The 261,327-nt window shown below is 40.6% G+C and overlaps 1 protein-coding gene across 1 annotated transcript; it reads left to right on the forward strand.

Moving 5' to 3' along the window:
• The first annotated feature begins 57,362 nt into the window (after positions 1-57,362).
• Positions 57,363-222,177, forward strand: KCNJ6 (potassium inwardly rectifying channel subfamily J member 6). Its single transcript, XM_067289773.1, has 4 exons — positions 57,363-57,433; positions 104,689-104,735; positions 180,338-181,258; positions 221,471-222,177. Exons 2-4 carry the CDS (start codon positions 104,711-104,713, stop codon positions 221,794-221,796), a joined length of 1,272 nt encoding a protein of 423 aa, XP_067145874.1. The 5' UTR covers positions 57,363-57,433; positions 104,689-104,710; the 3' UTR covers positions 221,797-222,177.
• The last annotated feature ends 39,150 nt before the right edge of the window (positions 222,178-261,327 follow it).

Genomic DNA, 261,327 nt, shown 5'->3' on the forward strand with positions numbered 1-261,327 from the left:
TGCAGCCTTTTTTGACTCCCCAAGCAGAACCCAGTAAATGATTTTGGAGGCTGCGCCCTGCTCTCTCCCAGCTGAAAGGCAAGGGCAGGGGGTCTCTCCTGCGGTGAGCTGCAGTAAGGTCCCAGCCCACTGGCAGCACTGTCTCTTCCCCATTCTCCACTGATGTCACTCCTCAGTTTTCAACTTGCTGGTGTACATAAATCCCTGTTATACAAAAAAGATATTTCATCCTTCAGTCTCCCTCTTCATGACCAAATCACAGAAGGAACCCAGAGGAGGGAAAGGCAGGTTGCTTCTTTGCTCTTCCAGACTGATGCAAAACCAAACTTACTGGGGGTGTTACCATACTTAAATAATGTTTTTGAAACACTTTTAAAGGCTATGCTGGAAAGTATAGATGCAATTTGTTTACATTCTCAGATAATGTCTTCTCCTGAAGGCTTTTTAAGCTTGGATGCTGCACGTGCCATTCAGTGTCACCGTTCCCACAGGAGTGCTTATTCCTTCTGCAGACCCCTCCAGCCAGTGGGATCCCAAACATGAGATTCACACATGGAGCCACATGCCTCGGGTTTTCAGTCATGCAACAGGAGAGAGTTACATGAGCAAACAGTTACATGACCAAGGAAGGGTGCAGGGTTTGGGGGCTGGAGGAGAGTGCAGGGATCTGTGAAGCACAGCACCACAGCTCTTCCTGCCTTTACGCATCAGGTGCAATTGCGGAACAGAGCGCAGAGCTGTCAGTCATGGATGGAAGCCCTGAGCACAGGAAAGGCATCAGCAGCGCTAACGTGTGAGACGTGACATGACAGCAGGCGAGTGTGAGGAGACAGTTGCTAAAGGATCTTGCACTCACTGCAGGAGACTTAACAGGCCAGGTTGCAATCTGCAGCTTACAGAGGAAAAGCAGAAGGTACAACAAATCTGTCTGGGAGCCCTGGTGCCATAGGGAGATATGGATCAGACAAGCAGGGCCACAGAAAGGTCTAATTCCTTAAATCTCAACAGACTGAGACTCTACAATTTTTATCATGTCAACAGCACAGAAAAGGAGTGGGGAGAGAGCCACCCCCAGCTGTCTGCACCATACAATTTCCACCACCAAACACTGAACACAGATGTTGGCAAGTACAGAAGACTACTGCCACAACGAATGGCAGTAATTGCTGCTCAGCCACTGTGCACTACAGTTTCTGCACAGCTATATTTTTGGCTGGTTCTTAAGTAGGTAAAGAAAAGTTCTGCTTTCCTCTATTTTATAGAGACCTGCAAAGAGATTATAAACTGATTCCAAAAACAGCTCTAGGTCTCCATCCATTCGATGTGTCTCCCAAGAGCTTCTCACACATCTGCACACTTTCCAGTAGCTTCTAATCATTGCTAAATATCCCTTAGGTATTTAAGAGGCCCCCCTTGAATGTTCAGCAGGAGATTATGTTATGACACGGATACATGTCCCTTGGTTTTGTCTTCCTATTGGACATAATCAGTGTGAAAAAGTATTGGATTATGCATATAACTTCTGTTTACATATAGCAATGCTGCCTCTGCTCTGGAATCACCGTATTGTTTCCAAACAGCTAATTATAGGTATTTCTACAGATGCTGCCTGTTATTTTTGTGTGTAACATGGGAGAACCCTCACAAGGTTCACTAAGGAACTGTATATATCTGTAGGTAGATGTTTAGCTGCAAGGGCAGTTTAATGAAGCTGTTCCCAAGCCTGACGGAAAAATTCCAGAAACACCTTAACTTTAGAGGAAGGCATCTCTGAATTACACATTTATGGAAAGGTCAGTCGTCTTGCTGCAGAGATATTGAAGTGCAATTACATCTAAAATGTGGAATAATTATTTTTCTACAAATGCCCATCACCATGTACCTGGGGGCTAGCAAGGCCAATTAAAATAAGATTAAGCTCTACTGGCTAAAGTCATCACTCACTGTTAAGTGACTGTAGTAGGTAGAACATTTTTTAGCATACTAAGAATTCATAAAGCTCTAGTGTATCCTACAGCTGACAGAAAAAGTAAGTTATGGAAAAAGACAACAAATGCTGATAAGTGAGCATGTAGTTTCCTTAGATTATATTCCTTTACACTTGAGAGGAGATTTTTTTATTACAAAACTATGAAGTAGCAGGAATCAGTAAGAATCTAGAAACTGTTTAGAGACTCATTTGCTTTCAGCTGAGCACCAGAAAGGAAAAATCATTTTGGCTTGGAGGTGAAGAGAAAACTTGAGGATAAAAAGAAAACTGGAAAACAGAAAAACACCATGTCACTGAAGACAAAAGTTTTGTTTGTGGCATCTCGTTTATCTTGATAACTCAATAAAAGAATATAGCGGATATTTATTTCCAGATTTAATTCATACATGTTTTTTGATAGGGATGTGCTCTCTGGACTTTTTCATAAGCTACTGGAGATAAGCATCCTTCAAACAGACCCTCCAGCACTTTCACAAGCCAGCCTTCCATCCATAATTAACAGTGTTTTCTTCTTCCCAGCATTTTGAGCTATCTTCTACATGTATTTCAATAATACCATTTATTAGCTTCTTTATTATGTCTAATATGGCAGACAGTCTGTCATATACACAGCTTAAAATGCAATAATCGGGAAAAGAAAGTCACTAGATTTATCTAGCAATAACTCTGCAGTTACAGCCTGATCTGAGTGTACATTATTCCATCATACAACCCAAAACAACAAGATTGGCAAGGAGAAACATGAAAGCTTCTGAAATATTTCCAGAAACAACTTAACAGATATGATAATGCAGTACATTAATTAGTGTTTAAAGCTTGCCAAAGACTTAGATGAGTTACAACTGGTCAGGTTGCCAATTAAAGGTAACACAGGTACAGGAATTACACACCTGAATGCTATTTTTTCCCTGGTGGAACAGAAGTGAAGAAAAGGGGAGATGACTCATTTAAGATGATCTGTGCAATTAGGAACAAACTAGGTTTCATAAGAGTGGACTCACAGAGCCAGCATTTCTCACATAACAATTTGGAGCTTAGGGTGAATTACACTTTCTAAATTGTTCCATGGGCAGCAGAACTAATCAAACTGATTTCCTAGAGATTTGTGCGCTTCTTCTCCTGCTCTTTTCCATACCCACTCCCTAATTCTAGTACTCCCTGACTCTTGTTTGCCAACTCTCTAATGCAGGGCCACAAGAACAAGTGTGGAGAGTACAAATACAGGCCACAGTACAAGATGCAGCCAGTTAGTTACAAATGTTCTGCCTATCACAAACATCTGTTAGCAGCTAATTGACTAACAGTGCAGAAATGATTAGTTCTGCCACACTGAGATAACAATTTGGGTCTCTCTTGCACACAAAAAATAATTTTCACTAAATTTATGAAATCTTAATTATCTTAAAGACTTGCAGTTTTTCATGTGTGGTTTAATTTGCCCAGCAGATTTAAAAGATACTAGAGAGAGGGACTGATAGAGACATGGATCGTACCAGACTCATTTATTTTGGAAACCAGGTTAAGAATAATAGATGTATCCTTTTTTTTGATGGAATATATCACTGGGACTCTGATATCTGATTAATATGTATGACTGAAGTTCAGGGGAAGTTTGGTAAAAGTGACTGGCAGGTCAGCAGGTGCTCCATTCAGCTGGCTATGTACTGACACCCAAATTTAGGTATGATCTACTATTGAATTCATATTGGCTGCTGAATTTTTTCTGCGTACCCATTTGTTGCACAAAGGACATAGAGACAGGTTTATATTGCCAAAACCTTAATAGTGGAGCCCATAGCTGATGGCATACATCAACTTCAAAAGTTAATAACTTTAAAGTTACCTTCATAATTTCAAAGTTGCCTTAGGGGATGAATGATCAGGGAGAGACAAAAAAGGGAAAAGGAAAACTCCTGCCAGTGTCCAGCCAGGAAGAGAAGTAATGGGCTCCTCAGACAAGCATCCTCCCCTGGGATGTTCTCTCCAGCACAGCCGGTGGTAGGGATGAAAATGATGATGATGACTTTTGCCACACATTTTCCCCCATACAATTTATTTTTTCATCAGGACCTACTCGAGCTCACTATTGGTTGCTCCCATTTACAATACTTAGCACTGACTGGAGAAGGCTTAGTAGGGTGCAAATGTTGCACAGTGATTGGTTGTTTTTGCACATGCATATTATCGGATAACACTTATCCAATATTTACTATTCACTACTCAGTTATGCACTGAATTTTCTCAAATATAAACTAAAAAACACAAGACAAGGTGTAGGAAAGGGGGAAGAAAAAGGAGTTAATTTCACACTGCTGGCAATTGCTTCCCACAAGGGCCCACCATAACAGTAGTGCAGTAGCTTGCAAGGGCATTGAATCTCACATCATGAGGACAACAGCATGAGACCCACAAGGGAATGGTTACTGCCATCAAGGCTTTGGAAGAAACTGCCCCAGAAGCTTAGGTGGTAGGCTACAAAGTCATGAGTGGAAGGCAGGATACAGGACTGCAAATGAGAGATCTTTAGCATTATACACATTAAGGCACCTAAGGCACTGTGCAACACATTGAGCTGTTAACATTCAACTTACCATTTGTGGAGTTTACTGGGAGCACTTCTGAGTACGAAAGTCAGTAAACAAAACCAAAATCTATTATTGCCTCCCATGGAATCGTCCACTTCCCAGCGGTATAAATCAGTGTCAAGAAATAGATATGCAGTGCATCCACAGCTATAAGGGCTTAAAAGCACTGAACTTTCTCCTTCCTTGAGATTTCAAGGCCTCAAACTTATCAATTCAAGCATCTCAGAGAGTGAGTCTCCTGATAGCACTATAGCTCTGGCAAGCTTTACACAATGCCCCTGCAGGCTCATTCCCCCTCCCTGCCCCTTCCTTCTTAGCTGCATCCTGTGCTGTGGTTGTAGCTATAGGGCAGTATCTAATTCAGCATCTGATTATCGGGTGGCAACAAAGCCCTTCATCCATGAGCCATGAGGAAACATACAGTGTAACTCACAAGGTGCGGACTTAAGAAAATAATTTTCTGCCTTTTCTCACAAGTGAACCATCCCACCACCTCACTGGCCGTGAAAGTGAACATGAGATGTGGAGTGGTGAAGGCACTGCCTGACTGGCGATGTAAGAGCATGTAATGCCAGCCACGTATATGACAAACACATGACAAATGAGTGACTGATGTCAATGGTCTGCATGTCTCACCTCCCTTCTCAGATGCACAGGACTGGGTGGGTTTAAGCCTGACACGCACTGTGGCAAACTCATTAAAATGCATGTAATGTGAAACCAAGTCCCCAGCTCATTTACCACAGATGGAATTATTCTATTTTAGAGCAGCTAAGGACCTGGACACACTGCAAAATGAATGAGAGCAGATTACTTTAGGTTGTCAGTCAAACTGGCTTCTCAGCTCAGTTCGGTCCCCTGAAAGAGTATGTGCTGTACAGTCCTGGCTACATGCGAGCAGATAGTCCTCTCATATGTACCTAACCTTAATCTACGTGGGGCACATGATTTCCATGGCTAGAACATGCCCCCAGAGCCACTGCAGCTGCAGCATCAATAGTGGCAGGGCAGGACACAGCCACAGTCTCTACCCTGACTAGAAAAAACAGGTGGGCCCAGTGAAGCTATACTACTGATGCCTCTCCCTATTAAATTCACCTGCATATATGTCCCAATTAGACTAGTACTTTCCTCTGCCTGGTCAACAGGGCACCTGCAATATTTCACTTTTGACAAGGAAGATATCTGGAAATATTAACAGCTTTGGACTGTAACTTTCTAATGAGAAAAGATCTTTATGCTGGATAAGGGGGATGGTTTAGAAGGAGAGGAATATGGAACTCCTAAAGAATGGGCTAATTTGTGAGAAAGATAAACAAGAAGGTGGAAACACCAGAAAGCTTAAGTAATTTGACAACAAGAAAATGTTAGTAGGAGTGCATTTTGTATATTTGAAACAAAAGGGATAACAGACAAATTCTGGGTACCTTTCCCACCTTTATGTCCCCATTATCCACAATTTCCACTATGCACAACACCTCTGGCAGTTGCCACATGCTTCCTCTCTGTGCCACCTGGATCTACTAGCAGTGCAGTTCCCTGATCTCTTGCCCTCTCTGCGCCCCTGTATGTTGGGAACGTGATCTGCAACCCACAGATCACCTGTGCCCAGTACAGTGGCCGTGAAGCAGAACAAGAGCTAGAGCACTGCAGGGTGCCCTGACAGCATCTCCTGCTCCAGGCACCCTTGCCAGAAGACATCCTCTTGCTGCAGCCTGGTGCAGTCATTCCTCACCCCCAGAGTGGTCCCTGCAAGCAAGCATACGCCCATGGTCTGGTCCCACACTGCCCTCCCAACTGGGGGTCTGGCTGAAGTTCCTTCAGATCATTTTCTCAGGATGCCTTTTCTTATTCAAACAAAAACCTATGAAGGAAGGCAAAGCAAAGTAATTCCCATGGCCCACAAACCCTAAAATCCTCCAAAGCCCTCCACTTACGCCCAGAAAGTGATCTAATTTTCAGTTCTCTTTCAAGTCAGGTGATGGGCAGGCTCTTACTTCTTTAAGGGCTCTCTCAGTCTCTCACACCTCGGCTTCTCAGACCTGATTTTGACAATCTTTCACATAGCAAAGCAGGCTTTAAATGCTACCAAATCAGAGCAAGAGCAGTTCATCCCCATTTTACATAGATATGTGTGACCACTGAAATGGCAGTGAAGAAGCAGGCTGACCATGTTCTCTCAATGAGATTTTGAACACAGCTATGGTTGATGCAGACACTTTATATAGAAATGAACTGGCCAGCCACAAATTACCAGATGCTTGTGTGAACCTGAATGTTGAAATTCTCCATTTGGCAAGCCCTGGTATCACAGCAAATCTAACTCTGCCACAGTATTTAGTAGAAAAAATGGTTAAAGACTGCAGAGGATACCAGCTGTGTCCATGTTGCAGACAGTACTGTTGCAAAGAGGCACCAAAGCTACTTTTATCACACTGAGCTGCCCCTACAGCAGCTGAGCTCAGCACAGACCAGATCAGCCTGTTTCTCCTTCTCCAGATTTATATCTCTATATTACTCTCTGGTACCATCTCCTGAATGTGTCAACATAATGCAAAAGGGGCAAAAACAATTTTTTTTCCCCTTCAAACATCCCCACAAATCTCCCTGACACGCCTGCCCTCCATTTAAAAGCTTCCTACAGCTGCATCTTGATGCTGAGTTTGGTTCACTGTGTGGTGCACCCCACACACCCTGGCACTGTCCACAGAGGTGACTGACAGGAGCACACCAGAGCTTCCCCCCTGCTCTGTGCCCAGGTTGGAAACAGACGCTGACCCCCAACACCCTTACTATGCATAGTCAGAGTGCGTCTAAGTTTTGCCTGCTCTTGTACCTGCTCTAAAATTCATTTTCTTCCCCCAGTCCAGCGAGCCAAAGCACTGCCTCAGGCCTTACCCAAACCATGCCACTCACAACATGCTGCCTAAAGTCCTCCCATCAGTACAGTTGCATTTACACCGCTTCCCGCTCCTTTCCTCCCCACTGTACCAATTCCAGCCGCTGTGACATCTCCCTTAACATCTCTGGAAGCACTCCAGGGAAATAAATGCGTACAGTTTTGACAGCAATACCTCTGAGGTCTTCACATTGCCTTCGCTCCATGGCATGACAGGCGATTTGTCACTCTCTAACTCACTCAGACAGAAACTGAGGTAATAAGATAATATTATCCTCCATACTCACTTGTGCTATCTGCTATTGTTGCTTGGAGTGAACTCTGCAGCCTGGGTGAGAGTGCTGTTGCTCCACAGCAGACTGCAGCTTGTAAACTCTTTTATTAGCGCATTCTGCAGCTGCCTGCCAAGTTACAGGGATAATCAGCAGTTCATCACTTGCAGCAGTCCACTATATCTATATTCCATCTAACAGCTTCCCATTCTGCTCTGTTTTATTAGTCCCTAAGACTGCATCAAGAATTTGCCTTGGATCCCTTCCCAAAGATGAATGCTGGCTGCCAAGAGGATCTCCTCACATATGGGCCTCCAGTCCCCTCACACTCACACAGGCATGTTCCCACATGTCCGATGAATCAAAAAGCCTTGAAAAGAGTGGGCAGATTCTGCTGAGGTTACTGTACTAGGCTGCACTTGTTGAAGTTAGAATTACAGATTTATTTTAAAAGCACCTACAGTTGAATTTAAATTTGATTTCCTCTGGCAGCAAAGTCATGGGCCTATTTTTTTCCTCTCAGAACTGTAGGTTTCTTAGCCTTAATACTTAGCAAATACTAAGAGAGAGTGGTTGCCAGGTAAATCGCATCCTCGCTCATGCTCCAGTTCTCCCTCCACATCACATTCCCGTAGTCCTCAGGCACCCAGGACAGGAGCAGGTAGAGTTCTTCAGCAGTCAAAAACTGTCGCTGGCAAAAACAACTTGTCGAAGAGGACAGCACAATGCAAAGAAAGGATGAGGGCAGCTCAAGCTTTGTGATGTCCACAGCATTTATGTCCTTCTATTTGTGAGGCTGTTAGGCTGGCTCTAATCCCCAAGAAGGTTGTGCTTCGTAATACAGGATGGATTTTAATAGCACAGTTTGCTAATTTCCCTTTTTGCTTGTGTACTAAACCAGCTCTCTACCAAGCCTCTGTTACACTTAATTTCTATTATAGCTTTTATTGTACAAGGAGATTTTGGGATGATATTTTCACTGTCTAAGTCTAGGAATAACATTTAATTATTCTGCAATTACTCAAAGACACACATACACAAAGCTCATAAGTAATTCCATTTACTCTGGATGATCAAAAACTCTGTATTGGGCAACTGAAAAGCTAAATAGATTTAGTGATTTCTGAGGGACTTTTTAGTACAAAGTACTTTCTAATGAAATCTGTCATATTCAAGCTTGGGACCAGCAGGAAGTGTTTTCTCTGTACCACAAGAATTTTTGAGATTTTAAAAATTCTGTCTGTCAAGACACAATGCAAAAATATTTAAAAAATAAAAAAAAAGAGAAAAAGTCAGCTTAAGTCACACTGCCTGGTTTTTAAGTGATTGTTTTCGTTTTACTGAGCCTTATTTTCTCTTCTCTGACTCAGTGCTTAAAACAACTTTTGCAAAAAAAATGAGAATAGTCACTTTGATCCCAAAAATAAAGTTTACTGGATCAGAAAAGTCAAATGGGATGTTGAAAACTTTTTGAAAAAGCTTTTTCCAGAAAATTTCCAGCCAGGATACTCATTACTATCATACCTACTTTCAAACAGGGTTGATGGGTTTGGGGGAAAAAAAAAACAAAAACAAAAAAGGAAACATGGAGCTCTGCCTAGGGTTGGATGAAGAGCGAGTCAAGAGCTCATGGATAAGGATTAAAGGGCAGGCTAGCATGGGTGACACTGTTGTGGGTGTTTACTACAGGCCACCTGATCAGGAAGAGGAAGTCGATGAGGCCTTCTACAGACAGCTGGAAGTAGCCTCATGATCCCAGGCCCTGGTTCTCATGGGGGACTTCAACCACCCCGATATCTGCTGGAAAGACAACACAGCTAGGCACAAACAGTCCTGGAGGTTCCTGCAGAGCATTGGTGACAACTTCCTGACACAGGTGGTGGAGGAGCCAACAAGGAGAGGTGTGCTGCTGGACCTCGTACTAACAAACAAAGAAGGACTGGTGGAAGATGTGAAGGTCGGGGGCAGCCTTGGCTGCAGTGACCATGAGATGGTGGAGTTTGGGATCCTGCGAGGAGGCAGCAGGGCACTAAGCAGGATCGCAACCCTGGACCTCAGGAGAGCAAACTTTGGCCTCTTCAGGGACATACTTGGAGGAATCCCATGGGTTAGGGCCCTAGAGGGAAGGGGCGTTCAAGAGAGCTGGTTAATATTCAAACATCGCTTCCTCCAGGCTCAAGAGCGGTGCATCCCTATGAGTAGGAAGTCAAGCAAAGGAGGTAGGAGACCTGCGTGGATGAGCAAGGAGCTCCTGGCAAAACTCAACCAGAAGAAGGAAGTCTACAGAAAGTGGAAAGGGGGACAGGCCACTTGGGAGGAATATGGGAACGTTGTCAGAGTATGCAGGGATGTGACGAGGAAGGCTAAGGCCCGTTTGGAATTAAATCTGGCAAGAAATGTCAGGGACAACAAGAAGGGCTTCTTCAAATACATCAGTAGCAAGAGGAAGACTAGGGAAAATGTGGGCCCTTTGCTGAATGGGGTGGGTGCCCTGGTGACGAAGGATGCAGAGAAGGCAGAGTTACTGAATGCTGCCTTTGCTTCAGTCTTTACTGCTCAGGCCAGCCCTCAGGAACCCCAGACCCTGGAGGCAAGAGAGAAAGTCTGGAGAAAGGAAGACTCCCTTGGTGGAGGAGGAGTGGGTTAGAGATCATTTAAGCAAACTTGACACCCACAAATCCACGGGCCCCGATGGGATGCACCCACGAGTGCTGAGGGAGCTGGCGGATGTCATTGCTAAGCCACTCTCCATCATCTTTGAAAGGTCATGGAGAACAGGAGAGGTGCCTGAGGACTGGAAGAAAGCCAGTGTCACCCCAGTCTTCAAAAAGGGCAAGAAGGAGGACCCAGGGAACTACAGGCCAGTCAGCCTCACCTGCATCCCTGGAAAGGTGGTGGAGCAGCTCATCCTGGAGGCCATCTCCAAGCATGTGGAGGACAAGAGAGTGATCAGGAGTAGTCAGCATGGCTTCACCAAGGGGAAATCATGCCTAACCAATCTGATAGCCTTCTCTGATGGAATGACTGGCTGGGTAGATGAGGGGAGAGCAGTGGACGTTGTCTACCTTGACTTCAGCAAGGCTTTCCACACTGTCTCCCATAACATCCTCACAGACAAGCTCAGGAAGTGTGGGCTAGATGAGGGGACAGTGAGGTGGACTGAGAACTGGCTGAATGGCAGAGCTCAGAGAGTTGTGATCAGTGGTGCAGAGTCTAGTTGGAGGCCTGTAGCTAGCGGTGTCCCCCAGGGGTCAGTACTGGGTCCAGTCTTGTTCAACTTCTTCATCAATGACCTGGATGAAGGGACAGAGTGCACCCTCAGCAAGTTTGCCGACGATACAAAACTGGGAGGAGTGGCGGATACCCCAGAGGGCTGTGCTGCCATTCAGAGAGACCTGGACAGGCTGGAGAGGTGGGCGGAGAGGAACCTCATGAAGTTCAACAAAGGCAAGTGCAGGGTCCTGCACCTAGGGAGGAATAACCCCCGGCACCAGTACAGGTTGGGGGTTGACCTGCTGGAAAGCACCTCTGCCGAGAAGGACCTGGGAGTGCTGGTGGACACCAAGTTAAGCATGAGGCAGCAATGTGCCCTTGTGGCCAAGAAGGCCAATGGTATCCTGGGGTGCATCAGGAAGAGTGTTGCCAGCAGGTCGAGGGAGGTGATCCTCCCCCTCTACTCAGCCCTGGTGAGGCCACATCTGGAGTACTGCGTCCAGTTCTGGGCTCCCCAGTACAAGAGAGACATGAAACTATTGGAGAGAGTCCAGTGTAGGGCTACAAAGATGATTAGGGGACTGGAGCATCTCTCATATGAGGAAAGGCTGAGAGAGCTGGGCCTGTTTAGCCTGGAGAAAAGAAGACTGAGAGGCAATCTTATCAATGCATACAAATATCTTAAGGGAGGGTGTCAAGAGGATGGAGCCAGACTCTTCTCATTGGTGCCCAGTGACAGGACTCAAGGCAACGGGCACAAACTGAAACACACACAATTCCATCTGAACATGAGGAAAAACTTCTTCACTGTGAGGGTGACAGAGCACTGGAACAGGTTGCCCAGAGAGGTTGTGGAGTCTCCTTCTCTGGAGATATTCAAAACACGCCTGGACGCGATCCTGTACAACGTGCTCTAGGTGATCTTGTTTGAGCAGGGGGGTTGGACTTAGATGATCTCCAGAGGTCCCTTCCAACCTCAACCATTCTGTGATTATGTGATTCTGTGATTCTGTGAAACAAGAGTTATTCAAGTAATTGCTGACAAGCTCTATTCAAGATGTCCAAAGCACAAGATCCGATTCCATTCTGCATCAAATTACATCAATATTTTGCAGCCAAATCTGTCTATTTCTGCAGTGTGTTAGGAAGACCATCATTTCATCAGAGGTCAGTACATTTTTCTCAGTGGTCTTTATACTAGAATAGGAATAATCTGTCCCCCAGATCCAAGCTAAAGCTAACAAAAGAAAACATATCAGACGGTCTGTTTAATTTGAGGAAATGCACTTTGTTGCTCATACCTGATCCATCTGAAATTCAAACTGCCAAGTTAGTGCACTGTCCAGTATAAAGAACTTGAATGGCTATTTTGGGCTGAGACAGTCAAAATATAAGGCAATACCAAATGTGCATTGCCTCATTACAGAGAATACAATTTTAATAAAATGCATCTAGTGTCACAGCATACTGTCAAATCCCAAGCTGAATATTTGGAAATACCTGTCTAATGATCAAACACAGAAATGAATTCACAAGCCCTATGCCTAGCATCGCAGCAAAAAAATACCACCTAGTGTGGACAGCTCACAAAAATATTTCCTTGGCCCCTGTGCAACAGGTAGTAAAAGCTGCAAAAACCTTCCTTCCTCCATTCATTCCTACAATGTGAAATGACAACAGCAGTTTTTTTGCAGCCATGCACAAGGCAGGTTTAAAAAACAAAGTCTGTATGTTTCCCATGGGAAAGAATATACAATTTCCAGTTAGACTGCATTCTTACAGGCCAGAAGACTCCAGGGGGGACACAAGCACAAGGTCAGAAAAACAAATTCAAGTAAAATGCAAAGTGTGAAAAAGAAACAGGAGGCAGTTAGAGGAAAAGCCTGTGTAACAGGGAATGTAGTTTTAAAAACAAGCTGGGCTTTCAGCTTGATGGCTCTGTGGCAGAGTGCTGGCTGCTTGCTTTCTCTCCTTCCCTGAAACAGGCTGAAGCTGGTGATGGAGGAATTCTGAACCCCAGTAGTTGACAATTAGCCCCAAATCTTTGCCATATGAGGTAAAAGAAACAGATCATTAAACATTTATTCAAAGTTGCCATCAATATACAAGAAAGGATTTTTGTGTCTGGAATCCTTGCAGGGGTACAACCCCAAACCAGAGATGGGGAGGGGGCAGGGTGTAACAAAAATCCTATGGCTGTGGCTGTGGCACCTCTTATGAGAACATACATGACACTGTGTCAATGAGAAGAGGGGATATAGTTAAAGACATTTAGGCATCTTCCAATAAATCAGTACCCAGATAAGATATACCTACTGGTGGATCCCACGCCTGTGGCATGGCAAAATGTCATTATGCTCATTGTCTTGAATGGATGCAATTTTGATAGGGTCTTAGAAATATTCTGTGTGCAAAGTCAAAACAAAAAAGAGAGAGAGACTGTGATGAGAAAAAAGGTTTTGCAAACAACACTAGTTTGTTAGCATGGTTTCCGAGGAAAACAAGGTCTATGCAATTATGTGGTCTGTCTGCTAGTCTCCTCCTTCTCTCCAATCACTTTCAAACCCTTCATATGAGATTATCTTCATTTTGTAGCATCAGGCAGCCAAACAGTGCATCTATGCTGGTAGGACAATCATCATATCCTTATCTGAAGGAAGAGGAATTTAGGGACATCTTTAACATGTATCTTTGGGAAAGTGGGCTTCATCAGGCCTGCCTCTCCCACAGCAACTAGCTCTTTGCAGCCTGAGGAAGAGGAGAGCTAGCAAGACATGCCAGCATTGTCTCCCGTTTCCAGTGGTCTGATGGAAACAGCTGAAGTTTCACCCCTATTAGCCCTGGGCAGCTATCTGTAACACACTGACTTCTGCTCTGTAGCTAGTTATCAGCTTTATTCACCTGGGGATACCACCATGGTAAAATAACTTAGTTCCCTGGTTCACTTCCCAGTCCTGTTCCCCCAGTCATCTGCATTTGTTCCCTTCCAGGTTCTCCATTGCAGTGAATGAAACAGTTCCTTGCAAGACAAAACGTGGATGTGCCTGTGGGACAGTTTGCTTCAGGGACCACCCCCTGTGGGATAGTTAGACTTGGCTCCATCACTTTGATGCAGTACTCTAGCAGTACCTTGCAGATTTGCTGCCATCAAAGCTCTGAACACTTTCAAGCCAGGTGTGTAGAGAGCTTGCCAGCTCTCGACCCCTCTCTACCTACACACGACTCTTTCAGCATGTTGCCAGCATATAATCACCATAGTATCCAGTGAGAATATTGTTCTGGAAGGCTAGAGCAAAACTCTTGACATTATTTCTGGCACTTTGAGCTGAAAAGTCACAAGAAATTTAACATGCGCTTTTTAGATGCTCTGTATGTGGCCTAGAGGCAACCCAGACCCCAGGCTACACAGTGCCCACATGGCCAATCCACTCCCAAAAGGACAGAAGCTACTCTGCAGCATTTGGCCTGCAGGTCAGGGATTGCTCCCTGGAGCAATGTAGGCAGAGCCTATTTCAGGAACCGGGAACTAAATGAACAGACCTGAGACCTGTGTTTACAGTACAAGTAGAACTATGTCAAAGAATGTGATATAGTCTGATAACAATCATAAGCTGCAAATGATAATAATGTCTATAAGAGAAAAAAAGGTGAGCGGGAAGTCATTTTCAGGTGCTCTGAAGTGACTGAATGGCTACTGTAGACTTCATTGTATGTATTTTGTGATTAGGGTTTAGCCTCAAGTTTTGCCATCCTAATACTGTTCACAGACTAAATTCACAACAGAATAAAACATATCAATCTGCTTTTGCAAGAAAAGATGATCTGTGCAAAAACTGAATGAGACCCTCAACTCACAAAGCCCCAAAACGTACTATTATACGGTACATTGCCAGTAATAAGCTCAGTGGCCACTGAAACAGAGTAACTGGTGGACTCTTTTCTCAATGAAACTAGTTATTATTTGCCCTTTGCATCCCCATATTAATTTCCTCAAAGAAGTTTTCAGCAGTGATGTCCTTAGAGCAGGTGTGAGCTGAAGGTTTTGCTTCCAGGAGCCTGTGTCAAAGCAGCGGGGGAGGTAGTGGAAATCAATCTATCTACCCAAGACAGGGTACAAACTTGCAGCTCCCCAAGGATGATTTTTTCCTGCCAGCTCTCAATCTGTGCTAGTTTTTTTAAGTGTGATACAAAAAATACTGCAAATATGTAGTATCTGCTGACATGATGGTAAGACCAAGCAGGAGACCTGCTGGAATTTACAAATTGTGTGTGACAAGTGAACACAGCACCATGTTTCATGGAAACAGCAAATTGGACATTTGCCTGATTCAGCAAAGAAGCTGTCTTTATAATTTATGTTTCACCTAAATTGTACCTGCCCCCTAGTTTTATTTCCAGCAAGATGACTTTTGATAGACTATTTTTCCCACTCTCTCCAAACTTCATTCCCTTGAAATCATTTTTTAAATTAGAATTTTTATTTATCAGTTGTCAAGCATAAAAAATAATTTGATTCAACATGAAATCTAGTTGTGGTACAGAACAAGGCTGAAGGACCGAATCTATAGTGAAAGCTGAACAGCTAGTCTTCAGTTTCATAAAAAAAAATATGAAACTTTCCAGTCTACTGAATGTAAAGCTGACATTTGGGCAATGAAAGACACAGGCAAGGTGTCATTTTGCAAAGAAAAAATGGCCACAGAAAGAAAGAATCAGGAGTCCAGATTTTAATAAAATGTTGCTTGTGAAAGTCAAATCCACAGAAAATGAATCCAAGCCCAAGATGTTTTCCATCTGGGGATCCTGGAGGGAAAGAATGGATGGGGGGCAGGGGTGAATGATTTTAACAGACTTTCAGCTATTGGCCAGACTCTCTTTATATAGCTGGCCTCTGCCTCCATGGTTCTCCAAGACTGGGGCCAAATGCAATTGTATGCAGTCACCAGATGCATTGCTCCAGAGATATCAATTCAGCTTAAATGTCTGGTAAAATTTTGTGGCTGCTCTTCATTGCTGGAATGTTTGCAAAGCTGGTTTGGAGGACTGATAGACAGATATCGTATTTGCTCCCAGATTAATCTGGCTCTTTCGCTCAGCAACACAAACACGCATTGTTTACAATGCACAGACACATCTGAAACGGTGCAGAGGCCTTATGCCTTCTTGCTGAATAAAACTGCTTCAGAGGAAGAGGCAGTGAAACATTATACCTTGATCTTGTGTAAGACCTCTTTACCTGATGGAAAGAGAGCAGCTGCACCAAGAGTTGTTTGGGAGCAGAACAGAACCAGCTATATGATTTCACTTCATTGTGTTTAAAGAGTCATTGTCATAAAAATCTGAGTGCATCCTTCTGATTCTTCACTGTATTCCCTGCCATACAATACCTGGCAACAAGGACAGGCGATACAGTTGGGACTGATTAGAAGTGGTTGAAAGGTTTCCTATTTGTTCCTAGAAAATTGTTGTGGATTAGACCAGCAAATGAAAAAAGAAAACAAAACCCCACCCTAATAAAGCATTTAGGAAAGCACTGAAATGACTGCATTTGGTAGAAAGAGGGGCTTTATTTAAATGAAAATGAAAATGAAAAGTCTTAATGGTTAGAGTAATCTTGTTAAAAACGTATTTTGGACTTCATGAAACCGCAAGTGAGGAAAAATGAAAGCAAGCATTTTTACTGCAGTAAGGCAAAAGAATTTATAAAGAGCTGACAGATTCAACAGTATTGTATAGTGCAATTGCTGGAATTCACTAAGTCCTAAGGAGATATTACATAAATAGGAAAAAACACTGAAAACATAAGAAGAAATTGTTGTAAAACTGGATGGTGAATAAGGCTATTAGTCTATGTCTACATGAATCACAGCATAAAAAAATGCATCTGTGACAGGTGAAGCTAAACTAGGAGACTGCTTGGTACAAATTACAAGCCCAGAAGAATTAAGAGTAACATGGGTCAGATTTTTTAACCAACTAAATGGAGTGTGCAACAGCATGTAAAATCCATTCAACCTGAGCTTGATCTAAACCCAACTTTGGTCACTAGAAAGACGGCAGTGGACTTTGCAGCAGGGCCGAGGGTACCGGCATAGTAAATTGAGAAATAAACTGAGACAGTATTTGAGATATATGTTGCATAAAAGCAATAATGACTGATGCTGTCTCTGTACAGCACAGTCTGGACTACATTTTTGGAAGCACGAATGTCTAGGGCAAAGAGAGATTGCTTATTCAGGCATACCACATTCCTAGCAGACCTGCCAGCAGTGATCAGTGGGAACCCAGGGAGCAGAACAAATGACATCACTGTGAAAGCAAAGTATTCAGCAATGACATCACCACCTGCTGGGTCTGGATGAATTTTATTGTTATGCATAAAAAAGAAATGTTTATTTTAAGTGAAAACTGATGACAGAGTTGCCTTTTCTGTGACACTGAAGACCTTCAATAGAAGAAGGTTTACAAAAGTTGCCTGTGTAGACAAGGTGTTAGAAGCTTTGGAAGACATGAATTCCGGGGAAAATAATGCACTTTGAGAGCTATTGATGTAACGTAAGGAAAAGACAAGTGATTGTAGCAGCAATGGTATTAATTCTAGCTTTGAACTGCATTCACTTTTCAGATCATTTGCTAACACTGTAACTCAGAACTCCCCTCTTAAAAATACAGAGGATTGTTGTACTTATTACTGTCAATTTCCATTTTTCTCTTTTAAGTGGGGAACCTGGCTGAGTTATGGTGGAATTGAGGTTTAAAAAAAAACCAACAAAACATGGTGAGTAATATTCACCAGACTTCATTGGAAACAAACATCACAGGACTTTAACTAATGAAAATGGTTATGCTACAACAAAAGAGAAGCCAACTATCCAGTATGCTTGTGCAAAAGTTTACTCTGTGGTGACTGACCCTTCCAGTTTGGCAGAAGAGGCTGAAGCTAGGCTGTACATACCTCTAGGCATTGTACTGAGCTCTGCACAGACAGATCCTGTTCTGTCATCACAGGAGGAGAACCAAAAGACCCAAAGAATCATTTTCAAAGCAAGCCATCCTCCTGTCTTTGTAAGTGCTAGAATAGCCAGTATGCACTGAGAGGACTTCTATCAGAAACACCCTTCATCAAGACGAGATGAATACCCGCACATGAACCAATACTGTGCCAAAAACTTCTTTGCATAAAGGACAAATCACAGGCTAATGTGAGTTCTGTATCAGGTAATAGATTTGTGCAGAAACCTACAGACTGTGCACAGCTCCATGGATGGCTGCCAGTACCATTTGTGTCATAAGCTCACCAGTTCTTTTGCAAAGATCACACAGTGCCAGGAACTTCAACCTAATGCATGAGAAGAGCACAAATATAAGGCTCATAAATACATTCTTTTGCCAGAGGCTTTTCCTAGCTAGTTGAAGGTAAAGTTCCAAGATTTGTCCAAATGTAAAGCAATTTGTTCATGGCCACACTTCAGGAACTGAACTGCACGGTACCATTCAGAAACATGCTTGCCAGGCTCTCACTGTATCAGCTAGTTTTACAAAACATCATTTCCCTTTTCTACAGTTCACAGAAACAGCTGGTGACAAATATTGAAAATAAGTTTGGCCAACATTCATTCATTTTGTTAAAATGATAGCACAGCCTTTTATGTGACTTTAATAGAAAAATCCTAAAGCAACAGCAAGTTTCATAGAACATTAATTCTTCTGGGGTATGAAATAACTCTGGCTTTGTTGCATAAAGCTTAAATTGCTAGCATGGGAAAAACTTCATCAGTATTAGGCTAAATGAGAGAGCTGATGCTTTCCTAATGCCTCTCACATTTTCCAAGTTTGTTTCCTGTCAGCCTTCCAAGTTTACATATCTACTATCTAATGATTATTTTTGTCATTTTCTGGTAGAACTCTTCGTTCCAGGTATTTATGCCTATTTCTCAATAGCTTTCTTTTCTCTGCTTTTACCCCCACGCTCAAAGCATGACATCAGTTTCACTCTTTCACATGGTCTATTCAGCCACTAAATTAGTTGTTGTAGCTAACATTCTGCTACCTGTAGTCCACAATAAGGATTTCTTAGGAACATGAACAGTGAAAAAGTAACAAATTCACATAAAAGCCGGGGTGGGGGGGGAATTACTGAGAATTATTGAGGTTACAGAATTAATCTCTGCATGATGATAAGTACCTGGTCATGCACTTTCTTCTTCCTCATGGGAACCCCAACTCATTTCATGCACAAAATGGATGGTAATTACCCAACGTATTGTTCTACAAATTCTTTTTATTGACACAATTCAGTCTGTAGCCCAGCCCTTATTTGCAGCCCACCTTGCAAAATCAGCACTGAAGACTTTATTGTTACCTTTCTTATTTACAGAGCTTATGACATTTGTATGAAAGCCTCTCTCCAGCATGAAAAAAACAGTCTTCAGAGATCTCCAGTGAGATACAGTGGGTATTACTCTTCTTGCTTTGCATCTGGGCAGCTGGAACACATCATCTTCTGGAGGAGCCTATCCCTCTCCACTGACTAGACCAGGAGCCTACATGACAAGTATGACTTTTAAAGGCTTAAAATTAGATTAGATTTATTGATTTGACCAGCATCATTGCAATAATTCTATGATACAGGTAGAAATAAAGAGGAACACTCTTGGGCAGCACACAACTCTTTACTAATGAAACAAACCTCTCTTTGAACTGTCTCCATCCGCATTCAACACGCAGCTCCCAGCTTCTGCAACAAGTGAGATAGATAGGGGTCTTACAGACAAAAGTCTTATTTGCACTTCTCAACACACCAGCATCAATGATCAGGATCACTGATGAAGCAGGAGCTGCTTCTCCTGCTGTCTCTGCTCATAGCATTCGCTGTCAAATAACCTTCAGAACTCTAAAATAAGTCAAATGTGTATTACGGTGTGAAATTTCAAGTCCTAGCAAGCTGCAACACCAGTAGTACCTCAGAATGTCAGTCTCCAAGAGCGCCTTACAGATCTGCCAAGGTATTTCCTTTCATCACAGTCCCCAGTAAAAGATTTAAGCCACCTGCTTTAAATCTACTTACTTAACTTTGTAGTTTGGAGAAATGTGACACTTAGTCACTGTTGTAAATTCAGTTCAAATACTTGCTGAGATGGTCCTAGAACAACTGCATGTGGAGGATTAATGGTAGCATTGCCACTAGTAATGGCTGAATTGAGGCATGTGGGCTGCCTATACCCCACAAAACAAAGGTATAGGGGCAGAGCAGGGGGAAAGAGGGAGAAGAAGAAAACATGGCATCCTAGATCACATGTATGACAGCTGTCTCTAAGACAAGGATGACAGATTTCTACCTTTATGTCTATCTCTACAACAAATGATAAGGTTATGCCTTTTTATCACAGGGTGGCAGCGCTTTGCAAGAGGGCAGATTCTTTCAAATCCTGTGGCTGCATTTGCACTATTTGGTTGATCGACAAGTCTGGCATTTGCATTTGTGGAGAGAAAATTCATTATAATGACTTACTTGCTAATGCTCAGGTAGAGCTTTGCAAATGCTGTCTTCAGTAAGAAATAACATTTGACATTTTAGGGATATTAGCTAATGCCTATTGGCTGAAATTCACTATTGCACAACTATCAGTAAAAAGCCTATGTACCTCTTACAGCATGTAAGCCTGGAGGGTGATTGGTGAACAGACCTTGTATTGTCACTTTACACAAAAACAACCATCATCCTATAGGTATTAGTTGATGTGCCTTGCACATTCAAAGCAGATGCTAACAGAACTCTCTTTTTCTAACAGTCTTCTTTGTATTTCAGTGAAAGAACACGAATATTATATCCCTATAGCCCAAAACACTAATGACCTAGCAGCAGCAATACTCCTCATAATAATTTAATACTCCTCTCATTGCTATCATAACCTGGATTTTAAATGAGGACCATAGTCAGGTGATGCAGTCCTTTGGGAGTACTCCTTTCAGGCAAAAATGAGTCATTTTTTCTCTGTCACCACTCTGATAGCTGGCACTTTCTGGAGCAGGCCCACTGCAATGGATTGGAAAACACAGAAAGCTTCACATGTGAATGGAAGTGCTTGCCTAATTATAAGTGGTGGAAAGGCTGTATTTGTTTTGTCCATTTCAGAATCACAACAGTCATATGGGGCATGATAGTATAATTGTGTTTACAGAGCAGGAAAAGCTTCAGCAACAAAGGAAGCAAAATATAACAACTCAGGTTGCAGCTGAGGTCTCATTCAATAACCCACTGAAAAGAACATCAGAAAAACAATGACTTGATTTCAAAGGGATATGGCCAGACAAAGGTCCAATGCACAACAAGTGAACAAAGAGCCTAAGTTGAATGGAAAATCTGACAAGTTTATATCAAGCCTTGCTGATCCACCTGTTGTTTCTTTTGTAATTAGATGCCTGCACATTGGACAGCTGACTGATCACAAATACTTACAGGATTTGCATGAAATCAGCATCCATTTTGTCTATCATAAAATCATAATAAACATAAAATATATCACATTACAAGCCTGTGATACCTATCTATTCTCAGAATATAGATATCGCAATCCCTGGCCCAGCATCTCTGCCTTTTGGAGTAGATGCCTCATTTTCACCCTGGATTCTACTACAAACTGTAGCCCATTAAACTCGTAGCAAGCAAACTGAAAGTGCATGTATGTGAATAGCTGTTCTCCCTCTTCAATCTTTATGTAATTCAGCAATTATACTGTGACCATCAGAGAACTGCAGTACATGCTTATCTTTAAGCGCACGAGGAATCATACTCATGTCAATGCATTACTCGCACGTCCTACTTTCCCAATGTTTATATTGCATTGGCCAGAAGGAGTGGCTTTAAGCTGGGGATGGAAAGAGAGAGAGAGAGAGAGAGAAAAGCCTGACGTTTTCCCCACAATCCCACATCCACCCAGGACACAAGGAACTTAAATGCCTCTTAAGTCCTGTGAGGAAAACACAAAATCTATCTGCCTGATGTGTTGGACTAGGGTTATACACTGAGTACTGCAGCAGGGCACCTTTACTGTTGACAAGCTGCATTTATAGAACAGGAGCTTGCCTTTGAAAATTGTAAGAATACACTGTATATCCAAAGTACTTCTTGTACCTGAAGGGGAGACAGTAAGGTTTTACATGCAACTTCCAGGACTGTCTTTGAGGTAATCATCTACATGTTTAAGCAGGCTGAATGTGAATTCATTCTTTGCCTACATTTGAATTCATGTGTATTTACTTACCATTGATTGCTTATAGAATGGGACAAAACCCCAAGGAAATATGTAAATCCCAGTTAACTTGAAGCAAAAGAAATGTGGCAGGTACAGGCTAGCTGTACACACATGTGGAAAGGTGTAGTGCAATAGACACCGAGGTGCATGTCCCTGGTCTGAACTCAGCTATGGCACATAGTTGCCTTGCAGTGTTGTGCCAGTCCCTTCATCCCTCACTTTTCCCATCTGTAAAACAGGGATAAGCCAAGGCCAAAGTCAACTGAAACAGAAAAAGGGATCCTAGTTACACAGTCCAAGAAGAAAGCGAAGCTGCTCATGAAAATCTTAAAGAGGAGGGAAAACTTTTCTTGCTTTTTGCACTCTCTTCATTTCTGAGGATTATTACGTGTTTACTCACGGTACATAGGTTCTGTGAGGGTTAGCTAGCTAATGTTTGTACAGTATTTGTTCATGGAGAACACCATGTAAAGTATTATCATTATATGGAAAAGCAAGTGGGATAAACCAAAATATTCAAGACTGAATGTGACTCATATGCCTATAATGATAGCTCTGCAGATTCTGCTATTTTCAAATACAAGCATCAGATATCAGATCAAGATTAATAATTGTAGCCCTGTTCTGAAGAAGACAGAAAGGCAAAGTGACTCGTGTGTACACATAAAAAGGAATCAAGAGTCAGCACTGTCACAGATATCCCCAAAATAATCCAAAATCATTAAATTTTGCAGTCACTTTCTACCAAGAATAAACAATTCGTAGAGTTAAAAGAAATGTTACGTAAACAAACAAACGTTGAGATTTTTTTTCAGATATAATGATAGGTTGTTCACAAACACATCATTCAGACTTTGCTAGAGGCTACTGGCTGAGAATACAAAATATGTTGCTTATTTACAGAAAGAGACATTTTTAGCTTGAATTTTAAATCCATTCAAGTCAATGACAGCTGCCAATTCTAGAAACAGTCCAGTCAGACTTACCAAAGAGACAAATATTGGCCTGCCTGGGATATCATGTAACAATCAAGAGCTCAAATACACAAATATTACCAGGGTGTAACAATTTATTGTGCATCTGCTGATCTGTAGCTCTCCATGAACATGTACTTGCAGAAAAGGTAGAGTAATTGGAGTTAACTCAAACACCTTTTATTGAAGAAGTTCAGCTTACCTAAATTACTTTCTGTATTCCAGGAAAAATATAATGCACTCATGAATGGCTTACAACATGTTTACAACAACAAAAGAAAAAGGACCTATGCGGAAAACCTGCGAAAACCTGTCATCTACTGTCCCCACATTTACTGCATTCTACTAGGAAGTAAAAACATTGAAAATAAGATATAAATTTCAGTATTTTGATCACTGCCACTATCTAATCCTGCTTAGTGATAGATGGGGAACTCCAGGAAATTTTTCCAGAGTGGAGAAATTTGAGTGACCTGTTATATTTCTTTTCAACAATGCCAGTATATAATTTATGAGTCAATCTAAAACCTCCAGAATCTATCCACTATCTTAAAAAATATACCACAAGGAATCTTGTTATTGCAGCTATTTAGTTTGTCATCCATGTCCTCAGGTTTACTACGAGCACTTCAGATGCCACGACCAGTTGGCAAGACAGCATATATTTAAACTTGCTTTTTGTATGGTATCCTCAATGGGTGAGATTCATCTCATATACTTTAGGCATCTCTTTAGTGTCAGGCAATTGTCTGGGCTCCATTGTCAGGCAAAATAGTGAGACAAAAATTCCCCAAATGTAATTCACCTTTCCTCAATGATGATAGAGGGGACCAGGAAACCAGCATAGACAATATATACATGAACAGGTGAGACAGCTGACAGTACTGAAATTTCCTGACCAAAATTATTAGAATAGTTCTCCATGCACAGAAGTATGAGTTAATACATTAAGAGTACCATTGTTTTAACCAAACAGGTTAGTCTCTCATAAAGGGACACCCATCCAAACAAAAATCCTGAGGAGAAAACACATATTCAGTGGAGATGCTGACGGTTCTCCCATTAGCCAAGAAATCCAGTATAGCATATTTCAGAAACGTGTAGAGGAACTGACCCTACATTATGTTACAAGGCAGCAATACATAGTACTTTTGAGGGTCTGTTGTGCTGGCAGTGACCATTTCCTAACATACAAATTACTGTGCAGGATTGTGGGAAGGAAGAGTGAGCCTATGTGTATATGCATGCATGTGTCTCTTACAAATGCGTCTGCCCTGTCCCAATCACCCTGTCCTCATTTTAGCTGCTCTGAGAACACCAGAACAGTTTTTTTTCTTTTGTGAAATGGGGGTAAGAGGGAAGTAGATTAGCCTCTTTCCAGTCATCACACAAACACAGATGAGAGAGGCCATTTTTTTCAACCCCTAAAATGCCTCTAGAAAAGAATACTTTCAAAGTGTAGTTCTGCAGCATTTGTGTGTGCATGCCTGATATTGTGTTCTGAAAAATGCAATGGAGTGAATGAAGACCAATCTGTTTGCTGTTGGGCAACATATCAATTGGTTGGACATCTCAGTGCTGAGCTAAGCCCCCAGATTAGGCTTTAGCCTGCATTTCATAAAAGTATAAAGGGACTAATTTTGAATGTACGTTATCTTGATAAGTCCTCATTCTCCTTCTAACCAGTCACATTGTTAGAGTGGCACTTAAAAGAAACTGGAGCTAGCAATCTAACAATAGCAAAATCCATATAGGTCATTGAATCACCAACTTTGAGTCATCAACAGTATAGTGCACATTATCTAAAGATAACGTTCGGTAAATGATTTTATTTTGACAGGGAGACATATGCTTCATTGTTGATTCATGAAGGGGTGTTTTAATTGTGAGATGTTAGTCTAGTGTTTGTACATTGCCTTCTTCCAGCTCAGGCTCTGTTGAACGAGCTAAACAATGTAAATGGGTTCCCAGTGATCAGCTCTCAGCCCATGGGCTAAGCCCAGGCTGGTTATTTGTGAAGGAAAACCTGTCCCTGTCATCTAATCCTGTCCACAGACACCGGTCTCTTACTTTTCCTATTTACACCTAAAGTATGGGAAGAGCAACTGCTAAACTTAGTCTGAATGACAAGTTTGGACAGACCCTAAACAAAGCAAACCACAGTTTTCAAACTAAGCTTTCTGATGGGGCTGGGTGAAAAAACAATATAAAAACTCACTACCTCATACTCTGGCTGTTCTAACCATAAATTGGATTTTAAATTAAAATGTTAAAGGCTATAGGTCTGGAGGCACAGATGACAATTAAGTGACCAAATCCCACAGAAAATGGGCAGGAGTTGGGTGCTTCATTCCCCCTCTGCGATGTTAAACATCTCCCACTAAGCCTTTCTATTAAGCATCCAGCAAGATCTCTTGCTCTCTGAACTTTGCTCTCCTAAGTCTCCTCCTACAAAATTAGTTGAAAACTTTGCCTCAAATGTTGGAGATTTTTCTCCGTTTCTTCTTGGAAGTGGTGGAAAGGAAAAATCCACAAGAGCTCAGTAGGCAGCTGGTGATTATTGGCTTGAGACAAGATTTTTGGAGAGGAAACACACCATCTGGACAGAGGTCAGCCCTGCTATCTTAGGGTCAGTTACTGCCTGACTGGCTCACAGCCTCCACATTGGTTGACTCCCAACCTCTTCATTTTCTCATGCATGAGCCATGCTGGGAGCTCCCTGTGAGTAGGACTTACCATCACCCTCCCTTGACTGGTGCTGAGTGCCCAAGCTGCCTTCAAAGGCAAGTGGCATTACAAACACCTCACATTTTACAGACTGAGCACCATAAGTGACAGAAAAGTTACTTTAATCTGTAGCCAATCATGCCTTTTTTGCAATTTTTGTTAGCTCACCTGGTTAGACTCATGCCCTGGAGCACATTTGAAAGAAGACTCCTTATCTTCCTACATGTAGAATATTGATCAGACTCTCACTAATACTGCAGTGAGACATTTTAACTACACTTCAGTTGCCCAGGAGCAGAAAAGTTTCTTCTGCTCTGCTTTACAGGTGCACTGCATTTGTTCCAGATGCACTTTTTACCCCTTGAAAAATCACTCTTTTCCTCAATAAATCAGTTCAGTTCTGACCTGCTATTCATGGGGCAGGAGAGGTGGCCACCTTGATTTAATTTCCTCTCAGAAGTGGAGCATATTTTGATTAAGAGAGCCACAAGGAGACATTCTCCATAGGGACCCACTACTTGAAATTTAATTTCCTTCTTAATTGGCTGTATGTTGTTGTTGGAATCAGCAGACAGAAAGCCTGACCAAGTGATGAAAAGACCTGCCTGAAGGTGCTGTGGCTGCAGTTTTCATTTGAAAATTCATGCTAAAGTTTTGTGGGGTTTATGACAAAGAGATCAGAATTTATTAGATAATTTTTAAATAAAATGCATGAAGCCAGTATTGAGATGCACAAGAACAGCTACCTGCGCAGAGTAAATTGTACAGCACCATAGGAATAGGAAAATTCCAGATCTGGGAATTTAACATTATTGGCTAACTGCTGCTAAGTAAAAATTTGGAGCCACAGTTCACACTAATTGTAATTAATCAGTGAGGCATTTTGCCTGTTCAGCGTGCAATGAATAAAGAGAAACCTCCTTCCTTTTGGTCTTACTGGCAGCAAGTGAGGGTCTCACTGCATTTACCTTCTCTCTCTTCCTCTACGCTTCCTGGGTGTTCAGCAGGGAGGAAGGGAGGCAGCCCTATCCCCACCCAGATAATTTTGTCCTCAGAGTACCGTGAAATTTCTTCACAGCAAGAAAGACTCCTTTCTCTGCACCACTGGAGGGGACCAGATTATTTGCTGTAGTCCTAACAGCCCTCCTTCTGCTGTGAAACTTTGTGAAGTTATGCTTGACTAAGATACAGTGGGAGTTTTTGGTGTAAGCTTGAATGAACTAGGAGCAACTATATAGCACTGGCTATTTTATACATACATATGTACACAGGATTATTCATAATAAAGATGATTATTTAAAATTTGAGAGCATTTTACTTTACAGCATAATACCATAAATGCCATATGCCAAATACCATAAAGTGTATATGATATGTAGGTTTTAGAAGTAGCTGGCACAATTAGTGGGATGGGGGGTTATTCTTTCAAGCCTTGGCCAAATAAAGCACATAAGACATGCAAAATTTTGAATTCACTGAGACTACTGTTATGCTTCAGGGTAAGCACTAATTTCAGTGCTGTGTTGGACTAGAGTCATAATGCATATTGTCAAATTCCATTAGTCCCAATGGATGGCCTGAAGCAAACACAGAAAATACCTCTCAGTAAGTTAACAGGAAGTTTGATATCTGTGTTATAATAAAGACTTCTCGAGTTTGCCCAAATTTACAATGGTATTGACAAAGCACGCAGAAAAAAACCACAAACTCTAAAATACGCAAACTACAAAAGGCAATATATGAAGTAATGAATACAGATCTTAGCTGTTTAAACTAGATACCAAAGGCAACCTTGCTTCCACAAACCTGACAAGTGAATGGTTAGAGACAGGGGCTTATGCTGACATCCATTTTTTTGACACCTGAGAAGACTGGTTAATTGGAAGAGAGAAAAGATAATGCAGACCTTTACCAACTCCCCCATTTTGATAGCTGGATTGTAGAAGCAGAAATTCATTATTTTCTCCCTATTTCCTTTTTTCTAGCAGTGAAATTAAATGTAAAGGCATCTCTTGGACAGATTTTCCCTTAAGGTTCATAAAATAGAAAAAAAAATACTCAGGACAGATGCTAAAGTACATTCACAACATTTATGTTTATCCTTGTTCCTAGTGATGCACATAGAGGCACATATCAGATAATTGACTGTAGAATATTGTCTTTCATATTGCGAGCAAGTGCAGTAAACAGATATAATATGTGCAGCAGAATCTCACTAATTCACACTAACGGCTGGCAGATGAATTGTGAATTACCATAGATTGCAAATTAATGAATAATCAAACACACACAAGCAATAAGCAAGCATAATGCTTCACATAATATTCTTCATTCATTAGCACTGATAGCCATCCTTTAGTTCTTTTATTTATGTTAATAATTCAGAGGATTGCTCTGGTAAATGAAGCATAGTAAATTTTGTACCAAATCCCACAGTCCAAATAATGAGACCTCACTATGAGGCTCACTACAACATCTCACCCTTTTATCTTTTACCAAGACATAACAGAGGCTGCCAGATTCTTGCTGAGCATAATAAAATGTACAGATAATAAGGCAGTGTTCCACTTGTATTAAAAAAAGAAAAAAGTCCCTTTTTTTTTTTTCCTATCTGAGTTAGATGAAAACCAATCGTTCCAAATTCTCTTCTGAACAGGGCTGTTCTCTCAAACATGAATAGGTGAGCCAAACTTGTAAACCTACTAGGAATGCAGCCCTTAAAATTTATAAAAAAAACAAATCCCATCCCAAAAAGGTCAAGTGCACACATATTTGCAGCAGCATACTTTGGAAATATGCTGTGCTACTGGCATTTTTAAGAGTCCAAGATGTTTTTTTAATAACACACTGAAAAATCATTTGGTTTCTCTCTGAGGTTTTCACATTTGTCCCACTGCATACAAACTAGAGGTCCTATTACATTCTTAAGTATTCGTTTTCTAATTGTTCCACCTGTCATCTCATAAATTGCATGCTCTGCCTCTTGCTAGTGAGACCTCCTTTTCAGCATTATTAAAAACACTCAAGATTTAAACTGGATCTTTGGAAGATCTAGGTCTGCGTTCACATTCATAAAATATGGCTTCCACCTTTGATCACAAAGAAGATTAAAGAAAATTTAAAAAAGGGTGGTCTAGGCTTTGCAGTCTCATAGTTAAGGCAAACACCAGCTGCATCTCAGCACTTTCCATAGTCACCAAGCGTTATAAATGCCTATGTGCAGACATTCACATACTTATTTTGAAGACAGTGCAAAATAAAAGGAAAATACTTTTATGAGTCTAAATGCTTACCTTGATAAGCAAATATTATATTAAAAGAGTTTTGCTAAGTATATGTTCTTTTCTATAGCACTAGGGTTTCACTCAGCTTGATTAGGTTATTTAACCTGCACTCCTTTTTATCACTATATTATTCCTTCTACTTAATTGCTAAAAGAGGATATAATAAGTATATACTAAGTGCCATGTTTTAACGGTTGTGGGGCTTGGGGTTTTGATTTGGGGGGGGGAAGCTTTTTTTGCTGCCCCCCCTCCTTTTTTTTTTTTTTTTTTTGCTTTTTATGGGCTTTTAGAACACCTAAGGCGCTTTTTTCATTCGGAGCCTGTCTTACAGTTTGTTGAGCTACAGAGAGCGCCATAGTGCATCCTAAATTCCAGCGTTAAAACTGAAACCGGGTGAGAAGCAACTAGCCTGGATCAAAAGCCCACTGTTTACAGAGACTGTTTTCTGTCAAGTGATTTCCTTTCAGCCTGTGTCCTTGTATATCCCATCTCCCAGTATTTTATAGAAGGATGGGGCATTCAGAGCACATTCCCTCTCCTGTTGTGCCTTCTCAGCTGTTCTACCAGCACCTTGATGCTTACAGCCACTGTGTTGGCAGAGGAATCAGCACATGGGTGTGATGTAAATAAGGATTATGTAGAAAGGGGAGGCCAAAACGCGCCTCATCTGTTATCTGCATCATTTCTTTCCTCAGCAGCCAAAAAAAGCTGCGTAACGCATCCTGCGTGTCCAATTTCCAGTCATACTGGATCAAGAGACCCAACAACTATAGCATAATACCTAGACCTGCAACAAACACTATGGGCCCATAGATTGTGGTGGTCAAACCAAGAAGTGGAAGAGCTTATTTACTGACAGCACATTTTGAAGGAAGTCTCTTGTCTTTGCCAGTCTTTCCTTTTCAGCAGAAGGTCCCATACAATAACAGTTCAAGTTTTAAAATTGTTTCTCCAGATCATCGGATATTCCTGTCTTTTAGGAAAAAAGTAGTCCTGCCTCTACTTTAAAACTATTCTTTGAATTAGCTATCAACAGTTTTGAGGCGAATAAATTTGTTATTCTCAGCAAATGTTTAACATATATTTCTGTTTACCAGTATAATTAACTTAATCCCCTTCACCCATGTTCTCCTCATCTCTGCCTTGCGTTAGCTTAAAGACATTACAAATTGCTGTGAGAGTACTTCTGCCTGAGAGAATACCAAAAAATTCTCAAGAACGACCCCTGTGTCTGAGACTACTAATTTAATGTCTTCGCTAAAGCAGGAAAAATGACAAATAACAATTATCACTATACGTGAAATACTTACAGCATGCGGTGAACAGTGTTGGTGGGATTTAAAAAGAAATAGGTATGCCTATGGCATCATTCACCTCACAGAATCACCGAATCACTGAGGTTGGAAGGGACCTCTGGAGATCATCTAGTCCAACCCCCCTGCTCAAGCAGGGTCACCTAGAGCATATTGCACAGGATTGCATCCATGTGGCTTTTGAATATCTCCAGAGAAGGAGACTCCACAACCTCTCTGGGCAACCTGTTCCAGTGCTCTGTCAACCTCACAGTGAAAAAGTATTTCCTCATGTTCAGATGGAAGTGTCTGTGTTTCAGTTTGTGCCCGTTGCCTTGAGTCCTGTCACTGGGCACCACTGAAAAGAGTCTGGCTCCATCCTCTTGACACCCTCCCTTAAGATACTTGTACACGTTGATAAGATCTCCTCTCAGCCTTCTCTTCTCCAAGCTAAACAGGCCCAGCTCTCTCAGCCTTTCCTCATAAGAGAGATGCTCCAGTCTCCTAATCATCTTTGTAGCCCTTCGCTGGACTTGCTCCAGTAGTGCCACATCCCTCTTGTACTGGGGAGCCCAGAACTGGACGCAGTACTCCAGATGTGGCCTCACCAGGGCTGAGGGGGAGGATCACCTCCCTCGACCTGCTGGCAACACTCTTCCTGATGCACCCCAGGATACCATTGGCCTTCTTGGCCACAAGGGCACATTGCTGCCTCATGCTTAACTTGGTGTCCACCAGCACTCCCAGGTCCTTCTCGGCAGAGGTGCTTTCCAGCAGGTCAACCCCCAACCTGTACTGGTGCCGGGGGTTATTCCTCCCTAGGTGCAGGACCCTGCACTTGCCTTTGTTGAACTTCATGAGGTTCCTCTCCGCCCACCTCTCCAGCCTGTCCAGGTCTCTCTGAATGGCAGCACAGCCCTCTGGGGTATCCACCACTCCTCCCAGTTTTGTAGCGTCAGCAATCTTGCTGAGGGTGCACTCTGTCCCTTCATCCAGGTCATTGATGAAGAAGTTGAACAAGACTGGACCCAGTACTGACCCCTGGGGGACACTGCTAGCTACAGGCCTCCAACTAGACTCTGCACCACTGATCACAACCCTCTGAGCTCTGCCATTCAGCCAGTTCTCAGTCCACCTCACTGTCCCCTCATCTAGCCCACACTTCCTGAGCTTGTCTATGAGGATGTTATGGGAGACAGTGTGGAAAGCCTTGCTGAAGTCTAGGTAGACAACATCCACTGCTCTCCCCTCATCTACCCAGCCAGTCATTCCATCAGAGAAGGCTATCAGATTGGTTAGGCATGATTTCCCCTTGGTGAAGCCATGCTGACTACTCCTGATCACTCTCTTGTCCTCCACATGCTTGGAGATGGCCTCCAGGATGAGCTGCTCCATTACCTTTCCAGGGATGCAGGTGAGGCTGACTGGCCTGTAGTTCCCTGGGTCCTCCTTCTTGCCCTTTTTGAAGACTGGGGTGACATTGGCTTTCTTCCAGTCCTCAGGCACCTCTCCTGTCCTCCATGACCTTTCAAAGATGATGGAGAGTGGCTTAGCAATGACATCCGCCAGCTCCCTCAGCACTCGTGGGTGCATCCCATCGGGGCCCGTGGATTTGTGGGTGTCAGGTTTGCTTAAATGATCTCTAACCCACTCCTCCTCCACCAAGGGAAAGCCTTCCTTTCTCCAGACTTTCTCTCTTGCCTCCAGGGTCTGGGGTTCCTGAGGGCTGGCCTGAGCAGTAAAGACTGAAGCAAAGGCGGCATTCAGTAACTCTGCCTTCTCTGCATCCTTCGTCACCAGGGCACCCACCCCATTCAGCAATGGGCCCACATTTTCCCTAGTCTTCCTCTTGCTACTGACGTATTTGAAGAAGCCCTTCTTGTTGTCCCTGACATTTCTTGCCAGATTTAATTCCAAACGGGCCTTAGCCTTCCTCGTCACATCCCTGCATACTCTGACAACGTTCCCATATTCCTCCCAAGTGGCCTGTCCCCCTTTCCACTTTCTGTAGACTTCCTTCTTCTGGTTGAGTTTTGCCAGGAGCTCCTTGCTCATCCATGCAGGTCTCCTACCTCCTTTGCTTGACTTCCTACTCATAGGGATGCACCGCTCTTGAGCCTGGAGGAGGTGATGTTTGAATATTAACCAGCTCTCTTGAACGCCCCTTCCCTCTAGGGCCCTAACCCATGGGATTCCTCCAAGTATGTCCCTGAAGAGGCCAAAGTTTGCTCTCCTGAGGTCCAGGGTTGCGATCCTGCTTAGTGCCCTGCTGCCTCCTCGCAGGATCCCAAACTCCACCATCTCATGGTCACTGCAGCCAAGGCTGCCCCCGACCTTCACATCTTCCACCAGTCCTTCTTTGTTTGTTAGTACGAGGTCCAGCAGCACACCTCTCCTTGTTGGCTCCTCCACCACCTGTGTCAGGAAGTTGTCACCAATGCTCTGCAGGAACCTCCAGGACTGTTTGTGCCTAGCTGTGTTGTCTTTCCAGCAGATATCGGGGTGGTTGAAGTCCCCCATGAGAACCAGGGCCTGGGATCATGAGGCTACTTCCAGCTGTCTGTAGAAGGCCTTATCGACTTCCTCTTCCTGATCAGGTGGCCTGTAGTAAACACCCACAACAGTGTCACCCATGCTAGCCTCATCCAAAGGTACACAACTCAAATAGGTTAAAAAGAGCAGAACCTTCCATGGAAATATGCAGCTGTTGTCACTGACAAAAGAAAGTCCTGGGTGAGTCGTACAGCTGCTGATGTCTATATTGGGCTTGTCTAAATTTAGGTAAGGTAAATCCCACTCTAAGGGCTTACATGACTTTTATCTAAAATAATTGCATGAAATATTTAAGGAGAAATTACAAAACCAAGGAAACAACTGTCATTTAGAGCTCTAAGGGCCACATTTCTTTGGAAAAGTTCCAGGGATCATTTATATTATGATGATCTAAACCATGCTGTAAAATTGCAGCTCCTCTGACCCTTACCTGCTGCTCAGGGACTGCATGTTTCCTGTTCCCACACGCTCTCCTTTCCAGGCCTCCTGAGAGCCTCTCGGACATCTCTCTGCAACAACATTTGTTTCCATGACTGAGCTCCCTGACCTCTTTCTCTCCTGGCAATGTGCTCCCTCTCTTTTCCACCCCTCAGTTTCTCCACTATGCTGCTTCTTAACAAATTTTCTGTCCCCTATCAGCTTGGGCTTGTCTGCCTCCTCTTTCTCTCATATTTCCATAATCACTTAGGGCTACATGTTATGAAAAAGCCTTCGAGTCCTGTGGAGTTTTCTGGATTTCAAACTTCTCTGACTCTATACTGTGCCTCTGAGTGATTAAAACACAAGTGAACTATTGTGCCTGGTTAGCTGGTTTCTGCTCCTTCCCTCCCTTAGAGTTCACTTTGTGCAATTGTTGTCTAAACATAACATGACTGCAAATTTATAAAACACCGGTACCGAGCTACAGACTTAAGAAAGCTGAGGCACAAAATAGAAGGAAAAAAAAAAACCCACACACCTGGCACACAACATTTTTGTCCAGTTGGTCACAGTTTGAACAGACAGGATACCCTATTAAAATAAAAGCGTCTGTTTTTTCCCCCACTCTTTCTCATGCTGTAGGTCATACTGCAGTTATTTTTAACAGCTCCTCCTAGCAAACCCCCAAATATATCTTTCAAAATCTCTTGGTTGTTCCATAAACAACAATGCACATGGGTTTGAATATGAAATGGGCCCTAAAACTGATGTTATGATGATTTATTTTTCTTACCTTTGCCCTTGGTACCTGTGGGTTCTAAACATTTAAATACAAAGCTGATGAAATCCTTAGTTGGAGGCAAACAAGATCTTTTCTTGTCAGCTCTGCTGTAAATATTAGGTTTTTGCTGATGCTAAATAGCCTAAACCCTGAGTCAATTATCAAAACTTCACAGCTCATAAGGGATCAGGCTGTGCTTAATATCTGAACATTCACATCTGAATCAGCTTACAGCTCACATTAAGTAAATACATTCTTAGCTTTGCCCATCAAACTCTGTTAAGAGGCATGGAAGTATTGAAAAGATGAAACCCATGCAGGAACTTTAGCTTTGTCAATCACCTGGCATATTTACTGTTGCCAGGTAAAGCAATTTTCTGAAAGACTGAGTGAAAAGACACCTCTCAAAAATTCAAGGCAAAATGCATGCATGAAAATGCAAAGGGACAGGATGAGTCAGGGTACCAGTGTGAAAAATCTTTTGCAGCTGTGCCAGCAATGTATAACATTGTTCCCTGATCAAAAGAGATTTTAAGTTACTGCTGGTTTTTGCACAATGCTATAAAGTAATTTGGCAGTTTTGGTCCAGCTGTCACAGAAAAAGCCTCTACATCACCTAGATCAACAACCAAATTTACTGTCAATTAGCAAAGGGGAAAAAGTTTGAAACTAAGGTCGTGAATGACTTACCCCTGCAGACACAAGTGGTCCTTCCAAGTGAAAACTGGTGGGGAAGCATGGCAAGGCTGGATTGTTGCTCTCAATGCTTTATGTGCCCTGAAGACAACAAAAATAAATAATTTTTTAAAAAAGGATCTAGGACTTACGTATCCAAATGGGTTCACAACAATGACATTCCCAGCTGAAGATGAGAAACAGATAAACGTTTCCATTTCAAACTTTCATTCACACGTTCTTATCAAGCTTGAGGAAAAATACCAAGAAAAAAGAAAATCCTTGTCCGTCTGTAGTCCAAAAAAAAGCATTCTATCATGCATCGTTCATTAGATTTAGTGGTAAGAAGTTTAAAAAAGATATATTGTCTTCAATTATTCTGCAGGCAATATGGACACACAGAAATCCTGCACCCACACAACTCATTTGCAAGGCCAGCAATATTTATGATTATAAAACCTTAGCAGAATTTAAACAAACATACATTTCTCCGGTTGAAACTTCACATATATTTTTATTTTCTGATAATTTAACCTCAACAGTAAAAAAACAGATTCAGTGAGTCAAGTTTCAGCTGTTGAAAATGAAGTCAGTGGACATAAAGCAATTTAAATGACCTAAGCATGTGGCACAGATCGGTAATCTCTTCAAATCAAGAGCCACTTCATACTTGTGAGAAATAGTCAGGTAAATTCTACCCAAATGAGACATTTGTTTTTTGAAAGCTCAAATTTTTTATTTTTTATTTTTTTAAACTAAAGAGAGCAGTAACCTTTCCAGGCCAAGAAATTTATAGCATTAAGTTAAAGTACTTTTTCTTTTGCCACCTTAGTACCTTTTGTGTATCAGTTAAAGCAAGCAAAAACTACCACTGTATGAAGAGACCCTGCCTAGGCTTTCACCATTTCTAGAGAAGAGAAAAGATAGGTCACAGATCCAAAGACTTTCTTTACTGGTAGAAGCATTCTGTTTTTATTTCTAAGAAAGCTCTCTGTAATTTCCACAGTCCCTGTCATATGAAACAAATCACCACACTTTCTTGTTTTTCCAGCCACCTCCAATGACATATTGATATTTTCTTAAACAAGGCAGTTATAACTCTGTGGATATACTCAGATCCAACAGTCCCCTGCTCACTGTCTTTACATCCTCCAAGAGAACCGCAGAGGCATAGTACTTGCAGATTTTAACACTCAAGTAACAAAATCAACAACCACTTCTTCCAATCTAGAATCCACAGTGGAATTGTCACTCACATGACTTCAAAGGTCATGTACCCCACTTCAGTGTATGCATTGGATCTGAAGGAGGAGAGATACCCAGAGAAGCAAAGATGACCTGCTGTTAAGTATCCCACGCAGCCAGTTCCAGATAAACAGCTTCAGAAAGGTGCCTGGCAATTGCAGACAACCATCATTTTGTTAAACACTTATGCCAGTCAACATCTGTCTATTCAGTCTAAATGCACTTTGCACACAAAAACAGAGAAAACAAGTCACCTCTCACCAATTTGCAAAATGTTACTAAAAATCAGGACAGATAAACAGCCTAGCATGCAGACTTGGAGAGCTCAGCAGACCCAAAGCACGCACCTGCTGTTTCCCCTTCTCCTCACCTCTCCACACATTCCCTTTACACTCAGGTATCTGGAACCTTAATTTGATGCAAATAATTAATTAATTAATTAACCACCAGAAAATCCTATCCTGATATGTTGTCCCACTCTTGATCTTTTAATTAAGTCTAATGTTTTTGCTTTCAGTAGCTGACAGGAGCAAGGAAAGCAAACCAGATTCTTTGACAGAATCTTCCTCACAAGCCTCATACATGCTAAGCATAAACTGGTGTGCACTATTCCAATCTCCTTTAGCGAGGAAATCTGTTCCCTTGCTAATGAGAAGACTGAAACGGATGTTAATGCTTACACCATGACTTCCTCTACTAAATATTTAGAGCTGTATTATTTATCACTGCATAAAATCCCTGCATGGTGATGGCCTAATTCATAAAAATGATCTTTTCTTTACTTCATATTAGCTTAATAAAATATGTACTTATACATTAAGGATATTTCTCACATATAACAGAAATATAATTTGCATTACAGGTTTGAATAACTATGGAAAGTTTTTTCTCTAGTGTTGGCAGAGGAATCAGCACATGGGTGTGATGTGAATAAGGATTATGTACCATATTTCTCTAGTGGTAAGCTTATACAAACATACTTTTCCATTTGTGGGAAAAATGAGAAAACCCATCAGTATGTTGGATGGTTTGCATAATGACGCTGCTGAAGATGCTACTGAGAAGTAATCATTGTGCTTTGATAGACTTGGAGCCAGTATTTGCTGATGATAAATACATGACACACATGACAAAAAATTCACATATATGGTTATTAAGAATAATAGCACAGCTGCATATGAGAACTGTGTTTCAGAACAGAATATAGAAAAAAACAGAAATGAGAATTAAGTACATAGCTGTTCACAACTCTTCAGTATTCTTCTGTCCAAAATTCCATCTAGTTAAAGCCTTAAAAATACAGGTTTCCAGATTCCAGTCTGATACATCACAAGATTATTTTTATAATAACAAAGAAAAATCTCACAAGGGATGTTTTAAAATTTAAAGACCAAGATAACAAGTATACCCATATATTGTTTACATAAATTGTTTGATTACTGAGGGATATAAAGTAGAATACAATGCTGCAAATAACAGCAACCATCTTTATCATAAGAAACTGCGAGCATGTAGCCTGAGACATTTTGGTCAGTACCTACAAATAACACCTTTCCAATTATGAACTTTGAACTTAGTCACTTTTGTATCAAATAATGCATTGTATGTTTTGCACAGTGTCACATGTCAGGGATCATATTCAGTAGCTATATCATTAAAATAAATGGATTAAAACAAATCAAAACAAAAAACAAAAACGTAGGATGTGGGATGGAAGGAGGAAGGAGAAAAGGAAGTTAATTTTCAGGAACAATGCTCAAAAGACTCCCTGTTTTGGTCACTTTTCTATGGTTTCAATGAAGAAAAAATTACATTTCTACAAATGCATATACTGTAAAATCTGCAGAAGTATTTTTATAGGCGTACTAAAAAAATTATTAGTTTACATTCTACTCTCTACTAAGTATTTTAGTAATGCAATCTAATGAATAACAGAAACGGCTGTGTTTTCACACCATAATTGCATTACAAGTAATTCACCCCTGTTGTCTCCTTACCAGATGGTATACTGGTAGAATTTAGTAGATGTATAAATGATGGATTTGAACTGAAATAAAATCAGCCTTTGCTTGTGAAATGCATTTTACATTCCATTACTGATTTCAGGACAAAATTCTGAAATGTAAAAGCTGGAAAACCAGCAGAGGGAAATAACAAAGGAGTGTTATAAAGCCAAACAAATGAATCATTGCAATTCATGCTCAACATAGACGATAACTTTTTCTGCATGCTCAGCTGTCATTGATGTAGCAAGAGTGGGAGAAATAAAATTACTGTTTATGAAATTTGTAGAGGACATGAGTGGTAAATAATATTGAGGACCGACCAGTCACACAAAGCAACCTGGATTGCTTGTTAAGTTGAGCCTGTTCAAATATTGTACAGTTTAAAACTGGAAAAAGCAAAGTTATAGGAGCAAAACTTGTAAGACCTCTAAAACAGATGCTGGTGTCCTGACTACCAGAGGTTCTGGAAAGGTCTCAGAGTCAAAGGAGTCACACAACGCAACAACTCCCACATCAGTGCTGTGAAAAAAATGCATTAACATGATGTTTGGGTTTCCATAGGGGGAAGTAGCAAGAAGATGATTTTACAATGGCATGGGTAAGAGCAATATGGGTTTGTAAGGACCAGCTTTACTGTCCACATTTCAGAAAGAATAAATGAAAAATTGGAGAGAGCTACAGGAAAAATAAACATACCCAATGGCTGAAGACGACACTGGAAAGTATGAGAGACAAGTGTTTGACCATAAAGGCAGCTATTGAGAAGACAGCAAGAAGACCCAATTACTGTTTCTAAATACTTTCAAGGTGAGAAAATAAAAGATAATAATAATTTCAGTCTAGTGAATAATAATTTCAGTTTAGATAGAAACGAGTCTTATGAATGACAGATAAATAAATTCATACCAGCTATAAGACACAATATTTTTTTTTAACAAAAGTGCGATTAATCATGTGTGAAAAATACCATGAAGTCTCCTATTCACAAGTAGATGCTTCTTTGGAATATATGCTTTAACCAAAGGTTTTGAAATTTTGGTTTCACAATGCTGTGGTAGAAAGGCTGTAATATTAGATTTTTGGCTGGTCTTTCTAAACCTTAAAATCTCAGCAAGGTATTCATGAACTGAAGGTATCTGACATGGTCACCATATTGAGACAGAAGTCAAGGCAGTGATGCTACTTTTTAGCTATATGAAAAATGCCAACTTCTACCCTACTGTAACAGCACAGATAATAAAGTTCTGGGTTTCTCCTGTTCTATTTTCTGATCTTTAAGATCCATTTTTCAGTGAAAAAAAATAGATTAGGGACAATACCTGTGGCTCTTTCTCCCTTAGTTACTATTCATACAAGCACCTCCAGTGAGATCAGTTTAATCTTAACTGCCAGTGGTATTTACCACTGAAGCTGGGCTTTTCATGGGAATGAGGATTTTCAGTGGGACACAGACCCCTATTTCCCTTAACACCTTAAGTGCCACAAAGGACTGGAGGATAGGCTGTTAATCCTGGAAAAGTGACAGCCATAAAAAAAAAATGTTGATTCATCTCACCAATAAATCTATAAAACCTCCATTAGGCTGTTATCCCTAGGAACAACACTGTGTGGGTTGTGCATGTGCAAATGAGTGCAAAATTGCAGCTGGTATTTCTAATTCTGTCCAACCCAAGAGATATATGATCTCAGAAGTATCTGGGATAATTACACAAACTAAAATCAAACCCAAATACTGAATTCCCTAGTGAAAAAGTCTTTAATACATATCATATATAACTATTAAACCATTTACTTTCCATCTGTGTACTCTAATTTTTCTTGTCAAATACTCTAATTATGAACAATGCTCATATCCAAACATGTGTTTACACCTCTTTCCATCTACCACCCTAAACCAAACCTGCTGATAGTGTACACAAACTTGTCACTGCACCATCCTGTCCAGAGGGATCACATAATACCCCAGCTTGCAACTACGACAACCACTAAAACAGAAAAAAATTATGCTGTGCTACAAAAAACATTTTCAAAAACTAGTTTGTATGAGAAAAGTGCATACTGCACAAGAAATTGCTTTTTTGAATAAGTACTCTTTCTTTCACTATAGTTTGCTACCATCTGAGGAAAAAAATTATGTTTCTCACATATCACAGTTCAATACTGACCACATTCAGGTAGCACGCATCAGTTACAGGTCCAAATCCAGACTAGAGCTAGCCTTGTTACAGCAAGGATAATTCACAAGAATTTTGACAACAGTGCAAGTAAGAAAACCTCTTCTCTAATATAACAACCCGTATTGCAGCATTTCATCTTTCCACAATGCAGAATGCACAGGCTTTTCAGCACAAGAGGGACTTAGAGACTTCTATAAAGCTTTATCCACACGATAGGAGGAATTTAAGGCTGGGGGAATGGAAAGGGAAGGCTAAAACATAGTAGCATTGTGTAACAATATAAATGCTAGAGCTCTGTTTATATTAAATGCAACCCCGCAAGCAATGAGAGCGTGATTGACTCATGAGTAGCTCTCATGTTATATGCAAAAAGTAATTAACATAAAAAGCAGGCTGTACGTGAATTCTTCCACAATTCAAGTTGTTAAAATATCAAGCTCATTACTGAGTAGAATTAATTTGGTTCATTTTGTTTACAATCAGCATTCAGGTTACTTTGCTTAAAAGTATTTTTTCAAAATATTTTTTAAAATCATATATCAAACAGCCTGTTCTTGAAAGTTATTTCAATTAGTATGGGCACAGACACTGCAAATGCCTTCAAAATACTCATTGCAGCTGTAATATCCGGGATACACGCATACTCTACAAATATTACTGCATATTATACATGTGTATTTACATATATGCAAGAGTATATACATAGGTTTAGGAAAATAAATGCATCTTTTTGTCTGGTTTTCTCCAAGTCATATCTGGAAGACGTACAATCACAAGGAATGAACTAAAGTCCAATCTCCAAGTGACTCACTCCAGCTGCTGCTTAATTAGTATTAGCCGTAGTCAGGGCACAGTTCTAGCCCGAGATGTGCGTGTGGAGCTCCTTCTAAAATCATTAGGATTCACTAAGCATAGGTGACTGGCCCTAGGACTTTATTTGTAACTAAACCTGAGAACTGAAATTATTCCATGGGATAGATTGCTCACATTTTTCTCTCCATGTGTGTTCCAACAGGCAGGGAGAAGCCTCTTGTTTAGCACCTCTAAATAAAGAGGCTGAATAAGTGGCAGTTTATTTATGAAATATTGTATCATTTGGTATAACTGCAGCTGGCACAAAAATCCCTTAAACATATGTGATTGTTTGCAAACGTGTCCAGTGAAGGTGAAAACAGTAATATGGTTTTCCATTAACCTTTTGCACCTGAAAATGTCAATTGCAAATCAGGAAGTTTTACAAGTTATATTTTTTCCAAATGCTCTGCTTAAAATATGCAAAGATAATATGCATTATATTATAAGCATACACACAAGCAGTTTTCATCATATTGCCTGTTTTGTAAGCAGTTGTTCATACAACTGCTTGAGAGGCATTTTCATAAAGCAGCAGAGCTCCATCTCTGGGGTTACTTAAAAGTAGCTTCAGGGCCAAGCTGAAAGACAAATTTGTTAACCGGAAATTTACCATTTGCCCTCAAAAAGGTACTCAGGGACAAATTTCATGAAAGCCAGTTAGGAAGCCCGAGAGGCAGACTTCACGTCTGCCCAGCGCTTCACAGGGCGCCCAAACGTACTCTTGCCAGCAGAGCAGATAGCTGGGTTAAGCATAGTGCAGTGGAGGTTATCTGCCATACATCCCATCTGCTCTCCAGCCCTGTCGCATACGTACCCGACACTGAGCAAATAAGGAGGTTGGTGGCCTCCCTACATGACTCCCCGAACCACCTGCCGGCGCAGCAGATGGGATTTGTCGACAGCTTGTATCTACGCAGATTACCTGACCGACAGAGCGAGGTCTGAGGGGTTCGTCAGGCGCCTGAGCACGCAGCCGCGCTCCTGCCTGCAGCGCTGTGCACAGAGCCCCTTTTCTGTGACTGAACAATGCCTTTACGACAGATACGATTTTCCCACGGTCACGCATCAAATGAGTGACAGAGCTGGAAGCAAAACCCACAAGTCCCAGACCTAAGTATCCTAACTTATAACTACAAGAGCCCAAAAGCCGCAAAGAGACAATGAGGATGCCTCTGCCAGCCTTCAGGGAAAGAGCCTTGCTGACAAGGAGCGGCATTTCACTGTTCGGCATAAGGAAGAGCTTGATTTCCAAATGAACAGGCACTCTGAGAAATGACTGCTTAAGACTCCCCCAACATTTGTGCGTCTTCTGCGTCCGCGTTCCCAGCAGTTCAGCGTGTCATTGGAGCGCTGCTGGTTTTAATGACCGGTTGCCCCAAAAGGTGTAACTGGGAGGGAAGGGGGGGCTGGCCCCACTGAGCAATCGCCTGCCGTTCACTCCCAGGGTGGCGCGTAGTCACAAGCACAGAAGTTGCACGAGTTCAGCCTGTCTTCCTCCCTTCACGTTACAAGTCGGCACTTCATTTTTTACATTATTCAGAAACCTTAACTCTCAGCAGTAGGCCTGAAAAAGGAAAACAGTTGGGATTTCACAATACCAAAGCCAAAATCCATGGATGAAACAAAATGGCTTCCCCAGAAATAAAAACGTTGCCACAAACTAGAGCAGTAGTAAATCAGCTGGGAGAACTTAAACCTGGTAACAAACCCACAGAGTATCATAGAGAATTTAAGATCTAATTACTTACACAAACAGGAGATATGAGTTTTATATAAATGTGTACATCAGGATGCAAGTGCACGCTGTGGTTATAATTTTATGCATATTTACAACATTTAATAAATCATGTTACTTACCTTATGTGCATAAACTATATTATGCTATAGCAGTAGGGTACATTGTCATCGCATCTCTGTGCTAAGAAGCCCCTCTCCTCTTTTATTTGCTATGAATAAAAACATAAATTTCTGATAAACTTCTGAACTCATTTTACTGCAGAATGGATCAAAGCTGTTAGGTTTGAGGGAAAAAAGTTCCTGGACAGTCAAGATCCAGTGGCCTGAGAAGCTTCCCCCATCCACAAGCAAGAGAGCATTTAAAAAATAACAATGTAATAAGTAAATCTTCCAAAAAACAGATAAGAAATGAACAAAATCATAAATTCTTACCTTTAACTCAACCTGACCCCAATGAAGAAGCAGCTTTCTTTTCAAAGAAAGTTAAATGTAGCCAACCAGCAAAATGAATCAATATGAATATCAATCATAAAAGAGAAGACCAAGCAGCGTGGAGGGGGAAATTCTGACAAATCAGGAAAAAAGAGACAGGGAAAATTGAGAACTGAAAAGTCCTGCAGATCTCCCCAGGCAGGTCAGATGGTATCTTGTAACAGGTGACACAGTTTTGTATTTAAGATAATTAGGAAAGTTAAGATGATCAGTCCCTTTTCCTACTGAGTGCAAACAGATTTTTTCTTGTGTGATACAAATGATACAAGAGCGTTTCATGCAATTGTATCCAAACATTCTCCAATTAGTATCAGCCATTAACCTTCAGTCAGTGAACTGATGAGGTCAGGACTGGGGATTTATAACCCAGACAATTTATACCTATCTCCCTGCAGAGTCAATACCATGTAAGCATCTCTATCAGAAGTGTTTGCCACACAAGCACAAAACCTTTTAAAAAGTCACTAGGCCCAAAAATCCATGCACACTGTACAACTGGCCTGTTCACAGACCAAAGTAGTTTTCCTAGACAGCTCAAGATAAGCTAAGACCAGCTGAGAATGTTTCAGTCAATACTGGTTTTCAGCAGAAAATTTTGGTTTTCGCTAAACAGAATTTCATCAAAATTATCCACTGCAAACAGAAAATAATCTGTTTCTGTCAAAAGTGACTACCACAGAAGTTTTTTTTTTCCAATAAATGAAAGCAATTTGAAAATTATTCATGGTTCTACTCATTCGGATACTCTTATACCCCTATTCTGGACTATGAGCTGGGCCATGGAAATCTCCCAAGCTGTGCCACAGACCAAGTTGCCTAGAATGTAGTACAAGGGCTCAATAAAAGATTATGCACAGAATGGCGACACGAGACACCCAAACTGCAACATCTACTATGTACAAATGTGTCTTTGTTTTCAGCCAAAGTTTTTAGACAGAACAAATATCAGCTCCTTGAAAAATCTTATGCATGAGTAAAGCAACATGGGTAAAGATGCAAAACATGCTGTTTAGGCAGAAAAGTGCACAATTCCCTCTCAAAAACACCAGTCATCTCAGAGGACCTTATCCAAACTTACTAAGTCAATGAGACTCTTTCTATTAGCACCAACTGGCTTTCTATCTGATCCCACACAGCAAGCTGGAAATTTTATTAATTTGAAAAAATAGTGTAGATCACAAGAGCATTTCTAGTAAAAAGATCTTCATACTGTCATATTACAGAAGTTGTTTTTCAGCTATTCAACCAGAAATCCTGGCAGTTTAGCCCAGGTCACTGGTATTTCACTTCATACTAAAATTTTTAAACATTTTGATGCATGGGGGCAGCATGGAAGCCGCCCAGGTGGTAATTCCTTCTTTGCTTAACAATGAATTACTTGCATTTTAGTGGTTGAGCTGCACTAAATGGAATGTAATTTAGACCCTGGAAGAATCCATTAAATTACTGACAACTTAAACTGCAGAGTGCTAAAGAAGCCTTCAGAAAGCCTCCAGCCACTGACCACTGTTTGGCAGGGCTACCAAGGGACTGAAAACATACAGCTATTGCTTTTTTATAAAACAGTCTTACAGACTTCATACAGAAGGGTAAGAATGCAGGGAAGTAGAATAAAGCCAGGAAGACACACAGATTAACAGTAAAGAGAGAACAGCCAACAGAAGCAGGTGCAGGAGTGGAGTTAGGGTGGAAAAACAGTAAGAAGAAGATACCAAAAAAACCCATCAGCCACCGGCTACTCTGGCAGTCTCTGGACGCCACCTGAGGAGACCTGCCAAGATTTATGCACGAGTGCATGCCCAGGAAATAGGCCCACAGGCACCCAGAGCAAAGTCCTTTCAGTTATGCTTCTTCCACCTGGACTAAAGTCAGAAGTACCAGAAATAGCCTGATGAAGCTGCATACAATGGGAGCAACCCCGCACAGGCAGAAGCACTGAACACAGCCTCCACATGGTTTCCCAAATGTAATTAGCCACTGCACTGAAGAACAAGAAGATATTGCCACATCTAAGTACACTGCAGTCATTGGCTTCTCTCCTGAGCCAACCAGCAAGGTTGCCAGTGATTGCCAAGCATAGCAATGGTATCATTACGTAAACACCTGTCCACAGGACCACAACTATCCAACTAATTTACACAGGCCGCCAAACAACAGATGGTAACAACTTTTGATCACTACCAACACAGGCTGGATTTGAACCACTGATTTAGAAGTAAAAATATTTCCAGCTCATTTCTTATTCCCTTAAGCTATTTTTTCTCCTGCTAACAACATCATATATTATGCATTACCTTACATTTAGTCTTGGGGAAGGACTTAATTAAAAAAAAACACAAACTTCTCCTTGCTGTGTACAAAACAGAACTAGTAAACTTAGGTGCTTACTGTTTACATTTTACAGTAAGAGGGCAATTTCACACTGCCTACTACTGATGTTGCAATATTTCCATACCCACATTTTTTCTTTTTTGTTTTAACTCAATTCATGCTGGAATTAAAACGAGAAGGCTCATCAAAAATATCATGTCAACTCCATTATGAGTAGCTTGGGTCAGTCCTCTGCCTGCATTTTTCTTTTGTTTTATCATCAGTCCATCTGCAGAACCAGGTCAGCTCCATGGCTGGCCCACGTAAAACAGCACGATTTCTTCTCTCACCCGTTCTCTGCAGTCCATCAGCCAAGCTGTGACCATGCTTTTGCCCTGGGACTACTTGCTCCACATACGGTTGTAGGTCTGGCCCTACTAGCCCAATCATTTTCATCAGAATTGTTCAAGATATAGGATTTCTTTGTACACAAAATCATCCAGCCTGCACTTGTCTAGACATCTTTTGCCATACCCAGAATGTCAATGAATCAAAGGCAAGGCAGAAAGCTAAAAGTTAAAAGCATCCAAGCGGATTGCTGAAAGCATACGTCGTACAGCAGGCATGCTGCAGCAACGTGTGGGTGGCCGGCTGCTTGTCTGGCTGCCTGCCTGCCTCCCTTCACACGCAGGCTGTACACCTCCAGGATTCAGCCATACAATAATCAGCTTGAATGGCACAGACTGCACACACTTCAGGAGACAGGCGCAGACCTCTTGGGTTTGGAGAGCTTTTGGATCAGTGGTTATTTAGGCTTCTATTTATGAGCTTGTTGTGTAATAAAAAGTTCTGTGGGAAAGAGAGTAGCTTTTCCATAGCTCAGACATTATTACTTTGACAGAAATTAAATTATAAGCCCTTATCGCCACTTAGGAATGAAAAGTGCTGGAGGCTATATTCCTCCTGGGAAATCTTAACCCCATGGAAATTAAGGGCCAAATTACTATTGACTTTAATAAAGCCAGGATCTCGCTCTATACATTTCTCTGTGTGTGTGTGTGTGTGTGTGTGTGTGTGTGTTTTGCATTTTCATAGACAATCAGGATTACCTAGCAGTTGACATGTGGAGACTGCAGGAAAGACTGCCCACAGTATCATCAAAGCCCTATGGAAATATTCCTAAGATTCTTGCTTCCTTTGAAACTATCTGTCCAGGCCAAATCAGCATCTCCTCAAACCAGTTTGTGCTTTGGTTTAGATATAACTTTTTTGTAAAATAGCACATTTGGGTGATTACATGCTTTTTTTTGTTGTTTTCTATGATTAATATCCAGTTGGGAAAGTGAAAGTTGGAGTGCATTATTCTGAGGTTTATTAAATCACATTAGTTACTGAGCTTTAAGTGGCCTTCTCAGTAGGAAATAAATCTCACAGTACTGGCTAGTAAGATTACACTGCAAATACAATACAAAAGCAAGTATATATATTATTTTTATGACTTTTTTGTTTTGTATCTTTAATTTCTGACTGTCCTAGAGGCAACATTTAAGGGATTCTTTGTTGTTGTTTTCAAGCAAAAAATACTCTAAGAATGTAAATTTTGTGATGTAATTATTCCTAGCTCAGCCATTTTCTTATTCTGACAACTCCATGGAACTAGACCATGAATTTTATGAAATTCAGCTGTCTAGGTTCTTTGCCTATGCACTTTCTGGCAAAGGCAGATGCTCCAGTAATGCTAATGACTACAGATCCTTTGGCATACATGGAAATATAGCAAGTAACTCCACTGGAATTATGCTCCAGGTAACCAAAATACTGTTTTTCTTGACATCTGCTAAGTTTCACATTAAGTTGTATCTCAGTGCAAAGCATTTAAAGAGAACAGACAACTCTTTTCCAATATAGGCTTTGAATTTAAACTTTTGTATTTCTCATTTTCATTTATGTTTGAATAAATAGAATGTTGTGTTAGGACTGATATCCCCTCTAATAAGGTTTTTTTGCCTTTTCTGCTTTCCCTCAAGATTTCTCCTAGCTGAGTGCCATGTATTGACTTTTCTCAGTTTTTCTCATGCAACCATATTTCTGCTCTTACAGAACTCCCTAGTGATCTCCTTCCCACTGGATGGAAATGGGGCCCTTTTTCCTAAGTTTGCCCCCTGAGCACTTCTGCTTCAAAAAGCGATGTCACTCAGTCACCTTTCAGTCTCCATAGTTCAGTGTATCCTGGAAAAGGATTCATTTCAGCTAATTCTAACTGTTCCAGTTAGAAACGCAATCTCCACTAGGTGTATATGTCCCCTACAGAGTGAACAGAGAGGGAAGAATCAGCAGGAGACAGTTCATGTCATCATTAGAGCGACAGGATTCTGAACTGGGCAGATTGTTGAGGTTGATGTGCCTATATTTTTTCTTCATGGTGAGTTCTGCAAAAAGGCTGAGAGGTAACTGAACTGAAATAGGATGATGAACGTTTAAACAGAGAACACCGTAAGTGACAAGGGAAGACAGAACAGAAATTAAAAGGATTTAGTTGCCACTCTCCTCCTCTGCTCTTGGCCTTGCTTCCTCAGCCAACGCAAAGACCCACGGTGCAAGGGCAGATGCTGCCTGGTTCTGCTGCTCCTGAGTAGCTCTTGCTGTTGTCTCTGAGGCCCAGCTGCATGCTTGCTTCCTGCTCCTCCCAGCAGGTTCTCAAGCTCTCTTTCAGCGGCAAGCCCTGAGCACCACGATGGGAATTTCTCCCTGCCTCTTCTGCCTCCTGCGCTTGGGGGCCTCTGACATCTGCTTCCCTGGGAAGGCTCTGCAGCTCCCCTAGAGAAGAAGCAACCTTCCCTCCTTTCAAAGGGCTCTCCCTTGCCCACTCTCCTTAGGGGAACACCACACAGCAGTGAGCAAATAAATAAAGCCCATGCATTTAACATCACACCAGGAAATGTCTAAGACATGAAAAACAGAACACCTCTCTTTCTCCACTGACTGCAGAGTGAGTCTACTTCATGGTGCATCTAAATTTTAGACAAACCTTAGTCCCAATGGCCAAAGATACCAGTGCAAAGCAAGCACATAAAATAACCCACTCATAAAGACCACAAGAGGGTAACAGCTTTAGAAGTGTTTTACCTCTATTTTTCATAGATACAAATGTTGGTGCAATGCCAAGAGCATGGGGAAGAACAAAGTTTCTGGTTTGAATGAGAGTTTAGAGCATCAAATATTTTGCAATGTCTGGGCCTAAGTCATTTAAAACTACTTGAAAGCACTGGTGATTTGGGAACACCTTTAATTTATCAATATTATAGCTGCCTTATTTTCATTGACCATGAAAACAAGTGCAATAGAAACACTGGGTAGGCAACAGAAATACTAGGTAGTTGTACTCTGTCCTCAGTTTATAACAAGACCTGCCACTATGTGTTTTTTTGAAGTCTTTGATCCTCTAGGTCTCACTCTCGGATACTAGAAGTCCAGTAAGCAGAGATCTAGCACCTTTGCACCTACCCAGTCCTGTGCTATCACAGAGGTTTTAAAGGCCCTTGTACAACATAGACACTGTTTTGTGGTTTTGGCAGGTTTTGATAGTCATAGCACTGAACTTGATGACCTTCAACACTATTATAAATCTTGGCTAGAAAACACGTCAAGCCTGTTCCTACATGCCCTCCTATCCCAGACCATGAAGGGATATGCAGAAGAGCGATGGTCCTTGTGGGGCAGATTTAAGACAAACTCCTCAGAAGGTGTGTCAGGCAAGGACTCCCAGGAGTGCAGTCAATGCTTTCAATACCAATTCACACCATATGAAAGAGCTGAAAGGGGCAAAGATCTCAAAGTCTGGCCTGTGCTATGAGTAACTCTAGTTCAAATGTAATTTTTCAGCAGCATATGGTTGAGACCAGTCTTTTTAGTTGGGTTTTGGAAGAGGCCATCACCTAGCTGCCCATTTCTGTTTTAATGTGTTGACCCACACACTGTGAACTGCCTCATGAAACCAAGTAGCAGTAGTACTATATGTTTTCCCATTACATTTAATTTCTTGTGAGGCAATAGAGAAGAGAAACACCACCACCGCAACTGCTATCCCTCTGATCTCTCACACTTGGACAAAAAAAAAATCTCAGAGGTTAATCCAATTCCTTTCTGTGCAAAGTTTATTTCACCTAGTTCAGAATTTACAAGTGGGAAAAATCAAAACGTAGTTATAACTGTAGGAAGAATGGTATCAACTTGTAATTAAAGTGTCAGGGTTTAAAATTGCTAGCACTGAGCTATGCAGCAATGCTTTATGACTGACATGAAACAACAAGTTCCTTTTACTTCAGCACAATCTGCCCACTTTTTTATATCAAACAGAAAGTCATTCACATTTGTGTTCATGTTTTAAAGAGGCCATATAATTTAATTAGAACTCCTTTTAGAACCATGATGGCTTTGAGCAGATTTCTTAACCCAGACATAGTACTTCTGTTGAGTTCACCAGACTCTGTGCATATACTTACATATTGAGACTCTTCAAAGCTGTATGTGCACCTTTTACTGCAGTTTTTAGTCTCTTTAAGGATTGTCTGAAAACAATGGGTGAACAGAATCTGACTTTCTTCAAAACCCCTTAATAAAATTGTATATGTTACTCCTATGTCAGGGCATGTATTTGTGATTGAAATGATCAGTCTGTAGTAGCTTAACTCATTACCATGTTCTACCTTGAAAGTGGGGCAGGAACCAAAAACCTTAGGGTAGCTGCTTCTTGCATGTCTAAATCCAAAGAAATGTGAAATTCTTTCTTTTTTCTTCTTTTTTTTTCTTTTTTTTAAACTCAAATGTCAGTAAGATTCATAATGATTTCTGGGATCTTTCTTCCAAATAGGCACTAGTTTATTTAGTTTGCTTCTTATCCACAGATTACCTTTTATTGATACAGATTCATTATGACTGTAAACTCAGTGTAAGCTTACCTGTATTCTTCAGAGGGGATACCCAGGATGCCACAGATGACACCACTCTGGCCAAAAGGGAATATACTTGTTAGTGAGTGCCTCAGACCCCTTTAACAATATAAGAACATATCAAATCTATCCTCTTAGGACAAGGGGCTCCAGGCTTACCATGCTGAGTCAGTCTGAAATGCACTGTGTTTCAAAACATCATTATTTTGTAGCAGCATAAGGCTTTTAAACTAGTTATTATACACTTTGGAGCCTTACCAAAGATATCAGCCCCCGACAAAATTGTAACAAATAGTGGTAAGGAAAAAAGTAGCTACTTCAAAGCCTAATTAAGTATTTTGATTAGTTCATACTTGCTGCATTTTGGCTGCTGTTTATAATTAATTTTATTATCTGATGTTTCTCAGTGGTGGTTTTCCAACTACTTCTTTGTTTACTTAATTGGGCAGTTTATAATAATCACTTCAGAAAAATGAATTTTACTCTCTGCTTTTACAACTGATCACATTCACTAAGCCTTTTTGCCCTTTCAGTTTCAATACCCTTCATAATGCCAAGAAGGATTAACCCCAAACAACAAATTAGCTTTCCAGTTGCAGGGTTCTACGCATCATTTCTTACCTGTAATCAACACAGAACTCCCTTTGCCATCAGCCACCTGTTCCTGCGATGTTCAACCCATTCCCCTTTAACACCAGTTCTCTGTGAGTTCTTGCATCTGTGAAGAGGTCCCCACTGCAGGAGTGTCCTATGGACATGATCATTCAGCCCCCTGTGAGATGACTACAAAATCAGAGCCAGTGCCACAAAATCATACCAATTTTTCAGCAGAAAGGAGCCACCAGCATTTTAAATACCTTCTTTTAGACTTTGACTTTTTTTTTTTTTTTATCTTTTCACTTTTGAAGTCAGATATCTCCTTTTTCCCATTTGGGTGAGAAGGCAGTAATTTAGTAAGAAGAGAAGGGGGGAGCATACTCAAAAGTATTTTATACTGCAAAATAGGAAAATAGCAGTGAAATGTGTTGATGATACAAATCAAGGCAGTATTGTCTGTAAAACAGGAAGACTGGGAATATAGCACTGACTTGCCTGACCTTGAAAACTAGAGTAATAGATACGGGATGAGATTTAATAGTACCAAGTGCAAAGTCCTGCATTAAACAAAAATTTCTGCTCTCAGATAGGAACATGATTGGAATAACAAAGAAAGAGAAGGATTTGGCTGTACTCTCCTCAGTCACAGGATAACTGAGCCATGAGTATGATATATCCATAAAGAGGTAAATGTGATCCTACATCACATTAGCTAGGATATTTCCTGTAGAGAGAGAGAAATATTGATTCTGTTGTACATGACACTGATGAGCTCTTTTCAGTAATACTGGCACAAATCTGGTTTTCCCTGTTCAAGTAAGATGAATTCAAACTGAAATTGTACAAAGAAGGACCAGCAGGCTAATCAGGGGAACAGAGAGCTCATGCTACAAGGAAAAATTTGCAAGAATTTGACTAGTTTAGCCTAGGAAAATAAAGACTAAGAGGGGATTAAGTTATTCCCTATAAATATACTGGATCGGAAGGAGGGAAGGGAGAGTGAGAGGTAAACATGATTTTAAGTTAGCGGACAACTTGGTACCTGAACAAAGAGATTTCAACCAGACTTACAAAATGTTAAAGTTCAATTTAAAAGAGGATTTCTAACCTTCGGAGAAATGAGTTATGCTCTAAGAGTTGTAGCAGGAATAAAAAAACAGAATGGTTTTACAGTAAACCTTGATCATTGGAAGAAAGGGACTACACGGCACAGTGTGGGACAGGATCCAGTGACCCTACAGGTTGTTTCTAGACCTATAATCCTAAACCAGAACTGCATAGCAAACCTGAGAAATTTTTATGAGCCAAACATCAGGAAATGGGAAGCTGGAGTAGAAATGGGAGGCAGAGGAAACAGAGAGGAAAGACTGGATGCAGTAACAGAGAAGCAGTGCTCTGTATTATATATAAGGAAGAGCACAGCTCCATCATTTACCCTGATCTCCAAAATGACATTTTACTAGTTGAAAATTAAAAATCATAATTGATTAAGATATCCCAGCCAAACAGAAGAAAGCTGAAGGAAGTCACTTGTGATTTAAAAAGAGCTGAAATAATTACACATAAAAGGAATAGAAGGGGATTAAAATAAAACCAGACTTCACTAATTAATTTGGGATGTGGAAAAAAATTTTCCTTTTCATATGATTAGTACGTGTACTGGAATTTACAAAGACATAATGAAAAAAATCAGGAAGATATCTGCTGTCCAAGCATGAAGTTACACGTTGGGGACAACAGTTTGCACATTAGATGGGAAACTGTGAAAAACATCCTGAGATTTTACTTCTGCATGCACCAAAATTCCAATCTTCAATTTGCATCTCTGCTATGGTTGCAAAACAGTTTTACATAAGCAGTTTTTATAATGCTTCATGAAGATCGATAGTTTTAGGGTTGTTTTGTTTTGTTTTGTTTTGCTCCTCTGTTACAGAAGTACTTGATCGCAGGAAAGTTGCTTTGTCGTGTCAGGTACTATCAAAAAAACCCCCAGCAAAGATAGATTTTACCCTGAAGAACAAACAAAATGAATAAAGAGCAAAGGGGAGAAGGTTATTACAAACCTCTCCATGATAAATCTTGGCAACTGTGAGACAAAACTCTATATTTATAGCCGTTCCCTATCTTGACATCCAGAAACAGGAAGAATAACAAGTGAAATAGGAGCTTTTGCACAGTAAAGCAATCTTAAATATCAGGCAGGTTTTCAAAACGGCTGTGCTAGGTTTACCAGATTGCATTATGGAAATGTTAGACACCAAAAAATCATGCATTGATGTGTAAATAAGGGAAAATGGGGGTGGTAGGCTGGGAAAGAGAATTCCCTTTGGTATTCTTCCTGCCAGAAAACAAAATCAGACAGCTTCCACCCACTAGTCTCTCCTTATCTCCCCTTCAGTTTCCAGTGGCTTGCTCTGCAAAATTTCCCCAACTCTGACAAGCCATATAACCTACTGAGAATTTAAAATTGCTGTTAGATTAACAGGTTTGGCTTGATATCAGTATTACCAGGTTGTGTGAACCAGAAGTGTTTTAACTGATCTTTAAGCAGACCTTTTTTACCACCATTTTTTTTACTGTCATGCTAAAAAGCTCTCAGTGTTGCCATACGTCTGGAGCAACGTCAGGATGTACACTTTCTGGGCCATTGAGATAAAGCGTAATAAAGAAAGCAGGAGCAAAACAAGCTTTAGGCAAGAAGACTTCCCCAAAGCTGTCAGGAGACAATTTGTTCCCTTTATATGCCAGACGTACTGCAGGGCTGATCTTTGAGTGCTTTTGGTTTGCAATGGGGTCTAAGTGCCACAGGTCAGGATCACAGCCATGAGACTGTGAAAGTGTACATCTTAGACATAAAAACAGGTGTTTTCTGGTGTGTTCAGGAGTCATTTTGATATCTACAGATAAGTGCCATAATTTTGAGAACACAGGACAAAATTTGTCATATAGGTAAATAGTAACCCTTTAATGAGACAGAGTAAGAAACACTAACTTTTTAAAATAGTTAAAACTCAGAGTTTACATCTGAAACACTATATTGTGGGCAAAATTCTTCTGCCCACACATCTTGATGTCATCAGCTCACCCCTTTCAGAGGAAAGGAGGGACAAATACCAAGAAAAGTAGACTTTTCAGAACTTGAAGGGAAGAACTAATTCTGGCTCAATTTCAGCAGACTTTAAATTTATAATGCTTTTTGTTGTGCATGGGATTGCACTTGCAGAAATCTTCCACACAGCTCACAAACTCTTACACATAGTATTGGCATAGGTGATTCAGCACATTGGAAACTAGAATGTAGGTAGAAAGTTGATGGCATTGCACACACTTATGCGTGTAAGCTACGTGATGATGAGATGTAGCTGTTGTCATGAGTTTGCAGAATCAGGTCATGGGAATAACACATGCATTCACATTCTGTACCAGGAGCTGTAGCTTCACTGTATCTTCACAAGTATCTCCAGTTGGCAAGCACACATCAAAAGCAGCTCTTAGAGAGGTGCTGGCAAGTGGTTTCTCCATGTGTAAAATTATGCTGGCAAAATGAAAACTGGAGGGGGATGATCGCATGTCAGCTTCTAGAATAGGCAGTCAGTCTCCATATAATCTCTCCACAACCTTTCCACAATCCCTGTACTTAGTAGTATAATTAATTTCCCTCCACTCCCTATAATTAATGGCAGGAGAGGGACAGAAAAGCCTCCCAAGGGTAATTCACAACCAAAGCTTATTTTAGGTGCTCTGAGTAGCTCTCTTAGGGCAGCTGTCTCCCCAGTGGTCTAAGGAAAGCAGACTCCTAATCAAAGACTCTGAGGTTAAGCATCTAAAGTAGGACGTATGTATCCCTTCCACCTCTTATCCTCCTCAACCCGTGTCCCTACTTTTCCTACTGTTTAAAAAATGTACTCTGAGTTCCAAAACCAATTCCAAAAACCTGAAGCTGACATAAACTTCAGCTCCTGTCAAAAGCTGTTGCCTCCAGCAAAGCACAAGTCTGGTGAAGTCAAGTTGATTCTGGGACTCTCGCTCCAAAGGGGAGGGGAGTCTTTGAGTCAAAGCCCATTAACTGAAAGCACCCTGAACAAGCAATACGAATTTAGAGACTGCCAGCTTAACTGCTGCAGTGGCCTTCAACTGAAATACAAATGGAAAGGAAATCTCAGCAATGGACTAGTCAGGCATTTGCTTGGGACCTTAAGAGCACAGCAGGCCTCTTTACTGTGTGTGCTAGAATAAGTGTGAATAGGCTCCAGGAGGTTCTGCAGTGAGATTCATGGAGCTGGCTTAGAGAAAATTGCAACAGAAACAAATAGATTGAAGGAGGACAGCAGGCTAAGTACAAAATAATTATTTGCGCACCTGCTCAAGAGCCATTTTAGTCTGTGTGCCCCAAGAGAAAAAGTGCTATTTGGAAAGCACAAGGGTTTTTTCAATTTAATGATTGTATTATGGTTCCCAGCTCAATGCAACTGTCCATATGCTGCTCCTCTTGAAATATTTAACAATTAATAGAGATAAAAGAGCTTATCACACATCACATTGTGTCAGGATCGTGAAGTCAGGAAGAATAAGCTTATACGTATTCCTGCTCCATAGACATCCTTTTTCCATTTTGAATATACCCACTCTTTCCTACTGTGTTGGCAAATGAAAGCATGAAAAATGGGTAGCAGGTAGAGGAGGCTCTAGAAAATCAAGTTCAGCTTGAAGGACAGCTACTGTTCCAGTAGATATGCTTCTAGAAAAATAGAAGTGACTTAAAAATAGTAGTTTGCAAGCAGAAATGAAGGGAATAGTCCTGCAAACCTACAAGGAAGATGAGGTCTTATATTGCTCTTTTCGGTGAGGTTTCCTTTTATGGAAAAAGCTTAAGAAACTAGAACACAGCCATTTTTTAGACTACTATGATATAATACATGCCTAACAAAAACGCATGGACTCAGAAAAGATTAGACCAAAAAAAAAAAAAAAGAAAAAAAGATTCCAAGTACATTAGGAAATGTAGGAAGGTCTGAAGAGGAAGGGTGAGGTTAGAAAGGAAATGCAAATAAGGAGTTTTAACAAGCTAGAGTGGTGCTGTTTCAAAATACTACTTTTGTCTCAGGAGGAGAAAAAGACAAGATGCTCCACGGTCACAGAGCACAGATGAGCTCTGGAGCTGATGGCTGGGTTTGCAGTTAATCACAGAGAAGAAAAAAAAGAGAGAGAGAGAGAGAGAGAGAGAGAGACTGATATGATTTGTGGAAATGCAGGTTGTTATTATTTCTAATAACAACCTGAAGAGCCACAGCCCCGTTCTTCTAGCTGCTGAATAGACTCATTAGTTTGGAGTATGGATAATTCAATACAATATAGTCAAGATGGATAAAAGAGTAAGGTGGAATGGGCTGGAAGGGATGCATCCTATAAGTAAAGTGATCAGGATGCTGCCTGGCAAATATTTCCGTGGTTCTACCTTTTTTTTGCCAATTTTTTCTAAGAAAAGGTGGCTCAGGTAAAGTGTCTGTTAGACGTGTGCAGCTGCCTCCTGCTCCGCCAGCTCCCCCCCTGCCCCAGGGACATTGAACCCGTCGGCCCATTTCAGCCAAACCTGCGGGCTGGCTGAAACGCCGTCGAAGACGCTGAAATCCCGCAGATGGGATCGAGGAGGAGGACGGGTGACCCGAAGGAGGCAGCGGTCGCCCCCGCGGAAGGAGCGCGCCGCCCCGCGCCGCCCGCAGGTGGCGCTGCCGCCGCTGCTGCCGCCGCCGCGCTGCCCCGCCGCCGCCCCCGGTCCCGCCCGCGGCTCCCTGCGCGGGGCCGCGCCTCCCCCGCCCGCTGCGCGGCGCGGCGCGGCGTGGCGCTGCGCGGCGCGGCGCTTCACTTCCACACACGCCCCTCGCCCCGCCGCCGCGCGCGGGGCTGACGGAGACCCGCGTCCCGCACCTGGCGGGTGTCTGTGCACCGGGCGCAGCGCGGCGCGGGAGGTGGGCGAGCGGCGGGGGAATGGGGGCTGCCGGCAGCAGCCGCGGGGCCGTGTGACACCGCGCGGCGCGCACACACGCACCACACACGGAGCCCGTCCCCAGCCGGCGGCCGGGCAGCGCAGCCCCGCTCCAGCCCGCGAGGGAGCCGAGATGGAGTGAGCGCAGCGTGCCGCCGCCAGGTAAGGCGATGCGGGAGTTGTCCGAAGGGGAAAGGAGGTGCCGGCTGCGGGGGGCGGCTCTGTGCCACCGCGTTTTCCCCCTTCTCCCGTCAGTGCCCTTCCCCAAGCCCCCCCCCCACGGCAACGGCGGTGCCGACGGGCACGGCGTGCCGCCGCTAGTTATGTAAGAGGAAGGCAAGCAGTGCCGACTGCCCGTCGCTGCCGCGCTGGGAACCAGCGGGGAGGCGGCGGCGAGGGGCGCCGCGCCCGCCGCGGGCCGCCCCGCCCGGTGCCGCGCCGCGGGAGCCCCTTCCCGCGGGGGCCAGGCGAGGACCCGGCCGGCCGGGCGCGGAGGGACGTCCCGTCCCGTCCCGTCCCGTCCCGCCGCCCCCTCCGCGTCGGCCGAGGCCGGGGATAAGTTCAAGGGAGAGAGGAGCGGGGCGGGAGCGCGGAGAAGGGGCTTTTTTGGCGCCCCCCGCCTCACTGCTCCCGCGGGAGGGCGGCAGGGGGCGGCCGCGCTGAGGGGAGCCCGGGCCAGGCTGGGGGGAGCTGAGGCCGCGCTGAGGGGAGCCCGGGCCAGGCTGAGGGGAGCCCGAGTGGCGCGGGGCTGAGGGGGCGGCGCGGCCCCGGCTCCCGCCGGGCGGGAAGGGCGGGCCGGGCCCCAGAGGGGCGGCGGGGGTCGGGCCAGGGATGCCCGTCTGCTCCCGATCCGAGGGAGAGCGAGCTCGGTATCACCATGGCGACCCGGGGGAGGAAAGAACTAAATAAATAAATGGATAAGAGTAACTTCCCTCCCTCCCCTTCCATCCCCCCCAGCCACCCACCGCTGCCCCAACCGCTCGCGGCCTCCGGTGGGGGCGCGCCGCGCTGCTGGCGCCGTTGGCGCGGGCTCGGCCGCTCCCCCATTTCGCGGCGGGCACTGGCCCCGCCGCCGCCGCCGTTCAGGACCGCGAACAGCAGCGGGAGCGGCGGGGCCGGGCAGCGGGGGCGGCCGGGGGCCGCCAGGTGCCGCCCGCCGTTGCCGCCGGGCCGCACACGGCCGCGCCGCCGCGCTGTGGCCGCGCCGCCCCCCGCGCCTTCGTGCGGGGCCGCGAGGGGAGACGCGAGCAAATAAGCGCGCTTTAAACGCGCTTGCTCGAGGGTCCTTTCATGGTCCGCGTACACAAGGCCGGGGTGGGGGGGGAGTTTTCAGCTTGGTAATTCACCAAAAGCCAGGAGAAATTTATTACGCTGATGAGTTGTAAATTATCGGCTCAATTTTGCTATACATACCTCGTACGCATAGCTGAATGTACAATGATAGCTTAGGACTAAGAAAAAGTATTCTAGAAAAGCAAACAGTAAAATGAATAATGTTCACTAGGGAAGATAGAGATGGATTAGTCACTTTTGTGCTGTTCACTGTGTCAGGATGTTCTTTTTTCGTTAAGCAAACAAGACTCATTTAATCTTGCCTTGGTCCTGGTAGGCAGTAAACTATAGATCCATGTAGAATTATGGGGTTTGAGTCCAAATCCCCAGACTCCTGAGGTTTTGCTTTAACTCTAATCAAGCTGTTAATTCATACCAGGTACTGGGATCCTAATTGTCCGTTTTAAATGAGTCCTAGCCTTGCAGGCAACCACGTAGGTGAGCCCGATTCACGCATGAGAGTTAGTGGGACTCTGTACTTATGCAGGGACCACAAGCAAAATTACCTCTAAAAATCACAACTTTACTTCAAGTTTTCTTTTGTTTTTGTTTTTAACTGTAGATCCCCATTTTGCCCAAACTACACTTCTCAGTGAGTCAGGTGAACTAATGAGTTAAGCCTTTAAGGAAATGGGACGTGAATTTCTTAATGATGGGACTCACATTTGCAGACCTATCTCATAAGGAGTATGGAAATAAAGGACTGAACTAAAATTATGGGCTTGGGCAGTCACTACTTTCCCGTGAGAAAATGGGGAGAAGTACTTAAATACAACTATTCAGGGCAAAGTTATCGGATCTTTTCTAATACTTGAAGCTATTGATTTTGTTATGTAAGGCAATATTCCTGCAGTGTCAGAAATTTTTATCAGGTAACTACAAAATGATTTTACCTTATAAGCCCCATAAGGAAAAATTTAACTGAAGGAACATCAACAGAAAATTCCACAACCTTAATCAGTTTAGTAAATGACAGAATTCTTTGTAGAATTCCTGCCAGTGCTTTTCAACCAAATTCAATATAAACATCCCAAGATACATAATTTCACTGCAGAAAATACTTACTTGTTTTTCATAAGCATCTATTTGTAGACTTGTTTTATATTCATTTTATTGAAACACGGTATTTTTGGAAGGAAGATAAGTTCTCTCTTTCAAACTGTGCAAGAGAAAGGAATTTCATTAACATTTTCATAAAATATCCATCACAAGGGGCTTGTTTGAATATTTCATAGATGTAAGCTCTGTGTTGTTCTTCCTTTCACCCAAAAAATTAAGGAACTCTGGACACTGTTGGTGAAAGGTTCCTGGATTTGTCCTGATATTTTCCACATACATAAATATATTTTTATTCAGAAATGTGTTTATATGCTTCTATAAAAGTAGTAAAAGAATTAGTATTAACATTCTCCCAAATAACTTAAACTATATCTTAAGTAATAGCAGTTTAAACCTTGTAGAGAACACATTTATTTTATGATTTCTTTTATTTTCATTCTTATTAAAAGCTTGGGAGGTCTGTTCAGTGTTTTCATCCACTGCTTGCTGCAGAATGTTGGTTTTTACTTGGAAAAATTAAACACCAACAATTTTAAGAGAGAGAGATGATTTAGGTTAGTGTATTTACTACATTATTTGGGTGTAGGATTTTTAGTAGTAGAGGCAGATTGATACTAGAAAACTATTCCTAATATATTAAACATCAATATTTAAATATTGATTATGCAGAAAGAGACCAATGTTTCTTAAACAATGAATGCTAAATTTACTGGCCAGTAAAGCCAAAGAATGATATTAAAACTCTTTCCATCTAGATATTGATTTCGTGGAAGATTGCTTTTTTTCAAAACTGTGCATCAGACACCTTAGTAGAATGCTACTGATAATGGAAATACTATTATATTATATGAGTGTCATGAACAGCTGGAATAAAAGACTAGAACAATAGGAGGTTACTAACTCAACTTGTTTATACACCATCACAATTTTTAGTTATGTGCAAGTATGCTGAATATCATGGAAGCTTAAAGCCTTCTGATGGAGCCTCATGCTAGGATTGTGAAGTGCATGTCCAAAGGATATCCCACCAGGCCACCCTTGCTCAGCATACTGCAGGTAGTGAACAACAGCAGTCCTGTCCATGTAAGGGCTGGAGAAGAAAACTTCTGCGGTAAAAAAACACGTGCAGTAGGTGAGAGACTTAGAGGGGTGAGATAGTAAGTGATTATAAAAATTCTATACATTACTGTGGCGGCTGCAAAGGCACTGTGCAGCTGATATGAATCATGTCTGCCCATAAGGAGGCTCAGAGCACCATCCTCATTTAATTCATCATCCATAATCTGTCTGTTAGGATATTGTACGGGGACAAGAAAAGTTCCCAACTAAGGAAACACATCTTCTTTGTATTCTAAAGATCACAATAAAATGGATTTTTGCCAGCTGGCAACATGCACTCCGTTCATGAACTTTTATGTATGGCCAGCAGAACATCCTACCCTCAGATACAGAACCAAGAAAGTGAATTTCAAAAGTCTGAAATGATATGCAATTTCTGCCAGCACACTTTTTTTTTTCCCCTCCTCTCTCAGTAAGCTGGTGCAGTGCGACATAGGCATTGAATCCTTCACATAGCTCCGGTCCTACAATCAGTTCATGTAAATGGACCCTTAGAGCTCCACAATGCCCAAAACAATCAGTGGAGATCTGCATGGCCGCAAGGACTGTACACAGTCCCAGCTGCAGATGTCCTAATCCATGCCAGAAGTTGCAGAAGAACTTCTAACAGAAGCTTGCTCTGGAGTATTAGTCAATAGAGTTTTGAATTGAAAAACAGCTGGAAGGTGAAACCCCATTGCTTTTCTGGTTCTATTTTCCAGTTATAACTTCAGTTCAGCGGTCAGTGGTATCTTGATATTAGGTACGATATGATAATTCCTGATATCAGCATCTGCAAGATTCATACTATTACTGTAGCTCTAACTGACAGATCAGAAATGTTCTCAGAAGATGCATCGCTTTATTATAATAGTATATGTCACCTCAGTATTAGGAAATGAAGGGCTGATTCTATCAGGCTTGCCTGTATCTCAAAATGAATGCAAGTATATGACATGAACTGTATATTTGCAATATATGCCATTTTTCAGTTTGAACATTATTTACTTCTAAGATTTACTTTCCTGTCTTTGGTAGGAAAATAGTCTGGTATATCCAAGGGCATAACTAGCTTTATAGTCAGAAAACTCTAATATTTTCATGCATAGTTTACAATTCACAGGATTAAATTACAATTCCATGGAGATTTAATTTTTTAAAGCCCTCACATTAATAGCATATTATGTGTTAGTGCAGACAGTGAAGGCTCATTCAAATTTTTAAGCCAGCGAGCCTGCTATTAATCCTTACTGCTGGTGACTTACCCTTTCTGTCATGGACATAGCGAGGGGCTCATGTTGAGCAAGTTGAGCTTCAGACTTTGACATATATGTGGACCTCTGAGCCTTCAGAAAAGCCTCCCAGCCAGAAAAAGTATCAGACTCATGGCAACACTGAGACTTCAGGTAGCTATCACAAATGTTTTATTGCAGTCTTGGCCATTTGGACTAGAATCAGTTGCACTTAGTCCTGGTGTGCCTCATGGCTAAAGACAGCAGGTGGGAACCATATCAGTGGGGAGAGGAGCTTTAGCATAAGCTGGGATATGCACCTGCATCCCATCATAGGCCTGCAGACACACCTGGGCTAACCATGGCTTTGATTTCTCTTTATAGCCTTCAAGCTAACTGTGCTGGGTCTTTAAGTTCAGCTGTGCGTTTAGAAAGAAAAGTCTCAGGTTTGATTGCTGCTGATCCAGTCACAACATTTCTTAGGCAAACAAATACTAAGGATCATAGGTAATATGGCTGTTCTCTATTATTCTGTACTCATTTAATCTACATAGACTATTCGAGGCTGACCTGAAGAAGCCACCAGTGCTCAGGATGTGTTGGGACTCACCGGAGCAGAACACTGGGGCTTGTTTTCTGATGAAAGCCAAGTGCTGGCATTTGTGCTGAATTTTCAAAAAAGTTCTGTAATCTCTCTCTTGGACAAGAAAACAATAATGTGCAGATTGAAAGAGTGAAATAGAAGGCTGAAAGAAAGAACAAGATGACGAGAGAGAGCGCACGAGAGCATAGTTAATTCAGTGCTCTAATCAACTGTGTTCTGCAGTGCTTTATCATAAGGATCCCTGCATAAGGCTCACCAGCTCAGAGCACTTTGCAGCATTGCAGGAAATCCTCTGCTTTTTGTTTCTCATTTTAAAAAAATCTCATTGTGTCTTGTCAATACAGTCAACTTTGTCAGTGAAAGCAAAGGATAAATTATCATATAATTTAGTATTTTTCATAATCAAGAGCAGGGGTTCATTAGAATAATGAGCAATTGCCACCTTACTCCTCAAAGTATTAATTTGAAGAATGAGAAAATAATGACATTTCCTACCTTCCTGCTTTTTCTCCCCCCTCTCCTGTTGACACACACAGTCTGCAGTTTCTATCAGCTTGTCAGATCAATTTCCCATTATTGAAAAGATGCATTTATGCTAAATGGTTGTAATTAAGAAACAACTTTTCCCAGCTCAATAATTGTCTGGGCAGGAAGAGATAATTCCCCATTCATATCCATGGGGTCAGATTTTTGCACAAAAGCCCCAACAGGCAATGCCTAGTTTAGAAATAAAGCCTCCTTGGACTCTCTATAGAGTCAGTGAAAAGAGCTGGGCACCTTGGAAGAGAAACTTTAGGCCACTGGAGATATCAATAGGCGTCTGGAGATGTCATGTCACATTTTGATGCCTGAAGTTTCACAGGATAGGCCTAAAATAATTAAATCAATGTGGCAATCTGCTGTTGCAGAAAGTGTGAGAAATGAATCCCTGTTTTCAGAGCTCCGGGACAGAATCTTACCTACTAAAATTCTCCATTTGCGTCGCTCTACCTCACTGTCTTTCTGACTGGCTTATAAAAATATCAAAATTAGGCAGAAGTCAGGCTTTTTTTCTTTCTCCCATTGTTTCTGACACTCTCCAGCTGCAGCATTAAGTAGCTCAGAACCTCCTGATCTCAGAGATGATCTTGGACTATCAGAGCTGAAACCAAGAGCAGGATCAGAGGTAACATAGTTAGGCAAGGATGGAAGGAAACCTTTTTTGATCATGAAAAACAGTGACAGTTTAAAAATATCAAGAATGCCATCAATTGCAATGGGCTCTGAATCAGGGCGTCTGTGTCAATGTGGAGAGGAAGAGATGCTGAGCTGGAAGGGAAGGAGGACACTGTGACAGCTCTAGTGGAAACAATACAGATATGGTGCTATATTCTCCTTAGTGTGCTGCTTGCTTTCTCTGGTACAAATACAGGAAAGCATTTCAGTATGTGCTTCAGTCCTATTAGATGGGAGATAAATAAAATGCCTCATTTAATTTTTTACTGAATGGGAATGAGGGATTATCAAATCTTCACCCAGCATCAGATTTACAGGGGAGAAGGAGAAAGGAGGCTACTGGATTGCAGCCCATTAGCCCTGCCCAACGTGGTGTGCACATCAAAATGCTGCTCATAAAATGCAGTGTCTCTTCAGTTATCTTGGACTTCTTGGCTATTGTCAATTGCTTTGCTGTAAGTGGATCAGAGGTCTTTCAGCATTAAAAACAAAGTAATGTTAATCTCCTTTCCAGAAATAGTACCATAGCTACCATTAAACTCATAAAGACAAACAAGCAAACAAAAGATTCTGCTTCTTAAGAAAGTATTCCAACAATATCTGCAATGCTCTAGTGAGGGTGATTGTAAGTATATGTAAGATATATACAGTGGTAGCTATTGGTAAGTGTTGACTTTGCACTTGTGAGTGCTATGCAGTACATGAGATCACAGCTCATACAACTGTTTTCTAGATATTCATTACCATGTCTTTTTTTTCTCAGCAACTGGATTTACACTTTTAAGAGATGACCATGAACTTCTACAGCATCCCAGTGCCAAATTCTGGATCAGACTGAGCTCTCCATCACTAGTCAGAGACTGCAAAGCTACATAAGAATTTAAGATGGGCAAAATCAGGGAGAGATGGGAAGGAGAAAGGTTCGAGAGAGACAAAAAAAGGGGTGGGGGTGAGGGGGGCAACTCTAGAAGTAGACCTGGATTGTAAACACCCACATATTCAGAATAATCCGTTCCACAGTTCTGGGTTGGCTTACTGAAAAGAGGGCTATTTGCAACATCTGGATGTTGCTGATCTTTATTTTCCTCCTCTCTACCTTTGTAATTATCAAATGTATGGTTTTAATTTGAATACATCTTTTATCAGATCACAGGATTCAGAAGTGCATTTCACTGAAAGCTATCATGTAGTTAATATACTACCTTAACATTATCAAGCATATGCCTTCTGGAAATATCAAAAATAAGTAGAAAGCTATTCTGAACTGCTATCCAGAGAAGAAATAGTACCCACTGTGTATAAGCTGCAAACATCTATTATTGTCACACTGCATTCCAGCAGTGTGTGCTGCAGGAAAAAACTTTGTTCATTCATAAAATAAGAGGTAACAATAGCAGATACGAAGCAAATATATCTCTATACAGAATTTAAACTGAAATACAGTATAAAGTCAAAGATTAAAATAATTTAAGGAAGAAAGAAATGGGTAAAAGTTCTGGCTTGGGCACTTGCAAGAGACGGCACTCATGGTTTGTTTGTTGTTTTGTTTTCAATTACAGCTGCATTCAGAAACCAGACTGGTGAGTTTGGGGAATCACATACAACTCGCATTTTAGAAGAGCATTAAGCTGCTAGTTGGTGGGAGAATCGGGTAGGACCTTAGAGATGCTGAAGAGAAAAGATGTGTGATATGATCAGGAGGGGAAAAAATAATAATAATAATAACAAAAAAATGCAGGAAGACTTACTGAAAATGTATAGAAATAGCAAATCCTGCTAAGCTGTTACAGAAATAGAATCACAGCAAATATGTGATCTTGTATATGCATTTGAGTCAAAAAACATTAAACTCTTTCCATTAACTTCAATGGGTTTCTTATCAGAATTAAATGTAAATTTATTTTAAATAGGCTAATATATAGGAGAGAGAGGTCTGACATAAGGCTTCCTTCCTACAGCTCAGGATGGCTTCATTACTTACAACTCAGCAGAAGTCTTTGTACACCCCAGCCTCAACTTTGTTCCTGTTTGTGCTATATAACTCTAAATGTACAGCCAGTAGAGAGAGGGAAAATGATTAACTAACACATTCTAGAAACATCTACAAATATTTCAAGTTACTTTTCTTTTATGATGATTTTAAGATGGAGTTTCTTGTATTTTGCCACAGTGCAAGCACAGAGTACTCCTGTGGGAGAGAAGAATTTTTCAGCTCCTTGGAAGTACAATAAACATAGCACGTTGTCAACCCAGTGCATTACCCCAAACATTTACCAGAAGTTAGATCCTGAGTATTTTTGCTTGACCTGTACCAAAGATCAGTCTGTTATAGGTCCAAAGCATGGATTTGGAAATAAATATGGAAAGATTTTTTGAAGAAGATTAGTTTAAAATGAATGGCTGACTGCAAGTTAATAAGGGGCATAGAACGTTAGTTGACAGTGGTAAGTGAGCACAGGTGAAACAGTCAAATCAGAGGCATAAAAAATGTCATCTGTTGTATTTCCCCACACCAGCCCATAAAATACCATAATTCTTTTTAAATGTTCAGATCAAAATCAGTTGCTACTTTCCCTTAATTACATTTTTCCATAATCAAATGCTGCCAGGTCAGACTCATATCAATTTATGGCAGTAAGTCTTATCGTTCCTTCATTTTAAGAACAAAGCAAAAATAGTTTAGATCAGATATTTACACAAACCACTATGAAGAAGGAGAACCTGGGTTGGGGAAGGGGGGGGAACTATATTCTCCCTGAAACAGATTTCATGGCTCCTAGTCATGCTGGACTAGATCCTGTACAAAAAAGACCTTTCCAGCATTAAGCAAACATTAGATCAGGTCTAATGAAAAACTCCTTTCTTGAACAGTAGGCCTGTTCAAATCCCAAGTGAAGTTGTAGCTATCAAGTGTGTAGGCAGTGCTACCCATAGGGTTCATGACCAAGACAAGCTAAAGAGCTGGACTGTGCAATTGGGAAAGCTGAGAGCAAACACTGGCAAATGAACTGACAAACAATCTCCATTTTGTTCTTGAAAGCAAGGCCTCATGCACCCTCCTTATGAGCAGAAGAGGAACAAAGATCAGGCTTCACTTTTTGCAAGTTATACACAGGAAGGAGTTTCTACACCAGTAAGACTTCTGGCTTCAGGCTAGCTTTTCATGTCAGTGAAATCTAAAGTTGGGTGAGGCTGGACCCTAAGCATATATTCCACAGTTCAGCATAGTCACAGTCTAAGGACTGAATTTTGTGGGTTGGCCTCTTAATCAGTTGAGTTTCATTGGTAAAGATGTGCCATCAGCAAAAAAGACAAAGCTAAAACCCAAACCCCGCTTTCCAGTTATAACTATAATCATCAAAGCCATACTCAATAACCTAGAATTAGCACTTCTACTTAATCCTACACAACGACGTGGGAGGCAAATAGGAGGAGAACAGTGTAGTTCAGATGCAGCTAGATAAACATGTATTAGCGATTAGTACAGAGGTCAAAATTAGAACTATTAAAAGTAAAAGTTAAAAGAAAATTTTAAAAAGCTTCCCCCCTGCCAAAGAAAAATGCTTATACAAGTAACTGGAAAATAAAATGCTTCGCCTTTGCATTGTCTGTGAGTATTTCCTCTGTGCCAACAGTCAAGGACCTAACCTTTTATCCCACAAACTTTCAGGATTATGATCCACATGAACACACTGTTATTCAGCATATATATAGTTATTACTGTGGCTTAATTAAGTTCCCTAACCCTTACTCTGGACCTCTAATGCACTCAGAATAAAAACTAGCATTACTAAATATAAGAATTATAAATTCATTTCACAGAATCACAGAAAAAATAGATTATAAGGAACCTCTGGAAGTCTCTAGTCCAGCCTCACCAGTGCCAAGCAGAAGGGAATAATTACTTTCCTCAGCCTGCTGGCTATGTTATTAACTAATGCATCCCAGCATACAGTCAGCCTTCATTGCTGTAAGGGTGCACAGCTGACTCATGTACGACTTGCTGTCTGCAGGACCCACAGGTCCTTTCCTGCAGGGTTGCTACCTAGCCAGTTGATCCCTGGCCTGTATTGCTGTACAGCTTGTTCTGTCCCAGACACAGGACCTTGTGTTCATCTTTGCTGAACTTCATGGGGTTCCTGATAACCCATTCCTCTGGCCTGTCACCATCCCTCTGAGTGACAGATCTTCCTCCCCATGCATCAACCACTACCTCTAGTTTGGCGTCATTCATGGACTGACCAAGACATGTTCAGTCCCATCATCCCAGTCACTGGTGAAGACATTTCAGAGTATTGGCCCTAACTAGTGTCAACCCCTGAGGAACACCATCAACTGTTAAGACATCAAACCATTGATCTCTTGAGCCAAAAGGTCCAGCTAATTTTCCACCCACCTTCCAGTTTACCCATCCAGTCCATTTCTCCTCTCTGGCTAGCAGAATGCTATGGGATACTGTGTTGAAAGTCTCACTAAACTTGAGGTAAACTATACTGACTACTCTCCCCTCATCCACCCACCTAGTCATTTTGTCATAGAAGGCTGTCAGATTGGTCAAGCATGATTTGCCAAGAGATAAATCTAAGTCAGCTGTTCATGATCATGTTCTTGTCCTTCATGAGTCTGGAAATAGCTTCTTTGAGGATTTCTTCCATAATTTTCCCAAGAACTGAGAAAAGGCTAATCAGCCTGTAGTTCCCTAAATCCTCCTTCTTGTCTTCTTAAAAGGCAGGCATAACATTTGCCTGTTTACAGTCATTAGGGACCTTTTGATGCATTCTAATTTTTCATATGCTCATGTTCATCATTCTCAGTTTTAAATTTCAGAATTCCTTCCACTTTGAGTGTCCTTGTTTCTTGCTGCTAACTTGGCTGCTTGTCACTGTATTTTCTGTGCTTCTCACATGATTTTCTGTAGGAATAGTCTATCATGAGATGATCACGTGGCAATTTTTTTCAAAATTGTGTCATATTTCTAGAAGGTTTATATTTCATTTGTAAAGCTATTTTCCACAGAAAGTTGGTGCACAAAGTTCCAGCCCAAAATTGGATTTGAGATTTTCCTCTTTGTGAAGTTTTACATTCCTCCCTTCCCCAAATTCTTCGTCTATATTCTTTCTGTGTGTATGTGTACTAGAATAGGAAGCTATTTCATTTGGAAAAACTTTTAAATAACTTCTTACAGCCAAACAAAGGTAAATGTTAAAAATGTTTGATTATCCACTTGGCAAATGTTTATTCTGTGAGTAGCTCTGCACTATGGAATTCCAAAGGGCTATCTGGAAATATACAGTTATACATGAGAGTATTGTAGAATCTGAGTTCTGGTTTGGTTACTTCCGAGTCCTTAAGGTGAGCTGTTTTTTTTTTCCTGATATTTTCAATTGTGTAATTTTGATACTTGTAATACATACAAAGTAGTTGCTGCTTCTGAAGTGAACAGGAGTTTTCCTACTTATTTCAGTGGGAATAAATTCAGGCCCGTAATTAAATTTTGTCACTTGCATCAGTCTCCATGGAAGAACCTTAGCATAGTGATATTTTCCTCATAGACTTATCCTTCTGGGACAATAATTGAAAATGTGAATTAACTGCATTAACTGTCACATAATCAGCCTTTTTTTCTAGGGTACTCAAATTTCTGATTGACTTACACTGCTAAAATAGTGACTTGAATAAAACTATTACCATTTACATCCACTAATAAGAGCACAGCAAGAGCATTACCAGGGATTCTGAAACAAATATACCCCTCTTCTGCTTTGCTTTTGATCAAACTGTTTTCTCCAGCTTCTTTCTCAGCTCCATTATACAGGAGTCTCTAGTCTATACCCTAGGCCACCAGAGCTGTTTTAAGTACTGAAATAAACTAAATACTCATGATTTACTCCCCCTCAACTTGCTGATGTCCTCACCCTCCCCTTCTTTTTCCCTTGCTCCTTCTCCTGCTCCTTATTTCTGTAGCAAAAAGCATTTTTTCTTCATTCAGTTTGTCAAGGCTGCTGAACAAAGCCCTTTATCCGTACTGGGCTTCTGAAAACATGCCATGGTTACCCTCTACCCTTGGAGGGACTTCCCACATTCCTCTGGAAAGTGTTTATCTCTTTCCCTCCATGTATATTAATGTGAAAGCTCAGTCACGTAAGGGTACATTAAAAAGTGGACAAATTCTCCTGTTGTGAGGAGTAGGCAAATGGAGATGGTTTTCATTTCCCCACTGGAATGACATATTTTTTGTCTCCAAGAGCATCCTGGGGTGCAGTGCTAAGAATTGCTAAGAAACACTTCAGAGCACTAACTGCATGCCGAGAGCACACTCCATTTTCTAAACAAAAAGCAATTATAGCCCTGATTAACCTGTAACCCTCCTACAGGCAATGGGACAGGATCAAAGAACATAGTCCTCTTACTAAAAAACGCAAAGCAGAGTTTCAGCTTAGAAAACAAAGCAGCAGTGTCAGGAGAATGACTGTGAGAGCAATGTTATAGGGTTCTGGTTATTTTCTCTGAGAGTCAGCCAGGACTCTGAGTCTTCAGATGGCACATGTTCAGTTTAAAGTCAAATAATACTTTCTCCTAATTACTATCACTGTGAACTTTTAAGTAGGATCTCAAAGTGAAGCTTTTCTGCCTCCAGCAATTCCCACTGAAAGAAGAACATTTTGAACTTAGCAAAGCACTGCCGTAGATGCAGCATGCAGCAGCTTACAGCTCTACAGTATTGGCAGTGCAGTAAAAGGAAGATATGATGAAAAGAGATACAGGGCCAAAATGAGTCCTGATTTGCATGCTATGCAATCTCACCGAAGTTGAATGGATCATATACCAGAGGACAGATGGGTTCTGATGCCTGCCGAGTAGAGCAATCCCATTGCAGGTAGCAATTGTTTCCCTACAGAGTTAGTTTCTCAGCATAGGTTGGGCACAGTTATGGGCAGCTGACCCACAGATGAAATAGAGTGTTTTCCCAGGCTCTGTGTGGTTCTGTGCTGACACAGACCATATAGCTGCTCTGAACTGTACTGGTTGGCTGTAGCCCCTGGAGAATAGTGCCATGAATGGAGAATACCAGATTCCAGAAACTTCCAACATGGTCCCTGCATGCTACTGATGATCATACAGGTATGCCTTCTTGGGGATTCCTGCATGGCACAGGAATGCTAAAGTGTGAACTATTTGCACCAAACCAGGGCCACAGGAACTCAGTACTAAGTACACAATTGTGTGCGCTTTGTATTAGAGCACTGAATTAAATCAATGGGTTACAGCAGTTTATTACATACACAGAGAGATGCACATTTTGCCCAGTACAATTATCCTCTAATCCAAATAATCCCTCTAAAGAACTTTGTTCTCTTAACTGTCACAAGCTCAAGTTGTTCACCTTTTTAATGAAATTCAGTGCTCTGTTCCACTGTCACTTTCCTCATCAAGTAATCCTTGTCTTTCCATGCTGCTGCAGTATTATATAACCAGCAATGTGCAAGAGCTGGATGCAAACCCAGTTTAAAAGCCAAGCTCAACTTGTCATTTTCGCATAGCGGACACAGCACAGCTACATTCACTTATCTATTTGGAGAAAGGTACAAATTCTCAGTTGACTCGTTCCCATTATAAGTAACAGTATTCAAATGCCCTGAGCCTGATTCTCCCTGGCCTTGAACTTAGGAGAGTCACATATACCTGTGAAAATCAGGGTAGGAACATTTGGTATCTACTTTGCAAGAGTGTGAATAGTGTGCAGCAACACTAGCTTAGGTCTCCAAAATAGCGTATCGGCACTAGCATGAGGTAGTACCTGAACAAGTCAGTCCTCTCTTTCGGTAGGACCAATTCAGCAAGATGCAGCACCATACTGAACATCTGAATCTGATTTGCACATACAGAGCATGATGCACTGGGAGAGGTGGCATGGAGTGGAGAGAGAATGATGCTTTCAACAGCAGAGTGCAAGGGGACACTTTACCTTTGTAAACTTGATAACATTTCCATGAAGGAACTTTGGTCTTTCCTTCAGCAAGGGTGTGAATTTCTTGCAATGTGCCCAAACAGTGATTAAAGAAAAAATAAAGGTCAAATATCATGAGTAGCAATATTGATTATTTATTAAAATCCCTCTTGCCATCTTTCAAGATATAAGTAAGGCCAGCAGCTCAGATCTGGGCATATGAAGCATGTCACAGAATGCAGTGCAGAGATTCAGCTGTGGCTGAGGTAATTTCAGATCCAAAAGTTCAGTACGGTGCTGCTCCCTGGAGAATTAGTCCTGTTGAGGGGCAGGACTTCTTCAGACACAGGCACATCCTCATGCTAACACTGCTATATGACTTTTAGGACCTAAGTTAGCATTTCTGTACAGTAAAACATCCTACCATTAATTCACAACAGGATTTATTGCCTCCCTTACAACAAAGGAGCTAGGCCAGTGGGTAAATAAGCCATCTGCCCTGCAGCTTTCAAAAGCTATTAAACACAAATTTCAGGAGGGAGTTTGAAATGTAAGGTGTTAACAAGGGTCACAATGTACAAAAAAAGAATGATAAATACAGCCAGCTCCACAAGAAGCATCTTGACTCTCAGATATTTATCAACCTGCATCACTAAGGACAATGACTGATGGGCAATGCTTCATCCCAAGTCTTGGTCTAGATTCACAGGGGCTGTGAACTATTTCCCTTTCAGTGAAGGTCAAGAGGGAAAAGATATTCAGCACTGGATGTACCACCTAACAAAATTTCGTAAGACTCATGTAGGAAAGCTGCAGGATTGGGCCATCAGCAGAACTAATGATCATAAAGATTTCAGCTCAGGAAATCTCCAAAGACAAAGACACTAGATGCTTGTATAGGTACTGCAACAGTACCAGTAACAGAAGAGGAGGAGGTCACTTCACAGAGAAAAAGTTGGCTACATCCATCCTTGGAGACACAGTTTTCAACTCATGAGTAATCATCTACTGAGATCAAGATAGAAAGAATTTATTCCAAACAGCAGAGGAGAAGGAGTCCTACACAACAAGGTGTTGGTAATTTTTGACCCTGTCCTCATGAATTACCAAAGGACTCCTAAAAATTCCAGGGGATGTGTTACCAAGCAGCCTGAGTCTGAACTGGGTAACTGAAAAGTTACTCAGATATTTGTGCCACTACCCACACTTCTCCTTCCTCTAGGCACTAGTGATACAACCTTGAATGAACACATCAAAAGTAATTAAGAAGCTCAGGGAGCTGAAGCAAGGGAGTCTGGGAAAGATGAAAAACATGAACATCACAAACATGATCTTGGTCAGTTCTTCTAGTGAATGCTCAAGGCTCAAGAAGGGATAAGAACAACCATGGTTCAGGCACAGCCACACAGATGATATAACCAGGATGGAGTTTGGCTTCTTTGACCACAGAATGGTGTTCCATGAGCTCATGGAAGAGGAGAGAAGAGGAAGGCTGTCTTCTGGAAGAAAAAAAAAAAGAGAGAGAAAAAAGAAGAGTATCTTTGCTTATAAGATTGCTACTGGAGAAAGGCTTTAACTGCCTTTGAAGGCAAAGATAAAAAAACCTCACAGGTATATATAAACACCCATGACTTTGACAAGCACCTAAAATCAAAGGTGTGAAGAGGATTATTCATGAAAAGGTCATAAAAGGGATGAGGTGAATGAGAGAGCCAGTCCATTGAACAAGTTAGATTATTTCCCTTTTGTTCCCTGTTTTTCTTGCATTGGTACAGACATCTTACTAGACGATCAAGATAATGAGTTATCTGGCATAGCAAAGGCTTGAAGAGCTGGCTGACACAATAGGTTCATTCAGGGTCTATCCAGCCATGCTCTGTATAGGGAGAGACTTGAAAAACAATGTTCACATAGTAATAAAGACGAAAGGAGCCAGGTGCTTTTACCGTGGGGATTTACAATAGGTCACCAAACTAGAATGATCAGTGGATTAATCCTTTTGTGAGCAATCGGAAGAATTACCCAGATTACAGGAACTGGTCATAGTTAGGAATTTCTGTAGAAACCTACAAAAGCTAAGGAAAGGTGTCCTGCAGAGAAAGGGCATACGTGCATGCACACACACACACACACACACACACACTCTAAATATAGTAAGTGCAGTAAGAAATCAGCTGAGCTAACTCATGAATTTCACATTGACTTCATAAGAAGGAAGGATACACAAAGTGCAAACTATATCATAGCACTGAAGATAATTACTTTACTTTTACTTTTTTTTACTGAAGAAAATAGGGACTAACTCTGGAAGCCAAAAGACAAGATGAGGTGCAACTAGCCAGAGGCACTGATGATAAGAAGATATTAATCTATAAGTAGACTTGTAAAAAGGGAAGAGCTGGGAGAGTCTTGGCCCGCTTCTCAACAGAGAGAAAAACTACTGATAGATGGTGCCGAACAGGGTAAAGAGCAACCTAAATATTTTTTGCATCAATTTTCACTGGAAAGGCCTATGGTGAGCAAGGAACTGGCACTGTTAAAACCAAGAACAAAAAAGGATCTTAGCCTGGGAAAGTACAGGCTAGAGTATACCTAAAGCTGGAAGTTTTCAATTCAATTAGGCCTGAAGAATACATTTAAAGGACTGGCTGAGACAACATCAGAGCCATTTAAGAACTCCTGGAAAACAAGGGAAATTCTAGCAGATCAGAAAAGAGCAAGTGTGGTGCCCATCTTTAAGAAGAAGGATGTTGGGCAGGAGAAGAAGAGAAACTGCGGAATTATGGGCTGTTCATCTTAACTTAAGTCCTTGAAAAAATAAAAACTGCTTTAAGCATCAGAAAATATAAGAAGGTAAGAGCTGCCAAAATGGATTTGCAACAAGCCAATCTAATTTCATTCCACGGTATATCTAAATGAGCTAGGGAAGAAGCTGAAGAGGTCATGTATCCTGACTTTATTAAGAATATCTGACACAATATTCTAATAAGGAAGCAGTAAAACTTAGTCTAGAAGAAATTACCTAGTCACAGTTACAAAACTAGTCATAAAAGTGTACCAGAGAAGAATTATCAGTGTTTCACTGCCAGTATGGGAGGATGTATCAAGTTGAGTTTGAAGAGCATCCAGTTCTGTCTGGTGTTTCACTGGTGCCCTGAATGATGGAATAAACTGCTTATAAAATTTGAAAGCATGTTGGATGATAGGACTAGCATTCAGAATGATCTTGACAGACTGAAGAAAAGGTCTGAAAGACTAGCTTCCAGTTCCCTTTCCAGCAACAAGCACATGGTATTCCACTAAGACAAGAATAATTAGCTACACAAAATGAAAGACTGGAAGCAACTGGAGAACAATATGCCTTTCCCAAACATACTAGGTCTTGCAAATTCCATCCTGAAACATCTTATTCTTTCCTACACTATAGAGAGAGGCACAAGAGTTAAGCTGTGCATCCCACTCCTGACAGCAAGCACCTAAGAGTTAGGTTTGATTATGTCTGATGGCTTTTTAATGTTCATTCTTATGCTGGTCTATCACAGAATCTCTACTTTAAAGAGCTTGAAAGTTGTTTTACATTGTTTTTAGCTGAATGCTTCTTCAAGGTGTTCACTTTAGAAATGCAGGACAGCTGTTTAATCAAGTTGCCTGCAAATTACAGCAGACTAGTTGTGACTGCCAGAAGCATCCTGCCCTGTGAGCGGATATTGGGAAAGGATTAAGCATGCTTGGCTGCATCACTGAGACATTTGCAGAAGGAGGAGGAGGAAGAGGAGGAGGAGAGAGCAGGGCTTTAGCAAGAAAGTCTCCAGAACACATACTGAGTCACCCTGGACTCGGGACCCCAGGAACAACTATGCCTGAGGAAGGACCCTAATACCAGTCCTAAATGTCATTGCCTTGAAGGCCGTACAACATGGGGGCTGCATAGGAGAACAGGTTGGGAAAAGCATCAGCTCACAAATGAATATTCTGTTAAAGAGGATACTAAAAAGTCTATGTCCTTTTCAGTCATGCATATTGAAGCAACTGATTGTTCCCTCCTCATTTTTGGGTGGCAATCACAAAAAACAGATGTTACACTATGTTAATTTTTGTCACTGGCATCAAGCCCCTTGGCAAGATTAAAGCAACTCTGTTGGCATCTTTGGAACAGTTGGGCAGCAGAGCTGCTTCCTTTATTTACACAATACCATTCTGAATAACCTTTGAGCCTAAGATTTTTTTCCTTTGTAATCCATGTTTTGGCAGTCTTTCCCTCCACTCCCCTCTTTCAAATATGGTATTCCCCAATCCCTACAGAGTCTAACATGTATCTCCATCACACAGTAAGCTTTGATGATAAATAAATGTAAAATCCATGACATCTCTGACACCCATTTAAGTCCTACTGCAGAAGGAAGAGCATTTTCAGGGTTATTTTTGCAGTTTGCTTTCTTAATGTCTTTTTGAAACCAAGCGTTGGGGATAAAGCAGGACAAATAGATTTCAGCACTGTGTCATACATTCCACCTGGATGTCTAACATAAATACATAGTTTTACATAAAAAAATTGAATACTTCTGATGTTAGATATGTGATTCAAAAGAAAAGTGTCAGTCATTGACAAAAAATTATTTGAAGAAGGAGTACTATTAATTCTGGCACTGATGTCTGGAATAAAAAAATGGTATTTTAAAGATTGCAGTTCTTTTGCTGAGAGTTATATGTGATATCTTCTCAAAAAAAAAATCATTCAAGTGTATCATTCAAGTGTATGACATGAGGAATTCATCACTGATACGATATAAAGAGGTAGAAATACTGTATGCTGGGTTAGATATCAGAAATAAGTTATCTTCTGGTTTAGTTAATTGTCATTTGGAAAGGAAAAATAAGAAGTCCAAAAGTAAATGATCTGCAGATTACCACTTCTACAATCCTAAACTCTAAGTTGTAAGATAACACAATAAAATACTAGACAGTGCTATGTAATGTAAATCCTATGGGTGGATGTTCCAGCAGTAAAATGGGAGATAAACTTAGTAAGCAGAAAAGAGAATCATGATTCAAGGGGGAAAGGAAAAAGCTAAATGGAACAGTGTTCTGACAATCTTTCAGCAATTTTAATAGTTTTATCATAATGTTTGTAGAAAGAAAGACCATGTTTGTTCAAATGTTACATCTTAAAAGGGGTATCGTATGAAGTTGAGGAATAAATTGATACCTTTCAACTAATGGCCCTGGCTCCTCATGTAGCCAGGCCTGTAGACATTTTATTTTCCCCCATCAAATATAAAGCAGAGTGAAACAAAAAGTCAAAAAGAACCTGAAATAAAGTTAATTTCCAACTACATGGATGTAATGGTGTTAGATTGCTGGAAGCAGTAGGATACCTGTACCATATTAAAAGTGATTTTACAGGACTCGGAACCTAAACTTCTCCCCACCCCTTAATGCCTATAGCATACGTAGAGTTGCTTTGACAGGACCCAACAGAAAGGCTTTACTAATGCTAAAAATCTCATAAAGATAATGAGGGGAGCATAGATTTACACATACCTAAGTAAGCCACTGTAATAGTAAACCTGGCGTGCCTGGGACTGTTCTCTGACGCTGAGGCACTAGCACAGAGCTCCCTCAGTCTCCAAAAGTCGCAGCTACGTGTCAATTGCCCATTGCAAATGGGCTCTGGCTCATGCCAACTCCCAAGCTGTATTTAAGAGTGAGAGTGTGCTAGCTGATCTGGGCCAAAACTATGCCCATGGACACGCTAACAATTCAAGATTACAGACAAGTGGGCTCCAGTGCCCACAACATTTCTGTGCTTGCTTTAACTTACTCATATAGACAGAGCGTTGCAGTACAGAGGAGGTCTAAGCAGCATATTGATTTGTGTTATGCCAGCTATTCCTCTCAGACTCTGGAAAAAGAGAATGTAACTGCTCTGGGCTACTAATTCATCAAGAACAATGATCATACATGTAATACAATGATCAATAATCATCATCATTTAAAGTATACCTTAATAACAACCAGCCATTTAGCTAATGCTAGCTGTCTAAAAACGAGGCATTTAGTCTAAGCTAGACTGCTCCCTCTGCAGTCAGTAAAGAGGAAATTTCCTATCTCAAGTCCTGATTTCAGTGGGAAAAACTGAGTTCTGGAAGTGCCCGTTTGTTTCCTGCTTGTCTGTGTCTTCATTGACTACAGAATGAGCAAAATGACATTAACATTTAGAAGGGAAAAAGTAGGTGAGATGAATTCCACAATTGCCATCTAAGGTTTCTTTAGCTTCTGCAGATTTGGCAGATATATTACTTGTGGGGAAAGAGGCTACACGGCAAATTCCATTGGAGGTTTAATTTGGTGCATTCTGTTGAAATGAAAGAGACATTACTAAAGGGATGTAGCAAGTTGGTGCTAGAGTTCAGGAGATCCTGACTTTTAACCTCTGTTCAATACTCTGGATCTTGCCAGCAAAGACTACCTTCTACATTTGGCAGGAATAGATATTTTAAAGGGAGAATGGTGTGGTAGAACAGCTGTTAAAAAAAGTTTTTGACAATACATTCATTGTAGTCTCATGAATCGTGTGGAATATCTCCTTATACTACTCCTAAGGTTTTCAGGCAGTATTGTGCTTTATGGAAAGAATTTGAAGTCAAATGGTCCTGATATGAGCATATGCCGTAACTAACTCTCTTTCAGATTTCACTAGACACGTACGGAATGAAGGATAACTGCCAAACATAGATACCAAAGCTGAATATTCTTTTCTTAAATCTGGAAAAATTATACTGGCTTTATCATATATCGGTATAAGCAGTTTATGTCTCTTTGGGAATCACAAACAAAATTCTGCAGGATATATTTTTAGATTACTGCATGATTTCACGTGATTTGAATCTAAATTTAATCCAAAATTAAAATGAGTAACTACATTATTTCAAAACCCCCAGAAGCTGGAGACCATTCCAATAGATAATTCAATACCAAATTGAGTAACTTGACATTCGATGGGTAAAAATGTAAAAATATATCTTAGCTTAACAAAAGAGGTGATTAACTAGTTGAAAAAACAACAGTGTGTGTCATCCAGGGACACAGAAGGGACCGCTATCTAATGAAGAGAAAGCTGTCATTGTATTAAGTGTTTCTATAGTTATTCATTTTAGAACTCTCTCATTAAAATCAGGTGACTCAAAGGCAACTTAAATAATTCATTTAGATCCCCTCTCCCCTCTGGGTTGAATGTAGATCTGGAGAAAGATGCTTAGCCAGTGGCACTGAGGACTGAAGTCCCTAGAACATCCAGTGGCAAAAGCCCTACACGTCCATGAAGCTCCCCAGCCACACCACAAGCATTAATAGCAGCCAGCACTTTATTTCCTAATCCAGTAAGCCCTTAATTAAAATTCTATTTTGTTAGGTAAAGTTTCTAAAAAAAGGAAACACATGACTCCCAAATACATTTTTTTTCAATGATTTTTAAAAGTAAGAGTCGCTATTAGTTCATTTGCTCTTACTCCTCTAAGAAGCAGGCCGTTCCACATAACCCTAGCCTAGTAACTTGTCTTTGGCAAAAGCATATTTTTTGAGGATGTGTCCAGGTCTTGTCATAAAGACTCAAGAAGTGGTGAATCCACTTCATGCCTGATAGCTAGACTGACAGGCTATTACAGAAAATTACTAAACATTTGTGCCTCTCTTTTTGTTCAAATTTGTCTGGCTTTAACCTCCCTCCGTTGTTTCTCACTGTGCCTTCCTCCTCTGCATCAGAGATATTTGCGGTGCTAACTGAACTGTGATTAATTACAGAACTGGAATTAGATTGTCAAATAATTCCATATAGACAATGCATGGCAGAGACTTCCAGGTATAAACCAAAGACTTAAAGGAAAAGTGTGTCATCATTTCCTCCAACTCATCTGATCTATTAGTCCATAGCCAGGCATGTGCCCTTTGTAACAATCTTCCTTTTCCTCCAGTGCTTCATAGCTAGTCATATTAGCCTTCAAGTAGGCTGCACTGAAGCTTTTCTAAGCCACAATGCATTCAGTTATTAGTAAGTATAGAGAAATGCCAGCCCATAATAAGCCAAAATGAAATATTTAAATATCCACTATTTTTGTCACCTCTGAAAATGTTGAAAACTTCACAATTCCATTATATATTCAGTTCCATGCCTCTGCCTCAACATTGCAAATCTATAAGCAACTGTTATTAACTGTTTTTCTATATTAAAGGTACATAGTCAGAAGTCTGTGGAGGACTTTGTTTGACTGTAAATAGCAAATTTTTCTCACCAATTTTCAGTGTGAATCACTCATATGCTTCACTGTTTTTGTCGGCACAAAACCCTTGCAAGCACACTGGATGTACTATACTCGAGTAAAATGTACGGTATGCATCAGAAATGTATGTTGTTTTAGTAATCAATAAGGAAAGGAGAAAGGAGTCTCTGAAAATCACTGGTAGGAAATAATAAGGAAAATAAGTAAAATTGGAATACAAATTAAACAATGGATGCATAGATCGACAGTATGTGTGTGCATGTCCACATGCTTGTGTACATGAGCACCCACAGAGCTAGGTCTGTGCATGCATGGACTAGTGTGTCAAAGAGAAGGCTAATTCAATAGCTTGACTGTAACTGAATTTTCAACAGTCACCTTTCTTGTGACAGTCGATTGATAGATAGGTGTATGACCTGCCTATCTGAAGAGGCAATAGCACAGCACAGTATAGAGCTATGTAGAGATGCTCAAGCAAGTTCTGAATAAAGTGCTTCAGATACTGGTAGCAGAACAGTTCATTCACATAGCATTCTTCAAAAGGGAATTTGCCCAGGTGTGTCAGGTCATGACACTATACCATACGGTTCTAACATGCATGCTTCATAAACACGAATTAACCCATCACCAGTAGGAACCTAGAAGACAGGGCAATAATGTGAGATGTGGAGCTAAACCAGAGAAAAGATAAAAGCAAAACAAAGATTCCCTCAAAGTTTCACAGCATTCCTCCAGTACAACAGATAGCAAGATTCAGATTTTCAGCACTCTGATTCATTTCTTACTCCTCAGAGCAATAATGGTGAATTTGAGAGAAGGGGAAAGAATGCTGCAACCATGTTGTCCCAAACAGACTGTCCTTCCACCTCCTAAATTAGAAAGCAAGCAGTGCATTTCTGATGCACAAATATTGCAAAATTTTTGAATGATCAGAAATGTAATCAGGTTAAAGCAAATTTAATAAGTCCAGTTGATGACCAAGGTTTTTTTCTGTTTTTAAAAAAGGCAGAATGTTTTGTTCTTGAAGAATGCTGCACCCTTTTTGAGCATTATTATTATTATTGCCATAGAATGCAATGGTTAAAAAACTGCATTATAATGGAAATGTAGAAGATGCCAAGCTCCAAAGTGTGTTTCCAATTAGGATTCTTCATTTTCTGCTCAGATGTTGGAATATGAACTGATTAGCTCTGCCAATTATCAAAGCTCAGCTTTTGTGACTTTTTATCTTATTCAATAACTAGAGTCTGACATGTATATTTGGAGACAAGAACCATGTCTGTCAAATGAGAGGGCGGATGTGCTGAAGTCCATTGCTGACGTGAAAAATTTAGTGCAGGTTGGGAAAATGCTTCCAGCCTGTTTTCTGGTCTTGAGTCTTCCATCCCTGCTCATACATTGAAATGAGAAGCAATTAGAACAGCTCAAACTGCAACTTACTGCCTAACACTCAAGTAGATGTCTGTTTTTCAGGTACAATGATTTCACACAATAGAATTTACGATAGCAGAATTACCTGCATATTGCTAAAGCTTAACACAATGGGAAGAGCTTCTTCTTTCCATCTAGTGTCCCTCAGTGGTGTTATCAAATTAGGAGAAGCAAAAAAGTCCTACCTTTAAGAAGTAGTATCTACTGTTAGCTAGAAGAGAACAATGTATTATTTGTGGAAAGCAAACAATATGGAATCAGAGTGAAAGCAACTAATGTGAAGGTGGTAGATGGAGTGCCAAGTTAAACTTGAGCTTTGAAAATGCACCATATATCATAAGGTCGATATGTTCACCCATAAAAAGTGTTTAGTAAGTCTTATTAAATAAATTGTATACATTTATCAGAAAATAGCTTTTTGTATAAGTTTTACTTTAGGTTTTAATTTTGTGTGGTGGTCACTTATATGCAGACAGTGCCATAAAAATTCTTTTTAAAGCAGTTCTAGATACTACAAAGAAATCAGCCACTCTTGTCCTCATCTCACCTGAAGACATACACATACATATTATGCAGTATCTCATTTTGCACCAGCAACATGAAAGAACAGCGAGGGAGATGAGGAAAATAGGAGCAAGTCCTCCAACTGATAAAGGGAATGTTAAGGCTTTAGAACAGAGTTGCATACACTAAGACTTAACCTGGAGGTGGGTGTTAACATAACTTTTGAAAAAGTGACAGAAGAGATGCAGTGCCCACAAATGGTGGACCAGATGGATTTCTTTCTGCTTTAACAGGTTGTCCCTCAAATACCACAATGCATATGGATTTGGTATGTGAAGTGTGTTTTCTTCTCTGTGACATATATTCCTAGTCAATGCACCCAGACCTTTCTGTATTGATAATGCCATAGATTGGGAGTTTTTCAGGTATTGAGCTGGCAGGTTTACACTTTAATGACAAAGGTATTTGCAATCTCTAGGGGGTTTTTCCGCATGTTTATCCCAGACAGACTGTAATACACTCCCTCATATTAAACCATACCGTTACTGTGAATGTGACCTTGTCAAGCAGAACTAATGAGTATGTGCTTTGCTCTTGTGGAGAATATTTACTAGATCCCATTGAAAGGAAGGAGGACTTGTCTAACTTCTTGCCAACTGTGAAGAAGTAAAACTTCTAGATTCAGCCCCTTGTCTAGATTCCCTTTCCAGCCAACTGATGATTCCCCATACCATCTTCAGGAGGGGGCAAAACAATGCTTTTCCTTCTCCATTGCCCACAGTGGCAGACTGGATGACCCGCAGAAGTAGATGCTTAACTTTTGGGTGGCTGAAGTTGGGTGAGGTGAATACCACCACCCTCAGAGCTTTCACACAGTGCATTAGTGCAGGATAGCAAGCATGCTATTAAACACTCACTCTGGCATGCCACACAGTAGACTCCCTGTAGAGACCTGTCTAGTCTAGGCAACCATAATATGACTCTCTGGGAGTCCAACAAATCACAACAAAATGCCCATCAGTATGAATAAGATATTATGATGTGTATATCTGGAATTACTAATGTTTATTTGGGTCAGTGCAGTTTAGGATGTCTTCACTTCTGCCTCTCCAAACCTTTTTCAAAAAGTTTCATACTCCTGGGAGAACTTTGCACAGTTGTTCAGGATTGCAAGGATGCAGATCATACCCTGCTAGATCTTACTAGCCTGAGTCAGTCTGCAAACTCCCCCAGACTTGCACTGGGAATTATAGGCTTGCAAGTATCAGTGTAACTTTTCAAAGTGGGATAACAGAAGCTATGTCACTCAGATGCTTTTGTATATTAAGTTGCATTTTAAGTCTAGATCCTGAAGTCTCTCTGGTTACCTGTTCCTTCCAGTAAAGTCACTGTAACTGAATGTAGAAAAGCTTAAGGAGCAGGTAACTACTGTGCTTACTGTGGGAGGAAATTTGAACCAACTAAAGAAAAACAAAAGATTTCTGTGTAACCATGAAGAGAAAAAACAAAGCCCTCTTCACTGTACCTTAGGGAGGTTTGTCATATCGTGTTTCAGTAACAGGAGTGTTCTCAAGAAAAAAAAAGACAGGAATGAACAAGGTTCTGCCTTCAAACTCCTGCTGAGCAATGATGGAAGTATAACTAATTAAGAGCCTGATCAAGGGCTCATTGAAGCCAAGTGAAAGCCTCCCACTGATTTCAATGGGCCGTGGATCAGCTCTAAGAGCCTAGAGTGTAAATATGACTGCATTAAAAACACAATGAGCCAATGACTGCTTTCAGTCAGTTCTAGCTACGTTATTCCATTCCCCACACAGCTGGTGTAAAGCTTTTCAGGAGCACAGCAGAATCAAATGTTACTCCTCCAAAGCGGAGGGCTCAAGACAAGCTAATCCCCATCTGAGAAGGGTAAAGGGCAAAGCTGGGATAGACAGGCCTTGGGGAAGGCCATGATGAGCCAAGTTTGCTGCTGCTCCTGCTACTGTGTGGGTGAAAGAAGAAATGACTACCTCTTCAAGAGTTTGTCCCCGTTTCCTCACACATCCCCTTCTCAACTCAGCAACAGCCAGCCTGAAATTCCAGAGCTCTGGCTAGACAAAGTAAGCTGCAAGATCATAGAGACTGATGGTCCCCTTAATCTGTTGTCTACTTTGCCTGTCCCCAAAGCCACTATTGCTCTCACGAATGATAGGGATCTTATTGTCACGCTAATCAGTAGCCTGCCCTTGTTGATTTGTAAGAACTGAAAGCTAGTGACTCTGTAAGGGAATAGCACTGACTTTATAGTTTCTTTGAACTGTTTATATAGAATGGAAAAAATCTGTAATTGCATTATGTATTAGACCTCAAATTCTGCAAATGTTTCCTTTTTATTCTTTGGCCATTTATAGTATAACAGCTTAGGTCTCAGTGAGCAGATTCTCCCCAGTTTCCCAGTGCGGGATGACCTACAACACAGTCTTCATGTTCCTGTTCCTGACTTCACTCTCTACAGGTTGTGGCACAGGGACTATAAAAGTTGACTCATCAATACCATAGGGAAAGAAACCCTAGTTAGTCTATTTGAGGTCCAAACGGGAGCTTGGAGAACCATACCTTTGATTTCCAGTTCTCTGTGGTGTGTTACTCCTCTCTTTTATGTCTTGCTGAAATTGTAATGTTGAACTGTCAGGGGACCTTCTTGAATACATAGCTTCAGAGCAGCCATACCTTTTTCCCTACCTCAAAACATTAATAAATAAAAGCCTACCCATGCAACATCTGTTTACTCCCTTACATTCTGAGTCAGTGGAACAGACATACAGAAGAAACATAATGTAATGTTAACACCCGGAGGAAAATGGAGAAAGAAAAAAAAATCACTCATCTAGAGACCAACAGTACAGAATACAATTCATTCTGGGCTTAATTCTGCAACCAGCAAGAAAACTGCCACCAGAGAAACTATCCAGGCTGAAAATGTGTCTTTTTTCCATTACTGTAGTAATTCTAAGCCATAAAATGCATGTTCTTATCTCACAAAAAAAAGGGGGGGGGGAATTAGTAGGCAGAGACCAAGAACTTGTCAAAATAATTAGTTAGTTTAAATTCATGGACTCTGATAACTTTTAATAACCTCTTCAGCCTACTAAGAGAAAAAAAGTTAAATCAGTAGACTTTGGTGCAATGACAAATATTTTAAACATCTGAAATGCTGGTACACTACACGCCAGACAAGTCAGATGTAATCCTCCATTCTCTAGTTCTAATCAGAATAAAAGCATATCCTCAGTTCCATCCAGAAAACAAAAACACAGGCAAATACACAAGAGGTCTCATGATGCAACCTGGGAAAACAAAAACAAAACAAAACAAAAACACAAAAAGCCCCACCTTCCCAATGACTAATAGAAAAGGAAAAAAACAGAATCAGGAGTCAGTCTTTATCTCTTTTTTAATTCTTTAATTTACCAATTGATTAATGAATGGTGTGGCTGAACCTAAAACCTGCCTTATGCACATGCAGTATGTACAGGAAATTAAACTGATCCTGACAGGAAAATAAATATGAACAATAGCTGATCTCTTCATTATAGGGTGGGTTGTAGGTAGAACAAATGACTTGATTTCATATTGTCATTGATTTTCCGGGTGTCTTCTTTGGGTAAACTCACAGCATTTGTTTGAGTTCATTCAGATTATTTCTTCAGGTACTATTTAATATAGACTTTCTTTTTAATCAGTGTTTTGTTGATCACTAATCTTGATTATAAATCCATTTTCTTTATAGAAACTTACCTTGCTGCCACCAACTGAAATCCAGCACTGTCTAGTAATAAATGAGATGATCGTTCCATTGTTCGGTAGGAAGCAGCGATGCAGTGTGGATCTTGATATTACTAAGGAGGTGTTCATATCACAAGTATATATACCTATCGCATATAATATACTTATCTATATATATTTATATACACACACATACATCTTTCATTGCAAGGAAGCAGGTGACGAGAGTCCTTGTATTAGATCTGTGCTTCAGATAGTGGTTTTTGGTACCACAAGCAAACCCCTGCTCTTCATTTAGGTAGATCCATTGAAGCTCAATATGGTCAATGCAAACCTCTCTCCCAAGCTTAGCTCCCCGCAGGAAAATAAAAAGAGAACCATAACAACAAAAGAAAGCAGAAGAAAAGAGATGCTAGCAAGAAAAGAAGCAGACAGCTGGGTATATATATATATATTTTTTTTTTTTTTTAAGTGTTGGTATCACCGAAATAAATAAATCAATTTTTCCACATTCATATGAAAACTCCTCCCTTTGAAAAACACCAGCACTTTTCAAAACATTTTTATAAAGCACCAAGAGTTCTTAAAATCAGATTTATTTACAAAAGGAGTCTCTGACCCCAAATCAAAGATAGGAAAACTGCTAAAAGGTTCTTTTTCAGATTCCCTTCAGATGCTATTGCAAACTGTTTGTTTAAAACAAAATCAAAGAAATAAATTTCTCTGGATAAGTTCCAGAAGCACTATGCTTCTGACTGCATCCAAAAAGATAAAGAAAAGTAACATCTTTCAAAACACTGCTTTCTCATGTTCTGATTAGAAAACTGATGGAACTTTTGGGTGTGAAAGAAATGTCTCAGTCCAAATATGTTTAGACTGGTTCATAAATGAGCAAAGGTTTGGAAATAGGAAGGTCCTTATTTTATCGAAATCAAATAATTTGTCCATAATCCAAATCAGTCCATTTATTTTTAGACATAATTGAACATCTTAAGGCACTCAAGGAAAAGCTGTATAGATTGGTTTGTATTCTAGTCAGTTCAGATATTTGGACCAGAGCCTAAACAGATTACTTCTGGGCAGAAATAAAATGGATATTTTAAAGGTCCATTTTGCTTCTGAAATCTTTGCTTAGAAGGAAATACTGCTGACATTCACTACTATTAAATTTTAATTTGTCCAACTTGAAAAAATCAATGTTTTAGCCTAATGATTTTTCACCAGCCAAGAAAAATAGAGAACATTCTGTTGGGCAGGTGATAACGAATGATCAGCTCAGGAATTCAGGATATAGTTTTGCTAATACACACCAAAGCGTAATAGCAAACAACATTTGTTGAGACTGTATCATCATTTTATTGGTTATTTTTACACTGCAGATTCTTACCAGCACAGCACTTGTTAGAGATGTGACCATTAGTTGACATAGCTGCCCTGACAGAGTATCCTAGGATTGATGCATCCACTCTAGCAAAAATGCAGTTCTATAATATCATACCTCATTTCACTTGGGATACACAAAGCTGTCACAGAGATAACTAACTACAACACCAGAAACATTCTTCTTGCAAAATACAGAAAAGTATTCCCATAGCAGTAAAGAGATCCTCATGTAAGTATCAACATTAGAATAAATTACATAACCAACACATACAGTCGAAAGATATCCCAAAAACTTCTCAAAATATATTACGAAACCATTTTTCAACATTGCAAGTACATCCTTGGTGTTAGATGCAGCACAGATTACAGCTACCCTTTTGATGAATTAGTACTGCAGTACTAACAAGAGTAGCAAAGCAATCCTTCCATGTAACTAATACATTCCAATTTGCTCAAAGGGGTAATGCAACTATGTGATTCTACTTCGACAGAGCAGCATATCCCATAGGTGCTAAATGCACAGAGATTGGCAAGAGTAATTTAACTTATGTATCTGTACTGTTCTGTAGGAAAAAAAAAGAAGGCCGTGTTTTTAAGGTATTTAGGTGTCAAAACAGAGAGATGTCTCCCACAAAGTACTTTCAGAACTGGCTGGGCATCTAACTGCCATTAATTTCTTAGTGTGACCACCTGCCTAGATGCTTTTGAAATTTCCATCAATCTCCATACGTATTTTGGATCACTCAACGTCTTTTATAATTTGACACATCATTTCTGCAGATTGGCAGTGTGTGAAAGAACAGTGAAAAGAGAAAGCAAATAGAAGGTAGAAAGTTTTATGGTCACTGTATTTTGCCCTTTCTGATCAGTGCAGCAGGCTAAACCAAAGTCATACTTTTGTGAGCAGCCCAGAAGGATTTAAATAAGGTACAAGAACTGGCAGACAGAGGAATGAATTCCCTGCAGAGAACTCAGCAGTTCAGTGTGGGATACCTCTAAAAGGACAAAAGATTGGGTATCTTCATGGGTTACAGTTGATTTGACAAGAGTGATAAATAGCAGTAAAGGCCAAGAAGTCTCCCCTGTCTCATCTATCCCCTTCAATTCCATTCCTGATAGATTGTACATATATTAACAGCTCTCTGTGCTTTTCAAGGGTATGTATTTCTGGCAAGGATGTATACTTTTCTGACAAGGTTTACAGAACATTTTGTTCAGCACCATGTATGCACATGCTGCTGGATCCATATTTCGATTATATATTCAAACATTATACATAAGACTGCCATCACACAATCTGTCTTGAGCTGTCCCAATAAGCAGAACAAGGTCCAAAGTGTGATTTAGAAGACAATTCAGACCTTTCTAATTTTTATTCAGAATCAGCTGGCCTGGTCTTTCTGTACTGATAAGCCCATTGTGGGAAAAAGAAGGTAAGTGTCTGTTCTCCACCTCTCCTTATCCATTCTTCCATCCATCTGTACTTGTTCTTAGTAACTTCATAGAAGCTTCTCGTTCCCAGCACACGTATTCATAATGGCAGTACTCTAGCAAGAAAAGGCCTCATGCCTTTCTCCATTATGCCACTGCAAAGCAATTTCAGTGGCATTTAACCATCTGCTTAAACAGGGATGCAATTGCTTTCCTGACTACAGGTGTTTTCCAGTACTGGTACTTTAACCCCTGATGAAGGCTGGCAAGTAGACAAGTAGACTTTGTCAAGAATTGTAGACTGTTAATAACTTTCAGCTTAGCCAAAAATATCACTGTACTAAGTGTACATTGTACAGTTAGGAGTAGATCAGCTCAGGAAGCATTGAGAAAAGGTACTTTTACTTCCTATTGCAAAAGGGAGAAAAGCAGCGTTAAAAGTTTCATATATGAAGGGATGAATTAATGCATATTTTACATAAAACTAGTACTCTCTTTCTACTATTGAATGACTTTACCTGGATATGGATAAAATGAAAATCAGACACAGTTTTTCATGGATGATGTATCCATGAATATCCAAGAGAGATCCATTTTTAGAAAAGCGTAACAGTCCACTGTAATCAGGAGAGTTACACAGCAAGTTATTCTCCAAACCTTATCACATCCAGAGTAAGGAGAACATAACTTTTTACTCTTCTCAGAATACAGTGCAGACAGATGAGAATGAGAAAATGAGAAATACAAAGAGCTGCACAGCAATAGAAAGTTGTGCTAGCAAGGGCAAATATACAAGAAAGAAGTAAGAGAAGTAGTTACCCAATTAATTTTTTTATCCCATACCTAGAAACTCATCACTTAGCCAAATTCAAAGACACCTATTACTCTAGAGTTGAAATTGTGCCTCTGGGGCTAAAAATATTGCTTGTGACAGCTTACTAAGGCTTTCAGGGAAGCTACATAAATTTGATGGTTCACTGAAATGTCACTGCAAATAGATCTGAGCCCTTGATGGTGCATATTCTGCACCATCTGTGGGTAATTCTTTGAGCAGTAGAAGGCACAAAGCCATATTTCCTATGCAATTCCTATGTGAATTTTCCACAGTCTAGCAGTAAGTTCAGTCCAAGCAATGGCTCAGGGAAGACCATAATTTGGTCTTTGTCTCCTGCTCAGCAGCCAATTTTCGAAGAATTTCCAATATCTTAATGTGATTGAGACCTCTAACTCCTCTAACAAATGTCATCAAAACTCATCTCAAAACTGTTGAAATGTTACCAAAAGAGGAAAAAAAGATAGACCCTGGAGTCACAGCAGCCTTGTTTCAGTAGGAAATCAGAGTAAGAAAGAACAATAGCCCTGGGGCGATTTATAAATATATTATATGGCTGAATTGAAAAAAAACCACAAATGCTGGCATAGGAAAAGGCATTAGCATCTTTATCTCCAAACACAAGAAATGAGGCATCTTTTTCAGTTCCATCAAATACCAATCTTTACTCTAACACCTCCATTAAAGCACAAAGAAGTCACCAGTTTAAATTCTCCTTGAGTACTGCCAGAAAAGACCAGCGATTCATCATCGAACTGCCATTGTTTTGGCTGGGAGGGGAAGAAAGAAAAAAAAATGACTTGGACCCATATAGCCATATAATCGATTTGAACCTGAATATTATCTCATTTCCAGAGTGGTTTTATTTGGCTCTCCTCCCTATTTAGGTGTTTTCTTACTCTTGTCAAACAAGTAGAAGTATTTTGGACCTTGAAGGTCTGAATCTAAACTCCAAAAGCTCAATTCTCTCACCTTTTCCTCAAACATCCTACACTACTGCGTCAAACACAGGGTCCAATTCCCCGAACTAGCTCCAAGGCAGCTGGTACCTCTCATACAGCACATCTTGAAAATACACGTTCAAGCCCTGAAGACATTACAGCCACGTTGGCACAACACTGTCTAAGCTAATAAATGAGCTCCACGAGGAGACCCTGCCATGCTGACCAGCTCTCCTACTTCCAGTCTCCAAAGTGGGGCTGTGCTCTGCTGCACAACCGCCTCCTCAACTAACCAGACCTTCACATTCCCCCCCAACCCTAAGCAAGCCTCTCTGTGTAATTCACATAGATTTCACATGCCTTTCTGGGCCCTTGGGCTCTCTCAGACATTTCTACCCCTTTCCCCCTATCTGATGCCACCCGCACTCACACTCATTTATCTCCTTTGTCCCCACTCATGCAGCCTGAGACGGTTCTGCTACAGCATGTGATTTCAACAGGACTAGCTACAGAAGGCCAAATTCTGAAGTTTCTTCCCATAGAAAGCTGCCCTGTTAACCTCTTGAGGAGTAACATACCACTCAGTGTGGCTATGGTTGGTAAAATGGGCCCCAAAGAAGGACTTCAAGGTGGGTCCCAGGTGGTTAAAATCACTGGCAAAAAGAATGAAAAGAATAGCGGGTGAAAAAGCTGTATCAAATCAAATGCATTCTGTAGGTCAGAAGCCTTCAAATTCAGAGAACACCAAGAAAATCAGGTTTAAATCAAGGTGCATTTCAACAAAATATACAGACAAAACATGCATAGTAGCATATCTGGTTATGCATCTACCAAGGAACAGGCCCTGTGTTTGTGAGGAGAAAACAGGTGTAGATGGTTCATGGTTCTTTTCGATTTATCTAGTCTGGCTTAAATTACTATCATGACTTTTGCTGACAGAGACATTGCATATACCTTCTGGAATAAATTATGTATTGTACTGCGCTAGACAGAATGGAGAAAGGATTTAAAATAATAAAATTGTGCTGAAGAACACACCCGAGGGTCATACAGCAGTAAGACAGCTTTTATTCACTAAAGAATTGTAGTGGGGTTCTTTTTTTCAAATAAGGAAATATAGTAAAGTGCCTGTGTTAAATATTCTGCACATTTTATGGAAGTAGAGCCGTGATGTGATAAATCCATTAGTTCATGACTGCTGTTAATTAGGTATTTGGGTATGCCAAAAGTAATTTTCAGGACCAATTTAATAATATTGTAAAAATTCCTTTCTCCTTGAATCTAAAATCCACCTAAAATCACAAAATAAGTGATTTTGGAAGTCATTTGACCTTGGGATAAGGTCAAGTAAAGCCCATAAATGAAACAACAAAAACAAGAGGAACCCCCTCCTAAGCAGAAAATTAAAAATAGTCCAAAAGCTCTCTAGGTCTCATGCCTGTCTGGTAACATGAGAAAGACTTCTCCTTTGGAGACTTGAGTAACAGAAAGCAAGAGAAAATTAACATCTGACATACTTCTGTATATACAAAGAATTGGTAGCACCTAATGGGCAGGTGTCCACATTAGAAGAAACATTAATTAGTACCCCTGTTGGCAGTCCCAGCAGAGAAAAACATGACTAAATGAGCAGGGAAATTGTAGTGTCTTCTGTGATGATTATTACATGTACCCACATTTATTGTAATTTGGGGATGTGATTTTCCATTTGGATCTGAATCACTGAAAGGATCTAGTTGTTGTGTCAACATACAGGGATAATGACTATTAAGGCACTCAGGGCCTAATTTCCAGAGGTTTTCATCACCCACACCTTCAACGGGAACAGAAAACTTTTGGTAGCTCAGAAAACTGCGACAATCATCATTTCAGTGTAAAAATTGCCAAGTGAGAATTATGGAAGAGCCACATAATAGCAGTGATTATGGACACAGTGAAATACCAGCAAACTTTTGAGAACAAATTTTATAAAAATGAGGAAGACAGAATTGTGAGAGGGAAAATGTTTTGTTTTCCTTCATTTTACATGAAGAAAAACAGTAATAAATGTTGGTCCTGGGAATTACATACAACTGCAACTTCCCTCAGTGGCACAAAAGCAGGTTGATATAGTATATTAAAAATGAATTAAAGAGTTTCTAGCAAACTTGAAGGGAAATTGTATTTTTCACCAGAATAGATTGTAAGCAAGTAATGAATGATAATGAAAAGGTTGGTGTAATTTAAATAGATCCTCAGAAGTATTTGATGAAGCCTTTCACATGAGGCTAACTAATCTTGCACTGAAGACACTACAAGGACAAAGAATGTTATATTGAATTGGGACAAAACAAAAAGTAGAAATAAATTGGGGGGTATGCCCCATTTGTTCAGGGCGTATTTATTCAAATATACTCATTTTGGCCAGGAGAGGGAAGGCTCCAGGTCCCACAGTTACCAATGTGCTTGCTACACATTCTTCTTATTTAGAAAAGGAATGAACAATGAGGAGGTAGACCATGTGATGGCAATAAATATTGCCTTCAGTCAAAACTTGAAGGAATCTAAGGATATTCAAAGCACCTAGCAAAGCCATGTGAGGAGGTACGATGACAGCAAATGAAGTTACCTATGGCATGCCTAAGGCTATAACCCTGGAATGCCTTTCTGGGCTCCGGTGTACTGTGAACCAATCTGCAAAAAAGACCAACAGCTGCACTCTGGGAAGCTCTGTGCCATTCTGGTGACATCTCATAAACTCAACTTATTTGACCAGTCATAGAAACAATTAACCCTGTCTCAGAAAGCCTAAACAAGTCATTTTTTCCTCATATAACCATTTTGAGTGCTCACTTTAAATTTTCCAATTATTATTACAATCACTACTGTAAACATCATGTTCTTTTAAAATGCTTGCTATGAAACCCTTTGTGGCCATGATTCATACCAGCTTGCCTTGAATTAGTAATTATAAAGCAATCAATTTATTAAAATGAAAATCATTCCAATCTCAAGAGATGCATTAGCAGGGTTGATTTCAGAGGGTGAGCAGAAAAATGAAGATATCTAATTACTACTGTACACTCAAAGAAATAAAAGAAAATTTGATTTCAGCCAGTAGAGTGCAAACTGATGCAGTCATTTTAATTTTGGGCTTTTAAAGTACATTAAGAAGTCATAGCCTTGAGCGCTGACCCTGCACTGGGAAGCCTCTGTCTAGACAGAGCTGACCTGGAATCCGACTGCATTCAGCAGATCTTCATGAAGACATATAGCAGGCCTGCCCACACTGAATTTCACAGTCAGGCCATATGGGCCTATGTTGGATAGCATTTTCCAGGCTTTTACAGCTGAAACTGCTCTTGAAAGAGACCAAAAAAAAGAAGATGAAAAATAGTCCCTGAAGTCACACATCAAGGGTTTGCAAGGCAGAACCAGCTGTTCATTGTATAGCTAGGAAAGCCTGGGACTGGTGGGTTCTGCCTTCCCCAGAGTTACTATTGCAGAAGGAAAGACTAAAAGTAGGGATTTTTTAATTGTTTTTTTTTAATTGTTTTTTATTTTTTAAATCAAGGAAAGAGAAAACACCTAAATCTTTTTCCCCTCTTTCAGTGAGTAAAGATTAATTTAGCCCTCCATTACTTAGAGTTGTCCAAAGTGTTAAACATTTAAATATTATATAGCAAACATAAAAAAACACAAAAAACTCAAAGCATTTTTTATACATCTTACCTATTTAGCACACTACTAAACTGCTTGTGTTCATAGGACAGTACAAAAACTGTCATTTCTTTATCCTCTTATTAGCTATGTTTACATGTAAATGAATGAATGTTGGGCATAATATAGAATTTTGTGGGGGGGGGAAGACATCATTAGAATAGGAAGTAAGGACATCTTTGAAAATAAATGTCTTTAAAATTAGAGAAAAAAATCAATACTTTTTCTCACTCCAGTTATTCTTGATTAATATTTCAAAGACCAACTCTAAAAAAAATATTTGGAAGTGTCAGTAATAAAGAACTTCCTGATAATTTGTAAAGGAAGAGACTGATAGATTAAAACAAATTAACTGTAACGTTTTGTCTCAGAAAGGTAACACTGTTAACTGTAAATACATAAAGGATAAGACCAAGAGAACCAAAAGTGGGAATAACATAACCAGACAACTCATGAAACAACCTTAGAGACTTCTGCACCATCCAGTGCAGCATGGTGGAGCTATATCCAACTTAGCAGCAATTGTTCTGCCTCCAGGAAGGGAGACACCACAGTCGCGTCGGGGCATCACAGTGCCAAGCTCAGGAGCTTCCCACGGCCTTATGGTGACGTCCTGTCCCAGCCCGATCCCTCCACAAAGCACACGACTGTATGAGCTGAAGTCTGTGGTAGCCAGGGGGCGTCTGTGCTGTGGAGACCTGTCCTAAGCTAATAAGCTCCAGAGTTAGTTTTCTGCCGTGCTGTTACTTACACCTAATGCATGGAAGGCACCTCAGATAAGAGAGAAGAAAAGTTAAAATAATCAAAAAAAGGTAGAGGAAAAGAGACCCTTATTATATAGAGCTCCTCCAAACATTAAATGAGGGAAGGGTGTGCAATACAGGAGATCAGAGGGCTCAGGAAAGAGCAATAATGTGTAGGAAGGTTATGGACAGCCTTCCTAGAGACATCAAGGTACAGCAGAGGAGCCTAGAAGACATATCTGCAAGTGATAGGGTCATTACAGTTTGATATCTTTGTAATGGAATAAAATGCTTTATCCCATCCCTATTAGAGCACATTTTTTCCCTTTATGAGCTGATAGCTATTAATATTTTATTACCATTAACACTTAATTAGATTAAAAGCAACAGAAATGGCTAGCTTTAATAGCTGACCTTTCATCACTAGCACCATATATGTTATTTCAGGGGAGGCTAAACTTGGAGGACTAAAGCTAGTAAATTTGGAAGCCTTCCTATTATATAGCACTGTATATAAAGTACTCTGTATATAAAGTATAATCAGGTGTACTGTTTAAAGAATACTCAGATTTGCTGTGTCTGACTTGCAGATCTTTTGTCTGATTCATATAGAGTTTGTTTGGATATTACAGTTAAAATATATTTAAACCCTCAAGGCACAACACAGGGGACACTTACATGGCACAATGCAAAACACATCTAGTTAAAGAGCTAACTTGAGTACTACAGTGCAGTTATATTGGTGCAAGGCTCTTGCAAACTAATTTACTTGCTGACAGAGACTGCTCTTTCAGAGGCTGCTTGGGGAGCCTTAGGCAGCATTGCGCTATGCCAAGCAGGCATTCCCTTACAGAAAACAGCCTTTTGTCTTAGTCTGAAACAATAAATGCAAACGCTACCTCTAGCTTCAGCTGACAGTAAACATGAGTCTCTCTGAACAACCAGAACTCTTAGCTTGGTCTGATATAATGGCAAAAGTAATATTATGATTATTTTCACCCTGTTTTGCATTTTTATTAGTGAACATTTTACATGTTATTTATGATCACGTGATATATCATACACATTATTAAAATAGAAATATCACCACAGTGTTTAAAGACCTGCCAGAAATGGGGCAATGTTATGCTTGAGCCCGTGCAGTTCAAGTAGTAGACAGTCCCTGCTACAAAGATATACAGTCTATTTAGGTAAGGCATATAGTATGTGTGGGCTTGAGGGGTAGCGAGGAGGGAGGGGGATGCGGACAGCACAAGAGCAGCAGAGAACGTGCGAGTTTCACAGCTGTTCCTTGGAGAGTGTGGGAGAGCGCAAAGAGAGGGAGAAAGAGGGTTAGTGATAAAGGAACAACTTAAATGGAGAGAAAAGGAAAGGGAGAGGGCATTTTAGGAAAGGCACTGGGCTGGATAAGACAAGCAAGAAGACAGACAAGAAGCACATAGGGGTGAGGAGAACAGGAGGTGAAGGGTAGGAGCAAAACAGCACAGCAGAAAGGCAGTCAGTCCTACAGCGATTTCAGAGTGAGGGGACTCATAACCACTATCTTTAGCCATCTGACAGGTATTTAGTCTGATATAGGCACATAGGCTGCATTTGTAATGAGTTGAGCCTTTCCAGTATCAAATCTTCTACCTGAGACACTCTTATTAGGATAGCTTGTCTTTGGAGGTACCCATTTCCCTCTGTTGTTGCTACAAGTCTAAATAACTTGCCTAGACTGCATACCAAAATTTTTAGAGAGGTAAGCTTAACTGAAGTGAACCCCAAGCCATATGTCTGAAGGTTCCCCTTTCGACCGTTTCTGCTGCAGCTCCTATTATAATCCACATCAACTCTGAAAAGCTGGTAGGTTGAAGGTCAGGGTGGTGACTTCATGCATTTGGGGAGAGTTTCACCTTAAAGGGGGAAGGTCACCAGTGACAAAGTAATCATACAGAAAGTGCTACACTAATTTTCTGATTTTTCTGTGTGGAACATGCCAGCTTGAACAAAGTCCCAGTTCTCAAACTCGGAAAGACTGATTTAGATCAGCATTTCTCCGTTTTAATGCTGGTGCAGTTCCACTAAGATCTGTGGAAAGCACAGCAAACCAGCCTAAATATCAGCATAAGCAAGCAAAAGTTCAATTTTCTGTCAGGGAGTAGTAAATGATACAGACCGGAAGGTATTTTCATTGTTAGCATTTTCGCATCATTTGACATGTTACCTTATTCATTTTCCATGCATCCGCTTTTGAAGATTTTGTTGTTGTTGTTTTAATCTAACAAAAAAGGCTGCTAAAATTGGAAACTGCAAAAGATATTTTGGTATTATTCAGTCTGAAGCCAAATCTGACACTGAAGACAGTTCTTGTTTAAGAAGTTTCATTGAATGAGCATGACCATAGGACAAAACAAAGAAAAAGTCAGTCCCCCAGTTGCATGTTCATCATTTAAGACTCATAAGGTACCTGAAGAAATAGGTTTCATTTTGAAATGTTTGATCTGTTTATTCAGCTATGAGTTATTTTTATAATGCATCAAGGCAAGTAATAAATAAAGCATACTTTATTAGATCATTATTCTCTTAAATAGTTTAAATAATGGTTTCTAGATTAGTTCAGGCATGCTTCTTGTAATTTTTCATGTGAAGTTCTCATTCTATGAATATTCTCTAAGTATTTCTTACTAAAATCTGGAATTTAATGTCATGACAATGCAATCAAACAGTTGGGATTTTCTTGGGGATAGCAGGGAGGCAATGATTTCATGGAAGAAAAATTGTGCACTATCAAGAGCTGAAAAACTTGGATAAGCATTTTTAAACCCATTTTACTAGAGTGCATCTCCTCTTTTATGCTTCTACCAACTTTTTAAAGAAATTAACATACATTTCTTTTATATGTAGAATATATTCAGGGACTATGCCCTAAAAAGGAAAATAGTTTAAGAGTTTGATCCAAGAGTCTTCGAGCTGCTAAGACTATTTCCACTGACTATACAGCTTCTCACTACACATTGATAGCATACAGCCCCCCTACCTGCAGCCAGGAGATTTAGTTGAAGAAACATACATAAGATTATCCAGTCCGTCCTAGATGATTGTTTGCTGATACATAATTTATACTGCTGTGTCCAATGTAGTTTTAAAAGCCCTAAGTAAAAAGCTTTGCAAACTTTTATCATCGCTACATCATTTTGTTGCCAGCATTTTCTTCCTGATTTTCAGCTTAGAATTACTCTTAGTTTCACTATGCAGGCTAGTAGTGTTATGGATAAGCCTTGAATACTCCATTGCAACTACCATCATCAGTAACTTTTTACAGCACTCAAAGCCTAGTTTTTCTAAAGCAAACTGTGCATATACATCTTTGATTGTCAACATACAAAAATGGAAGCACTCCTAGTTTTTAGCCAGCTCATCTCATTGTCCAATAACAGATGTATTTTTACTGAGATCTGAGAGAATCAAGTCTTCAGGTATTCTGTAGGACGTTTGTAATGGCAGGTAAAAGTTAAATGAATATACTTCATCCTCTTGAGCAAAGAACTAAGAAAATAAGTATATATTTAATCATGTGACAATACCACCACATTGCTTAAACCTTGCCTTTGATCTTTTTTCTTACCCAAAATATTTCTTTATTAAGCTATCATTGGGTAATGTTCCCTTTATTTTCTTAATGGCCATTTCATAGTACTACTTAAATGGCTCTTCTACGGTTGACAGGAGAAGCAGCAAGTAGGTAATCTCAGAAATGTAAAACAAATGTTCATGAAGCAATCTGCATTTTCTGGCACTGTTACCACAATAAGTTAAGTATGTTTTGAAGTCATCAGTTCTGAAATTTGCTGCCAAAAGTAGTTTGTTTGTTTTTTTTAATATTTTTAGATTCATGTTCTCTGTGATCAATTTTTTATTAATTTAAAAATATGAGAAGTTCTTTAGGTTATTTAAGAAAAAGTGAAAACCTATGACTTTCTACAGCTTAGATCTTATTTAAGATGTCAAAAACAAAGTCTCCGTCTTCTTTTTTGTTCCATAAATATGAATACCCTCTCTTGTGCACACAAACACACCTTAGATTGTTTTATCTCTTTACCTTGTTCAGAAAGATTTTTATGTTCCAGTAGATGCAGGTACACTAAGAAATATTCTCACATACTAAACTGCAGTCAACATCCTTTACTTATGTTGCTCTTGTTCCTAGAAAGATTTCCTACCCTCAGAACAAGAGCACACCATCCTCACTGTTTAATATGTGAATGGTTGTACCTTGTAGTTAGAAAATGACAATATTTTTGCAGTGGATTTAATACAAGACTCTGAGCTTTATACCTTGAGCCCAAAGAGAGTTGACAAGCTTGTCTAGAATGGCTGCTTCACTTTCTGTCTAGAAAGAACAGAGATTTTTCCCATGCATATTTTACATGCTAAGTATGAATAATGAATAAGTTGTCTAAAAAACTATGAGAAATGTAAAAAATAGATTCTAGAATTCAGAAAAATAAGTTCAGTTCCTCCTGCTGTTCATGCAAGTTTCCTCCATGTAAGGCTTCTTAGAGCAGTGTTGCTGAGAGCTTCATGATATCTAAACACATTAACAAGCCATACTCACCCCTACTGCTTGGTAACTCTAGTGAATCTAATGAAGGTACACCCTCAGTGAATGCTGCTCACTTCATCTGTTCAAATACTACATGTTAAGTTCATTCTAACTGATGCAAATTGAAATCACTTCTTGTGCCAAGCACAGGATATTCCTTGAAAATACAGTCTTAGCTATTCAAATGCTGGGATCACTGCAAGGAAGTATGGATTACTTGCTAGTACTCTCACCTTTAAAGCTGAGGTCAATTTGCTTCAGATCCTGCTGTGCTGGGTCCTGTGCAAGTTACAGTCCCTACCCCAAGAGTTAATTCCTGAGGACAATATGAAACATGCAGATGGGACCAGCCATCTTACTTGGGATCAGCAAGGACGAACAACAAACAAAATATCCACTTAAAAAAAAAAAAAAAACTTCAGGCCAGGGCAGCATGAAAAGGAACTCCTATAAATCTAGGCAGGGGTAAATCTCTTTATATACATCTTGGATTTTAGTGGCAGTAAAATAGTGCAGTAACCCAGGGCATCTCATTGTTAGATGCTATAAAGATATGAAACTATATTTTTTTTTTCCTTTTTTGATATGTGGCAGATAGAAGTCAAAGTTCCTATGGCATTTTTCAAAAAGAGCTCCTACGTCTTCTAGCAATCCCTCTCCACCTAAAACAGGCTATGCTTTCAAGAGCTCAGTGTAGACTACTGCTAAAAAGAATAACACATGATGAGTGCTGCATTTGCCTACACGCCATTGCCTAACAACCAGTATCTAATTCATTACTGTAAAGCATTTTAGGATGTCGCAAGTATGAAAGACTCTATAAAATGAGATTCTGTTATTCTCATTTAACAGTTTCAAACATAACGCCATTTCCATGTAGTTTGAAAAGTAATTTAACATATCCCAAGATAGATTACTCTAAGCTAAAATTTCAGAAGAAGTTCCTCTTAGCTTCTTGCTCACTGAATTTGCATTTAGTGATTGAAGAGCTATTGCCTTAAAGGATATATCAATGAAATTACTAGGGATTTGCCACTGAATTACTTTTGAAAGAAACAGAGCTGCACAAAAAGCATATGTAATGGAAATATATTATTTGAGTTCTGATTTAGTAGTGGCTTAGCTAAGGATTGAGGAAGTGTTAATTAGTACTTTTAACTAAAGTTCTAAATTTTGTCAATAGATTCCTAGTATGTTGGTGCAGCTCCACCTTTGTGAATTGCCAACAGTATGAGAGTAGTTTCAGCCACACAGTAATCAAACAAAATAAGCATAACGATCTCATCAGTTCATCCCAGCTGATATAAACAGTCATTGAAGAGAAAGTTGCAGGATGCGTCCATCTCTTTCTAGTAGATAAATACAAGAATTACAGTGAGATCATGCATGATCTCTTGTCCAAAAATTTTTTCCACACAACTCAAGTGGCCCAGGTATTCCACATCTTGGTTCCCATCTGGAATCCGATCCTCACTCTCCGCTCCATGCGGGACACTGAAAATGTTAGTCTGCACCACCTTACAGGCATGTCTTCCTATGCATGCCCTGATAACATATATGACAATAGTCAGGATGCAAAGTCAGGCAATCAGAGCTTTATACAAGGGTGCCTGATTTTCTTTGGTTGAAAAGTGAGTGATATGAAGTCCACACTTTGTGTTAGTGCTTACAGCACCATGTTAAGCCCATGAATGCTGCATCAACATGATAATTTAAGTTCTGTGCAAGATTTGGGATACCGCAGTCTCAAGATACTGTGGTACTGGACCACATTTCATTTGCCTGGAGAAAGCTTATAGTAATCTTTGTGACTGTGGAGTGGGAAGAGACTTACACTAAGGAACAATAATAATTAAATTTCACTGCAGTCTCAAACAAACCCATCAAAACAAACCAAGGCCAGGCACACAGCTAAAAAAAGGAAAACAGCTTCCCTAGAGAAAGAATATTCACAGCTTCTTTCCTACACCCTCAGCTGAATGACAGGCCTCACCAACAGTACAAAAAGTGTAAAGAAGCTTTTTAAACAAGCCATTTTTACTAGGTGAGGTGCTTCACATACCAATCTGCAATTCACACATCTCTTCTTGCATCACAGCAGTATCATCCATCAACTGCACTTTGCATCCATATTGTTTAATATGAAAAAATCAGGATTTCTTGCCCGTTTCTTTTGCACCCAGGACACTAGCCACCTCACACAGGTAAGGGTAGCACATAGCTACAGAAAAATATGAGCCTCCCTGCATTAACAGAGAATAAAAATAAGGCCTGGCTTGCTTGATGTACTTCCCGAGATAGTAATTCTTGTTTCCCCAGTAATATGAAGAAGGAAATGCTACCACAGCCCACCCTTAAAGAGCAGTTCTGATCCAAAAATAAAACACTGGTAAGAGAGGCGGGGGGGGGGGGAGGCAAGTTCTTACTCTGAGTAAAATGTTTTAATAACTTTCCTCCCATGCGACTCTGTCAGAACTTATTCCTCTGGAAATAATTGAATTCCCTCTTTATCTGCTATCAGAACAAGTATTCCTTAGAGATGTTCAAATATTCTTAAAATTTGCCATTTTGACAACATCTTGCCAGAATTTTGATAAAACAGATGAGTGGAAAAATTTGCCTAGAGTTTTCAGGAAAACATAATTTTGTGCATATATTAGTGTTCATGAGAGAAAGACCAAACCTGAGCGAAAAATTTCATAGAAATTTTAAACTTCAGTAGTAACCGTAAAAGGATGAGTTTTTCAAGACAATATCTGGAAAATAAAATGTCACTTTTTAGCCTGTCATATTGAGGAACCACATTCCTACAAAAGTACCTCTTGCCTTCTAAAGAAGGAACTTAGGTAGTCTTGGTCATTTCTCACAGGAAAAAAAAAATCATATCTTTCAATATTCTCAAATGCAGCAATTAGCTGAATCTTAGCTGCCATTTCACTTTGTTTCTTTAATAGGGAAATTCACACTGATGACAGTTTCAGAAGCCTGCAAACCTTAGCTTTCTTCTTAAAGATGGCATAACCTAGTAGCAAGAGGGCTTATTGGAATGCAAGTTATTGCTGCAGTGAAAGTCTTCAGTCTCTATACAAAAATAAAAATCTCTGCCTCATGTGTTTACCTGTCAGTGGTCTCAGACCATTACTGGAGGAAAATATATTCTGTTAGTGCTTGTGTGTACTAGCTTCATCTAAACAAATACCTGATCATTGGCAGAGCTCAAAGACTCAAGAACATCTAACCTCCTTACCTATTATATTTAATACTTTAGTTTAAAAAGAAAATGACATTCTGATTTCCTATGTCCTTAGAATAGACCTCACTATTAGTAAAAGTATTTAAAAATATGCAAGAGCAAAGTTTTAATACTTAAAATCACAAGTTATTAGTCTAATAAACCCAGTCTCTTGTCTTCAGGGCTCAACATCAATCTTCTCCAGCTGTTTGTTCTTGATGAACTAGAAGTTTTCTAGTAGATGGAGGTGTTTTACGGTCACATTGTAACATTATAAAGAAACACAGACACAAATTACTGATGATTTTCAGTGCTATGCTTTAATGATTAATACCATGCAAGAGACTGTCAGTAAAAATAAATAAATAAATTAATAGCACTATATGGCACTCTTGTGCTATTTCTAATGCCAGCTATGCCAACTCTTTCTCCCTCTTTCTTCTTTCTCTGTAATGCCTGAATCTGCTGAATACATTATCAACATGGTTTAGAGCATTAACCCCACCACTGATTCAGGATGCCATCTTAAACTTTTCTCTTTAGAGGAAGCGCAGTAGGGGGTATACACACTGTTGTGAAGCATTACCCACTAGTGTCATGAGTTTCAATGTTTCCTATTGTTAGGAAATGTGAACTTTGTTAGCAAAATTCTTGCTCTCTGAAGAATAGCAGTATGTTTGGTGTAAAAAATATTTCTTTTGAATTTTTGCATCAAATAGAAGCCAGCACTGAGATAAGACAGAGGTAGATCGAGGCAGAGAGCCAAGTCATGAGATAATCCTAGTCTTAAAAGACTGGAACTGCTGCAGTGGGGGCTGTTCATGTCTTAGTGAGTTAGCACTGAAAGACTACATCTGTTTTGGGGGTCTGTTTGGGGTTAGTGCCCAATAAAGTCCTATTTCGGAAGAAATTCACTCTTCTGCCAACATTTTTAGGAGGAAAAGCTGCTTGGACCAGAGCTGACCCCTGAGCACCCACAGCTGCACTCAGCCCACTGCAAGGCCCTCCCTCACCTCACAGTCAGAGGGAGAAGCCCAGCTCTCACACCCATTATTAGTAAAAGTTGACACCCAACACTTTTCCCTTTGGCTTTCCCAACTGGGCTTATCAGTGATGGTTAAAACAAACCAGTGAAAATCTGGGCTGTTTGCATTTCAAAGGCAGCAGGTAACCACTAGCTCTTCTCAGCAGCAGGGCTGGAACTCAAATACTGAGGACACTTGTATAGTCTCTGGGATCATAAGGCTGAGAGCAAACACCCCATCTGCTAAAAAGCAGCTAATTAGGATTTAAAGGGATGCAAAGGGCAAAGCTCATGGCAAGGTTGAGTGTTTTAATTCAACCCAAACTTCAGGTCTAAATCCAGGAGAACACACCAAGCCTCCACTGCTCTGGCTGAGGCACCGTTTAGTGTGTCGGTCCCTGTCATCAGGGGAATTCCACTGAATTCGAGGGCTCTTCACCAAGCCATCTGCCAAAACAGGCTTAGTTACAGCAGCTACAACAAGTAACTGGAACAGGAAAATAAAAATAGATTTCAAAAAATTGATGCCACAAACAAGTGATAGAGACAAGCAGCTTTGAGGGGGTGTCCTTCACATACCAAAGGAATAAATGAAGCAGTACTTCTGTTAGTTCACTTCAGTGTCAGAGCCAATACTATGCCGTTCACTCCAGCTTCCATCTGATTTTTTTTTAAATCTATACATAAGTGGGTATTTTGCTTCAGTATATCTGTTTTGTGGGTTGGTCATTTTCACATCTTTTGTCAAAAAGTCCTAATACACTTGCTAATTATTGTGTAGAGCATAAAATAGAGAAGGATTTCCTCCTTCATTATCACATTTTCAGTTATCACATTTCAGTATCAATTGAACAAGTTCAATTAGTCCAACTAAATACACGCACAAATACAAGTTTCATGCTTCAAAGTTAACACAGCCCACAGACTACAAGAAAGCCCCCAGAGGTACAGACCATTTAGGGCAAACTTAAATCCCTAAATACGGTAGAAATATATAAACGGTTAATGTTGTTCCCTCACCTAGCCACTCGCATTCAAGTGTATTTTTTTTATATATGTTTTTTATTTTGTCTGTTCCCCCAGGAGATGCCCAAAAGAGAAAGAGATGGCCAAATTGACAGAGTCGATGAGTGAGTACAAATAGGAAGTTCAACCACTTTTTTCCATCTGTTCTACTCCCTTACATAATGCCACAAAAACAGAAAATAGTGCTTGCATTCAAAGATCTCATCCCAGCCCTGTCTTTCACTCCTAACTTCATCATAAGTCATTTCATCCCTCCAAAAACAGAAGAACCCCCAAAACACAAACTCCTATTTTCCCCATGCACTGTTTAAATCACATGTATTTGGATCTTAAGCCAGCAAAGCAACTACTACTTGTTTGTCTTAATGAGCCTGAATTATACTTAAAGAGAACAGAACTACTCATGGATTTAATGAGTGCTTAATTTGCTTGATTCATGTTAGAGTAAATTCCTTCACAAACTTGCAAAAGGTCCCACCAAAGGTCCCAGTGCAATTATTTAGGACTGATGTCTGTGCCATTCTACAGGAATTATGCCCAGATGTATGTAGAAAGCTTCCCATTGATTTCACTCTTTTCTGAGATACATGCATTGTCTTGAATATGTAGCCAAGAAGAGGCCTTCTGTATTTCCCCCATAATACAAGATCTAGCTAATGGATTAGTGCCTATAAATGCTTGTAGCTGAGAGACTTGGACAGGATAATCTATTTCTGAATAAAGTTTAGAGAGACATTAGGAAGAAATCCTGGCAACTCACCATCTCTTTCCCAAAAACTTTTCTAACTCCACAGCCTATGGAAACTTAAATAATATGACTTTAAAAGGGAGGAATCTTTTCCTGTGTATGACCAGTGACTCTAGAGAAACAGACACATTGGCATGCATTAGACTTATTTACATTAGAAAGTTGCTCCAGTTAATTTTCTCTGTTTGTGCGATGCAGAAGGACTGTTCCTAGGGCAGCACTTCCTTGTCTTTATTTCAGTTCAAGGTACTTCCTTTTGAAATTGAGCATATTCTCTTACATATGCTATTACAGAGTAGGGCTGCCACTGCTAGCTATAAAATACAAATTCCCATATCAGAAACAATCTAGCTGTTAAATTAACTTACCCCATAGAAATCCATTGCAGACTTGGGAGAAGCAAGAGGCAAACATCCATGTCACAGAGGCCATATTCCTAAAGCTTGATGCACAGCTACAGGACTCAAAAGTTAACCTAAGAGCTCCCCTCCCTGTGCAGAGGGCATGTAGCCATTGCTAACCAGTAGCAAAAGCATATGGCAACTTACTAATGAGCAGTTAAACACTTCTTCAAACACATGTTGGCATTCTTGCCGTGGAGGTATGTGTTGCTGTCTGAATAATGTCCTGTCTGCCGCTCCCCCCCCCCCCCATTCTCTGCATCTCATAAGATCTGGCAAAATTCAGGTTTCTTAGGAAGATTCATAGATGAGATTTTTCCAATATTTTGAGCCAGCAACAGGATCTACATTCCTATACTTTGTCCAACATTCACCAGTAGAAATAAATATTTCTCCATGGTGCAGCAAAAACTGTGTGGTAACAGTGGAAAAGTCAGTCTGATTTAGCAAGGTCCAAAAGCACTACAATACCCAAACTTCTGGAAAACGTCCTCTTTTCTGCCATAAGAAATGGTACTTTTGCTCCAATAATTTCTACAGCTGTACACTGTCATTCTTGAAATCATTCTGGGAGAGCCATCACTTCTCTGGCTTTAGTGCATAAGGGATAGGTGTTTAATTAAATCCAGATGGATGGGCAGGAGATGAATGGGAAGATGAAGAGCCTGTTATCAAAGGTGGAGGCTGCTAAGCAGTATCTGTCCTGAGTATTAGGTACATGCTGGGCTTTGCACAACCTTCCTGAGATAAGGAGAAAGAACCTCACCAAGAAGCATTAGGGGAAAGCAAGCAGCCTTTCTTTATAATCTGAAGAGCCAGAGGAGCTGTCTCCATAAAAATCCATAACTGACCAGGGACACAGGCACAGAAATACATTGTACAGTTCTTTCAGGGGTCATGTTTGTCTTGTGAATGATTTATTTGGCTTCTATAAGGTAGTTTGCTTCCTAAACAGGTTTACTGCTCCTCTGTGTAAGGATTTGTTCATACTTTATGCACACCTTTTATGAAATTTTCAGATTATTTCATTAAAAATATTTTAAAATGTCATAAATCATGAACTGAGTTGCAAGCTGGAAAGAAGAAAATCCTTTAGCAAACACACTGCACTGCTCATTTTAAAGCTAGCACAGATAAAAAGCAAACAAATGGACTGGAGAAAGCAACAAGCTGGCATATGGGCAAGACAGGTCAAAATGCTCTCAGAAAGGCAAGGGATGGTTAGGCCTCTGGTTAAAACTGCAGAGATTTTTTCTCTTGCAGCTGGGAAAATTGAGAAAGTCTGCCAGGATGTACAGTATTCAAAGTATTCAAAGGCCTGAAGAAACAGCTTGATCAGGGGTACCAATCTAGCAAAAGGATTATTTGCCTTTCAGTTTTACCCTACAGCTGTGCTTCTTGTCTCTTTTCTCTGCTTTCGTCTTTGCACAGTTAAAAAAGCAAAACAAAAACACACTACACATCACAGTCACCTTCCCTCCACTTTCTTTTTTTTTTTGTCTCTACCAAAATGCTGTGATGAAGTTACTCAGGCTTGTTTGTTGTCCCTTATTTTCCATAAGGACCCTACAGATGTTCCTCCAGCAATAGAATATGCGCACTTGAGGTGTGCGTCACATTGTGCGCTAGGAGGAATGAGAAAACTCCTGTTATCTTTGCTAACTATTGCATGATTGGCACAACAGTGATAACATCTTGTATTTTGTCACATTTTGTATTTTATTCAGCAGGGAGGGAATCCTTCCTGTTGTATGAGAGATTGGAAAGGAAAAAGATTTTCCTACTTTCTTTCCTATTTCTTTAGGACCTTTGGGCCAATGGCAAGATTTAAGGTACAATGACAGACACTTGTCCTAGCGTACATTGAGAGAACTGTGTCTTGAAAGTTTAAAAAAAGGGGGAGGGCAGAAAGAAAATCATTTTAATACAATACTTAATGGGCAAATAAGAAACACACACTGTTCTAAGTTTTTGGGATAGTCCCTTAGAGCTGATATAGAAGCAGAAATGCATATGAAAGCAGAGCACTCTTTGCCCCAAGTTATTATTTTTACAACACTTGCACAGAATTAATAGAAAGCCACCATAATTGCACTGAGCCCCAGGAAGCTGTCCAAGAATTCCCTTATAAGGCCTTATAATCTGTACACATTTTGAAATTTCTTTATAGCCTGCATTGGGCAATTTACCTCATAAAATCTCGGAACACTTAAAAGCTGAGCATATTAATGAAACTGAGAGCCAAAATCTTTTCCCTGTGGTTTGTTTTTTCTTCTCTCTCTGTAGTTCTCATGCACTGTTGGCCATTTTTAACCCAAATGATGTCACCATTTTGCCTGGCAATAGCTAAAGCCCAACAAGCAAAGTAGGACAGCAAATATTAATCAGCACAAGAAGGTAGCAGAATTTAGGCCTGAGGTGTTCAGCCAATATGTAAAATTAGATGCTTTCAGACAAACACCCTGTACAGAACTAATCAGGCCTCAGGCACGATCATCATTTTGAGCACTTTGGAGAGTGAGAATTACAAGCCATTTAGTGAGTAGCCAGATATGGTGATGCCTTGATAGTGCCCTAGAAAAGGTCCTTTTAGGGCCCAGCTAAGATAGTATGATACTTAAATAAATTCCATCTCTAGTACCATCAGATTCTCCTGCTGTTGTTATCAAGATAACCAAGGTGTGCAGCATGTTCCAGAGTTGCCTTGGGTGACAGAGAGCTGTCTACATCAGACCCCTTTAACTGCCATGCATGAGAGGTCTACCTTATGTCAAGAGCAAGCTGGTGGCTTCTTTTACAATGTGATGGCTCCCAGGCTTGGATAGCAGCTGCAAAGCTCTTCTCAGTGTCCTGATACTGCTAAAACTCTGCCAGAGGTGTACTCTTGCTGAGAACTGAGTAAGAATATGAATGTGTTCCTTCTTTTGCCCAGGCCAAGCTCTGAGGCCTCTGGGTCACTGGTGCACAGGTGAGTTTGGACACACTCTTCTCCTTAGGGTAATGAGAAGGTCCAAGGTCTCAGCTCTGAATCATGCAAGCAGCATGGATCTAGCTTGCCATGTGATGACTGCGGTGTAATCAATATGTGACATGAGCTGTGTGAACTTGCTGCAGGCTAGAATTGGAAATGGGCATGGTTGGCTGCCTTAGAGAATTTAAGCGGAGAAGCGACATCCAATTAAGATGCCCTCAGGCAGTAGAGGCACATGAAGTAAACAGTTGTGCTTGTTCTGCTATCCAGTTAAGCCACATGATACACCTTTGTAAGGACAGCTACAGTCAGAAAAGTTGATTTAAAATAAGGATGTTTCCTCATTTGTTACAAAAATGTGTACCCCAAGTGTCCATAAATTTACTTCTGAAATTAGTGAATTTAAGACGACTGCAACATTAGATGACTCCAGATAAAGCCTAAGTATCCAGTCTAACATTTTCCACTGATATCAAACACCATTAATTAGTTAGAAAGAGCAGATTCTTATTTTGCAAGATTAGGGTGCAAAAAACCCCAAGGCACTCAGAAAACAAATTCAACCAAAACATTTGCCCATGCTTGAGAAAGTTAACATTGCTTATTTTCAAGATATCAAGTTTTATGGTTTGCCTTTTTATCAGAGTTTTCCAGGAATATAATAGCAAGCTTGGTTTTCCACAACATGCATTATTTTACTGAAAAATAACATAATAAAAAATAACATAAGAGCTCTGTTCTGACAGATAGTTCTAGAGGAGTAGTTTCATTGCAGATATTAGCCATAGAAGTGTTTTATTAAATGAAACATCTAATAATTGCAGATTTGATACTGTAAATACAGGTTGGTTGATGGAATTCTTTCAAAATTGACTGTAACAAGTTGGTCAAATTTAACACTCAAAGAACAAGAACCTGTATTTCATCTTTTTATTATTATTTCAGCAGAAGTTAGCTGATGCATATAGCAAAAAGAACAATGCTATTGTAGTTAAAATGAAAATACAATGTATTGTTCATGATAGAGGTCAAGTTTTGAGAGGAGAATGAGATTCTAAAACCAGCATTCATTATGCAAGAAAGCAAAAAGTTCTATTGTTTCAATACTGCTTTAGAAGGGGTTTAGAAAAACTGTGAACTCATATATGCAATAAGAAACAATACTAACTTGCCTTAATCAGGAAACTGATTGACAGTATTTCCAGGTCTGAATATACAGAAGTGTGAAGACTTGCCTTGCATTTTCTGAGCTTTTAGGGGTTTTTAGTTTCCCTCCACAAGTGTGAGGTACAGAAACTTTCCCTGAATGAAAACTGAGACTCTTGTATAATCGTATGATTCCAGGAGCTTAATGTTTTTGAAAAACATTACATTGTGATAACACTGTTAATATTACCTTACTAAGCTAAAATATTTGTGTGGAAATTAGACTCAAATATCAGGGGTGAGATAGCCAAGAGCTGAATTACAAATGAAGTAATAACTTCTGGTTTTCTAGAAAGCAACAGTGATTATAGACAGGCTACATTGTTCTGCTTCTTACTGAAGCAGAACATTTCCTGTTACTTACAGCTTTACCAAAAAATTTTTCTATTCAGGTTGGCATTTTCCATTACGGGCGTGTAGTTCAATGCCTCCCTTATTTTTAATGGCCTAGAGTTACCCATTTCTAAAATATTGGCAAAACGACCGTAGTTTGTGTTTAAGAATTCACAGTACCTCTCCTTTGCATTGCTATGGTCCATGTCACAGTGAGGCTAGGTCATTACAGCTAGCTTATTACAGTTATATGCTTCCTGAAGCAAACACTAGTTTTCTATACTAGATCTACAAGGTCTGGACAGAAAGCTATTAGAGAAAACACCTTCACAGCTTCCTACAGCACTGCTTTCTACAGAACCCAGTCCATGGACATGTTACAATAAGATCTCCCAATGATCAGCAGCAGATAGGGTGAAAGTGTGAATCCTGATGAGATTATGTTTGAGATAAGCCTGGATACAAGACAGTCTTCATAAAGGATACAGATGTTCCTGGGCATGACTAGATTTAGTTTTAAGTGTGCACAGAAGTTAAATATTTGAAGCAAAACACACTCCAGATTTTAAGTATCACTTTGAGGACTGAGTTTGGGACTGAATTGCCAAAAGTGTTAGTTAGGTGACTAAAGTCTTTGTTGGGACAATCTCAGCCCATTATCTTATGATACCCTGAATAATAGGAGATGCTGCATATGTTCTCATCAAGGTCAGTCAGTATTGCACAAGCAACTTTAACTGTTTATTTCCAGCTATTGTGTGCTGGGCTTCACAATATGAATGTTCTTTTAATTTAGAGTTTTGTCTATATTTATTTGACATGCACTTAAATCTTCGAGGTGCTAAGCAACAATGGACTTTGATTGGAGAAGTGAGCAGTGTGCAGTGCTGAAGGAAAAGCCCACACTGCATACATAAAGAGCAAGAAGTTAATGCTCACTCAGGATAAAGACATTTAAAAGTGTCCAAGGCACTAATCAGTTGTCTTCACAGTGAGCAGATGAGATGAGTGAAATGGTGTAAGAAAGGATCAATGTTTCTGAAAGTCATAGAAAACTGTCTGATCTGGATCAGGTTTATTGAGCTATCAAGCAGATGAGACCATAATGGATTTTAGTTCTAGGAAATAAGCATAGCATGCCAAATAACAGAGAATGCTGGTCAACATTTAAGAGGAAAAAAAAGATAAGCCAGGAAAAAAAAAAAGTGTCTGAGACATACAAGAACAGCTGTTAAAAAGGTAATACCACAAGCATATTGGATTTTGAAGTCCTTAGACTTTGAAAAAGGCCACCAGGATCAATGTCTGGGAAATCTCATAGAACTAGGTAGGATAAACTATTTAACTATTTGATGTGAAAGAAACATAGCTTTTTTTTAATCAGGAAGAGGGTGCAGTTGCATTATTCAGTATGAATAATGAGAAAGGTCTTATTCATGGTATTTTTGACAGCTGTCTTAAAATCCTTATAATTTTCTATCAAGCTAATCCATAGAACTAGACTGTAATGTCTCTATTTTTCACCTGCCTCCATTGGTCTCCAAACATTTGAGAGGGCATAACAGGGACCATATTAGTCATAGCACAGGCAAAACAATGCCCACAAGTCAAGTCATCTCTTGTTTAGAAAATGCATGTTATTAATTCAGAGTGTATTATTTCTGAATCACTGCCTGCTCAGGCTCTTCCAGCTTCATGCAGTTGGAGATACCTTGTGGTAAATGAAGGGGAAAAGAGAAAGACTCAGTAAGAGTCATTGCCAACAATAAGAGAGCTGTTGAAAGAAAAGCCAACAATAAGGAAGAGACCATGAGATCTGCCCATCTTTGAGTGAGCGCAGCACTGGGTAGCAGTGTCTGTGCAAAGTGGCTCTTCCACAACCCAACATTAGAGTCTATCCAAGACTATACTGTTGCTCTCTTTGCTGTCTCAGCTCAGGCACATCTCTCTGGAGGAATGGAGGGCACCACTGTGTGTCCCTCCTCATCTTCACCACTAGCACAGCACACTGCATGAAATACTGCCACATAAGAGGTTGCTCCTTCTTCCCTTTGTTGCTCCTCTTGTATACAATTCCCCTCCTTCAGCTTTTTGACAGCTCACAGAGCTCCTCTACAGTCACCTCAGAACTAAACTGCACAGTTCAATTTTATAGTCTAACTTCATCATTCAGGGCCTCCAGTCTTCTGTATTGCTCTTCACTGAACTCCCTCTACTTTGTCATCATCCTACTGCATAAGCATTTTTCTTAAACCACACACCCATAAGCAGAACCATGGAACACAGAAAGGCTAGCACAAAAGAAAAAAATTCACTTGTAGCAGCAAAAACAGGCTTACAGCTCTTACTCACCTAATCAGCAATTAAAAAGAAATGCTTTAATAATACTGTACTTTCACACACAACACAAAAGTCACAGCAGCAAAGCTACTGTGAGAAACTTCAGTCTTATACTGACATTCCTCCTTTTATCTAGAGTCTTCCACTACTTATTGGAGTCAGAGCCCCACCTGACTTATCTGTTTCTAGTTTGGCTCAATGACTTAGATCTTCACTTAAAAAACAGCTGCTACAGCTGACCATTGCTGAGCCAACTGAGCTCATTAACTTCAATAGTCATCCAGAATAAAAGCATGTGTTTCTTCAGGACTCACACAGGTAATATCAATCAAACTGATGGAATGTTACCTTAGATAGGTCCATTTCTGTTTACTCTTCCTGACAGCACCAGCTTGTGGGAAGTGGAGGTGGCAAAGGACAGATATTCAGAAAACCTTAATGGCAGCCCATTTAGTAACACATCTGAGGAAATACGTTTTGCAAAGCATGCAGCCTATGAAACTCATTATCACAAAATACTATTGAAGCAAAGAGTAAAAGATCCATACCCAGGGGGTAGGGATTGGCTGGTGGGATACAAACGTTCAGTTTTAGAATTCAAACATTAAAATATGAGGAGTTTTGGCTAGAAGGAGGTGACCACTAACATGTGAACACTAGGCAAAAAGTTCTTCTGTGGGTGGTTTGTTCTACAACAGCTTGCTTGAGGGATCAGTTTATATCTCCTTCTTCATTACCTATTACTACAGCCCACATTAGGAGTATCACTTAGCAGATCTAAGCTAATTTTCCTTTTCTTCCTATAGCTTTAAGGCCAGAGATGCTTCTAATCCAGGCTCTCTATGGCCACCTTTGTCCACTTAAGCAGTAGGAAGAGCTCTAAAATAGGGCTATAGAACTATTATAATTTGGCCCAAAGACCTTAGAGATCCTACCAAATTCCCAAAGGCAGCCAAGATAACTGCTTAAAGAGAGACAGAAAACCCACAACACTTCTGAAACTTTGAGAAAAGTCACCCACCACCATCACAATGGCTTTCACAGAGCCCTGTCCTTCCCCAACAGACATGCTCACCCAGCTAGCATGGGTACTGACAACCATGAAGCCAGAGAGACTGGAGAAGAAGCCCACAATATATCTGGCTTGTATAAACAGACTTTCTCTCTGATCTCCATCAATTCAATCATGTTTTAGTGGTATATAAGTCATTGGGCTCAGTCCTTGGATGAAATTTGATCTGTTGTCTTATCTAGGAGGTCAGATCTGATGATCCTGTCTGGCTCAAAATCTGTATCCATAAATCTTTGTGCAGCTCACAGTTTATACATGGAACAATGTCAGGCTCTATTGTACTACAATTGGTTGTGAATGACTGATACAGAGATGATTATGCTTCTAAATCATGACACTTCAAATTACCACTTTAGTTCATTCACAAGAAACAGAATGATTGTCATCACCTGACATATTTATCATTGTCAAGCTGAGCCTGCTATCTCTATATCACAGGTTTCCTCTGTTGCTCCTAGGAGTTTATATAATGGAGTCAGGTCACATATCATGAGGGGTTTGCTAATCTAGCTGCAAATCAAGAGGACAACAAATAGCATGATTACTTGTCCTTAAAAGTAGTACATTTGTGTTGCATTTAGAAAACCTATACTTTCACTTGACAAGTTTGGGAGGCAGTTTAAAGCTCTTGTTCTGTTCTGTTTTCTAGTATTGTTTGAATAGTTATTTTAATGACAGGCAAAGAATAATATCTCTGAAACCTACTGAAACATAGAATGTTGTACTGGCGCACATTTTCATTTCTTTTTTTTCTTTTTTTAATAAGGTAGAAAAGAACTATCTACAGACCTCCTGCTAAGTCAGTTTGTTTCCTATGGCATATTGCTTTTGCATGTGGTTGAGTGTCTTTTTGGTGATAACATTATTATTTAGGGGAGTATTACTATTTAAGGCTTGAGTAACTCATGCTGTTGTACTAATTTGTGGGTGAATGTTGCTTATTTTTAGTATCCATTCAATCATATGTGCTGGGCTGTAATGTTTAAAAATGAATTCATGAAAAGCATGATACAAAACCCACTAAAGTGAACAGAAAAACCCCTACTAGTTTTCTTCCTCCCTAATTTCTATAAGGTGCCCATGATGTTAATGTGGAAAGGGAACAGAGAGACTCATAAATTCATTTAAATGATTTTTCTTTACATCAGTAACTCTGAACAGGTTGACCTCTGTGTTAAAGTATGACATCAGTGACTGCTTGTCAGGTGGAACAATCCACACAATGGAAACACTGCCAGTGTCAAGGTGTTAATTATCATTGTGTTACCAGACATATTGTCTGAGCGTGCGATAGGTATATGAAACCCAGGATCATCTTGGTTCATTCTGTGTCTCTACTGCAACAGATTCTGGTCTGAGTTTTATTATGCACTTGACTGAAGTATACAAAACTTCCAAAAGATTGCTGACAAAAATAGAAGCTTTGGAGGGGTAAGAGGAAGACTTAAAACAACAAAATTTCAAAGCAAATGACAAAATTTTAAAGTACATTTCTTCAGATCGGAACAGTTTACCTTTTCTTCTGTTGTGAGATAGATCTGAAGCCATGCAGAAACCAGTCTGCAAACAGGTTAACTGGTAACAGAGCTTAAGTCAGGCTGCTGGTACAGCTTTGATATTCACAGCTGAGAAACATCTGCAGAGCTTTGAGCAAATGCTCATGAAGGATAATGAGGAGTCTTTAACTGAGAGTCCATTGTTCTGTGATGCAGAGCCATGAGGAGAAGGAAGTGGTGGTGTCTTTGGCCACTTTCACAGCCTGAACTGATGAAATTCAGATGATAAACTTCCTGGCCATGAGGGGCCTGATTTGAAGCCCAGTAGAAGCATTTTGGGGAACAACATTATATGGAAGTGATTTAATAAAAAATAGCATGTCAAACAGTTTACATTTGTGCGATTTGCAATAGGTGTCAGCTCCTTCTCCAAATATCCCACTGTTTTAGAGGAGCAGTTGGTTGACTCATTCTCCCTCACTAGGAAAGTCCAGTTCTCCAGGGAACATTTCACTCCTTCTGTACTCACCTATTTTGGAGACCCCAACTGTGAACAAGCCCTACTCTTCTCCCTCCCTCCCACCTCCACTTCCAAGTCCTTGACAAAAGATCTTGCAGATTACACCTTCCCACTGAACAGCAGCAGGCCTGGAAATACTTCTTAAATATAGTTGAAATTGGTCAGTGGACTAAATTTTTTTAAAGTTGTCATATTGACTGAGTGATAAACAGACTCCATAACTGCATATGTGTCATAGAAATAGGGTAGAAATTCAAGGTTTATTAATCATCTAAGGCATTTCTAGTAACCCTTGCAAGTGTTGTTGGTTTAAATACATGGTTATCCTTTTTCCATGACATTAAACAAACAGTAGTAGCAAAATAATTATTTAAGCATAAGATGAGACCAAAAAGCAAGTGAATTGCACAAAATTTATAATGTATAAGGAAAATGAGTGCTGAAAATGTGTATTTTTAACTTCAGCACTGCCATTAGGTGATAGTTCTTCATTTTAAGAAACTCTTTTCAAACATCCCTTGGAATAGAAGAGACATATACCAATGTAGCAAAATCACATGTTTTTAAAAAGAAACCACGCTGAGAATGGGGTTGGGGGAATCTCATCTTTATCAAGAGATTATAATTTCAAATTAAGTCTGCACTGTGTGTTACTATAGAAACTCCCATTTTGTGGCATGTTTGTGGGGAAAAAGTCAAAAGTTGCATTTTAATGAAGGCAGATCACATATTAGCGTCTTCAGGATAGCAAAATAAAATAGAACTTTCTATCATAAATTGAATAATTACCCAAAATAAGGCAAGCTAATTAAGGTCATGGGGAAGGAATATTAAATCCTGAAGTGACATATGTCATGTTCATTTTCCAACACTAGTCTCCGCCTTACAGATTATGTATTAGATACTGCGGGAGTCTGATGGATTGAGAGGCTTGTTGCCATGGCAATATTTGCTGCTTTGCTGGTATTCCCTACAGAAAGTAAAGGATTTTTTTCCACTCAGTTAGACAAATTGGCTATATATAGAAGAGATGCTGGAGAACTGAAACAGCAGAATCTGGTGGGGGGAGGCTGAGGGAAGGACTGACATTTGTAAGTCTAAGGAACCACAGTAGACCAAATATCTGTGTATGAGGAATGAGGAAGGTTGTTGAAAGAGAGAAAGAGAGAGTGAAGGAGAGAAACAGGGGAAGAGAGAAAAAGAAAGAAAGAGGAAAAGGCAGAAAGTGAGAAATAGAGAAAGGGAAAGAGAACAAGGGAAAGAGAAGGAGAAAGAGAGAAAGAGTAGAAAAGAGAATGAGAAAGAGAAAGAGAAAGAGAAGAAGAAAGGAAAGAAGAGGGAGGGAGGGAAGGAAAAGAAAGACACCTGCACCATGCATTCATAGCATAGCTCACTTTTAGGGGCAGGGAGGGCAACAAAGGAGAAAAGGTGGTGTTGCCTAAGAGAAGATTACAGCTGCTGTTGGTTTACTATATTTTAGATGCTTTATAGCCTCAGGGAGAATTAAGAGGTAAAAACCTCTCAAATGGGTAAAGGAACAATGGCATTGCTTACCGCTGAAATTGTCAGTGTAAATCACAATTTGAGCTCCAAATATAAGCCTCCTTCTTCTGTTCTTTTTTTTTTTTTTTTTTTAATCTTTGCTCACAGCATTTTTAAAGCAAGGTGTTGATACCATTTCCATCCTCCTCTTGGCACAGTAAAAGCAAATTTGCTTCAGTCAGATGTTAGGGAGTACTGTCTCTTATGTATGGTTCAGTCTGTTGCTCGGAGGTGTGGGAAGAGTGTGACAAAGTGGTTTCATTTTAATATTAGCCCATCTCAGCCAAGCATCTATGGATTACTGCAGAGAAAAAAAACAGATTGTTTTCTCTTCTTTTCACTCTTATCCCTTTTACATGCAGAAATGCACCAAGTAATCTACAGTATTCACCCTGAGGCTTAGAAAAACACAGTTACAATAAGATTGAGCGGGCAATTCTAACTGTCCTCAGTGTTGATTTACTTGCCTACCCCTATCCAATGTTTCTTCTTTGTCATGCGAGTCATCCATTACAATTTGTAATTTTTAGAGTATCAGAAGCATACACTGACCTGCACGGAAGAAAAGCTATGGTAAATCATTAATATAGTCCTTCCCCCAGAGAGTTCACACTTACGAGAAAGAAGAGTGCAATGAGGAATATGCATTTCAGTGACCACAGCTGACTGGCAACTTCATGACCATGGGGCATCCTGTGGAAATGAGTTTTAAAAGGGTGCAGGGTGAAGAAGCAGAGGGGAGAAGAGCAGATCTATAACCAGGATCCAATTTCTTGTGCGTTCTGAAAGGAAGAAGAAGCAGCTTCGGTTTAATATAGAAAGAAAAAGTGCTAGCAGACAGACAGAAAAAAAAGGGAACACAATTGCAACAGTGAACAGTGGAGGGAGATGTAAGAGTATAGGTATGCAGAAGGGAGGAAGGGGAAATCTTAGCAGCAGTTTTACAGAATGTGTATCAGTCTATGTATATTATACACAGTGTGTATTAACAACAGTTTTAGTGATGTGATTAGATAGAAAGACATGCAAGATCATAATATAGACTCTTAACCATGCAGTGAAGAAGTAAGGGAAAGCAGGGGCAATTAAGGATGATGCTAGGAAGACTGAAAGAACAGCATGCTCTGTTCATAGCAATAACTCGAACTGGGAATGAAAACAGAAAGGGTTTTTGGAAGTGGGGAGGAGGGGAAGAAATCCTTTCTTAAACATGTTAAGTTTCAGGTGTTGGACAGACATTAAGACAAACAAATTAGAGATCATAGAATTAGTTCAGACTCAGTAGAAATAGAGAAAAGTTGGGAGGTAGAAAGGAGAGAATTTTTGTATATATGTGGAATAACGTAGATTTATTTTCACCTGTAGAAACTCAGACAACCCACACTTCTTTGAAAGTACAGGCACTAGAAAACAATTCCTCATATAACTCACAGTTCAAACAGCCATGCAAAGGGGAAGGGGAAAAGGAACAGGGATCAGAAGTAGAGAGGCTATTGGGATAGAGGGATCAGGCTACTGGGAATGGGGCTAGGTGAGAAATTGAGTGAGGGCAAGGACTGAGGTAGGCTTTCGCTCCTAACACCAGCAGATGTGTATAACCCACACAGCTATTGAATCAGAGGTTACTGGGGGAAGGGGTTGCTTTTGTTCTTTTTTTTTTTTTCTCCTGAGGGGAAAGCTGTTTCTTTACCGATAACCCACACATTATAGATGTGAAAATGCAGTATATGTCATGGAGGGAGACATAGTAGAATCAACAGGAATGAAAGAAAGTCTGTAGAGAGGGAAGAAAATTAAAGGAATTCAAAAGGGGCAGAGATTCAAAGAGAAAGAACGAGAGACCAGAGAAAGTCAAAAAGGGAAGAGTACAGAAAAGTTATTATAGACCTACAAAAGCATGGAAAGGAAGAGATTGATGAATGCTGTTATTAGAACAAACAAATCAAAGAGGCTCTTAGGAACTTGAATGGGAGCAGCTTCAGAGAAGCAGTGCAAGCGAATGCTTAACAGATGTGGCAGAAATGGACAGAAGCAATCAGGGTTGTCAAAGGTGGACTGTGTTCCTCTGGAAATCCTCTGCCACGTTCTGTCTCTCCATGATCAACACTTAGCATTTCAGAAGTATTAACTTCCTAATTGTCATTATGTTGCTAAGACTTACCACTGGGGTCAAATCCATGCCATGTTCTCCCACTCCTGACACCTGGCTATGAAACAAATGGGACAGTGTGCTTAAATAAAGGCAAGCTGTACACCTGTGTATACATAAGTGTGTATACACAGACAGTGAGGATCTTAAGTTTCCACACAGGGCCATGGGTTTCTCTGCCAAGATTTTCAATAGCAAAGGTAAAGAATTTGATCAGAACGAAGATGTGGATGGGATACACAGTATCAGACATTCCCAAGGTGGCAAGATATCAACAGATGTGGTCTTTTAGCTTTTGTTTCCCAGCAGCAGTGGGGAAGCTATTAGAGAAGCATCTGCTATTGATTCACGCTGGTTAGAATCCATTTATACTGGCTGGTTTTGGAGCCATTATAATTTACAGTCTGTCATGTAAATTGTTCTGGGTCTGTGAAATATCGATCTATTAGATAGACATGTCATGCATGCACACTAAACACATAGACTCAAAATCCTTCGTGATTTTTCTTTTTAAACAACAGATTATTGCCCATGTTCACTAACTACTTTTACAAACAACTCGGTAATTTCCAGCTTTAATGTCCTCCTCAACCCTCCTTCCACATAACAAGAGGCAATATTTGATATCCTAGGGATTAAGGACCTGACATTTTTTTCATTTAAAATAAAGTTATTTTCATGTTCACAAAGTATTTCTTAAATATAAACACACACTCATATATACACAGATTTGTGTGTATATGCATGCATATGTATCTCACACAACCATCGATCAGATTATTTAGGCTGGAGGAGGTGGTGATGGATTGACTTCTTGGGTGGGAATTTGTTTTCATTTTAAATCGTACATTGCCAATAACATAAAAGAGAAATTATTTACAGTTGATCTGTAAATGACAGTGATGTATGAGAATAACAGGGAAAAGGCAACTGTGTCTATACATATTCTAAACCCATCAGTCTGCGGCCAAAGACTTGAAACAGCTGTGATTTCAGAGCTCTCTCAAGCTAGGAAGTGTCAGTACTAACAAGCCTAGGCAACCTTTATTTCACAATGCTTGCTCACACATTTCCTCCTGGATTGTCCTGTGATGCCTTCAACACAATGTCGCAGTACTTTGCAGACAAAAAAGGAAGTTATTACTGTCTCCACCTTACAGACAGAAACTGAGACAAGAGGTCTGAGTTACTTGCCAAAGGCCAGAGGAGGAACCAGGGGCAAGGGACACAGCAAATGCCACCCCACAGTCCCCTGTGTTCACATCCTGCTAGGCCTTCTGCCAGTGACACTGTGCCTCACTAGTGTCTGATGTGAAGGCTGAGTAACCAACATTAAAAATAGAATTTCCTGGTCTCAGCTGAGCACCCAGGAAATGAAGAGTGTGTGGCTGTAATGCCAGCCACCAAGAGTTTCCATTAAGTATTTACATAAGCTTTCAACAAGGAGAACTAGATGAGATGGGGACCAAGAATGGATGGCCCATCTCATCACACATCACACTCTATACACCTGGGAATATCATGAGTTACAGGGACATCAGCTCTACAACCAGCCACCTTTGTCACTATATATCTCTGATTCACCCACTAAACATCACTCCTGCAGATGGAGAGAGATGTCCCAAGGTAAAAGCAGAATACAATTACAGACCATATTATAAGTACTCATGTCCTAATTTTGCCTGCCTAACATTATGACATTAAAAAAGACCTTTTTTTAATAGAGTTATTTTTGTGTGCCAGTTCTCTTTCTTTTTAAAGGAGAGAGAAAGCTATCTGTCATCATACCTATCTTCCATCATCAGTCAGACTAAAGTACAGACCCCTCACTAGTGCAGCAAAAATTCCCTCCGCCATCACATGTGCCACAGAAATAACTGCTTCAGTGGCAGAAGGCAGCTCTAATCCTGCTTGAACCAAGCACTAGAGAAATAAAATATACTGAAATAAGGTGTGTTACCCAGCTACCAGTATTATGCGTGCAGGATAGTCAGGAGGAAAGAGGCACCATTTGTTCTGAAATGTAGTGCTAGTGGTTTGATGGGCAAAGATGCAGCTGAACCTGTGATCTGCTTCTGCTGTCAGCTTTTTCCCCTCCCACAAACGACAAGACCCAGCTTTTATTACTAAAGAGTCCTTGCTAATAACAAATTTCTAATGCCAGACTGCCAGAAAACGCACTTCCATCTTGGCCCAACAGTTTCTGCCAAAGGAAAACATGGTAGTCATGACCAGGTGTCCCCATTGTATCTATTTCTCATCAGACTGTTCAATCTGTTTTAAAAGAAATGAGATATTAGAGGAATGTACCCAGTGCTATAAACCATTGAGGAATTTGGATCGCTGCCTTTTTCTATGGGATGGAGAATGGCAACTGGGAGTCTCTTATTCAGACAAACCTACAGAGATTTACATCAGGCCAGAGTAAGGCACTGTTAGCCTCTAGCCAAACATAAATGTCTTTGCAGAAAAGTTGCAGATATTATGACTTTTCAAATAAATAAACAAATAAAAGCACAATAGAAAGCATTAAGCTACCTTAGTGTGGATGGGTGTCTACATGTGCAGTAGGTGTGGAGGAGGCTGTCAGAGTCCTCTGCACCCTCTGTGGTGGCGAGTGTTCTCTGTGGTGAAAAGATATTCAAAGACCATCCAGGTTTTCCTCTTCTTTTTTTTTTTTTTTCAAACCTCTGGGCCACTTCTGCCCATGGGTCCTATAAGAATGAGGAAACTAGTCCTCATAAACTGAGATAAATCTACATGGCAAATGGTTGATTGAAATGCCTCTTGGGGATTTAGCATCAAGGAAAGGTGAGCTGGCAATGTACTTGCCTTTGTATATCATATGAAAAATCATCTGAGAGTATCACTGGGAATATGTTTTCACAGATACAATGGAGAGACACTTTTTCATCTCTCACTGCCTGCATGACAGATAGTACATCACACAGTCCTCACATCAAAGTGAGCAACACTAGTCACAACCACGTATGACAAGCATTAGCATAACACCAGAGATGATCAAGCATAGCAAAGGGACATGATTTATCAAGTATTTCCAAAAAATTAACATTAGTAAAACAGGTTACTATTTCATTGAGAGAAACAGACATAAATCCCTTCAAGTAAGTAAACCAGTTTCAAGAAGAGCTGAGGATCTGTCCTCTTCATGCATTCTCGCAAGACTGGTGCTGCAAAAAGCACTTGCCTTTAGAATACGAGATCTCAGTCCTGCTCATTCCCACAGCGTTCATGGTGAAGTCTGGTGACTATTCAAAAATTATGACCACCTCAGTGCTGTGTTTCCATCTGAAAATCTAGCATATTGATGTGTTTTTATCTTAGAGCTAAATTAATGGAGCAGACTTCCCCATATATTACAAAGAGATCAATAAGAATTTTATCTAAAAATGGTCCTGAAATATGACCACATGATGGGCTAAGAAAACTGTTTGGAAGCTGGATTTTAAAGTAAGAAAAGTCTGTTTAACAAAACCAATAGATCTGGAGCCACTCCAAGCACACACACATATACAGGTTTTGAAACAGAAATTAGAAGAAAACAATTAGTTCTACTCTAGTGTCAGTTCATACATAGCAAAATTTGTATTTTTCTAGTCGTGCCCCCCCCCAAAATTAGAAGCATTTAAATAGATTGCAGTCCTTTAGCACCATCTTGAGAATAAAGTGACAAAGCTGACATTTTTACTGCAGCAGTCATTTCTTCTATAGCAGTACAGAAGACTGATGGTGTAACTCCTTGTTCTTTCTTTCCGTAATGATTACTTTGCATTAATTTATATTGAATTGGCCCCACTAAATGCATCCCAAGAACAGAAAGTTATACACCAAAGATTATTATTTGCTACCAGCTTCATTATATAAGCAATACAGTTCAGAAAATGATAGAATGCTCTGCAGCTACATTGGTAACACCCTAATGAATTGTCATTTTAAGATATATTGTAACTAATTTTGATGGAAGGCAGCACAGGAAAGTTATGACTCAAGTTTTTGAAAATGATAAATATTATGAAGGCTGTAAAAACATGACAAGTAGGAATTGCTACTCTGTATCTCATGCAATTATTTACTGCAGCTTTAAAATATAAATAAAATGCTCCTTGAAAAATCCTTCTTAAATATTATTTTAAAGCCTTTTGCTAGAAATAACTCATAAAAACATTCATTTCAGTTCCCTTAATGCATAAAGTATAAAAGCTCATTAAACAAGAACTAAACAATTAAAAGGAAATATTGATTAACATCTTTTTATCTCCAATATGCATCAAGACTGAATCTTAAGCAATGTTTACAAAGGTCTTGTGATTATTTGTCGCACATTACACACTCATGTACACACACACTCACAACATGAATTTTCTAAAGTCACATATATTACTGTATATATATGAGGCTGCTAGAGCTCTGACATTACCAAAATTAATAATGTATTAGCTGGAATTCATTTCATGAATATTTCAGCAAAATTATATAGGCAATACTTCAAACCACAGCTGTCAGAGATTTTAAACTTCTGTTCTGATTTAGTGCTTATGCAAATGCAAGTGATAATGGATGAAGCCAGGGGCAGTTCAGAGAGGCACTTTGCAAGCTTCCCCTAACAGGTCTGCCCGTGCACCTCGTCCTCATGCTCCCATATCCCTCATAGCTCTGCAAGTCCTGGTCCTCTCTCAAACAAGCAGTAAAGAGCAGTCAATTATCCCAGCTTTGCTTGTATGTCCACTTCCAAGCTCCCCTGCAAGATTCATTTCAGCATTTATGGGCTGTCATTATTTCCCAATACTGCAACTCAGCACATAAGCAGCGCAGTGACAGGCAGCGTCTGCAGCTCTCTGAGTCCTCAGAGACAACGGCTGTAAAAGTATGAACCACCACAGGGCTTCAGCTCGTTTCAGTGTGTGTTCATAGGAAGTTGTGTGCACATATTTGTTGCTCAGCCTAAAAAGCCCAGCACTATACTTTATGAAGACAAACAAGGTGAACAAGAGCCTTGTTTCCCATTACGCCCCCCTGCCTCGTCCTGCTCCCAAGGCAGCATTACTCATATCAGCGGGTAGCTGGAAAGTATGGCACCAAAGCTCTAACTGAGTTTCCTGAGGAAAAACAGGTCTCTGATGGCATTCCATCTGCCTGTCTTCCCTCATATGCTTCTGCACCAAAGAAGCCCACATTTTCTAAGGACAAGTGCAGGAATTACATTTGGCTAATGATGCATTTTGCCCTCAGCTGGGAACATACAAATTGATTCATCACTTTTTTCCCCTTTCAGTGCTTTCCATGCAGGAGGCGGTCCCATCTCCCACACTTACTCAGAGCTTGGCACGAATATGCATCCTCTGAGGACAGCCACTGCAGCCCCTGTGTCTTGTCCTCCACCCCCTTGCTGAGAGCTCCCTTCCCTACCACAGACAAGAGGGTAAGGGAAAGGGCCACGAGAATACTCTTCTCCCCCAACATTGCACAGATATCATATTTTACAAAAAAACAGAAGAATCTGATGACAGCATTGTAGAAGTCAGCAGTAAGCAAAAAACCTAGAGTTCCTCCAAAAAAACTACCTGAATATAAACCCCAGACAAAACTGAAAAATGAGCATTTGCTTCAGCTACAGTCACATGTTGGATAAAAGGTGCTCTTAAATCAAAGGTTCTTCAGGAGCTGCTGCAAGGCCTACAGCTAAGGAGCTACAGGTCTAGCAAAAGCCTCTTTTGTCCCACTCTTGCAATGGACAACTTGGCTTGGGACCTTACTCTTACAAAAACATGAGTGGTTTTCTGGTGCCAGCAGTGATAGTGACTGATGCTGAAGTTAGTGCAACAGCATATCAGAATCTGTAATACTTTATTTTCCAAGGTCATAGCTATAATCTAAGAATGAAAGAACAAGCAGAAAATAAAATGATGTACTAATACAAAAAAAAAACAAACAACACAGCACATTCTCATTTGAATGGTTCCCCTGGGTCCAGTATCCCTCAGAAGAGCTACATGTCATATGGCTAGGTCTAGAAGGACAAAATTTCCTACACAAGGAAAAAACATTGAGCATCCAGCACTGCTGCCATCTACAATACTGACTACTCTTTGCATCAGTAATGCTTCCTGAGTGCAACACAGGCTGATGCACATGGACATCCTTGCCTTTTGACCCTGTCCAGAGACTTCTTCAATCTAGCCTACAGAACAAGCACATTCAAGGCTAGACTCGTGGTTAAACAGTACTTGCACATACTACACACAGTGAGTAGGAAGCACTGTGAAAAGAGAGAAAAGGGAATGTTTTTAACAACCTGTCGCAGAAATAAGAATAAACCAAAGTGAGATATCACAATATTTGTGCAGATAAACAGTATGCATGTGCTGAGTGCCATAAGATTTCACATTACAATTGTAATGGCTCTGACTAGCCTGACTTTTTGCTTTAGAAATGGATTTGTGTTTCCCCCCAGACTAAGATAGCCAGGTGCAGGCTGGCTTTTGGCATTCCAGCTTTCATGTGCAAGCTTTTAATAAAGGCCTGGGAAAAGGCCATAGCATAATTCAACTGTTTATGAGATGCTTAGTGATATTTCAACAGTCATAATTTTCTTGTTGCTTTAAACTGTATCAGTAGTTACCTAGTTTAAATTAATTGCTACATTCCTAATAAAATAATCTAATACAGAGGCTTATAATTAGTCATCTCTCCTAGCCAAGCTGACAAATGTCCATGTCCCTGCTGCAACAGACTCTTGAGCATCTTGTTGCACTGGATTGTTGAATACAAAAGCAGAACTGAAAAATAATATTTGAAATCTGACTTTACCCTTAGAAATAAAACAAATCATCAATTGGTGTGGAAGTGGATGGAGGGGAGTAAGCCAGATGTTGCCCATATGAAGGACCACACCATCCTATTAAGGGTATCTATTTACCATAATTATACTACTTTCATCTGAAATGTAGTCCTCTTGGATAAAAGTGCCTCCATTCTGGAGATATGAAAACCATGTAAGAGCACCAGCTCTGTTTATCAGAAATTAGCCAAGAAAACATCAATACAATTTTTATCTGACCAGCAATTACAGACATGTTTACTGAGCGCAGCTAACAGAGGCAGCGAACAGACGCAGCAGTTTGCGCAGCAGTGTTTGGGCTCTGACTAGAACTTGAGGATCTTGTTGGAAGTTGTGGGCTTTCTGAGGACCCCCGAGGAACTAGAAGGTGATTGCTGTGAACAGGAAAGGGGAAGCTAGGCAAGGAAAACTGCAGGAGGTCTTGACTTCTCCTGGGAAAAGCTCTAGCTAGGAGTGGCTGCTGCTAAGGAGCTCTCTTGGTTGCCCCTGACCAGAGGGAGTTGGGGCCTTTGATCCTGGCGGCCCTTGATTAGGGCGGGTCAAGCACCCTCTTAGCCAGTGCTAGGGAGAGGCCTATATAAGAGCCAGGCCTAGAGTGCAGCTAACAGAGGCAGTGAACAGATGCAGCAGTTTGTGCAGGAGGGTGTGTGAAGGAACCTTGGTTTCTGTTCCCTGTGGTGTACGCTTCCTCAGGTATGGTCGTGACACGCCGCACAGCGCGTTCCCCAGTGGCTGCTGGAGTCGCTGTGTCAGAGGCTGCGACCCAGACCGACCCTCTGACAGTAGCTGCAGCCCTGCAGGTCTCAGGCTGCAGGGAGTGCTTGGGGCCTCTCCGGGAGGCCTGGGCTGGCAGCCAGCTCTCCTGCAGGAGGTGTGCTGCTGTTGGCGAGCTGTGTCGTCAGGTAAGGGAGTTACAGGAGGAGGTCAGTAGGCTGCGCAGGATCTGAGAAGCAGAGCAAGAGATAGACAGGGTATTCTCGGAGACTGTGCAGCTCCAGGAGTCCCAACCCCCCACAGCAGTGGAGCTGCCAGGGGGCTCTGTGCCGTGTGAAACGGTTCATCATAACACCGTAGAAGAAGGCTGGAAACTGGTCACTGCTCGTGGGAGGAGAAAGGCTCCTACTCCTCCCGAAGACTTGCAGCTGAAGAACAGGTTTAGTGCCCTCCAGGATGAGGAGGAGATGGGCATGGCTGCAAGGGAAGTACCTGGGACAACAGACCCTGTGCCCTGCCGGAACGCCCGGAAGAAGCGGCGGGTGATTGTTGTGGGGGACTCCCTGCTGCAGGGGATGGAGGCATCTATCTGCCGACCTGACCTCTTGTCTAGAGAGGTTTGTGGCCTGCCGGGGGCTCGTATGAGAGATGTCATGGAAAGACTGCCAAGGCTTGTCCATGCTTCGGACTATTACCCACTGCTGCTCTTCCACGTGGGCGCCAATGACACCAAGGGCAAACTGGAGACCATCAAGCAGGATTTCAGAGCTCTGGGGATGGTGGTCAAGGGTCTGGGAGCCCAGGTCATCTTCTCCTCAATCCTGCCAGTGAGGGGGATGGATGAGAGGAGGAGGAGACGGACTTTCCAAGTTAATGACTGGCTGCGCCGCTGGTGTTGGCAACAGGGTTTTGGTTTCTACGACCATGGGACCCTGTTTGAAGATAGACAACTGATGGCAAGAGATGGGATCCACCTCACGAGGCGGGGCACGTGGGTCTTTGCCAACAGGTTGGCCAACCTGGTAAGGAGGGCTCTAAACTAGGAAAGATGGGGGAAGGGGAGAGTTATAGTGCCAGGGTAGCTGGCAAAAGACAGCTCAAGTTGGGACGCCTCCAGCAGGTGAATGCAGCCGGGGAAGCACGCATGGGATGTGGCTATGGAGGATCCTCTTGTATCCCTCCTGGGGAAACCTGCATGCTTGATCACCTCTCTGAAATGCCTGTACACCAATGCACACAGCATGGGGAACAAACAGGAAGAACTAGAGATATGTGTGCGCTCGCAGGGCCATGATCTCATTGCCATTACAGAGACATGGTGGGATAGCTCGCATGACTGGAGTGCTGTCATGGATGGCTACGTGCTTTTTAGGAAAGACAGGCCAGGAAAGCGAGGTGGTGGAGTTGCTCTTTATGTGAGAGAGCAACTGGAATGTATTGAGCTGTGCCTAGGGGTGGCTGAAGAGCAAGATGAGAGCTTATGGGGAAGGATCAAAGGGCAGGCTAGCATGGGTGACACTGTTGTGGGTGTTTACTACAGGCCACCTGATGAGGAAGAGGAAGTCGATGAGGCCTTCTACAGACAGCTGGAAGTAGCCTCACGATCCCAGGCCCTGGTTCTCATGGGGGACTTCAACCACCCTGATATCTGCTGGAAAGACAACACAGCTAGGCACAAACAGTCCCGGAGGTTCCTGCAGAGCATTGGTGACAACTTCTTGACACAGGTGGTGGAGGAGCCAACAAGGAGAGGTGTGCTGCTGGACCTCGTACTAACAAACAAAGAAGGACTGGTGGAAGATGTGAAGGTCGGGGGCAGCCTTGGCTGCAGTGACCATGAGATGGTGGAGTTTGGGATCCTGCGAGGAGGCAGCAGGGCACTAAGCAGGATCGCAACCCTGGACCTCAGGAGAGCAAACTTTGGCCTCTTCAGGGACATACTTGGAGGAATCCCATGGGTTAGGGCCCTAGAGGGAAGGGGCGTTCAAGAGAGCTGGTTAGTATTCAAACATCACCTCCTCCAGGCTCAAGAGCGGTGCATCCCTATGAGTAGGAAGTCAAGCAAAGGAGGTAGGAGACCTGCGTGGATGAGCAAGGAGCTCCTGGCAAAACTCAACCAGAAGAAGGAAGTATACAGAAAGTGGAAAGGGGGGCAGGCCACTTGGGAGGAATATGGGAACATTGTCAGAGTATGCAGGGATGTGATGAGGAAGGCTAAGGCCTGTTTGGAATTAAATCTGGCAAGAAATGTCAGGGACAACAAGAAGGGCTTCTTCAAATACATCAGTAGCAAGAGGAAGACTAGGGAAAATGTGGGCCCTTTGCTGAATGAGGCGGGTGCCCTGGTGACGAAGGATGCAGAGAAGGCAGAGTTACTGAATGCCTTCTTTGCTTCGGTCTTTACTGTTCAGGCCAGCCCTCAGGAACCCCAGACCCTGGAGGCAAGAGAGAAAGTCTGGAGAAAGGAAGACTCCCTTGGTGGAGGAGGAGTGGGTTAGAGATCATTTAAGCAAACTTGACACCCACAAATCCATGGGCCCCAATGGGATGCACCCACGAGTGCTGAGGGAGCTGGCAGATGTCATTGCTAAGCCACTCTCCATCATCTTTGAAAGGTCATGGAGAACAGGAGAGGTGCCTGAAGACTGGAAGAAAGCCAGTGTCACCCCAGTCTTCAAAAAGGGCAAGAAGGAGGACCCAGGGAACTACAGGCCAGTCAGCCTCACCTGCATCCCTGGAAAGGTGGTGGAGCAGCTCATCCTGGAGGCCATCTCCAAGCATGTGGAGGACAAGAGAGTGATCAGGAGTAGTCAGCATGGCTTCACCAAGGGGAAATCATGCCTAACCAATCTGATAGCCTTCTATGATGGAATGACTGGCTGGGTAGATGAGGGGAGAGCAGTGGACGTTGTCTACCTTGACTTCAGCAAGGCTTTCCACACTGTCTCCCATAACATCCTCATAGACAAGCTCAGGAAGTGTGGGCTAGATGAGGGGACAGTGAGGTGGACTGAGAACTGGCTGAATGGCAGAGCTCAGAGGGTTGTGATCAGTGGCACAGAGTCTAGTTGGAGGCCTGTAGCTAGCAGTGTCCCCCAGGGGTCAGTACTGGGTCCAGTCTTGTTCAACTTCTTCATCAATGACCTGGATGAAGGCACAGAGTGCACCCTCAGCAAGTTTGCTGACGCTACAAAACTGGGAGGAGTGGCGGATACCCCAGAGGGCTGTGCTGCCATTCAGAGAGACCTGGACAGGCTGGAGAGGTGGGCGGAGAGGAACCTCATGAAGTTCAACAAAGGCAAGTGCAGGGTCCTGCACCTAGGGAGGAATAACCCCATGCACCAGTACAGGTTGGGGGTTGACCTGCTGGAAAGCACCTCTGCTGAGAAGGACCTGGGAGTGCTGGTGGACACCAAGTTAAGCATGAGGCAGTAATGTGCCCTTGTGGCCAAGAAGGCCAATGGTATCCTGGGGTGCATCAGGAAGAGTGCTGCCAGCAGGTGGAGGGAGGTGATCCTCCCCCTCTACTCAGCCCTGGTGAGGTCACATCTGGAGTACTGCGTCCAGTTCTGGGCTCCCCAGTACAAGAGAGACATGGCACTACTGGAGCAAGTCCAGTGAAGGGCTACAAAGATGATTAGGGGACTGGAGCATCTCTCTTATGAGAAAAGCTGAGAGAGCTGGGCCTGTTTAGCTTGGAGAAGAGAAGGCTGAGAGGAGATCTTATCAGTGTGTACCAAGTATCTTAAGGGAGGGTGTCAAGAGGATGGAGCCAGACTCTTCTCAGTGGTGCCCAGTGACAGGAGAAGAAGCAACAGGCACAAACTGAAACACAGACAATTCCATCTGAACATGAGGAGAAACTTCTTCACTGTGAGGGTGACAGAGCACTGGACCAGGTTGCCCAGAGAGGTTGTGGAGTCTCCTTCTCTGGAGATATTCAAAACCCGCCTGGATGTGATCCTGTGCAACGTGCTCTAGGTGACCCTGCTTGAGCAGGGGGGTTGGACTTAGATGATCTCCAGAGGTCCCTTCCAACCTCAGTGATTCTGTGATTCTGTGTTTGTTTCCAGTGTTCTAGGACAGATTTTAAGGTCCCAATCATGCAACAAGCCTAAATGGCATGGATGAAGCATTGGGCTTTGCTGCTGAACTGGGGCCTCAGGATATATCTGCAGTGCAGTCCCTGCTGTGGCAGTAGCTTGTGCAGGCATTCCCCAGCTAGTTTTTAACTAGCTGGTTTGAACCTGGCTAGTAGTAAAACATCAACAGCCTGGAAGTTCACAGCAGGTGCAAAACCTGCCTGACAAGTGAGAGCTCTGGCAGAGGGTGGTAATGGCTTAACCTGCGATAACGGAGGATGTCCCCAGATGTTGTGCCAGAGGTCAGCCTCAGGGCCTGCATCAGAGGTCTGAGCTGCCCACCAGGCAGCTCTGCAATCACTGTAGTTGACAGCAGGGTGTGTTAACACAAATATTCACTGGTCCCCATAACATCTCAGGCTCGGTTGTACCCAATTGTCAATTAAAGAATTGAATATTTAGTCAAGTGGTTAGTCTGGGCTAAGCACTGTCAGCTGCATTTCCCTCCATCAGCATTTAATGCAGCTCAGTCTGGGGGTTTTGTGGATTCTCCTGTGAAGGTACCTCAATCTCTTCACTGACCCACTGGAGCCCCAAGCACCTGACCCATATTGGATCCTGTTCCTGGGACCATCTGCCTAACACCCTACCAGACCAGAGTTGGAGGCAACTTCACAGCTGCAGCGAAAATCTTAGAAAGGTCATCTCCCATGTGACTCAAAAGCGATGTATGTTTTTAAGTGCAATTTTTAAAGTAAACTCACCATTCTGAGACGTTCACACTCTCACAGCTTTGACAAAGTCACAAACAGCAATATAACTTGTTAGTAAAGCTGTCTGCTAAGGGTTGTGGTGTTCCTTATACTCTGCAAAAGCTGAAAATATAGTCCCTGCCCTGAGGCACAGGATCAGAGAAACCAAAAGCATTTATGCAACTCAAGAGTAAGAGATAACTTAGCAGCAATATATCAGGGCTTTATTTCTCATACTATGTATTGATTATTAACTTACTTCTTGCATGCATTGCAGATTTTCTGCCTATTTTATATTGAAGTTACAGATCCAGTGAAACTATTTCATTCCTATCGCTTGAAAAATCATAAGCAGTACTACAGTAAGTAGGCAGTCAGCTAATCTGGGAGAAATTCATATCTGCTTCAAGAATTAGTCAAAGGCATCTAACCTACTTAGTCCCACTAAAGGCTTAAAACAGATTGAAATGGGGAAATTGGTGCTGAGTCTTAACTCGTTCTGTGTGTTTGGGTTAACTTATACCCAGGAATATCTAAAGGAGTGGTTCTTCTCAGATTATCTCTTACAGAGACACTTCCTTCAACACATGACAAGAATTCCCATACAGCTGGTCTTGAAACAAGACAAGCAGGCCACACTCATGGGAATCAATATCAGAGGATGTATGCACACCTTTAATTGCTTAATGAGGAGGATCTGAAGGGTCCCTCAAAGAGGAAGATAACAAAGTGCTAGAAAGATATATATGGCTTTTGGCTCTCTTGCCACCTGTATTTGAGAGGACAAACCAGAAGCAGCAAGAGGATGAATTGAGCCTCAGGCAGATGAATTGTCCTGGCAGAAGGCCAGGGTAGACAGACCCAATTTAATGCATTAAGAGAAAAAAAAAAGACACATGAAAATATTCTCCAACTGGTCGCAAGCCAGTTTCCTCAATTAATAATATATAAGTAATATAAAATGAAAGGCTGGGCAGTATAGTGATACAGACAGCAGTGGCTGTCTAAAGCTCTGCCAGTCATCAACCAGCAACAGCAACATTTTAGATACCACCTTCAGTCCAAAAAATCAGTCAGCTTTGGAGAAGTCAGTCAATTAGCCTTGCAACAGTCCCAGGGCATAAATATTATTTTCATTTGTGTAATCAATGAAAAACTGAGTCACAAAGGGCAGAAAAAAAAAAATCACAAGATCTCACAGGTAGTCTGTGTTTGATATGTGTTATCATCTGTCACTTTTCAATAATCTCATTCAAACCCAATGCCATCATTTCCACAGGTATAAGGAGGGGTAACAATACTAATTGGTCTTTAAAGAACATTTCTACACACATGATATACTATATACAAATTTTCAAGGAGATTATTTTGAAATATGTGAAGAGGAGTTCAGTGACCAAATGCCTTCTGTGTATTTAAAAATGATCCCAAATCTATATCAATGTATTGAGTGCATTATTTCTAGGTAAGTTACATGAAGCTTCTGACTTATCTCAAGCTTTACTTGAGTAAGTGTGCAAGGGTAAAATAACCAGCTTGTGTATTCCATAAGCAACCTGAACTTGCATTTCTGTTTGTCATGTACGCAACAGGGAAATATCTTGCAGTAATCAGGTAATAATAATTACAGTTTTAAACAATCTTTTAAATGCCAACTAGGAGCACAATGAGATCAATGCATTTTGCAGCGAAAATGTGCCCTGGCCAGTTTGTTCTTCTATCCACGGAGAATATGAACAGACTGTTAGACTTCTGGCAGGACAACTGATGTTACCACAGGGCAGTACAGAGTGGATTAAGGACAGAACTATTTCCAGTTTTAACTCTGGGTCTGAGTCAAGCTCTTCATATTACTTACTATTTTTTTAGCATTTGCTTAGGTTTAATAATACATCTTTAGCTGTTTGGGGGCAAAAAGAAAAATGGACAATTAAATTGAATTTTATTGCTTGAAAATTCTTAGTAATTTTACTTTCTGTTATTTGTAGACACTGCCATATTATTTGAGCCTCTCAGAAACATTAATTCCACCTTCCCGTAGGACTTCAAGGTGAGGCAGTATTGCTCCCTGAGGTGCACACAGAGCCTGAGACTTGTATTTTTGAAAAGTCTCAGCTGTGCTGTGGTGCACTGCTGCAGAAATGTGGGTATTTGAAGTAGGCAACCAAAATCCAAAGCCCCCAGTGTCGTTAACCACGTCAGAAAGAAAAAAAAGTCTGCTGATCAGGCTTGCCACAGATCACAAAGGATGTCTATGGAGCTGTGGGAGCAGAGCACAGATTTTGTGGGTACTGTGCCTTAGGCACAAGTTCAGTCTTTTTCTGGGACGCATCGCAATATAAACCTAACTAAGAAGACTGCTAACAGAAATACCTCAGGCCACCTCTAGAGCTCATTGATAGCTCTACCAGTAGTGTAAATATGCCAGACAGCCTGAGAGGAAATCTGGTCTCGTATACACTCTAAACAGGAAACCAATACAGTGTTAATAACTTAAGCCTAATTCTATTATTCAGTTCACAAAAATGGGCTGCTCTGTTCTACCTTCATCAACAGCTATGTTTTATCTTATTTTGAAAGGGGGAGTATGACTAGAGAGCGAGTAGAATGGAATTATGCCTATGAAAATGGTAACATCTCCATATATATTACCCAGTGGTAAATATATTCTTGCAAATTTACAAGCAAATCTGCTTTTATTTTACAGAGTTTTATTCACCAGATGCTACAGTTCATGCACTATTTGGAATCTGAGTGATCAACTTTCCACTAAACAGCAGCATGGAGTCACTTTAACCTTTAAGCTGAGAATGGCAAATTCCAGTAAACTCACCATTCACAAACTTATCCTTACTTTTCATGGTTGGTGCAGGCACTCCACCTGTTTTCTTGTTTACATGCATGTTCTGTTCAACAAGAATATTTCAAGTGGGTAAACTTCTGTGCAAATTTGCAGCAGAGGAAGATCTCAAGCAGAAGGGAAAAGGCAAAGACACAGTTCCCCAGCATCAAATATGTTAACTGTGTTCCTGACACAGAGGGAGAGAGTCCAAGGCACCTTGCAGGCTTGGCAGATCCCCTCGGGCCAGAGATGCAGAACTCTCTATTCGTGCTAGAAAAGGCCCTTAGGGATGTGCCAAACTGCCATTAACTAATCAGTGAGCATCAAATACAAAATAGCTGCTCTTACTGCCTTCTGTAAGAAATGCCCCAGAGTGATTCTTTCATTTAATTCCTGAGGACTGCTTAGGTGCAGGCAGGGATTTTTAGTGTGTTGTGAATTCCGCTGCCGAACAGAGTAACTATTTTGAAGGCAACTCAGGAATAGCTCTGTGAGGAGGCTCAGGATGCAGACAATACAGCTCCATGTCAGCTGGCAGTCACTCTGACAAGTAGATGGCATGTCAGGAGGAGCCAGGAATTTCTCTCTCTTTCTCCCACAGGCATGCATGCGCATAAAGCCCAACCACCCTTACTCTACAGTGCTAGAAAAACAATACAGTATTTTAAGAGCCCGCAATTGTCTGCTACTGACAGCTCATAGTAGAAAATATTTCTGAAGGAAAGCGAGCATGTTCTTCTAGATAGCACTATGTGCTTGTCAGCTGGGTGAAATGTGTCACTCATATAAGCAGAGATACCAGCCTCTTGAAGTACCACATTAGAACTAAGGCAGAGACAAGAAGAGATCCAAATCCAATTTTGCCCTGAAATACCTAATGATGTTTAGAAGTGCAGCTTCTGCAGCTGAATCAATGGTCATGAAATGCAAATAAAATTGAACTCTAAGCTACAGTCCCCAAAATACCAAGGAGTCTGCTGATTCCAATAAAGTGGACATAAAATACAGCTCATAATTAGTATTATTATTAATACTTGCCATTCTGTTTTGTGTCAGTATTCCAAATTGTTGAAATGAAAGCATCTTGTGCCTGTTGTTACCAGGAAAAGTAATACATACATGCATATGAACAAATAGATACAGATATAGATATACATATATAGATATGCCTGAAGGCCCCCCCCAGCTGTTAGCACAGAACTAGAAGTGGAACTCAAATCCCTCAGACTCGCTGTATCCCAAAGAGTGGCCAGAGAGAACCCTGCACTCCCAAATTTCCCCAGCAAGAGATGTCAAGAAAACCTCAGATCTCTGGGAGTCTTATCTGAAAATGATTCAGCCACTCAGAAAAAGTCCTTAGAAACAAAATGCTACATCCTTATTCTATATCACATTTTGTGTCTCTTCTCCATGAATCTTCTGATGCTTTTCAGATCTTTATCTACTATTTGAAAGAAAAAACAGTGTGTCATATAATCATGCGATTTCTTTCATCCTTTGTCCACCTTCCAGAACACTGTTCCTTCTTTCGGGAGGTAGATCATCTTCATTTATGTTAGTGGCATATGATACTCATAAGGAGATCAGTAATTTGTAGGGTTTTCTGGTGTCTTGTTTTCATAACTATCACTGAAATCCTTTCCAAGCCTGCCACATCAACACAGACCATCTTTTATTAAATGTCATTTGGATTGTGTCATCAACAAGGCGCTTTCATTAATTTGCATTTTAGAGTGAAAGCATGTGTGTGTGCATATTCCTTCTTCCTTCCCTTTGTATTCCTTATAACCTTACAAACTATAGCTTGGTCTGAGAGATTCTCATACTCTCTTACCAAGTACTGCAGTGGAAATGCTGAAGCCCAGACTTCAGATTAGAGATCAGGAAGTGTTTAATGAAATGAGCTAAATCTCATCCAACCTGACAAAGGAGCCAGCAAATGAGAACTGAATCTCTAGTCCCTCAGGCCCATCATTCCTCTTCAAGAATCAATTCTACCTATTTCCCTGCCTCCATAAAGTATGGGCAAACAGGGAACTCTTATGTAGCACCATCAAACACTAGCTAGTTGGAAAATCCACCCATTTTTCTTACCAAACAATTTAATTTTATCCTTTTCTTGCAGAAATGCAAGCTCTTTCCCTTTATCTGATGTAGCCCAGAAGGCATTTTACAAAACATCAGAAGTAACTGGTGACACCAGCTAACTTCCAGCACTATGTTAGGAAGGTCCTCTCCTGAAGTTTCTCCAGAGGTTACTTCAGGTGCTCTGATTTAGGGAGCTCTGGAGCAGATCCTCTCTCTCCACTGTCTGCAGAAAGAAGCTGGGGAGACCAGCACCCCAGCTGATGGTGCCTAGGGCTACACTGTGTATATTCATTTAAACTCTGTTTCCATACTCAGATTACAAGCCCAAGACAATTACCTTCACCGCTGCATGCATAATTCTTAAAAAGGCCACACTTCAGTTGACTGAGCTTAAGGGGAAAAAATAGACCTGCAAAAACAAAGTAGTAGTCCATTACTTTTTATAACATCTGACAGCAATTCCTCCATCTTGAAAATCTGCAGTAAAAGCACATGTGGCAGCAATGTTTCAGATGACGTCCCAAGCAGGCCATTCACTCAAGCAAGCCAAGGTTCAAAGGAATATGCTTCTGTCCTCATACACAGTCAGGTTTAGCTGTAGGTTTGCTTTTGTTTCTGTCACCCTTACAGATAAACATAAATGCTTTTAAAACTCATCTTAGTCTTCCAAATCAATACCAGTGAATTCTGAACACTGTGAACAAACAAAAAACAATTCCCTATAGTTTACTTTTTCATAGGTAGGATATGTAGAGAAGCATGTCTACAAGCTTTCATTGTCCAGTCACTCACTTATTGTGATGGAAAAGGCAGCTACGTAGTGGAAAAATAGCAGAAGAAGGAAACAAAGTAGTTACATCTAATACATTGTTAAAGGTAACTAACTTCCTTTACTAAATTACTTCCAAATCAACTTTAAATAAGAGATTTGGTTCTAAGGACCTTCATTAGGCTCCAACATACAGTTTGTTTTGATGGAATAATAGCAATTGTGTTCTCCATATGCTGGGATTCTCTCATTTTTAAAAACAGTAACAATGACAAAAAAATAATTAAATGTTGAAGCACATCTGACAGAAGGGTGTGCTAAGCCTTGGGACCCACAGCTAGCCCAACATCCCTCATAACCATTTGAACTGTATGCCAGCTTACCTTCAGTAGATGCTCCCTGTGCCTGTTTGTTCAATTAATGACTAAAAAGCCAAATGGAAAGAAAATTATGTTGTTCTAGGAATTATATTATTCTAATAAATGTGTTCTGAGGCAGGACTACAGAGTGCAAGCCAGCTCAGTAACACTCTTGCTGTTCTGATTTTTTATACAATCAGAGAATACCATGGTGTATTGTTGTTATCTTGCTTTACCAAATTACCATCATGTGCCTGTCCTCTTGCTTTAGATACCCACCTCTAGACTAGGTTTTTTGTTCTTGATAAAAGTGTTTAGACCTTTCCTTTGGTAAAGCACATTGGCAATGCTTCCACTGGTGAGCCTCTTCATGGAACCACTTCTCACTTCATCTCTCTGCCTTTAGATGATGCATGCAAAGGATGTGTCAGTCCCAAAGGATGCAGAATATCCTGGACATCAGTGAGCATATTTGGATCAGCAAAGAGAAAGGGGGAAATGAAGGCCTCACAGACACTTCGGCAGCTGGTCAGGAAAGCTGTTGGCTTCTACCCATCATTTTAGTTGCCTGTAGACCAAAGAACCAGAGGAGTGAAAGGGAAGGCTAGGAGGGAAATTTTGAGTGTTGCAGAAAACTTATAGGAGAAAGGAATATAGTGGAGGAATAAAAAGAGCCTGTGGGGTGTGTAGTGTCCTCAGCCCACAGGTTCTTCATAGTGTGTGACCTTCTAGTGGTGCTGAATACAGAATGCAAGAGAACAATCTTTAAAAACACCTCAAAAACACTTCTATTAAAAGTCTTTTGGTTACATATAATATTTTGCAAATGCAATGCACCACATACTATATGCTGGGTCTTCGTAGCATAGTGGGATAAGAAGTATTTCTATTCTAAATCATATACAACATTTCCCTTTGCATAAAAGAAGAGTATCACCAGCATGGCTTTGTGGTCAGGTTTTACCTAAATAATACAGAGGGAGATATACCAGGTGCTAAGACTCCAACAGCAGGAGTCAAGGAAGATCCAAGTGTATCATTTTCCTGATAGTCTTTTTTCTGAAGAAAAAGCACTTAAAAAGGGCTTTTAAGAGCTTTGCAGCCTGCTGGCTGAATCCTTCATTAGTCATTAGGATCAGTGTCTTTCATGTGAGAACACCAGAACTTTTTTATAACCCTAACTACTCTAGGGAGAAGAACACAACGTGACATTCTTTGGGTAATGTACATTGCATCAGGACATAACTGTCATGACTCGTATAGCTAGGGATTCAATTTTAATAACACAGGTTGCACCACAGCTTGATGCAGAGTTCTCAGGGTAAAGGGAGAAGACACAGAACTGAGGGGCAATACTGAAACCCTAAATTATCTTCCCCCTTTGACATACAGGAAGATAAGTGTTTTTGTAGCTGTTGTGATTCTCCTGTTACACTGGGATTTCAGAACAGAGTCCCCTCCATGTTTGTCACCCGGCCACTGCATGCTGAAGCTGTTGCTTCCATGCAAGGTGCACATTTAACAAGTGAAAAGTTAAACATCTGCCTTCTGTGCATGTGAGCTTAGCCTGGAGTCCATGCGATCAGCTGGGTAAGTAGGCACAACATTAGATGCAGCAAAGTATTTCCTTTAGTGTCCAACCCTGAAAGGCAATGAGGCAAACCAAAGGGCTGGGCAAAAGAAAGGGGTGCTGTTTTCTGACTTATCCAGCTATTTGGGAATCGATGTTCTTGTTCAAGGAATGTTAAACTTCTCCATTAGGAAATGCCAAGGCCCTGGTCTTGTGCCATCAGCCGTGCTCTCGGCTCCTGCTTGGAGCCATCTTGAGTCTAATGGGCCTCTTTGTCTCCTCACACTGGTCACCAATGAAAGATAGAAGTTTAGTCCATCCCCTACAACCTAAAAACATTTATTATGAGAAGAGCAGCAGCAGCCCCTGGATTTTCCAAATTAAAGCAGGGCTGGCCTATCCCTGGCACTAGTTATATCAGTGCCAAAGCATGGCAGCTTGCTCAGAGCTTCATAAGTTCTGCTGGTCTTCAGAAAACACAGACAAACCCAAGAGTTAAAGCCAGGAGCCAGTTTTGCAAGCCAACTGAAAAGGCAAACAGGATTGTCCACTGAGTGACACTAGACAAATTTGTTTGGCTTACCAGCATAGTGGAAGAATATGCTGGCCATTTAAATTACCACTCTGCTGTCCAAGGAGGAGTTGTTGGAAGCAACAGGGACATTTGCAATCTCAGGAATCAAAGAGCTGTCTGATTATCTCCAAGTTACTTTTTTGGATAGATGCTTCCCCATTTTCTAATTCCATGTTACAGCCTGAGAGAGGTGCAGGGGGAAGAAAATTGGCATCTGTTTTAAGAGCTTTTTTTCTTTTATATGCACTCATTCACATGTGCCCATTCACATCCATCATATGATTTCTATGTCCCAAGTAATGGGAGCACTGAAGAGCATGAAGGAATAGCACTGACCAGGAGTTAAACCCCAGACTCCACAGAAGGGACAAAAGTGCTCTTAAGGAATTGTTTCCTTTCCTGTGCCTAGTGTCATTGCTGGAGAGGAAGTGAAGTCTGATCCAAGCCCATGAGTGTGGATGTAAAATCAGTCCAGACTGGTATGTGCCCTGGCACCACCTAAGCAGAGCTCTCTTATGCAGATTCTGGCTTGTTGCAGAACAAATCCATTCTTCTCCTCCAAAGGTCCTTAATCTAAAATATTTAGTACAGTGAAAGGGCTTCCATTTCTTCTTTTTCAGGATTACTAGTGAATTGAGGTTGTTAATGATTTAAAAGCATAATCTACAGAAAATGTTTAACTCTGAGTGCTAACTGCTGTCCTGGGAGAAAATCAATCATTTAGCTCTTGCATGCTGTTGTCTTGTTGTTTCCAAGCTCTGCTCTACAAATGGGAAGCTTAGTTCAGTTGCCTTGAAATTAAACAGCTATATCAGACTTAGCAGTTTGGAACTACAACAAGGCATTAGTCAAATGGCTTTAATTATTCACATTCTTCCCTTGCTTCCTCCTTTCTCCCTCCTGTCTTTTCCTCCAAATGATCAAAAGCTCTGCTGTCATTTGTGTCATGGAATATCATGGAAATTTTCTTACGTTCCACAGATATCAGTCATGATCCCATACATCTGAGCTGCATAAAAAATGACTGTTGCAATGTAATCTAAGCTGCTCCAGAAACTTGACTGATTGATAAATAGACCACGTGGAGTGCATCAGGTGTGGCAATGCACATTTCTGACAGTGCTGTGCCATGAGGGTCCTCATATGAGAAGAGATCTCCTTTTCTCAATGTGAGGCTGAAAGTCCTCTAGGCCTGACACGTTTCTCCCTTCCACACTATGCATCCATCTCTCATGACCATCTAGTAAGGCCATTCACAGCAGGCAAACCTAGCTGCACACCACATCTTCAGTTCCTTTCACTTGACAGTCAAAGGAAGTAAGTCAAATGTGCCCTAGGTACACATGTAAACAATATACAACTTCACATGGAAACCACACTTTGCATGCTCCTGAAAGGGGTTTTCATTACACATACAAGTTGTATTATCATTATTACTGTTCACAAGTGAGTCTTGTCCAAAAAATTTATTTCAACAGTTGTCACTGCACATGAGAAGACGATAAGTCACCTCGAGAGAAAAACCTCTCAAGCCAATTTGAGAACAAAACTCCTGCAATAATATTTCTGTCCTCAGAAACAAGCAAACTAATATAAAATTTCCTATGTAATCCACCAAGATGATGAACTGTCAAAACAACACAAAACAAAACCTTTTTAAAGAAACAGGAGCCATCAATGACAACTGCTCATTGGCAGCAGAATCATCAAGTGAGCAGAGTGATGTTTCTGCCAGGCATGGTATGACAGAAGAGAGATCAGGAAGCTTTCTGAGGAAATCAGATCACACTTGACATATAGCAAGTGTGAGACCCACAGCAATGCTTCCTCTCTCTTCCCCAGCATAGTCTTGCTGAGCATATTCCTTTTCACACAGCTGGGAGAACTTATGAAACCCTATGAGGAGGTAGAAGTCCAAAGGATCCACCCCGCACTCATGTGAACTAAGCCAGCAAGGAAGCCAAATTGCAGGACATTTCAGTACAAACCTTTAAGATACATCAAGCCAAAAATATAGAGGATATATTTTCTTGCTTGGAATGGTGCCAGTATTCTGTGTTAAGTTAACTTGCAACAGCAAGGTATCTGTTAAAATGGTGAACATCCCTCAAAAATTGAAAAGTCAGGTGCATGGATAGAGGGTGCCTGGCCAGACACATATAAACATTTATAAACTTCCAAATACTGTTTTATCAGAAGTGAAAAGTATCAAAATCCCATTTTACTGCTATCATTTTTCTTTCAGTATAAATCTTCTTCCTACCACTTCCTCCCTAAGTCCTTCCTGTCTTTCTTCCTCCATCTTTCCTGGTTCCTTGGATGGTCTTCTTCCAGCCAGGGACCAGAATGACCTGCAGGCAAGCCAAGAGATGCTCTGCTCAGCTTCATTACCTTTTGCACTACCACAGATTTCTGCCAACATGCTCGCATCAGGCAGCTGCTGAGCAGGGAGAAAAGGTCTTACCTTGGCCCTTCTCATAGCTTACTGTAGGGAGGGAGAATGACGGTCACTGCAGAGCACTATGCACCCCTTGCACTGTAACTGGTACTTGTGCTAGACTCTGTTTGAGCAGAGAGAATTTAAAAGGGAGAGAGTAAGCTGCGGCCTCGTGCATATTAAGTAATAAACGGCTCGTAACATCTTGGTAGTAAAAAGCCATATGATGCTCCTAGTTGCATCTTCGCCGAAAAAGAGGATGTGGCCTCCTTTTTCCTTTTGTTAATTGTTTTTTCCCAAATAGGAAGAGTTCCTTTTTCTAAGAAGAGCAGATCTCTCCACATCTTGGCAGTTTAGATTAGCCCACTTCCATTTTCCGCCATATATGTTTTATTTGGCCTGTTGGTCATTCCAAAAGCAAACAAGGAGAATGCAAAGATTTCACCTGCATGCAGTCTTGAGACCATGTTCTCTGGGTGACAGCAGTGTAGGAAGTCTGGAAGCACACAAGGGGCCTAGATCCCTTGCACTTTTTGAAGAAGTGCTGCAATTTGAAGCTACTTCTTAATAAAAAAGGCAGTCATGACGAGACCCAAGTCACACTAATGAAGCCTTGAGCACATTTAACATTGATTAAATAGTGTTTAATGTCTCAAAATGACTGGAAAAGGGAGCTCAAGAAAGCCCAAAGGAGCAAAACAAAGAAAATCAGCAAGGCAAGTAAATCTACAGTGATTCTCTCATAAAAAATAGAGCTGCTTAGATAGGAAAATGACAAGGAGCAATATGCAGAACCATTAGGAATCTTCTAGCATCTGCCCATTCAACCTAATTAACAGTATTAAATGCATACAGCACATTAAACAATAGCTTTATAATCCTCATCTCTCATTTCAGTAAGACCAAAAGGGTCGCATCTTATGGCAACTTATATTCTAGCTAAATCTCCCATCACATAAAGTTCTTTATTTCATCCTTCTTCCTGTGCTTCCTGCAAATTTGCTGTATTTACATATTAAAACACCTTGCACATCAAAAATCATTTTCTTCTTCCAAAATAATTCATATCTGACAAAAACAATTAATACATAAGTAAGTAGAATGAAATGCAAAGCTAATGGCAAATTTACCTATTAATCTGCTAGCTTTGTTTTCTCTAGGCATCTTGAGGATAAATGCAATGTGCCTACTCATTTGAATAATCTTTGTGGGTACATCTTTGAAGATTTGAATTCTGGCTTTTGCTCATTGTCTAGATTGAACTCATTATTGTTTAGAACAACAGTTTTTTGAACCTTAATCCTGCTCTGAATAAACTGAATAATAAAACACCCCCGCAAGTGTTGTTAAAAAAGTGAGCCATACCAACAGCGCCTTTCCTCACTTAAAGAAGCTCCACTTATTTCCAAAAGGCCTGGTTTATAAGAACGCACTCTCAGCTCCTCCCTGTCAAAAGACAGTTCAACAGATTATGAAGGAAAGGTTGCAATCATTTCATCTAGAAGTGCAGTACAGGCATGGTACTATGATTTTCAGCTGTAACTCAGCTGAGTTTTAAAAGCTAAGAAGCTATCAGAAGGGAGGCTAATTATTAGCATTGGGGCTTTAATTAATGCTGGAATATAAGTAGGGTCAAATTCCCATGCCACAGGAGGACTGAGCCCACTTTGCATTACCCATCTGAACAGAGTGGACTTCAGGATTCATCTCTTTTGGTCACCATCATCCCCTCCATTAACCTGTGCTAGGCATTTTTGTTTGCTGTTTTCTCCCTTCTCCAAAGCTACTCAAGGCCAGCAGGTTGACAAGCAGCTCAGGATGCTGTGACAGCTAAAATTTCCACAGCAGCAGTTCCTGACTCGTAGCTCACAGATAACATATATGCCATAAGATCCTGCAAATCTGTTTACAGCCCTATATTTTGCTTTTTGCTATTATACATTTCTTCAGACCAAAAGGGACAGCAAAAGGTAACACTGCTACTTGCCCAGGGGCAAGCAAAGGTAGTCCTAAGCCCTAGTCTAGCAGCCAGGCAAACAAAAAGCAGTTAAGGACATCTATTCAGCTTCACAGTAGATCTAACTGTGGTCAAATTAACTTAATTGAACTGCCAGCCCTACTGCCTATTGTTAAAGCTGCCTTACACTTCCCATTATGGTGACATTTTCAGCTTGTTTTACTTGTTTTACCTCCTATCAGAATAACTGCTTGGCCTGAAATTTTCCATGCTGCGGGTCAGCTTCAGACAAAGCATTTTGCTGGATGTGGCAGGGAGGAAAGAAGAGAAATTAGTGTATGTGCCTATTCAGGAGGTGCAGGAAAATTTAATCTCCCCACCCCTTTGTGCACATACATTTTGCAAGAGCATTTAATTACACAACAACGCTGTCTTCTGTTTCCATGGGTCCTATCTCATTCAGTCCACAAGTTCGCATAGCACTCACTTGACTGGAAGTTATCCAGTATTTTGTTTTGTTCTTGTTGTTCAGTGTGTGGTCTTACACTCTCCTTCCTGCAGACCATTTACCCACAGCTCAGCAGACAGAATTACTGACTTTCTCATGGGCTTTGCTACAGAGGCACAATAAGACAAAAGAAAACTGACAGAAATTTGCACTCTATTGCAGAGGCTGACCTTAGTAATAGACTATGTGGAATAATGAATAATTGAGCTAGGCTTGAAAGCATAGCAGCAAAAAGAGAAACGGCAGTAGATAATTACTTAATATTATTAAAGAATCTCTCTCTCTCTCAGTTAACACCCTTGCCCAATCAAGGTCTCAATTATATTCTAAAACAGTTGGTTACATTACACTAAAACCATGTATTTTTCACATCCTCTTGCCTCTTCCCTCCCACTGTCTTTTCCTCCCTATATCAAGAGTAATTTGGGTGATGATCCTGCAATGTGTTCTGTTCATGTTGGTCCCTACATCCAAGTCAAACCCTGCTGAATTCAACAAGGCAAGACAGAGTGGAAGGAAAGGAGATCACTCCACTTACTTACACAGTGCAGATTATAAATTCAGAGCTCTTAGACCTGCATTCATCATACATTGCTTTAGGTATCTACGAGAGGAGGCTAAGTTAGAAAAAGTATGGTCGTATTCTGTAGGTAAAGGAAAGGAGGCAGCACATCAAAGGATTATTCAGACATTGTATGGGCCAAATCGTCCCCAGATGGTGCCAAACTCTTTCCTTTGATCATACAAAAGAGCCTGTGGACACTAAGATCTAAAATTAGACACCTTCATTGCGGGCACCAAACTTAGGCAAGATCCAGCCAAGCAGTAGTCTAGAAAATCATGGGAATAAGTATTGAATCCTCTAGAGCCAGAGGTGAAAATATCTTTTGCAGACAACTTGTCTACACTGGAGACTTGGACAGTCTGAAATCATGTGTCAAACCCAGTCATGCTGCACTTGACTCTACTCTGCACATCCTGGTCCTTCAGCTAATATGCATTATCTTCATATAGAAAGTACATCACATGAATCATCAGGAGGATGGCATGTGTCATCAGACGGGCAGTAATTCATATGAGAAAAATCACATGGCAAAACCATATCCAAATGCAGACATCTCCTCCTTGAGCAAGTCTATGGTAGAGGAATAGGCCTAAACTAAGGCTGAAACAACTGCAACTCTCTTGCTGAAAGCAAGAGCAAAAGCACATGAAGAGCCAGCAAAAGCTATCCCCTTCCTCACCCCTTTACCCATAAGAGAGTTTTCAGACTGGTTTCTTATATCTTACACACCCAGGCAGGGTCTTAATTGCATTGTAGTGCTTTCAGCAGACAGCTGGGGAAGGGTAACAAAGGCAGCAAAGAAAAGAACAGAGTTAGAAGGCTTCATGTGACTCACACCACAAAAGCAAAATAAAACAACTTCACAGACACCCACCTCCTCCTATCAAAGGAAAGTCACCAAGAATCCTGGAAAAAGCAAAACAAACAAAACTGGTTACAGAAAAGGGGAGAGAATTGTGTAATGATCCAGATCTGCATCCTTCAGGCGCTGGTAGGTTGGGGCTGGGGGAAGGCCCAGTGGGGCCAAGGGGAAAGAAAGGGGGATCTTGTCATGCAGTGAGACCAGCTTGAAAGCACATGTGCTGTACAGGTCATGCTATAGCTCCGCTGTCCTCATCCTTCTCAGCAGATCCGTTCCTTCTCTTCAGCAAGGAATCCTCTTTCATGCTGGAAGGGGAATATTTTTCCCACTTTCTCTGCTGCTTCTAAGGCCAAAAGGGACCAAAAGTTCTGTACAACACCTGCCATAAAATTTCATCCAGTTACCCCTATAGAGAGTATATTAATTTGACTAAAGCATTCCTCCTACACTCCATTTCCAAACTAAAAAAGAGCCCTTCTGCCTAAAAGCATGTTTGTTTGTTTTCGCCCCCAATTATATGAGTTGACCTATTAGAAGATATAATTTCCTTCTACAAGCAATGTGGAGTCCCTACTTCCCATGTGAGAAAGACTTTAGGAACAATTTCCCACCCAGTTAAAAATAAGTGACTCCTTTCTTATTTAGATTTCTCTTATAGCTCCCAGCCTTGCCAGTTCCATAATTTCTTCTTGTTTCCTGATCCCTATTTTTGTACAAGCCCAGGAAAAAGTTGCCTTTACTATGAACAAAGAAGAAATACATCTGAGTAGTATCTCAGATTGAAGGAGACACAAAAAAAGCAAAAAAAAAAGAAAAAAAGAATAGAAAGCCAGCTCTTTCGCTGAAATGTTTCTTTTTGTACCCACGTGTACCACACCTCCTAAATTGCCCGTTCAACTCGTCCTTCTTTGCACCTGTCCCAGCTTTCAAATCCAGCACTTCACGAAAAAAATATGCCTAACAGCATATTTGTAAGTGCTGTGAGATAACGGCAAAAGCTGCCTCTGGTGTCAGCCCAGAGGCAGGGTGTCTGCAGGCTGTGCTTTCCCCTATAGGAGCCACCCAGCATTTGGCATGCATTGCAGGCTTTGTCGATGCTATCACGTGCTCCCCACAACCATCCTTGTAGCACAGTTCAGAGAGAGGGTAATGAGCCATTTCCAAGGGAAGGGGAGGGGGATCGTGTACAATATCTGTCTGAGGAAACAAATGGGCAGGATGTGGAATAGCTCCCAAGAGAATCCTAATCAAGTCAGCATCAAACAAACCCTCCATATGCCGAAGGAACGTAACACTAAACTCCTTTTGAAGTTAGTAGTACAGTCCTCTATCAATGCATAAGTAATAATGCCACATCTTGGTGTGGGTTCTGCTGGCTTTAGTTTTTGTTTTTCCCCCACATAGAAATACTTGAAGTACTTGTTAAAAATAACAAAAGTGGGGAAATTACATTCATAGTTTTCTGTTTCAAATATTTATATGTTTTTACAAAAGTGGGGGGGGGAGTGCTGGGATGTACATATACATGCAAATAAACATCTGGGAACTGATCAAACCATTGAATGAGGGAAAGTCTGGGCAATCAAAGAATATGCATGCAGATCTGGGCACAAAAGGAGGAAAGAACATATCTTTGATAGGAAAAGAGGTGGGGGAAGGCAAGCAAGCAAAGGATGGAGTTGTGTTATTAAGCAAATGGTTCTTCGTGTCAAAGAGAAACATGCTTGCCAGGTCACATAGTGGGCACAAGGAATAAAACAAGAGCAATAAAACCCCCAAAGGTAGTCAGGCACGGGCTTACGCAGGGGGTTTTGCTCCTCACTGTCACACTGTGCAGTACAACACACCAGCCTTGTATAACGCATCCCACAAGTGACCGAATCTAGTTTGTAAGAGCTTTTGGTTTACAGCTGCTGACCCTGTTACCTGACCAGCAAACATCCACCATGGTATTTTGCTGGTAGCTATCTGCTACCTGCTGGCTTGTACAGCTGAAGGAGGAGGGGGTGTTCAGTGGGAGACAAGCTAAGCGTTGCCAGCTTACATCAGATGTCCGTACAGATGTGCGTAGACTTTAACAGGTGACTTCTGCTGAGGAAGCTCTATAGTGTAGCCCAGGCCCAAGGCGAAGAGAGGGATCAGAGGCTTGTTACACAAATCAGGATAACAGTGTTGAAAAAATGCAGGCAGCAATGAGAGGCTGAGTCAGCACCTCAGCAAGAAAGACTCAGAACAGCTGGAGAAAGACAGAGTCACGTTTCACCACATTTTAAAACTCCCCTCATTCAAGCTACATCCTGAAGAGGTATCTAGCAAGCAGTGGCTGACACAGACTTTCAGACGCATGTTCTTTGTAACTGTGGTTGCTGAAATTAAAGAAAGCGTATTAAAGATGTTTTCAGTCTGTTGTGTTCTCGAGTATCATAATGGCAGTGGGCTAATACCTGAAGGTGATCATTATGGAAGATGTGAATTTTACTTTAATTTGCTTTTTAGTCTTGGCACCACTGAGAGGTAAAAGATCTGAGCAATCTGAGAAAGGACTGTGAGCAGGTTTCTTCTGGTGTATAGACGTTAGATTTTTTGCTAAGGCAAGGTGCATAAGGATCTGGTCACTAGTGATAAAAAGCAGGTACTCTTAATCCATTTCCAAAATGCAGATCAGATTCCAACAAAATCACGCTACTTCTTCAAACAATACAACATCCTTTCTCAATTAAACAAAGTTCATTATTCATGATAGCATCTGGCAGATGCAGATTTACAAATGACTACCACATTTCTCCTTGCTAGAAACCTTGGTCATGCCATGAATTGAATTGTTTTCTTCAGTTTATTTGAAGACAAGGTGATTTCCTTATCATGTCCCTTAGGACACTCAAAATATCACTTTTGCAAAGAAATCTTACTTTACCTTTCTTTAGTGTAGAAGAGAAAAAAAATAAGATCAATTTATTTTTGTTCTAATCCAGGCAATATTTCAAGCAGATTCTGGTGATTTGGTAAAGCAACTGCTCCGGTAATCATTGCTTTATAAATACTTTTCCATATACTTCCTGTATAACACTAGAGACAGCATAGGGAAAAATCTTTTTCAGAGACAAAAATATAAATACTTATCTTCATGAAAAGAGTATTTCTTTCTTTGTGGAAGATTTTACCATTCAAAAATTTTTTGTAATGGTAGTTATCAGAAGACCTATGCAGAAAATAAAGGTCCATACTCAGGTAGTACCTAAAAGGAGCCAACTTTCATATTGGATACCTATTTTTTAATTTGTGATAAAAAAACACTTTCAGCTCTGCAACCTAATGCACAACAAAGGAAGTAAAAACAACAGTGGAGGAACTTTTGCACAGTTTGGTGGGAAAGATGGGGGCATTTCATCAATTTTCAGGTCCCAGTGTGAATTGATATTCAATGGAAAGAGCTTCTGATTGTCTAGCATGAGTTTTAATGATTCTGTTGTCAATTATTTTCTGATTTGATGTTATGACTATACACTTTTTCCCCAGCTTCGTTACTTAATGAAATTATGCTGATGGGCCACAAGGAGTTTTGATCTAGCCAACTGTAAGAATCAGAGCAAAAATAGGATTAGTAAATGCATACGCAATGGATTATTTAAATTTCAAGCATAGATGGTTGGTATGTGATTGTCACACTTGTACAACGACATGTGTTTTTGTATTCATTGCACCAGGCTCTACACATTGTGAAAAGCAGGGCCCCAACGCAGCGCTAAGCCCACTTATGCCCCAGGGGAGCCCCAGCCTGGAAGCTGGCATGCTCCATCCTTCCCTGGGTACAGGGAGCATCCGCCGCCCCGCAGCATCACACAGCCACATCCTACCTGGCCTCAGATCACTGTATATATCAGGTCAAGGCTGAGCCCTGCAGACTGCTAAGGCTCCCTTGGATGGTAGTGCTCCATATGCACCACCAACGACCAGGACAGCTGGGAATTTGCTCTCAGCTGTGTTGGATGAGCCCTGGAAATAAAGGTACTGCAATTAGGCCCTGGCCACCTACTCATCCTCATTTTACCTAGGAGAGACTCCAGCTGCAGGAGCTCAGTGCCTCCTCTCCAAACAGTTTTGCATGCCCTTGGCTGCCTTTCTGGAGCTCCCCATACCCCAGCAGTATGCAAATCCTCATACAGCGGGAGAACGCTCAGAGCTGCTTTGTGCCAGTAGTATGGAGACATAGGAAACGCACAGCTTCAGCAACATCATTATAATCTTTTCATTTTCCAAGGCACTCCAGCTGTGCAATCAACTATTGATGTGCACAGGAGAAATTTCCCCTAAAAAACACCCAATGGCTGGGAGACCTATAACTTCATTTTAAATATCTATCTGCCAATAGAGTGGGATAGAGGTTCACTTGTGCTTTTGGAAAGGCTTTCTTAAAAGCTGAAGAGGCTGTTGCAAACTCCAGTAGATTAGGATGCAGTCTTTTTTTGCTGTAGATGAAGGAGGTACATCATTCTTTTATTTGTAATTCTTTTAGGAAGCCCTAAGATTGGAGCTCCAAGAAGAATGAAAGTGTCTACTTATTTCTTTTCTCTCCTGACTATGAGAATACTTTCCTTTTATTGTTCTACTTTCTCTTTAGGTATTTTTTTCTCATGTGTTTTGAGAGCCTGTTACTAAGAGCCTGAATCACTGTTACTCATGATTACAGAGACTTACACAGACTTGATCAGCATTTGAGTCCACCAGAAATCTGAAATTTTACATAAATAACATTAAATCCAACAAACTTCTGAGGCTTGGGTGAATGCAACTAAAGTTCGTTGAGTGTTTTATTCCCTCCATGTTCTCTCACAATCCTCTATAAAACAAAACACAGGCACGTACCCAGATGCCAGAGAACACTAATGTTCAAAAGAATACCTATTTCTCACTACAGTAGCCAAAAATTGAGAATCTTTTTTTCCCACTGCAACATCTCTGTACATTGTCTTGATCAGCAGAGAAGTCTTATTCATACCTGGAGTATCAGACTGATAGTCAAGAGTCAGGACTATTCTGGTTATATGGTTACTGCTCTTCTGATCATTATTGTTTGGTTTGCTTTCTTCCATGAGTTACCACAGAATACCATCCTGACTGTCTTGAATCTGGATAGCATATGACCCGCATATACAAATGTAGCAATGAACTAAAATGACCTTTAGGTCAATCTTTCTTATGGACCTGTGAAAGATCTTTATTTAGTTGTGAAAACACAGTGTTTTCATTGTGGAGAGCCGGTGAAATCTGCCTAAGGGACATTTTGCTGAGCAGTATCCAAGAGAAAGGAAAAGAAATGTGTAAGACAGATCCAGTTCTGGCCTTGGGTGTAACTGGAATCAGAGTCAGAACTGGACTTTCACATGAGAGTTAGAAACAGGAACCCTGGTCTTGATTTACTTGCTCTTCTCTGATTAGGAAACGTCTTCTTAAGGAGCGGAGGAAGGGGAGCATTTAAAATGTTCTCTGTGAGCCCTATGGAGTGCAGACAGAATCACAGTCGTATCACCGTATGTTAATGCATTTACTGGTTATTGCATTTTAATAATTTTCTGTTGCAGTGAGTGAAAATCTCATTTGGTTGTGATTTGCAGTGTGCCAGCGCTGGATATTATTCTGTGTTAGATCAAAATCAATGCTGTCACTGAAGTATCCATTCCTTTCATTACTCTAAATAGCATTTTGTCCTAATACATTGAGTCATTGCAGTACAAGCAATAAAAATCATTAAATGCTGCTGTTTTATTTCAGGGTATAAACAACCCTTAAATCATTCCCTCTTCACAGAAGGGTAGGACCAAACAGAACAAATTTGGATAGGCTTTATTTAGCACAACTGCTATATTTTGCTTAGGAGAGAAGAAAAGGGGTTATTTTGGGGAGAGGACAGATGAGTAGCATTAGGAGGGATGGACAAGGCCGCACTGTGCAGTGGGATCACGTCCATTTGGGTAACTGAACTGCCAAGAGGAAGCAGGTCAAACAAATTGAATGTTGTCATCAGGGGCTGGGTGGCAGGTGTGAGTGGGTCCTCAACTGAATTGATTGAAAGAGCAGATGTGATAAAAGGGAAAGGGTGGCACCCCATTTTATAACACGATGCCCCACCTAGAACAGAAAAGAGACTGACCTACACTTTGCACATAACGCAACGGTGTGAACTTTCTGCTTTAGAGCATGCCTGATGTGCTGCATGCACCGTAGTTGTCTGGATAGTCTCAGTATCAAATTAGATTGACAGACCCATCTGTTGGCCAATAAACTTCCAGCATTTTACAAAGTACCCAATCTTTACTAAGGCAACTATCTTGTGTCCACATAGCAGACAGTGACAAGTCATATGTCTGCAGGGAAAGCAGATTATCAGATCAGAGTACTTTCTGTGGATCAAAGACGAGCAGATGTGCCCTCATTGGGCCAAGAATATTGAGTAACTCTGACTCACAGATCAAAGGCTGCTCAGTACTTAATAGTTAGGATATTAATACTTAATAATTAGGATATTCTCATATCAGAGATAACCTATAAAACCTCATCTCTCTGACTGATTAGGCTGCTTGTCCCAGAAAAATTCTTCCTTCAGTTCCTTGCTTCCCAGTGGTTAGTTTAGCCTTGATGTAGGGCAAAAACATCTGGCATTTTTTGGATAGAAGAAGTTGTTCTAAGCACTGCTCCATCTCTTATAGACCTTGCCTATTGCTTAAAACGATGGTATAATAAGCTGCTTCTCATGTGAAAAGACAAAACAGCTCGATGTTAGTAACAGCTTGATTAAATATAAAATAGAAAAAATCATAGGAACAGTAAAGCTGTGGAAACATTGTGCACTTCTCTCAGTCAAGCATGTACCTTGCCCCTCCTCACCTCCCAGACTTCTCCTTTGGTTCTCAGAGTCAAGACTGGCTCACCAGAGATCTGCCAAACTTCAGTGGTTTCTACACAGTTAGCACAAACTCTTTATCCCAGTTTGTATTTCCTCTGGTGGCTTCATGCTCCAACTAAAGGAGAGCATGAGGAGAGTCAGAGGAAGGTCCTCCAGCTCCATCCCTACATTTTGCACCACTTCCATGCACAGCTTGCCACAGGAGTAGGGCCCGGGCTCCCCAGGAGGTAGAACCTGCTGCATCATTTCTGACAAAACATTTTATTGAAAAAGCTTTTTCTTTCAAAGCCAATATGTTTAGCAAGGTAATCAGGGAAATTTCAGGGAAATTTGCATTGTGGAGACTGTCAGAGGGACTGGAGCGGGGAAGCCAAACTGAAAACCTACTCCTTTCAAGAAAAAAAGGGTTGTTTTCACACTGAAACATTTTATAAAAATTGTTCATAAGGGTTTGGTTTTACTCCAGGGCAGAAGGAAAACAAATTTCAAAACCTCAGAAGCTGTCACAAAAACCTCAGAAGCTGTCATGAAACACAAATTGTTCCCCAGCCAGTTTTACCTGCAAGTCTTTAAGAAGCTGTCGTTTGAGGTTTAGGTTTGTAAAAGTGCACAAAAGTCAGCAAGTGCCTTGCACATTGAGATTTCATACCATATGTCTAATACGTCTAGAACTAGACTATTTCTCTTGGGAAAACTGAGAAGAAACCACTTTCAGGGAAATCCAGCTGATTTTCAGAATCTTGCTGACCCACCATGCAAGAGTGTTCAGCATGTGACAATTTAGAGCAAGGCATGTAACTCTTGTGGCAGCTGTAGGAAACTCCATGTGCTTTGCTGGCTTGCAGGACTGAGCCTTTGTGATCAGGAAAAGCAATGCATTTAGTGATTCATGTGTTGACAGATAGCAGATGAACAGTTATAAGCGCAGCCCATGACTACAGTCACAACCAGGAAATCTTTTCCTTATCTGGAGGACAGAGGTAGAGGTAAAACGATCTTCAGCTGTTTTCAGTGTTAAAAAAATTTTTTTAAAGCTCTCACTCTCATGGTTTTCTTTTTTTTGTTTTTCTAAAGACTGCCAACTGTACCTCATTTATAGGCCTCCAAAGACTGCAGGTATAACCTCAATTGCTCAGGCAATTACTTGGAAGGGACAATCAAAAGGAAGAAATGTGCATTTGAATTTAGATCTCTGTTGACTCAGGTTTTGGTTTCCATGGAATCTGTGATTTCTAGCTGTGTTAAGCTTGTTAATTTGCAGCTTTGATGGCAATGGGCTTATTTTAAACGTGTATGTTGATAGCAGTCCTAAGTGAATTACACTTGCCAAGTTCCAATGCATGATAAAACATACTACGAAGAAGGTTTGCTGATTTTTTGTTGACAACTGGGTAGCAAAATCAAAGGTGTGAATAAAAGCATTTTATCTCTTTTTTGTAGATTAGCAATTTCAAAGCCCTGTTACCATGACTTTATTCTGGGCTCACGCTAAAATTTAGGGATGCATCTTGGTGATGACTGGATAGCTACTAGGTACGTTTTATTTCAGCTGCAAGCCAACCAAGATTGGAAATAAACCTTTATGAAGGGTCTCTACTAGTTTTTGCAATCATCTACTTAATACATACTATAGAACAAATGAAAATGGAAGTCTAGATGGGGATGTCAGGCAGGTCTATTCAGGATTCTGTGATTCGACGCAAGCTGGGAGCCCAGGCAGGCAACAAACCAGGCAAAGTGCTCCTAAAAAGTTCTTTCCTCCATACTGCCCACAGGTCTTGCAACATAATGGTTTTTTTTCAACTTCTGGAATCACGAGTTATATGAGAATCTCAGTACAAAAGGGACTCCTTTCTTCTGCCATGCCTTCTGTGGAGGCATCCCAAAGGCTCAAAAAACAAAAAGCAAAGAGAAGAAAAACCTAGATGTTATAGTTTTTTTAGATTGTAATCATAATCAAATTGGAGGTTGATCATGTTGATGTTTATCCAATAGTCAGAACAGACTCAACCTCACTATGTGCTAAATCATTAATAGAAGAGTTGCTTTTAAAAAAATTCTTAGATATCTGTAGTAAGAGAATAAATCAACTTAATTGATTTTGCTGCTGGGTGTCTTTTTAATTTATCTCCCTCTGTGTTTCTCGATTTTTATATGATAAGAACAATCCCATTGTTAAGATGCTTTGATAAAGTTCAGCAACTGAAAGGTAGTATTGTTTAAATTAAATAGTCCTAACTTGTTAGATTTCACCTACAGTACTCAGCCCATAGTTTGGGGAGGTAGGAGACATAGTCCTCAAGTAGTGCAGAGGTGCATGTTGGTCTGCTGAATATAGTCAGGTGCTATCATCTGTAAAGCTAATACACGGTGTTCTTCATTTGGTCCTGTAGAGCTTGCAACGGCTAGACAAAAATCTTTGATGTAATTTAGTTAACACACTTTATCTTTACAGGATCAGGAAGCAAAATGCAGCAAGGTATAACTGAGTACAGAACAATCCACTTAAAACTGACTTGTGCAGGTTTTCTTAATCACTGGTTACCAGCAGTGAATGGCTGGTTTGCTGTTCCTTTTAATAGCCTATAAGCATTAGCTTCTGGTATCAGTTTAGAGAGACTGGAGGTGGCCTCCCTGGGTCAGGAGATCAGGCATGGCTTGGCTCTGGTACAGCAACAGCTTGTTCAGGAGCTGGGCAGATGTCCCCATGCAGCACAGCACCGTCACTGCACTGCATGAATGCACTAGCTCAGGGATTTCAGCATCACTGACAGCCCTAGTGACAAATTCAGAGCTTCCTCATGTTCTTCCATCCCTCCAACCAGGGGATAGCAACAGTGTGGGATTTATGTGACTAGTCCCAGCTGGAAGACAGAGCCCAAATTTGAATACAACATATTGAATATTTGCAGCAAGCTCTCTAGGACCATTCTATCATGGGAAAGTGAAAAGTAAAGAAAGTGCCAGAAATATTTATCAAATGCTTTCCAGCAGCAAATAAACACCAAGAAATCATGAGATGCTCGTGAGTAGAAAATGAAAGAAAAATGATAAAATCCTTCTCTACAAATTACTCTCTGTGCTCTCTCTGGTGTATTTCTGGAGAAACTCTAATTCTTTGCTCAATGAAAAGCACCATATATGACATATTCCTTGTTCAACTGCATATCCAGTTCCCATTTGGGGCTTTTCTTACCAGCTGTAAGAAGATCCACAAATGGGCAAAGAGCCCAAGCAAGGATGCAACATAAAAAGTTTATCCCAAAAGTAGAAAAGAAACATTCAAAACACAGATCACAGATTTTTTTTCACTGTCCAGCCACTGGATGGGAAAGGAGAGGCTTAGCCAGAGCACTACATGAATAAATAAGCAGAAGGCAGTAAGCAGTGTATATAATCAATTCTAATGAAGCCATGTATGTAAGAGCTCTTGAAAGGGCAGAACGGAAAACACAGAAATGATGTAGAAATGTCTTGTGAAGAGCTGGTACCTGCACGCAGCCCTCAGACTGTCCTCCTTCAGTGATATGACTTTAACTTTCAAATGTGCACGACAGGGAAATATAATGAATCTTGGTTTTAAAAAAATAAAAGGGCCTGCCTTGCTGTTCTGCAGACAGAATGCTCCTGGGAGCAGAATGCGATAATTAAATTCACACTAAAGCTCAATTTTCTAGAGGGAGGAAGCTCTGCATTTTCCTCAGACAAGAGAAACTGTAATTGGGCTGCCTCCTTCTCCCAAGTCCTTTCCTCCAATTCAAGCAAAAAAAAAAAAAAGAAAAAAAAAAGAACAAATGCAAAGTGATAGAATGCTGTTTTGGTTTAACAATGAAAACATACATTTATTCCCAAGAATAATTTTGGGGTCCACTACCATGGAAATTGCAGTTCAGATTCTATGTTCTGCGGTGAATGCATTTGTAGACCTGCGCAACAACCTAGGTTTTGTAGTGCTAGAAGCTGTAACAGAAGATAAGCACTGGATGTACTTGAGAACACAAAACTTTAAGGAAAGACTCTGGAAGAAAAATAATATAACATTAAAGTCACAGTTAATAAGACTGTAGTGATGTCAAAATTAACTGCTTAATTTCACAGTAGGAAAGGCTTCATCTCTTTAAAGTCACATGAGACAAAGCTTAAAAAAATATATGAAATGCTGCCTAAGAAAGAGGAAACATGAGAGATGTTAAGGAAAAATCAGTAATGCTAGAGTGAACCTTCAGTTTTAGGGACAAGGGTTTCAGAACACAAGACTTCTCCCGCCCCCTGCCGACAAATGCCATTCTTGCTCTTGCCAGGTAATATCCCAATAGGAACTACATGGCCAGGTGTAATTTTGAATATGGTGTCTATCCACAGGCCACAGGGCTAAGCTCTTACCCTCTGCATGGCATAGGCTGTGCTCTCCCTTCTTAGCAGCCTCTTCACAGGCAGTTATTTGGGTTTTCCTATGTCCCCCTTTTCTTTACAGTAATGGCCAAAAAAAGGAGGCTTCAAGAATGGAGAATATGTCACAAGTTCTCCATTGCTTTGGACTATTTACCAAGGGAGGGAATCTCAACAAAAACAAAAATCCAAATGTCTCAGCTTTCCATTTCTCCAATGTAATTCTCAACCTTTTGGTTTCTGACAGTTTTGCAGTCAGACCTCTTCCTCTGCCTTGATACCTACCCCAGTTCGAAATGCAACATTGCATGTCCACTTGAGCCTGTTTGATGTCCCGTTTAACTTCAGTCAAAAGTCCTTAGTGTCAGAGCTTTTGGGGGCAGGGCTGAGCTTCAAAAATATCAAAGTGAAAAAGAGAAGATAGAGCTCGTAGGAGTGAAGGGAGAATCTTTTTACTGAAAAATAACTACTTAGCACAGTACTAAAGGAGGAGGAGGTATCTGGATTTATAGTGTATGCGCTAGGCTAGTGCTTAACATAAATCTGCCAACCACCTCATCTGAAATGCTATAGCAGGCTGACAGATTCCACAATAGAAAGCAGAGGTAATATTGATAGTTTTAACAACTATCTTGGCATGAATAATTATTTTAATACTAGGTCCTGAATGCTGGAAGATATTATTTAGACAGAGTCTGAGTAGTAAACCGTATTTGAAAAGGTGGACCAGTATCTCAGCTATAACTTCACTGGTTTCACATTGGCTGTTACTCATTTTTCATGTATGATTAACACCATCTACAGCCCAGAGATTTAGAAATCTTTCAAAGCTCTGCTCTTCTACCCACAAGTACAAAGCTCAGTAGTTGCTGGATTATTTAGCATATTTGGTGAGGAGAGTTTAACATCTGATAACTTGGAGCGTTCAGGCACTTGCACTGATAAATTACATTAGCCAGACTGGCACATTGACAAGTCTGTTAAAACCATGTGTGAATAGTGCACAACTCAGAAGAGAGCTTGAAAATGTAAGACATTATGATAGCATCCATTTCCACCATTTCTGTAAGCAAAACCTGTGCTACAAAGCTCTAAAAATCAGAAGGAGCTATAAAAATGCAAAGAAAAATGACAGGGGAAAAGGAAAAGAGAACATCCAAATTGGCTTCAACATTCAGAGACATCCCAGTGCAGCCTGGAAATCATTTATATTTCTCTTGTATTTTAGATAGAAAAGTTATTGAAGATTAAAAGCCTAGTAAGAAGGAATAAAAAACAAATCCCTGCACACAGTCTGTCTGAGACTTCTTTGCTGCTTTATTCCATTGCGACTAACATGTATTATCTCCCACATCTATTAAACCCTACTTATAGTTTTTTCCCTCTGTGGATCCTTTCATTAATAACAACAGACTCTCCATTTTCAAAGCATCTCACTTTTCCACTCCAAACAGCCATCATACATCCACCTCTTCATACACAGGAGAAAATATAAAGTGTAAGCGAATGCTAGTAATATCCCTAGTCAACAGAGTGATCAGTAGACTTCTCTCAAATTGGTGTTTGCAAGGAAAAAATTTGAATTTTTTTCTCAGGAAAAAAATGAAATGCTTTCAATAGTTACCTAAAATTTCTTTGCATAGAAGACGTTTCTTTAGAATTTTCATTAGCAGGAAATCTGATTGTCTTCATCAAAGTGGATCTATTAAAGCTAAATATCAGCATGTCCATTAAAGTTAGTGGATCATCTTTTACTTTTATATAATTTTTAAAAACTGGCAAGTTCAGGACTGTATAAATCACAAGCAGGGACATGCCCTCCAACAATTGCATCTGCAAAAACTTAACACAGGAGCAAATGCTACTCAAATCAGTTTCTGCTGGAGTGCTGTTCCAATAGGAAACTGAGATCCCAGAGAATCAGGACACAGTGATGGTCTTAGGAGAGTCAGTAGCAGGATCTTTTTACTTGTCTCCACAGTAGGAATAGGGTGTCATAAATAGCTTATTCCCTATTACTTATTCCTCTTAGACTATCAGAACACTTACATCAACAGTAGGCTACCTTTCTTCAGTGGCATTTCCCTTTGGTTTTGCACCACGAAACACAGGGAAGTTCCTTCATAGTCTTTGAAGGAAGATGATGAGCAGGAACTAAAGACATGGATGCTCCTGAGTCTGTTTAACAGCAGTGGAGGGGCTCCACAGTGTGCAGGCATGCTACAAGTGTCTGAGAGTACAACCACTCGTATCCAAGCGTGGGAATGTTTGCGGTCAAGCCCTAGCCCAGCACAGCGGTTTCTTACCCAACACCCAGCTTCCTATTTGTCTAATGCTGTCAAAGACGAGGAAGGCTAAACCCCACCTCTGACCTCCCCAGTTCAGACCCATCCTCCAGAGCCCAACAGCTCTGCGAGGGCTGAAAAACGTTAGGCTGCCAGGAATCAGCAAGCCCTTCGCAGTGAAGCCAAGCAGATTTCCCAATAATCCCCAAAATATAATACAAAATGCAAGTCAAAAGCTGGAACTCGCATGTATTTCCTTGTATTAAAGCCAAAGAGCACATAACAGAGAGGTTTCAGGTACAGACTGCCCTAGAGGGCCCCACAAAACACATCTTAGTTCCCTTCTCCGTTTCCTTAATTTACCAGTCCTATACTTTATCCACTAGCCCTGGCTTTATGTATGAAAATAGAGAGTAGACTTCCCCTCCTATGAATATGGGCTTATCTCTACATTGAAGTGACTTCCAGCACCAACTATTCTGTGATTTGACTGGAGGCCAACAGTTTCATTTTATTTTTAAGTAGGAAGAGAACAGAACAATAATATTCTAAGAGCAACAGAAGGACCGAAAACAGTGGCAGCTTTATGAGGAGGAGGAGGATAACGAATGCAGGGAGTCTTACTATTTTAAAGGTCAAAAAGGTCCTTTAAAATTACTAAATCTGATGCCCACTATAGTGCAGCCCTTGGAATTTCACCTTGCAATTCCTGCATAACTTCTGTTACCAGAGATCCCAGACTACCCTTCTTTCCACTGACATTCCTAGGATAACACCACAACAGATTAAATGAGTTTGGCCTGCCAAAGAAAAGGGCATTTTGTGAACAGCATTTAGCACTGCCTTTCCCCTTACCATTGTGGATAGAACACCCATTGGATCTAACACACTGCTTCCTCCCACAAACAGATACCAGCACATTCAGCTGCATTTTTAATTCTTACTGTTTATTTTGTCTGGATCCAATAAATCAGTACAGTTAAATAGTAGTGGGAGGATGGGCAGGATGAGTGAGGAACCACTGTTCCTTATTGATTTGAAGGAAGGCTTTAATAGAGACATAGTATACTAATGCTAAATGTAAAAACAAATAATCAAGGAAATTGCAAGAGAAACAAGAGGGAGAGTGAAAGCAAGCAAGTCAGGCAATTTGTTAAAACTGATCACAGATGAAAGACAAGAGGTTGCCCGTTTAACCACAGCATCCCTGCAAAAGGAACTTGTACTTGATTTACATGTGAATAGTATTACAGTCTGATTGCCTAAGCTCAGGTCAGCCTGGAAATGCTGAAATCAGTCGTAACTAATAGACATTTATCACTGTCAGCTGTTATTAACATCTTGCCAGATGTTGCTAGCAGAGCTTGGTCTGTATCAGAAGACGGTGATAATAAATACAGTAACATAGTGAAGGTGTAGTGACTGTTGTGTTGTGCCCTAGAGGCAGTCCTACAGCAGTTCATGGCATCACATCCCCGTGCAGGTGAGAGCTCAAACTGAAGATTAACAAAGAGAAAGAGGGTTGCAGTTTCCTTGTTGCCAGCACCAGTAACACAGTGTGGGTAACTATACATTTCCTTCTCTTTCTGAAGGTGTGTGAGTGATTCTCTCTATTTTAGAAGTAATGACCAAGTCACTGGAAGGTTTAGATGACTTTGCAGCAACAAGCCCCTTTGTTCCCAATCCCCCATTTACCAAACCACAAAGAAGTTTTTATGGGTCCCTCTTGATATCTGCAGCTGAAGTTCTCTTTAGGGTCCCTTTAAGTACACAACAAAGAAAAACGCGAAGAGACCAATATTTCCTATTACATGGAAAAATATTTATGCCATTACCTTTTTTGGTCCAACATTAGCAGAAATATCCAAAGAGTGAATGTCTCAATATTGTAACACCCTTTTCCAAGCCTCCTTCCCACTACTGGGTACATGAGCAGTTCAATACTACTCACTACCTCTGACACTGTCCGCCACCAAGAGATACGGTCAATGACTAGAGAAAGCAATGCTTTTTCTGCTTTAGTTTAGTACTGCTGATCATTTCAGGCTCCTCTGGGAATGGTAAGGAATAAACTCACTCCTCTCTTAGACTGCAGAGGAATAGTAAGTCCTGGACTATCTCCAGCCTGCTGACAGCCAAACACATCAGCCAGAAGGAAATATTTGCTCTGCTACTGCTCCCTGTTGCCTGCTTGAGGAAGGGCCAGAAAAAAATCTGTCTCAGGTAGCCATGTATACTAGCCTTCCAGAAAAAGACATGTCACACAAACTGAAGGAGGAGTACCAGCTCCAAAATAAAGGGTTTAGTCACCATTTCAGAACTGAGTACCTGATGGAAAAATTTATGTTTGTATATGGATAAAAAGTGTTTCCTGTGCGTCTCCCCCACTCTTCCTGAATGCATATTCATTGCTTTGTATTCCACATATCTCAGGTCCTCATTATTCATTTCACACGACTCCCACATATTCTGTGTAGATGGAAATAAATATACATTTGCTAACACAAATAAGGTCCATATTGGGATACCTGGGAGGTATGAAAGTTGGAGCCAAGCTCAAAATCTTAATACAGCCCTTATAAAACTTACAATAGTGATACAACTTCCCAAAATAACAAGGTCAGAGTAAACTGGCAGATTTTGTACTCTTCTACACACGGACTATGTCTGGGTAACTCAGCCACATTGACCCTTTCACAATTAAGATTGCAAAGGGCTTTTCTTCTCAAACTTCTCTTTCAGCCCTCCCCTATATGTGTCTGAAAACTGCAAGACTTGCCCTAACATAGACAGGCAAGAGGCATTTTTATGACAAATAGCTTATTTATTGAAGAAATGCTCTTTTAATTTTCCTGGTTTTAAATCTGAAAGTTAGGGGTCAAACTGTGTAAATATTTTTCATCTAAATATTTTTTAATTTTTTTCCTAAAGAGGAAAATACAGCTATTATATACAGAAACAGTATTATATTTGTGGGTTAGATTAATAAAGAAATGCAGGTGCAATTTCTAAGAGAGCCAGGAAGACATAATACCCTTCTTACCTCTCACTCCCCCTTCCGCACTCTGAACACCCAGGGCAGGCAGCAGGCATAAAGGACAACCCAGGTTCAAATCCTGTCTCTACCTTATTCGAAGGCAAATCCAAGCCCATCCCATGTAATGGCCATATCTGTGTAGTATAAAAAGAGGAACATGTTTTATGAAAGGCACCCGCCTCTGCTTCTCCCTGCCTTACAACTCTATCACTTTTCTGAACACTGAGCAATAAATCTAATCATCTCTTGTTATTTAAAGACAGGCAGAATAATTCATTGGATCCTATTTTTAATTGCTAAATATTCTGAAAAATATCATGCCCAAAACAATCTGGGGCAGTTTTTCTTTTGTCAGTTCAGCCACCAATCTGAAAGCCAGGTGTTTACAAAACCATATGGTGAAGGCAAATGAGGATGTTTTTTCAAAGTCTGAAAAGAACTGATCAGATTGCTTCTGCATACTAGCCATTAAAAGACAGAAGTGCTTTGAAATCTTGATTTTTGCATAGTGGTTCTTTTCCATCTCTTGTCCATCTTGTTCATTGCTGGCTAATTACCATCTTTGCAGACTGTCTACATGGTTAGATCTCCTTGGAAATTAGCAAGGCTTGGAAAAAATAAGTCTAAGACTCTGTATTTGAACTCAGGAACAATTTTGTAGCAGTAAAGTAGGACCCAGGCACCTCTGATGTCAACTGATCAAGGCATTTACATGAACAACAAAGTCATCCTATCAGAAAAGAAATAAAATATCTTTTCTGGCATGTCCTGACCTCTTATGAACCCCTCACGGACCTCAGAGGATGACTCAGTGTCTTCAGAAAGAGAAAGATGTACATTATATGGCTGGGAGAGTATAAGAACAAAGGGTTTATCCTAATGGGTCAAAACAGAGAGCACGTGAGCCTGGCAGTCCATTCCCCACATACTCCTCCCACATCCCCAGCTTCTGCATTAGCCATGTCCAAGGGGGCATCCCTGCCCAGTCCTTTGACTGTCTATTTAAAGACCTCTTGTCTAGGGGTTTGCCAAATCCTTTTAACCTCCTGATATTGTCTGACTCCACAGCCTCCTGAGGCAGCAAAGTTTCCAAGGCCCACTACCTGCTGTTAAAGGAATATTTTCTCGTGACTCCTTTAAACTAATCTCCTAGTTGCATTGAGTGCCTCCCCCTGCCCATCCTAGTACTGTGGGATCCCACATTCACCTCCTCCATGTCACCCCTCTCAGCCTTCCCTGTTCCGACTGAAGAGTCCACGTTTTCCTACCTTCTTTTACAGCGAGTGGCAGCTGGTGAACACCCTTGACCTCTCTGGTTGCCATCTCTGTACCTTCCCCAGCTCTGCTGTGGCCTCCTGATGCAGGGACCAGGCAGGCACACAGTACAATATGATGTCACCTGCTTTGAGAAGGCAGCTCACGGCCCAAAGAAAAAATAGAGGTGCGACTACCATCTATTCATGTTTTATTTTTGGAAGCCAAACAGCTGTTGGCAGCTCAGGTCTCAGATGGGAAGGAAGGAATATTATGGCTCATCTTTGCCAGTCATAGGATGACAGGGAAGCTGTGCAGATTCTGTGTCCTCATAGCTGGTATATCCAAGTCCTGGGGCATCCAGCATCAGCTGAGGCCCCAGATGAGAGTCAAGGGGTTGGGTCTGACACTTTGTGTAAGACTTTGTGCAAGTCACTGAACAAAACCGTTGCCTTGTTTTCCTTGGTCCATTATTATGCATGAACAAAGAGAAGGAAAATACAGCTCAAACACTGAAGGGAGTGAAACGCAGATATTCTCTGTAATGCCGCAAATGCATCTCATCCTACACACAAACCCAAATAAGTCTGAACATCGCAAACTTTTTTCTCCCACCTCCCCCAAAATACAAATCAAGTCCCTTCTATATTTTATTGTAGGGCCTCCTTCCTCCTTTCTCCCTAGCTGTCTGCCTGCACTTTCTTTTTCTGCCTGCTTAAACATGCCCCAGCCCAGACATTTTGCTCTGCCCACCTACCATCCCCTCACATCTCTGATGTCACACAGACCCCATTTCTCTCACAGCCTGTTCACAGCCTCTGATGCTCCCACATCAACCCACACACCAGTAGGGCAAACTGGACCTCCAGGGAAGGCCCTTGAAAGCTTTTGTCATTTCATTAAAAATGAATCCATGTGCATTTCTGCTCCTTTACATGCTCTGATCTGAAAGTCCTTTCTTGCAAATGCTGTCTTTATTGAAGAAGAAGACTGGACATCAACATAAGTACATGTAGCCATTAGGCACATCCTTTAAATCTGCCAGGTGGGCTCCCATTGTGCTTGAATTCAGACCCCAGCCAGGGTGGGCAACCAAACCTCTGTATCATTGCTGGCAAAGTGTTACCCTTCCACCGCTGGCCTCAGCTTCACAAATGAGCCTTGAGTTAGTTTTAAACAACAGAAGCCTGTCAAGCACACAACCTAATTTGTTTGCAAATGTTCCACTCTTATTTCATGCACAAAAAGCAGCTCTGAAGCAGTCTATTTTTACTATTTCAGTTTTCCATTTAATTTTGCTTTTGGATGCACAGAAGGTGTGTTCTTGTTACAAGTCTATTCATTTATCAAAAGCTCTACTACACAGGCTCAATACTTTTGCTTACTGCACAGGAGCTCTTTTGTATTAAAAAGGTTGGCTCCTTTATCAAGCATTCCTTTAAGTGAGTCCCCCTACATGTACCTGACTGCAAAAGACACAAAATTCTCATTTCATCCCAGCATATTGCTTCCTGTAGTAGCTCTAACAAGGGCAACCTGCATTTCTGATGTCTGTGAGCAAATCCCTACAAGATAGCTCATACATTTCAGAGGTAGATCTTCTCCGTATACAAATCAGGGGATATGTGTAAAGCAGAACTACTCTTTCTCTCAAGACATCTAAAGGCTACGAAAGCTTTGAATTATTTGTGCTCATGCTGAGCTGTGCTAGCTCCAGTAAAGATATATGTGCTATGCTGGCTGATGGCTAATGTACCATCTAAAACATCAATTATTTAAAAAAACATAATACCAGTTCAGCCTATTCTAGAAAGACCCATGCATACTGTAGTAAGAAAATTTAAATCCACATTAGGATTTTATTTTTGTATTAGGTTCTAAATTCAGTCAACCAGAATCAAATGCCATTAAGATTTCTTAACAGATTTGCAGAAACTAGATGTTACAGTTTAACCAGCTGGGATAACATAAGAACCCAGCACCATCAGGTCTTCCTGTTCTTTCAGGAAAGTCAAGTTATCTCAAAATACCTTAGTTTTAGAGACAAAAATGATGATCTAGCGAGTTGTGCATAGGAACTATCCTGGTGAATGATGGATTTTTTCAGCCAGACTGAAGGAAATATGGGAAAAAGCATCTAAGAGCAAATCAAGAGAACTTGTAAATACTCCTTAACAAAATAAGAAAAACAAACAGCAAACCCCTGCCTAACTCAAAATAGCTATTACAAAATCTTTCAGTAATACCCCATTTTGGAGTTATTTAATCCATTTGAACAACTTTATTAATTTTCTAAAGCAAGGTAAAAAAACTTTATTCATTTTCTAAAGCTACACAAAAAGTTACCATGGAAAAAGTGAGTGAAAATTTGAATTCTAAGACTGTTGCTAAAAAGCTCCTAGACCTCAGTATTTCACAGACAAAAACACCACATTTTGAAAAGTCTGAAATTAAATGTCCTTTCCCTCATTAAGTATTTTAGCAAATCCCATTTGCCAAATTGAACCCAATTTTCAAAATTTTTCAGTGCTTGCAATTCTTTTTTTGCTATTTCCTTATAGAATAGGATAATAGCAATTATAGCAATTTCACAACAACTCCTTTGATTCTTTTTTTTCAAACAAGTTTACAGACCTATTTCATTTGTTATGTAGCTTAAGTGAAATAACACAGTAAATGGTAGTTTAGACACTACTGAATTGTTTATTCCAGGACAGAAAACTACTATTTGTTGACATGGAAACATTTTTGTGTGTTTGACATATTTTCAGTCGTGTTGGGTCTGAGATTGTGCTTGTCTGAATCTATTTTTTAACAAATTCATATGTGGATGGGTATAAAATTTTGTATAGATGATGCTCATTGAGGCAAGGGTATATGGTTTTTTATTCAAATTAAACAAAGATAAGAAAAAGTCTAGATTAAAACCAAGAAAGAATGCTCACTTAGTCTTTTGTTCTGATTTAATTAAATCATTTATTTTTAAAAGAGCATGAGTGGTCAGTTTTAGTTTCTTGCACTCAGTTTTCTTTGTAGATATAGCCACACACTCTGGACTGAGCAAAACAGTTGTTGAACGTGAAGGTCCATCTATCAAATATGATGTCTCAGGCAGATGCAGCCTGTGGCTGTGCTGTTACTGCCTGAAGACTAGAGCATACAACACTGCTGGCTCCACACAAAGCAGGAGCAATGTTTCTGTAGATACCTCACAGGGACATTGTGGGAAATGGCTATTTGAAAAAATATTTGACTAGGAAAGGGTAACTTTGGGAGCAGCAGTACTCATGAAAAAAAAAAAAACATATCTTTCAGCTCCATCTTGAATAGATTCTGTGGCATCTGGTAGCGGAGTTAACTTACTCAGCCTGTTTTCATGACACTGGTAGGAATTTAGTATTTTGGAGACATCCCCCCCACCACCACCACCACTGTCAAATGCTGATATATCTACCTTTCCTTCTAACTGACGTTCTAAAACAAATCTAAAAACCTAAATACCAGCCAAAAGTTTAAAAGTGATTGGGAGAAGGCCAGACAGAGTGATGGATAAGGCTCATTTCTTTAGGAAGTGGCTGAAGTGCTATTCTACGCTTACCAATTCCAAGCTATCAAAGTATCACAACCTGAAACAAAACACTGACCCAGCTGAAATGATGAAGTTCTTTAAAACCTTATTTTTTTAAATGTCACTTTATGCCTATTTCTCAGCTGTTTTTTTCTCTCCAGCCTATAAACTGCATGGAGTAGAAATGGAAGGTGGGTAGCAAGAAAATACATCTTTGTCTTTCTCTGTGACTTCTTTAGGCAGGGAAAGCCAATGAAGCTAGTGATGGCCTAATTATTTAGCTTAAAGGAAGCAACCAGAGTCCCAGGTCAACTGGGAGGTTGGGATGGAAAAATGGAAATGGAAGAGGTTGGGATGGAAAAAAAAAACATGGAAGCTGTTCAGACAAACCGAGTCATTGCAAGAAGGAAAACTGAGTAAAAAAAAAGGGGAGGGGGGTAGGGAGGAAGGCCACCTGGTCCCCAAGACAATGTTATTTGTGAGGTAACATTTGGATGCAAGAGTTTGGTTTAAAATGCAAAGCTACCTCTGCCTTGCAAAAAATACAGTGCAGCAGCACTTATTCCCTACCAGGCTGCTCAAAAAAACATGGGTGGCCTTTTTGTCTGCAGTTAAGTGAAATCCAGAATCAGTAGTGCAATCAGATTTACAGCTACATAACAAGCACATAACTGGAAAATGAAACATTACCCCACCCGATAAATCTTTGATGTGCAATAAAAACAGCACGTACTGGCCACCACCCCTTCCTTTGGCTCTTTACTTCCTTTTCAGCTTCCTGCTCCTCTCCTCTCCCCGCCTCTCACTTTGGCTTGCCGTTTAGACAGCAAACGCCCGGTTTCGGCACTGCTTTGTATGCTAGGCCAGATAAGCACAGGCAGTGTACAAAACCCTACTAAACCAGAGAAGGAGCACAACTATCTTTGATTAGATGGTCCTACAAGATGCAACACAACAGCCCCTTGGCTCTGAGCTTTCTGGAGCTCATCCTTTCCACACATTTGCAACAGGGTGTATAAGCAGACACCATCCTGACTAAAGCTTCTTGGCTCTGCTACAATAGTAATAGCAGGTAGTAATGAATAAGAATAACAAATCATAGCTAGCAGCAGTAGCTTGCTTGCTCTCAGGCCAGCTAACAAAGTTAACAAAGGCAAAAATAAAGAAGAATGTCACTCACCTCAAACAACAAAAGAGTTATATACATATATGAAGTCACAACCACAAGAGACAGTCGCAGTCACAGAAATGTGGTTTCCCCAGCACCTAGGAGAACAATTTTAGTGTTTTTTGTTCAAAAGGGTACAAAAAGTTAAATTAAAAACCTGCCTGGTGTTTGTAAGGGAGAAGTGCCTTGCTCTTCTGAAATACCTGTTTTCTAGAAGCAAAAGCCACTGAAATCTTCCTCTGACTGCAAAGAAGTCATCAAGAAGGCAATCTCCATTGCTAGAGATTAACAAAAGTACTTGGCTGTTTCACTTTTCCCAGTCTTTCCAGCCCCTTCTGTAATTTCATGCAACAGTATCAGCAACACACTTAGGCAATGTCTGTGACTTGAGGGTAACCTGTTTGGAGTACAGATGGATAGAAACTGAGAAAAAAATCATAATTTAAGGAAGAAAGTTTGTGACATTTTTTCATTCTTCTTTAAAGAATGCAAGGGGGAAGGAATCAGTTATCTGTGCTTCAAAGTCACTCTGTTCTCTGCAGTCCAGATTTCTTGAAACAACAGACCTAACAACAGACAGTTTTTTTCTAGGTCAAACACCTCATCTTCACTAACGGCATTCAAACTGCTCTCCAAAGTCTGGCTTCACTAGAAGGTTGTTGGTGGGCAGTATCAGCTGCAAAGCAGCAATCTGTCTGCTTTGCATGATAGCACACACATGCATTTGCCCAGTGCATTGGAGCCAGGTGTTCTCCCTAGTGAAAGGTCATTTTGAACTAGGAAAAGTTTACTGAGTATAGGTGATGTTTTACAGAGGAAAATTAAACACTCTCAGTCACCTCAGATCCCCAAACTGTAAGCTGGTAGGCTCCAAGATTTGGATCAATATACAGCATCTCCTGCCCCTTTCTGTAGGGAAGTACTAGAAAGTCTTGAGTTCAGTCTGCAGGCTTACTTCATTGCATAAGTAACTGACTTCAGTGGACTGGTATTGCACATTGATTGAATCGAGTTCTTACTTCTTGACAAAAATATTCTTCTCCATTCTTCCTATGCCTTATATTTATGATAGTTAATTGATCAAAGCAAAGCAAGCTGTCAGGATATGTCTCTTCAGCAGTTCCAACACCTGCCCAAAAGGCTGTATGAGTATTCAAGCACAGAGCTGTCTCAAGGCTGTTCAGCAATGCAGGCAAAACTGTATTTGGCTGCCCCATGGATGAGAAATTGAGTGGAACCATCCTTGCTTCAGGAAGGGGAGGAAACAGAGAAAAACAGTGTTGGGATAGAAGATTGCAGGGCAAGGGAAGTGCTGGCTTCTCCTGCCAACAGGAAGGTGGGAAAATGGCAGTAGCAACTACTTCTGGGAGGGTTTATTTGTCTCCACTCTAGTAACCTATCTGGGCAGACAGACTTTGACCAGGGCAACAGCAATACTCCTTGATTTCTAAAGTTTTCACACACTGGAATAGGCACCAGGACCATCACCATTTTGACTATATCTACAGGGCTAAATAAAACAGGGTGAGGTATTGTTCTCCAGCCTTGAGAGCAAGCAGTACAGATTGTCCATGTCCACACTGCAGAGAACTTGGCTTCTTGGCTTTGGGTCTTGCCTGGACTCCATGTCTCGTGGTCTTAAGACATCATTATTATATTGCCAGTGCAAACACTTCAGAGTGTCTGAAATAACATGAGGCCTGTGTTGCAGACCAAGCCTACATGTTGCTTGGTGCAGAGGGTGGCATGAGGGCCTGTGGAGGTGTTTGAGGGAGCAAAGCTTGCTGGGCTAGTATTGGCAGACAAGAGTGAAGGAAACCAAACCTGGTGCCATCTCAGCTGTGCTGTCTAATGGGAACAGTCCCTGGCACACGCTATCTCCCAAAACATTTCCAAGGATTGTCTCAGAGCGCTAGCTGGCATGGGCCAAAGCCAAGGCAGGCAGCATGCTAACATTTAAGCAATATGGATAGTCAGCATCGGACAGGCCAGCTAAGTTCCTATTTACACTTCAGCTTCCAAAACCAACCAGGAGCACTCCCCAGGTATCAATGACATTACAGTGCAGAATTAAATGATTCAGAGTTATCTATATGAAATGTTCAGTTCATCTGTATTAATATTTTTTCTAGAGCTTTCAGTGTGGGAAAATTTTAAGAGGAAAAAAACCATGAAAGGAAGGAAATATTCTTCCCCATCTCTGCTCACAAAACTTAAAAACATTCTTTTTCCACACAATCAGAAGGGAAAATATGTGGAGAAAACATGAATTAACCAGCCCTCACATCACTTCCCTGGAAGGCTGAGCTGTAAATCAACAGCTGAGGTACAAATGAGGAGCTGCAGAGCAGATGGAGCCAGATTCTTCTCAGAGGCGCACAAGGAAAGAGCAAGGAGCAACAAATACACAAGTTGCAGCGAGGGAAATTGCAATAGGATATAAAGAAAAAAACATTCCCAATGCAAGTGGTGCAGCCCTGGTACAGGGCCCAGAGAGGCTGGGGAAACTCCTGTCATGGGCGTTGAGTAACACGATCTAACTATGAAGCAGGTCCTGCTTTGAGCAGGGAGTTGGTCTAGAGACCTCTGGAGGTCATTTCTGACCCAAATGCTTCTATGATTTTAAAGTTAAAACAGCTATCTTGTCACCACTGGAAACACACTTCACTTACATAATAGTCAGCAGCTAGAGCATGTAAACACAAACAGTTTAAAATTGATAATACTCAGGTCAGTATATTTCCTTCACGCTTTCTCTTTCTCCGGATACACCCCACAGAGATGAAAACCTCAGTTCTTACAATATCTCTGAGGAAATACTGAACAACCAACAAGCAAAAATTTTAGCATTAGCACCACATGACAGTAACTGGCAGAAATAGCTGGAGTTGGGTAACTGCAAAAAGAAATCTCTCCAGGGGCATATCAGGCAATGATCCTTAACAGCAACTCAGGGAGACATCCATCTGACACAGAAGCTTCAGATGTAAAGCATCTGGCCAGCATTTGCAGCTAGTAAGGCCTGTCAGCACTGTGAAGCAGTAATGATCCGTATTACACCAGTTGCCAGTCATTTTGCCACATGCAAATAGTAGAAATGGCATAAAGCGTGATGTTGCCAGGTTGCACAGCCCAGGATGAAGCACCTGAGCTGTCTCTGCCACTGACTTTCCTCCACTGCTAGCAGCACCTGTAACAATAGTATGCATTTTTCAGGTGCAAAAATGCATCCTTTGTGTCTTTCCTACCTTCTCGGAAGAAATAATACTTCTGAGGAGGCTGTTTTGTATGTTGGTTGTGGATCAGACAAGCACTACAGCAAGGGAGACTGAGGTCAGGAAGACTGGAACAAACTGGCTAGACACGTTGTGGCATCTTGTCATGACCAAGACGTGTATCTGCCCAGAAGAAGATGTCTCATGGGTCCCGCCTGGGGGCAGTGGGTGGGCTAGACACATTTTGAAGTCTCATCCTTCACTACGTGCCTATGGTTACAGTCTGTGATAAAGGAGCTCAAGTGATGTCAGATAAGTCTGCTAAAAGTTAGCAGAGGTGAGCACCTGGCTGTCACAGCCTCTCCAGGGTGGACAGGCAGAGTTCACACAGCTGCCTCCAGAACTACACCAGTGTCCAAGACTGATGGACACAGAGACACTGAACACATGAAGGTGCATTTACTGAGATACATCTGATATGCTGCATGCAAGTAACATTGCAGCAGCTTTTCCTTCTTCGCATTATTCAGAATTTGACCACAAAACAGGGATAAGGGATAGGGGTATGTTCTCATTTATCAGTAATGTTTCCCTTTATTGGTTCCCCTTTATCATTTTCTTTTCTCTTTGTCTTTCTCCACCCTTGATCTCAGCTCATCAGCTTCTAGCCAGAGTCAATTCAAAAGCCAGAGAGCTGAGGGTGAGGCTGTGTTCAAGCTCCTTAGTCCTGTATTGTATATCTGGTCTAAGCTGATATTTTTCTTATGTTTTCTACTGCTGATACCCAGCTGCATATGTTTTAAACTTGCAATTTGTCTTCTAGCAAGGATAAGTGTTTGGGAAAAGGAGGTAGATCCCCTTCCCATTGGAGGTTAAAGTCTGATTTTCTCAAAAGAGGTAGGGTGCCTCTCTGAGTTCTTTGTACATTGCTATGAACATTTTTATGCAAGAGTCTTTGATTTTAATGACAGCCTTGCACACTTATCATTGCCAGCCATCTTGATTCTACCTTTTCACAGACTTCCATTGTCTGGTGGACAATGATTTTTAGCCTAGCCACTGCTTTCTCCATCACTTCGAGCTTAGTCTTCATTGCTCAGCTTTCTCCAAAATTGGACAGGACAACTATTTATCTCCCTTTTATAGCTCTTCAGGTTTGTCATTCCCAGACTCTCCTCTTCATTACCAGTTTAAGCTGAAAAGGTCTTTGCTTTTTCCATTCTGACAAGAGCATGGGAACACAAGTGGGAAGGGTGAGCGTGAAGAGGTATTGAGCATTAGGCAAGCATGATAGACCATCTGCCGGAGAGGATCAAAAGGAATTGTCAACTGAACACATAGCTTGTGACAGAGAGAACTTGTGCTAACAAATAAAAACATGCATGGCACAAGCCAGAGCACATATGTGGTGTTAGCAATAGCCTATATATATTTGCCAAGTCTTCTCAGAAGAGTGGTATCTAGACTGCACTGAAGTGGGCCCTCAGAAAACACTCTGGACTTTGGCCCTCTTCATCACATATGCAAGTTAGTCAATAGCCAATATATGTGCTGAGGTCAAAAACAATAGGTTAATTTGTGTAGATGCACAGACTTCCAGGAGAACCTTACCTACTCTGAACCTCCAGCTCGAGCTTTTCTGGAATCAAAAGTCTAATAACAGTTATGTATAACTAGACTAATCAGACAGGAGCAAAGATATGTGACACTAAACTCAGGAAGAAGTCTCTTCTTATCCCAGAGGCCTATTTTTGATTCCAGTCGTTTGCACTAGAGGTGGGTCTGAATTAACATTGTGACTCCAAGGACTCAGTCTTCAGGTAGTAAATGAGTTTCCAAATCCAATTTGGGATCCTCAGTCTAATGTATGTCACTGTTTCCAATAAGATATTGATAATCAAATGTCTCCACGCGTCTTTGCAGGTTCAGAATCTTTAGTCTTTTTACACTGCCTTATATACATAACAAAACCTAGGCTGTCTGGCTTCCCTTTGCTTCAAATGTAGCTACACTTAGCGAAACAGATATAAAAACAGCATTCTGGATCCATTAGTGGTAATTTCTGTATCAGAATTGGTTAGAATCCAAGACAAAAGCTACAAGGTCAAAAGACTACCAAAAATGGAATAGTGTTCTTTTCAATTCATATATCAGCGTCATTTTCCATGCTCAGTAATGAAAGGGCCAAGAATCAGAAATGAATGAAAATGTTTGTACTGCATGGAGGCAAAGTGTTACTCAGGCTGATTTCTTGCAGCTGTACAGGCTTAAAAGAAATTAAAGTAGTAGAAAGTTATTTTTATCAAGTTGGATTAGAAGGCAGTAATGAAGCAGGTAATGTGAAAAGACAAGGTATAATCCTTACAGCCACTTTTCTAATGATAAACACACTTCAATTTGCATTTATTTTCTGGTAAAAACTACTCCTAAAATAAATTCAAATCACACGCATACTGCCTTTGATTTCATATTTATGATTTTGTGTGTGCAAATAAGTAATTTGGTACTTGAAGAAATTTGACAAGTTAGTGTTTATTGAGCATAAAACCAAGACCAGATAATGTTCCCAGTTGAGTGAACAGACAATCTCACATTGATTTCAACAGTGCAGGACAAGATCATAAAACAATATTCAGAAGAAAATCCACATTTTGCGGTAATGAGTGCTTACAATTATTAGCAAATCAAAAAAGACTCCATTTTTCTGTAAATAAGAATCTTCAGCCTCATACTTACTAATAATACACACTCTTTCTCAGTACAGATTACCTGTCTTACTGAGAGCAATACAGGCTGAGTTCATCAAAGAAGCAAATCCCCCTCTATTCTGGGAATATCTGCTCCTGTGCCCTCAATGCTCAACAGAGCTGAGATTTTACAAAGCTCTGAAACAGTGACTAAAACAAGCCAGAGATCAGGCAACGCATTTCAAAAACTCCCTGTCTGCTTCCTCTGTCTCACTTCTTTTTGCATGACAAACAAGAAAAGAAACAAAAAAAAGACTCAGACATAGAGCAGGAAACTGAACATTGCAGGAATTTTTTTGTACTATGCAGTACTATGCTTTTTTTTTCCTGGTGTCAAAGGCTAACAACCTTACAGGGACAATGGGGAACAGAAATATCCACCTGGCACTGTCAAATATTCCACAGATGAGTTCACAGTCAGGATGGCTTGTGATCACAGAAAATTTGAGTTGAATGCTGAAGACTACTCACAAAAGGAAAGCTTGGACCTTACAAATGCAAACACCTTTGGTGGCTGCTTAATTTAAAGGTTGCCCTCATCCTATAAGGAAAGTAGAGAATTACATGCAAACAGAAATCATAGTCAAAACTAAGTCTGACTGACATTTATACAAGTGCAAGAAAGTCCATGAGAACAATATGAAGGATATAAGCCATTTTTTGAAATTAGGGAATTCTTAATACGTTTGCATACAAACTGTTCACAAGTTAAATGAGATAAAATTAATCTACCAAATTACAGCAGAACATTTACTCAACATTTACTCAAGCAGCATCATACTACAAAATGATCAGAGTTATAATTTGCAATATCCTCTGTTGGACCTCCCAAATATTTTGTAGACTATCCTTAGTAGGACAATTCTAATATAGTGTACAGTCAAAAAAGGCTATGAGCATTTCATTTAGAGAGGCATGCACTTTATGTATCTCCTTTTCATTTGTATAGCACTATGACAAGATCTCTGAAGCACTACCAAAGTACAAAAATATTTCATTGCAAATGATAAAATGGTCACTTAGGAATCATATGAATGTTTTGTATTCACAGCCATGAAGGTCATGAGAACATCTCCTGAACAGCTAGCTCATAGTTTGTTGCTGACACTGGATTCACATTATTCCACAGATTCTAAGTAAAAATACGTGCTTGTAGAAATTGGATTGTGCCTTTTCAATGCTGTTCTGGAATAGGCAAAATTGAGTTAGTATCACAGGCTGCATCTTTATTAGAATATTAAACGTTCCTGAGCACTGGAACCTGACTGCCTGTATAGTAAAATTATTAGAAAAGCCGCTGGCATGGTTTTGACCAGTACAGAACCGAGTACACACAATTCCTGGCTACATTTCAGGTGTTAGCATGGGGCATGGACCATTCCCAATAGGCAGTTTGCATGAGACTACCCTGCTATGGAAACAAAGAGAGTTTAATAGTCTGAACATGGGTTGTACTACTTCATTTAGCCTCTATGCTAAAGAATAGGCCAGGGCATATTTAACTTACTAGTATACACAAAGCCAGTATGTACCGCTACAATGAAACACAAGTGAACCAGTCAGGGACTTATTTAGGGAAACCCCTTCTTGCTACTTGCTGGAAAACGAAACAAATCACTGAAATCCCCTATGTGTTGTCTGGATCTGCCTAAGGGACTCACTGGAACAAATACTTTGAACAGAATACTTCAAATTGGCACGCTATTGCTACCTGGCCATTACGTTCAAACAAACATAATGTTTACTGGGTGAGGGGGAGCTGTCCAGAAGGAGTGAATATTTTTTTGCTTTGCAGGTTAATAAAATGTATATATTTTTGCCATGAAGAAAACCAGAGAGAGTAAAAAATAGCTCTCAAGTGAGATAGCAGCTATTCACTCCTCAGTTCCTGGAATCATGACAGCTATTATATAACTGAAAAGAAAATTAAATGAAATAAACAGCAGAAGCTAATTGGGTTGATACCAAGTAAAAATATAATTAGTCAAAGCATTTTGTGGCAAAGGCACAAGTCAATATCTGGCTGCTCCTCAGCCTCCGTAGTGAACAGGGATCCTGCCATGTGTTTAAAACTTGTTCATCAGGCATTTCCATGGAAACATGCAGATGCACTATCCTTGGATCACTGATTTCAGGAATTGCTGCTCCCAAGGTTCACTCTGGAGTGAGACCTCAGAGCAGGAGAGGGTGACAGGCTGCATTTCTGATCTAGAAACCTCCCCATACAGGTATTTGTTGGGTCTCACAATAGGGGCATTGGGTGGGGTAAAGAGTAAAATAGCATCTTGGACAAACAGAAAATGACTAAAAAGCTTACCTAAAAAAAAGACAAGAAAAAGACTAAAAATCTGAGAAACGACAGCACTGAAAAGAGCCTGAAGAGTTTACAAAATGGTTGGATGCCTCCAGAGAGATTAAGATGTCTGCAAGAGTGTTAGCAACGTGCTATACCGCGAGAGGTTTAGGTTAAATGTTGTCACTGGGCTTGGTTATTAGAAGCTGTCCTTTTACATATCCAGATTGGATTCAGCCCGGGCACAACCTCTCAAGGTTAAGAAAATACTCACATATTATAAGGGCAGGTCTCTGAAGAGCACTTACAGTGACAGCGTCAGCCCATCACCACGTGCCTGGGGGACACAGAGGCTCCTTGCTCCTGCTACAAAACCTACGGCTCCTTGAGAAAATGCAGCCCTAACCTCTACTTGCGGTTCAGCTCATGTACGGTAAAAGGCAGATAAGGGTGGTTATGATACAAAAGCATCATACAGAGCACGTTGAAAGCATCGGTAAAATTTGTTATATGAATAAAAGGTGCTTAATTGCTAATAATTACTTCTACAGGAAAAAACACCTTATACAAAGCAGGCTAGATGATGGAGCATATGAATGGTAAGCATCCCTGAATGGGGATATCCCTTCAGTTTTGTTCTGATGCCATTAATAAAATCAGCACCTGTGTCTCTTCCCAGAGGAGATGCGGTGGTTTTTAGTACGCTCTGCAGTTTCTGCCTGGGAGATGCTCTGGCAGGGAGTTCGAGGACATGCTTCCCTTTAGCAGAAAGCTCAGAAGTAAGGTATACTGTCAAAGGCAACAGCAGATGCCTGCACCCTGTCTCTGCACTCACGCCAGACTCTAATTGGGAAGGAAAAGCAAATAGTCACAATGCTTTAAATATAATGAACCATGTTAAACTAGCATTACTAGTCTAAAATACATTGTATTAAAGTCTCAATAGCCAGAGGCTTCATAGGCTGTTCATGAGTGTTTGAGGGATCTATTACTGCAGTGATGTGATAGCTGCTGTGGACTGAAATTTCCTTAGGCGCTATAGAGAGTTAAGCATAAAGTGTGAAGCCTTAACTTTGAATTTTCTGGCTTTGGCTTAAGTCTGCCTCACAAAGTTCCTTTAATGCCTTTTTATTGTGTTTATTTCATCATACATTATATAGCATTAGTGATGATCCAAGTAGGCACACTGTCACCAACTGGGATAAGTTTATCCAGAACTGACTGGTTTGGAACATGTCTTTAAGTGCTGCCACTGCAATCAGCCTCAGTAACACTCTTTTAAGACACAGTAGCAAACTGCAAAAATGACACAGGACGGAGTACACAGTCTTACAGTACAGAACTGCTATCAGGGGGTCATGCTACTGCCAGCCTCCAAGCCTTTCTTTTAACAGCGGGTAGGCTATGGGGCTGAGCAGAGGCATGGCTGTCAGCAGAGCAGGCCAGAGGGAGGAACTTTCCTTTAACCCAGGTTTTCATGGGTATTTGAATCACCCCTAAAACTTTACAGGGACCAATGATCTTTCTTCATAGGGATGAATCCACACATCTTGAAAAGCACACATTGCTAAGAGAAACCAGACCACCCTTTGAGCTACAATGACTTTCCCCCAGGAGTGAGTCCCCTCTCTCGAGAAGAGCCCAAGCCTTCCCCAGCAGCAGTCCTCTGCTGCCAGGGTTTAGATATACTGCCCCGGGCAGTCCCGTATGGAGACACCCACTCTTGCTGGTGCAAGCACTCTGGTGGATCCGTGTGCCTGTTTCCTCACTGAGGCGTCACGAGGTGTGCGCGCCTGGCTCTCTGCCACAGGACACCCTGCAGCAGGAGCTGGCAGCCCACTCCTCACCCTCCAGCACCGTTAGTGCAGCAAACAAATGTAAACTGAGGTCATTGCAGCATGCACTGGCAACGCACAAGTCATGGCCCTGACTAGTCAGGAAGAGCATCTCTGGAAGCCAGTGGCACAAGGTCATATCAGTGCCACTTTATTCAAAGCTAGGCATGTAGACAGAGCCAGAAGCAGCCTTTTCCCTTCACAGCCTGGCAATAGAATAACAGCAGTTAGCTCAAAGGGAGAAAATTAGGAGTTCAAGAGACAAAATTCCTACAGGAACTAGCCTCAGGCTGCAGAATGCTTTCCAGTAAAGAGACAAGAGTTACCCTAGACCTCACTGCATCCTCAGCTCCATGCAAAATGCATTTGATCAGACCACTGTCCTCCTCAGTAAACTCTTCTTTCTTGCACATAAACAAGAACCCCATAAAGTAATGAAGCCATTTATTTCAAAAGGCTGAGAGAAAAAAAACAAGGCAGTTGCCATCATTTCTGGTTTTTAAATGCTTGCAAGACTTATGGGGGAACACTGTATCATTAGAGAGAAAGGTACACCTGAATTAAAGGCCACGGGTATACTGAATTAAAATTAAATTTGGTTCTGAAGTACTGTATGCTTTACATTACTGGGAGAAGGTCACACATTTCCCTGTCTCAATATCAGTAAGATACTTATTTTATATAGGAATATGCTTGAATTGCTCTTGATCTATATATTTCATTAAAGCCCACCTTTTCTTTCACAAGAGCAGAATTGTTTTTTTTAAAAAAATGTTTGTTTTTTAAACTACTTATAATTATTTAATACTTTCCCCATAGCAATGCAATTGATTAAAAAATAGCTCAACAATTGCTCATTTTCTCTACTCATCTTGGTGACTGAAGCCTCCAAGCAAATACATTTCCTCATTTATATCTGTGCTATCTCCCAGAAGATCTTTCTTGGTGCCTAAGAAATCTCATTTATTAAATTGCAAAGGGGGGGTGGGAAAGATTTGTTTGAACACATCATGCAAAATTTAAATTTGGGTGTAGATAGGAAATGAGATAGGAAACAAGAAAGAGAGTTTTCCTTCAACATATTTCTGTTTAGCAATAAACTAATTTAGTGAGGATGCTTGGCATCAGTTGCACTTTTGCCTTTTGCGTCTGATAGGGGAGCAAAGAACAAGGATGATGATTTGATTTATTAATAGCCATTTCATGCCAGTAATACAGGAAGAAATTGTGTGTTGACTTAGAGAAATAATAAGAAAAATAATGCCTGCCTTTTTTTGTTTGTTTGTTTTTAATGGCAGCTAACGTACTGGAAGAAGACTCAATGGAGCAGGACATAGAGAGCCCTGTCACTATTCATCAGCCAAAGTTGCCCAAACAAGCTAGAGAGGATCTGCCAAAAAATATAAACAAAGAATGTGCCAAGAGAAAAATCCAGAGGTATGTTAGGAAGGATGGGAAATGCAACGTTCACCATGGGAATGTCAGAGAGACTTACCGTTACTTGACTGACATCTTCACTACTTTAGTCGATCTCAAGTGGAGGTTCAACCTGTTGATTTTTGTCATGGTTTACACTGTGACTTGGCTCTTCTTTGGAATGATCTGGTGGCTAATTGCCTACGTGCGAGGAGATATGGATCATATAGGGGACAGCACGTGGACCCCATGTGTCAGCAACCTCAATGGGTTTGTCTCAGCCTTTTTATTCTCAATCGAGACAGAAACCACCATTGGGTATGGTTACCGGGTCATCACGGACAAGTGTCCCGAGGGAATTATTCTACTTTTAGTTCAGTCTGTTTTAGGTTCTATCGTCAACGCTTTCATGGTTGGCTGCATGTTTGTGAAAATATCCCAACCCAAGAAGAGGGCAGAAACCTTGGTTTTTTCTACAAATGCAGTTATTTCCATGCGGGATGGAAAGCTGTGTCTGATGTTCCGAGTAGGAGACCTTAGGAATTCACATATTGTAGAGGCATCAATACGAGCCAAGTTGATCAAATCCAAACAGACAAAGGAGGGGGAATTTATACCACTCAACCAGACAGATATCAACGTAGGTTATTACACAGGGGATGATCGTCTCTTTTTGGTTTCACCACTGATCATCAGCCATGAAATTAACCAGCAGAGTCCTTTCTGGGAGATTTCCAAAGCCCAGTTGCCCAAAGAGGAGCTAGAAATTGTTGTAATCCTAGAAGGAATGGTGGAGGCAACAGGTAACATTTCTTATACTTTGTGTAAGGTAAATGCTTTAATTTTAGAAAGGAAAACCAATGGTTTTGCTTCACTTTAAAGGAATCACTTCAATAGTCATTACATTTGCAAAAGGCATCAGTTATCTGGTTAGCGTCAAAATTAAAAGCATGTCCAGTTTAATTGTGTGTTCCACCTTGCCTAATGAAATTAGTGTTGTTTCTGCTCTGTTTGGAAAATGGGAGAGCATTTCTCATTTTCTAAATTTTTCACAGCATGTCACCCAGTTATTTGTCATTCTATTGCAGGAGCAACTCAGCCATTAGAACTTTATGGGATAAACTGCTAAAAACAAAAAAAAAATTCAAACCAAAACTCTGTTTACAACTTACATGGAAGTACCATAGTTCCTGATGCTTCCAATCACCTATGGATAACAGCAGAATAACTGCTTGTCATATATATATTTCTACCATGAAATTCCTAGACTGTTTGGATTCAGTAGGAAGTGATAATGTGTTCAGCTTTCTCTTTTTGCTTGCTTGCTTCCTTGTTTTTGTTTTTGTTGTAATTTGGGGCTTGTTCCACCTTGGTTCACAAAAGATCTGTCTGATTTTGTATTGCACTGAGGCTCCCTACACATCACAGACGTGTACAGAAAACTTAAAACTGGTGTATATAAATAAGGTGTGTTATGTCACCAGAATCTTGTAGGAAGCCTGTTCAGTCATTATATACAATTATACAGTAGAACATCAGATACCAGTTGATGCAGAGAAAATAATGCTTGGAAATCATAGCAAATAGACCAGTAATGTTTCTCCTTTGCATTAAAACCAAAACAGAAGAAAGATTCTTTCTCTAAAAGTGCTGGACCTCCCTCAGTCAGAGTGCTAATATACTTGGTTTAGGACATGGAGGGATTTTTTTTTCTTGTCAAGATAGCATCAATCTTGATAGCATCAATCTCTAAAGTAAATAAATACAATCAGTGGAGGGGCATGGTGATCAGAAGACAAAAAAAAGATATGTTGGGGAAGGAGCAAATACTGATTAAAAAAATCTAAGAAACCAGATTTGCCATTTTTCCCCACTACCTTAACAAAAGCCAGTAAAGTTTGAGAATGCACATTACACATCTCTCACAGCAGTACAGCCTTCATAACCCTGACTCATGTTTTGCAACTGGAGCCAGGAAATAAAGAGCAGTCTCTTACTAGAACATGTATGTGTGTTCACACATCTATTTTGTGGTGTCAGAAGAAAACTGCATTTGTCACCATATAATAAACGTGTGAGACAAAAATGGAGCAAAAGAAAGTGAAGGGAACTTGGCAGAGAATTTGAAGTGGTAAATGCAAGGCTTCCAAATCTTCTGGGAAGCAGGTGGTACTGAAGAGAAATCAAGGAGATGAAATGTTTAGTGTTTCTGATACATGCAGTAGGCACAGAGGTTTCAAACATCTGCCTCACCTTTGGGTGAGAAGATGAGGGAATTGCAGTTTGTTAGCTGAAACCATTCTGAAATTTCTGAAATATGCAAATAAATGAACTTGACATCCCAAAGAGCAGACGATATTTTCAGGTTTACTGAACACTGTGTTTTCCAGAAAAATGATTCTCAAGTAGTAGAGGTATAGAAAGCATCTCACCAAAAATACATATAAAATCAAAAGACAATATACCCACAGAGCATCAAACACAGCCTCATTGTCTTGAGCCCCATGGCTTTTCACTATTTAACCCTTCCTCCCTAACCTCCCCTTGCAGCCTCTGGGCTCTTTTTCATTACTCTGATATTGACCACTTCTTCCACCCAGTCTTTATCAGCCTGCCCTGGAGAGGACTATCTCTCAGACTGCTCAGACTGGCAAAGTTCAAGTTAAAACAGTCCCTATTAACCATGAGACTGGATGCAGTGATTTGAAAACCTGTCAAAGCCATTCAGGATAAAGGGATTACACCGGCACTGGATAGATAGCTACAGTCACAATTTTTAGCAGGTCCATTTTGTTCTGTTTGGGCCAGCTCTCCAGCACACCGCCACACGAGATATGAGGGGAGGACATCAAATAATGCTGCTTAACTATGGCATCAGAAAGATTAATGTCAGGCTAGTTGTCATAATTACCAGCCCAGTTCATAGGAGATGTTGGTGCAGAAGTAGCCACTCATTCTGTGTTTTGCCCACATGCATTGGCTTATTTTTGTTGAAGATACAACCAAGCCAGCTTCCTACCAAAACTACCCATTTTCCTTTCTTACTTTAAAAATATTTTCCAGATAAATTCTGGCAAACACTGAAGGCAAATTTAGGCCATCATATATTCACACTTCCTTCTTACACCAGATGTAGAGTGAGAGCAGAAACAGAAGTTGCTTATAGCAGCAATCTCCAGCAACAGAGAGCAAGCAACATGCTACCCATCACATCTTCCAACATTGTTCAAAGCCATAGGGCACAAAAATATTGAAGCTGAAGCTAACAAACTGTGACCTTGCCTATAGCAATATCATGATTCACTATTGTTACTCATGGGTCAAAAACATATGGAGACCACTAACTTATGCTATTCATCAAAAAAAGTAACCCCAAGTTTGACCAGTGAAAACAGTCCTTTCTCAATTTTCAGAACTTCCCCACTCTGACACCACTTATCCCTTAAATGAGAAGCATAACAGAGGAAAATGCTAGGTATAAGCATTTGCTAGTATTTTTATTAATTATTGTTATTGTTCTGTTTAAAGTTTTACTGAGCAAGTGATAACATTTTACACATTTACAGTATCTAATACTTTCCACCTTAAGGGATCCAAAAGCACAGCTACCTCTACTATGAGACACACCTGCATATGTACTGCCACATGAACATGTGGTGCCACTACATGTTAGAAGAGAAACTGAAGAATAATGCATCTTATTAAAGGAAATGGAGGGAATGAAGACAGACAGAACATAATTAACTGAACTGAAATTCAATAAAAAAATTGTATCAATGACCCCCTAATTCCTCCTGAAAGCATCACCATATTTTTGTGAGATGCAAAGAGAGAGGAGCAGATATGTCTCTAGCAAGGTATATACCAAAATATCAGCCTAAGGAATATCACCACACCTTCCTTATTCACATTTATTCTACCATGAAGATTACTTTTGAGGGCAGAAGCTTCACCAAGACACTTCCAACAAGACATGAAGTCAATCTGACTACTTCATACAGCATCAGCAAGAACTCAAAATTATACTGGTTTTAAAAAATGTGTGTTATGGATCCTTCTGATATGCAATTTTCCATGTTTATTTACAACAACATTAAAAACCATCCCTCTAGGTTCAAAGGATAACACTCTTGCAAAGGTTTACTCCTGTGACTGGATGTGCATCTCTCAAGGGTCTAAAAATCCCAATGGTGGAGGAGTGGTTTTGGTCTTGTCCTGTACTGCTCACAGGTGACATGTTATTGCAGTCCCCACCATAGAGGGCTGGTGGCTCAGCTGAAGACACAACAGCTCCCACTTCCAGTTTCTGAGGTCCATATTGCCATTCCTCAGGGGTACAGGATGAGCTCAGCTCTGCACAACCCTGCACTGCGAAATAAGTCAGGCTACTGGGAAGCAACTGAAGAGCCTTCAGGAAAGGGGGTGGGCAAAAGTCACCAAAAGTTGCCGTATCTGAAGGACATACTGGTTACTTCCACCTTCTACAGCATCTCTTCCATTTTCTGCTATGCTAACAGCAGATAGGAGTGCAAGCAAGAAGTGAGAACCCATATTAACTCTGTAACACCTAAAAGTACATTGACCTTTAATGGGGAAGCCATTTCAGAAGCACTTGTGCTCTTTTTGTGTCAGAATACCCCAGGGGCATTGAAAAAATAGCCCCATACCAATGAAGACTCTGGTCCCAGAGTCACCAAGCACTGAAGAGTAGGATTCTAGCATCCCACTGTCTCCTTAACGGAGAGTCACAACATTAAGGGCAAATGTACTGACAGGAAAGAATAGGACTAACAACAATTCTGAGTTCAGCAGAATCTGATATTTGACATTCAAAATATTTGGTTTATGTTAAAGTGCCAACACTGCTTTCATATTATTTTATGGAGACCAATTAAATGATTTGTTAAACTATGCACATTTATTGTAAAGGATGTGGAAGAGATGATTATTGTTCTTGGACCAACAAAAAAACTTATGCCTAAGGATCCTGAAGCCTGTCTCCCCTAAACGGCACTCACAAAAACTTAGATTTTGGGGTCTTTTTTATCTGTTTAATTTTTTTTTTTTTTACAAAATTTACAATTAATGTATTTTATTATATTTTTAACAGCCTCTTCCTAGCCATATACTTGACATTTTTAAACCCTTTTCTCCTGGTAAAATCCATTTTTAAGGGAGATCTTATGATCATAAGCAAACCAGTCATTAAAAAAAAAAGAAATTTCCAAATGTATAATTCTGACACAGGAAAAAAAGACAAGACCAAAAAAAAAAAAAAACTAAAATCTTTTGAGTCTGGGGAGGTGAAGTGGGGAAGTGAGATATGTTAGGGGGGAGAGAAACTGAGAAACAGAGAGAGAGCAAGAAAGTGAGATTTACAGAAAAAGGAGAGAAAGAGGAGTGTCTTGAACAGCCCATAGCCTGGTTAGTAACGCAGTTCCTGAATTGCAAGTAGCCTGGTTCAAATCCCTGCTCTGAATATGAATTAATTTACAGAAAACAGCATTTCTGAAGACCAGAAAGTAATAGAAAGTATTTCAATCTACTTTATCCAGCAAGACCCTCAAACCCTGTAAAGTTGTATCTGGCCAGTAGGGTGCAGTAGATGACACTCTGGCAATTCCCTCTCCCTAGAAATAAAAACGTGAAAAAAGAAGCAGTATCTGAGAAAAAGAAATGGTATACACGTTTATAATTATCAAAAATTAAGCAACAAAGCTAATAGATACCTTTATGTTCACATGCATAATTTTACAAATAAACTTGTAACACAGTGCATTTATATTTCTGACACATGGGCAGCTTGAGAGAGTAGTATTTGCAGAATGGTTTATAGATATGTAAACAAATACACTTGCCAGCTGTGGAAAACGTGTGTGGAAAGCAATAAAATGTTCACATAGATGGTTATTTATATACTAAGTGATGTTATCGACTAGACAAACATTGTATAAAGCTGTTCATGCTCTTCACTACAGCCCCTTAGACTGACTGTTTCATTGTTTTTTCACTCTCATCCTAAAGAATTGCCATATTTACCTCTTATCCTTGCCCAGTCCTAACAAATATCTCCCTCTGATAAGGAAGTTAGCAGTTCCAACCCTTCAAAACATCTCAGCAGACTTTGCTCTCTCTCCAAATAAGCCTTGCTTGGTCTACAGCTTTTCACTAGATTTTTTCTACTGCTCTTCAGAGATGTTTATGCTCTCAGATTACTTCCTAAGGAGGTGTAGAAGAGCAGGAGAAAGGAATCAGAATTTCTCACATGCAGGCGTTTCTGCAAGACAACTGGTGAATGTAGATTATGTTGTTGTTCCCAGGTACATGGACTGAAATGCATTTTGACCAGGGTAAGAAGGGTGAATTTTAACCAGGGTGAATAGCCTCTATTCTAAGCTGGATCTCATCATTTCAGGAACGGACAGGATACAGTGGCTCTCCAGTCCTTAGTTTTCCTTTCTTTCTATTTTAAGAGTTGTAGCATCTTCTCTTGGTGTTCTATTTATACTGCAAGGTGTGAGGCATAGATATCTAGGTTAACCTACTCATATATCCCCATTTCCTTAGTATTTGCCAACAATCTCTTTTACTTATGTTCCTTGCTCACATTTTCATTTTGGGTTGTTGGTAATTCTTAACACAGAAAATTAGGAATGTCAGCATGAGCTATTGTGGTCATGAGGTGGGGTTATGAATGCCAGCAAAGAAAGCCACCCTCATTTTGCTGTGAGGTTTCTTCCAGGAAGCTTCCTCTACAGAGGGAAAAGATTAGTCTATCTGTCAAAGGGGACTGTAAGATTTAAATAAAGCAATTACAGTCTTACAATAGTCAAAAAAAAATGCAAAATGGCAAGAAGTCAGGGAGCAAAGTGCATGAGAAAAGAGAGATGCTGATTATGCATATTTCAACCAAAATTTTCCTGGGACTGCCTATATTACTTTCAGGGAAGGAAAGGGAAAGGGATTACACATTTTGTTTAATAGCTTCATCCTCTAATTAATGTCGTACTATACAAACATTTTACAGGGGGGTTGATAGTAGCCCATTATCCATCTTTCCTACCTTTCTCACCAGTTAGTTGTTCAGCTCTATACAGCTGCAGCTCCTTCCTCATCTCTACAACTTCTCATATAATATTCAGATTCAAGCAGTAACTTATATGGTAAAAGGTAAGAAGATCCCTAAAAACTAGGTTTGAGACCCCTCTATGTTAAAAAGCACTTACTTATATCTAAATAGATATTATTAAATAATTCTATTTGGAATGCAAATCAAACTTTCAGTAGAAGAGCTTCATTTTGTACCTTGTGGCCTTGCAACCTTGTCAGGTCAGTCTGAGCGCACGGAAAGGGCAGAGTTTCAAGTTGCGGGCACACGCCCATAGACCTCCACCGTCAGCTTGCGTCCTTTCCTAGCACAGTGACAAGCAGAGATGCCCACAATTTTATCTTTTTTCACCATTCCTTCTCACTTGTGAGGCTACACGTTATCATTTGCTGCACATATAGTTTCTGCAGCCAGAGGACGCCAGGATCCCAAAGCTGTGCTTCAGCGCTGTGCCCTGCTGCTGTCCCTGCAACCCTGCTGGCCCCCTCCACCTTGACCTGCACAGACCTTACCAGCCACCACTGGTGGAGTCCCCCTAAAATTGCATAGTCTCCCTAAAATTGCAATTGCACAAAACTTAGCAAACACTGCTGCTTCCAGCACAGCTTGTGAAGGTGATACTGCAGAGTCCTTGGGTATCCAGACCCAGATCAGGGATGATTTTGGGGGGGGGGGGGGGGGGACCACGAAAGGAGAGGATGAGCTGCACTGAGCAGCATTTCATGTCCCCCATGCCCACGCAATCTCCATCACAAAGATCTCCACTTTGCAAAATCAATGGGATGTTTCTAGGCAAAGGGCATAGCAGCGTTACCCAGGTCAAAGGATTCCCGAGGCAGAATTTGCGCAGGGAACATTTTTCACCTGCTTACAAAGCTGAGAGCCAAGTTCTGACTCCTCCATAGAAGTCCTGCAGGACAACAACGTGCCGTTTACATTTCTGAGCACTTTTAAAGATGACTGCTATTAATCTGAGTGTGTTCAGTTTGTCCGCTTGGTCTTTGAACAATGTAAATGAAGGGCCAGAACTGAAGCAGGTGATTTGGAAAAGGAAGAATAATACTATCATTTTTAATTTTGGACTTTTGCTTTTGGTCATCTGAGGTTATTATTATTTGGAGAGCAAGGCTGCTGAGCACCTGAGATGAAAACCCAGGCTCACATTGATTTCAGTCCAGGCAGTATCTCACCCCTGGAACTTTTGCTTCAATGAACTGATTCTTCCATGTTAATTATCTTGTTCGGTTGCATTTGATCTTCAGATGTGAAGCATACTTAACTAGCCCACATTTCAAAACTGTGGGAAATCTTTTTGACAAAATCTGTTCTCACCAATATTTCTAAAAGGTCTTTTCACTTTTCCCTTTGGTCCTTATTTACTTCCAACTATATAATATTGTTTCCTCCTGTTCTGTCTCACTGAATTGTAATGAATGATAATCATGTTACATTACACTTCTTGATTACACTGAGACCTCTCTAAATTATAAAACTTACATCAGTTTTTGATGAAAATAAGCTTTCACCTTCAGCAAAAGGTTTTCCCAGAATTGAACAGAGCGGTTAACTGAGAAAGGAAAAGTGACCTAAAAGACTGAAGAACTAGCAAGCAAAGCTGCTAAGTAAACCACAAATTCAAAATCAGCATTTGACAGATTAAAAAGAACAAGGCTATGGATTGCAGTTAAACCCACTGGATACATAAAATACATGAAAGAGACACAGAAGACTTATGACTATATGCTTTATATCCTAGCAAGATGCTGTCAGCACTAAAAACTCCCTTTACGGCACAGCTCTGGGTTTCCTGAGGCCACTATATAAAAGTCCTCAAGGGATTACAGCGAAAACAATTTGCAAAGAATTGCAGTGGTCTCTTCTAGACTCAGCTATGGCATTTCAGAAAGCGGCAAACACAGGCACAGATTCACTATGGTGCTCTGGTTGCTTCTCACCACCCTGCCAGTACAAAGCAACTGAGTTCTAGTTTAACCATTTAGCTAAATTGGGCTCAGAGAGCTGCTTGCCTCTGCCACTAAAGAGGAGCAAACTAACAAGACCACGCTAACCAGATCATGATAGTGAGTCTAAACCTGAGTCTAAGTGGTAGCACAGACATTAATTTCAGGGTACACAAGTGGAACCGCTTCTATTGAGCAGCCACACATTTGTCAGGACCCGTATCTGCAATTTCTAGCAACATTAATCTGAGCTGCACATGGGGAATGAGGCTGGCCAACAAACCTGCCTGGCACCTTCTAAACAACAGGCCTATAAAAGAGCTAATCTGCTTTTTTTCACTAAGTGAGAATGGCAGTCAAGAGCTCCAACCTGAGAATATGTTACCAAAATAGCTGTATTTCAATGCAGCATGCTTTCAGCTTGGAACAGTGAGATTAATTTAACAAGTCATTTAATGTTAGATGCTGAATTCCAATTAAGCAATGCTGAGCATCTATAGCTTAGTATAACTGGATTGGTTTTGATATAGAAAAAACATTTCCTTGTTTGACAACCTGCAAGCAACCCACATGTCATCTTTCTGGTTGTACTCCACTCCTCACCTTTCCAAACCTGCTGTGTTGGCAAAAGAGATGGAAAGAGAGAGGGTCTTCTGGGAACGATCAGACAGCCATTGTGACAATGAATGTGAAATGCAGAAAGAGCTCCTGTAATAAGGATTTTATGCTCTTGTTCACTCATTCTCTCTCCCTCATTCCCTTCATTCCCAACAGAATAAGAATAAAAACAAATTACAAAGATTTCCAATATTTCTGTTCTTCCAGGTTTTGACAGTTTTCATTAGCTGAGATTTCAGCAGAATGGAACAAAACTTTTCTTCAAAAATTAGGATTTTCATAAAAATAAGAACATTTAATTTGAAAGATTCCATTCTTAGAACTAATCTAACTAAAGAAACATGATTTAAAGAAACATTTAAAACATGAAAGCAATGCAAAAATTAAACAGAAAAACAAAATCAAGCTTTCGCTGGTTATCAGAAAGCTTTTTTTAGATTTCTGAGAGGTGACGAAATTCTATTTAGAAAAATAATTCAGACAGAACATTTGGATCAGCCCCACTAATTTCTCAGAAATGAACAGTGGGAAGGGTAATCCTAGGGGATTTCCTGTCCTGCAGAGGACCCCAGGTTGTCAGCTTCCAGGCTCCTGCCAGCAGTTCACTCTTTCAAAGCAATGGGCCGTACAAACAGCTGCCCCAGACAGAACCACCTGCAGACTTTGCTCTGGCACCCTGAGCATGCGGGGAGGGCAGTGGCACGCAGCTATGACAGTGTCAATGCAGGCCACCATCATAGCAAGGGAAGGGGACGGTGTAGCCATGTCACTGCACTGGCCAAGGCTAATTCGGGAGCCAAAGCCCCAGGGATCTTTCATTGAATTCACACCTGTTACTAAAAGGAGTCAGAAGAGGCCAGCATGTCCCTGACATCACCAAATTGAGGGTAAGAATAAAAGAAGTAAAAGACAACATGAGGAAGGAATCTGGCAAGCGCAACTGCCTACCTCAGCCTGTAGTTTTATGCTTTCCAAGAAGATGAATGGGCTCAGGTTCACACGGACAATGAATGTTGCTGCCCACACTAAATTCACTGGAGTAAAAGTCTCTGCAAATACAGTCCTAAGCAGCTCACTAAACAACAGGTCTTAGCACAAGCTATTAGGAGAGGGAATGATATGCACCAAAATATGCCCTTTTGACAAAGAAGGCCCACTGCGTATTGGACTGTTTCAGTAAGAGTACAGCCAGCAGGCTGAGTGAACGGACTATTCCTCTCTCTTTAGCACTTGTGAGGCCACCTCTGGAGCGCTGTGTCTGGTTTTGGGCTCCCCAGGACAAGACATGGACACACTGAAGCAAGTCCTGCACAGGGCCACCGAGATGGTCGGGGGGCTGGAGCGCAGGACATACATACGAGAAAAAGCAGAGGGATTTGGATCTGCCCAGTCTGGAGAAGAGAAAGCTCATGGAGGACTTTATTGGTGTCTCACCCTACCTAACAGGAGGATACAGAGAAGATGGAGCCAGGCTCTTCTCGAAGGTGCAGGGTGACAGTGCAAGAGGCAACAGGCACAAGTTGCAAAATGGGAAGTTCTGATTAGTTACTAGGAAAAACTTTTTCACCATATGGGTGGACAGATTTGAAACAGGGGCCCAGAAAGGCTGTGGGATCCCCATCCCTGGAGATACCCAAAACTTGACTGGACTAGCCCTGAGCAACCTGGAATAATTGGCTCCACTTTGAGCAGGGGTTTGGACCAGATGATTCCAACCTAAATTATTCTAGATTTATAAATCCAAATACATCTCCTCCTAGTATTTTATGGCTGTGAAGAATTGGATGGATTTGGAAAAACAACAGCCTAGTGGACAGCTTGCATTGCTCTTCCATGTCACCATTTAAGAAATTGTTTTTTACATATGTGAAAGATGTTCTGTGGCAGCCACTGAACCACTGGAGACAGCTGTGCCTCAGCGAGGGAAGGCAGAACTGAGTAAGGAGCATGAGTCCACAGCTCTGGACAGGCAAGTAGCCTGCAACCAAGCTTTGCCTCAGGAGGCCTGCTGCAAGAGAAAAATTAAAATTTTTAAGGCTGTGTCCCCTCACAGGGGCTTTTTGCCCCTCCAGACAGTGAGGGAGGTTGAGATGGGCACCAAATATTGCTGCAATTGTCTGCTCCTCTTTCCATTGGACAGGCTTTGTGTCATTCAAGCTGCCAACACAAAATCTAACTACATGCAATTGTCCAATTATTATTATTATTATCCTCATCCTCATCACCACAACTGATAGCCTTGTATCTAGCCATAGTCTCAAGAAGTATAAGGTTTCTCCCTGGCGAGAGGCCTTAAGGGACATTAGGGGTTGACAATTTTTATTCCACATTTCTGACTGATGCAGACTAATATGAACTGAAGAGACGGATTTACAACAAAAGGAGAAAAATCAATCATCTGAGATGCCAGGCACCACCATAATAAAAAAGATTTAAGACTCAGCCAGCCCAATTAAACTGTGCTGGCATTTTTTTAAACCAGCCATTAGGTTCAATTTTTTCACCCCTGCATAAAACTTATTGCACTTAGATCACCTAAGTGAGAAGAATCTCATTCCCCTTTTCCTAATTTCTTGTTTCTGTTTCCATTAGTCTCTTTTTACAGTGAAAAAACAACTGAGCTATTTTTTTCAGATAGTGAGTACAGCAACGAGAGTATCTAATTGCCAATAGAGTCACGACAAATGCCATGAAAAAGCATGAAACAGTCATGGCTTCAAAGGCTTCAAGTCAGTCAAGGATTCTCATCTGACCAAAAATCTGCTTCAAGGGCAGTAACTATGTCTACAGTGTTGTGAAGTGGAGGATGTTTAGCCTTGCAGACTGAGAGGAAAATACCTTTCTCCTACTCCTAGTCAAGGGCAGGCTGTCTTGGGAGTACAGAGGCTGGAAACTGCCTTGGCAACACAACAGTCCCACTGTTTTTAGCAGCATCTGACTAATGAATTTTGTTGCTTTATGGGTGACAGTCATTGATCGAGCCCTACATAGTGCTTCCTTATTACAGCAACTCAAGTGTTTCCAGAGCAAATCTGCAGAGTATTCATTTGAGAAACACAGGTCATAAGCACCATTACAGCTGCATGTCAAAACCACAGCAAAGTGGTCACGCACAGCACTGCTACCACCATCAAAGCCAGGTCTTCGCTGTGAACAGCAGTGTGGGGCAGAGCAGGAAGGGGAGCCTACACAGAGAGCAAGAGGTTGACACCATTGGCAGGGGAGGAAGGGCGTCAGAGCACCTAGTTCAGAACAAGCTTGAGCCGGCTGTTCATAACTTCCCTCCTCTAACTATTTCCGTGTCGAACAACTGGTCTGTTCTCCCATTCAAATTTTACACTGAAATTGCGCTTTGCTTTTTTTTTTTTTTTTTTTTTGGTGGTGAAGAATAATGAAGCAAAGGCAAAGATCTCACTCTTTCAAATGACAAGTATTTCAAAATAGATCCAGTACTCATTTTTCAACTTACAAATGAATTAGAAACAGTTGAATGAGAGGTGCTTGTCTGTGCTTCAGAACAGCTTGTTCTATAACTGTGCTCAAACGTCCCTTTAAGGGAAGTTTCCCATCAGAGTTCAAAAAGAGACACAAACGGGTTTTAAAACCTTGTTAAATTAGTCAAGGTCCAGGGACAGAATGGGTTTAAGACACAAAGCACAGGACTCAGCCTTGTTATGTCTACCTTCCTACCCTCTGGAAGGATATAAAATGCTGGTAAAGAATTCAAAAGTGATCAGCAATAGAAATCCAGTCCAGGAAACCCCCTACCAATGTGTTTCTTATACATCTTGAGCCTGCTCCAAAGTGCTCCCAAATCTGTGAAGATCTCACTCTCCGGTAGCCTTTGAATCAGGACCTAAAAGGATAAATTGAGCCATAGGGTGCCTGTCAGCTCCCTAATGGCCTCACAGAAGAAGCAATTAGGACTCTAGTTGAAAGACAAATGGAAGATTAGAAGGTGATAAATGTTTATAATCTCGATAAAGTATCCATACTTGAAGCTTCATCTAAGAAAAGGGGATATTTGAGAAGACTCCATACCTACTGGAGAAATGGTGCTGCCAGGACATCTTTCCCTTGGGTACAGCATGTGGCAGTAGTCCTGCAGTCACTCTGCTCTCTGCAGTCACTGTTCTACAAAGACAGCCCAAAACAAATCTTCAATATTTCATCATACCAACTGTTCACGGCAAATACAAATGCTGCTAAGTATTCAGTTCATGAAAATACACCTTGATCTATCTCCCTTCCTTATGTACTCAATTCACTACCTCCTACCACACTTTCCATCGGTCATACATTGTTTAGTGCTTACTCTGCTACAAAAAAACAAATGAAGAGCCAAAATCTCACCAGGTATAGCAGGTCCATTACAAATACGTGCTAATGATTTTATTTAAAAGATACCCAAACCAGAATAGAGAGCTAGCGACTCTTGTAAACACAAATGGATCTCCAAGCTGATCCTCTTACTTTACGGTAGCCAAGACAGAGATCAGATCTCTCTTGAATCTCTTTTCAGTACACTACTTAAGTATCACGTCAAGAAGGTCAGGAGAACACTGACAGAAAAAAAATTAAATAATTCCATGAGTTCCTCTGTAATTTTTTTTTACTCTTTCCATTTTTTCTCACTTCAGTACCTTTGAAGAAGCAAGGAGACTTCTTGATCATGAAATCCTGTTTATAATATGAGGTCTGGACATCGCTGTTCTAGCTTTGCCATATTCCCCTCCTCCTCTTTCTTTTTTTTTATGCCCCAACTTTTTTTAGAAGGAGCCAATGGGCCAGATAATGTGAACATTTCAAAGTAGTCTTCTGGATAATAATGTAACCCTTGGAGCCTAGCAGCCCAATCTGTGATGCTGAAAAGACAGCAGCCAAGTTTCGCTAATGTCTACAAAGCAAACAAAATAAAATGCACAGAAAGCAATAAATAATCACAGTCATTTCTATTCAACACTTATACAGCATCTTCTACCTGAAGACTGCAGAATGGCCAGCAGATAATAGGCAAGTGTTCTGGTCTCCCGATCCTGCCTTCAACCAGTTTTGATTTCTGGCTTTATGCAATGCACCACTGTAACATAACAACCCATGTGGAGGTCACACAGAATGACCACATTCATCCCTTGGGACCCAAAACAGTAATGAAAAGCTTCAATGATGCAGCATCGGCAGCCAAGCTAGATTTGAATGATTATATGTTGATTTGCAGCAAGCTGAAAGGGGATTTGTGTGACGGGAGAGCACTGGTGTGAGGCTGAAGAGGAACTACAACAGCCCAGAGGGATTGCTCATGGCACTTGAAGGGCATTTAGGCATAGGTGAGGAGTGACATCTTTAACTTACTATGACAAAGCCATATCTTCCCCATTAATATGGTTGGAATCTATATATAACAACTGGATGAAAATATAAAAAAAATCTTTAAGTTAAGTTGTGGTGTCTGTCCCTGAGTATGTGAGAGACCTGCTGAGCTCAGCTGGCTCATGGCATGCACTGTTTCTTCTGCCGAGCTCAGCACTTATTTGTGGCAAGCCTACCTCAGAGCCCCCGAACTTTGAAAAATGAAGACAAAGCAAAAGGTAATGCCCAAAAAACAAAATAAATAAATATCCAGTGTTCTTTGGTCTGAATATGAACCACTGCTTTGAGTGTGTGATTGACACATGAGAGAGTTTGCTCGGTGTTTTGGTGTCAAAACAGGATTGCTGTTCCCTTGTTGCTCTCTGGTTGCACAAAGGTGAAGGGCTTGTGGGCTGAGCAAGGCGGCATGCAGCAGTCCCAATAGGAGCATAAAGGCTCAAATCATCATTCTCTTCAAGTCAAGCTTTCTAGCACCAGTTTGCCTCTCAGCAATAAACTTAAAAGACACTGAGAGCAGGGCGACCCAATTTTTAGTGAGGCAGCCCAGCACTGTGCTCCCTCCTCACAGCTGAACCCCTCAGGAGACCATGAGAGAGGCAACAGATATCGGTTGTCCCACAGGAATGTGGGAGACCTGGGACCCTGCAGCAGTCCAGGACATCCCCATGCAGCCTGGAGCCTGCACTGGAGCAACGCGGACTCGTGGTTAGCCCGGATGGTGTGCTCTTCATGGTTCGCAGGAGCTACAGAAGCGGGGCTGCTTCCTAGGAACTCAGCCGGTGTAAGGACAGAGAAACACCAGCAAAGAAGTTTCTAAGCTGCCCCAGTCCAGAGGCAGCAGGGAAAAAGAAGGGCAGGATGGGGAAAGAAGCCCAGCCTGAGGGCCACCATCCTCCACAGCCATCCTTGGGGCCATCTGCCAATGCCACAGGCCAGGCACTCCGGAGGTTGCTTCATTTTAAACCCCTGAGCCAATGAACAGCTTCATTTCTCAAACAAGGCTTGTAAAGTGATTCCCCTTCTTAATAACCTTGATTTAAAATCTCTTAAAAGAGTCTCAGAACTGCCATCTGGGCCCACCAACTGAACAGCAAGTGGCCTGGAGGGAGGCGTTCTCAGCCCAAAGCTGTCCTCAGTTTATCTGCACCACTCAGCAAAACCCCATCCCAGGCACACTGTGATATTATGACAGGGGCCTCTGCACAGCACCTTCTGCACAGCACCATCATCACTCCCGAGCTGAACTGCCAAAAGAACGGTGTGAGGATAAACCATACTCCTACCCGCACCTCTGCTCATCCTCCCTTCAGCCAATCTGTATCTTTCTTCTCAGATGTTTAGCACAAAAGAAGGTGAACTTTGAAAAGAAAGTCTGTTTTTCATGGGTTTTAACTTGAAACACAGAGTGCCTTATCAGCACTATTGCAGCCACGCAGAACTTGAGAAGATAGTGAAAAAGCAAATTTAAAGCAATTTAATGTTCAACTTGAGGATGGATACAACTTACTTATGGGCAAAATGAATAAAACAGCTGTGTGTTGTTTAAACAAAAGGACAAAGAAATAGCACTGAGCACCAAGAGTTGCACTGGTAAAAGATTAGCATTCAGCGTACAACTGATGCTGTGAAAGGTACAGCAAAAATGCAGGTTAGCTCATAAATCCATATCAGCACGTATGCAACAATTTGGTACATGATCATGTGGTGTAATGGCTTTATCATGAGACCCTGTAGCATCACACTATAACTGAATGATGAAGCCATGCTGATAAAAGGAGGATATTCCAAGCAGGTGATGGTTATATACAGCAACTGTATTTTCCATATCCTGTGTGTAATTACAGTGAGCTCATTCTAGAAATACCTTGAAAAAGTAAAAGAACAGTACTGGGGTAGTAACTTCCTGTTCTCCAGCCTGTAAAAGCTTGAACTTTCACTGTGATGAGTCTGAAGGCCTGGTGCTAAAGGGAACCTTGAAAAGATTTATAATCTGACAAGGAAGAAACAGAATTTTCTCAATGAATTTTTAGCTGCAGATTGTTCAAAAACACTGAGTTTATAATATTGCAGTAAATACCAGGGGAAGTATTTGGGCAGAGGCCACTCAAAGGCACTTGGTCACTCAAATCCCAAGCAAAATAATAAATGAGTAACAGGGTTCTATAACTCATTTTGTAGATACGGCTTTTACATATGTGAGAAGCAAGAATAGAGAAAAGTAGAGGAATTGATGTAAATCAAAATATATTTGTTCAAGCAGAACATCTTGCTGGCTCAGAGGCTGAGTTTTACAGAAGTAGTTTGTCATTCTGGTTATAGTTCAGGATCAACCAGCTCCATCATTATAAACTCAGAGACCAGTAATTGTGCTAAGAAAGAAAGTAGTTGCATCCTAAAATCTGTCATAAAGGATTAGAGATTACATTTTTTCTTGTTTTTCTACTGGCTTTAAAGTTGTACAGATTTGTCAAGGAGGAGAAAAGAGAATTTTCTTGTGCGAAATCTTTGTTTACAGCACAAAATCACCTTGATCGTAAAATAGGCATTTTGCTACAGGCTACTACTCAATGGGCATTTGCTTATATTAAAACGGTGAGACCCTAAGATTTAAGCAGTTACCAGTGTGCATGAGAACACCCTGAGTTTGCTCAAATCAACAGAAAGCTTCCTCTGGCTTTGAGTAAAGTCTAACCTTATTGTCATAAGGGCTTGTTACATTTGCATAATCATCACACTGAGATTTTTTTCCATCCAGACCATAAGATATTGCATTAAAGCCATCTCAGATGCTGTATTTATTAGCTCTTCAGTGTAGGTTTTCTGCTCCATCCCCCCTTTCTTCTGTTTAGAGTAATTGAATGCAAGGCCATTCGATGAGAAAAAAAAAAAAGGCAGTGCATGAGCAATGCTTCAAGTCCTGTCTCTAAATTTGAACTCCCAAATTGTGTGTGATGTTTTTTTCAAGAACAAAAAAAGAATTGCTCAAACTCTGTTGGCCTCATCTGGCTTTGGATGGGACCTGCAGAGCAAATACAGGGACAGCCCTAGTGACGAAGCTAGATGTCTTCAGTGGGCAGCAGAAGGGGAAGCAGAGAGCCAGAAGCTCCAGAGACCAAAACTGCTCCAGTGCAAGACAAGACCTGGCAGCATCAACCTGTGCCCAGGTGCTGCATTTCACATGCTGCACCACACTGCCTCGGCAGTGCTGTGTCTGGCTTCAGCGGCTCCAGTGGCATTGGACTGCCTGTGCTCTGCTTCTTGTCCATGTGCTGAGGGCATGCCTTAAGGCTTAAATCAAGGGAAGGCTTGGACACACAAACACAGCAGTCTCTCCAGGGTTGCTGTGTTGCAACCTCATTGACCCCCACAAGTCTCAAAACCCAGGAACTGTGGAAGGGGAGAGCTCACTGTGCTGGAGCAGCAATGTCTCCCCAAAGGAAAGGGAATAGCATTGTGCAGCCCAGAGCTAGGGAACTCTGCTTGGACCCAGGTCAGGCAAGGCTTACTACATTACAGACAGACAGACACACTGGCGTGGCCTGGATGGGAGACCAACTCTCTCTCACCTCCCCTCTGCCTCTTTGCTTCTACCTTTGAAAAAGTGAGCACGTAATTCACCTAGACTACAACTAACAGCCCTGCTTTCCTGGAAGAGAACATTAAATGTTCAAAATACAGTATTTTTTCCAAATGATAGTATTTCTTCCCTCCTACATCATATCTACCTTAATCATCTGACTCCCACATAACTGGCTCGACTTCAATGACAGTCTCCTCTAGTTGTTTAAAAGTCATGTTATTTCCACTGCCATCAAAAAGGCATGATTTTCAAGTAAAGTTATTAAGTTTCCAATACAAGGAATTGTGTGTGGGTGCTATTGAAGTAGACTCTCAGGAACAAAAAAGAGATTCCCTCCCTTCTAACAGGGGGTTGGGTGTTCCTTCTCTCTGGGGCCAGGAGGAGCCTTCGTTTACTATGATCTTTTGCCTGTCTCCCAAAAAATGGAGTCTGTGTCCCAGTATCAGCCCAGTGATCTAAATCTGATTCCATCAGGAAGAAGCAGGACCCCTTTCCTCTAAGTGCCCTTCATCCATAGTTCATGGTGCTGGATGAAGTATAGAAAAATACTCCATTATTGTAACATAAGCAAACTAGCTTATGTCCAAAGTTTTCTAGCCTAAATATTAAAGTCAAAGTTTGTGCAACGTACGCATCCAACCTTCTCAGCAAGGCTCCATAAAGCCATCCCATTACCTCCCTGGAAGATGTCCAAATCAGAGTCCAAGTGAACCTGATCTGTTACAGTTACCAGCAATTAGGTCTGACCCACAAGCCTGATTCCCAGCCAGCCACTAAGCTCCTCACAGAGGACTTAGGAAAATAACTCTGGAAGCATTTCTGAGGTAGCACAACTGAAATATCTCTTCAGTTTTGACATACAGCATCTCACCTCAAACTTTGTATCTGGACTGACAGCATCATGGACTTCAATCATTACCTAGTTTTAAGTAGTTTTATATTAGCCCCATGTCTACCTACAGATTTTGTCAAATGATGTCAGTTTACTAATTTGTTTACTAATACTGATCTAAACTGAGAGCTTAGAAATTAATCTCAAACCAAGTCTGTATTTTGTAAGAGTTTCAGCTTCTTTTCCACACAGCTCTCACAGAAGCCACCAAATCACTGCAAGTCCTCCTTTACTGAATCCTACCTCCCTGAAGTTTCTCTTCATAAGCTGCTCCATTCACAAATATCTTTTGGATGTGTTTAGTCACTCTGAAGTCAGCTGGACTAGCTGACACAGGGAGGTTCAAGGTGTTAAGACAAGAAAGGTTTATGAAAACTCTATTTATACAGTACCTACACTATTGATGAATGAAATCTTTCAGTTAGTGTTTAGTCTTAAAGCACTGCCATTGTTTCTAAACCTGTCAGAGCCTCTTAATCAAATTACAGCCTTCTTTCAGCTCAAGATTACACTTGAGGGTGTGTCAGTTTGACATACCATCAGCTGTCATTCTCTGGCAATGAGAGAAAAGGATAGAAAAAAAGAAAAATAAAGTTTTCTTGTCTCCCATTGTCCTCCCCCAGGGCATATCTTCCCCACAGAGCCCAGATTTACATTCAGCTCAGGTATACCCTGCTGTTTGGTGCTCGAGTTGATCACCTCAGAACAGTGAAGGGTACAACAGGAAGCAGAAAGTGTTATCAACACCAGGAACAGAGTGGCTCAGGACACTGATAACGTGTACATCTTGCCTGAACAAGTGAAACTTGCTCTGTTCTTGCAGCTCATAATGACATGCACAGTTCAGAACTTCTCTGGCTGTTGTTATTCATGTTTTAAGTTGTGTTCTGATGCTGATGACCTACAGGCACACCCTGAAAGTTACCTCCCTCCATGTCCTCATATAGCACTGAGTTTTAAGACGAACATTGTCTGGAATCAAAATGACATTCTTGAGTTCCCAGTGACACTTTGCAATGAACAATAGCTAAAAACATAAAACCTCAGGAAAATAAGTATTTTGAAGCTGTACTAACCTACAGGGTAGAAGGGGCCTGCCTGCTCCTATGCCAGCCACATCTCTACAGCCTCAGTTTTTCATCACACAATTTTTGTTCAGCCTGATTGCTGATTGCAGCCCTTCAAGGTAGTGCAGCATGGCAGTGGGCTAGCAACGGTCTTTGGGTTAGCCTGGAGGTTTTGTCCCTACTAGAGCATCAAAGCATAAAGCAAAACAAAGAATCAGTCCTCAGCCCCATCTGCTTAGATGGTCATGGCCCCTGAGGGCCTGTCCCATTGAGCCACCCATGCCACTCATGGGGGACCCAGGTGACCCTCTGCTTCCTCACACTTGCCACAATAGGGAGAGAAAAGGAAAAATCAAACCTGCCCTTTCCTCTTGTCCCCTGCAGCTCATGTATTCTGTAAAAAAAGTTATTTACTCTTGACTGCTCAAGTTGCTATTCTTTCCCTCAGATTTCCCAGTGCTGTATCTTCTTCCATAGGCCTTTCCTGACTATCCCAAGAAAAAGACTCCTTTTGTAAGTGATGCTTTCTCCAGGAAGAACTCTTCCCTGCCAGTCTCATTCCTCTCTGCCCAGGGAGCTCCTTCTTCTCCCAGTCTCAGGCAGATCCCTGTTGCTCCAGCCTCTAAAGACTTTATGCTGCACAAATGAAAGGTATCAGAAGTTGTCCTTTCCTTCCATGCATTAGGAGAACCATGTGTCAGATGTGATGGTTGTTTTGGTTCTTTCTTTTTTTTTTCTTTTCTATGATATATACTATTCTGTGTTTGTCTTACAAAGACAAGGTAAAAAATGCCTGTCTTGCACTTCAAGTGAAAACTATCAAGTTGTAGGAATATACTTAGGGGTAACTGGAGTTTATTTCTCAGTCTTTTGCCTCTATAAAAACAGAGAAGTTCCATTTTGACCATCTTTACTCTGAGATGGAAACAGTTGACAGTTATTCTGGTCTCAGGCAATGAGTATCTTGAAAATAAGCACAAGTTCTTGTTCTTTTTATAGAAATCAAATGACAGGTAACAAGTGTTTCTGGCAGCACTTCAGTATTCTGTATGAACTGGACTGATGGGTTTTATGTCCAGGTAAATTTTCTTGCATAGCCCAAACAAGAGATGAAGAAGGAAAATATAAGCTAAAGCCCTCTAAAGTCAGGTCACTGTCTGCCAGGATGGCACAGAACCATCTCACCAACTGAAGAGTTATTTGCAGATATAACAAGATCCTAATATCAGTCAGCCAGCCAGAGGTATTCCTGAAGTACGAGTAACACTGGCCTGGGGTAACATATGGCTTCAGCGAAAAGTGTCTTTGGCAACAGAGTTCCCACCTCCCCTTAGGCTGTGGTCTCTGAGCTGTAATTCCTACCCCCTCAGTCCCCTCACCAGGAAAACAGGTCTCCTGAAGAGTCAGTGTAGGCAAGCTGGGAGATGCAGGCACCTTGAGACCAGCGCAGAGTTACAAACCTCCCCTCAGGAAAGAAAAGACAAGGTGTTTAACAGAAAGGTGCCATGCATGACATGGTTTCTTTGTGGCACCTTCTGCTGCCTGCAGAGCAAGTGCAACGTGTAAGAGACATCTGGTCTCGGAAGTGTCCACATAATTATGTTCACTCACCACACACAGTGTGCAAGGCCCAGGCAAACGGACTGGCTGCTGCTCAGAGTTCATAGGACAGAGTGTGCCATCAGAGGGCCGAGGGCATTTGAAAGGAGACTGTGCCATTCCTTTTCATCATAAGCTTCAGGCTGGTAGTTGCCTCAGAAATGGGCATCTGTACACAGGCTTCATAGCGCCTGTCCTAGCACCTTCCACATTTACCTAGAAGGGAGGAGAACCATCAGTTGTGCTATTGGCCTGTTCATATTTGTAGCTTTGGATTAATTTCAATGAGATGACTCCTTCATTTAAAAACCAGCAACAACTGCCTTCCCCTCTCCTGTGGAGACAAACAGCCGGAAATGGAAGAGCTGGGAGCTTGTCTAGTCTCTTCGATGACAGCAGAATTAGCTGCAGGAAGTTTATAAACTATCCCTATATGATGGCACCAAGTTCTAACAGTGACCAGTTTGATTGCCTATTCACTGCTGTTTCCTTTTTTAGATGTCATGTTTATGTTGGTTTACTGTGGGCTTCTATTCCCACCAGAAGGCTCTGAGGCAAGCAGAGAACGGGGCTCAGGGTACTCTCAGTGCAGTTGCTGCTTCAGTGGCTCTCCCTGGCTTGGGCTCAGACAGACTTAAGGCAGCAGTTTAAAACTGGCCAGCTAAAGTTTTTACTCTTCCCTGCCAGCTTTCTCTTCTCTCTGATAGACATTGTCACAGCTGGTACTGTTTTAATGGATACCATCACTTCTGCACTCTGTGGTTTCCTGGGGTCTTTACAAAAACTTTCCCTAAACCCTGGTTTGGATGGTAGAGGCATGGAGTTAGTAAATGGCTACATCACAAGATTGGGGGAGATGGTGCAATCCACAGCACTTATCTATAATTTAGACACCCCTCTGAATGCACTGTGGATGTGTCTGTGCCATCTTCAGGCCAGCATCCCCTCTCAGAATGAAGAAATGCTGGTGCTCTAACTCAGCACAGCATGCACCTACCACAGTCACAGTCCAGTAGGCTTAATGGATACAAAAAAGAAATTTACTGTTTTGTCAGCAGGAAACAAGTTGCAAGGAATCATTTATCCCTGACTGTTTTCTGCTCCTTGTTCAAACAAAGTATGCAGTCAAAAGTGACACGAACCCACATCTTCTACCAGGTGAATAGAGGAGTGGTGCAAAACACCACTGAGGTCTTTCAGTACTTTTCCAGCCATGGGTCTGTTTGCTCTATCAGTAACCCCCCCAAATCATTCTCTGCTGTCAGCCTACAACCCCAAGGCAGTAGTCACTCAAAATCAGGGTGTAAGGTTGCTTCTCTCATCCAACTTCTTCTCCAGAAGCCTTTGCTCCAGACATATCAGGGCTCATGGAAGATCCCTTCTGGCTGACCCGTGGTGCCCAGCAGTTCCCTCAGACAGGGGAAAACTTCTAGTGACAGAAGGAGACTGCGTTAGTGCTCTTTTGCACCACTGAAGCAGTACAAAACAGCACTAACATGGTGAAGGATCTAGTCCATTAACTTTTAAAATTAGCTTACCCAGAGAGATAGAAGCAGTTGTGAGAAGATTAAAGCTTCTTGCAAATCCAAACTGTCCTCCTCTAAAGCATCATACCTCATCAGTTAGCCTTGTAGCTCTCTCTCTTAAATATGATAGTGTGAAAAAGCTGCAAAGTAAATTTTCCTCTGCAGCTGCCATCTTAATCTCTAGTTTTCTCCTGTTAGCAACAGAGCTGCTAGCTACAGCATTATTTAGGAGTTTTGCAGCACCAGGGCTCTGATTACGTTCCTTCAAGGTGTTTGTTCACAGCACTTTAGTTCAAGGTACAACAATAACCTAAGCAGCAGGAGGCCAACCTTCTCTGCCTCGAATGCAGCATTGTACGTAGTGGAAGGCTGTTGTGGTACTGTTGCTAGGTATCACAAGAGCTCATGAAACTGAATTATACCTTTCAGATATGAATAACTCAGGTCATGACATCCTCATTACCTTAGGCTGATTTTCTTTGAATGTGTTCTTTTGTTGTCACCCCACATACGTCACCACACTTGAATTCAGAAATATTCAGGTGATTCAGCAATCACATGAGAAACTGGAGGAATTCCCCAAAAGTAAGGGATGCTGAAGCACAGCCCCATTGCCATAGAGACCCACTCCCTTTCAAAAGTCAAGAAACACATCAGGAAGATGCTTTTGACTTCTGTGAGTCTTGGATTGGGCCTTTACATTTTTATTGGCTTTGGACACATCATCTGGCTGCTTGAAAGCCTGTAGAAATGAGGTGGCCGATTAGCCCAGAAGGCACACATTACCTCTCGAGCAGTCAGTTCATATGGGGACCATATAGCATTTCTCATTGCCATTATCAGTCAGGAATGTGAACAAGATATTAATCAGCTTCTCCTTCCCTCACACACACATCGACACACAAACAACCTGGCCAGGCTCACAAAGGGATTTTGTTAAATGAAAGCCTTCATACTTAACCAAACTTTGAGGAACGCTCCCTGAAATACTGGGCTTGGAGCCTGTATTCAATCATGGCAGCAGCATGTGATTAGCTGTGCTTTTATCCCTGTACTGGCATCTGAGAGGATCATAGCTTTTTTACATTAGTAAGCCTAGTGAAATCAGAGCAAACACTTGCTCTGTGATTAATAATGTCTTACACCACAGTTCAAAATTATTTCAACTTTTCAATGGTTATGGGAACATTTAGAAGACGGATGGCCGGATGGTATATTGCCAACAGGCTGAAAGAGCTATCGTTTGTCAGAGGGTTTCCTTGCAGCTGAAATGTGTAATACTACCCTGGTAAACTATGCAGAAAAAGAATTATGAGTTTTGCTACAGCATTTTCCTAAATAAGAAGTCAAGTGAAGCTTTCTACATTACCAATGTTTTCATGTACAGGGAGCAAGTGTGGGGAGAAGGAGGAAACACCTTTAAACTTTTCCAAAAATGTAAAACCCAAACATTTCTATGCTGTGATGGTGCAAGGGAGTTTTGCTCACTGTGTTGGTTGATTTAATCCCATCATACCACACTTCAGTATTTTGTGGTAATTTGTTGTTCAGTTTCACCATATGCTTATAATAGCCTGATCTATCCATCATTTCCCACTTATTTTCTTGTAACAATGTCTTAACTGTCCCAGTGCCTCTCTGAAGTCTGTTAATTGTCCTCTCACTGCTGACAGTTAAATTCTCTTCTCCTCCCCTCATACGACAGAAGCAATTTTCATTTGATGATAATCAACCTATTTCATTAAGCATTTGAAGGGACTGAGGATTTCCAAGGCTCACACACCAAAGATTTGTTATTTTGGGTACATGAGAACTGCAAAATCACTGATCTCTGTATATCTGTGTGTGCGTGACAACAACATGCTGTCACAACATCCACAGGAAAGATTTCAATTATTCTGAGTAGAAATTTTGAAATCATGATTAAAACAGGGAGAAAGTTCCACTGCCCAGACAAAAGCCTGAGGAAACACAGTTATTACTCCAGAAAAACACATTCACATTCTATGACTTGATCCATCTAATCAGCCTTCTGTTCCCAAAACAATCTCTCTGGGTTTGTCATCCATACCCTACTCTGTTTAAACAAAAGGAGAGAAATAGTATTAGGAATGATTCTGAACTCTGCTGAAACCCTGGTAACCAGAAGTTTGCCTTGTGTTGAAATAACAGGATCTGAAAAAATTACTGTTTCAAAATTTAAACTGTCCATGAAAACCACATCAGTGCTTTAGGCAATAAAGACTTCCTGGCTCCCATCAAAGGACAGCAGGTAGTCTATGTGCCCCCCAAATGGCTGTCAAAATGTGTATATCCTCACTACAGTAACATTTCTCTGCTACATACCTTCTACGAGGCTTTAGAGCAAGTCACCTTTCTCTACCTCAGTTTCCCCATAGGTAAGACAAAAACAACGGTATTTGCCTTCCTTTTAGACTTTCAGGTAAAAGGTCATGAGAAATAAGAGCCAAACATTACTACTATCCTTTCTGAGCTTCAGTCACTCCTTCTCCACAGGGATTCTGGATTCTGATGCAAACCGATTGGCATAATACATTATTTGCTTGTATTATTGTATTTGCATTGACCTCCATTTCCAGTAAAATCAGAATAAAATGTAATTTAAAATTTGATAGGAAACACATGAAGCAAGTAATCCAAGGCTGTACCAAATGAATAGCAGCTAATACTCTCTGTGCATAGGACACAGCATGTGTCAGTTCTGTAGTTGCTTCTAAGGCAATAAGTAACATCAGGGTTTGGGCTTTTGTGGGTGGGGGATTGCATTTTGCAGTTCACTTCCAGTGCTCACATGAATGCTAGGAATAAGTGATCACAGTTTTTTCTCCCTTTTCTCTTTAGAAAAATGTGATTTAAAAAAACAAAAACGTCTTCATTGTCAGAGACAACTCTGTCAGGGCTGTTCACAGATTATCCAGTCAGGAGGCGATGAACATCAACCCACATTAGGGCCCCAAACCTCAGCTGTACTGACAGGAGAAGGAAGGGGAAGGAGCAAAGTTGGCACTATCGATCTGTCACCTGTCCCTGCAGCATCTCCCAGGCTTAATTAGATAATGAAGTGCCTTGTGTGGAGTTTTTGCTTCTTTCACCTCTCTGGTTAAAAAAGGCTGCTTGGAGTAAGTAAGAAAGGGAGGTAGTTGCTGTGTATTTCTTTTGGCAGTCATGGAAAACTTTTTTCAAGAGGAGAGAGAAGGGCTTGCCACATGGCATAAAGCTGGTTAGATCCCTCGTTCCTCCAATGCCTTCTTGAACACCCACCAGACATATCTCCCCTTCATTATCCTGCCTTGCCTCCAGGATCCTGCATTTTCCTCTCAGCTTTTGTGATCTACTCTGTCTGAGGGAAGCACTACTGGCTTTAAAGCCATCCCTGTGTTCCCCTACTACGCAGGCCTGGTTCACTGGAAGTGTGAAGTAAAGAAAGGGTCATTAACATTTCAAAGACAGTGTGCCAAGTTTTATTTTTCTTCCCCATGCTGGAGGTTAAGGATGCCATAGGAACGCAGCAGGAGCCAGGGGATCCTGCCTCACAAACAGGCAAGATGTTTCCTGGCATCTGTGAAACTGTTTGGGATTTAACAAGGATCCCATGGAGGTGTAAAACTGTGGAGATCTGAGTTAGGTCCACAGTCAGGAATAATTTGAGCTGCTACTGACTGAAACTAGAATCTGGCTTTGCGCTTTCCATTTGCTATGACACACATTTTTTTTAACCTCATGTTAAATACCCATATGAGGCAAATCTCTTTAGCCAGCAGCAACTAGGTATAATTTTTCTCCCTTTCAGCTCTGAAACTCAGAGTCTGTTCAGCTTTATTCTCTGAGAGGCAGGATATCATCAAAGTGAAGGATGTCCAGCTTTAGCCAAGTGCTCATTGTACAAAGCATGTATCAATGAAGTGCTCCAAATTAGCAGTGGTCTGGCAGCTGGAATAGAAGCCGCAAGAAAGAGACTGTATAATTGTTGGGCTTGTCATGGGGAAGAATACAGTCTGCAGCTGGTGCAAAGAAATGCTTCATATCTATACAGGAGTCAGAAGAAAATCAAGCAAGGCACTAAATTCTAGCTCCACCAGAGTTCAGCAAGATGTCTCCTTCAAATACTACATTCCTGACACAAACACACACCATCCTGGTGGCTATTCATCTACCTGCCTGCCTAGGCAATTCAAAAGTAACTTTTGCAATAATATCTTCAAAATATTTTCAAGGTGTTGTCTGCTTTTCTTAGTTTAGACATATACACACTTTGAAATCTTTGTAAGCTATCTCTCCCGGTAGAAGAGTGCCACCTCATGACTGGTATAGAGGAATGAAACAACCTACAGAGGTAAAGCTGAAAGCACTCAAATGCCCAAGTCCAGGGAGGACGAGAACAGCTCATGCCCGGTGTGCCAACCAAGCTTTCATCCAGTATCACGACACCATGAACCAAACGCTCCTTTGCCATACGAGTGCTTTGTAATCATAATGCCAGGAAAAAAACTCAGCATCTTTGCAGAACACCAAGTCCATCATCAATATTAAACATAAATTCATTCCTCGGTAAAAACATAGCCAGAAATACGCAGACCTTTACACAAAGTGCTTCTTGCTTCAAAAGCCCAATCCTTTTGCTTCAGGACTCCTCTGCAGTATCTTAGGTACCTCTCCTCTGGTAACCATGCTATTCTGAGTACGAGCACCATCCTCTCCTTGCTTGCTCAGAGCGCTTACTCCATACCTATCTACCCCTTCTTAAGCTCATCATTTTTCCCATACTAATAATACTTTAACTTTTCTTCCAGCTGAGATAATGTATTATTAAAACTAAGAATTTCTCTGCTCTGTCACCAACAAGAAATGTTTGTGGCAAAACCAGACACAGTACATTCTCATGGATTAATTATATATGCTTCTCTTAGAAACAGTTGGTTTAAATATTTACAACAGATGAACAAGGAATGGAGCAAAATACATTTTTGCTGTGTTTGGCTTCTTTTTTTCCTTTTAAATGAACTGAATCACTGAGAAAAGGGCTATACTGAAAAGTCCAGAGCTTGAAGTCAGTTATTCATACTTTTTCCCCAGAATAGAAATATCAGGAGAGCAATACTGAAGCTTTTCTAAAATCCCAACTCTAGTGCTGCCTTTCTCCTTTTTTAGACTCATTGCTAGACACTAGGTACTAATTAAAGATCAGAATCAGTTCCTCTTCCTTGCCACCTCAAATGAAAACAAAATCAATTAAAGCCAAGTCTAATATTAATTTTTCTAAAATGGTCATTGATCTACCAGCAGGTATATTAATAGCACCTATTATCACACAGGATGTCAAACAGCTAAAATATGAATATTTTTTCAACAAATGTTGACATAACTTGAATATTAACTAGTGGTTCAGAAGAGAAAGACTTTGTATCTCATTCCCTGAGGCAGCCAGTTTTTGCTCAGTCCTGCTTTTCAAAATATGCTGCTAAAGTTGTCAGATAGCCAATATTATTAACCTGAAAGCATCAACTTATCTTAAGTCTTATCCTATGAACTGAAGGGGAAAAAAAAAGAAAATAAAAAAAACCCACTTGCTATAATTCAGTGGGAGGATTTTAACAGCACAGATGATTTGCTTTGCATAACTGCTAGAAGGCCTGTAAAAGTTCATCAAGAATCTGAGTTACATTAAGACTAGGACTGGCTGGTTCATTTGTTATGATAAAGATAAAAAGGCTGAAACAATAAACCTAATTTAAATTTTAACCAAAGATCATTTTTATGACAGATGAATTTTTAAACTTAATATGTTTAGCAGTTTCCCTTAAAGAATATTTTTTAAAGAGTTGACCTGACACTAAATAACAGCGCAAACAAATAATTGGTTGCTTAAACTCTCTCCCATCTTGTCAATGAAAGGGTATAGCATCTACTATCTAGAGCCATCATTTAAAATCCTAACAAAATTAACCTAGATAGTGCTCCTCTTCCTCAAGCAGATAAGTTAGCTCTGGGCAGTCTACAGCGTGGGGGTCTTTCAGATGGGACCTCAGTGTTGACCCCCTTCTGCTCTTATACTGAAGACTAAAACCAGGGACATGCTTCAATGTCTTTGAGTAAAATTTCCCCACTTGTCAAGGGCCATACTGCCAATCTAGTATGAACCGGTCATGGGGACAGGACCTGTGAGGGCTGGAGCAGGGCTCAAGGCAAGTCCACACACAAGCCACCAACAAGAAGGAAGGAGGTGCTGCCAGCTGCACTCAGCACAGGTCCATCCAATGCAGGGACATGGCTTCAAGGAGCTAAGCTCCACGCGAAGCCACTGGGGAGTGGAATATTTGCTTGCTTAGAGAACCAGCAAGTGGCTGTGATTTTTTTAGCCACCGCTGCAGAACAGGACCAATCCAACTCTCACACAGCCCCATTCCCATCTGCGTTTTGTAGGCTGACATCTGATAATACTTGGCCTTCCTGAATGGAAGACGAGACCATTTCAGTGATTCTGTCGAGCTTTCTTCCAAAAACCGCTGAGCACCTTTAAGTCTACATAAGTCTTCTTGGGATTCTTTAGGATGAAATATAAATAGAAAATATCATCTCTGGAACAAAGATATTTTTTAAAAACATGATTTCTCCAAGTTCTCTCTTCTAAAAGCAAATACCACCTACCCACAGCTAGCTTGTTTTCCAGCCCACCTAAAAAGATGCACTGTTATAAAACTGCCCAGCCAAGCTCACTGACAAAATTTGCTGCTTGCCATAAATCCAAGTAATTTTGGATGGAACATCATTTCTTCATTTTATACTGGATTTCCAAACATCATGTCTCATCAGCATCTGTCGGGCAGAAGCAAGTGCTTTATCTCATCTTCTCTCTCCTCTCCTCCTCCGATTTCACAACAGCTAAACCAGGCTTCAGCTATGCCATAACCACAAACCTAGAAACAACCACCAGAATACTTGGTGGGTGATTCACAGATTTTTGTTGTCAAAAAGCTAGTGATCTATACTTACTTCTTAAATTTTACAGCATGCCAAGCTGCCTGTTCACACTGTTTTGTCTTTAATCCCAGGTTCGCAAACATTCCCACAGTAAAATGTGACATTTTTATAAAAAGTGCAAAACTTGAATGTTTTGTTCTCCTTTTAAATATTGTATCTTGCAATGTTAGCCTGAACATTCTGGAGAAGAAAGCAGTTCCTATCCAAATTGCACATAAAAGCTGGAGTTTTCAAAAAGACATAGGGTTTTATCAAACTGTGAAATTTTGAAGTGCTAGAGGATGCATTTGTCTTTTCTTCATTCCCTATCTGGGATTCATATCTGTCCTGTTCCCGTCTTCTGCCTCCCCACCAAGGAATAGAGAAAGAGAAACCAGCCACTGAGGTGCGGATCTCATTTAGCCTTTGGGTCTGTGGAGAGCTGAGAAAAACAGGACCTTTTCTCCTGCTTTCTTCCCCAAGTTGAGTAATGCAGCAGCTTGGGCAGCTCCTTCTTCACCCTTCTTTTATCCAAAACTAGTTTCTCCTATAACCTTCTACCCTTTCATGAAAGGTAAGAAACAGAGCTGCTGGAGAAGGAGGGACTCCCTTGAGCTTCTCACAACCTGAGACCATGAGGCAGGCGGCCAGGGCAGCAAACCCAGCTGTGACACAGCACCGCGGCACACCAGGGTGCAGCTGGAAGACCCACATCCTCCCTTCTCCTGTTGGGCTTATGAGGTTTTTTCCCTCAGCAGCTGTGAATCTACTGACTAGGCAGAGACCATAAAACAGACTGAGTACCAAGTGCTTTCCAATGCAGAGGTAACCAAATTGGAATATGTGCATGAACTATTTAGTTTTTGAGGACCTCTGGTATGAGAATTAAAGGTGTTGCTTATGACTGTGGAAAAGAAACATGAAGCAAGCAGGAACTCACGCAAAGGCTGTGATTTTTGCTGGCCGCTCATTCTCTATTACAGAAGCAACCTAGCAGGACAGCTGGGTAGATGCAAACCCCTAAACAGCACTATTAGCCTTCACACACTCCCAGGCATCTTCCCGTCATACCCCCTGCCACCCAGGATCCTCTGCTCCATGCTGTACATCGGCCCTGATGGGTCAGGTCACACTGCTTAACAAAAAATCCTGCCGAGACCCCTCTGGAGCCAGGCGGCAGCAGGCGGCTCATCTGGAAGCGCCTTTCGCTGCCTGCTCCCTGCCGCGGTTCAGATAATTGCAAAGCCGGCCTCGCACCAGAGGAGAGTTTTGTATCTGCCAGCCAGAATCCAGGAGGAAGCCCGCAGATCAATAGGGATGGACTTTAGAAAGGTCAGGACAGGTGCCCTGTTTAATCAGAGCTTCGCGTTTTAAAAGCACAGTCACTGCAGGTACAGCCACGCTACTGTGGCTTCTTGTAAGCAAAGCTTTCAGACTCTGATAGCCTCCTGTGGTGGGTCTGACAGTAGAAATAAAACACTTGCTTGGTGCTGTTTCAGCGTCTGAAACGCCACTGAGTCTATAAATGTATCTCAACAGTCAAATGCAGAGTAGGGTACAAAATCCCAGTACTTCATGTTCCAGCTCCACAGAATTGAGTCTCCTGTTTCCAAGGACTCCGAGTACCAAATCTGGAGCATGCTTCTTTCTCTGGTCAGACACTGTGTTATTTGATACATTAAATTTCACAGATTTAGTTGACAGAAAAATGCAATCATCACCCCCTTGAAAAGCACAGCTGAAAAAATGATTAAAATTCATACACATCAGGCTGCTTGGTTTTCTGGGCATGGCCTGAATGTAAGGCTAAATGAAGGTTAAATATTGGCTGAATAGTAATTGTACTTTCTCTTTTGAGAAGCTGCTTATTGAAAATGTATACAGTACTGTTTGCTAAAAGTGGCAGCACATTCAAGATTGAATCAGACAAGCTTTTCTGCTTTTTGCATATATCATTTCTGGGACTAACATACATGCAGATAGAAAGCAAGAAAGTAAGACACAAAATACTCTGTGAGGTATATTTAATCCCTGATAGGATATTAACCAAATAAATTAAAATTTTCTTACGGAATATTTTCCTGTTGGAAAGTATCATTTCATTGACAATGAAATCTCCCTCTGGGAGAAAAATTGTGCATTTTTAATATCCTGTTTTGAAAAAGAATAAAAATGGTTGTCTTCTTCCAATTTAAATGCTGTTTTATAGAATGCATTGGGTCTAAAAAAGTCAAAATGAAAGCAGGATGCTTTGACTGAGCCAAGTTAGAACTTGTTTAGAAATTAATTTAATGGCAATTCTGATTTTTAGACTTGTTATTTGTTTTCATCTGGTTTAGAAAGAAATCTGATTCTGAAATGCCAGAAAGCCCCACTGAATTGAAATTATGGCTTCTCATCAGCTTATTTTCCTACGCTTATTCGCCTCTTGTGCGAACATGACCTAATAATATATGCCATCCCCACCAGATGTGATTTTACTACCGTCCTCAGCGATCAGGCCAGACTCTGTGGCTGACTCCATGGTGACTTACACTTTCTGTTGTGGAGCTTGTCCCCAGTCCGGTCTCAGCTGTGAAGTTAAGACAGCAGCTACCACAGAGACCTCTGGTCAGAATTCACAGAAAAAGTTAGATCAAAGGTATAAAATTTCAAATACAGTGATCAGATTCTTGGTCTGATTAAATGTGAAACATGAAAACAGAAATACCAAATTACTCAAATGACTTACGAACAAAGATTTAATAATCACCTGTTTTAACATTTAAAAAAAGGAAAAGGAAAAAGAAAAAAACCAGTTAAAGTTAATTCCTTTCAATTTTTACTTTATATATGGCTTAGTGTGTAAGTATTAGGGGAATATTATGTGCTAAAACCAGTCATTCCTATAGGAGAACACCGTGTCTGTCCTTCCCTTCCTCTTCCACTGACACACACCCTCCTCTCTCAGGTCTCTGCACTAGAGCCAGCAGCGGCCGTGCTGCCAAGACATGGAGAAGACACGCAAACTATTCATAACCCAGAGCATGAGGATTTCGTGCACAGATCCCCAGGCGTGCTGAAACAAAGATAGATACGTTGAAATGCTCTCAGGCACCTGTCCAGTTCAGACTGCTTTCAAGAGCTTTAGACATTGCTCAAAATGAGATATGCATCCAATTTCCAGGTGTTTTTCTGAACCAGGTTGTCATTGCTAGCTCTGAACGAAAGACTATATACTTTAATTTTTTTTAGTCAGAGAAAATTTTAAAAAGAAAGGAAAGGATTTCTTGCCAGATGCACACAACACAAAAAGGAGGGGAAAATATCTTACCAGAGCATTCTAGCTGCAATACTTTTCAACAAAAACAACAGGTGCTTCTGGATCTACAAAAAGTGGGAGTACAACATGACTTTTTTTTTTTTTTTTTTACTTTATAAAAGAGAACAAATTAACTAATATAGAATGTTTCTAGCAATAACTTGGTGGCAATATGGAAATTTTATTCTAAATCTCTGTCTTTTTTTTTTTCCTTTGAGGCAATCATTTTCACACCAGAGAGGATTGTTTAGCACAAATTTGACAGTGAAAGTCTAGATGAGGAAGAGAATATACTGCAAGCATATCTGCTGCATTTAATCCTTTCAGCATGTCCCTTGTGGCACACAAATAAAAGAGACCTAGCAAAGCTAAGCAATTTTGCCTAAGCCCACACAACACGTCTGTAGGAAGAACCAAGATTAAAATCAGGAGTTCTTGACTCTTTGCCTTTTGCTTGTTTTTAGTAGCACATATTGTTTTCTTGTTCTCCTTAATGTGTAAGAATAGCAGACTGACAAATCAAATCCCTTGTGCAGAATATATTTGCCACTACATCTGCAGGACCAAAGGGTCCTCTGGGCAGAGACCATCACTCTGCCTTGTAGCACACTGCTTGGTGAGACGTAACAAACACAAGAGCAATCCTCAGATACAAACCTAGAAAGTCACCAGTGCTTTAGTGAGCTCCATACTGGAATTTAAGAGATTAGGTGTACATTCATCTAACCATCTCAATATTAGTGTTATTAGCACAGTGGTTAAGTAAAATTCCCCCCCCTCCATCTTCTCACACATGCTCCAGCCAAATGCTAGCTCTAGTACTACGGGTTAGCACTTTCCCTTCACTCACAATTGCTACAGCAACACAATTTCATCATGAGGCTGTAGGAATTAATCACTTGGTAGGAATTAATCACACGGGGCAGAGAACTTCATACATTTTTCGTTTTGTTTTTAAAAGGTTGTTAAGACGCAAAACAAATTTTTGACCAAGTAGATTGAAATCTCTACAGCGATACCTCAGAAAGGATGTTATGAAGAAATACAGGGTGAAAGAACTGGAATAGGAACATCACACACGGGAGCCTCAGCTGCTGGTCAGAGACCCCAGACCAAATTCTCTACTCCTGTAAATGAGTGAAACTCCACTCACCCCAGAAGCAGGGACATTATTATTTTCTGTGGACACTTCAGTCCCACGCCACTAAGTCCTCGCTCCGTGTTAAGCTGAGAGACAAACTTCCTATGCAACAGCTGAAATTGTGTTGTTCTTATGGGTATCTGGTTCAGTTTTGTATGCCAGAAGGTCTGTCTCATTCTGTTCACTGCCGGAAGAATTAAACAGAACCTCTAAATCTGTCTGATATCGTGACTACCAGCCAGAAAGATACAGTAAGGAAGTGGCTGTAACGTTTGCCCACCTCATTTCATTTATAGTCATGTGCCTGATAAGTACTTTTTTATCACAGGAGTGTAATTTGAAATGAAAAAAGTTCTATTGTAATAAAGACTATCCCAGGTAAAATAAAAGCTGACTGAGGCTGTCCCTATGTGTAATCTGACTCTATGTGTCAGATGTGTTCCTCTATACGTTACCCTATGTCCCTACGTGTAGGCTGACCCAGAGCTGAAAGTCACTATATTTTAACACAGATGCATATTTGGTTCCATGATCCTGGAGTACTCTTTTTGTCTTAATTTTTTTATAGTATTTTATTTCTGGTGGCTCCCATCACAAAGCAAAATAACGTACAGTAAGGGTATATGACACAATGTATTATTGTGTAAGTAAGTTAGCATGAAATCTTAAATTAAGCGCGCTGTGAGGAAATGCGTCAAGTCACTCTGGGTCACTGCACCAAACCCTTATAGCACTGTAAGCCAGTGCTGAGCATAAGCCTAAACAGCAGTAGACAGCAAGAACAAACTGCAACCAGAGAATAACTGCGCAGGGCTGCTTTTCAACAGTATGAATCTGGAGGTGGCATCAACTTCGTTATGCACTCTAATCAGTCAAAGTGGGGTTGTAACCTTGCCGCCGTCATCAGCAACAGCTCAAGGGAACTATTTTGTCATTTCTGCAGACTTCATTGTGTAAACATGAAGTTTGAGAAAACCTTTCATTCCAGCTGCAGGAGGCATTGCTGATGCGGTGCACTGGGATAGAACCTGTGCCACAATAAGGTGGAGGGAGCACTAGCGGGCTCACAGCTCTGTTCACTCTCTCAGTTTCTCAGTGTAAAGTTTCTAAACCAGCAGTGCTATTCATCAAGCCACCGAAGTTGGGAGACTTAATTTCGGCACCTTGCAGGTTTCCTGCGTGGCCCCCATCAACGCATGCAGGTTGCGTCTGCGCTGGTGGCAGGCGTGGATTTGGGCTCACCCGCGGAGCCACCTCACCATGCTGGAAACCTCCAGGGCCACCTCAGCCCGTGCCCGAAGCTCTCCCAAGGGGGACAGTCAAACGCATTAGGAGCCAAAGCATGGTCCCAAGCTCCTGTTGAAGCAAACTGGACATTATATCACAGTTGTGACCGAGCTCTATCCATGGGCAGACACCCAGGGTCCCCATCACACCACAGATACCCTGTGGCAGGAACCCAGCAGCAATGCCTTGACTTCAGCGTGGGCAGAAAGCACATGAACCATGAGGCATAACAGCCTTAACCTCCACTCTCGGACCACTCTTCACTTTGCAGCATTGCTTGAGCCTCTGTGGACTTCAGTTCCTCACCTGTTGAGTGGGAATAATAAGAAATTTAGAGGATTAATTAAAGTTTTAAAATACACTGGTTGTATGGTAGAAGGACTACCCAAAGACAATAAATAACCACTGATTTCAGATACACGAAACCAGCTTGGCTGCTTAAAAAAAAAAAGCCTCTTCCTTCCCCCACTGCCATAATCTATTTCACCTTCCCCAATATAACAGCAACCAAAATTCAGCTTGCAACTCTCTCTGCATAGTTGTGACTCAGGAGCAGGGTATGAAGGAGTGATACCAACTGTATCCACGATGGTGTGTTTCCTTTGGGAAGAAGTGGCAACTTTTATGACTCTGGTTACAGCCTGCAGAGCTATAACTGAATGTGAAACATAATAAAAATCCCACAATGAAGTAATAAGGCAATTAATTTTATTTCATTGGTGGCTTGCCTAGCATTCAACTTCCTATGCAACACTCAGCCATGATTCTGTAGCCTGTGTAAATATAAAACAAAGAGACCAGGACACTGTCATTAACTTTACGTTAAGACCTAACAGAAAGCTACGACATGTACAAAGGCTCATTACCACTCATTAAAAATGCTTTGAGTTTAAAAGAGTGAAACAGAAGCTACGGGAAATTATCACAGGTCTCATCAGCTCGGGGTGTATTTAAAATACAGCGTGCAGCGAGGTGAACAGGTGCAGGCTAAAGCCCACGGCAGTGCAACCTAATCCTGCCTCTGCTTTTCTCCTGTGCCAGGGAGCAGAGACAGATGGTGCAGGGAGCTGCAGAGCTGCCTTTCCGTGATCTCCGCTGACAGGCAGCTGCCCAGCGCGGGAGGAATTCTCTCTCGGTCGCCACCAGTTGCACTGAATTCACTCCACCCCCTTCACAGCCTTGGGGGTTTAGCAGGACCCAAGAACCAAGCCTCGAGGTTTTTATTTGACCCTGACGCTCTTTCTTAAACACACGAGTCATTCCTGTTATACTTTTAATTAACTTAAAATGCATTATTTGGGTCTCTTAATATTCCTGCTGATTTAAAGAAAAATCCAATTAATGTTCAGCTTAAGTAGCTCCGAAGGCTCCCCAGCTCTCATCTACCTGGAAGGGATCCAATTAAAATGAGTCACTAGTCAAAATGGCAAACCACAATCATTTTTAAAGCCATTGTGCAATAGATATGTGACTACATATAAACCACACAATTACTGAATAAATCATGCAACACTTGTAAACCTAAAGCCTAAAACTCACTCAAAGTGCAGCCTCACTTCTCAACCAAAAGTATATTTAGAACTTACAGTGAATAATAAAAGTCACATTTCCTTTTGCAGGAGAAAATACAACCATGGAGTATATAAAACGTGTGTAATTTAGACCATAATATACAGTAGGGGTGTACATGCAGAAAAGTCCAAGAACTCTGCTGACTCTAGAGCACAGGGATCTCTGAGCCAACACAGATGCGAGCTGGTAAATCCGCACGACACAGAACTGCACAAACATGTCTCTTCTGCTTCCAGATCCAAGAAGAGTCACTGGCAACCGCTTCAAGGGTCCCTGCACCTGTGGTACATTTTAACCTGGAATCCTGGTGATCCACTTAAAAATTTTTCCTCTGTTAGTTATCACAAACCTTTAGAGAGCATTATTAATCTCTCTCACTCTCACACACACCCATCACTAGATAAAGTCTTTTGTTTAATTTCAATTTACTTGCTTCAAAAATCCTAAATTTTCCATTTCTAGTTCTGAAAGGATTCTATTCACCTGTGGAAAATAAACAGGTATTAGTAAATCATTGCTGAGTGGGAGCCTAAATTAAAAACTGAGACAGGCCAACATTTCAGATTATCGTTTTTTAAATGAGCTCTAACTCAAACATAATTCAATTGATATTCTTGACTTCTGCAGAAAATTATCCCCCTCTCTGCCACCTGTCAAATGAGCTTTTCCTAACCAAAGCAACGGGAACACTGAGTACTTAGTCCGAGCACAGCAAGGTAATACTTTTTCAAAGGAACTTCAATATTTTTTAGCTTAATCTTATTGCCTTTGTAATGAAAATTCCCAATTTCCCCCTCACGGCAAAGTTAAATTTCCGCAGTAAAAAAAGGGATTCGAAACACGTGAGTGTAAGGAATGGCACACTCCTTTGGGGCAATCCATCCAGGGGTGGCTGGTCTCAGCGTGCCACCAAGGTGAAGCCAAGGAGCTGGTGGGACACCAGTGCAGAGGGATGTCTAAGGCAGCTGGGGGGACACCATGACCAGCACTGACCGCCGGCTGCCCTCTCTGGCTCCAGTCCAGCAACGTCTCCATCTCTGAGACAAGGAGACCTTATAAAATCCTGCACCCGCTTTCAGGGTCTGCTGTGGATCTGCAGAGCAAAGGACACTTTTCATGGAAGCTGCTGCAAATCCAGCTTATTTGGCACATGCAGAGTGCTCCATGAGCTTTAAAGTTCCTCTACCTCTGTCATTTTGTGGGAAAGATCTCCTTTAGATTAAAAATTGCACAGGAAAGCTCCCAAGAGATGATTTTGTCATATGATTTCCAGTGTCCTTCCTTTCTTCACATCTGTGAAATGAACAGAAAAATGCTAAGATTTTTCCATTTCCATTTGTGCATTACTTGAGGAGTGAAATACAAACATGTCCTGTCCTACAAAACTGAGAAAAACAGAGGCATGAGAATTTCCATTAGGGGAGAAGGAAGAGAAATTAAAATTACCAAGCACAGTAAAAATACCTTCACTTTTCTGTCTGGTTCTAACTGGGAGATGATGAGGGAGGTAGCAAAAGTGCAGCAGTTTTCACGAGAAAGTTTTCTCCCCGCCAGCCATCACACCACAGTGCCTGAGGTGCTGCAGTCTCTTTCTGATGTAAGCGGAGGGAAACGCTGGAGAAGTGCTGAAGTACCACAGGGTGCTAAGAGCTGATAAATGTCTTTCTAAACATAAGGGTATAAGCAAAAAAGGTCAAGTGCCAAGAAGCAGCAGTTTTCACCTGTAAGAAACAAGACATCTGAGCTTGGAGAGAAGGCCGGAGAAAAGGAGGACAAAAGTATCTAAAGCAGTTTGCACATCCCTGAAACAGATTAGAGATGTTAAACTATCATTATTTTCACTTCCTGAAACTGTGACTTCACATGATGCCAGCAGCTGCAGAGAGACAACGTGCACTGATGTGGGTTGCCATTTGTGTCCCAAAATTAAAGGTTTTTTTTTTATTGCTTATGACTACCTCCTAAATAACTGATGTGTGGAAGATTTGTCAGGGGTTATATATCATTATTTATTAAATATTTGACATATACTAGTTGGCTGAGCTTTGCTTAGTAACACATAGCTAATAACGTGAAAATAATAAAAGGAAAACCATTACATCCTCTCCACGTAAACCCATTTTGCCTCTTCAATCCACTATGCCTGACCTTTTTTTCAGTCTGCTGGGTTTCCCTCTTCCACAACTGAGCATTAATCTTTCATTATAGTGCTTCCCTGAGTTGCCTGTTTGAGATGCGAGAGGCTCTCCAAGTCACAGCTCCCCACTATGGCCGGGCATTTCTTCATCCAGAGGACATGCTGGATTACTCTTTGAACATGGAATGGCTGCCCCTCTCAATGTCTCTTAACATATAGTATCTTACAGGATTTTTTTTTCCCTATAGCAGTTCACAGAGTGAGGTTCAGCAGAGCTGTAGAAGAAGGCAACAAGGAAGACAGTCACAGCCACCTGAAGTCAATGCCCTGCAATATCACAACATGTCCTGGGAGTTTCACTAATATTTGTGCATTGACCATCAGCCCAAAACTCAAATTAGCTTAACTAAAAGAAGGCTCCAGCCTGTAGGGCAGCAAAGTCCACCTGGGGACGCCAGGCTCAAGAGTTAGAGAAAAGGTTTCGCACAAGTCCTTCGGTTAGCCTGGGCAATTGCTGAATGTGGGTTAGTTGCACAGATCATCCACCAGGGAACAAAAGGATGACACAACCCAAGTCACGTGCGTTCTCAACAAGCAATCTGAGATTCATCAGCAGGCAAATTACTCCCTGATGAAATACAGGAAGAAGAACTGCATTTAACAAATAGATGTTTAGAATTTGCTCACTGACTCGCCACATGTTATCATGCACAGACATAGAAGGAAAAGGCATCAATAAGTTATACACTGTAAAATTACCTATTAGTTTTCTGGCATGTGCCTTTTTACATGCACTTCTCTGGCTATATGAAAAAATATTTAGGGATTTGGGAAAGCAATCTGTCCTTATTACAGCCCTTCTTCCTTCTCTGTTACAGGAATGACGTGCCAAGCTCGAAGTTCTTATGTCACCAGTGAGATCCTGTGGGGTTATCGTTTCACCCCTGTCCTCACGCTGGAGGATGGATTTTATGAAGTTGACTACAACAGTTTCCACGAAACATATGAGACCAACACACCAGTTTACAGTGCCAAAGAACTGGCAGAGATGGCCAGCCGAGCAGAACTGCCCCTGACGTGGTCCGTTTCCAGCAAGTTAGACCAGCACGCTGAACTGGAAACTGAAGAGGAGGAAAAGAACCAGGAAGACCAAAACGAAAGAAATGGTGATGTGGCAAACTTAGAGAATGAGTCCAAAGTTTAGGAAGACCAGAGGGATAAGGACCATGCAACCTTCTTTCTCTTCTCCCTCTTTGCTCCCCTTTTCTTTCTGTCCCTCCCACACACTTTTTTCTTCCTTGTAATTCTTAATTTTGGGAAAATAAATATTTAAGACGTGAAATATCAACCTGCACAATTTAAAATCAAGACATTCATAGACTAAGCAAAGACACAGGTTAAAGCTGCAATACCCATTTCTTATAACGGAATCTCTGGTCCCCACCCCAGTAACAACTACTGACTTCCTCTGCCTATGTCTGAGCTCAAACCTCCAGATTCGTCCAAATGAACAAATAAAAGCAACTGGGATATATAATTGGGATATTAAAAGGAAAGACTCATTCATGCTCATCAAGCAAATGGGCTTGGCTCCAGCTTTTATAAATTTCAAGACAGTTTCATAAACTGGATGACAAGCCTCCATAAAATGGACATTGCAGCTTTAAGGCAAAGGTGAGCAGAGGGTTCTGCAATCCAACAAGATACTGTACATATGCCTTATGTAATTACTTTCTCTTTACATTTAGTAATAAAGACAGCATGTACAAAAGTACTGTAGTAAAGAACTTCTAAATAATGTACATAGATGTGTAATTAATGTAGGTTTAGAAACAGAATTCTAGAAATATTGGGATGCAAAAACAAACTACCCATTAAGTAGGCATTTCTGTTCTAATACTTGGAGTGTAATATTGATTTTTTTTCTCCTTATATCTATGGCTCTTCTAGTGCATGACATTTTCTTCAGTGTACCAGACTGGCAGCTATTTAGAGTACCTCACTGTTTCCCAAACAGATCATTTTACTGACTCTAAAAAGCCATAAGTCTGGGAGAGGGCAGGGTAGAGAAATTGTAACGTAATTACTGACATACTGTGAAATTGTTTACGTATAAGGTAAACCATTCCTGGTTATTTCTTTGGCAGTTCAACCTAAACTTAGACTGCAGCAAACTCATGGCAAACAAGAATGTCCTGTGTACTCTTAACATAATAAGAATATTTCATGTTGAGGTATTTTCCTTTACGTGCAATATTTAAGGAAACTTCTCCCTTCTCCCCATCCAAACCGTTGGGTTAAAAGTGTGTGGTTTGCTACATAAACAGCACAAGCCATTGAAAACCAAATGTTGTATCACGGTAAGTAGACTTTACCTACTCCGCTGGGAAAGAAATAGCTGGATTTCACCTGAAGCTGTAATCAGTGACATTCACTTGTTAGCAGCACTGGTACTTTGTTGGCCCTGCAGAGTCACAAAACACGAGACATCCCTGGGTATGCTCCAGCCAGGTTTCTCAGCTAAACACGTGGTTCCTGCCATCTTTACTCAGGAGAGCAGTTCCCTAACTATTTTCTTACCTTAGGTTAGCTCCTTGGCTGTTGCAAATCATTGTAAGTCCTGTACGTAAATCCTGACCTAACAACTTTAAAATTAACAGGACAGTGATATTTTACGTAGCTTACACTGCAAAACTCACATTAGTAGGGGAGCGGATTTGTGTTGTTATAAAATTTCATGGCCATGCTCTGTACGGGGCTGCTCACACAGCACAGTGTTGCCCAGTGCTAAGGACTGCTCGGGCAGGCCCAGCACGCATAAAATACTACCTGTTCAAAAGAGATTGTGTTGCTCGCCGTGAGCTTTTCACCGTGGGCCCACGAGGAACAGCATGTCTGTCAGCAAAGGAAAACAAGCTGCAGCCTTAATTTTGTTTTATGCCTGCCTATTCTGGACAGGAAGAATACACTGAAGAGAATCCAATGTATTTTTGTACAGAAACATTTACATTAAAATAGAAGAGAAAAAAGAAAACCTCAGGAGACACTTAGTGGGCAGGTGGAAGTTTTGCACTGTGATATAGCTTTCACATGAATTTCACACCTATTTTCTACTTTTTGCCGAAACAGCAGCCCCTTGCTAATTTTCACCGAGTGTGGCTAATCAGTGGGGTTTTTGCAGGTCCTCTAGCTGTGCTGAATATCAAGGCGGGAAGCGTAAGGTGTGGGGAAAAAGGTTTGCACGCCAGGGCCTGACAGATTGAACTGGCTGAAAGGTGTCTTCTGCTTCAGCTCCACACACTTTTCTAAAAGGCTTTCTCAAAGCAGCACGGTGTAAGTAATGGTGCAGCATATGGATTTTGGTTCCCTCCACCTGGATGGCTGATTTTAGCAACTAAGTAAAGGTTACCTACACTTAACTTTTGTGAAATGAAACTCGTTTGGCTACAGACCTTTGAAAATAGCCTGTTGTTCTTGGCCTTCTGCCACAGCACCAGAGGTGGCCGAGGACTCCAGTTCATGCACCACAACACATCCATGAGGCTACTCGTGAGACCCAAAGGGGTGAGGAGCACTTTTTAAGGGAAGGATCGCTCCAGAGCTCCTCAGGATGACAGAGCCTTATACCAGAGAGCCCACGGGCAACGCTTGGTCAGGAGCAGAGCAGCCCACGTGTGCCACTCTGTCGTCTGAGCAGAAAGTGCAGGAGCTGAAAGCAAAACATTCCTCTGAGGATAAACGTGCTTTTTACTCTTGTCATTTCCTGGGCCACTCTACAATCCATTGCTGCAGTTCAGCAAAAGTTGGTGTTAATGAAAACAGCAGCTCAGGGCCCTAACTAAACTTTTTTGTGTCCTTTAGCACAAAAAAATAGACTTTACGCCACTGGGGCATGTGCATGTGTAAGCTATATTTTTGTGAATAGGGCACTTTAAGCTTAAGGTGTGTGTGTTTGTCTCTTTCTTTCTCTCTCCCCCTGTATTTTATTGTCTTTAGTATTAATGTAGTATGGACTGTAAAGTTTATGAAATCTCATTTTTGTAACATAAGCTTAAAAAAAAATAGAAGCCTCCGGAGCTTTCAACAGGAAGCTTCACATAAACTTTGTACTAGAATGTCCCTATCAAACACCTCTATTTTTCTACAATGATTGATTAAGCAGTTTAACAATGTATTTTGTGTCAAATGATTTCAACTGAACTGGTAAAAAGACAATTAAGAATTGAATGCTGTTCATTAACAATGGATTTTCAAGCCGTATATACCGAGTGGTGTGTTCATTATTAGAGTAAATATCTTATCTTGAAAACTTATCTCCTAGTCCTAAACAAGATACTTGGAAATATCAGGGCCCTGAAGGCATATTGTTGACAAATCACATTTAAGGAACATGAATAATGTAATATTTTTATATAATTGACTACATAATTAATCAAGATCCATTACATCTCTATATATTTCACTAATATATTTTGAGGTCATTTTCTTAGAGTATCTTGTGATTTTCAGGAGCAAGAGAATTTTGAGAGATAAATGAGAGCTTGCGGTAATCCCTTGCAGTGTTCATTTTGTTCTTCTTCAATGGATAGAAGTGCCACAGAGATACTTTCATGCACACTGTTATGCAATCCTCTCTCTCCCAATCTTTCTCTTGCCTTTTTTTTTTTTTTTTTTTTTTTTTTTAAGACAGCATACTTAAGGTTTCTTCCTCCAGTTTCCAAACCAGATCTTTCTGCTGGTGATAGTAGACACAGACATATCACTTTTAATGGAGCAGCTCAAATTTGTAGCAGGTGAGAATTTGACCTTCTGCAAATGCTTCAACTTCTGGCTATTTAGCAATAAATACCATCTTAACAGCATTAAAATTATTTTGAAATAATTTTTAAAATTTAACATCACAAAAATGCAAAAATTCTCTTAGAGGAATATGACAGTTCTGATCTAGAACTTTGTCCTACAAAACCATGGGCATTGGTGCTGATGTGAGCCATCCCAATAAATTTAACTTCTGTGATCACAGTCACATACTTGGTTTTACGAAAGGCCTTTGTGCAAGTTGGAGGTATCTACACCTGCCGCATCCGCAGGATGAATTGCACAGCCCCACGTTAGAGGTCTGAGCATCTTCCACCATGGAGAGAAAGCAGGAGGGGTGTCAGAGAAGGGTCCCCAGCGAGCAGTTGTTGAACTAGGTGGATCGAAAATGCAAGACAGATGGTTTGAAGGTAACTTCAAGACAGGCTCTGGCTTTACATATCTAACTCTGGTACACAGAGGCACCCAATTAGTTTGGCATCCCCCATATTCCTCCACTGGAGTTAAATACTACATTCAAGTCTTTCAAAAACGAGGAAGGAATCTCTTTTCTCTTTTCAACCACAGGGCAGAAGTTCCCATTTCCCTCAATTGCATGGTATTTACACTACTTAGGAGGAGATGGGAGACCTTGTATTCAGTGCTCTCTTCAGCCCAGGGAGGTTCAAAGCCACATCCCACTTCTCCCAAGATATTAACCCAGCCATAACACCATTAGGGCCCCAACCATTATGCCAAAATCAGACAAGCTCTTGAATTCTCCCACTAGCCCAAAGAAACTTTAAATCCTTAAATCACTTAGATGTGATGCATTTTTAACAGAAGAATGGAAAATTCCTCATTCCTTCCATCCATAATAGCCTATATCCTATTGATTGGGGCACTCTCTTGCTATGTGGCAGGTATGGGTGCAAAACATCTGAGGCTGAAAAAGGCACAGATTTCAAGTTTCTCACATCCTGGACAAGCACTTTCAGCAGTCAGCTGCAAAGGTGTATCACCATGTCTTTTGCTTATCTTTCTGAATGGAAGTAGCTACTGTGTCTCCTAGGGAATTGATTCCTGTAAGGTTTGGGCTTGATGTGCTTTGAACACATCTGCCAAAGCAACCTTCCTGGGATGTATAGGCGGAGCAACGCCAAGTCATTTTATCTCGCTCCAGCTTCTCTGTGAGATAGGTACAGAGCTGCCCAGACCTGACAGGACAGATGTTTGCACCCAGAAATACTTCCTGGAAGACGTAAGGGGTTTCTGGGACTTACATCTTTTGTAGATTTGAATTGAAGGAAAATTTACACCACCTGCTTCAGATATTTAATACAGATGTCAATCAGAGCATAACTTGCCCATGTGGTGATGGGAGAGTCAAGCACCCCAGGGTAGGACATTTCTTAGTAGCTAAAGGCAGAGGTTCTGAATGTGAAACAAGATCAACTTTTTACTATTACTGTACTTTCCATCTATCAAAATAACTGTGTTTTCAAAGTATCAGCCACCTTGACAATGACTTTACCTCACTCAAATACTGTTTAGGCTATAAATCTGGCATGACAAAACAACTAAAGTTGACTTACCTTACACTCTTGTTCACAGAATCACAGAATCGCTGAGGTTGGAAGGGACCTCTGGAGATCATCTAGTCCAACCCCCTTGCTCAAGCAGGGTCACCTAGAGCACATTGCACAGGATCGCATCCAGGCGGGTTTTGAATATCTCCAGAGAAGGAGACTCCACAACCTCTCTGGGCAACCTGTTCCAGTGCTCTGACACCCTCACAGTGAAAAAGTATTTCCTCATGTTCAGATGTTCCTTCTACAGCATTCACTTGTAAAGCACACATAGATTTGGGCTTTGTGCTGTTAATAATTCTTAAAGACAAGATCTGAAAGCTATTTATTATTCATATTAAATGATGCTTTTTTATGCTTCCTGAGTAAATTTTAAACATCTTGTATTTGGTTTTTTGGGGGGAAGGGAGGGGAGTTGTTAGACATTCTAGAGCACATTTTATTCAGTGTATTTAGTTCAAGATCACTTCCACCCATTTCCATTTTTTCAGCTCCCCTGGATTTCTAAAAATCATAATGTAGTGGTAATTTCAGTATTATGGAGTATTTATTCTGCCACTTGCCACTCTTCCATTTATTTATTATATACTGATACTCTAATATACTTTCATGTTGATAGACTACAGACATCATATCCAGAGATAATCTTCTAAAAAGATCTAAATATCTTGCTATTTCATCTCCAGTGTGAAATCCGTTTCCTTTTTTAAGCAAATTCACAAGTATAAACCACATTTCTTCCCTCATCCTCCCTAACCTGTGTATTATCTGCACAGAATAAAAACCCAAGAGTTTCAAGTTATACCAAATGCTTTGAATTTTTTTCTCAGAGGGCAGGCCTGGGGATAGACCTCCCCAATCTTTTTTTTTTTTTTTTTTTAAATCAAAGGCAGCAGCCAGGAGCCCCCAACTCACAGCTGCAGCTCATGGGCAATCCTCTGAAAGCTGAGAGTACCACCCTGCTAAAAGCTGTCTTTGCAGTCTTCATCAGCGAGGCTTCTAACTCATACAGCTCTTTCCCCTCAAATGATTATAGGCTTCATTAGCAATCACTCACACCAACTTTTCTGGATGGTTCCACCCAGACGAACTGATGGGGAACTGTTACTCCACAACACTTACCCACACACTTTCCACAGCCTGTTAGACTGGAGTCTTCATGGACTTTTTCCAGCTAATGGAAAGGAGAGTACCTAGCACATAGACAACAATCCTCACATCCACCCTCCCTTGCCTCTTCCCCACCATCAGGACCATGAGGACCTAAATTCCTCACTGATACATCCATATTAAAGGACGTGTGATGTGGTGCTTCAGACAGTCATGTTCTAGCTCAGGAATGACAGTAATGTGATGTTTGATCCACCTGGCACGTGCAGCACATCACAGCCAGCCCTTCTGCTGAGGTGAGGAAATGGAGCGGGAATATTGCATCATTAGCAAAGCTCTTTAGATGCATGAGAAATCTTCCCAAGAACATAACTCTAATCAAATTAAAGTCAAAGTAAAAAATACCCTTTTCAAAAAAAAAAAAAAAAAATCTCTTAATGTGAAATCTCTAATTTGAAAATACCAGTAAATCTGGGGGTAGGGAACCGAAACTGTTAAGACTTTTAAGTCATTGGAATGAATCTTGTTCAGGCCATGATGAAAGTTATTTCCTTTTGACAGCAACAATTGGCTTATATGGAGGGGACGCTGGAGCTAACCTCCTAAATCTCTATTTGTGATTTTCAGAACTGCTGAACGTGTAACAGTTCTTACTAAAATCAGTGGGAATTAGCAGGCATTCTCCACAAAAGAGACCATCTGCTGAGGTCACTACAGAAGACCTTCGTGCTCCTTTTTTCTCCAGTTTTTAAATTCTCTTCGTGAGATGATGGAATCAGGCCTCCGCCTCACCGCAATGCCATCAGTGTCAAATACATGCTAAAGTCTTAAAGAAGCCAAAGGAGAGTATTCACATACTTGAGTACTGCAGTAGGTTTTAGGCACACATTTTCGCATATGTAGGCACTAGTGAACACTGAAGGCACTGTCAAATGTGCTAAAGACTATCAAAGGAGAGAGAAAGTGGATTCGACTCTCTCAAAGGCAATTTATCTGAAATGGGGTTAAGGCACAGCAGTGGGGCAAGAAAAGGAACCTGCACAGCTTGCTGCAGCTGCACTAGTGCTGTATCTTCTGTAGGGAAAAAAGTAAGGCTTCACTTAGCAGGCAAGCCAGCAATTCTCATCGATTGTAAGCTCATTACCTCAAACACAGGAAAACAAGATAACCCACTTTCTAATCAAGAGGTAAAATGGTTCATAACAAACACACAAGATCCCTGGAAAGGAAAAGGAAGGAATTCAAATAAGTATATAATCATACAGATGAAACCAAAAAAAAGTTTTGGCCAAAGGACAGAGCCACTGAAATCAAGAGTTCAAAGCTAAGCAGGTGCTGCTAGACTTTTTTTTTTTTTTTTTTTTTTTTTTTTTTTACTTTTTATACACGTTTCATCTCCTTGACATGCAGAAAATTATTATCAATAAATACAATAAAGCAAAGCATAATCAAGTCATTGCTTGAAAAACTTGACATTTAAATCACATTTTAGCACTTTTTTTTCCTGAGAGATGTGTTAAAGTCATACTAACAAGTATTGCTTATAAATGGACTGAATTTGAAAGAAAGAGCGAAAACGTTCCTGTTAAAATATCATTGTGCACCTTCAATTTAGGGCCTTTTTCCCCTAATGGCAAGCAAGAAATTAGGTGTCTACTACTACCTACACTACTGATTGTACAAAAGCTTTTATCCTTTGAGAGATATGAATTACATGAATTCAAAATGAACTTGATGAAAAATCTCAGCAAGATCACCTAACATCACAACTAATAAATGTAAAAGGAGTCAAACTTCTGATTAGCCTCATTTCCCAGAGAAGAAACAACTTTCTTATCTAAATCTAAAGGAAAAAAATGTCAGAAGAAGGAAAAACATAGATTTTTTTCTTTTTCCTGAGAAATTGCAGAGGAAAATGCAGTTTTATATCATTAACTTATATAAGAATTTTCTTTTTCAATGACAGCACTTGCTCTCTCTTTGTAGCAGCACTCTGATTTGCCGAATAGTTGCATGGCCATAAAAATAGGACGTTTCAAAGGGAACTTTAGTTTCATAAAGAAAGAATTTAGCTTGTTGCTTCATTATTAATTACTGAGTAATCTGTGGATTAGTACTGATAATTACTACTACATCAATATAGTGAACTGCTTCAGAGAAAAAATACACAAAAATTAAAATATATCACTTGACAAATCTGAAGGGAACATTTCCAAAATAGCATAATGAAGCATTCTGATGTTACAAGAAAATGTTCAATTCTACTGGAGTTTTCCTTGAAGGATGTTGAAATATCTATTTTTGCTCATCTTTGCAGAAAATGAACAAATTCACACCATCAAATTAATGTCAGTTTACCTACAGTAAAAATGAATAGGTTTTTTTTTTTTTTTTTTAAACACACTGCAGAAGATGTCTAATATTGCAGGGATCTGCCACCAAACTCACCCTTAGAATATGAGTCAGTTATTGTCACAACTCTGATTACAGCTAAAATTAAACTATTTTCAATATGACATTCTGAGCATTTTCACAAAAACGGACTTGTGAAGGGTTTGAACCAAAATGTCAATGACCCACTTGGGATTTGGGAAATGCAGACTGAAGTTCCTTCTGTAACTGACTCAGACCCAATTTTTTAATCTCAGATCATCTTAAATAAGGAATTGCAAAAGCTCAAACCAGATCTTCTGCCTCCTCTGGCAGCTTTCTACCCACCAGGTTATAAATTATCAGTCAATCTGTTGCCATCTCTGAAGAGCTGCCCCAAAAAAAAGCAAGTTAAATTGAAAAATTCTGAGCAGATCTACCAAAAGTTTCATAATAATATGCAAAGACTTTCTCTAACCACTGTTTAAAACTGGAGCCATGCCAATAAAGACTGAAAGGCAATCTTTCCACCTGGAATGAGTGGATAGCAGTCAAAGCAATGAATGATAGAAACATCACCATAACTGACAGCTTGTGAGCGGTGAGAGAAAGGAGAAGGTTTGTATGAGTACTGAGACAGACGGACTTGCATCTTCTAGCGATGGCTTTTCAGAGTCACATCTGAAATACTGAGGAAGCACCAAGGTACTGCTTTTTTGCCTTCTGGCTGTTCTGGGATAAAAGAATTTTGGTCTCCGCTGTTACTGCTCTTTTCCATTCCCACCCATCCTTTATCCTTTTCTCAAGGAGAACAGTCATTTTTGATAGCAAAGCTAAATGGCTTTTGAATGTGCATCCCCCCCAAAAAAAGGACAAAAATAGGCTTGGTCCCTTTTCTCCAAATGACCTTCTGAATATCCAACTAACTAGCATACTTTTTTAAAAAAAGAAAAAACTTAACCTGGTAATTGTGCTATATTGCTCTTGATAAAAAATGTGAGAAGTCTTCTTTTCCTACAGAAGGAGCACCCTATTGATTGCGAATGCTGCAACCTTAGAGCACCTTAGAGAAAGCTCCTATAAGCCTCAGCAATAGTTAAAAATTTCTTGTCCAGATTTTTTTTTGACATTTCAACTAACTAATATCAAATAATCAAAACTCTTCTTGGAAGCCCTGGATAGACAGAGTTCTCAAAACAGTGAAAATTTTCCTCTAGACTTGCTGGTCCTTCAGTAATCTGCACTGCAGGCAGACAGCTGGCTGACAAGCCCTCAAAGTTGCCTTACTGTTAAGTTTTACACATGACACAAAACAAACTTTAAATGCTTACGGTAAGGACAAAAGCAAACACTTCCAAAATGATGTGCCTAAAAAAAACTTCATGGTATTAATCAACAATGTCCACTTGACACACTAAAAAGCCTACAGTCACTTTTCTGTTATTTAGGTTCCACATTTTTCAGAAATTAACTAAAACTTAATTTTGAATCTGAAGATGCTAAAGTGATTTAACTGCTAATCCAACCACCAAATGACAATATTTTGAAGGTTTGCAGTTTCCTGTAAGTAACATTGCATTTTGGTATCACAGCTGGAATTAGAGCTCGAGAGACAATCATTTAATTCAGCAAATGGACAACTATAAATTAAAGCAACTAGGCTGAGATAAAGACAACTGAAGATTTTTGATCTTAGTTTAGAAACCGCTTTAACAGTAGTAACAAATACCAATTTTTTCAAAAACTCAAGTCTGCTGTATCATTCCCAGCAGAGTAAGAAATAATAGTCACAATCACAATTTTGGTCTCATGATGTTGGTGAAAATTTCATTCAGTTAAAAGTGAAATCTTTCCCACACCTCCTCATTTTAAGACATATTTGTAATTCTCCAAAGCTTTTCACTCATCAGCAGAACTGGTAAAGACCCTTTTTCCAAATCACTGCAAGACACAGTCCACTATCATTCTATTCAAATATCAAATAAATTTTGTCTGCATTTCTACATAGATCTCGGAAGCTGGTTATTATACAATTAGATTAGCAAATGAGGAAATTGAATTTGCCCTAAAACACATATGTTGAATTTTATGAATAATTTAGTAAAACTGCACATACACACACATAAATCATCTTAGTAAATAAGAAGGAATCAGAAAAAGACTTCTGTGGAAGGTGCAATTACCTACTTGCTCTCTTAGCAGTGTCTATATCATTATTCCATCAGATAAGAGGAGAAAATATGAGGTAGGTATGCAAAAGTAATAGTTTGGCTCACAAAAGCACTGAAAGCAGGCTTGTATTTCCCTAGATACAATCTCAATATGCCTGTAAAGGGGTAATGGTGAAAGTATTATTAAAAAGGCACAAAAACCCATGTATTTAGACAACTTAATTCTTAAATAAAAAATATATGAAAGTTGTTCCAGGAGAAGTGTTTACCTACTTAAAAAAAGAGATTTCCTCATTTGAGTAATAAATAAATTCTTTCTTCTGGAACAAGAAACAACTTTAGACATTGTCTTGATTTAATTTGCCTGCATTTAATCCACTAAAATACTAGTGTGCTATTAACAGAATGGACTACTTTTGTGTAGAAGGGGCCACTGATACTAATTTAGAATTAAGATCTACTTTCCTTAGCTCATGGCCAAGAATTCAAACTGTGATTTTTGCTTCTTTGGTTTTCCAGAATATTTTTATACAGTTCTAGGACCCAGGGGAAGAAAATACACCCACGCATTTTGAATGCTATTTTCACTGGGCTTTGACTCTTTGCAGTATTAATTAGACCTGGCGCGAGTGTGACTGGACCTGGGTTTTCTTCCCATTTCTGTCACAGAACAACCCGCCGCTTTGCAAGCTGGCCTTCCCCTGCAGGTGGTGTAGCTCCCGGGCTCTGCACTTCCGTGTCCTCGCAGGTGTGGGTGAACACCGATCTCATTTCGACCTCGAGCTTTAAAGTGAGCTGTAGCTGGGTGCTTTAATGGAGTCGCACGCGACTCACCTCGGCAAAAGGCAAACAAAAGTCCTTGCCCGTAGGCTGTGTTAACTCTTACTTTACTTGGCGATTGTGCTACTGGAAAACTGGCAAAATGCTGTCTGAATAAACATGCCTGATTTGCCAGTAATCTCCCCTTAATCTGGCATGCAAATACTAGTGGACCTGCAGCGTGTAAGACTTAAACACAAACTGCCCAACTGCAGAGGACTCCGTGAACGTGTTCAGGCAGGTGGTTTGCCCAGTACTCAGGCTGGCCATATAGGCATACAGCAGTCACCACTTTTATGGCAAACATGCAAAAAATTAGCCGAAAAACTGAAGATACCAATACTCGGTCACAGAAATTATCTGTCAGGAATCTATACACGGCCAGAATTGATGAGGTTTGTGTCTCGTGCTTCCAGATAGCATTTCTTCTCTGAACACAACTCTTCATTGTTAGCTATTGGGGTCCTACCATTTCAGATGAACACTGATCTTTTGCTGACTTAAAAAAAAAAAAAAAAAAAAAAAAAAAAAACCCTGTCACTCTCCCTCTAATACTTAAGAATGTAAAAAAGTTTTTAAAAGTAAAAAGAAAAAAAAAGCTGTTACTGTTCCTCTAATACTTAAGAGTGCAGTAACTTTCTAGTAGACAAAATATAGTCTCTAAAGGTGTTTTTTGGATCATCCAGCATTACGAAACTCGTGTTCAACAGCATAAAAAGTTACAAAATTTAAGATTTATAGTGATAAATATAATATTTATAAAATATAAGATTTATAAACTATAAAGTTTTAAAATGGTAAGATACCTTTCAATAGCTCTTATGCTCCTAAATCAGTAAGAACAGTTCCAAACATTTTCTTATCTGCAAGCTTCATTATTATTACTAGGATACTAGAAATTAAACAATGATCTATTAGTTTATAGGACAACCGAATGAAGGTATTTACGACAGCTTATGTATCTGTGGAGTTGTGCTCTGATTTATGTGGGAGAAGCAGCCAATAAACTGCAAATATAGAATTTTAAATAAGGGGTTTTCCTAAGCAATGATCTGGGTCTATGAGACACTTTGAAGTTTTTTTTCAGTATTTTCAGTTTCATGTGACACTTTTTCACATTATATCAAAATATATTCCTTTATACTTTATCTGAATGTTATGACACATGTAACAAAGTATAATCAGATTTCAAAATTAATAGATTTTTAAATGTTTTATATTTAAGCAAATTTCAATTTAATAGAATTCAGTTTTCTCAATGACAACTCAGCTTTCTATTCTGTACCCTGCCCCTTGTCTCATAAGTTATTTTGCTAGACCAAATTCTGAACCCCTATCGCACCACGTCCCACGGCAGATCTTGCTTCTCATTGTTCAAGTTCTTTAGAAAAAACTTTAGAAAAAAGCCCATACGCATTCACTCCAACTCAACCTTATTTGATCACTCCTTGGAGAGTGAAATAAACTGAATCCAATTAAAGCCATCTAAATTTCGAGCGAGTGCTATAAAATGATTCAGTGCAATCAAACTAATCTACTTTAAATTATACCTTTAGCTAATTTGGATTAACTTCCTGGTTAGAAAAGCCCCAGTTGTAAAACTAGAGACAACAGATAAATATGAATAGAAAGAGAAACAATGCAACATTACTGTTAAGTGAGGTAAGACTTCAATATCAGTGAACATGTAGGTTAATCGGTATTAAGGTTTTTGTAAGTATTACAAAAAGTAGAAGCTGCAAAGAGGAAATTAAAGCTATGCACAAAACCTTTGTGTTACAATTTATGGGGAGTTATTCTCAAATGAAAAGAAAAAACATAGAGAAGGCCAAAAGACTTTTGAAAATTTAACCTTAAATTTATAATAAAAAAAAAAGTATTTAAATATACATTTAAATTACATTACTCTGTTTTAATGAAGTTGAGAATGACCCTAGGGACAGACATGGCAGCACTGGAATAGAGAAGTAGACGGCAGAGCTTTTCACATAGATGATTGCTGAATTTTTGTTTAAGAGACGAGACAGAAATAAGAATGGATAGGGACAAGAGAGTGGGTCCGAGGGCAAAGGTCTGTTAAACTCCCACAGAAATCCTGGAGGGACTGAGGTAAAACTTTGTAGAAGTGTTGAAGATGCATTTCTAGATACTCCAGAGATAGCAGGAGCCCCAGAAGAAGAAATCTAATGGAAGGGAGAATTCAAAAACATCATGGCTGGGTGTTTCAAAGGCCGTGATGAGGGGCTGTGAAGGCGGGATGCAGATGGGGTAACAGCTTCTGGGATCTCCCTAGAAAGCAATCTCCCAAAATCTCAGCAAGGGTGGTTCTGCCACAGTGGGAGGGTCAGAAGATTGACAGGACAGAAAGAGAAAAAATTTATGACCATAAAGAGTGCATTTACTGAGGTTAGAGATGAACAGGAGAAGGAAGATGGGGGAGAGCACTCATGCTGTGACAAAAAAAATCAAAAAACAGCAGTTAAGAAGAATAGAAGGAAAGATGGAACAGAAATGTGCCTAAGAGCAGGGACAGGAGCCCTTCCTGGGGCAAGGGGAAGAAGAAAAGCAAAGGTCTTTCCACTGTGGCCATATGCTGTTGCTTCTGTTCCCCAAAGTTCTGTCTTTTTTCATCTTTTTGCAAATGTTTAGTTCGTATTTCCTTACCGTATGACAGAGAAGTGGACTCCAAGGATAGCTTAATATCCCCTCTAAACTGAATACTCAAATTGAATGAATGGATTCAAATGTTTTACATAAATCATGAAAAAAAGTAGGTAAGAATTTAAGCAAATTAAATGAACTAAAACAAATAGAGAAGCAAAAAATAATCCTGGGAATGTGAATCATTACCAAGTCCCACAACTGACTTCTAATACACAGGTTTTTCTTAGGTTGGCAAATAACTGAAAAACAGTTCCTATGATTTTATTTTGTTATGGAAACAAAGAGGAAAAAAAGCATTATCCGTAATTCAATCCCATGCTGGCAATAAAGAACTGAATATATTCAGATATAGTTTTGTATCATGCCAATAGACAACTTTCACATTACATTAGATAACTTGTGTAAAGGACTAAGGATAACATAAAAACATGTGTTAAATCTTCAGAGAAAATTATTGCCTTGCACAAAACAGAAAAAACAGTTGCTGTTACACAAACCAATCAAGAATACACCCTCCAAACAACATGTATATTTTATTAGTGCAATGGTGTGCACTGATTATGCTGTTTGTGTTTTGATAAAATGTGCCAGAAGAAGAGCAAGAGGGTAACATTTTCATCTCAGGGGTTAATTTTGTGAAATTTTTAAATGAAAATTGAAGGTATCGTGACACCAGTTTGGGAAAATTTTAACTTGAAGCAAAGGAATGGAGCAGTGCACTTAAAGCCATGGGTGTGCACAAATATCTTTCCCAAATTAGAATCTATGAATGGTATAGGAGCTACTCAGCACATTGTAGGATCATTATTAAACCATTTGGTCTTGTAAATGACAGATCATTAAATTCCCCTTAGCATGGCGGGCTGTAAAGCTGTTATATTTACTCCTCATTGAACAATAATAACTAGGGCATGCGAGTTATTATAAGCATACCAGTCCAATTCCAGAGATGCACTTAACCCTCTATCTGTAGCTCTGTGTGTGTTGTTTAAGAGCATATCTGTGAGAGATCAGGCAGGAGAGCCACATCGCCCTCCAGGTGATGGCTGGTCATACACGAGGACCAGTAGCCATCAGCACTGCTGGCCAAACTCTCTCTAGCCTAACTTGCTTTGTTTGAAAGTTAACACAAACAAAAAGAAATATATCACTGGTTTACTAAGGGTCTTCTAGTTCTCACCAAATAGAAGCAAATACAAATACGTTCATATGAAATAATCCATTTAATAGCTTGTTTTCATTTTGCTTTGTTTTTGTCATGATACTATAATCCATGAAACTTCATGATGTCATTTAAATTTCTTGAGACTGTAGGTTACTTGAAAACTGAAGATCCAAGGGACATGCAGGAAAGCAGTGTTTGCTACTCTATGCCAACTACGTATACTATTATTGATTAACAATTTAACATAATGGCATCATATATTCTTATAGTAATCCTGAAAAGCAGGAGGGTTTTTGTTTTTGCTTTTTTTTATATAAATGTTTCTCTTACAAGCTACAAATCAGGTCAGAGCTGCTCAAACATGTACAGCTTCCTTTAACTTTTACTCTTAAGAAAAGAGGGAGCTATCAGTGAGCTCTTCATTCAGTTGTACTTGGTGAAGAAATGTTACCACTCAAGTAAAGCCTGCGCCTTACCTTTTCTGCTTAGCCTGCACTATTTTTTTTAACATATTCTTGTCCAGACTCAGTAACTGGAAAAAATGGTTCCTGCCCATTGCATATGATAATTGCGTCAGAACAGAAGATGGATGCCATGGGCATTTTCTTTTCTTTTCTTTTTTTAAGTTAGCCTAAATTCCTTACTTTCTTTATCCACTCTACTTTCTTCTTTTCACATTCCTCTCCTGACTGATGTGTACAAGTGTTTCTGCTTTCCGTGCTATATCAAATGTAGTCTTCCTGTAGTTATCTGATACAGCAGTTCAGCTATTTCCGTAATGTTTTTCCTCTGGCATGGATTTTGGTTTATTCCAGAATTCTAACTTGCTTATGGATCCCTGGTGCTCCAGCTCTAGAAACTTTCATTTTATGTTCCATTACTCCACCAACTTGACTCAGAAACATCCCCTGCAAACATAACTTACTATTTTTACAAATCCTTTTAATAGCATTATGCTCTCAGATTTCTTCCATCGACTGCTGTGGGATTATTTCAATGTCCCACTATTATTAATAGCTGTTCATCCTTCATATCTCTTACCTCAAATTCACTTTCAGTTATTTCTGTGTTGACAGTTGCAGTCTCTGCATTTTATCTAGTCTACAGCATACATCTTTCCTTCCTTGAAATATGTTCTCCCAAAACATCTTAGTGTGGGTTAGAATTTCTGTCTTTCTCCTAGAAATACAGCACAATTTTCATCTTCATTGCTTTCTAGCAAAAGGCTTTTAAAATTCTTTAAAGAATGTCAAAATATCCATTTAGTTTTCTCAAGTGGAGAGGGTTTTTTTGATTTTTTTGCTCGCAATACACCTATACAAATTCCAGAGCTGCTCAACTCCCCAGTCCTTCACTGCTTTCCTCACTTCTTCGGCTGACAGAGGACTCTAAACGCCTGTTGGGTTGCGTACCTGAGACTAGCCACAAACTACATAGTGTTTCTTTCTCCCTGTTTCCAGAGCAAATGAAGAGAGGAGATTCAGGAGAACAAATACAATATTTTGCCTTATTTCCTATATCAGTTTGTGCCCCTAAGAAAAATTACTCAAGCTTCATGAAGCAATTGTAAGCAAACAAAAAGAAAGACACCAAAACGATTTAATACAAAACACTGCTTTATCACAGACTTTTGCAAGGTGAGCAGCCAAGAGACAGAAGTTAAGCAGCTTGTCTAAAGCTACCATGCCAATCTGTCACAGAGCTGGCTATAGACCCTAATTTTCAAGAATCGGCTTAGGGCCTTAACCTTTGCACCACCGCTACAGAGAGTAACCAGGGGTCCGCGTAGCTGCAGGGCAGGCGGGGAGGGGGCCGCCCACACGCCAAGTTACTTTCCCCTCACATGACCTGAGGGGCTTACAGCTCCAAACAGCCGTAATGGGAGAATGAAGAGGCTACCTGTCTGAAGATATTGCCTTCCCTCCCCCCTCAAACCTGTCCTTAAGAGATATCCTCTTTTTCTGTTAAATTGGTACTTGAGGGGAAATTGCATCAAACGCATGAGAAATGTACTAGATAAAAATATAGGCCTATTCAATAAATCATCTTCAGTGTACCGCACCAAAATAGATTTCATTAAAAATTCCCCTTAAGAGAGCATCTTGAATTTAATTTTAAAAATGAAGAATCAAACACTGATGCAGCTGTTTTAATTGGCTTTAACTTTTGCAGCCTGCAAAGTTTGATACCCTCTAGAATTTGGGTAGTTGGTACTTCTAAGCATAGTGTTAAAATTCGGTGAATGAAGAGAAGGGTTACAGGCCAACAAACACATACTGCCAAGTGAAACAGCTACGCCGTTCATGCTGCAAAATCAAACACACACAGAGCAGCAGTTGTAATTAGATGTGAGCAAACCACTTCAGATGTATTAAGAACCTGCCTTAAATCAAATATTTCTTAAGTGAGCTGTTTTACCGAGTTTGACTGAAATCTACTTCAGAGAATTATAAAGAGTTTGTTACCTTTTCAGGGTTTTTTTTTTTTTTTAATTGGAAAAAACTAACCAGTAGAAAAGTGCATGCTTAGATCTACTTTTTCCTGGTTCTCCTATTACTCCTCCTAAATCCTTCTCTCTCTCATTTGGATTTTAAAACATGTCTTCTTGAACTCACAGCTGTGTGAGTTTGGCCAACATTCAAAAAAGGGACAAGGAGCTTTTTATGTAATACAAGTGAAGTAAAAAGATTCGGTGATGAAGGAGAAGCTCGCAGGACAGGCAGGCTTTGATAAAGCCCTTACATGGTCACAGATCTTCAGTATCTTGTCCCTAACTATAGCAAACACCAATGTTTCAAAGAGAGTAGCTACAGCAGAAAGCAATACAGGCAGCTTTCTGTACCAAGAAGAAGTAGGAATTTTTTTCCCTAACTTTCAGTAATTAGGACTGATTTATGCCTCTAAGGTTGAAGGTTCTTCCTTTTAAGTATCTGTTTTTCATTTTGACTAACCATCATCCAACATTTTCTTTTCAGTCCTTGGTTCCAATGAAAGTTACAGTAAAGAGTTATATTGGCTTAGCAGCACAAAGAATAGAAAAGCTTTGACTTTGCCACTTTCGATTTAACCAAGCAAAACAATTTCATGATATTTCACCTTACAAATAAAAAGGTAAATAGAAGGTTCACTGTGCCATGCTGAGGCATATTTTTATTCATCTGCATGCTTATTGCCCCTTCTTATTAACCAAACAGTCTGAGTCTTTTCAGTCTCCCTCCGTGAAAGCTTTTTAATTCTCTAATTCTCCTTCTCACTCCTCTCTGAATCCTTCCCCCAGATCTTCTTCCTGAGCTGCAGATACCCACCTGCACCCAGCAGGCCCCCCGATGAATTCCCCCGCTTGGTGAACTTCCACCCAAGCTTCTCACGGTTTTCATGAACTTTGCCCCGGGTTGCCATCCTGTGTCATCTACAGAATTTGCCATTGTGTTTCTCACCTTGTTTCCAAATCTCCAGCAAGGATTTAGATGCTAACCTTTCACATGCCACCCTAAATATTGCTATTGCTTTCATCTGCACAGCTCCAACTTTTATCCTCTAAAGCAGCATTCTACTGTCTCTCCCTGCCCCAGGCTCCCATGGCATCCCTCCTCAAGAAAGGAAACCAAATAAGCAGATGGTGCAAGATTGCTCATAATTCCTCTTATGAAAAGGGAATATCCCAAGAACCTTTTAAGGTAGCTCTGAGTCTTCTTTACATGGTCAGAGTTAGGCAAACAGAGCAGGAATCACCCAATTCCCTTTGCTTTCTAGACAATGGAGCAGAGCAAAAGGCCTACACTTCTCTGTCACAAATACTGCTTGTTTTCTTTGCATTTTAACAAAAACATGGTGCTTGTGGCTCAACTTTCTATTAATCGGAGAAGTTCAAAGCACTTTCATTATTATTCGCTCTATTACCAAACACTACAATTTGGTTTACCACTTACCTCCTCTCTCCATCAGTTTGGGTTTTGGTTTTTTTAACTGGTACCACACTCCATTTTCTTTCCTTGACTAACTGCACCTAGCATCAGCTACTCTCTGATACTTGAAAACTAATGAGCAGAAAAGAGAGAGGCAGGGGCATGGAGAGGGTTGAGCTCAGGACAGCACAAGTGCCCATGTACTGAGAAAAGAGGACATTTGCTCCTTTCTCTGAAGAAATGAGTAGGAAAGTGCATTTGTCTGGATGTCAAAGCTTGCTTTCTCATGACAATTCTATTAGAAACAAGATTTTTAGAATTTCTTATAGTAATCTTCGGATAGCTTCATGATAACAATTAGTACATAAGTAATTATTATCTTTATTTTCTCACTGTGATGAAATGGAGCGATTGTTATCAATGCAAAAATTACTTTCCAGGAATTACTTTTGCCTTTACTTAACTTTTAACTCTACAGATTTGGGTGACAGACAACCACTTTTAGCGGTAATCTACAGAATTTCTAGAAATCCAACAGAAATGGCAAGCGTATACAAAGAGCAGCACATGCACAGGGAAGCCAGTGCACACAAGCAATCACAGCACATGCAATATGGTCAGTCTTTGCATAAGCAGCAGGTCTGATGCATTCTGGATGTCCCCAGCTTTACTGTGCGTGCAGAAATTAACTGCATGGTGCACATGCTGTGGAGCTGATGCTTCCTGCACTGCACATGTGATACACATGAAAGTAGAAACAACCTGTGCAAATGCAGTAAATCTGATCAGCTCAGCATGCACAACAGGTCACAGACACACATTACAACCTGCCTCACCTGACTCATTGCAAGCTACTTTGTGTTTGTTGTGCCAGACCATGTTGCATATAGTATACACAAGCTTTCAACTTCGTTCTGCAGCTGTAATACGACAGTGATGTTATTGGTCCCCACACATGTGTTAAATAAAAGCAGAAAACGGAAAAAAACAAACAAACAACAAAGCAAAATGCCTTGGGATCTTGTAGGTCCCAGTTTTGCTTTGTAGACCCATAATTATGCTGGGACTTTGATCAAAGCAGCAAATCCACTAATGAAAACCTTATGAAGAGTAAGATCAGAATGTATTATCCTGTCTGTGGCTGGCAACAATAACACAATCTGTACTTTCAGAAGCAGATTTTGCTGAATTGATCTGGTTGCATCAAGATTTGTCAGATCGCTGTAATGGACTCGACTCGAAGCTAGAGATAGAAGATGAGGCACAGCTCAGTGATATTAAGAGATCTTAATTCTTTGTAGGTTGTCATTGAAATCCAGTACTTTAAATAACCATCAAATAGAATCTGCTTGGAATCTACCCTTATTTTTGACAGTCTTTCTATGTGATTTAGGGTCAAGTCTGACATTTTTCACTACAGAGTCCACTGCAAAGCTTACTATTTACACAGTTTTTTGGCAACAGGGAGGGAAGACAGCATAATGTTAGATTGCTCTTAATTTCTTGTGATTGGCTGATATTTTTGCTTAAGAGAGGAGCAGCTGCTGCCTTTTTTCCATAAAGGATCATATTTTTTATTTTTGGCATAATTATGATCAGAAAATAATTCATAATCCCAAAATAATCTGCAGATAGAAAATAATGCACAACACGACTTTTGAATTTAGAATGAATTCTTATTTTAGAATAAATAGTGACACTAACCCATTGTGAACTAAGATTCAGTATTTTTAACAAGCTGCAGCCAGAACTTCTCTCAGTCCCTTGCAAAGCTGCTTGCTACATATTCAAAGACTCAAGCCTCTATTCTGACATCCACAATTCCTTTTCAGAAAAAAAACCAATGAAACAAACTAATCAAGACAGGAAGGTTCCCCACAACATCTCTGTCCAACAATCAGTTGCAACAAAGACGGAAAACATGCACTTTATAAAACAATGGCCACCATGGGTTTTTATTTACTTAGCAAAATAAAATGTTACCTCAAAAGAATTGATAACAAATGGAATTTGGGACTGTGTTCATGCCTGTTTTTCTAACTTTAAAATTTGATGAATGATATACTTGTTCCTCTTTTGTCCTCCTAATTCTCATCCTGTCTCACCCCTGTCTGTCTGGAATTCTTAAGAAGTGGTTTAATGACTGTAATTATTCTTGGAAATTACAAATGAATTTAAAAAGAAACTATTTGTTTTGCTTAATAATCCAATTTTTCTAAAGACTGTTTGGTTGGAAGTACTTTGTACCATTTGAAGGATTCAAAATTTATTCTAGAATTCTTATTTTATTGTTTTTGCTGGCAATGATCTTGTCAAAAAGCAAAGTTGCTGGTGACAACAGCCATAAGAAAGGCCACCTTAAGAAATGTAAATCAATTTCTTGCTTGTAGTAGAGGTTTTAAAGACTAGAAAGGACTTTCACTCTTCAAGATAAAAGACTTTGTAAAGATACTGAATGGCTCCAACTGTCACGTTTATCTTATAGCAGGAGAGAAACTATTATTTTAGACTTCTTTTAGACTCCCTTCCACATGTGGTCACAGATAACAGTGAGCTGTTATGGGCTCAACAGTTGTAAACCCAGAAGTACTGGCTTAAAATCTGTTTCTTCATTTAGAGCACTTCCTAACATATTTCTGGAGTATCTCACAAAAAACGCCAGCAGAAATACAAACTATATTATAAAGCTCCTCTGGAAAAGGTCCTGCAGTGTAGACCTGTTAGCTTTGATGGATAAACAGCTAAATTCCAGAGAATCTCACACCAGCAACAAAGTGCCTTCGCCTCGGCTCTCTGTCCCAACTCTGCCAGAGCTGGCACGGCAGAAGGGACCACGTGCCCGTGCCTCAGCCACTGTGGTTTACTCTCCAGCTCTTCCCTTAAGCAGGCCTGCATCAGCAGTATGAGCAAAGGTGCAAGCTTTGCTCTGGAGCAAACACCCCCTTTGCCCAGTTCTGCCCCAGGAGCAGTAACATCTGGCAGAGACACCTAGTTGGCAGCTGGAGGCGGCACCATCTTTAAATTGCTGTGACAAGACTCACCGGCAGACTTTGGTCAGAGCTCTTAGGTTTTCACACGCTGCCCCATCAGCACACTATGACTTCTATTTCCACAGGCTGAAGAAATCTCTTCACTAGGCTACCAAAGGGGTGTTTAATGCTGAAAGAAACCAATGGGGAGTCTCAAGAGAAGAGCCTTACCTCAAGAGGGCCCTTCTGCACCAGATGGAAGGATGCCAAGTGCGCCATGTCCTGCAGAGAAGATTCCCCCCAGAGCAGACATTGCAGGTAGCTGCCTTGCAAAAGGCCTTCAGAAAAACTTTCAGGACCTGTATGTGGGACAGGAGGGACCTCTGGGCTATAAAAGGGGTAAAGTTACAGCCCAGGGGGCTGCAGAGATCCTCAGCAGTGTCAGCTGGTTGGGAAGGGCCCTGAGGACCAGGTATCTGCCTGACCGCTCCTCCTGTAGTGATCGTTTTCAGGTATATCAGTCAGTCTCTTCACACTTTTTATCACGAGTTCATAATCTTGGACACAGGCAGTGTGGCACACACACAGTATCACAGTAACATGAAAGAGAGGCCACTAGATGGATAAGCTATAATGCAATTAATGATTAACTGCTTGATTTCTTCCTCCTTTCCTGTGCTGCCCTCAGAACTTTGGTTCCACAATGACTGATCCTTAAAAACGAAACTGGAGCACTCAGGTAAACGGGTTCACTGTCCCCTTCCACTTCTCGTCTTCTGCCAGAACTAGAAAATCTTGAGAAGAGGAATCCTTTGCAGAGAGGGAACAAAGTAGTGGACAGAGGGACTAGACAGACTTCCGAGGATTATAGTAACCAGGAGGAAGATGGGAATGCAGAAATATGATTGCAGTAGAGCACAGGTTTTTGGGGGAGGATCATGCTACAGTGCATTAAATTTTCTTTTCTGTGTAACCATCTTTGTTATCATTTTTAATCCATGAGGAGTTTTGTGTTTATAAGCAGCTACACAATGGGGAAAATTGTGCATCATAGTTAAAACAAAAAATATATTTATTTTCTTGTTTCACAACCAGGTCTTTCACTGTACAACTCAAAGAAGGTAAGAGTCAAATGCTACTTTCTGCTCATGGAAATTATTGCTTTACTCCCCACCCCAAAGTATGCCAGACTGTTTCACCAAAGCAACCTCTAGGTGGCACATTGGAGAAGATTAAAACAGCTATCAGAAAAGAAAAGCAAGGTTGTTTTAATAAAAATCTCTTCAAGTGCTAAATGGTAAATTGTCAGTATACAGTTATAAGTTACAGTCATATTAGCAATATGTGCTAAAAATGTGTTATATTTGATTTGGTTCTTCTAAATCAATAACTTCTGTTTAAAGAAACATTTTTAATATCTTTCTGAAACTACTTATAGGATTTAACCATTAAATACCCAACCGGTATTTGGATGAGAACAATATGCAGGCATCCCTTCCAGAGGCTGATCTCTAAAACCGTATGATCCCATTTCTGGATACTTTGGTCTTACAGCTGCTTTGCATGTGGTGTAAAGTAGCTAGAGTAAAGAACCTTGGCATAAGCAGCCTTTCACCATTACCAAGAAAAACCACTAAAAACATTTATTATTAGAAACATCAACACAAAGAAATAGTGAATAGGCAGATTCACTTTCAGAAAGACAAAGGCAAGATATGTTCACCTCCTGAGGGTACAGAAAGATGAGAGAGGAAAGAAAAATCTAAAATAAAATAGATTTACCATAGATGCCAAAAGCCTTTGATGAGAGATATAACGCATTTAAATCAATCAGAATAATGAGAACTGCATAAATCCCACAGAGACTTTTCATCAGTGTTTGTTAGAATGGAGCAGAGAATTCATTCCACCCGTGTTGAGGCCACTTTTGTGTCTGCTGCTCACAAACATCCAAGCAACCACATTACTTTCCACAGGTGCTCCTAGAAAGCAAGCTTTATGACCACGTGCTCAAGTATTCACACAAGGTGTGTGAATATTCATCTTATCAGGGATAATACCCTGTCGCTCATCAGGGATAGGGTTGCAGAGGCAGGACAGAAGTCTTCACGCGCCTCAAGTGGAGGCAAAGAGTGAAATCCTGTGCTGACATAGAGAAGGCAGGCACGACGGGGGGAGGAATAACACTGCTTCAAATCCCCTTACGAATTCATAGGCTCCCATGGACCTTCAAGGTTAAGCAAGCTGCAGTGATGTCTCTGTGCTGGTGGTGGGCCACAAAACTCTACATGATCTCGGCATCTCCCTTATTGCAGCAACACGCATTGCTGAAAGCTGTACTTTTCGTTGAAAGACTGAAACCAAGGGAGGATGGTGGAAGGCACAAAGCACCAGCAATACACAGACCACAAACCACAATTTGAACTAATACAGCCTTGCACTGTCGATTCATAATGTAAACATTAAAATTACCTTTAAAGTTATTCTACCAATATACCTGAATAACGGACTTTCTTAAGGCCATTACACTTCATTGGTAGATATCCCATCAGAAGAAAAACTGCAGGATAGTGTTGTAAGGTAGGTAAATATTCACTGGAAATATAACAGGATCCTCCAGTGTATTCTACCAGTAATTCAGATTATAAACCTAAACTTCAAGGGCAGAAAGCTAGAGTAATAATTCAACCACCACTTGGCAGTGCTCTCTTCCAGATAAACCCAACATAGCAAAACATAATAAAAAAAATGGTATTAGTTCAAAAATTAAAGTTGAAGTTCTCAAATTCATCTCATGTTTCCATCTCATGTTTCAAAAAGCCGTGGGAATCAGGTCCTAAATTTAGGTTTTTGATGATACTAGATCATATCATCTTTTGCCCCAAATCCCTATACTTTTTGCAGACTAGAAAAAGTGAATTTTGACTTACTGACAATAGTTAACTTTACAAATCTTTAAGCAGTTCACAGGCTTCCACAGGTTGAAAATTTTCCATTTTAAACACATTATCCGTAATGACAAGCCTCTCTTGCTCCTTGCCTTTTTTTTAGGTAACAAGACAGACAATGAGAAAAATGGAGGACATTTAAAACAAAGTCATCCCTGTCCTGCTCCTTTCCCTTCGTTCTTTGCTCCTCCCTTTTGCAAGACTAAGAACTGATGAGTCTCAAGAATCAGGGTGGAGACAGGGTCTCACAGAGCTCCTTCTCCCTTGTACTTTCCCATTAATGTTTCTTCACGTATCATTTCTCTCTTTTTGGAGTCTTTGCCTTTTTTCTACCCTGTTCTGTCTCAAATGCTTTCATTTTGTTGTAGTTCTGTGTGTGGCTTCCTACTTTCCCAGTAGTGTTGCCTATTTTTAAAATACAAATAATTCTTCCATTTTTCTTCATTTCAGGTTGCTTCTTTACTTCTTTGTATTTCTTACAGTTTTCCTTATTTCATGTCTCTCATGCTTCTTCCATTCAATTTATGGTTCAGATTCAAGCTTTTACTCTGAAACTGACACTAATATCATTCAAGGCCTATATCATGTTTATATTGATCCATTGCTTCCTATATGTATGTGTGTGTGTATCTATATCTATATATATAATGCATAAACAAATACATCTTATGGCTGTTTCATTGCTGGCTACTTTTTGCAATTTGTCATAAAATCACCTGGAAGCCATGGCTTAATGCTTTTGTCCTTACTTTCCCATGAAGAAATTATAAACCTGAGAACATGACATCGGGGGTATTGTGGACACTGTGTGATGCTCAAATACCATGGTAACATGGTAAAAGCCTAGCAACCAGAGAACTGATGATAATATTGTGATGATAGACAACTAGCATGAGATTAATTTTTCAGTGTGTCCAAATATTTCTGCCTACCAAGGTATTATTTTATTTTTCAGCTAATAAATCACATTCCTACTACAATTACAGAAACAGCAGCAATACTGCAAGTTGTTGGTAAGTGTTTATGAAATGGACAGGACAGATTAGAGCCCCACATCTCTGAAATCTCAGGTGAATGCTTTACTTGAGGATGAAATGGTTCATTAACTATATCAGACCTTTACTCCCCATGTGTCACAATCTGCAAAATCTGTAATTATAAACATTACTGTTATGCAGCAAACTACAATATGCATTCTGACTCTGACGGAGTCAACCCCTTATTACAGTCCAGTTAGTGAAATGAACTTACCTGAAGAAAGAGAAAAACACGGCAATAGCTTTGAAATATCGAAGTGACAAAGTTGAAGTTTTCATTATTATCACACTTCATTTGTATCAGTGTGTTTTATTCTCTTTTCTGCATACTGAATCCCACTAGAGAGGTCAAGTGGACTGTTGATTACTGGAAACTTGAATGACAAATTCTTGAATGACAAATGACCAAAAAGGGCCCTTTCCTTGAAAAAGAGACGTTGTAGATTATCACGACAAATGGCACAGAAGGTGTTTTTGATGAGGTTACTGGACATATACTTCAAATTTCAGTTACGTGAGACAAACAAAGTCTATCTACAGTTAGATGTGGAAGGGAAGAATTTATTTTTGGTATATTAATTTCCCCTATTTTTTCTTTCTGCAAATAGAACTTCACACTTTGAGCAAGACAATTAGAGGGGTTTTGGTTAGTGTTTTTTTTGTTTGTTTGACATCAGAAGTAGAAAAGTTTCCAACATGCCTCCTGTTTTAAAAGTTTTTTTAAGGAAGGAATTTATGCTTGCATTCACGCTTTCTTTGCCTGTGATAAATCATTGTCACAGACAAGCAAAAACACTTAACACCTGACGCATTATTCGGTGTGAGCTATAAATTTCCTGTTTTGGTGTCTTGTACTGAATTTATTTGGAAGGTTTGCACACTGGAATAACTGAGGGAACTTCTGCATGAATTGTACACCAGCAACAAAGCACACAACCTTAATTTCCAATACAGAGCAGCAAAGTTAAACTAGGTCTTGAAATTTTAAGTGGACTAGATGTTTCAGAATGATTTTTCCTTCTAAATTAGTGAGAAAGTCTCTGCAACAAACTCTATCTTCTCCCCTCTCCTCCCTCCTTCTCCTTCTATCCAACTCCTCTCCAAATTTGGGAGCTTATTTCCTTAGATATCTACTGAATTCTGTGCCAGTTAGATCAGACATTAGATGGCAGATGGGAATATAAACTATTTTATAAATTATAAAATAATTTTATTTAAGATTACTGTATCTCAAGTTATATCAGATATTAAACTATATTAAATTATTTCAATAAAACATCTTTTAAATATTCATCAGTAAACTCAGTAATTCTACCTATTAGTTTGATTGTAACCCATGCATTAAAAAAAAAAAAAAAAATAGAGTGGGGTGGGAAGAGAGGGATAGTTAGAAGGAGAAAATCCACAGACATTCGGGTTTGTATAAGAAGCCTCAACATCGAGGGTATATCTCACCTTCTGTAGACACAGCTAGTATCAATGCAGTAATTCCTATATATGAAAACGTATTTTATATGTAGTGTGTGTGTGTGTGTGTGTGTGTGTGTGTGTGTGTGTCAGAGAGAGAGAAAGAGAAAATGAATGAATATAAACACAAATACACACACACACATATCTAAAATAAAATGGAAATATTTGCCTAAAATTAAATAAAACCAAGTGATGTCCCCTAAAAAATTTAAGTAAAAGCTGAAGGCAACTGGTTTCATACTCTACTCACTACCTAAGCTATCTATGGTGTGTATTTGGCAGGGAATTCCAACAGGGTAAAAAAGATAGCAACAGCAGGGCCAAGTAGATGTCAGTTGACGTGCCTGAGAACTTTATCACCATGAAGGGGGAGAGAACTGACAAAAGAAGAAAGGTCACAGACCAGAATCCAGCATAGGATCATGCAAAATCTTGCAAGGCCATTACTATCTAGAGATGAGCAATTACATATGCCAATCTGAAATAAGACATGCCAAAATGTAGCATTAGACAGATATTGTAAGAAGCTGAATATCTAGAGGGAAAACTAAACATATTAACAATGGCCCTGTGCACTAAAAGTACTATAAAACATGGAGGGGGCTTTTTGTTAGTTTTGTTTTCCCCTAATTGTTATTTTGGCAATGAGCAAAAACCGATTTCTTAAAAGTTGCTTTGAAGATTAATAGGTTTTTTCCAGCTTCTTATTTAGAGTAAAAATAACAAAATTCATCCTAAAACAAAAAATAATAATTCTTTTTGGTTAATGAGACCAAAATCTATATTGACAAGAATTTATTCTATATAGTAGGTATGAAAAAAAATAGTTAACGTATATATTTCATTTAAAGGAAATTTCTCTAAAACATAGGTAATGCCAACTGGAAACCAGAGAAAAAAGGTCCTGTCTTGCTGTTCCGTAAATTTAAAAAAGAGGGTGAAAGGGGGTGAAAAGAAAAGGGGCTGAAAAGAGAGAAAGCAAGGGAAAAGTCAAAGTGAAGGAAATGACAAGAAGAGAAGAAGGTACATTAAAGGAAGTGAAAGGAAGGAAAAAAGTGAGATAAAAGGGAAAGTGAAGAAAAATGAAAAAAGAGGAGTAGTGAACTGAAAGTCATGAAAAAACATGGAAAAAAGCACAAACAAAAGGTGGAAGTAGTGAAAGAAGAAGTAGTGAAAGAAGAAGTAGTGAAAAGAAAGGACATGCGAATAAAAAAGACATGAGGGAAAAGATGTGAAAGAAGAGACAGGAAGAAAAGAAAACAAAAGAGTGAAACGACAGAGAAGTGAATGAAGTGAACAGAAGGAAAAAGGTGTAAAGAGAAAGAAAACAAGTGAAGAGAAAGAAAACAAGTGAAGAGAAAGAAAACAAGTGAAGAGAAAGAAAACAAGTGAAGAGAAAGAAGTGAAAAGAAAAGTGAAAGTAGGGTCAAGAAAGAAAAGTAGTGAAATAAGAAAAAGAAAGGAAAGAAAAGAAAAGAGAGCAGGAAAAATGAAGGAGGAGTGAGGGAAGGAGAGCAAAAGAAAAAAGTGAAAAGAAGAAAGAAAGGGGGAAAGAAAAAGGAGAAAGAAAGGGGAAAACATTTTAAGACACGAGAGGAGAGAAAATGGAAAGGGGGAAGTGAAGATGGTGGAGAGGGGAAGGTGTAAAGGAAAAGTGGACGAAAGAAAAGTGGACAAAGGAAAGAGAAACAAGAAAGGAAGAAAAAAGAAAGGTGAGAAAAAGTGAAAAGAAGTAAAAGAAGTGAAAAGATAGGAAGTGAAAGAAGTGAAAAAGAAGAGACAGATGTGAAAAGAAAAAGAGCAGCAGTGGAAAGACTTGAAAAAAGTGAAGAGAAGTGAAAAGAATAAAGTGAAAATAGAAGGTGAAAGAAAATGAGAAAAAGTGAACAAAGGAAGTGAACAAAAAATGAATGAAAAGAAGTGAACAAAAGTGAATAAAGTGCAAGATGTGAAAGTACAGGAAAGACATGAAAGATGAGCAAGAAAAGAAAGAAAAGGGGAGTGGATGGAGGAATGGGGGAGGGAAAATGAAAGGGGGAAAAAGGGGGGGAGGGGGCAGAAAGACAAGAAAAGGACAGAAGGGAAAAGAAGGAAAAAGAAAAGAAAGGACAAGATGGGAAAAGACCAGAAAAGCAGAGAAAAGAAAACAAAGTAAAAGAAAGGATCTGAAAAGCAGGGAAGGGAAGATAAAGGGGAAAGGGAGGGAAAAGACAAGACCTAAGAAGCAAGGAAAGAAGTGAAAACAGGGAAAGGAAAGGAAAGGAAAGGAAAGGAAAGGAAAGGAAAGGAAAAGGAAAGGAAAGGAAAGGAAAGGAAAGGAAAGGAAAGGAAAGGAAAGGAAAGGAAAGGAAAGGAAAGGAAAGGAAAGGAAAGGAAAGGAAAGGAAAGGAAAGGAAAGGAAAGGAAAGGAAAGGAAAGGAAAGGAAAGGAAAGGAAAGGAAAGGAAAGGAAAGGAAAGGAAAGGAAAGGAAAGGAAAGGAAAGGAAAGGAAAGGAAAGGAAAGGAAAGGAAAGGAAAGGAAAGGAAAGGAAAGGAAAGGAAAGGAAAGGAAAGGAGGGAAGAAAGGACCTGAAAGGAAGGGCAAAACAGGGCGAAGAAAAGCAGGGAGAAGAAGAAAGCAGAAAAATTGGGAGAGAGACGTGAAAAGCAGCAGAAAGAAAGAAAAGAAGGGAAGGGAAAAGAAGAGATGGAAAAAAGAAAAAAACTGAAAAGAAGTCAAAGCAGGGAAAAGCAATCAAAGCAGTTGGGAGAAGGGGGATAAAAGTCACAGTGACAAGCAGGGGACAGGAAAGAAGGAAGGCTGGAGAGGAGAAAGGGACCTGAAAAGCAGCAAAAAGAAATCAAAGCCATGAAGGGAAAAAGAAAAGACCTGAAAACCAGCAAAGCAAAGTCAAAGCAGGAAAAACAAGTGAAAAGTGAGAAAAAGCAGGGTAGGGCAGGGAAAGGAAGGGGAGAAGAAAAGCAGGAAGGGAAAAGAAGGGAAGAAGAAAAGACCTGAAAAGTAGCAAAAAACTCAAAGCAAGGAAAAGCAATGAAAACAATCCTAAGTGAGGAAAGGCAGGGAAAGGAAGTGGTGGGGTGGGGGGAAGATATGAAAAGCAGGGAAGAGCAGTCAAAGCAGTGACAAGCAGGGAAAACAAGAGACAGGAAAAGCAGCCAAAAGAGTCAAAGCAGGGAAAAGCAGGGAAGGGAAAAGCGTGTGGGGGAAAACACACCTGAAAAGCAGTGAATAAAGCTAAAACAGTAAAAAGCAGCCATTAAATTGAAAGCAGGAAAAAGCAGACAAAAGTAGTAAAAAGCAGCCTAAAGCAGTAAAAAGCAGCCTAAAGTAGGAAAAAGGAAAGAAAAGCAGCAAAAAATAGGGAAGGAAAAAGCAGAGGGGACCTGAAAAGCAGCAAAAAAGTCAGTGCAGTGAAGGGAAGTGAAAAGCAGTCAAAGTAGTGAAGGGAAAAGCATGGAAAAGATTGGAGGGGGGGGGAAAGGCCTGAAAAGCGGTGGAAAGTCGTCAAAGCAGTGACAAGCAATGAAAAGAAGAAAAGGGAAAAGGAAAAAGCCCTGAAAAGCAGTGAAAAGCAGTCAGCGCAGTGAAAAGCAGTGATGGGAAAAGCAAGGGAGGGAAGCAAAGCAGGGGAAAACAATTCGAGAACTGAAAAGAAGTCAAAGCAGTGAAATGCAATGAAAAGCAGAGAAGAGGAAAGAAGGGAAAACACCAGAAAAGCTAGGTAAAGAATTTAAAGCATGGACATGCAGGGAAAAAAGTCAAACCAATGAAAAGCAGGGAACAGAACAGAAAAGGCAGGGTGTAGGCGAGAGAAAGGACCGGAAAAGCACAAAAAAGAACCAAAGACAAGGGAAAAGATCAGAAAAGACCAGAAAAGCTAGGTAAAGAAATCAGAGCAGGGAAAAAAAGAGAAGGAGGAAGCACAGAAAACAAGAGAAAGGGAATTAGAAGTCCTGAAAAGCAGTGAAGAAAAGTCAAAGCAGTGAGGGGAACAGAAACAACCTGAAAAGCAGTGAAAAGCAGGGAAAACCAGTAAAAGGAAAGCAAAGCAAAGGGAAAAAGCAACACAAAGGAGAAAGGAAAAGTGGGAAAGACAGGCAGGAAAAAGAAAGGTGGAAAAGACTGGCAAGAAAATAAATGTAGGAAAGATTGAAAGGAAAAAGATGGAATGGCAGGACAGATAGTCAAGAAAAGGTTGGGAAAAGCAGTGAAAAGACGGGGACAGCAGTGAAAAGACGGGGACAGCAGTGAAAAGACGGGGACAGCAGTGAAAAGACGGGGACAGCAGTGAAAAGACGGGGACAGCAGTGAAAAGACGGGGACAGCAGTGAAAAGACGGGGACAGCAACGGCAGGAAAAGAAAAGAGTACACTGAAAAGAACCAAAAAGCAGAAAGTTGGGAAAAGGAAGGAAAAGCAACTAGAGAAAAGCAGTCAAAAGATGGGAACAGAAAATCAGGGAAATAAAAAATGAGTGAAAATAAGAGAAAAGTATCAAAAAGGGAAAAAGAAGGGAAAAGCAGTGAAAAGACAGGAAGAATAAAAGAAGGGAAAGAAAAGTAATGAAAAGAAGCAGAAAGACAGGAAAAGGAGGGGAAAAAAACAAGGGAAAAGAGGGGGAAGCAAAAAAGGGAAAGAAAATAAAGCAGGCAAAGAAAAGCAAAAAGCAGCAAAAGGAAAAGCAGGAAAAAAGTCAAAGCAGTGAAAAGCAAAGAAACGACAGGAAAAGCAGGGAGAAGAAGTGGGGCTGGGGGAGAAGAGATCTGGAAAGCAGTGAAAAGAAGTCAAAGAACGGAAAAGCAAAAAAAAGGAAAGACTAGAAAAGAGTCCAGAAAAGCAGGGAAAAGAAGTCCAAGGAGTGACAGGCAAGGAATACAGCAGCGGGGGAGGGAATAACCCAAAAAGCAAGAGAAAGAAGAGAAGGGGAAAGAATGAAAGAGAAGTCAAATCAAGGAAAAGAAGGGGGAAATAAATATCTGAAAAGTGTAAGAGGAATTCAAAGCAGAGAAAAGCAGTGAGAAAAAAGATCTGAAAAGTATTGAAAGAAGTCGGGGGGGGCAGGGGGGGAAGTGCCCTGAAAGCATTGAAAAGGAGGGGGGGATGGGAAGAAAAGACATGGAAAGCACTAAAAAGAAGGGGAAATAAAAGACCTGAAAAGTATTGGAAAGAACGGAAAAGCAGTGAAAAACAGTGAAGGGAAAGCAAAGGGGGAAAGCAAAGCAAAACGGGACAGCAAAGCAGGAAAAAGCAAAGCAGAAAGGAGGCAGAAAAATAGGAGCAGGAAAGATGGGCAGTGAAATATGGGAAAAGCAGTGAAAAGTGAAAAGGCAGACAGGAACAGAAAAAGCAGGAAAAGAAATACTGTGAAAGGGAGGGAAAAGCAACAAGGTAAAAGGGAGGGAAAAGACAGGAACAGAAAGATTGGGGAAAGAAAAGCAGGGAAAAGGAGGAAAAAGCAAAAAAGGAAAGAAAAGAAAGAAGCGAAAGAAAAGCAAAAATCAGCAAAAGGAAAGGCATGGAAAAGAAGTGGGGGAGAAAAGATCTCAAAAGTACTGAAAAGAAATCAAAGCATAGAAAAGCAATCAAAAGAAAAGGGAAAAGGGTTAAGACCAGGAAAGCAAAGAAAATAATTCCAAGCAGTAATAAGAAGGGAAAAAGAGGTGCAAGCAGTGAAAAGCAGGGAATAGAAGGGGGGGGAAAAAAAGAAATGACCTAAAAAGCAGGGGGGGAAAAATGGAAAAGATGTCCAAGCAGGGAGTGGAAGGGAAAAACAGGAAGGGCAAAAAAGACCTGAAAAGCACTGTGGAGGGGAGAGGGGGGAGCAGAGAAAAGCACAGCAAATTGAGAAAGCAGAGCAAAGCAGGAAAGACAGGCAGGAAAATAAAAGCAGGAAAGACGAGCAGTGAAAAGATGGGAATGGAAAAAGTAGGAAAAGAAAAGTAATACAGCGAAAAGAAGCAAAAAGCAGAAAGAAGAGAAAGCAACAGGAGGAAAAGGAGGTAAAAGCCACAGGGGAACTGTGGCTTTTACCTCAGGGGAACAGCAGTGAAAATGTGGGAACAAGAAAGGCAAGGAAGGAAATGGAAAGCAGGACAAGGGAGGGAAAAGCAAAAAAGGGGGGAAGAAAGAAGGCCATTTGATATTATTGTTTCCAAAGAGGGAAATTAAATGTAATTTCAACTGAAAAGGGTATTTAAATGCTTCTAGTCAAAATTAAATGTCTCCTTTTTCTTCAGACCAAAAGATCTCATTTTCCCCATAAACAAAGTCTGCGTATGACATTTTTGATTTTCAAAGCTCTGATTTCCGAGAGATTCTTGAATGAGTCCTCCAAGGCCAATAGGTAATACCGAGCCACTAACCTTAATGCTGCCACTATTTCAAAGTGACCTCTACCAACTCATCTGGTTTCGAGGCACTGCCCCTGTAACATGTTTATACTTCCAGCACTTTTTGTTTCCCAAGCAAATGTCTCTTCACAAACACAGAGAATGGTATCAGCTCAGGATACTGAAATTACTGGACTGCTGTGAAATAGCACACATACAGAAGAGTCACTTTACAAGAAAGTACGTTATTCCAGTATAGAATAAATTTACGTGCAGCGTTTTTCTTAGAAGAAATACTACACTTAGCTAACTTACAAAAAAAAGTGATTACCTCATACACACGGCAAAAATTTGATTCAGGCAGGAGACCAATTTAGATGAAAATTAACACATGCGAGGGCTCTGGCATATTGTAGCAAAGGAAAGGGATCCCACAGGTACTGAAGCATGCTAGCCCTGGATTGGGCTAGAAAACAAGAAAGTGGAACTCAGACCTTTGAAAACTAAATTCCCTCTGATAGTCCTATCTCTAAGGCTTTAGAATGGAGCCTTCTTCAGGCGCAGATAATGAAAGCATTTGCTGCACTGGAAATGCAGACTAGCTCAGAATGCGCTCTGCTCAACACTATCTTTCTTTCCTTCCTTCCTGCTTTTAAAACTCTTCATCATCATCCTTGAAGTCCCAAAAGGATTAACTTCTTCTATTAACAGCTGACATTTTATGCTGGGAAAGAATCACGATGGGAATCCTGAATTACCGACCGGTTGGCCAGAAAATAATATGGAAGGGACCCTTTCTACTGGGGGGAGGGAACAGATACCCTGAAGAAGGCAGTCTGCATGAGGAGGCTGATCTGTTTCGTTTTAAATCTTCTATTAGTTTAGAACAAATAAATTCAGTTCTTATTTTTTCACATATTTTTCCAATCACTAACCAACTAATTACCTTTTGACAGTCAACATGTCACACCATTCTCCTTTTCTCCTGCTTCTCATGCAGAGATCTACAGGATTTGGTTTTTAATTTCTATTGTCTTATGTATGCTACTTTTTATTACTCAACAACATATGGAATACCCATAATATGTGAAATTTAAAGAAATTCTTAAATCTGTGGGATTCTGCAAAAGATTCATGGACTAACGTTTAGTAAGACTCATCTCTGGTGACAATCAGCTTTACACTTAAAACAATCGGATTTGAGAAGCAACGTTATTAATCCTTTCCTCATCCCAGAGGTGTAGTTAATTTTGGGGGGCCTAATGCCTTGAAGTCAATTTTCTTTATATACACACTACAGAATGTCAGTACAGCATTAGCATAACCAAAACTTCTTTTCCAGTCTCCCAAAGAAAGCCATCAAGCCAGATCCTCGAAACTAAAAGCTACTGCCATCCCATTGCTTTAAATAGTGAGAACTGGCTAACACTGTGCAGAAAAACTCATGGAAAAATGTGATGCAAACATGTTAAGACATCAAGTGTGTCTTGCAGTCAAACAGACTAACCTGCAACACCCTTTAACAAAGAAATGCTTTGAATTAAAATGTTGGTATCTGTAAAAACCCTAATGATATAAAACTCAGAATCACAGCAATGCATGCATGATAAAAACACTGAATCAATCCTTTAGACTCAGTAACTGTTTTTTCCTGAAAGAATAAAATACTAATCTATTGCTCCACTAGCAAAGCAATGTCTTCCCCAAAAGGTTTCAGGTGATAGACTCCACCAGGAGACTGCACAACAATGAAGAATCCAAATGGCTAATGTATTCAAGAGAACGTTGCATATATTATAAAAAGCATTCATATTGGAGACCAACATGTTTCTAAGAGACTCTGCAACACTGCCTTATGATACAATTGACAATTCCATGAGATTTGTCTGTTTGCATGCATAACAGTTATGGAAGCAAAATGACAAAATATTTTTGCTTTTTGTTAACGGAACAGCATTAAACTCAATTTGCCATGTAAGATGCAATGTTCTAGAAAATATAATGCCCGTGTAACAGAAACACATGCCAAGACATCGTGACAGTTGTATTCCAGAGTGCTGGTGTTTGCATCAGTGGGAAGGAGAAATGTGTGTTGAAGTTGCTCCAGTGGTCTGCTTAGAGTAAAAGCTGGCCTTCCCTACTTACCAGAGATGGGAAATGCCTCTTGCAAAGTTGCACAGAAAAGAATATAAGAAAATTCCAGTGTACTATACAAGAAGTTTAACTGCATCGCCTTGGTTTACCTAAAGCCACATTACATTCTATTGTCCAAAAAGCATGATCTGTGTGGGGGTTTTTCGGTACTGGCTTTACTGAAATACAGACTGCCTCAGGATGCATTTGCTCTTTAGGATTCCTAGATTTTTGTTTTAAAAGTTGGATTTGTTCAATTAATACAATCCTTTTGAAAGTATTTATGACATTTTTACAACGGTGGTAATTCTCACTGTCTTATCAATGAGGATGATATTAGCCCTAATTATCCAAAAATAGCTGATACCTTTTTGTTATTTAGACTGAAAACATTAGGGCTGATTTCCTGACAGATAGCTTTTCTATTTGAGGTTTGCAGCTTTCCACTATGACACTGTTTATCATTATTTAGCTGGGATGCTTTTCACTGTTCCTTACGGCAGAAAAATTGCTCATCATGAAACAGAGGTCCTGCCTTAGGAATGAGGACCTATGCTGGATCCCACAAGAAAATATCTTTCAAGATATATGCGAAAATATTAAAAGATCCTGCGCCCTTCATACTCCAAGGCAACAATTTTTTTAAGCATTTCTTTGGTAAACCTCACTTCCTTTCTTATCTTACTAAGCGTATGAACAAATTTCAATTCAGAATCAGTCACTCAACAACATACACTGCTCATTTGACTTTTTTCCCAATGGTTCTAAAACTTTCTCCAAGATCTACCATTGTTTGTTCTTGCAAGGTCTCACTAGGCTCTGCTTTCAACCCATTTTAAACTTCTACATCTCAGCCCTAGTTAGTTAACAAATTAAAAGGCCTTCAGCTTCAGTGGCTGCTGACAATCCACTCTATCCATACTGTTGCTTCAGCCAGTCTGCTCTCTCCAGCATATCCTCATTCGGTCCGCTGTCAGAAAATAAACCTTTCCATTCCTCCTTCTTCTTCATTTTAGCCTTTCTTAATTGCAACAAAACCATTTCACCTTCCATTTCTACTCTCTTGCAAACTTCCAGATTTCATCCAAGTCTTGCCATTTCATAAACAGGCTGGATTTCAACTTACCTTGAAACAAAACATACAGCTACATACTAGACATCTCTCGCTTTTATTACTGGAATCCAACCAGAAAACAATCCACAAAATATGCTGAAAAATATATTTTTGCATCCAAAATACAACTGTTAATCTTCACTCAACATGGCCATGAAGAAGTTCTTTTTGATTCCTTCACATGCTCCCCAGGGCCAGAGCCACAAAAAAATTTTCTCAATCTTGCTTTCAGTTAAGGAAGGTCTGCACAATTCCACTCTGGTTTAAGGGTACTTCTCCCCTCCTTATGCTATTATTCATATTGTTTAGATCTCCTTACACACAGAACATCCTATCAATTCCAGCCCTTATCCACTTCTCATCCAAACCTCTGCTAAAGACTCACTTTCCCTCTATGACCTACACACATTGATTAAAATGAATTAAATTCTCTCTCTGTGATTCAGGAGAGGAGCCTGAAGTTTAGAATTTTAACTACCACCTCTCTCTGGGCTTATGAAGCACATCACACTCCTGTATTATTCAGATCTTCAAGAAGAGTCACAGTGACTGTTTTGGGATTGAACAACTTTGTGATGCTCTAACAGCTAGCATAAAACAATAAACAACAGAAACTGTGTATCCTCTCAGGTCTAGAGGGACCATGTGTATCTGACAGTGTTAGCATGGGGAACTGCTGAAATAAAAAAAGGACCCTTAATCAACAGGGAAAAAATAGTTAAACTGTCACTAAGAGGTAGTGAAATAAAACCCAATTTCAAACTTTCCAAATGACATTGTTTCTATAGAACCCCCCAAAACAGGGATATAACAGAGGAAACTACAATTTGGCAAAACATCTGTCTTTCCCTGCTTGAAAACCATAAGCTATTCCACGATTTTAATATTCTGTTCCACTCTTTAAACAAAAGTACATCACTTGCCACAGTCATGCTGGATCACATACAAATTATCCTCACAAGCTCAATGCTTAGCAATAATTCTACTTTGTAATCAGTTACTCATGTTATTGCAGCCAAAAAGATACTTCCATTAGAAGTTCTGTATAACAATCTTACTGAAATATATTTACTCTATAAATCAACACTGAACATATTAACCACTCAATCTCAGCATGTAATAGTTACAGATTACTTCCTTGTTATATAAGGATGCTTCTGATGGGTTCCCACAGGAATTATCTTCAAAGATATTTTAAGGTCTTTCAGTTATCAAGAATAAAATATAAGCTTATTGATGGTTTAACAGAAATAACGATGGTAGAGTGATAAATAATGAAGACAAATCACATCTATAGGTCAATCTAATTCATACTGTAAACAAGTCCCATTCAGACATCATTATACTTACAGGATGGAAGACTACATCCTGGAGAGCAGCAGTTCTGAAAAGGACTTAGGAATCATGATGGCTAATCATCTAAATTTACAATCTTTTAATGCAAATACTGAGACTGAAAGATTTAAAAATGCAATTCTTGGAGGTATAAACAAACAAGCAAAGATATAAACTGAAAGATTCAAGAATGTACCTGCACACATTATACGCACACAGCACGGCTGCAACTGCTACCAGAATGCTGTATGCAGTTCTGATGTCCGTGCTTTAGAATGTGTTTTAAAACATCTGAAACTTCAGAAGAGCCGTAAGAGCCTTACAGTTAGGGAATAAAGGAACTCCACCTGTATAGGTTACTAAAGATAAAGGTAACATTTTTCATGTGAATAAAGTGAAAGAGTTAAAACTAAGTAGTTATTAGTTATTCTAATAGGCAGCTAGTTATCTGATGGCCAGCAGCTGTAGCTAAACAGTTCTAAAACTGAAGGACAACTAAGAGTATGGAAAATGAACTAGCTGAATCACTCAAAAGACATGGTGAAATCCTCAAATTTGAAGAATCTATATCAAAACTGGATTTGTTTTTAGAAAGTTATGTTCTAGTGCACCCAAAAGATACAGACTTCATGATGCAGAAATACTTGGATTGAATTCTAGGGATAACGGCATGCCAGTCAGATTATTTCATTATCATGGTCACTCCTGGCCTCAAAATCAGAGTCTGCAATTAGGTGGAAAGCTGAATTGTATATAAGAACATTCAAATTAACAAATAATAATATAAACAACTCAAAACTAAAAATACAG

This window comes from Apteryx mantelli, chromosome 1 (assembly GCF_036417845.1).
Source record: "Apteryx mantelli isolate bAptMan1 chromosome 1, bAptMan1.hap1, whole genome shotgun sequence".
NCBI classification, from domain to species: Eukaryota; Metazoa; Chordata; class Aves; order Apterygiformes; family Apterygidae; genus Apteryx; species Apteryx mantelli.

What these genes read in the sequence shown, in the direction of transcription:
- KCNJ6 (XM_067289773.1), top strand. Translation starts at nt 104,711, where the DNA reads ATGGCCAAATTGACAGAGTCGATGA. An exon ending in CAAATTGACAGAGTCGATGA is followed by an intron (nt 104,736 to 180,337) that starts GTGAGTACAAAT and finishes TTTTAATGGCAG; the next exon opens with CTAACGTACTGGAAGAAGAC. An exon ending in AGGAATGGTGGAGGCAACAG is followed by an intron (nt 181,259 to 221,470) that starts GTAACATTTCTT and finishes TCTCTGTTACAG; the next exon opens with GAATGACGTGCCAAGCTCGA.